The 284,179-nt window shown below is 48.9% G+C and overlaps 6 protein-coding genes across 14 annotated transcripts; 4 read left to right on the forward strand and 2 right to left on the reverse strand.

Moving 5' to 3' along the window:
- The first annotated feature begins 4,924 nt into the window (after positions 1–4,924).
- NLRC5 (NLR family CARD domain containing 5) lies at positions 4,925–98,183 on the forward strand. Of its 6 annotated transcripts, none has more exons than XM_058527869.1 (49): positions 4,932–5,225; positions 36,474–36,591; positions 39,386–39,692; positions 40,510–40,569; positions 44,268–44,336; positions 45,849–47,523; positions 48,638–48,721; positions 48,867–48,950; positions 50,287–50,370; positions 50,485–50,574; positions 51,229–51,288; positions 52,742–52,807; positions 53,308–53,391; positions 55,172–55,255; positions 56,250–56,339; positions 58,461–58,529; positions 59,319–59,387; positions 60,076–60,159; positions 60,560–60,643; positions 62,113–62,202; positions 62,983–63,027; positions 63,984–64,073; positions 64,940–65,023; positions 68,528–68,611; positions 71,042–71,131; positions 71,302–71,364; positions 73,999–74,085; positions 76,251–76,334; positions 77,161–77,250; positions 77,630–77,695; positions 80,876–80,959; positions 81,046–81,129; positions 83,742–83,828; positions 84,348–84,425; positions 85,219–85,302; positions 85,629–85,715; positions 87,253–87,336; positions 87,888–87,971; positions 90,362–90,445; positions 91,687–91,770; positions 92,154–92,237; positions 92,812–92,895; positions 93,038–93,115; positions 93,839–93,922; positions 94,006–94,077; positions 94,429–94,512; positions 95,752–95,835; positions 96,193–96,276; positions 97,099–98,183. In XM_058527869.1, the coding sequence occupies exons 3-49, from the start codon at positions 39,398–39,400 to the stop codon at positions 97,208–97,210; spliced, it is 5,610 nt and encodes a 1,869-aa protein (XP_058383852.1). In that variant the 5' UTR covers positions 4,932–5,225; positions 36,474–36,591; positions 39,386–39,397; the 3' UTR covers positions 97,211–98,183. The 6 variants fall into 6 exon arrangements, 5 of the variants coding, with proteins under 5 accessions (XP_058383856.1, XP_058383855.1, XP_058383852.1 ...); XM_058527871.1 differs by having other exon boundaries at positions 59,337–59,387; XM_058527870.1 differs by lacking the exon at positions 4,932–5,225 and adding an exon at positions 36,255–36,341.
- A 9,973-nt stretch (positions 98,184–108,156) lies between these two features.
- CPNE2 (copine 2) lies at positions 108,157–153,935 on the forward strand. 2 transcript variants are annotated; one of them, XM_058527874.1, is made up of 16 exons: positions 108,157–108,753; positions 122,811–123,022; positions 125,610–125,789; positions 127,480–127,554; positions 129,498–129,569; positions 130,692–130,775; positions 131,052–131,141; positions 132,101–132,199; positions 132,728–132,814; positions 134,261–134,320; positions 136,155–136,288; positions 138,768–138,822; positions 143,118–143,169; positions 144,603–144,736; positions 152,283–152,519; positions 153,345–153,935. In XM_058527874.1, exons 2-16 carry the CDS (start codon positions 122,843–122,845, stop codon positions 153,450–153,452), a joined length of 1,647 nt encoding a protein of 548 aa, XP_058383857.1. In that variant the 5' UTR covers positions 108,157–108,753; positions 122,811–122,842; the 3' UTR covers positions 153,453–153,935. The 2 variants fall into 2 exon arrangements, with proteins under 2 accessions (XP_058383857.1, XP_058383858.1); XM_058527875.1 differs by lacking the exons at positions 108,157–108,753; positions 144,603–144,736.
- A 6,370-nt stretch (positions 153,936–160,305) lies between these two features.
- On the reverse strand, positions 160,306–192,535 carry PSME3IP1 (proteasome activator subunit 3 interacting protein 1). The gene is made up of 7 exons (XM_058527876.1): positions 192,339–192,535; positions 181,986–182,127; positions 181,354–181,452; positions 180,835–180,956; positions 175,537–175,670; positions 167,922–167,986; positions 160,306–160,676 (listed from the first exon to the last, which is right to left on the reverse strand). The coding sequence occupies exons 2-7, from the start codon at positions 182,110–182,112 to the stop codon at positions 160,459–160,461; spliced, it is 765 nt and encodes a 254-aa protein (XP_058383859.1). The 5' UTR covers positions 182,113–182,127; positions 192,339–192,535; the 3' UTR covers positions 160,306–160,458.
- Positions 192,536–192,821: 286 nt separating this feature from the next.
- RSPRY1 (ring finger and SPRY domain containing 1) lies at positions 192,822–242,576 on the forward strand. 3 transcript variants are annotated; one of them, XM_058527879.1, is made up of 16 exons: positions 192,822–193,283; positions 205,749–206,253; positions 211,514–211,566; positions 212,243–212,355; positions 213,947–214,073; positions 214,866–214,924; positions 216,794–216,860; positions 217,266–217,397; positions 218,289–218,404; positions 219,335–219,478; positions 228,388–228,477; positions 230,252–230,363; positions 232,406–232,508; positions 232,850–233,002; positions 238,018–238,122; positions 241,044–242,576. In XM_058527879.1, the coding sequence occupies exons 2-16, from the start codon at positions 205,904–205,906 to the stop codon at positions 241,138–241,140; spliced, it is 1,821 nt and encodes a 606-aa protein (XP_058383862.1). In that variant the 5' UTR covers positions 192,822–193,283; positions 205,749–205,903; the 3' UTR covers positions 241,141–242,576. The 3 variants fall into 3 exon arrangements, with proteins under 3 accessions (XP_058383862.1, XP_058383863.1, XP_058383864.1); XM_058527880.1 differs by having other exon boundaries at positions 192,822–192,946; XM_058527881.1 differs by lacking the exon at positions 228,388–228,477 and having other exon boundaries at positions 192,824–193,283.
- Positions 242,577–246,245: 3,669 nt separating this feature from the next.
- ARL2BP (ADP ribosylation factor like GTPase 2 binding protein) lies at positions 246,246–252,877 on the forward strand. The gene is made up of 6 exons (XM_058527883.1): positions 246,246–246,448; positions 247,186–247,247; positions 249,140–249,246; positions 250,441–250,526; positions 250,744–250,840; positions 251,380–252,877. The coding sequence occupies exons 1-6, from the start codon at positions 246,360–246,362 to the stop codon at positions 251,479–251,481; spliced, it is 543 nt and encodes a 180-aa protein (XP_058383866.1). The 5' UTR covers positions 246,246–246,359; the 3' UTR covers positions 251,482–252,877.
- Positions 252,878–254,458: 1,581 nt separating this feature from the next.
- Positions 254,459–274,960, reverse strand: PLLP (plasmolipin). Its single transcript, XM_058527882.1, has 4 exons — positions 274,746–274,960; positions 259,002–259,175; positions 256,552–256,674; positions 254,459–255,440 (listed from the first exon to the last, which is right to left on the reverse strand). Exons 1-4 carry the CDS (start codon positions 274,878–274,880, stop codon positions 255,324–255,326), a joined length of 549 nt encoding a protein of 182 aa, XP_058383865.1. The 5' UTR covers positions 274,881–274,960; the 3' UTR covers positions 254,459–255,323.
- Between the last annotated feature and the right edge of the window lie 9,219 nt (positions 274,961–284,179).

Genomic DNA, 284,179 nt, shown 5'->3' on the forward strand with positions numbered 1-284,179 from the left:
ATGGGATCCTGGTGGTATGGATTAAGGGGGTGGGGGGGCCAGAGACCATTGGCCAACCGGCCCTCCCTGGGCCTTGGCTCCCCCTCTGTGGAATGGGATGACAGTCATAGCCCTCCCCAGGGCCTAGGAGGGACCATTCAGGAGAGGCACCATCTGGGGAGTAGGCAGGAAGGGGGGGGTGGGATGTACTTTTTCATGGGCATATGGATGAATGCCTGCCCAGGCTGTGGGGCCATCTGCCCCATGGGTCTCTTCTGTGACCCCAGGAAGCACTCACAGTGGGCCTCTGATCTGCAGAGCCACTCTGAGTACACCCAGAACTTTTTGTGGTCAGTGATCACCACAGTGGGCACCCCTGAGGTCATGTCTCTTAAGTGTGGGCTGGAGGAAGGTTGGGGGACAAGAGCCTGATGGAGAGGCTCTCATTCACCTTCTAGGCCCTTCTCAGGCAGAGCGGCATGTGCCTCTGACTCTCTGTCCATTGGGCGTCCTGGGTCCCCTTCCCTCAGGGCGCCTCTCCCTGCTGGCGGCATGCTGGCCAGAGCGTGGATCCCTGGTCCTGGTTTACCTGGAGAATATTACCTCTGCCACGCCATGGGGTGGCTCAACCCACTTTAAGGGCACAGGTCTCCTAATGGCAACCTGATGTGACAGAAAGAGCCCTGGGCTGGGAGGCTGGGACCTGGGTCATCCCCAAGCCAAAGCCTCAGTTTCCTTTCCAAAAAAATGAGAGTGTTGGACTTAAAGCTCCCCAAATTCCCTTTTGACCCCGACATTGTAGGATACTTGTCCATGTGAGGTGACTCTAGTGGTGGAATCTCAGACTATTACTGGAGTGTGCCGGGGCTATCTTGGAGAAGGCCCTGTCGAGAGCTTTCCGCTCCCTTCCCCACAGGACACGCTGAGCTGGCCCTGCCTTCTTTGTGAACAGCCGCTTGCCCGTGTGGCTCTGGGAGAGAGGGAAGGAATGGGAGCTGGAGTCACCCTGGCTGGGTTTCTTGGCGTGCCCCTTGGTCAGCTGAGAGCATCTCTTGGACCCTCGCTTTTCCCTCCCCCTCTGCACCCGGCCTTTCGGCCCCTGTCCCCAGCCACCATCAGAGGTCGCATCTCCTCTCCTGACCAGCCGCTTGGGGGGTCGTCACTCATTCTCTCCTCCGCGTGGTTCCAGCGCTGGACAGGAAATACGGGAGCCTGAGGAGCTTCAGCTCCTGACGATGGCAGGGAGAGCCAGGGGCCCTCACACAGGTCTGCTTTCTGGTAGAAGAGGAGGAGGATGAAGCCTCTAAACAGCAAATCAGACTTTAACATGGAAGAGAAATCTCAGGAGCATATTTGCAGCCAGACCACCTTATTATGCTCACAGCATCTCTTCCTCCTCTGCTCAGCGTATAATACGAAAGGTTTCCTCCATCAGCCTTCGGAGGTGCCAGGCTCCAGGAAGGGTGTGTGAAGAAAATCCCTCGTGCCACACTGGCCAAATGGGATGGGAGAAAAGCCCAGGAAGACACTGGCATGTGCAAAGTCCCTGGGGTAGAAGGAATCTTGAGAGACTGAAGAAATTTAAAGGAGGCTGGTGTAGCAAAGAGGAGAGGGAGAGCAATGAGGGCAGGTCCACACCATGAAGGTGCCAAAGGGCCTGGCCTTTGTTTTGACGTCCAGGAGAGACGGCCAGGAGGCAAAGGCTGGGGCGGAGCTTGGCAGAGGGAAGCCCCTTAGGGTTTGGGAAGATTTGAGGGGAGGGCACCATCTTCTGAGCCAGTTCCTTCCAAGCCCTCGTCTAGCCCCTCCAAGTGCTCTCCAGGCCTGTTTCTCATCCTCCCTCGGGGCCTGCACAAGGGTCTGATTCACTAAGTTGACCAGGAGCTCTCCTGGGGGCTAGCAGGCGGGGCCCCTGGCAGAAAGAGTCAAGAGGGTTTCACCAGTCCCTGAGTCCAGAGTTCAACGCAGGAATTCCAGGCCTTGGGATATTAGCCTTCAGGGCAGTGACATCAGTTAGGAGCCTCACTCTACCCAAGAGTGCTCCCTCGAGGGGGCTGCGAAGGCCCAAGGCCCCCCCGCCTTGATCCCACAAGGACATGTCAGGATAACCAGGCAGCCCCAGGCAGCTCATTTCCCCAGTGGAAACTTTCGCCATCACAAGGGGCAGACAGAGGTCGCGTGGAGTCTTGCCCCCTGTGGACCCCAGCCCAGCTGGGACCCCAGGGCTCGTTTCTGCTCCAGAAAGGGGCAGCCCCTCCGCTTCCTTCACCGTCTTGGGAGAGCGTCTCAGCCAGGTCTGGCCCGGGAGGGCACTTACACGTCACTGCACTGAGCGGGAGCTGTGGAGTCCCAGAGCTTGCCAGAACAGGACCGACCCGCCGGACCCCTCTCCCAAGTCCTGGCCCCTCCATCCAAGCCTTTTGATCTAGGCTCATCTCAAAAGACCAGGAAGTGCTCCCAGCCCAGGTAGGGTCCTGGCCCCGACCCACTCCAAATCTGTCCCCAGGAGAAGGCTGCACTTGCTCCTTCCCGCAGGGAGGAACGAGGGCTGCTGAAGCCAAGGGCCTGCGGAGGCACATCCTGCCACCTGGGCTGCTGACCCAGGGCAGGAGGGGGCCCACCCCTCAGGCAGATGGAAATGTCGAGAAAAGGCCTGGCCTTCAAATCCCAGCACCCCTCCATTACTAGTCCTGCTCTCCTGGGTCCCTCTGTGCCCCAGCTTCCTCATCTGTTAAATGGGATGATGCCTTCCACGCAGTGTCCTGGTGAGGACTGGGTCAGCCTGGTGACCAAGAGGAGGGTCTCTGGAGCGGCTGCCTAGGTCCAGATCTCGGCTCCTCCACCGCCAGCTGTGTAATCTCGGGCGTGTTATTCACCATCTGCCTCTACTTCCTTACCTGTGAAAATGGAGATACCAGAGCTGCCATGAGGACTAAAGGACCAAGCACAAGCACCCAGAACAGTATCTGTTATGTCCTAAGTGCTCCGCGAATGCCAGCTATTGGTTCTGCTTCACGGAGATGAGGTACTTGGTACACAGTGGTGCCCAGTAAATGTGGGCTCCACCCTCTGGTTCCCTGCCTCACATCTCACATTTCCTACCCCAAAGTCCAAATACTCAAGCTTCCCTCTCATCTCCCCCCATAAAATCTGATTAGCTTGTTCACACTCAAGTATGAATGACTGATGGCCATTTAATGTACACCGGGGGAGCTTGCACACCTTTATCCGAAGGAATGGTGTGCTAATGATGGACTCTCAGGCCACAGGCCAGGCTGAGGACAGGGAGGGTTTGGGAGGGTGGGTCTCCCAGAGTTCTTCAGTGACAACCTTCTTGGCAGGCCTGGTACCTCCAGGGTGGAAAGGGCATTGGGTTCAAGTCTCAGCTCTCCTCCTGATTGCTGTGTGACTTTCAGCAACATGCTTGACCTATCTGGGTCTCGGCTTCTTCAACTGCCTAATGGGAAAATAACTTTTCTTCTGCCTTCCTCAAGGGGCTGTTCAAAGTTAAATGCATCTGAAAATGGTCCACGTTTGTCTCTCTGGATTGTGGTTGTTTGTCCACGTGTCTGTCTGCTCTCCCCAGCCTAGACAAGGAGCAGGCCAGAGTCTTTCCTGGGACCTCGTGTAGGGACAATCACACAGGAGGTATGCAGTGACATGAGTTGAGCCGAAGAGCACATCCTGCTCTTGGGACATAATCAGTCCCTCCCACGCCCACATTCACAGCCCACGCTCACATTCTCATCCATTCCCCACCATGTCCTCCAGTGGCCTGTGGAAGCTGGGGAAACCCTCATTTAGCAGATGAGGAAACTGAGGGTTGGGGAGGTCAGAGCACTTGTCTGAGGTCATGCAGCTAGAAGCGGTGGAGCTGGGAATCACACACAAGCACTCGACTGCAGAATCCATGCCCTTCCCACTCCGTGCTGTCACGTGATTTCTGGGAGCTGGTCCCAGAAGGGAGGCAGTGTGCATCTCACAGGGATGTGGGACCTGCAGAAGGGGGACAAAAATATAAGGATGGCTCATGGGCTTCAGGCACAGGCTGCATCAGCCCCAACTTTAGGTCATCAAATTCTCACAACCTCTCTACGTGGATCTATTATTATCATCTTACAGATGGCAAACCTGAGGCTTGGAAAAGTAAAAGCATCTGGCAGTAAGTCGGAGAGTAGGACTTGACCCCAGTGGTGTCTGATGCTGATGGCTGCGCTCGTGACCACTACCTTGCAGAGCCCTCCCACTCACACACACCTGGCCTGGGAGGCAGGGGGATGGAAGTGATCTGGAGTGAAAGCTGCTCCGCTGCGCGGATGTCACGGGGAGGCAGGTGGAAGACTTTCCAGCAGGCAGACATGTCCACAGGACGGATATGTCCTCTGCAGAAAGAGGGGAGCTCCCTGTCCCAGGAGGGGTGCAAAAAGCCAGGGACGTTGTAGCAAAGCTTTAAAAAGGTAGGAGGACTCATGGCCATTCAGGATCCCTGACTCCCTCCTGGGGGAGTCATCTCGCCTTCTTTCTGCCCCTCCAGTCCCCTTTGCTTGTCTCTTCCTCATCCCTGCCTGTGTCCCTTGTGTGACTTGGGCAAGCTCCTTCACCTTTCTCCTCTCTGAGCCTCAGTTTGCTCATCTGTAAAGTGGGGTAATACTCCCATCTGCATTTTAGGCTTATTTTGAGGATTAGATGAGATACATTCGTAGATAGTGTTTAGCCCCCATCAGAGGGCCAAGGGCTCCGTTAATAAGACCAGTTATTGTTATTATCCCCTTCTTTCATCCTGGAGAGCACCACAGGACAGGAGACAGGCCCCCTGGGGTCTAAGTCTCCTCCTCCTGCACAGGTGAGCATCTCCTCCTGTCCCATCCCTGCTTAGTCTCCAAGGAGGCAGGGAAAGTTGAACTCAGCCCAGGGTCCTCCTGCGGTGCCCTGACCCCTCCCACAGGCAGGTCCCGGGTGAGCCAGCTCTTACTCCTCTGCCTCAGTTTCGCATCCACAAAAGGGGCGATTGGCCCCCGCGTCCCCTGGGGCTGTCTCTGGGTCCCGTCTGCAAAGGTCTCTGAGCCCCAGGAGGCCTTAGGGCAGCGGGCGTGCCTGCCCCCGCCCGTCCCGCGCCCGTACCGGGTCGGGCGGCTAGAATCCACGTGATTTCCCGGCAGCGGCCGCCGGCTCCAGCCCAAGCCGGGCAGCTCTCTGCGCCTACTTTCAGTTTCATGCGGAGCGCGGCGGAGCCGGGAGCGCAGCTGGTGAGTGCCAAATACGCCGGGGCTGCGGCACCGCGCGGGGCCAGCGGGCGAGCGGCGCGGAGGGAGGTTCGGGTGCGAATGGAGAGGGGAGGACGGGACGCCGGAGGGCTCTGGAAGGTCGTGCCAGGGGCCGCCGGGTAGATGGCCAGGTAGCTGGCTGGCTGGCTGTCCGTGTGGACAGATAAATGTGTTGACGCACGGGTGGGCAGATGGGGCGCCCGTGGCCGGAGCTGCGCTCAGCCTGCTACCCTGCGGAGTTTGGAGTTTGGAGAATGGGTTTTGAGCCGCAGAGGAAGGCAAGTCGGGTCACCTGGGTTGGGGGACGCGGTATGCTCTCCCCCTCCCTCCCACTTGTCCCCACCCTTGCGACGCTCCTGTCACCTCCTGGAACTTCAACTTTTTACAGCTTTTAAAGAATTACAGAAGTCACGCTGCTCATTATGCACAATTCAGACTTTTTAACCTAAAGAAGCTTTTTGTTATGGACACTTGTGAACATAGACAACAGTAGAAAGAATAGAATTAAGTTGAGTTATGTGCACGTGCTGGTTTTGATATAACCACCGTTCAACTCCAACACTCATCAACCCAGGGCCAGTCCAGTTTCACCTCTATCACGCCTCATTTTGAAACAAATGGCAAACAAACATCACAGCATCTCAACTGAAATATTTCAGAATGTACTACAAGATAGGAAGTCTTTTTAAAAACATAACCACAATACGTCAGCATACTTGACACATTTTAACGATAAAGCCTTCATGTCAAATCTCCACAGACTGTTTCTAATGAACATTTTAACCTCATAAATAGTAGGTGAATACACGGGTGTTGGTTTGTTACTTGCTCTTTGCATGTCAGTGTCGTTTTCAGCCATTTTTCTCACTCAGGAGGCCAAGACCTGGAGTTTTCTCAGGTGTCCATTGTCGGGGTGTGGGAGAGGCCCCCCCACCTTCAGTATTGTTTGCATCCACTTTATAAGTTGGGGTTCTTACGTTTCCTTTTTAAAAGGTCGAGGGGTTCTACAGACTTAAAAAGCAGTTTGAAAACCAGCACGTCCATCTCCTAATCCGGGGGGTGGCATGAGGTGGGGTGTACCCTGGGCTGGTACCTGGAGCCTCATCTCTCCCAATTGCTTTTCCTTCCCTGTAAGAAGCAAGGCACCCAGAAAAGCGCTAGGCCGGGTATCCCCCCGGAGAACAGAGGGGGAGGTAGAGCTGATGATTTCAAGGTGTATCCAGGCTCCCCATCTGGCATGCCTCACTCAAGCTGCACTAACCATAGGGCCAACTGGCCATTGATTATGCCCCCCTGCCTTGTTTCCAAAACACAGCACCAGCTTGCCTGGCGCCTGGCATGGGAGACAGACGGATGGGGCTCTCAGCCCGTTGTGTTTGCTGGGTGGGCATGGACTAACTCATCACGTCTCAGGAACCTCAGTCTCTCATCTGTAAAATGGAGATGAGAGCATGTCCTTCAAAGCGTGTTTTGTGAGTTGGACGAAACGAGGATGCCCAGTTCACGGCCAGCCTCAAAGTACCGCGTGAGCATGAGGAGCCATGTGTCCCGGAGGAGGGCAGACAAGCAGAAGGGAAAGTTCTTTGAAAGAGTTTCACAATATGTTTAGGCTTATTCCTCGACCAGATACAGAGGTGACGGGATGTTTTGGGGGCCAGGTCAGTCTCCCTACACCTCGACACATATACCCCCTGCCCCGCTGAGGAAAATTCAGCAAAACTTCTTAAAATGTCTTTTCCCATCTGTTATGGGTTGAATTGTGTCCCTGAAGAAGCTATACTGAAGTCTTAATCTCCAGTGCCTCAGAATGTGACTTTATTTGGAAAGAGGGTTGTGGCGGATGTAATTTGTTGAGTTACGATGAGGTCATTCTGGAGTAGCTGGGCCCTTAATTCAGTATGATTGGTGTCCGTATAAGAGAGAGATCGGCATATGAAGATGGAGACACACAGGGAGAGGACAGCTATGTGACAGCAGAGGCTGAGATTGGAATGATGCATCTACAAGCCAAGAGACTCCAAGAATTGCTGGCAAGCATCAAAAGCCGGAGTAGGCAAGGAAGGCTCGTCCCCTAGAGGCTTCAGAGGGAGCGTGGCCTTGCTCACACCTTGATTTCAGACTTCTGGCCTCCAGAACCGTGAGAGAATAAATTTCTGTCATTTTAATCCACCCAGTTTGTGGTACTTTGTTACAGCTGGTAACAAAGCTAAGAAACGAATTCACTGTCCCAGAATCTCCCCTCTGCCTTCCACGTAGAGTCAGACTGAGGATTAAGCAAATTAACGTAAGTGCAAATACTTTGTAAAAACTTTCGGTAGCGTTCCGAGGATGTAAACTAGTGGTTTTCTTTACCGGATCTATTTTTTGAACGTTGGCTGGTAGCCCAAAGTCTACCTTGGCTGAAACTCAGTCTGCAAGGAAAACACCCAGGTGATTGGGAAGGAAAAAAATCTGAAAAATTGATCAGTCTGGGGCTGGCCCCGTGGCTTGGCGGTTAAGTGCGTGCACTCTGCTAGTGGCGGCCCGGGTTCGGATCCCGGGCGCGCACGGACGCACCGCTTCTCCGGCCATGCTGAGGCCGCGTCCCACATACAGCAGCTAGAAGGATGTGCAGCTATGACATACAACTATCTACTGGGGCTTTGGGGGAAAAAAAGGAGGAGGATTGGCAATAGATGTTAGCTCAGAGCCGGTCTTCCTCAGCAAAAAGAGGAGGATTAGCATGGATGTTAGCTCAGGGCTGATTTTCCTCACAAAAAAGAAAAAAAAAATTGATCAGTCTGGCTGTTGGTGTACTCTGCCTGGGGAAGGAAAGGCTTTTGGTCCCTCAGGCCATCCTGGAGAACATATCTCTACCATCCACTGCACTTAAAACCAAGTGGAAGTGGTGAGGCAGGCAAGCACTTGGTTGTGTGGATGACTTGTCACCCATAAAATAAGCATGATTATGTAACTCACATGCTGACTGGGGTTTCCTGGGTCCTTGAGAGCTGAGTAAAGCTGATGTGAACCCCCATTCTGCTCCATTGGGAAGCCCTAACTGTTCTCAAGCTCATCCCCAGGAGAGTGGGGATGGGTGTGAGCTTAGTTCTTCTGGCCATCTCTAAGCCCAGACTCTTTTTCTGCTCTGCAGTCATCTTCTCTCCCTAGTTGACTAGGGCATGAAACCAATCGGTTTCTTGGGTGGAGAGATGGGAGGCCTGGGGAAACATGAGTTCACTCGTTTATCCTGCCTGTTTCAAGCCTGACTGACTGTAATGAGACTGCTGCTGCATCCTGTGAGTCACCCCAAATTCTTCTGACAAATTCCCAGACACAGGAGTCTTTCCCGGAAAGGTTTTTAGCAGCCCTTCTGGCTGGGATGCCTCTGACATTTGGCAAAGGAGAACTTCGAGGAACCTGAGGGAACCCTGAGTTCTCACTCAGATGACCTCTCTTCTCAGTTTGCTTTACTTCCTTCCAGTCTTTTCCTTATATGTGTATATTCATATTTTTTTAAATGGACTCATACATAAAAACCAAAATGGAATTATACTTGTTAAACTAGATAATATGGAATTCTATATTAAAGGAAAATGAAATCCTATGATATTTTTTAAATTATTTAATTTTTAGTAGCTAATACATTCATACTGTAAATTAATATAAACATATAAAAATGTATGAAATGAAAAGTAAATCTCCCTCCCTCGTCTGTCTCCCAGCCACCTATTACCCTCCCTGAAGGCAACTGATATTATCAAGTTCTTATGTCTCCTTCCAAAGATAGTCCAAGTGGGCGTTTACAAACATGGATATATACATGTATGTATACATACATACATATATGTATATTTCCCCCCTTCTTACAAATGGTAGTATACTGTGTATAGTGTTTTTTACCTTGCTTTTTTTAAAATTTAATGTATTTCGGAAATCTTTCCACGTCAAAACAAAAAAATCTGCCTTTTTAATTTTTCTTTTTAACAGCTACATAGTATTTCACTATATGGTTGCTCTATAACTGATTTATCTGTTGTTGGGTATATTTAGGTTGTTTCCTGTCTCTTGCTATTCCAAGCAGTGCTGTAAAGAATATCCTTGTTCAAGTATCATTTTTGCATATATGAGAATAAGTCTAGGAAAGCATCCAGGAGTGGATTTACAAGGTCAATGGGGATATGCAGTTTGAACTTTAATAAATATGGCAAATGACCCTCCTCAAGTGCAGTACTGATTATCACTCCCACCAGCTATGTGTGAGGGGCCTGCTTCCCACACCCTCCCCTACACGTGTGTTGTCAAACTTTTCCATATTTGCAGATCTGAGAGATGAATAATGATGCCTTTTTTTTCATTTCTCTTATTATGAAAGATGTTGGGCATTTTTTTCAAATATCTAAGCGTCATGTGTAGTTTCTTTTCCATAAACTATCCATTCATATCTTTTGCCCACTTTTCCATTGGGTTGTTGGTCTTTTCCTATTGAGCTGTAAAAGCACTTTACATATTAAGGAAATTAGCTCATCATCTGTGTATGAGTATACTGTCGTTTTAAGTGACTGCCTAGTTGTCCACAGAATGGCTGAACATATCAATCTTTGTTAAACATTTAGATTGGGTCTCATTTTCTCCTATTACACATGGACTGTTTCCTCTGTTTTATAGAAAAGACAAGATGTGACATTTTAATTCTTTTCATAGCTCTTGCCAGAATTTCTCTCAGGGAAGGAACTATTTTTGGGAAAATACCTTGATAGGATTGCGGGGGGGGGATGCAACCTGTGTTCAAAGTGGCCAGCAGGGACCAGGACATGCAGAGGGCAGGCTCTTTGCATGGAGCATGTGTGTGCGGTGGGAGCGCTATATTTGCTCCTGAAAGGAAGGGAGGAGGAGAGAAGGGAGGAGAGGGAGAAGGTGGAGAGAGGCTAGGCCACACAGGGAGAAGACCTCCAGAAACTTCTTGGGGGTAGGATGGCCAAAGGGCATTTTCGGTCAGGAGATGCCCCCTACTCCATGTGAGGTGGGTACTGACAACGCAGACTCCGCTCAGGCTCTGCCCTTCAATCGATAACCCACTGAGCACACATCTGCTGAGTTTCTACAACATGCCAGGTCCTGCTAAGCACTGAGCTATAGCCGAGAACACGACCAAGGCCCCACACCGTGGGGCTGATGTGCCAACAGAAACAGACAATAAACAAGTACACAAAGATGTACAGTAGACGTCAGGAGGTGGTGACTGCAGGGAAGAAGGACAAGGCAGCCAAGGGGATTGGCGTGCTGGGACCGAGGGCGGGTTGTGTTTGGCACGGAGAGGCCCAGGCATGGCCTCCGAAGGGGCACTTGGGACGATGGAGGGGCGTGAGGCAGGGAACCATGAGCCATGATGATGTCTGGAGGAAGAGGGAACCAAGCACAGGCAATGGCAAGAAAACGGAGGAGGGCAGGTAGAAAAAGACGGAGGGGAAGAGGAGAGGAGAGGAGGGAGGGGAGGCAGAAAGGGAGGAAGCGGAGGAGGAGTTATTTAAAGTCAGCTATGATCACAGTGCTTCCTGTGAGTGAATATTTTGGCGTGTCGTTTAACAAAGGGCTGGACCTGGAACAGGAGCCCTCTGTTGGAGGAGGCAACGCCGTTTCAACCTCCCACCCCTCCCCTGTGGGGAGATCTGTGGGGAAGCCGGGACCTTCCCCAGGCCGTGGTTTCTCAGGTAGCTTGGTGTCTGAGCCAGTGCATCTGTATCAGGAAAGGTAGGGGTGCCCCTCCTAACATCCAGTGTTGTGGTGAGCATCCTGGTAGCTAGAGCTTTGCTCACATTCTGGATTGTTTCCTTAGGCTAGGTTCTCAGCGTGGACTTCTCAAGGGATATATGGACTTTTACTTTAATTTTTATTTTTTTATTGTATTAAACACAACAGTAAAATTTACCATCTTAACCATTTTTAAGAGTACAGTTCAGTGGTATTAGTACATTCACATTGTTGTGAAGCCATCACCACCATCCATCCCCATAACTCATTTTATCTTGTAAAACTGAGACTCTATGCCCATTACCCAAGAACTCCCCATTCTTCCCTCCTCTATCCCCTGAACCACCATTCTACTTTCTATCCCTATGGATTTGACTCCTCTAAGTACGTTATACAAGTGGAATCATACAGAATTTGTCTTTGTGTGATTGGCTTATTGCACTAGCATAATGTCCTCAAGATTCATCCATGTTGTAGCATGTTGCAGAACTTCCTTCCTTTTTAAGGCTGAATAATATTCCATTGTATGCATATACCACATTTTGATTGTGCTTTCATCCATCAGTGGACACTTGGATTGCTTCCGTGTTTTAGCTATTGTGAATAATGCTGCTATGAAGATGGGTGTACAGATATCTCTTCAAGATCCTACTCGCAATTCTTTTGGGTATTATGCTCACAAGAGGATTGCTGGGTCATATGGTAATTCTATTTTTAATTTTTTGGGGAAATTCCATACTGTTTTCCACAGCAGCTGTACCACTTTACATTCCCACCAACAGTCCACAGGGTTCCAATTTCTCCACATCCTCGCCAACACTTGTTGTTTTCTGTTTGTTTGATAGTAGCCATCCTAATGGATGTGAAGTGGTATCTCATTGTAGTTTTGATTGGCATTTCCCTAATATTGGTGACGTTGAGCATCTTTTCATGTGCTTATTGGCCATTTGCATATCTTCTTTGGAGAAATGTCTCTTGATGTCCTTTGCCCATCTTTGAATCAGCTTGTTTGTTTTTTTCTTGTTGAGTTTTAGGAGTTCTCTCTATATTCTGGATATTAATTCTTTCTCAGACGTATGTTTTGAAAATACTTTCTCCCATTCTGTGGGTTGCCTTTTTACTCTGTGGGTAGTGTCTTTTGTTGTACAAATTCTTCAACTTTCATGAAGTCCAATTTGTCTATTCTTTTGCTGTCTGTGCCTTTGTTGTCATCGCCAAGAAATCATTGCCAAATCCAGTATCATGAACTTTTACTCTGTGTTTTCTTTTAAGAGTTTTGCTGTTTCAGGTCTTACATTTAGGTCCTCGCTCCACTTTGAGTTAGTTTTTGTGTATGGTGTTAGGTAAGGGTCCAGCTTCATTCTTTTGAACGTGGATAACCAGTTTCCCCCCAACCATTTGTTGAAGACTGTCCTTTCCCTATTGAATCGTCTTGACACCCTTGTCAAAAATCATTTGATTGTATATGAGGGTTTATTTCTGGGCTCTCTATTCAATTCAATTGGTCTCTATGTCTGTCTTTATGCCAGTATCACGCTGTTTTGTCTGCTGTAGCTTTGTTGTAAGTTTTGAAATCGGTACATGCGAGTCCTCCACTTTTGTTCCTTTTTTTTCAGAATTGTTTTACCTATTCAAGGTCCCTTGAGATTCCATGTGAATTTTAGGATGGGTTTTTCTTTTCATGAAAAGAATGTCATTGAGATTTTGGTAGGGGTTGCATTGAATCTATAGACTGCTTTGAGTAATATTGACATTTTAAGAACATTATGTCTTCCAATCCATGAACGTGGGTTGTGTTTCCATTTATTTACATCTTTAATTTCTTTCAGCAATGTTTTGTAGTTTTCATTGTACAAGTCTTTCACCTCCTTGGTTAATGCCTAAGTTTTTATTCTTTTTGATGCTATGGTAAATGGAATTGTTTTTGTAATTTCCTTTTTAGATTGTTCATTGTTAGTGTGTAGAAATGCAACTGATTTTTGCATGTTGACTTTATATCCTGCTACTTGGCTGAATTCATTTATTAGTTCTAACACTTTTTTTTGTGGAGTCTTTAGGGTTTAAGATCATATCATCAGCAAACAGATAACTTTACTTCTTCCTTTCCAATTTGGATGTCTTTAATTTATTTTTCTTGCCTAATTGCTCTGGCTAGGCCTTCCAATACTATGTTGAATAGAAGTAGTGAAAATTGGCTTCCTTGCCTTATTCTTGATCTTAGAGGAAAAGCTTTCAGTCATTCATCATTGAGTATGATGTTTGCTGTGGGTTTTTCATATATGGCTTTTATTATGTAAAGGTAGTTTCCTTCTATTCCTAGTTTGTTGAATGTAGTTATCATGAAGGGTGTTTAATTTTGTCAGATACTTTTTCTGCATCAATTGAGATCATCATGTGGGTTTTTTTCCCCTTCGTTTTGTTGATGTGGTATATTACATTGATCAATTTTCATATATTGAATTTTCATATGTTGAATCATCCTTGCATTCCAGGAATAAATCTCACTTGGTCATGGTGTATAATCTTTTTTTTTTATTGAGGTCATAATAGTTTATAACATTGTGAAATTTCAGTTGTACATTATTATTTGTCAGTCCCCGTATATATGTGCCCTTTTACCCATTATGCCCACCCCCCAAACCTCTTCCTCTCTGTGTAACCACTAATCTTTTCTCTTTGTCCATGTGTGTGTTTATCTTCCACATATGAGGGAAATCATGTGGTGTTTGCCTTTCTCTTTCTGGCTTATTTGGCTTAACATAATACCCATCCATGTTGTTGCAAGTGGGACAATTTTGTCTTTTTTATGGCTGAGTAGTATTCCATTGTGTATATATACCACATCTTCTTTATCCATTCATCAGTCGATGGGCACTTGGGTTGCTTCCATGTCTTGGCTATTGTGAATAATGCTGCAGTGAACATAGGGATGCATAAATCTCTTTGAATTGTTGATTTCAAGTTCTTTGGATAAATGCCTAGTAGTTGGATAGCTGGGTCATATGGTATTTCTATTTTTAATTTTTTGAGAAATCTCCATACTGTTTTCCATGGTGGCTGCACCAGTTTGCGTTCCCACCAGCAGTTTAAGAGAGTTCCCTTTTCTTCAAATCCTCTCCAACATTTGTTATTTTTTGTCTTGGTAATTATAGCCATTCTAACAGGTGTAAGGTGATATCTCATTGTAGTTTTGATTTGCATTTCCCTGATGATTAGTGATGTTGAATATCTTTTCATGTGCCTATTGGACATCTGGATATCTTCTTTGGAAAAATGTCTGTTCATATCCTCTGCCCACTTTTTGATCAGATTTTTTGTTGTTGTTGAGTTATGTGAGTTCTTTATATATTTTAGAGATTAATCCCTTGTCAGATATATGATTTGCAAATATTTTCTCCCAGTTGGTGGGTTTTCTTTTCATTTTGCTCCTGGTTCCCTTTGCCTTGCGGAAGCTCTTTAGTCTGATGAAGTCCCATTTGTTTATTTTTTCTTTTGTTTCCCTTGCCCAAGTAGACCTGGTATTCGAAAAGATGTTTCTAAGGCCAAAGTCAAAGAGTGTACTGCCTATATTTTCTTCCAGGAGTTTTATGGTTTCCCGTCTTACCTTCAAGTCTTCAATCCGTTTTGAGTTAATTTTTGTGTATGGCAAAAGATAATGGTCTACTTTCATTCTTTTGCGTGTAGCTGTCCAGTTTTCCCAACACCATTTATTGAAAAGACTTTCCTTTCTCCATTGTATGTTCTTGGCTCCTGTGTCAAAGATTAGCTGTCCGTAGATGTGTGGTTTTCTTTCTGGGCTTTCAATTCAGTTCTATTGATCTGTGTGTCTGTTTTTGTACCATTACCATGCTGTTTTGATTATTATAGCTTTGTAGTATATTTTGAAGTCAGGGATTGTGATGCCTCCAGCTTTGTTCTTTTTTCTCAGGATTACTTTAGCTATTCGGGGTCTTTTGTTGCCCCATATGACTTTTAAGATTCTTTGTTCTATTTCCATGAAGAATGTCATTGGGATTCTGATTGGGATTGCATTGAATCTGTAGATTGCTTTAGGTAGTATGGACATTTTAACTATGTTTATTCTTCTAATCCATGTGCATGGGATATCTTTCCATTTCTTTATGTCATCATCGATTTCTTTCAATAATGTCTTATAGTTTTCATTGTATAGGTCTTTCACCTCCTTGGTTAAATTTGTTCCTAGATATTTTATTCTTTTTGTTGCGTTTGTAAATGCGATTGTATTCTTGAGTTCTCTTTCTGTTAGTTCATTATTAGAGTATAGAAATGCAACTGATTTTTGTAAATTGATTTTGTATCCTGCAACTTCGCTGTAGTTGTTGATTATTTCTAATAGTTTTCCGATGGATTCTTTAAGATTTTCTATCTATAAAATCATGTCATCTGCCAATAGTGAGAGTTTCATTTCTTCCTTGTCAATTTGGATACCTTTTATTTCGTTTTTCTTGACTAATTGCTCTGGCCAAAACCTCCAGTACTATGTTGAATAAGAGTGGTGAGAGTGGGCACCCTTGTCTTGTTCCTGTTCTCAGACGGGTGGCTTTCAGTTTTTCTCCGTTGAGTATGATGTTGGCTGTGGGTTTGTCATATGTGGCCTTTATTATGTTGAGATACTTTCCTTCTACATCCATTTTTTTGCTTGTGTGAGGAGGACTGGTCCTGAGCTAACATCTGATGCCAATCCTCCCCTTTTTTCTTGAGGAATATTGGCCCTGAGCTAACATCCATGGCCATCTTCCTCTACTTTATATGGGACGCCACCACAGCATGGCTTAACAAGTGGTGCCTCGGTGCACGCCCGGGATCCAAACCTGCGAACCGCGGGCCACCACAGTGGAGCGCGCGCACTTAACCGCTTGCGCCACTGGGCTGGCCCCCTACACCCATTTTATTGAAAGTTTTTTATGATAAATGGGTGTTGGGTCTTCTCAAATGCTTCCTCTGCATCTATTTGTGGTTTTTATTCCTCATTTTGTTGATGTGGTGTATCACATTGATTGATTTGTAGGTATTGAACCATCCCTGTGTCCCTGGTATAAATCCCACTTGATCATGCTGTATGATCTTTTTAATGTATTGCTGTATTCGGTTTGCCAATATTTTGTTGAGGATTTTTGCATCTATGCTCGTCAGCGATATTGGCCTGTAATTTTCCTTCTTTGTGTGTCCTTGTCTGGCTTTGGGATCAGGATGATGTTGGTCTCATAGAATGTATTAGAAAGTGTTCCATCTTCATCAATTTCTTGGAATAGTTTGAGAAGGAGAGGTATTAAATCTTCTTTGAATGTGTGGTAGAATTCTCCTGAGAAGCCATCTGTTCCTGGACTTTTATTTTTCGGGAGGTTTTTGACTACCATTTCAATCTCTTTAGTTGTGATTGGTCTATTCAGATTCTCTATTTCTTCTTGATTCAGTTTTGGGAGGTTGTATGAGTCTAAGAATTTATCCATTTCTTCTAGATTGTCCAATGTGTTGGCATAGTTTTTCATAGTATTCTCTTATAACTCTTTGTATTTCTGGGTATCCACTGTAATTTGTCCTCTTTCATTTCTAATTTTATTTGTTTGAGCTTTCTGTTTTTTTCTTAGTTAGTTTGGCTAAGGGTTTGTCAATTTTGTTTATCTTCTCCATTGATTCTTTCTACTGTCTTTTTGGTTTCTATTTCATTGATTTCTGTTCTAATTTTTATTATTTCCCTCCTTCTGCTGACTTTGGGCTTTGTTTGTTTTTCTTTTTCTAGTTCTGCTAGGTGTAGTGTAAGATTACTTATTTGAGATTTTTCTTGTTTGTTATGGTGGGCCTGTGTTGGTATGAATTTCCTCTTGGGACTGCTTTTGCTACATCCCATATGAGTTGGTATGGTGTATTTTCATTTTCATTTGTCTCCTGGTATTTTTTTATTTCTTCTTTAATTTCTTCATTGATCCATTGGTTGTTCAGCAGCATGTTGTTTTGTCTCCACATATTTGTCACTTTCCCAGCTTTTTTCTTGTGGTTGATTTCTAGTTTCATAGCATTATGGTCAGAAAGGATGCTTGTTATGATTTCAATCTTCTTAAGTTTATTAAGGCTTGCCTTGTTTCCCAACATATGGTCTAATCTTTGAGAATGTTCCATGGGCACTTGAGAAGAATGCATATTCTGCTGATTTTGAATGGAGTGTTCTCTATATATCTATTAAGTCCACCTGGTCTAGCTTTTTGTTTAAGTCCACTATTTCGTTGTTGACTTTCTGTCTGGATGATCTATCCATTGATGTAAGTGGGGTATTGAGGTCCCCTACTATTATTATGTTGCTGTTAATTTCTCCTTTTAGGTCTGTTAATAACTGTCTGTTAATAAATTGTTAATAATTATGTACTTTGGTGCTCCTGTGTTAGGTGCATATATATTTATAAGTGTTATGTCCTCTTGGTGGATTGTCCCTTTTATCATTATATATTGCCCCTCTTTGTCTCTCATTGTCTTTTTTATCTTATAGTCTACTTTGTCTGTTATAAGTATGGCAATATCTGCTTTCTTTTGTTTGCCATTAGCTTGGAGTATCATCTTCCATCCCTTTACTCTGAGCCTGTGTTTATCTTTAGAGCTGAGATGTTTCCTTGAGGCAGCATATTATTGGGTCTTGTTTTTAATCCATCATGCCACTCTGTGTCTTTTGATTGGAGAATTCAATCCATTTACATTTAGAGTGATTATTGATATATGAGAGCTTAATATTGCCATTTTATCACTTGTTTTCCGGTTGTTCTGTATTTCCCTTGTTTCTCGTCCTCTGTATTTCCAACTCTCAGTTCAGTTCAGTGTTTCTCTATGATGGTTGTCTCAGTTTTCTCTTTATTTATGATTTGTGTCTCTGTTCTGATTTTTTGTTTAGTGGTTACTGTGAGGTTTGTATAAAAGATCTCGTAGATGAGATAGTCCATTTTCTGATAGTCTCTTATTTCCTTGGTCTAACCAGTTCTGTCCCTTTCCTCTTCCCCGCCTAAGTTATTGTTGTCACAACTTATTCCATTTTGTGTTGTGAGTTTGTGATTAAAATGAAGTAAATAGTTATTTTTGATGCTTTTCTTTCCTTTATCCTTGTTATAATTAAGTGATGGCTAACCTGTTCTGATAGAGGGCTGCAGTTTTCTGATTTTGTCTATCTATTTATCTCCTTGCTCAAGGCTTTGTAAACCCTTTCCTTTTTTTTTTTATTTTTTTCAGGTATGAGGGCCTTCTTGATCATTTCTTGTAGTGGGGGTCTTGTGGCTATGAACTCCCTCAGTTTTTGTTTATCTGGGAAAGTTTTTATTTCTCCGTCATATGTGAAGGATGTTTTCTCTGGATAGAGTGTTCTTGGCTGAAAGTTTTTGTCTTTCAGAATTTTGAACATATCATTCTGCTCTTTCTTAGCTTGTAAGATTTCTGCTGAGAAGTCCGCTGAAAGCCTGATAGGGGTTCCTTTGTAGGTTATTTTCTTCTGCCTTGCTGCCCTTAATATCTTTTCTTTGTCATTGACTTTTGCCGGTTTTACTAATATATGCCTTGGAGAATGTCTTTTTACACTGATGTAATTAGGAGTTCTGTTAGCTTTATTTACATGTAATTCCAGCTCCTTCCCCAGGTTTGGGAAGTTCTCAGCTATTAATTCTTTGAATAAGCTCTCTGCTCCTTTCTCCCACTCTTGTCTCTCTGGAATACCTATAATCCTTATGTTGCATTTCCTAATTGAGTCAGATATTTCTCAGAGAATTTCTTCATTTATTTTTGGTCTTAGCTCTCTCTCCTCCTCCATCTGCAGCATTTCTATACTTCTTTCCTCTAAATTACTGATTCTGCCCTCCATAATATCAGCTCTATTTTTTAAGGACTCCAGATTTTCCTTTTCTCATTCATTGTGTTTTCCATCTCCAACATTTCTGATTGGTTTTTTTTTTTTTCCAAAGGAAGATCAGCCCTGAGCTAACATCTGATGCCAGTCCTCCTCTTTTTTTGCTTTTCTTATTTCCCTTGTGATTTCTTTTTTAATCTATTGGTTGTTTAAAAGTATATTGTTTAATTTCCACAATTTTGTGAATTTTCCAGTTTTCTTTATGTTATTGATTTCCAACTTCATCCCATTGTGGTCAGAGAAGATGCTTTGTATGATATCTATCTTTTAAAATCTACTAAGACTTAATTTGTGGCCTAACATATGGTCTATACTGGAAAATGTCTCATATACAATTGAGAAGAATCTGTATGCTGTTGTTTTTGGGTAGAACATCCAGTATATCTGTTAGATCCCATTGGTTTATTGTGTTGTTTAAGTCTTCTGTTTCCTCACTCATCTTCTGTTTGTTCTATCCATTATTATGAGCAGGTATTAAAGTCTCCAACTACTGGGCCAGCCCCGTGGCTCAGCGGTTAAGTGTGCGCGCTCTGCTGCTGGTGGCCGGGGTTTGGATCCCGGGCACGCACCAACGCACTGCTTGCCTGGCCATGCTGAGGCCACGTCCCATGTACAGCAACTAGAAGGATGTGCATCTGTGACATACAACTGTCTACTGGGGCTTGGGGGAAAAATAAATAAATAAAATTGTTTTTTAAAAAAATCTCCAACTATTATTGTAAAACTGTCCGTTTCTCCCCTCAATTCTGGAAGTTTTTGCTTTATATATTTTGGTGGCCTGTCATTAGGGTCATGAGTGTTTATAATTGGTATATCTTCTTGCTGTGTTGAACCTTTTATTAATGTATAATGTCCTTCTTTGTCTCTTGTAACCTTTTTTGATTTAAAGTCTATTTTGTCTGATATTTGTCTAGCCACTCCTGCTCCCTTTGGTTACCATTTGCATGGAATATCTTTTTCTATCCTTTTACTTTCAACTTGTTTTTCTCTTTGAATCTCAAGTGAGTCTCTTGTAGACAGCATATAGTGGGGTTATGTACTTTTATCCATTCTGCCAATCTCTGTCTTTTGACTGGACAGTTTAATCCATTTACGTTTAAAGTAATTACTGATAAGGAGGGACTTCTGTCATTTTGCTATTTGTTTTTTTATATGCCCCCATAGATTTTTGTCCCTCATTTTTCACATTCCTATCTTCTTTTGTGTTTAGTTAACTTTTTGTAGCGAAACATTTAAATTCTCTCTTAATTTTATTTTGTGTATATTGTATAGCTAATTTCTTTGTGGTTACCATGGGGATTACATTTAACATCCTAAAGTTATAACACTCTAATTTGATTTATAGCAGCTTAACTTCAAAACATGCAAACACTCTGCTCCTCTACAGGTCCATCCCCACCTCTTTCAGTTGTTGATGTCACAAAATTACGTCTTTATACACTGTGTGCCCCAAAACATTAACTAATAATTCTTTTAAATTCCTAATTTGTGTAGAAAACAGGCTTTGCAATTATAAACCAAAATTACAGTAATACCAGCTTTTACACTAATAATTGTTTTTCTTCACATATATTAGTCTCTTAAATCCTGCAGAAAATAAAAAGTACAGTTACAAACCATTGCTACAATAATACTAGCTTCTATAATTGCCCATGTACTTACTTTTATTGAAATATTTATTTTTTCCATATGGCTTCAAGGTACTGTTAAGTGTCCTTTCATTTCACCCTGCAGGACTCTCTTGAACATTTCTTGCAAGGCAGGTCTAGTGGTCACAAACTCCCTCAGCTTTTGTTTATCTGGGAATGTCTTGATTTTCCCTCACTTTTGAAGGATGCTTTTGCTGGGTATAGGATTCTTGGTTGACAGGTTTTTTCTTTTAGCACTTTGAATATATGGGCCTACTGTCTTCTGGCCTCCAAAGTTTCTGATGAGAAATCTGCTGATAATCTCATTGAGGATCCCTTATATGTGATGATTCACTTCTCTTTTGCTGCTTTCAAGACTCTTTATTTGCATTTGGTTTCTGAAAGTTTGCTTATAATGTGTCTCGGTGTGGGGCTTTTTGAGTTAATCTTACTTGGAGTTTGTTGAGCTTCTTGGATATTTATATTCACGTCTCTCATCAAATTTAGGAAGTTTTCAGCCGTTATTTCTTCAAATATTCTCTCTGCCCCCTTCTCTCTCTCTTCTCCTTCTGAGACTCCCGTGATGCTTCTGTTGATCCACTTAATTGTGTCCCACAGGTCCCTTAGGCTCGTTCACTTGTCTTCAATCATTTTCTTTCTGTTCCTCAGCCTCGATAATTTCCATTGTCCCAACTCGAAGTTCCCTGTTTCTTTCTTCTGCTGCTCAAATCCATCTTTGAATCCCTGTAGTGAATTTTTCATTTCAGTTATTATACTTTTCAGCTCCAGAATTTCTTTTTGGTTTCTTTTTAAGTTTTCTATCTCTATTGATATTTCCATTTTGTTCACACGTCATTTTCTTGACTTTCTACCCATCTTCCTTTAGTTCTTTGAACATCTTTAAGATAGTTGTTTTAAAGTCTTTGTCTAATATATCTGCCATTAAGTCTTTTTTCAGAGACAGATTCTGTTGAATTATTTTTTCCTTTGAATGGGCCATATTTTCCTGTTTCTTTGTATGCCTTGTGATTTTTTTTTTGTTGAACACGGACTTTTCAATCTAATAAAGTGGCAACTCTGGAAATCAGATTCTCCCCCTTCTGCAGGGTTACTGTTTTTTGTTATTTATTTTTTTATTGTTGTAAATTATCTCTGTGCCCAGGATCAGCTTGAAGTATAAACTTAATGTCTTCTTCTGTCTTTTCTGAGCCTTTCCTTGGGTGTGTATATTCACTCTCTAATTTTCCCCATATATACAGTTGTTTTTGAATGTCCTAGTCTTTAATGTCTGGCTCCCAAAAGGGGCAAAGCGAAAAATGAAGGGAGGGGAAAAGGGCACAGGCCCTTTAAACCTCTTGGAAGTCACTTCAGCTGGAGAGGGAGGGACTTGCAGCAAAGGGGGGAGGTGCAACAACAATGACTACCTGCCTCTTTGTCTTCACCTCTGTGATCAGAAGCAACCGTCAGCACTCAGAGAACAAATCTCCAATATTTGGAGGACATGATCCTTTTTACCCACCCTAGCTCCTGCAAGCTGTGTGCAAGCTGCTGCAGGAACACATGCACAGCTGCCTGCCATGTGACTGAGGGGTGGGGCATGGGTAGCTGCCACTGTGCTAAGAGCTGAAATTGACTGAAATTAATCATAATTTAGGGTCTGTGTCTTCCCCTGGAAGTTGCAAGCCTTCAACAGGCTCCGGAATTCCAAAATAGTTATACCAGACAGCTTCTGCCAGTGCAGTTGTTATCTGGGTGGGGAGACAGATTCCTGATGCTTCCTACTCCACCATCTTCCCAGAATCCTCTCCTGGACCTTTATTTTTAAAGTGTTTGGGACCATGTTGCTAAATTTCTCTCCTAGAAGATTGTGCAGGTGTAGAGGCTGCAGGCAGCTGGGAAGCTGCCTGATCCCACAACATTTATCTCCCGGGGGGAGGAGCGGAGCTTTTACCATCACCAAATCCCAAATCCCCACCAATCCCTTGCCTTGGCCATTCCTTCCACCCATCATGGTGAGATGGAGGGAGTAGTCAAACCTTGGGGGGCTGGCATTCTGAGGTATTCAGATCTTGTCACAGTGAAATGTTTGAAGAGAAACAGCTTGCTATTTTATGTGTCTCGTGCTATTCTTTTTCCTGACTTCTTCAAGGTGTGCTGTGCATTTCTGGGCCTCAGAAATTCTTCTTAAATGGACAGGTCGATGTTTCCCTAAATAGAGACTTATCCAGTAGGAGTCAACAAGATGACTTTAGGAGATGCATGGACAGGGCATTCATTTAAACTGAATCATAAAGTGAAAACTTGGCCTCTTCTCAGTTCTCTTTTATCCTTTCTGATGAGTCAAGGAGAAAGTCTCAGTTGGGTCCTAATGTCTGTAGCACCTCTCACACCCCTGATCTCCTTTTCAACCGTGGGAGACCAGGCCTCAGGTCAGAGCCCTGGGCATGTGACACACCCAGTTCCAGGTCAACAGCATCATCTCTTTTCTGTTTTCCTGGGGCTTCTTTTGGGGTTAATTTCTGTTCATGGTGAATGATACTTTAGAAAATAAAGATAAATGTGAGATGACTTCTAGAAAAGTGTTAAGGAAATGATATTCTGATTCTCAGATAAGGCAAAAATGTCCTCAAACATTGGTAGAAAGTTTTGGAAAGTATATACCTCTCCCTAAAGGGTGAGGTTGTGGGAAACTTCATGTTATATGTTTCTGCAATGTTCAGAACTTTACAAATGAGTGCAGATTATATTTTATAGCAGAAAAATAATAAAGATATATGGAAATGATCTTTTCGTTGCAAAGAAGACCGTTTGTTGAAGGTAGTATGGGGTTTCAGTTAGGAAAGAGCCTCTGGATTCAGGAAAGGGCTTAAATCCACTCTTTGCTTCTTGACTTCTCAGAGTCCGTTTCTTCCTCTGGAAAATGGAGGAAACATCGGCCTTGAAAGGCCAATCGAGGATCTACTGAGGAAATGCAGGTGGAATGCTGCAGCATGATGCCCAGCCTGTGCTAAGAACTCAATATGTGAGAGCGAACTACCATGGACTGCAGGCAGAGCCTCTCCCCTCATTGCGCTGTGCACTTATATGTATTAATGTCACCAATCCTCAGAGTGACCCTGTGAACTAGATGCAAAATCATCACCCCCATTTGCAGATGAGTAACTGTGGGCCAGAGACATTAAGAAACTTGCCCTAGGTGGCACAGCACTAAATATGAAATCAGGATTTGAACCCAGTCCTCCTGACCCCAGAGGCTCTTTTATCAGCTCCACAGATCCCCATGAGATGGGCTGGTATTAGCACTGCATGACATACAAGTGAATCACGGCTCAGAGCGGTCAGGGATTTGCCTGGTGTCACCCGAGGAGTTATTTTGGAGCAGTGGGGCTCAGAACTGAGGCTCCAATCCACTAATCTCCTGACCTGCAGCCCCCAAGCCTTTCTTCTGTTTTATGCATCTGGGTACTGCCAGCTGCTGTGGGAGGAAGTGGTTCAGAGACCCACTCCGGAAGCAAAATTTCTCTTCCAACTTCGGAGGGCCCAGCCTCTGGTCACTGGTCTCTGTTTTCTTTCACTTTTAAAAATTTATTCATTTTAAATTACTCAAGTAATACATAACTAAATCCTCCTTGCAAAAAGTCAAACACCTTATACATAAGGCTGAAATCTCCATTACTCCCTGCTCCCAGCCCCAGGTCTGTCCTCACCCAGTTTGAGGTGACCAGTTTGGTGGGCTGCCTTCCAGAACTTTATCTAAACCTTTGCATAATAATAAATCTTATATTGGGCTTACTCACTGCCAGGCCCTGTTTTAAGCATTTTACTCACATTAATTTGTTGAAGCCTCTGAAGATAGGCGCTGTTATTTTCCTCATTCTACAGATGAGAACATTGAGGCCCAGAGAGGCTACACAACTTGCCTGATGCTACACAGCCTGCAAATGGTGGAAAGGTTGGTCCCAAACCCAGACAGCCTGGCTCCAAAGTTCATGCTCTTAGCCTATAAGTTATACAAGCATGTTATTATAGACCCGTGGGAAGAAATATAGTGTGGAGTTTTTGTCTATGTGTATTTTTAAGACAAATGATATTATATTGTGCGTATCATTATACATTGTGTCTTGTTTATTCAACGCTATGTGTTGAAGATCCAGCCATGTCAACACGTAATCACAGGCCTTCATGCCTATAATGCAACGGTTTGGTTACACCAAACTTTATTGGTATGTGGGTTGTTCACACACCACTGCAGGATTTCCTTATCTGGAGCTCCCTGTGTTCCGGGCTGTGTGGCTCTTTATATGGCTTTCTGCTGATCAGTTAGGCTGTGAAATCAAAGGGTGAACGTGCTCTGAGTATGAGTAGTCACTGCCAATTTGCCCTTCCAAATAGGCAGACCAATTTCCGGGCTGTGCATCTGAGCCGCAGGATCCAGCTTCTCTCCTTTGTATCTTTGTCCACCCAGAACTCCAAAACCAGCACAAGATTCCTCCGGCTCCTCGTCAACTGCCTGGCTGGGGATAAAGAGGGGATTTCCAGACCTCAGCTTCATTTTCAGTTTGATGTGGGTGGCTGAGCCCGGGCCTGTGTGAGAAGAGTTGGCAGAGCCACAGAGCTGGGGCACAGGGTGCCAAGGAACAGGCCAGAGACGGAGGTGGACACCCCACTCGGGCGAAGTGGTGAGTGCTAGTCTTAGGGAGACACCCTCAGGGTCTCATCGAAATGTGGCCACCTCGGTGGGCTTCCCATCCCGTCTCTCCGAGGGCAAGAATACTTGGCTCTGGTTTGCTGGAGAAGCAGAGTGCCAGGTGCAGAGGAACACAGAGCCTGTCTCTCGCCACTGAGAGCGCAAAGCTGGTGTCATCGTGGCCTAGAATAGTAGTTCTCAAGCTCATCAGCACATCGGAATCACCTGGGTGCTTCCAGAAGTCCTGAGGCCCCTGTTCCATGCCCAGAGATTGTGCTGTGATTAGTCTGGGGTGTGGCCTGTTGGAATTTTTTTTTTTTTTTTGCTGATGAAGATTAGCCCTGAGCCAACATTTGTTGCAAATCTTCCTCAATTTTTTTTTTATGTGAGGAGATCAGCCCTGTGCTAACATCTGACAGTCCTCCCCTTTTTTTGCTGAGGAAGACTGGCCCTGGGCTGACATCCGTGCCCATCTTCCTCCGCTTTATATGGGACGCCGCCACAGCATGGCTCGCCAAGCAGTACGTCGGTGCACACCTGGGATCCGAACTGGTGAACCCCAGGCCACCGCAGCGGAGTGTGTGCACTTAACCGCTTGCACCACCGGGCTGGCCCCCTTCCTCTATTTTTTACGTGAGCCGCTGCCACAGTATGGCCACCGACCAGCGGTGTAGGTCTGAGCCCAGGAACCGAACCTGGGCTGCCGAAGCAGAGCGCGCCCGACTTAACCACCAGGCCACCAGGGCTGGCCTCCGTTGGAACTTTTTAAAGACCCCCAGATTATTCTAATGTTCAGACAAGTTTGGGAACCACTGGCCTGGCAGATCCAGGGAGAGGCCTCTGGAGGCCCAGGAACGTGTTGGGCAGGAGACTTCTGGGGAGGCCTCACCAGCCACTTCCTGTGGGTGCTGGGCCCAAACCGCCAGTGCTGAGGGGGAAGCAAGGTCACCACCTGGCCAGCTGCTGTCCAAGCTGGACCAGGGCTGGCTGTTGGGCACCCCCGTCCCAGAGGAAGGTGCATCTGGAAACCGTAGGGGGTGGCAAGTCCAAGTCTTTCAGGCAGGAACACGGCTGAAGGAGGAGGTTTAAAGTCTAGTGATGCGGGCTGGGATCCAGATTCCCCGGTTTCCAGTGACAAGAAAAGAGAGGCCTGGTTGGATTTGGGACAGGGACCACCCAAGCCCAGTCCTGAGGCCCAGAGGGCAGGCTTGGGCCACTGGGCTCTCTCTGGAACCACCCGCCCTCTGACGGCTGCAAGGCGAGGAGATGGTTGTTCAACTCCCGGCTCTGTGACCCTCTAGCTGGTGAGCTGGGCAGGTCCCCTCGCTGCTGGGAGCCTTGGTTTCTGCATCGATAAAGTGCTGTGGCCTTGCATGTTAAGTTCTGCAGGATCCTGTCCTTGTGAGGGACAATAAAGATGATCGTTTCCATAGGAACCGTCATCCCCCACATCATCATCATCATCCCCCATGGAAATGTGCTGTGTCAAGGACCCTTCTTGCCTGCTCTGCTAGCTTTTGTAGGTGAAGAAGGAAATGGCTTCTAGCATCTCCCTGAAGATGCCCCCCACAGGTCTGCATGAAATGAGGGTGATTCCTGGGGTGGGACCGCGTCGGCCTCCCAGAAAGAGACTGCTGGGTCAGGCTCGTCCTGCCTTGGCTTCTTATTTGCTGTGAGTGCCAGCAGAGCCTTCCCCTGTCAGGCCTCAGTTTTCCCATCTGTAAAATGGGCCTGGTATGGACCCCACAGCCGGGACTCTTCCAGCTCCGTCCCCCTTTACATCTAGGCTCCGGCATCCTCCAGAGCCTGGGACTGTGATCAGCCACCCCTGAGGGGAGGCAGAGGCCCTGGGTTCTCTGCTGTCACCCCCTGCAGTGCTTGGTGTAGAGGGTCCTGAGGGGACTTGAGGGCTCGGTGGACTCTGGTCCACCCCAGGGTCCCCAGGCCTGACCTGTCCACTCGGTCCTGAGAAACTAACTTCAGCAGCCCTTTCTCTTTTTTGGAGATATTTCTGTCCAAATGTCCGTAGTCATGGTCATGACAGGGATGCCTTTCTTATCATCCCCACTGACCACATCCTTTCTGACCCTGAGATTGGCACTTGCAGCCTTCTTATTTCTGTCTCTCCTTTCCCACTGCCCGTCCCCAGTTGCCTTCTTCTGTCCTCTCTTCTCCCAGCCAGCCCAGGAGCCAGGGGCAGAACCCCGGGGTCCCGCAGCACCACAGGGACAGGGCTTCCAGCCTCCCCCAGGCCCTTCCCCTCCGCCTGACCTTCCCAGACGGCCCGGGAGCAGGTAAGGCAGGTGGCGTCCCCCTTGTAGAGATGAGGGACAGGTGCTCACAAGCCGGGGGACCTGTCAGCGCCCGATTCTGCTTTCCTCGCAGGCTCATGGGGGCTCCCCCTTAATCCAGCCTTGAAAGTCGGGAAGAGGGAAGAAGCCAAAGGAGCCGCAGCCAGAAATCTGACTCGAGCCATATCCCCTCCTCTCTTCCTTCCTTGTATGGTGTGCTGGGGGCGGGGACCACCGCGGAAACAACAACATCGCTGGTAATAACAGCTGACACGCCCTGAGCCTCTCACGTGCCACATGCCGTGTGGGATTTCGCCTGCTTCATCTCCCAGCAACCTTGCTGGGTGGATGTGGTTATTGCCCCAGAGCAGACACTGTTGGTGCTCCCTCTCGCCTCTGCTGGACCCCCTGTTAGGCCAGTGCTCCCACCCCCCTCTGCTGTGGGGAGACCACTAACATCTGCGCTATTCCGGAAGGATTGCCCTTGACTGATAGGAGTTGCCTCAGGCAGAGACGCCTGGGCTGTAATGCCTCTCTTCCCCATCGCCCCCCACCCCCACTCCTCCCCACCTGATGGGCATGGCCCATAGCCAATGAGTGCCGGATGTGGGGATGTAACAGCCCAGCCGCCTTGCCTCTTAAAGGCAGGACAGACCTTGGTGTCATGTACCCTCCAGAGCTCCCAGTGGGTCAGGCTGAAGCTAGTGTTCCCGAAACCACATCTTTGCTGGCTTCTTCCTCCACCCTGTCCCGCTTCCCTTACCCCGCCCCCCCCCCCCAATAATAACTTTTCCAGACACCCCTGTCTTGGGTGCTGCTTCGAGAAGCCTGACCTAGAACATCCCTATTTTACAGATGAGGATCCTCAGGTACCAAGAGACTAGGTAACCTGACCAAAGTCACAGTCACTAGCAGAGACTCCCATCCAGGGCCCTGGTGCCAAGGCGTTTGCTCTTAGCCAGAATCAGGCGCTGCCCCTGCTCTCGAGGTGTCCCCAGCCTGCTGAGGGAAGCTGGCGGGCCGAGAGGAGGTGACAGTGCAGGGTGGCAAGACCAGCAACGGAGGAGAAAGGAGAGAATGCTAAGGAGTGAAGCCCTGTGGGGGGGCCCAACTCGGTCTGGGAAGGCAGCCAGGAGGACTTCTCTGAGGAGGGGGCGAAGTCCAGCTGGGTCCAGAAGGAGAAAGAGGAATTTGGAAGTGGGGAAAAAGGCAAGGGCGTCTGAGGCAGAGGAAGGCATATGAGCAAGGTGGGGAGTTGTGAAAGAGGATGGGGCGGCGGGGCTGTGAGCGTCGTCACAGTGGGCAGGGCAGCAGGTGTTGGAGGGGGCCAGGAGGTGGCCGGGAACCAGAAGGTGAAGGATCATTTGTTTATTCATCCTTAGAACCTTCCTTGGACACCTGATACATATGTACCTCCTTTGTGGAAGTCATATCAACATGGCGCGACTTTTGTCTTGGAAGTGGTGACGAAGCTATTAGGAGGTTTAGACAGAAAGGAGACCAGACCAGAGCTGTGTTTTAGAAATGTCTCTGGCCAGGAGTGTGCGCGCGTGCACGTGTGTGCGCTTGCGTGTGTGCATGGGTGCTCGTGTGCGTGTGTGACTGGAGGTGGGAGGGCTCTCCAGGCAAAGGGGACAGCAGGGGCCTTGGGGCTGCAGTGAGGGACCTGGGTTGATTCCTCCACTCCCCCCTCTAACCTCTATGCCAGGAGCACCTCCAGGATAGCAGGCACGATTCCCCAAGAGCACAGCGGTGAGGGCAGTGGAAGGGTCGCCTGCTGGAAAATGGATGCCAGGGCGGAATGAACCTCCCGTGCAGACCCCTCAGTGAGACCAGGGCCCCGACAAGGCCTCCTGGCACCCTCCTGCCCTCTTCCCTCTTGCTGTCTGGACCTGGGGGGGCAAGAGCACTGGTATGCAAATCCGCGTGCCTGGATTCCCTCTGGGCGCTGGCTCTCTGACTTGGTGAGCCTGGGCATCTCGCTGCCTCTCTCTGGGCCCCATGTTTGACCGCCTGCCCCAGGGAGGCATTGTGGATTCTTATGGGGAACACTGTGGACTGAAGGCCAGAGGTCCCTGAGCTAAAATGCAAATATGAAGGCTTGAGAGTGTATTGGGTTTTAGTTTCTTTCTTCTGTTAGCAGCAGCTCTGTTACATTCTTTTCTGTAGAACAGCAATAAAACTTCACGCGTTTGGGTAAGGTGAACCTCAAAATTCATGCGTAAATCAAAAACTGCTAAGTATGCGTGGAGAAATTGACAGAAGCACAGTGATTGAGAATGTTCCATTCCATTCTTTGATGGATACTCCAAACCAAATAAATATGAGCATAGGAGATTTGAATGACAACCAGTATAGTTGGGGTAACAGATATATCCGATTTCTTAAAATTAATTTTGCCTTGATAATACATGCATACAATATAAGATTCTAAAGGCTCCCCTCCCTGGGGACAATTACTATTGGGAGTTTTTTTCCCAGAAATATTCGTGTATTTAGAAACATACACATTTATTTTTTCTTTACACAAATGCAGCATACTCTATACCCTGTTCTGCTCTTGGTCTGTTTTTAGGACTTAGTATTTCTTGGACACTGTTCTATATCATTACACATGGTTCTGCCTCTTTCTTTTTAATGATTGCCTAGGATTCCATTTTATGGATGTGCCATTATTTAACTGGTTCCTCTTCAATGGAGAGTTAGGTTTTTTCCAGTCGTTTGCTATTATAAGCAAGACCCTATCAAATATCCCTGAACATCTGTTATTTTGCACATTGTGAATGTATCTGTAGGCTAAATACCTTGGCATGGAATTGCTAGGTGTGGTTATGTGCCATTTGCAATTTTGGTAGATAAGGGTTGTATCGGTTTCCACTCCCATTAGCAACTCGTCAAAATGCCTGTAAATCCACACCCTTGCCTACTATGTCATATCCTTGCCCATCTAAGAGCTAGAAAATGGTACAGTAGTCGCCTCTTATCTTTGGTTTTGCTCTCTGAGGTTTCGGTTACTCGCAATCAGCAATCAATCGTGATCCAAAAATATTAAATGGAAAATTTCAAAAATAAATAATTCATAAATTTTAAATTGCACAGCTGTTCTGAGTAATGTGATAAAATTTCCCAGCATCCCGCTCCATCCCACCTGGGACATGAATCATCCCTTTGTCCAAGGCATCCAGGACGTATCTGCTACCCGCCTGTCAGTCACTTAGTAGTAGCCTCGGTTATCAGGTCGACTGTAAAGTGCTTCCTTTAAGTGGAAAGGTGAAAGTTCTCAACTTAATAAAAAAAAGAAAAATAATCATATGCTGAGGTTGCTAAGATCTACGATAAGGAGGAATCTTCTATTTGTGCAATTGTGAAGAAGGAAAAAGAATTTCGTGCTAGTTTTGCTGCCGCACCTCACATAGTACGTATAGAAAACAATGTAGTATATACAGGTACCAGCCGCGGTTTCAGGCATCCATTGGGGGTCTTGGGACGTATCTGTCAAGAATAAGGGGGGACTACTGCATATCTGTTTTTTTTTAGTTTTAACCTATATTTCTTTCATTTCGTGGGAGGTTGACCATCTTTTCACATATTTAAGAGCCATTTGTATTTCCTTATCTGTGAACTGTTCATGTTCTTTGCCCACTTTTCTATGAGGTCGTCGTCCTTTTTCTTATTGATTTGTAATAGCTCTTGATATGTTAAAAACATTTATGGCTTTGTGATATAACTAGCAGATATTTTTCCAGTTTGTCATTCATCTTTTCACTTTCTTTGTTGTCTTCTTTGGCGATATGAAAATTCTAATTTATATCTAGTCAGTTTCATCCAGTTTTTCCTCTATGATTTCTGGATTTTGTGTCATGCTTAGCTAGGCCTCCTCTTTACTCTAAAATTATTTTTTTAAAAAAGCTTTTTCCCATGTTTTCTTCTAGCATTTAAAAATTTTTAACTTTTTCGTTGTGAAATATAGCACAGAAAAAAATGCAAAAAATTAAACATACAGCTTCATGAATTGTGGTAAATTTAATACATATAGTCTTCCAGTACTTTCATGGTTTAACTTTTTACATTTAAATTTTGGCCTCATCTAGACTTTTTTTTTTTTTTTGTGAAGAAGATCAGCCCTGAGCTAACATCCATGCTAATCCTCCTCTTTTTGCTGAGGAAGACCAGCTCTGAGCTAACATCTATTGCCAATCCTCCTCCTTTTTCTCCCCAAAGCCCCAGTAGATAGTTGTATGTCATAGTTGCGCATCCTTCTAGTTGCTGTATGTGGGACATGGCCTCAGCATGGCCGGACAAGCAGTGGGTCGGTGCACACCAGGATCCGAACCCGCGCTACCAGTAGCGGAGCACGCACACTTAACCGCTAAGCCATGGGGCCGGCCCCTGGCCCCATCTAGACTTTATTTTGGCATAATTTGTGAGATAGAAATCTTAATTGAAAAAGAATATCTTTTTAAATATCATGGAATATTTTAAAATTTGTCATACACCAAGCAAAAAAAGGAAAATCTCAACATATTCCCCAAAGCAGAAATTGTATAGGACTTATTCTTTGTACAGTACAGTAAAACAAAAAATTAATAGCTAAGTTTTAAAAAATAATTAACCTTTCTGTTAAATGACTCAGTTCAAAATTATAATTATAGCTTACTGGTAATCTAATATAAATTCGATATAAAACTTGATATGAATTTATGGAAATTGGCCAAAAGTGTTTTCCCTTATTATTTTTTAAAAACAAAAGACTAGAAATGACCTAAGCAATAAACTGACTCAAAAGTTAAAGAGTAATAAATAGTCTCAGTAAATCAGGGAAAAGAAATAAGATAAAAACCAAAATTATAAAACTAGAAAAGGGAAAATGCTACAGAATTGATAAACGAAAATGAAAGTTTGTTTTTAAACATAAGAGATACCAACTGCTGGCAAATCTAATAAGGAGAAAAAGACAAAGTAAAATAAACTAAATTAAATGTAAAGATGTGAGGAGATTTAAAATATCATATACAAGTAAATATTATATACAACTGTGGGCTATACTAAGTTTGAACATCCTTGACAAAATGAGCAATTGTCTCAAAAAAACATAAATTGCCAAAAGTTAATTTAAAAATAAGTGGAAAACAATTAACACAAGGAGGGAAATGTTAAAGTGATCAAGTTTGATTTTTTAAAGACTGTTCGAACCACTGATGGTGTTGAGAAGGATTCTGGCTTTCCCTCGGGGTGAGATGGGAAGGTTCTGGGTGGCAAAGGCACCTAATGAGGGCTGATCTAACGCTCTGGAGGATGTGGGAGCAGGCAGGAGAAGGGAGCCCAGGTCTCCTGGTACAGGAATCCGTGAGAAATTATGGCCAGGCCGAGACAATAGCAGTGGAGGAAGTGAGATCCTGTGATACCTGTGGAAAAATGAAGCCATCCTCGGCTTGAGTTAACGGAAGCGTGAGGCAGCCCTTTGCTGGAATGGGGAAGGTGATGGGGGGAGCCACCAGCTTGGGAGGGAAGACTAGGAGTTCAGTTTTGGACTTGGAAGTTTTTAAATTCATAGGAGCCATCCAAGAGGAGTAGTTGTGAGAATTAAATAGACAAGGCTCAAAGGCGCTGGCATTTAGCAAATATTCATTACATTATCTGTTCGACTTTTTCATCCACTTCTCCAGCGAAAATGTAGTTTTGTCCCCGTAACACACACACACAAATGTTAAACTAAAAAGTAGAATAAAATATTTCCTCAATATGTATGAATAACTTTTTTATTTGAATTTTCAGCCTCCGTCTGTCATCCTTAATGCAGACGTTTATCCTCATTGATTGCCTTCCTATTTCGTGTTTTAGTTTTATTATTTTACATTATGTAGGGAACTTCCATTTCTGTGGGCCATCACTGATCATTTCTCGTGCTGACTCTCATCACGTGTTTCTCTTCCTTACACATTAAGGAAATGTCTACTCTAGTTTTTAATGTAAATGTTTTTCTGTTTTTTTTTAATGAAAATGCTCCCTTTAAAAAGTTCGAATGGTACAGAGTGGTCCAAAGGAGTACAGTGCAAGGGCTCTCCTTTGCCTGCGTCCTCCAGGTCCCTTCCCCAGACACAATCCTGTCACCAGTTTCCTGTGTAGCCCTAGAGCTGGTCTCTCTGTATACAAATACACACACACATGCACACACACACACACTTAAAACATATGCGTGCCATAGCTTGTCAAATTTGGATTTACTTAATAATGTACTTCAGTAGGCACTTTTCTCGCTTAGCATAATGTTTTTGTGGTTCATCCGTGTGTAGCATGTATCAGTGCTTTATTCCTTTTTATTGCTGAATAATATTCCACTGTATAGCTATATCATATGTTCTTTATCCATTCATGAGTTTTTGGACATTTGGATTGTTTTCACTCTTTGGCTATTACGGATAATGAACATTTGTGTACAAGTTTTTGTGTGGATGTATATTTTCATTTCTCTTGGGTATAGACCCGAGGGGAATTGCTAGATTATATGGTAACTCTATGTTTAACATTTTAATCAACTGCCAACTGTTTTCCAAAGTGGCTGCACCATTTTACCTTCCCACCGGCAGGATATAAGGGCTTCTCTTTCTCCACATCCTCATCAACACTAGCATTGTCTTCTCTTTCATTACAGCCATTCTATATGGGTGTGAAATGGTATCTGGTGGTGGTTTTAATCTGCCTATACAGAACATTTTAATTTAATTACTTAATTAAAAAATAATTGTTTAAATTTAAAATACTTGTATTTCCATGTGTTTTAATACTATGTATTATATATATAATACTATATAAAATATATATAATACTATATATTTAATACTATTTTTTGTCTTAATACCATTGAGTATTAAATGTTGAGTCTTAAGTGACTGTGAAGCTAATTTGAACTTTATTCCGTTCCTTGGGTCAATTTTTCTATTTTTAATCCAGTACCATAAAGGTTTAATAACAGTCACTTTATAATACGCTTAACTATGTTGGGAAGCCTCTCAATTATTGCCTGCCTCTCCCAACAAGTAGTCTTTGCTGTAATTGCCTTCATTTTTTTTCTTTTTATTAATTCTAACTTAAAACGTTTGTTATGATAGACTTAAGGCATACAGACACTTGTCATATCTGCTCTTTTTTGTCTAAATGACTTATAATTTTATCAAGCTCTCTGCTGTGATTTAAGTGGCCTTGGCTTAAATCTACATGTTAACTGAAAGGGTTTTTTCCTTTACTTTCTGTGGTCACCAGCCAGGTTTGTCAGAGTCAATCTGGGCTGCTAGAACAGTGACATAGAATGGGTGGCTTACTCAGCATGCGTTTATGTCTCAGTTCTGGGGGCTGGAAAATCCAAGATCAAGGCGCCAGCAGATCTGGCATCTGGTGAGGGCTCTCTTCCTGATTTCTAGATGCCCGCCTTCTCGTTGTAGCTTCACATGGCAGTGAGCAGAGAGAGGAAGCAAGATCTCTCCTGCCTGTTTTTTGTTTTGCTTGCTCACAATAGTTTATTTATTTATTTTTATTGGGGTCACATTGGTTTATAATGTTGTATAAATTTCAGGTGTACATCATTATATTTCGATTTCGGTGTAGACTACATCATGTTTACCACCCGAAGACTAATTACCATCCATCACCACACACATGTGCCCAGTCATCTCTTTCGCCCTCCTCCCTCCCCCCTTCCCCTATGGTAACCACCAATCCAATCTCTGTGTCTATGTGATTGTTTGTTGTTGTTGTTTTTATCTTCTTTTTATGAGTGAGATCATGCGGTATTTGACTTTCTCCATCTGATTTATTTCACTTAACATAATACCCTTTGGGCCGGCTCCGTGGCTTAGCGGTTAAGTGTGCGTGCTCCACTGCTGGCGGCCCAGGTTCGGATCCCGGCCGCGCACTGACGCACCGCTTCTCCTGCCATGCTGAGGCCACGTCCCACACACAGCAACTAGAAGGATGTGCAACTGTGACATACAACTATCTACTGGGGCTTTGGGGAGAAAAAATAGATAAAAATTATTAAAAAAAAAAAAAAAAGAAATGGCTTTTAAAAAAAAAAAAACATAATACCCTCAAGGTCCATCCTTGTTGTCTCAAATGGCAAGATGTCATCTTTTTTTATAGCTGAGTAGTATTCCATTGTATATATATATACACATCTTCTATATCCATTCATCCCTTGATGGGCACTTAGGTTGTTTCCAAGTCTTGGCTATTGAGAATAATGCTGCAAAGAATGTAAGGGTGCATATATCTTTAGGCATTCGTGTTTTCATGTTCTTTGCATAAATACTCAGCAGTGGAATAGCTGGATTATATGGTAGTTCTATTTTTAATGTTTTGAGGAATCTCCATGCTGTTTTGCATAGTGGCTGCACCAGTTTGCACTCCTACCAGCAGTGTATGCGAGTTCCCTTCTCTCCACATCGTCTCCAACACTTGTTATTTCTTACCTTGTTAGTTATAGCCATTCTGACTGGTGTAAGGTGATATCTCATTGTAGTTTTGATTTGCATTTCTCTAATAATTAGTGATGTTGAACATCTTTTCATGTGCCTGTTGGCCATCTGTATATCTTCTTCGGGAAAATGTCTGTTCAAATCTTTTGCTCATTTTGGGGGGGGGATGGTTTATTGGGAAAGGAAGTTGGCATCTGCAGTGAGGACTATTCTGTTTTCATCTGAATAAATTAGCTGTCGTGATCTGCTGGATTTGAAGGGCACACTCTGACACCACAAGTCACTGTAAGGTGAATGTCTGAGTTGCAGGAGGTGACACCAGGGAGGATTGGGCTGTGTGAAGTCCAGGAACAAAAGGAGCTTTGGTCAGGAGGGATAAGATCTGCGCGTGAAGGTGAGGGGACTGTTTCTGGGCCGAGTGTCCTCCCAGGTGTCTCTGGAGGAGGGGTCGGGCTGGTACCTTCTTTACAGCATTCCTCTGGGAATTTGGGATAGTGGGGAAAGTGCCTGTCTCCTGTCTCCTTAGGGGCCTCCCCAGTCGAAACACTCTTCAAATCCAGCTCAGGACACAGGACGTGGCCGAGGCACCCATGAGTCCCGCTCCACGGACACCATAGAACATCTATGATGAACCAGGAAGCCAAGTAGGTGACCTTTCCCCTGTCCTCCTCTCTTTCCCTCCTATCCACTCCTCCTCTCCCCTCCTGCTCCCTACCATGACTGCCCCCTCCCCAGATTTACCTCACTATGTGCCACTAGCACAGCAAACCTACCCTTAGCCACCATGCAGCCTGAGAGTGAAACTCTTCAGACACAGAAAATCAACAAGGGCCTGAGACAGCGTTTAATCTACCCATTTCACGCACAGTGTGACCGAGGCCCAGAGAGGGAAGAAGCTTGCTCAAGGTCATATTGTGAGTGTATCAGCTGGGATAGGCTAGTTTACGCTGCAGGAGCAAACATCCTCCAAAGTCCTATGGCTTAGGACCACAGAAGTTTATTTCCTACCCCTGCTTCTTGTCTATTGTGAATCAACCGGGACCTCTATTCCACATTATCCTCTTTCCCGGACCCAGGCTAAGGGAGCAGCCAAGATCTGGAATACTGCTGTGGTAGAGAAGCAGCGAGAGCATGGCGAATCACACATTGGCTCTTAGAACTTCTGCACAGATGGGGCATGTGTCATTCTTTAGCACATTTCCTTGGCCAAAGCCAGTTTCATGGCTATGCCCAATTTCAAGGGGACAGGGAAGTGCAATCCTACCAAGGGTTAGAAGGAGGAGAAAGAGAATATCTGTGAACAGCCCTGGTGCCCACCGCAGAGAACTATTACAGAGCTGCAACAGGAACGCCAGTCTCCTAACTGTGGGGCCGAGGATCTTTCTACTATAATCCTCTGTCTCCAGGGCTGTCTGCTACAGAAGCCTCAGTGATCAATAAGGATGTAATGTGCTCTTTCTCCCAGGGATGGTTATCCTTCAAGAGCTTGATGTCTTACCCCCAGGGGTAGAGCACTAATGGTGGAAGCAAAGGCATTGTGTCAGACTGGCTGGAGGAGAAATTTGAGGATGAAATCATGCCATCCAGGCACTCCTCACCTCCACCTGGCACCTTGCTGCCCTGGGTGATTTCTTTATGGGCAGCGTGGACTTTGGACGCCGTAGCCCAGAGAAGAAGCTGTGCCCTCGGTCATCGCCACATCTTCTTGGCAAGATCACACCAAGTCCAGGAATTTAGCCTCGTTTGGTGCCATCTAGGGCTCCAAAGCCTTGGAAATGTACTGGCCAGGGAGGCAAGAAATCTCAGCTCTGAGCCCGGCTCTGCCATGAACTTGCAGTCTGACCTGGGGTACATCCTTCACCCTTCGTTGGCTTTGGTCTTTCCATGTGTTCAGTGGGGGTGGTGATCCCTGCTTACCCCATGGATGTGCTCATGTTTCATGAATTCTGAAGCTCTGTGCCTGAGCAGGGAGATATTGCTATTAGTCTGGTTGCAGAGGTATGACCAGAGGGGACTGGGGACACATGCCCAGTAGGCCTCTGCTGGGGGTCAAGGGAAGAGCTGGGATCTGAACCACAGGACACATAGTCCTGTGCCCCAGCCTCTGGGAGTTGGTAAGGCTGGCTTCAGGGTGGGCCTCCTATCCTTTTCAGAGTTGGAGATAGAGTCTCTGGAGTTGTGAGGATTGTATGAGACACACAAAGCACTTAGAACAGTGCCTAACATGTAGTAAGTGCTTTCTAAATGTTTGCTGCTATTATTAGGGAAATAGTACCAGAAAGTACATTTGGAAATGTTATAGCATATTCCACTGCATTATGGACCACCAATTAGTTAACTAATCCTCAATTGTTGGACATTTAGGTTGTTTCCAATTTTTATCTATTATAAATAATCTTGCAGTGAACAAATCCCCAATTTTTGGAGATTTAGGTTGCTTCCAATTTTTATCTATTATAAATAATCTTGCAGTGAACAGCTTTGTAATTAAAAAGCTGTACATCCATGATTGTTTCCTAAGGCTAGAGCGCTAGAAATGGAATTGCTGAATCAAAGAGACTGCATACGTTTTAGGCTTTTGCTATGTAAGTGCCCCTTGCCCTAGATTGGTAGGGCAAGTTCCAGTTTAGAAGGGGAGAATTTGCTTAGAGAGAGAGAGAGAGATGGTTTGCATTAACTGAGATTAGATTTCACTGTGAGTAGCAGAAAGCACTCAGCAACATGCTTTAAAGAGAGTAGAAGTGTATTTCCCTGTCATGTAATAGACAAATTCAAAGTCAGAGAGTCCAAGGCAGATGGAAAGCTTTACCCTCCACCTTCCTCAGCACTGGCTTCCACCTCATGATCCAACATGGCTGCCCAAGGTTCAGCCATCAGGTAGACATTCCAGCCAACAGGAAGAAGCAAAGAAGGCTATATAACCCTTCTACCTATATCCCATTGGCCAAAACTTAATTACATGGCTACATCTGACTGCAAGGGAGGCTGGGAAATATAGTCTATTCCAGATGACCAGGGAATATGCAAGGGTTCTAGTACTAAGGAAGAAGAGAGGAACAGATTTTGGAGGACTAGTTGTCTCTGCCGTGAGCTTAGCTCAGATAGAGAGCAGCAGAAATGGGTCCATGGAAACAAGACAGAATAAAGCATCCTCAGGGGACCATCCACGGGGGATGAACTAGACCGTTGCAGAGCCAGGACACAGGCATAGATAAGGGACGAGGTGCAGAAAAAGCAGACTAACCTCTGGGACTGAGCCCTGGGCAGAAGCGTTGAGACTCCATGGAGAGGCCACTTGTCTGCCTATTTTCTGCCCCTCAAATGTGAGGAGTGGTTCTTGACTTTCCCTGTGGCTTCCCTACAGCTGACTTGTCCCCCTGCCTACCTGTCCCCCAGCTCACCTACCCCCCAGCTCAGCTACCTCCCCTGTCCCTTCAGGGCCAGCTCCTCATGGACCCCATTAGCCTCCAGCTGGACACCAAGAACCTGTGGAGCTGTCTCGTGAGGCTGCTCAGCAAAGACCCAGAATGGCTGAATGCCAAGGTGAAGTTCTTCCTCCCCAACATGGACCTGGGCTCCGGGAACGAGGCCCTGGACCCCACACAGAGGGTCATCCTACAGCTCAAGGAACTGTACACCCAAGGCCCGGCCACCTGGGAGACGTTCATCCACTGTGTGTGCATGGAGCTGGAGGTGCCGCTGGAGCTGGAGGTGCCGCTGCTGAGCACTTGGGGCCACGGAGACGGTAAGGGCAGGCGTGAGAGGTGCCAGGCAGCCAGCTGGCCCCCATTGCGTGGAGCCAGGGAGGCCCAGGGAAGGCTGGGACCCACCTGAGTCACACAGAGATAATGTGGCCAAGCCAGAAACAAAATTCCAGGCTTGTGAGCACCTCCTAGAGCAAATTCCCTAATGCTGCCAAATCAGCTGGGGAGCTGGAGGACCCCTCCGTCCACCTTGCCCCACCCCACTTGGCCAAGGAGGCAAGATGCAAGGAGAAAGGACCAGGTGGCTCCTTTCAGCCAGGAAATTCCAAATAGCCCATAATGCCCAAGAGGTTTCTTTTTGCAACGTGGTCAGAAGGAGTCACAGGGAGAGCCCTCTGACTCTACTGAGGGGAAGGACGGTTGAACTCTGTTCAGTGCGCGTTTCTTGGACGCCTTCTGTTTACACAGCTCTGCGGGGAAACACAGAACATTGAGGGGCAAGGATGTTCTCGGGGAGGAAGCGGGAACTCACTCAAGATCTCTACCACAAGGCAAAGTGCAGGAAACGCAGAAAGTTCACGGTGTGCACATGTGCACAAACATGCATAAGCAGATGTGCATGCACACACACACCCGTACATGCACAAACCTGCATACACACACACACTTCTGCCCACAGCTGCCTTCAAGGCTCACCACCAGTTGTGCCCTCCAAAGATGGCAGAGTGTAAACTTTGTTTCTCCTTTGCTGGGGACCCGCCCTGAGGGATGAGCCCTGAGCCAGACGCCAGGCCAGAGCTGGTCCCAGGGCATCCCCCTACAGCCATATAGCATATTATATTCTCCCCTCTCTTTCAGGGTTCCCCAGTCAGCTGGAAGATGATGAGGACAGCCAACCCGAATCTCAGCTCCACCATGGTGAGGCCTGGGGTTGGGGAGCAGGGTGGGGGGCGCAGTGAGCACACTAAATCCCCACCTCAAACCCGGAGGAGGCTGATGGTGGCTGGTCACAGCCGTTCACCATAAACCATCCTCCTCATCCCCTGACCCATTTGCACATGTCCCATGCCCCTCCCCTTGGCTCCCAAAACCACTTCCTCCCCCTCTGTGCCCCTCAAGGCTTTGGCCTGTCCTGATACCTGTTCCCGGCAGTCTAACCTAGAGGCTCCTCAGAGTCTGAAGTTGTCAGCCCTGGGCAACTGCCGGAATCCCCTGTCTGGTTTCCCTCGGGGAAGCATCTTCTCACTTCCCTGTCCCCAAGTCTCAGGGCCTCGTGCTCCAGCCCCACAGACTCAGGCGCCTCATGATTAGGACACCTCGGGCCTGACAGTGACCCACAGACTGCTGTCCCCACCCAGGGAGCCTCTGACTGATTTTCTGGTGGTGTGGAGGGGTCGCGGACCAAATGTGACCACCTCACCGATTCATGGTGAACTTAGAACCTTTCTTTCTTTTTTTCATTTATTTTATTATTGTGGTAAAACACATGTAACATAAAATTTACCATCTGAATCGTTTTTAAGTGTACAGTTGAGTAGTATCAAATACACTCACATTGTTGTGCAACCATCACCACCACCCACCTCCATAACTCGTTTCGTCTTGTAAAACTGAAACTCTATACCTGTTAAATATTAACTCCCCATTCTGCATCCCCTCAGCCGCTGGTAACCACCATTCTACTTTCTGTGTTTATGATTTTGACTACTCTAGGTACTTCGTATAAGTAGAGTCATTTTGTGACTGGCTTACTTCACTTAGCATAATGGCCTCAAAGTTCACCTATGAACATGTGTCAGAATTTCCTTCCTTTTTAAGGCTGAATATATTCTGTTGTATGTATATCCTGCATTTTGCTTACCCATTCATCCGTCGATGGACACTTGGATTGCTTCCATGTTTTGGCTATTGTGAATATAGCTGCTGTGAAGATGGATGAACAAATATATCTTCAAGACCCTGCGTTCAATTCTTTTGAGTGTATATCTAGAATCCAGGGTCATATGGTAATTCTATTTTTAATTTTTTGAGGCACCTCCATACTGTTTTCCACAGCAGCTGTACCATTTACATTCCCACCAACAGTGCACAGGGTTCCAATTTCTCCACATCCTCGCCAACACTTGTTGTTTTCTGTTTGTTTGATAGTAGCCATGCTAATGGGTGTGAGGCGGTATCTCATTGTAGTTTTGATTGGCATTTCCCTAATGATTAGTGATGTTGAGCATCTTTTCGTGTGCTTATTGGCCATTTGTATATCTTCTTTAGAGAAATGTCTCTTCAAGCCCTTTGCCCATCTTTGAATCAGCTTGGTTTTTTGTTGTTGAGTTTTAGGAGTTCTCTCTATATTCTGGATATTAATTCTTTATCAGGTATATGTTTTGCAAATATTTTCTCCCATTCTGTGGGTTGCCTTTTTACTCTATGGATAGTGTCTTTTGTTGTACAAATTTTTTAACTTGCATCAAGTCCAATTTGTCTATTTAGTCTTTCATTGTCTGTGCCTTTGGTGTCATCTCCAAGAAGTCATTGCCAAACCCCATGTCATGAGCTTTCATTCTATGTTTTCTTTTAAGAGTTTTATTGTTTTAGGTCTTACATTTAGGTCTTGCTTCATTTTGATTTAAGTTTTTGTATATGGTGTTAGTTAAGGAAGGGTCCAGCTTGATTCTTTTTCGTGTGGATATCCAGTTTCTCTCCCCACCCCCCACCCCTCAATTGTTGAAGACTGTGCTTTCCCTATTGAATGGTCTTGGCACTGCTGTCAAAAATCATTTGACTGTATATGAGGGTTTATTTCTAGGGTTTTTCTTCTGTTCCATTGGTCTCTATGTCTGTCTTTATGCCAATACCACACTGTTTTGATTACTGTAGCTTTAAGTTTTGAAATCAGGACGTGTGAGGGCTCAAGCTTTTTTCTTCTGTTTCAAGAGTGTTTTGGCTATTTGGGGTCCCTTGAGATTCCATATGAATTTTAGGATGGGTTTTTCTGTTTCTGCGAAAAGCATCATTGGGATTTTGATAGAGGTTGCATTGAAATTGTAGATTGCTTTGGGTACTATTGACATCTTAACAATATTAAGTCTTCCAATCCATGAACATGGGGTGTGTTTCCATTTATTTATGTCGTCTTTAATTTCTGTCAGCAGCGTTTTGTAGTTTTCATTGTACAAATCTTTCACCTCCTTTGGTTAAGTTAATTCCTAAGTATTTTTTTTCTTTTTGATGCTGTCATAAATGGAATCGTTTTTGTATTCCTTTTCAGAATGTTCATTGTTAGTGTATGAAAATGCAGCTGATTTTTGTGTGTTGACTTTGTATCTTGCTACTTTGCTGAATTCGTTTATTTGTTCTAAAAAGTTTTTTTGTAGAGTTTTTAGGTTGTCTACATATCAGACCCTATTATCTGCAAACAGAAATAATTTTGCTTCTTCCTTTCCAATTTGGATGCCTTTAATTTCTTTTTCTTGCCTAATTGCTCTGGCTATGCCTTCCAGTCCTATGTTGAATAGAAGTGGCGAAAACAAACGTCCTTGCCTTGTTCCTGATCTTAGAGGAAAAACGTTCAGTCTTTCACCATTAAGTATGATGTTTGCTGTGGGTTCAGGACCTCTATTTCTATAGAAGTGTAGACTTTTTAGTTATAGCTGCGCGTGGCATAACATCGACATGCTTTAACAGAAAACATCCACCCCATAATCCCAGCTCCCCACAATCAGAACTATTTGTCCTGGTCCCTGGTCCCTTCTGACCCTTATCACTGGGCTGGCATAATAGTCACATGGCTGTGAGCAGGCCTGAGTGAGTCCCTTATCAATAGAGGGCTTGTTAAATTATTGAAATACTCTCAAACTAGTTCCACTCCCTCTTTGGGACTCCTGGGTCTCCTTGCAATCCAGCAACTAAAAAGTTAACTGGCAGGGCAAGGGGCCTGCTCCAGGGGTTGTTCTGGTTGGTCACTGGCTCCTGGCTGTAGGAGCATCCTGCTTTACTTCTTAAACTCCTCCCCTAAGTCCTCTTTCCTCTCTTCCTCCCCTCCTCTCTCTCTCTCCCCTTCCTTCTTGTTTTCTTTCTTGCTGTCCCAACATCTTCAGAAAGGCATTAAAGTGACTCTTGAAAACCCATGCCACCAGAGAAGAACTCATGCGGCCATTTGGGGAAGTGAGGCAGTGATGAAGGTGTGAAATAGGAGTGGTAAAGCACACAGGCACTGGGGGTGGGCACGGCCTGGCCAAGCCTGTTGGAGCTCCACTTTTCCAACCAGCATGGCCTCCACAGAGCTGGGTCCTTCCCAAGCCATTTGGTGCTTGGGGCTAAGTGTGTCTGAGGCTGCTGGCTGTGTGCCCTTCTCCCTGCACCTTAGACTGGGAGATCCCCAGGCCCAGAGCCTCCAGCCCTCTCACCAGGCCCCGGGACTCCCGCTGCAAACAGAAGCTGGTGTTAATGCAGCCTTTGCCCACTGCCTGCCTTCTCTCCGTCCCTGGGTGTGGATACACTTTGCCTGCTGCTCGAGTGTGGAATGGGGATCCCATGGAGCTCCAGTGGAAAGGTACTGCGTACCCTCTCAGCCCAGGCCCACCAACCTCACCCTTTACTCTTTCTTTCATTCTTTCCAGGCGTCAAGCGGCCTCTTCAGAGCTGTGGGTCCTCACCCCGCCCAAAGCAGTCCAGGAAGCAGCAGCTAGGTGGGTACCAAGGTGGGGAGGGACCCAAACATAGAGATTGGATTGCCTTAGTGCCAGGGCACAGATCCTGAACTCTGTCCCTTGCTGACAAGCCTCCACGGTCTCAGTGACTCTTGTCTTGCAAGCTTCCAGGAGAGAAGGATTGGAGGTCCCGGGTGGACAGAAAGGTCTAGCAGGGAAGAGCCTCCCCTAAGAGGCTACAAGAGGGCCTCTCCAGAGATGGCTCAGCTGAGGAACTTGAAGCATCCCAACAGGTCACACAGCTTCCTCATCCAGACTCTTCCAGGGACACCCCCATGTCTTCAGGGTTGAGGGAGCCCCAGGGAGGTGACCAGCATGCCTTCAGGCCTGGGCCCTCATTGGCCAGTTTAGGGGTGAGCAGGACACCAGGGAGAACACCTCAAGACAGAAGCCCTAGGGGCTCAGGGGGAGGCATGGGGGCTGCTGAGGACCGGCCAGGCCAGGGGGAGTAGAGGACATAGAACTTCTCTCATTCGCCACCAGTTGTCCAGAAGAGCCTTTGTCCTCAACCATTTGTCCTACCAGCTGGGAAACCCAACTCCCATTGGGGAGTTATGCTATCCTCCGCATAGCCAGAGGACCCACAGATGTTCCCAGGATTCACATCTATATAAAATAGGCCACTACCTCAGGCTCCCCAGCGGGGGCTCCCAGTGTCCCCCAACAGTGGCCCCAGTCCTTCCCCTGGGCCACCGAGCATCTGCCAATGACCCAGCAATTAAAGTCAATACCTGGCACTGTAGGGGCCCAGCTCCCACATTTCTGATTGGTCAGTGTCTGAGCCTACAGGCTGTTAGGACTCACCCCTGGGCACTGCAGAACTGAAATATTGGGGAGGGGCACAGGTCACTCAGATATCACGGTAAGAGATTGTTCCAATAAGATGTTGCAAAGGACAACATGGATGGTCCTAGAGGGTATTATGTTAACCGAAATAAGCCAGAGAAAGACAAACACCGTATGACTTCACTGATATGTGGAAGATAAACTAACACATGGACAGAGAGAACAGTTTGGTGGTTACCAGGGGGAAGGGAGTTGGGAGATGGGCACAAGGAGTGAAGGGGCGCATTTATATGGTGACTGACAAATAATAATGTACAACTGAAATCTCACAATGTTATAAACTACTATGACATCAATAAAAAATTAAAAATAAAAAAGATGTTGCAAAGGAAGTGACCCCTTTCCCCTCCCCCGTCACATTGAAATCTTGATACTAGTTCAGTTGTTGCAAGACGAGGAGAGCCGTGATCCATTCATACTTCTCTGTTTAAATGGCTGCCAGAACCCGTGCTTCTGTAGAACCAGTTACTTCTAGGAATCTGGGTGACAGAAGAGCCCCTGTGTGCTCTTGCCAACACCCTCGCCCAGCCCCCGCCCCATACATACACAGGTGAGGCTACAGGCTCCCAACAGCTGATACTGGGGTGAGGAGATCAGGGGACGGGGAGGCCTGCTGCCCTCATGCCATCTCCCTGCCCCCTGCAGAGCTGGCCAAGAGGTACCTGAAGCTGTTGAGGACGTCTGCCCAGCAGCGCTATAGCGGCAGGATCCCGGGGCCAGGGCAGCCCCTTGCCTTCCAGCAGGCCTACATCCCCCCAATCCTGCAGTGGCACCGAGCCACAGCGCCCTTCAACACTCAGGAGGGGGCCCTTATGGGGGACCCCAAGACAGAAGATGGCACCGACGTGAGCATCCGGGACCTCTTCAACACCAGGGCTGACAAGGGTCCCAGGGTGAGGGTACTCCTGGGGAAGGCGGGCATGGGCAAGACCACACTGGCCCACTGGCTCCACCAGAAGTGGGCTGACGGCCAGCTGGACCGCTTCCAGGCCTTGTTCCTTTTTGAGTTCCGCCAGCTCAACCTCATCACCAGTGTCCTGACGCTGCCCCAGCTCCTTTTTGATCTGTACCTCAGCCCCGAGGCGGGCCCCGAGGCTGTCTTCCAGTACCTGGAGGAGAATGCTGATGGAGTCCTGCTGATCTTCGATGGGCTGGACGAGGCCCTCCAACCCTGTTCCAGCAGGGAGACTGCAGACTCTGAGGCCCTAGGCCCAGCCCTCGCCCTCTTCTCCAACCTCTGCCGTGGGACCCTCCTGCCTGGCTGCTGGGTAATGGCCACCTCCCGTCCAGGGAAGCTGCCCGCCTGCCTGCCCACGGAGGCAGCCACAGTCCACATGTGGGGCTTTGACGGGCCACGGGTGGAAGAGTACGTGGGCCGCTTCTTCAGCGACCGGCCATCGCAGGAGGCAGCGCTGGCAGAGCTGCGGGCAGATGGACATCTGCGGAGCTTGTGTGCGGTGCCTGCGCTGTGCCGTGTCGCCTGCATCTGCCTCCACCACCTGCTCCCGGGCAGCTCCCCAGGCCAGTCTGCAGCCCTCCTGCCCACTGTGACTCAGACCTACGTGCAGATGGTGCACGCCCTCGGCCCCCATGTGTACCTGTCTGGCAAGTCCCTGATGGGCCTCTGTGAGGTGGCGCTGAGGGGCCTGGAGACTGGGAAGGTTATCTTCTCTGCAGGAGACATCCCTCCACCCACGATGGCCTTTGGGGCTGCCCTCGGCCTGCTGACCTCCTTCTGCATCTGCACAGGCCCTGGGCACCAGGAGACAGGCTATGCCTTCCTCCATCTCAGCCTGCAGGAGTTTTTTGCTGCCCTGCACCTGATGGCCAGCCCTGAGGTGGACAAAGACGCACTCACCCGCCACATCACCCTCAATTCTCGCTGGGTGTTGCGGACCAAAGCTAGACTGGGCCTCTTAGACCATCTTCCCAGCTTCCTGGCGGGTCTGGCATCCAGTGCCTGCCGTCGCTTCCTCAGCCACCTGGCACAGCAGGATGAGGCGTGGGTAGGCACCAAGCAGGCTGCAGTCGTGCAGGCATTGAGGAAGTTGGCCACCCGCAGGCTCACGGGGCCAAAGGTTGTAGAGCTGTGTCACTGTGTGAGTGAGACACAGGAGCCTGAGCTGGCCGGCCTCATGGCCCGAAGTCTCCCGTGTCAACTGCCCTTCCACAATTTCCCGCTGACCCACGCCGACCTGGCTGCCCTGACCAACATCCTGGGGCACAGAAATGCTCCCATCCACCTAAATTTTGAGGGCTGCCCCCTGGAGCCCTGCTGCCCTGAGGCTCTGGCAGGCTGTGGGCAGGTAGAGAATCTCAGGTGAGAGCAAGGGCAGGGGAGGACCAGGGAGGACCTGGGAGGGAACTGGGCTTTTGGGAGCGTGGAGGCCAACCAGTCTGGCAGACCCCTGCTGAGGGAGACGAGGTAAGAATCTTGAATATCAGAACAGAGGGGCCCTTCCTGCCCTTTAGCACACAGTGAGGAAGCTTCACGCCTCACCAGGACCTCTGGGCTCCAGTTGGATCTCCTCTTATCGTGGTTTCCAGATGCTCATTCTCCCTCTCGCAGTCATGCGCCAGAGCCTCTGATCCAGGCTGTGCTGCTAGAGGCCGTTTGACTTTGGGCAGGTTATTTAACCTCTCAGCCTGAATGTCTTCATCCCTAAAGTGAATCAGTAATAATACCTACTTCATAGGGTTGTTGTGAGAATAAGCCGAGATAATGCGTGAGAAACACTTCTTAGCAGAGTTCCTGGCGCACAGTAAAGGCTTAATATGTGGAACAGCTAGAGAAAAGCCTAGGTGTAGTAAAGCCCTGTCCCCCCAATACAGTGGATTAAATAATGTAGAATTTCATTTCACTCTCGTGGAAGACTCAGAGGTAAGTGGTCCAAGTCAGTGGGATGGCTCAGCTCCATGTGGTCATGCAGGGACCCAGGTCCCTTCCACTGTTGCCCCATCATCTCCTTGGGCATCTTGATTTGCATCATCAGAGCTGGGTCATGGGTGTATCTGTGCTCTGTCCCCGGAGAACAGAAAGAGACAGCATGGGTTAGACAAGCCCGATGTGTTAAAGCTCAGTCCTGGAGATAGAGCACATACCTTCCACTCGTTCCGGTGATGAGAACATTCTAGTGGTGAGAACATAGTCATGTGGCTGCACTGAGCTGCAAGGGAGGCTGGGAAATGCCATCTCTGGCTGGGAAACCATATTCCCAGTTTCAGCTCTGTAAGTAGAGAGTGGGTTTCGTGAACAATTAGCAGTCTCTGGCGTAACATGTATTTGTTACTACTACAACAATAACAACAACAATTACTACTACTGCTATTAACATTACTGTACTAAGTTCCATCTGTCCGAGGAGGGGGTGGGTGATGACCTCCAAGCCCTGCCCAGCGTTGATCCTTTGCCACCTTGCCCCTTCCTGTGGCAGCTTTAAGAGCAGGAAGTGTGGGGACGCCTTTGCAGAAGCCCTCTCCAGGAGCCTGCCAACAATGGAGAGCCTGAAGAACCTGGGGTGAGCCGGGGCTTGGGACTGAGAGGGATCCTCAGCCTGGGATGCCTGGACGTCTCCTCCCCACCTCAACCCTACACAGGGCAGATTCCTGGCTTACCCCCTTTCCCTTCCCCATCCGTCTCCACTGTCTTTGCTTACCCTGTAGGTTAGCAGGAAGTAAGATCACTGCCCGAGGCATCAGCCACCTGGTGAAGGCTTTGCCCCTCTGTCCACAGCTGGAAGAGGTCAGGTGAGTGATCTCCAGGAGGGTGCACTGGCCAGGGGTGAGAGTCATTGCCCAGTTCCCGGGGGCCCCGCTATGCATTTTCCATCAGTAGTTTTTCAATGAGACCCAGAGAGGGGAGGCATCAGTCCAAGAACTGGGTCAGGCTGGATCCGAACGCAAGGCTCCCAAAGACCCCAGAGCAGTGCTTCTCTCATCTGATATTTTGGAGCATCTTGAAGGAGCTTGAGTTTTGAGGCCCCCTCCCCTCTGTCTGTGACCCTGAGAGAAGGGATGGCAGTGTGTAGGCAGGTGTCAGGCACTGTGGGTACACATAAATGCATGAAACACACATACCTTCACATTTGTGCACATATGTATAAACACTTGCACTCGCCTGCTCATTTAAGTATATGCCGCACATACATGCACGTTCCCAGGTGTGCACACATGCAGCACACACATACATGCACATTTAGATCCACATACACATCTGAACACATATGCACAAATATACTGCCCTGTGTCTGTGATAAGTGGCCGGAGAAGGGTGGGAGCCTCTTTAGGAGATCACTGGCAGAACTGCTGCTAGCTTATATGGCATCTTTATGAAACTTAGAAAAGGCACCCCTTCATCCAGGCAGATGCAGCCCAGCACCAGGGTGCACCACTTGTTGAGCAGAGCATTAGCTGGACCACAGCTCTGCTCTGTCCCCACTCTGGGTGATGGGAGAAAAGATTAAGTTTACTCTTAATAATCAGGAAAGAAAAGTAAATATCAAGTTCAATATTTCCAAACCTTTGGCCTGACCAGAGTGATCACACACAAAGGCACCCTCACACCCTTCAGTTCTTCTGTCCCTCCAGCTAGGAACCCTGGCAATGCTGGGTTGTGGACCCCATTTGACAGGTGGGGAATGTGAGGTCAGAAAGCAATGTGCTTGCCCTAGGCGTCTGCATAAGTCAGGGCCAGAGCTGAGGCTAGAAGTGGCATCTCCTGCATCCCATTCTAGACTCTGCTCCTCACCTGGGAGCCTCAGGCACGTTCCAGACATTGCCTTGAGAGCAGACTGCTGGGTCTCCTCATCCCGCCTCATGAGGCCTTCACAGGCCATCATCTGGATCCATGGGGTCATGGATACAGGCAGCACCTCCCCCATAGAGACTTAATAGAGACAGAAATGAGTCCAGTAGAGGGCTTTTCCTCCTAGCTGGGCCTGCCAGATACCGTGGAGCAGGTCACCAACTTGTTCTGGGCTCTTGTCTTGTGTTTCCCACATGAGGGTGTCCTGTCACCTTCCAACTGGGTCTTCCAAGCACCCCATCCCCAGGGCTAAGGGACTCGGCCTCAATCTCCCTGCAGCTTTCAGGACAACCAGCTCAAGGACCGAGACGTGCTGAACATCGTGAAGATACTCCCTTGCCTGCCGCGGCTCCGGAAGCTTGAGTAAGCGGTCTTTCCACCACCCCTGCCCGAGTCACCCTCCTCCCTTGGAAAATACAGGTCTGGGGCCCGTGGGATAGTGGACTCACTCCTGGCCCCTTTGCCACAATCACACAGCCTGAGCCGCAACAATGTCTCTGTGTGGACCCTACTCCGCTTGACAGAGGTGGCAGTCATGTGCCCTACCGTCAGGACGCTACAGGTCGGGTGAGTAGAAGAGGTGGAAGCCTGATCTTCAGGGTCTTAAGAAAAGAGGAGGGGAGAGTGGAGCAGGGAAAAGGAAGGCCCCTCGTCTGTAAGACCCGCGTGTGCATGCCTGAGTCTGTTTTACTCACGTCGGTATCTCCAGAGCCTAGCTCAGGCCTGGCACCTGGTACTCAAGAAATAGTGAATGAACAGAAAGATGGGGGTGGAGGGACAGATGGGTAGATGAGGGAAAGAATCAACAAATCCAGGCGGAATAAGCAGAGCAGGAGGAATAATTAGCCACATGTCGCTCTCCAGGGTGCTGAACTGCGTTGCTTGTTTGGATCCCAGGGTTGGTTAAGTGCCGTGCCTCTTGATCCTAAAATTCTGTGACTTCTGTGAAAACTCTCAGAATTCCTAATTTTTATTATCTTCCTTGTAAAAATTGTTTTTGTGACTTTTCAAAACACTGAGGATTCATCAAGCAATGACATAATCACAGTTTTGGACATGTCTGATTTGGAGCACTTTTGCCAGTTCTGTTGTTTTTGCCAGTTCTGTCAATTACAAAATCAGCTTTCTCTGGATGTTTGGGGCAGCCAGGGGTGCACAGGTAAGAGGTGATGTGCTGGTTTCCCGTCCGTGGTTTTCATGGCTCGATGTCTGACCCTACAGGAAGGCAGAGCTCATCTTTCTTCTCTCCTCGCCCACAGAGACAGCTGCAGAGCTACCAGGGTAAGAAGCTAGGGAGGGGGTGGATCTGGGCTCATCCTGAGAAGTGATCTAGCCTCTGGCAGTTGTGGGGAAAGGTGGCCAGGAGAGCTTAGAAAGAGCTAGAATGTGGGGATTCTTCTTGCTACTGCTGCCCTGAGAAATGACTTACTTCTCAGGGTTGGCAAAAGACTTTAGCTTCCTCTAGCGTCTCTGGACCATGTGTGGCTCCTGTGGTGAGGGAACGTCCCTAGGAGTTTCAGAGTGAGTCAGACCCTTAGGGAGGGCATGAAGATACTGTAATATTGGCATTAGCATGCAGGGAAAAGTCTTCCAACTAAGCAAAGGGGAAGGCAATTATGGCACCTACATCTTAGAGTTCTTCTGAGAATTAAATGAATTAATACATTTAAAGTGCTTAGGACACTGCTGGCCTCCAGTTGGTGCTCAAATCCTGGCTATTCCAGCTGTGCATGAATTCCAGCTCGGACAGTCCTGGGTGGGCAAAGAAAGGGAAGCTGCCTTCCCATGAAAGAATATTCTAGCTGTGCTTCTCCACACCCGTCCCTGGCTGAGACCCAGAGACAGAGGAGGTTGTATGCCCTTGAGCAAGTCCTTTCCCTGCTCTGAGCCTCAGTTTCTTCACCTGTACAATGATCCTGTGGGACCAATGTCTTTTTTTTCCTCTGACTGTCTAGAGCTGCAATGCCCCATATGGTAGCCACAAGCCACGTGTGGCTATTTAAATTTATGTTAGTTAAAATTAAGTAAAATGAACATTTCAGTTCATCGGTCACATTAGCCACATTTCAGGTGCTCAATGGCCATGGGTAGCTAGTGGTTACCAAAGTGGATGGCATAGATAGAAAATATTTCCATCATTGCATAAAGTTCTGTTGGATAGCACTGATCTAGAAGTCTGTGGAAACCTGGTTTGTAATGTCTCAGCTTCCCTGGCCCCGTGGAAGAGGGCCTGGAGGTGCCGTGGCTTTCCCACAGCCTGGACCCGTGTGCAGTCCAGGCTCCTGGCCTTCTGAGCCACAGATGCCACGTCTCCAGATGGAGACCATCACGTCTTAGACAGTAGCAGCCTATTTTTACTAAGTTTCAGTTTTGTGCCTATGCTGAGCACTTGACCGTACATCATCCGGTTCAATCTTTCACCCGCTCTAGATGTTAGATCTTGTCATCTCATTTTAGAAAGAAGAAAATGGCAGCTCAGATGGGTGAAGTGACTTGCCGAAGGCTGTATATGGCAGGGCCAGAATTTGAATAAAGGTTCCGTTTAACCTTAAACCTTTTGCTCCTGCCGCTTTGCTGAATAGCACCCTCAGCACCTTCAAGCAACCATCTTTGTTAATCATTCACTGTGGGTCATGCTCCAGGGTCTTCAGCCCCTAGAAGGCAAGGGAAGAGGTTTGGTCCATCAGGCCCTGGACTCCTGAGGCCAGGCCAATGTTGGATTTGTTCTTCCCAGAGCCGCAGAGCTGCAGGAAAGTGCTGGTCAGAGGAAAGAGGCTCCGAGCAGAAGCCTGGCACTCAGGTACCTCAGTGGGATCCATTGCTTGAAGGGGAGGGCTGCAATATGGGGGGGGGGGTCCCTTTCCAGGGGAGGCATAGCAGGGGTAGGGAGGATAAAGGGAAAAGCAGACATGGGGCAGGGAAAGGAGATGAATAACCCATCCTGGCCTTAACAAGGAACATCTGTCATAACAACAACAATAACAGCTACAATTTAATGGGCGCTTGCTGAATGCTGGGCACTCTGGTATTTTATAACCCATTACCTTGTTGTAATTCTTTTGAAAGCCGTGTGAAGTACACATTTATTCCCATTTGACAGACGAGAAAACTGAGTCTCAGATAGGTTAAGTGCCTTGCCCAATATGGCCCAGCTACTGAGAAGTGGGGCCAGGATTAGACCTCAGGTCTGTCAGCCCCCTGGCTCCTCCAGCTCCCATACCTGGCAGTGGCACTTGGAGCTAGAGGAGGCATGGTGTAGCTTCTTGCCTTGAGCCTCTCTGTCCCCACCCCCCACCCCAGGCTCCAGGAGTGTCAGCTCGGGGTCCATGAGGTGGAGATGCTCATAGCCCAGCTCCAGAAATGCCCCCACCTGGATGAAGTGGAGTGAGTATCATGGGAACTGCTGGGGCAGGAGACAGGAGGGGAGGGCAGGGCAGCGCAGGAAGGGCATGCTGCCTCATTGAGAATTTGGGGGAATCAGATCATTGTAAAAGCTACCACTATTTAGCACTCGCTCTGTACCAGGTGCATATACACACATCCTATCATTCAGTCCTCACGTCTCTATGATGTAAGTGCTGTTACTATGCACATTTTATAGAGGAGGAAATTAAGCCACAGAAAGGTAAGTTTGCTTGAGGTCACACAGCTAGGAAGAGACCAGGCCAGGGTTCAAGCTCAGACAGTCTGACTCCCAGCCTCATCCTCATAACCACTGTCTTTGAGATCTGCAAAGCAGAAACCCCACCACACCCAAGTCCGTCTTCCAAACCACAGCCCTCAGGGTCCCCTTACCCTCCATCTTCCTCCCAGAATAGAGTGAGGTGCCCTTCTCTTTTCAGGCTAGAGAAATTCCCATGATGCCCAGCTCCTGGGCGGAGCCTTGAGAGTAGGGCTTGGGGATTGGTGGAGGTCTTGTCATGTCACCAGGAGGGGGCCCCTGCCAGGACCACCCCAGGAAATCAAAAGAGCATGAAAGTGGAGTGAGGAAGTGCCGTGGTGTGGTTAAGGTGAGTGGCCCCCTCCAGGGTGCGATGGCCTGCCTTGACCTTGAGCCTTGACCTTGTCCCATTGGGAGAACCAAGACAGGATTAGAAGGTGGTTTTTACCAAACTCACATACTTCCACCTACCTCGCCACCACCAAGCCTGCCCCTCCCCCAGTGCTCTACCTGAACTAAACCCCATCACCCACCTGGTTACACCGACCAGATGCCTCTCAGCTCCCTTGCCCTCCCCCCATAGCCAGTCCATCCTGATAGCTCTCAAAACCCCCTACACAGCTCTCAAAACCATCCTCTTTTCTCCTTCCTCTTTTCTTCCAACTCCCTAGTCCAAACCATTCCCATCTCTCACTTGAATGAACCCATCAGCCTCCTCACTGGGTCCCCTGCTTCTACCCTGGCCACCTCCCCCTGGCAGAGAGTGAACTGCATTTCACTGTTGCCTGCCCCCTTCGCTCCTTCCCACTGCTCAAGATAAATCCCAAATTCTAACATCCTGTGTGATCCAGAACCCTGCCCCAAGCCCAAAGCCCCATCTGACCCTGTACTCCCACTCAATCTTTGATCCAGACATACTGGACCCCCTCAGGTCCTCGAATGTGCTGTGCCACAGGGCCTTTGACTGTGCTGTTCCTACTGTCAGGAACACCTTTCCCCGTTCTCTTTCACACCCCTTACCTGTTGAACTCCTAGTGTTTCCACAAGTAGCTCAAACATTAGGGAAGCCTTCCTTGACCCCCAGACCAGATCAGACGCCCCTATAATCCTGGAGTTTATCACAAGAAGCAATTATGTAGGTTGCAGCATAAAGAAATGGTTGATGGTGGGGCCTTGAAGTCAGGCTGCCTGGGTTCAAATCCCAGGTCCTCCTTTGCTCAAGTGTTTTAACCCCTCTGCACCTCTGTTGACTCATCAGTAAGAGGAGGGCAATAATAGTGCCTGCTTCATAGGGTCGGTATGAGGATTAAATATCCAATAATTGTGGAAGCGCCTAGGACAGTGCCAGGCATGTAGGACGCAGTCTTTCAACGTTCGTCGTCATTATTAAGGTTCATTTATTGGAGTGATGCTTTGACTAAACACTGTGAGGGACTGCGTGAGGGCTGAGGTTGAGGGGGACCCCACCCTAGCAGCAGAGGGCATCGGGCTTCTCTGTCTCAGCCTCTCAGGGAACCAGCTAGAAGACGAAGGCTGTCGGCTGATGGCAGAGGCTGCACCCCAGCTGCGCATCACCGGGAAGCTGGAGTGAGTTGCCCACCCCTCTGTTGGGTAGCAGGGAGGGCCTTGGAGAGCCCCAGCTGGTCCCTGCCACCCCTGGTGCCTGCCACCCCTGGTGCCTGCCACCCCTGGTGCCTGCCACCCCTGGTCACCATGCCCACAGTCACCAGAAATAGTGCTGCTCTCCCGACCACCCCTATTTTCTCTCAATGCCAGCGAAGTTGAAGTGGTTAGACCATGCTTTGCCTTTGCCTCTGGCATGAGCCACTTAGCTCCAATTATTAAAACCCCTGGCACATGTAGCATGTGTTCCAGTTTGTCCTTACAACAGCCCTGGGTGGGGTAGGGTGGGTAGTTACACTGGGGGAGCATTAGGGTATCGGGTGGATGGGTGCTGGGGTGTTGGATTGGGATTTTGGGGTGGGAAGTGGTGTGTTGGGGTGGGGTACAGTGTTGGGGTGAAGGGGTGGGTTGTCGGGGCGGTGGCATAGTAAGAAAGGGTAGTAGGCTGTTGAGTGTGCAGCAGTGTTGCCTGATATGGGGTAGGGCTGGTGTTTGGGTGGGGTGTGTTGGGTCTGAGCATCAAGTGTGGGTTGGGGTGGGGAAGTGTTGAGGTTGGGTAACAGTGCTTCGGAGCCTTGGCTTTGGATTTAAATCCTGGCTCTGTCACTTAGTAGGTTTGTGACCTTGGGAAAGTAATTTAATGTCTCTGGGCCTCAGTTTCCCCATTTGTAATGTGGGATTAAAATGGTGGTTATTTTACCGGGAGACTGAGGCTCAGAGAGGCGGAAACAGTGAGTCGCCAGTTCCTATCGCTCCGGCTGGAGAACTTGATTCTCCGAGTGGGGCAGGGGGCCATGCGTCTCTTGGCTCATCCACATGAGTCAGAGTCCTTTGAGGATCAAGGACCCAGGACTTCCCAAGAGTGACAGCCAGCAGGCTGCTGAACCAGGAGGAGGGGCTGGAGCTGTCTGGGGCTTCAGCCGCCTGCTGATGGCTGCCTCTCTCGTCCTCTCCACAGCCTCAGTGACAATGGGCTCTCTGTGGATGGGCTGCACCGTGTGCTGAGTGCGGTGAGCACGTGCCGGACCCTGGCAGAGCTACACATCAGGTGGGAACTCAAAGTCCTTGGAATTCTTTCTGGCCCCAGGCCTTCGGGACTGTGGGAGATACTGGTGGTGCCCCGCCCAGACCCCTGGTCCAGCTGCTGCGTCTATTCCAGCTGGGGCGGGTGTTGGCCCCTCACAGCTTCTTCCTTTGCCCCGGGCTGAGAGAGCATGCCCGGAAGGTCACACCCCTCCCTGTCTCCCCAGCCAGGAGTGGCAGTGACCCAGGCAGAGGTATAACTCTCCGGGCCCCTTGCCTGAGGTAGGACAAACTTTTGGTGCCATTCACACTCCAGAGCTTCCTATGGGATCAGGCTGAGGACCTGCCCCGTTCTGCTTCCCTGATCCCTCACCCGTCTCTCCTGAGAGCACCCCTCAATACATCACATGCACCAGGGAACCATTGACACGTGACCCCTGCCCCACTCACAGCCCCAGGCTCTGCTTCTAGGGACACGACCTAAGAGAGGGCCCACCCTTACTTCTCTAAGTCTCGGTATTCAGTCCAGGGAGCTGAGGACAGATGCTGATTAACGTCAATACGGTCCCCACCCAGAGGGGCTCTCAGCTGAGTAGGGTGGTCCCCGCTTTAAACACCCTCAAAGGAGGAAGAGAGACCGGATTCGCCCAAGGGGTAGACTAGGGGACCTTTGTGTGCTGCGTATAGTGATTCAATAAAGGGTCACAGGGTGTTCCAGATGACACTCCATTCACTTCCAGGAATTTATACTAAAGAAATCAGCACGATTGTGCGACCACAGTTAGCCTCAGGGATGTCCACCTCAGTATTGGGTATAACAAAAAACAAATGGAGAAAACTTAAATGTTTAATACAATATTAGTTAAATAAATCAGGTTGCCTCCAGAGAGAAGACTCAATGGAGCCACGATACAGCTTCAGCTTTAGGATTCAAGGATGACTGTGTATATTAAGTAAACCTAAAAATTTTATTTCATCGTTTTTATAATAAAGCTTTTCCATCGTGCTCAATGATAGGGAGAATGGTAAAACGAACACCCCAGTTCCCACCAATAACTATCAATTATCAATAATTATCCACATTTTGTTACCCTTGCTTCATCTGTCCCTTGAAAAACTAATTTTTAAAAGAGAATCTGAGGGCCGGCCCCGTGGCTTAGCACTTAAGTGCGTGCGCTCCTCTACTGGCGGCCTGGGTTCGGATCCCGGGCGCGCACCGAGGCACCGTTTCTCCGGCCACGCTGAGGCCATGTCCCACATACAGCAACTAGAAGGATGTGCAGCTATGACATACAACTATCTCCTGGGGCTTTGGGGAAAAAAAAGGAAGAGGATTGACAATAGATGTTAGCTCAGAGCCCATCTTCCTCAGCAAAAAGAGGAGGATTAGCATGGATGTTAGCTCAGGGCTGATCTTCCTCACAAAAAAAAAACATAAGAAAAATAAAAATAAATAAAAAAATAAAAGAGAACCTGTAATTTTGATCCCATTTTTTAAGGGAAAAAAAGAAAGAAAGAACATTAACTACATTTAAAAAACCAAAGGCTTGAAGGACCCACTCCAAAATGTATCAGTGGTAATTGACGTGTGGAGGAGGTTGTGGGTGATTTTTCTTTATTTTCTTCGAACTTTGCTGTATTTTCTAAGTTTACCACAGGGAAGAAATGTGATTTTTGTAATGAGAAATATATATATAACATTCAGTTTGCAAAGGCGAGGTTAGGGATGCTCTGGCTATACCGCTATACGTTACAGCCTCATGTGGATTCGCAGTGCCTGTCCCCACCTGGTAGTGACCTCACTGCGCTGGGATGAGCACCCTCAGCTGAGGGTGCCCCGAGCACAGAAGGAACACCCACAGGCAGAGGAGGAGGCTTTCAGCCTGAGGCCCCAACCAGAGAGAAGGCAGAACTGTTTTGTTTCATAGACTTGCCAGGAAATGAGGGCTGAGAAGTTTGTGAAATCTCTGTGATAGAAAGACTTCAGGCTCAGAAGCTGATAAGTCAGGGCAGAGTCAGAGGAAGTGGCTGCAGCTGGAGGCAGGGGGGTGGCACCTCACACATCCCTCCAGGCCAGGCTAAACAATGACACAGAGCATCAGGGATCCCATAAACCTCTTGTCTCCTCCCTCCTCTCTCTCTGCAGCCTCCTGCGCAAAACTGTGGTCCTCGCGTTTGCCTCAGAGCCGGAGGAGCAGGCGGGGATGCACAAGAGGTAGGGCCCCCACGCTGCCAGGGCCACCCCCTCCCTGACCTCCTCAACTGGACAGTGCCACTCAACTTCCAGGCGACCTTGACAAATCAAGAAGGCGCGTGAAGCCCACAGGCTTGGCAAGGGACGCAGCCTTAAAGGAGAGGGTCAAAGGCCAGGCCTCCCCATTTCCCAAGTGGTACCCGAAGCGAGGCCTATGATGCGGGGTGCAGGCGGCACAGTCGGGCGGGAGTTGGGCATCCAGAGACCGTGGCCCTTCAGCCTAAACCCAGAGGACCGCCTGGCCTGTAGCTCTGTTTTTGGTCAGAACTTCTGACTCCCTTTGGCACCAGGACCCTTTAAAGTGTGTCTGCCTCCTCCAGCGTTCCTTCCCAGCTTGCCCCAGCCTGGCACACAGGCAGGGACTCAGCTCTTTGCCCCTCAGTGTCCACCTACAACCTCTTCTGTAGGCTCCGAGCTATTGAAGTCTTGCTTGGAGCTGAGGCTGACATCTCTGAAGGCACTGACCGTGATGATCCTGAGATTAATGGTACTAACCACCAGGGTTGACTGAGCACTCACTGTGCACCAGGCACCACACTCAGGCAATTCACATACACTCTCCCAGTGAGAGAGCTTAAGCGCTTTGTCCCAGGTCACACAGCCAGGAAGCCAAGAAGCCCATTGGAACCAAGGTCTGGCAGTCTCCAGGCCTCATATAGAGATTGAGTGGTGGGAAGTGAGGCTGAGGATGGTCTTTGAGACAGTGGACGAGGCGTTTGCTCAGCCTGGCCGTGCTGTGTGCCCCTCCAGTGCTGTGTTTCTTGACAGCCTCGTGCCCCAGACGCCCTCTGAGCTGCCCCTGCGCTCCCAAAAGATCAGGTACAGTGATGGCCGCAGGCCTCGGGTGTGGTTCCAGCCTCTTCTCCTCCTCGGCACAAAGCCTGTCTGCAGGGCCCCGGCCCCAGGGGCTCCCCGAAGGACGCCACCTGCTCTATCCAGGAGTTGTGTCTTGGCTTCCCTGCCCCCCACCTCCCCTGCCCAGCCCACCCCAGACAGGGGTCATGAGGCAGCCCCCTCTGTCACCTTCCCCTGCCCAGGGGCTCCACTCCCCTGAGCCCCGCACTTCAAGCAGTGGGAACTCTGGACGGAAAGAATGGAGAGTGGGCAGCCCCTTCTTTCCCGATCCTGGGGCCTTGGCCTGGAAGCTTAGCTCAGCCCCCGCAGGGCTCCCCTCAGTACGCTTCTGGCCGTCTGTCTTACTCTGTGTCTGTCTGAATCGCCCTCCTTGTCATCTGTCCCCCTCTGGCACTGTCTCTCAATCTCTCTCCCATCTCTCTGTCTCTCCATCCTGGTCTCTCTCTCTCTCTGTGTCTCTGACTCTCTCTGGCTCTTCCCTGCCTGTGTGACATTTTATGTGGGCTGGTCCCTCTTTGTCTGTCTGTCCGGGTGCCCGATGCAGGATGCTCTCCTGTAAGCCTCCTTTTCTGCCCGTGCATCTGGGGGTGGCAGCCTCTCTCGCCTCGTCCAGCGGGCGGGTGCTGCAGGGCTGTGGTTCTGCCCTCTGCAGCCTGACACACTGTGGCTTGCAAGCCAGGCACCTAGAGCTGCTCTGCAAGGCGCTGGGAGGAAGCTGCCACCTGAGTCACCTCGAGTGAGTGGCTGCTGTCGGAAGGCGGGTGGGTGGGGCCCACCAGTGAGGGTGTGTCAATGTGTTGGGTTTTGTTTTGTTTTTCAAGATTTCGATAAGCAGTTCCTTCCCTCCTGCAATCAGGAACCCCTTAGAGAATCTGGTGAAAGTTGTGTCTCTTCCCCCTAAAATACAGATCCTCCACACTTGACACCCTCTGAAGCCCATCCCTGACCCCCTAGGGGTCAGGAGCCTCAGGATAAGAACCCTGGGGGAAACCCCAGCTGGCCCAGTGCCATCTGCTGAGATCTGGCCTGGCATCCCAGGGCCGTGTCCCAGATCCCAGAGAAGCTGAGTGATTGAGTGACCAGGGTGGGGAGCATCCCCACCCTGCACTAACCCCTTCTCCCCTTGCCCCTCTCAGCTTATCAGGCAACACCCTAGGGGAGGAAGGTGCGGCCCAGCTGGCTCAGCTGCTCCCGGGGCTGGGCCCTCTGCAGTCCTTGAAGTGAGTAGCCGGCTGGGCTTGTCCTCATCAGGATGAGGAGGTGTGGGGGGAAGGGGGTCTGTGTCCCATCTCACTCCCTCCTGGGGTTATCGTAAAGATTAAGTCAGAAAATGCATGTCAGTCTCCTGGTTCAGTCCCTGACACGTGATGAGTGCTCAGCAAAGGGTGGTTAGTAGTATGATTCTCATTAGAGTCTGGCCCCTGTGGCTCAATGATCCAGCTTCTGATTGAAGGTTTCACTTCTCAAACTTGTCTCTGTGTCTCTGCACAGGCTCTCAGGGAGGCCCAGGTCGCCTGGCATGGGGCAGGCGTGGCTGGGAAGTATCCCCTGATTAATGTAGTGACTGGCAGCCATTCTGGCCCTGGGTGAAGGAAGGGCTGTTCGAGGGGGCACAGGCCGGGTAGGCAGGGAGGGTTTGTGCTAGATAGGACACGCAAGCAGGGTGCCCGGGGAAGCTGGGGAGCCCTGAGCACCGGGCAGAGAGTAGGGGAGGCCCTGGAAGGAGTCCAGGAACCCCCAGACTTTGCCTGCAGCAGACCAGACTTCGTGGGCCCCAGAAAGCCCCTGTGTTCTTGGCTCCCACGTCTCCCCTCTTCCTCTCCAGCTCTTCTGAGCCAAAGTGAAAGGAGCCCTCGAGAGAGGTTGCAGGTGCTAGGTTCCCTCTGTGACCTTGGGCAAGTTACTTCACCTCTCTGAGCCTCTGGTTCCCGTCAGTTAACACATAAAGTATACAGGGAGTGGCCTGTGATTTAGGCTGCAACCTTGAAATGAGGGCTGTGGCCTGAGGGCCCTTCCTGCTCCCACACTCTTTCACTGGGATGCTGGGAAGGAGAGCAGATTGCCTCTGTTCCTGTTCAGGGCCTGCCCCTGGGTGGGGAGGAAGGGCTTCACCATGGCAGGCAAATTATATGCATATTGGAGCTCTCAGGACAGATTCCCTTGTGACCTTCTTAATACTGTGAACACCTGGTGTGACCCAGGGCCCTTGAGAGTCTGTACTCACCACCAGTCCCACCCAAGGGTGGGACATTAAATGGCACATAAAAAACACCATGACAGATGGACAGACTACGAAAGAAAAATCTCTGTTCCTGCTTTTTGAACAAGAGGCCCTGCATTTTCATTTTTCGCTGGGCACCAGCTCTCCTTTGTCAGTGGGGAAACTGAGGCACAACTTTGGCCCAAAAGCACTCCCCAGATTCACCACAGGAGGGAGCCACTGAGTTCTAATCTCAGCTCTGTGACCGGCATGTCTCGTAACCTTGGGCAAGACCTTGCACTCTCCAGGCCTCAGTTTCCTTGTTTGTACCACGGGCAGTTGGAAGAGGTGCTCTCTGGCCACCCGGGGTTCCGTGAGTTCCGTCGTCTGGACTTAGGGACAGCCCTCCCCTACCCTCTGCTCTGACCACAAAGAGCGTGTTTTTGAGTCCTGGTGACCTCCGTCAGTGTCACTTCTGTGATCCTCCAGCCTCAATGAGAACGGCTTGTCCCTGGACGCTGTGTTCGGTTTGGCCCAATGCTTCTCTACTCTGCAGTGGGTTCTCCAGCTGGACATCAGGTGAGTGTGCCTCTGGACCCCCGCCCTGCCCCTCATCTGTCATAGTCACCATGTCGCATCCTCAGAGCCTTGTATGATATCAGGTCCAGCAAACACGTGATGGTTGTCCACTGAATGAATGAATGAATAGACAAATGAATGAATATAGCCCCAGGGAAGCTCAAATTTCTCCAAATTCACCATGGAACACAATCCATCTACTCTCCCTTACTCCCTCTCTGGGTTGTCTTGGGAGACTTAAGAAACCTGGGAGCTCCCTGGTGGTCCTTGAGTGCTCAGGGACCCGCCTTTATGGTGGGGTCTCTGGAGCTGATGAGCACAGAGAAGGGAAGGCACCCAGTTGCGCAGCCCCGGCCGTGCAGTGCAGATCATCCATGGTTTCAGGTGAGGTCTGCCCATTCCTCCCCTGCCCCTCCCGAGAGTGGGGGGTGCGATAGCAGACAGACCAGGTTCAATCCAGGCTGCCCACTTACCTGCTGTGCAGCTCTGAGCAGGTCACTGAGCCTCTCCATACCTCAGTTTTCTCATCTGTAAAATGGGCGTAAGAATACTTCCTTCTCTCACAGCTTTATTGTGAGAATCAAAGGAGATTGCGTCTGTGGTGTGCTTTGTATGTGCCTTAATAAATGTAGCTGTCACCTCATATATTTATTGTCATATTTGCTGAAAAAGAGAGCCACCCTCCAGGCCCCCCTCGACCCGGCCAGTCTGGTCCCTTGTGCCGCCTGGGAAGCAGGCCCTTGGCCCTTTCTCAGACGGCTGCCTCCTCTCTGCCTGCAGCTTTGAGAGCCAACGCGTCATCCTGAGAGGTGACAGAAGAGGCAGGTGAGAAAGGAAAGCTCCCAGGGTGGGGTGGGCTCCCCTCTCCCTCTGGTCCCCATTTCCTACAGGTGCCCATGCCCCCAGACCCACACCGACCACTGTTAGCCCTCCAGTAACCCACCCACGTCTGGCATTCTAGAATTAATTACCGCTTCTGTAAACGTCACCCCTCCCCCCAACCCCGGCCATATAAATTTGCAGTAATCCACTGCCTTAGATCTTTTTTGGAAGAAGGTAGTGCAGATGGGAGGGAAGGAGGGGACAACAGGTGGTGCTCCAGCAGGACAGGTGCCAGCATGTTGCTGCCACGTGGGAGGGTGGAGGGGAGCAGTTGTGTTTCTGCCTCTCGGGGACTTTTGCAGACTTGTGACTTCGTGTGAGTCACCGCCCTTTCACACTCTGAGTATCACATTTGAGAAGCCAGAAACCGTTGGTGCTCTGAGAAAGTTTCCACATCTTTGCAGGAAATAATGAACAGTAGTTCCCCACAGATGTTCCCTGCTGCCCCCTCAGGGCGGGCACCCTGGTCTCACTTGGGAGGCTGGCAAGCGCCAGGGCGGCCTCAGGTGGGGCCAGCGGGCAGAGTGGTCCCAGCTAACATGTCGGGGAGAAGCACTGCCACACCAGCTGGGCTGTCAGAAGCCAGAGGTGGCCCAATGCTGGGGTGGTTTTGCTTCCCAGGCTAGAGTCTCCGTTTCTGGGGACCCTCTGGGTTCTTGAAGCCAAAAGAAGAGAGGTGGTCAGAGAGAGGAGGGGCTCTGTCCTAGCTCCCCACAACCCGCTCAGGTGCTGGACTGCTGGCTTTCTCACTCTGGCTGCCCTTCCCTGGGCCTCAGTTTCCCCATCTGTACAGTGAGGGGCTTGATTGTCTCAAGGGCCCCTTCCAGCCCCAACTAATGAGTCTAGTCTCCGCTGTGGAGGATTTGAACCTTCCTCTCAAAATGGTCTCCCCACTCCAGGGACCTGTCGGCTGGGGGATCTTTGCCAGAATTCCTGGCTGGAGCCCGTTTCTCGGGGTCCGGTCAGCACTGCATCCCCAGGAGCTTCTGGTACTGTCTTATCCACTTCCTGTCTGGGGGTACCCACAGCGGGGGTGAGGGGCCAGGGAGTGAGGGGAGCCTGGGGGGTTGGGGTGGGGATTGGGAGAGAGGAAAGAGTTTGAGAGAAGGGAAAAGAACGGGGGACAAGTATGGGGGTGCTGCTGGGCCCAGCATTCTTCTAAAAGGAAAGATCCCCCATCATTTTCTCTGAAGACCTCCCAGCTCTGCAAGGGGCTGTGAGACCCGGACTGGGCCCCTCCCCTCTCCGGGCCTCGATTTCCTCACCTAAGAAGAGAGGCACCTAAGTTGGGGCCTGAGCAGGATTATGGGAGCAGGGGTGTCCCAGGCAGGTGGGCCAGCTCGTGCAGAGGCCCTGAGGAGTAAAAGCTGGGCTCTGGGGCGGCATTTCCGTGCAGCCCGAGCCTATATGGGGAGAGCGAAGGCGAGTGAGGCCCTGGAAAAGGTGTTTTGGTTTTAGCCTAAGGATAATGGGGAGCGGTAGGGGGTTCTCAACACAGGAGAGGCTGGTCAGATTTGCACTGTTAGATAAGACCGGGATGGAGAAGGATTGCAGGATCAAGAGGGGAAGCCCAGAGAGTGTTGATGTGGTCCAGGCGAGTGGTGATGGTGGCCCAGACTCAGGCAGGGGCAGTGGGCAGGACTTAGGGGCTGGAGGAGGGCAGCTGGGCCCCCAGGGGGCCTTTACTCTGGCTGTCAGGGTGGTGGGAACGGGGGCTGTAGGGGAGACTTGGCGGGGAGAGGGGGGAGGAGCCTGCAGGTGGGGGAGGAGGGTTGTTAGAAGGGGGAGCCCCTGGGGCTGGACAGGGGCCCTGAGCCCTCTCTGACCCCCTGCCCTGCCCACTGTCCGTTTTCAGCCTCAGGGAGTGTCAGCTGGAGCCCCTGAGCCTCCTCCGCCTCTGTGAGACTCTAGAGAAGTGCCCGGGGCCTCTGGAAGTCACGTAAGTAAGAGGACATAGCCCCAGAGGGCACAAGGTGGGCATCTGCCCGGTGACCTGGGGTGGGGAGGGGTCCTTCCTGGTCCCTTCCCACCAGACCCCGTAGAAGGCTCTTTGCCTCCGAATCACCCTGGCTTCAGTCACCTCCCCCTGCCACTAAGAGCGGCTGTGCTGAGCCTGCGGCTTCGCCGTCCCCATCCGCTCAGCTCAGGGCACCTGAAGCCCCAGTCCGCCCCCTCCACTCCTGCAGCCCCGCCCCGGCGCCCACCTGGGTCTGCCTCCGTGGCTGGAGCCTGTCCCTTCTGAAGGCCCCTCCTCAGGGCATCCCCCGCTCCAGGTCACCAGCTCACCCACCCAGGACACCTGGGTCTGTGACCAGAGCCTGGACTGGGAGTCAGGAGTCCTGGCTCAGCCACCTGCAGGCTGGGGGACTTGGACAGATGGCTGTAACCCCCTGGGCCTCAGCTTTGTCATCCGCAGAGTGGACGGTCAGCCTTCCCTTTCATCGTCACTGTGTTCCAGTAATTACCTTAAAATAAAGAAATCCAAGACAAACCTGCCTCCCCTCAACAGCCCCTTCCCCCCATCAAATCAGTGTTATCTTCTGTCTCCGTGACCTTCTGCTCCTCGTCCGTTTGCAGATTCCATTTTCACTCCTTCGCAGTCACAGCCTAGCTGCATCCTATAATTGCACTCTGCATCGCGCCCTATGAGTTATTCCATTTGCTGCCGTCTTTTTCCTGCTTTCTGGCTCCCGTCTCAAATGCCCCTCTGGCCCTTGCAACAGGCTTATCCAGGTTGATCGCCTGGCGTGTGTCCTTCCTGCGTTTCTCCAAGTTCAAACACGTGGAGGGAGGGTTGACATTGTTAACAGACACAGCATCTTAGCCGTGACATCTCTGCTGCAAGCTTTTGACTCATGACAGTGCCTCGTGGCTTTCCTGGAATATCAAGACACGTGGAGCCGATGAATTTTTTTAAGAAACCATTTATGATGGGATAGTTTAAGACACGACTTACAGAACAGTTGAAAGCTGGTCCAGAGAGTTCCCTCCCCCTGTTGTCCTGGTTGTTAATGTCACTCACAATTGTGGTACCTTTGTTACAAGTAAGAAACCAGCCTTGCTCCACAACTATTAACTACACTCCAGGCTTTGTTCAGATTTCACCAGTTTTTCCACTAATGCCCTTTCTCTGATCCAGAATCCCATCCAGGACCCCACATTGCATTTAGTTATCACGTCCCCTAACCTCCTCTGGTCCATGACAGTTTCTCCATCTTTCTATGTTGCTCGTGACCTGGACAGTTTTGAGGAGTGCTGGACAGATGTTTTGTGAAATGTCCCTCAATTTGGGTTTGTCTGATGTTTTTCTCTTGGTTAAACCTGGGTGATGGGTTCAGGGGAAGAGACCACGGAGGGGAAGTGCCCTTCTCACCCCATCTCAGGGGTGCATGCTGTGGACACGACCTATCACTGTTGATGTTGACCTCGGTCACCTGGCCAAGGTTGTGTTTGTCCAATTTCCCCCCTGTAAAGTTACTTTTTAATTTAAAAAAATGCTTTTATTAGGGAGACTTTCAAGCATATATCAAAGCAGAGAGAATAGTCTAATGGACCCTTAGTTCCCGTCCACCCACATCAATAGTCATCGCTTCATGGCCCCAGTGCACACACACACGTTATTTTGAAGCAATTCCCAGACACTGTATAATTTCATCTGTAGCTATTTCATAGCTAAAAGATAAAAACTCTTTATTTTTTAGCGTAACCACGAAACCATTATCAGACCTAAAATATGAATGTTATTTTGTGACATACTAAAATCATCCCACATCCCATCAACATTTAGTTGTCCTTGGTTGTCTCTGTTGTGTTTCTCACACAATGTTTGTGTATTCACGCCTTTTAATACTTACCCTCCACAGTTTGGATGTGCCACAAGTTATTAGCCACCCCTGTCTAGAGTCTAGATGGCCATTAGGCTGCTTCCAGGTTTTTCGGTAGTGCTGCAGCCAATGCTGCAAAGAGCACTCTTCCGTTTTTTAACTGTTAAGCACCTACTGTATACCAGGCTCTGGGGATATAGGGACACCTGGGACTTGCCCTGAGGCTCACTGTCTGCAGTGGGAGGCTTTGTGTAAACCGCCCGCAGGCCGTGGTGGGTGGTCTGAGCACAGAAGGGGGTCTAAGGGCCCCCTCCCTTCTCTGTGGTTGGAGAAAGTGGGATCATGAGTGTGAAGCACTTTGCCAACTGTAGAGTGCTGGGACCACGCACAGGAATATTGTTACCAAGGTACTTAATAGTCCAGCGATTGGCCAGCTGTGTCCTGGGATTCTGCAAGGGAGGCCAGGGAGGCTGGTGGGGCTCCAGCCCGCTCCCCAAATTCCACCACTGCAGGCCCACTTTGCCTGTGTGCATTTTAGTATTCCACATGGGACGTTGTAATGGGTAAAAGTACTCTTGCCTAAAAAAAAAGTGTAAACCCCGCATTGACCCAACCAGAGGCCACAGCAGTGTATTTGGGGTCCGGGGGGAAACCGTGCAGGCACGTGTTGTGGACGGACCACCCCTCAGTGAAGGCCCCTGTTCTGCCTGTGCTCAGCGCCCCAGGCCCAGCCCTGAGATGGAGCGGGCAGAGCTGAACCTGCAGCCTGGGTGCGGCCAGAGGTTCCGCCGCGAGGCTCCCGGCTCCAGGACTGCGGGCCGCCCCGCCCTCTGTCCCCCCAACCAGGGAACAGCGCAGTGGAGCTGGGTCGGGCTCCTGGAGGCCCCAGAGAGGGGAAAGGACAGCCCACAGGGGACATAGGAACAGGGACAGAGGGAAAAAGGGGCAGAAGGAAAATACAGCCCAACGCCTCTGGGGAAGGTGGGACTCCTGGGGGAGGCCATGTAAACCCAGGGTGCTTAGAGACTGGTTGTCGGGTCCTGCAGCCAGAGCAGGCACCAGAGGCTGGGTATCTGGAGTATCTCCTAAGCGGACAGGGTTCTGATGAATTATGTGCACAAGTGATCAGCTGGTTGGTCTGGTTTTGACGGTTGATCAAGACCTGAGCTAGCCCGCGTCCCTCCTTTCTGACCTGCTGCCTGAATTTCCACTGCTGTGTTCACGACTGCAGCTAAGGCGGCATTCTCTTCTTAACAAGAGTGTTTGCATAGCACCAATCTTTATGGCCCTCAAAATAATAATCCTGCTAGTCCATGTCGTTTGGGGGAAAAAGTCTACTAGAGCCCTTTGGAAATTCACAATGCACAGCAGCATATTAAAGGCTCTGAGAGGTCCTGCAGCCAAGAAAAGTGTTTAATTTGTCTTAACCCAGCATTTTCCAAACTTCTATGACCTTCCTTTTCCTCCAGCCTCAGTGATAACTCAAGGACCCAGCGTTTGGAGGGAATGTTTTGGGCAACCCTGGCTTAGGACCCATCTCCAGAAGGCTCGGGCCGTGAAGCCACATTCCTCACTTTCCACAAGGCTTCCCCACCTCATGCAGATGCTTTGTTTGACAGGTTGTCCTGCGAGGTCCTGAGTGACCAGAGCCTGGAGACCCTGCTGCACCACTTGTCCCGGCTCCCCCAGCTGAGCCTGCTGCAGTAAGGCTGGTTTCCCTGTCGCCCTGTGCTGGGCAAAGCCGTCCCCTTCCCCCACTCCCTCCTTCTCTTGGGCTCTTTCATCATTTTGCCTGGCACGAGTGGGAGCTCGAGTCTGCTTCCAGCTCTTCCTTAATACTTTATCGACCTTGGGGAGAGTTATTTGACCCCTTTGAGCCTCAGTTTCCTCATCTGACAAATGGGATTAATATTCCCCAACCCCTCCCCCAGGGTTGGGACTCAAACAAGACAGTTGCTCTAAAAGCACCTTGAAGAATGGAAGGCCTGTGACAAATGGGCTGTCATACTTCTCCCCACCCACAGAAACGTCACCTGCTCCTAGAAAGGGACTTTACAGATGTAGGTCGTGTATATGTCACATGCCATCTTTTAAAGGTCACCATCTTACTCCATGAGAGGGGAATTTAAGCAGCATCCCCCAAAGTATTTAAAACTCTGTTTTCTGTTTCAGCTCAGAGTGGTTAGAATTTAGAAAGGATTTGCTGTAAATATTCTCCTAGCAGGGGGGAGAAGCAGCGGCAGTTGAGATGGAAAAATCCAACAGGAAGTTAAATCACTTGGTTAATAACAGCAGCATAGGTCCCGATGCCCAGGAGCTCTGCAATGCCTGAGACGGCTCACATCACATCCAGGGGCTTGCCTCTCCCTGTGTCCCGTCTGGGAGGGCGGGAGGAGATGTGTGACGTTGCAGAGGTGGGCAAGTGCAACAGGGCTCGTGTCCATGCACGGCACCCACTGTGGTCCCCCCACCAGGAGAGGACGGGTCAGAAAGGGCTCCTTTGGACACAGAAGGTGGTGGGTGAAAAGGAACAGGTGGGAAACCTCAGACCAGAGAGGGGCTTCTCTCTCCACGAGTCACACAGCATCAGTCCTCAACTCCTCATCTGTCTTTGGAATGAGGCAGCCAGCCAACCGTCTATCGCTAGGGCTGACACTTTATATTATTCAGTCCCTGGTGCTGTGCACTGCTGTGGGCCAGGCACTGTGTGGGGTTCTGAAGACACAGCAGAGAGGGAAAAAAAAAAAACAACTAGGTCCTTGTCTTCTTGGAGCTTACCTTGTAGAAGGAGCTGTACAAGAAGCAAAGTAAAAGCGAGTAAGATGAGTTCAGACAGAGATAAGGTATTTTTCCAGGTGATGTGGTAAAGGTGACTGGGCAGGTGATTTAGACAATGGTGAGGGTAGTCAGGGAATGCCCCTGAGGAGGGACACTGAGGTGCAACCTGAGGGAAGAAAGGGACCCAGTCTTGTGAAGAGCAAGGAATAGCATTCCACGCAGAGGGAACAGCATATATGAGGTCCTGAGGCATAATTGAGCTGGGTGGGCTCAAGGAACAGCCAGAAGGCCAATGCGGCCAGAGCATAGTGACTGACAGGGAGAGTTGTAGGAGAGGGAGTGGAGAGAAGGACCAGGCCGGGTCACACAGGGCCTGGTCACCATGGGGAGGAGTTTGGGGTTTCGTCCAAGGGAACTTGAAAGGCAGAGGAATGATTTGTGTTTTCCAAAGCTCAGTCTGTCTGCTGGGTAGAGAAGGGATTGGGGGACAGGAGTGGAATGAGAGCGGGGAAGAGGCTGTGCAGGCAGGGTGAGAGGTGGTGGGGGCTGGGAATTGGTGGGGGTGGGGCGGAAGTGGGTGGATTCAGGGTGGATCTTGGGAGTGGAACTGACAAGATAAGCTGATGGAGGGTTTAAGGGGTGAGGGAAATGAAGACACTGAGGATGCCTCCGAGGGCAGGAAGGAACCATCCCACTTTCTCTAAGGCAGTGGTTCACAGCCAGGGGTGATTTGCCCCAGGGAACATTTGGCAGTGGAGATATTTTTGGTTGTCATGATAGAGGGGGGTCAGGGAGGCGGGAGAGCGCTACTAATGGCGTCTAATGAGTAGGGTCTGGGATGATGCTGAACATTCGACAGGAAGATCTAGTCCCAAATCTCAGTAGTGCTGAGGCTGGGGAACTATGCTCTAAGAGCCTGCAGCTTCCCACTCCCTGTCAGCAGGGACTCGCCTGTTAGGTCCGTCCTTGAGGGTAGAAACAAGAGTAGTCATAACAACAGCATGGGTATTGTGCTAGGCAGTGCACAAGCGTGATATAGTTAAATCCTCACCCTAGAGGAAGGAATACCATGAGTAGTCCTGTTTTCCAGATAAGGAAACTGAGGCACAGAGAGGTTAAGTGACTTGTCCAAGGACACACAGCCAATAAGCAAAATTAGGGCTCAAACCCGAGTCTGCTTGACCCCAGCCCCTATTTGTCCCTCTTGAGTCCCTGTCTTCTTCCTTGTTGCCTTCCTGACCTGCCAGCCCTCCCCATCCTCCTGTTCCTTGTGCTCTAGTCTATCCCAGTTCCTTGCCCGCTGATCTTGCTTGGCTCCCACTTGCCGACTAGGGCCCCGCCCGTTTCTTTGTCAGGCTGAGCCAGACGGGACTGCCCCCAAGGAGCCCCCTCATGCTGGCCGCCCTCTTCAGCCTGTGCCCACGGGTCCAGAAGGTGGACCTCAGGTGAGCATCCTCTGGGACAACCAGGCCTAGTCTTGGAGGGTTGTGCCTGGCGTCGGGCGGGTGTGAGGGAGGTGGGATGGAGGTACAGGGACCCAAGTCAGAGGCTCGGCTTCTGGAGGAGGGGTGAGGCTGTGGCCAAGGGCAGCTGACCCGGGCGCTGTCTGCTTCAGGTCCCTGCATCACGCGACCCTGCACTTCAGGTCTAGCGAGGAGCAGGCCGGCAGATGCTGCGGGTAAGTCCCCCGGAACCCTGCCCCGGCAGCCAGTGGGTACTGGGGACCAGCAGGCCTGCCTCCCGGACGGCCAGAGCAGAGAACAGACTGCCTGCCGCAGAGCATTCCCCTGCAGGGAGACTTGTTTCCTCCAACATGGAGAAGCAGAGGTCCAGAGAGGGCCGGGCTCCATCAAGGGCAGACAAGCAGTATACATCAGACTGGACCAGAACTCAGGGGCCTGGTCGGAGGAAAAGGACTTCACAACCCACCCACCAGGCTTTAAATCCCAGCTCTGCAAGAGCCTGGTGCCCGACCCTCTGCCTCCACAGCTGTAGAAGGGAGACACCATCTTGCAGGGCGTTTGCAAGGATTAAATGAGACCATATGTGAAGCATGAGGCACTCATGGGACACGAGCGTCCCTCGCCTGCTGACTCCTGGACCAGTGCTCTGTGGTTGCTCGGGTGAGGGGGAGGAGATTTTGCGCTGGAGGCAGGATAATGGGCAGGAGGGCAACCTCTAGATGCAGAGACGACATTTCTGGTAACTATTTGATGCCACTGGCTCACTGAGACCTCGTACCAGACCCTCTCCTCTCGGCCTCAGCCTCCTCTGCTGGGAAATAACAATAAATAGAATAGCTAATATTTGTTGAGCATCTTCAAGGCGCCATTCTAGGAGCCTTGTGCATATCGCCTCCCATAAGCCCACAGCTGTGCTCACACAGCGATCAGGGGGCAGCTGGGACGCGGACCCGGGCAGTCCGACAGTGCTCCTGGCCAGGAACAGACAAGCTTTTTCTGTAAAGGGTCAGATTGTAAATATTTGGGTTTTGCAGGCCGTACGGTCTCTGTCTCTGCTCCTCAACCCCACCCTCGTGGCCTGAAAGCAGCTCAGACAACACGTAAACCCGTGCATGTGGCCGCGTGCCGGGAAAACCGTGTTTATGGACACGGAGACTCCAATTTCAAATATTGTTTATGCGTCACGAAATATTATTATTCTTTTGATTTTTTTCGTCAGCCATTTGAAAGTGGAAAACTCATTCTTAGCTCACAATGCAAAAGCAGGCGGCCGCGACGGTTGTCCAACTCAGGTCCTCGCCCAGCACTAGCCTGGCTCCTGAAAGGCCGTGGTAGTTTCTAAGTCAGCGGTTTCCAAAATGCAGGACGTGGATCAGGAAGGGGTGGTTTTTAGGAGGTTGGGCAGGTAGTAGAGTCTTCAACCTCATTGAATCCCTTGGTGGTGTCGTTATTTCCTTTTCAATTCTCTGTCTGATTGCAGCCAAGAGGAAGTCTCAGTTGGGTGTTCACGTCCCTTTCACACCTCTCTTCCACTTGCTAAGCTCCCCTTTATTCTCTCTTTTTGCTGAGGAAGATTGGCCCTGAGCTAACATCTGTGCGCATCCTCCTCTATTTTGTATGTGGGACGCCACCACAGCATCGCTCGATGAGCAGTGTGTAGGTCCACGCCCGGGATCCAAACCTGTGAACCCTGGGCTGCCGAAGCAGAGCATGCGAACTTAACCACTGCGCCACCGGGCCGGCCCCACTAAGCTCCCTTTTCAATAAAGAGAGAGCCCTCAGCAGATGTCAATATCTGGCTCGAATTTAACGATGATATTTTGCTGTCATTTCATGTATTATGTTTATGATCTATTTGTGGCCCTCAATGCCAGTTTTCCATTTGAGTGATACAGGGTTTCCTTTTACAATAAATGCCTTAAATAAACAGAATGAGCTGATTTAAAATGGGAAGTAAGTAATGGTAGAATAGGGAATTTAGGAACATGGAAAAATCATGAAGGAGAGTAACAGCAATCAAAATTTGAGATATTGATTTTAGGTATTTTCTGATTTTAAGATTCTTTTTTATTGGTTCCTGGCTGGTCATAAGCCCTTCATTTACCTTACTGTGTAGTCTCAGTTTAGGCCTTTCAAAGACAGACTTAACGGGCCGGCCCCGTGGCTTAGAGGTTAAGTGTGTGCGCTCTGCCGCTGGCGACCTGGGTTTGGATCCCGGGCGTGCACCGACGCACTGCTTGTCCGGCCATGCTGAGGCCGCGTCCCACATACAGCAACTAGAAGGATGTGCTGCCATGACATACAACTATCTACTGGGGCTTTGGTGGAAAAATAAATAAATAAATAAAATTAAAAAAAAAAAAAAAAAAGACAGACTTACTATTACTTTTAATTCCAGCATCAGTAGCCCTCTGCAAGAGCAGACATCACCCTTATCCTCCCCGACCCCACCCCACATGTCTATTCATTAAAGTGTCCCCAAGAGCTGTAGGTCTCAAACTTGAGTTCGAATCGGGGTCACCTGGAGAGCCCCGCCCCTCGAGTTGCTGAATCAGTGGGTCTGGGCTGGGTTCCCAGAATTTGCATCTCACCAAGTCCCCAAGCGACGCTAGTATGGCTGGCTGGTCGGGGACCACACTTTGAGAACCATCTCCTCAGAGGGAGAATGTAGGTGCCAGGTGGGATCCACTGGGAGGGGAGGTGGGGAGTGGTGGATGCTGGGTATTTCCAGGGAATCCAAGCTCGGGTAAGGCCCCACCGGAGCTTGGAGGCCACACCCAAGACGAGCCAGGGCAGAGCGGATCTGAGTGGCTCAAGGCCCCATCCCCGGCTTGTTCCCCCTCCTCCAGCAGGTTCACGGGCTGCGGCCTCAGCCAGGAGCACGTGGAGCCACTGTGCTGGTTACTGAGCAAGTGTGAAGACCTCAGCCAGCTGGAGTAAGTTGGGGGAGGAGGAGGAGGGACAGGAGCACAGGAGCATGGGCCTGGGTGGCGCTGGAGGGGTGTGTGTGTGTGTCTGTGTGTGTGGGTGTCTGTGTGTGCACGCGCACTCAACACCTCTCAGGACCAGCTAACCCGTGATGATGCTTGGGACTCTGGGTCACATGGGTAAGGTTTCCTGTACCCATTTATCCTTCCCACCCCCACTCCCGCCATGGGGAGCTCATTCGGGGTGTGCCTTGATCTAATTTGGGGAGCCCTCCAAAAAGGGCCTCAGGAGCTCCTTTGCCTCGTGTTGACCAAGGCAGTGGCACTCTGCTGGCTGATGGGGACTAAAATGAAGTATCCACTGGTTGGCCTGGCAGGTGGTTAAAAGCGACAAATGCCTCAGCCTGGGGAGGGTCCCCAAGCCAGCTGGGGTGGGGACTTGTGGGCTCTCGTGTTACTGAGAAGTGGCATCTGTGTGGCTTACCTTGGGTGCCCAAATAGTGCAGCCGCGACATGGGTAGAATAAAAATAATAATAGCTAACACCTATTCAGTGCCTTCTCCACTGTTCTAAGTGCTCAACATCTTATCCTCCCAACAACACTGGATGCTACTGTCCCCATTTCATAGATGAGAGATCTGAGGCACAGAGAGTTTAAGGACTTGCCCTAGGTCACACAGCAAGTACAACGCAGAGTCTTTGCCCACAGCTGTTAGGAGTCCAGCTTGGGACCAGTAGGATATAAAGAGAGCTGTAAAGAAAACACAATTTAAATTCCTGTTGTGGGGCCGGCCCTGTGGCGTAGCGGTTAAGTGCGTGTGCTCCACGGCTGGCGGCCCGGGTTCGGATCCCGGGCGCGCACCGACGCACCGCTTGTCAGGCTATGCTGCGGCGGCGTCCCACATAAAGTGGAGGAAGATGGGCACGGATGTTAGCTCAGAGCCAGTCTTCCTCAGCAAAAAAAAAGAGGAGGATTGGCATGGATGTTAGCTCAGGGCTGATCTTCCTCACAAAATAAATAAATAAGTAAATTCCTGTTGTGATGTGGCTAGGAAAAGAAATGTAGCTGATGAAGATCCTGTATTTTTTTTAAAGTTTCTCTGGAAAAGCCAAAATAAACAAGCCTCAAAAGTGTCATAATCGGGGACAAAATAAATTCAAAGATGCAGGACAAAACTCAGATATTCCAGGGCACGCTGTTTATATTGTTTCCAAAACTGTAGCTAAAACCGTAAAATGTTACAATGAAGAGAAATAAGAAAATATTCAAGTGCAATTCCAATATTGCACTCCCAAATTAAAAGAAGAGATCTGTTGGGTAAACACATCCTCCTAACAGCTTTCTTTTTCCTCAATTTACTCTTGTTCAGAAATTACAGCTCCCAACAGATGCAGGCCAAGGGCATAGTACAGCTAATTGGTTTTTCTCTAACTTCTGAAACCCTGCTGGAGGCACACGAGCCCTGGGAGTGGTCACCAGATATTGAAGGGGAAGATGAGGACTGGTTAACTGTGGTGCTGGTGAGGGGGATAGTGGTGGGAACAGGGAGCTGTTGTGTGGTGGTGGTGGTGCTAATTCTAGTGGCGATGGAGGTGGTGGTGGTGATGGTTATGGACATGGCGATGTTGAGTAGCAGTGATGGGATGGTGGTGGTGATGGTGGTGATGACATGGCGATGTTGAGTAGTAGTGATGGGATGGTGGTGGTGGTGGTGGTGATGGACACGGCGATGTTGAGCAGCAGTGATGGGATGGTGGTGGTGGTGGTGGTGATGACATGGTGATGTTGAGTAGCAGTGATGGGATGGTGGTGGTGGTGGTGGTGATGATATGGCAATGTTGAGTAGCAGTGATGGGATGGTGGTGGTGGTGGTGATGACATGGCAATGTTGAGTAGCAGTGATGGGATGGTGGTGGTGGTGGTGATGACATGGCGATGTTAAGTAATAGTGATGGGATGGTGGTGGTGGTGGTGATGACATGGCGATGTTGAGCAGCAGTGATGGGATGGTGGTGGTGGTGATGGTGGGACATTAGTGCAGAGTGTTGGAGGTGATGGTGAAGGTGACAATGACAGTGCTGTGTGGGTAGAGTAGCAGTGATGGTAACTAAAGAGAAGGCACCGGCTGAGGAGGCAAGTGTGACCACCAACAACCTCCTCTCACCTCTCACAGCCTCTCAGCAAACCTGCTGGGTGATGACGGGCTCAGGTGCCTCCTGGAACATCTGCCTCGGGTGCCCATCTCCGGTTCACTTGAGTAAGTGATGAGCAGCCTCAAGGACAGCAAGGAGGAAGACCCCCCTGGGCCAGGAGCGTTAATGGGCTTCTTTTAACACTCCCTGGAGAACCACAGAGGACACAGCCTGGGGAGAGGGAAGGAGTGATTCTTACCTTGATACTCCACCCCATCTCGGGTCCTATCCTCCTTCCTTCACTGCCCACCATGGGCAGAGCCGCCACCAGGCACTCAGAAGAGGCTGTGACTAAAGCTTGGTGACCCAAGCTGACTCTGAGACAGAGAAGTGACCAGTTTCATCCCTAACCAGCTGATACAGGACCTCAGCTGTCCTGTCCTGGTCCATCCCGTCCCTCAAGCTCCTCTAGCCAAATCTGTGGGACACAGATTTGAAGATGTCCCCACAGCAAAGAGGGTCCCTAGGAAGTCATCGGCACTCTCACTCAACCTCCCCAGTGACCTGGGAGACTGACGGCCAGAGCCAGGCTACAACCATTGCTAGGCAACTGAGCTTTGCGCTCTGGGCTCTGGGCATCCCTGCTCCCTGGGGGGCTGGAGCTGCCAGCCTGGCCTCATTGACGTCCTGTCCCAGATCACAAGGGCAGCGGGCACAATGGGTGCAGCTCTGGAGGACTCAGGGTCTGGTGCCTGTCCTGCCCGTGTGGGGGTGGTGCCCCTCTGGCCTCTCTCTGGCCCTCAGTGTCTCCACCCGGAGAATAGACACTTGCATATTGAGGCCTCTCCTCCCGGAGATGACAGCCAGAGGGGAGGAGATGAGGGAGGGTGGGCAGGGCTCCAGTGAGGTGCTGCCCCCTACACCCCAACCTGAACCTCGTTTCTCTTCTAGTCTGAGTCACAACAGCATCTCTCAGGAAAGTGCCCTGTGCCTGGTGGAGATGCTCCCCTCCTGCCCGGGTGTCCAGGAGGCCTCGGTGAAGTAAGGAGATGTTGGCATCACTTGTTGTTGGGCGGGGGGAGGGAGCAAGACTCCCACACTTAGCGGCCCTCTGTCTGTGTGACTTGAGGCAACCTCTGCCCCTCTCTGAGTCTCAGGGTTCACTGAACATGGGATCAGTTTCCATCCTCTGAGGCCTGTGTACCATGGGGATCAGGGAGGTCACGGGTGGGGAAGGCCTGGTTTTATTGTCCTCACAGAATGAGTTGGGGATCTCCGCTTGTCAATAAGGGCCTTTCCTTCCTTGGCTTGTACTCTCCCTTGCCCCTGTGGGTCCAGCCACCTTCCCTCCTGCGCCACCTGGCACCTGGTCCCTAGGATGCTGGTGGGCCCTGGCTTCCCCACATCCCTCTCTCTGCAGCCTGGGCTCCGAGCAGAGCTTCTGGATTCACTTCTCCCGACAGGAAGAGGCTGGGAAGACACTGAGGTAACTCCTGGTCTGGGGTGACGGGGAGAGGGGAGGGAACGGGGAGAGAGGCTGACCCTGAGGCGGCCTCCAGGCCTCCTTCTTCCCTGGGCCTCTCCTCCTTCACACACCCTGCTCCAAGCTCGCTGCCTGGGTTTGCCTCCCCACACCTGCCCCCACCCCACCCCACAGGTCCCCATGCCACCACACCTGCCCCCACACCACCCCACCTGCCCCCACCCCACCCCACCCGCCTCCACCCCACCACACCTGCCCCCACCCCACCACACCTGCCCCCACCCCACCACACCTGCCCCCACCTGCCCCCACCCCACCACACCTGCCCTGCCCCACCACACCTGCCCCAACCCCACCACACCGGCCCCCATGCCACCACACCGGCCCCCATGCCACCACACCTGCCCCCATGCCACCACACCTGCCCCCACCTGCCCCCACCCCACCACACCTGCCCTGCCCCACCACACCTGCCCCAACCCCACCACACCGGCCCCCATGCCACCACACCGGCCCCCATGCCACCACACCTGCCCCCATGCCACCACACCTGCCCTGCCCCAGCACACCTGCCCCCACCCCACCTGCCCTGCTGCCGACCACACCACACCTGCCCCCATGCCACGACACCTGCCCCACCCCACCACACCTGCCCCACCCTACCCCACCTGCCCCCACCCTACCCCACCTGCCCCCACCCCACCACACCTGCCCCACCCCACCACACCTGCAGTCCTCGGGCCAGTCCTTCCCATTGTATGGGTGCCTCTCAGCCATGTCCTAACCACGAGTCTGGAGGCTTCTGAGTATAGTGGTTAAGAGCTGGACTCTGAGCCACCTGGAGGTAAATCCCGGCTCTGCCACTCACCAGCTGTGCCACCTTGGACAAGTGACTTAACCCCTCTGTGTTTCAGCTCCTCATCTGTAAAATGGAAATAACAGTAGGACCTGCCCCTTAGGGTTATCGTGAGGATTAAATGAGCTGACATGGCTCATCTGAGTGCTGTATCAGCTGTCGTCGTTGTTACCCCCTAGTGGCCTTGGGCTCTCTCTCTCTCTCTCTCTCTCTCTCTCTCAGCCCCACCACCCCTGCCTGGGTCAGCTCCTCTACACATCCCACTTCAGCTGTGATCACGGCCTCTGAGCTGGTCCACGGCTTCTGGCCAGGCCTCCTCTAACCCGTTCACCGCACAGCACCCGGGGATCTTCCCAGCATGCACATCTGACTAGGCCACTCCACTGCTCTAAGCCCTGCAGGGGCTCCCCACTGCCCCCAGGAGAAAGTTCAAATTCCTCAGCCTGGTCTTCTCCCTCAGTCTGGTCTGGCTGTCACCTCCCACCATGTTCTTCCTCACCTCCCACACCATACACACACACATGCACACCACACTCACAGCACACCTACACACACCACACACACGCACACCACACACACGCACACACACCACACACACACACATGCACACACACCACACCACACATACCATACACCCCCACAATACACACACCCCACTACACACATATCACACACACACTGCACCACACACCACACACATCCATCCACACACACTCAATAGACAACACACACCTACACCACATATCACACACCACACACACATGCACACACACAAACCACATCACATTCACACCACACACACACGACACACATACACACACAACAGACACACATGCATACACACCACACCACACATACCATACACCCCCACAATACACACACCCCACACACACCACTACACACACATCACACACACTGCACCACACACACCACACACATCCATCCACACACACCCCATATACAACACACGCCTACACCACATATCACACACCACACACACATGCACACACACAAACCACACCACATTCACACCACACACACACACAACACACACATGTGCACACGCACCACACCACACATACCATACAGCCCCACAATACACGTACCCCACACACACCACTACACACATATCACACACACTGCACCACACACACCACATACACAATACACATACAACACACACAGCACACCACACATACACACACCACCCATATACATACACACAGATACGCACACACCCCGTACACAACCCCACACACACAACGCACGTCACACACACACCACACACATGCATCCACACATACCCTATACACAACACACACCCACACCACACACACAACACACGTGCACGCACATGTTCAGCCACAAGGGACCTTTGGTCGTTTTTCACCAAGCCGGACATTCTCTTCCCTGCCTTCTCTGAGATAAACTTCTCCCAGTCCTGTAAGCCCCAGCTCGTACGCCAGCCCCCGGAAGCCCCCTGCGACCCCTGTCCCGAGAGTGAGCCTCCCGTGCTGGTGTGCTGGGCGCTCTTCTCAGCCCACCTGGAGAGGACGGTGCTCTGGGGCCTGTCTGCGGGCCACACAGGGCCGGCGCCTGGAGGGCAGGGCCAGAGCAGGAACACCGGCCCTCCCCCCTCCCCTCCCCCTCCCCTCCCCCCTCCCCTCCCTCTCCCCTCCCCCCTCCCCTCCCCCTCCCCTCCCCCCTCCCCTCCCCCTCCCCTTCCCCTCCCCTCCCCCTCCCCTCCCCCCTCCCCTCCCCTCCCCCTCCCCTCCCCCCTCCCCTCCCCCCTCCCCACCCCCCTCCCCTTCCCCTCCCCCACCTCCCCCTCCCCCCTCCCCTCCCCCTCCTCTCCCCTCCCTCCCCTCCCCCTCCTCTCCCCTCCCTCCCCTCCCCCTCCTCTCCCCCCTCCGGGGGAGCCTGGAGTAAAGTAGACTGGAGAGCAGGGGCCTGGTCGGGTCTGGGGTCTGGAGTCAGTCTGACTGGGACTGAATCTGGTTCTGCCCTTCCTTCTCACCAGCGCGGGTCTTGGGTGAGTGGGCCTCTCTGCCTGTCAGTGATGCTATGGGGATTAAAGGAGATGCTGCCTGTGAGGCAGGCAGCTGCTGGCGCATAGTTAGGGCTTCCTCAGTGACACTTCTAGCACTTTCTGGGGGTGGTCTCTCCAAGGAGGCAGGAAGCCCCCAGAGCAGGAGCCGCATCATTGGCCTTTTCTCAGGCCCTGGTCCTTTGCTCTCAGTGGGGGCCCCCCCACAGGCCCTGGGGGAGACGAGAGGAAGCAGGATGGCAGTCCTCACCCAGCTCTCCCCCTCGCCCCCTGCCCTCAGGCTGAGCGAGTGCAGCTTCGGGCCAGAGCACGTGCCCCGACTGGCCACCGGCCTGAGCCAGGCCCCGCAGCTGACAGAGCTCACGTGAGTGACAGGGCCCAGCCCGTGGGGGCAGTCGAGGGGTGGGGCTCCCTGCCACAGCCACCCTGGTAACCGCCCTTTGTCCCCAGGCTGACCCAGTGCTGCCTGGGCCTGGAGCAGCTGACCGTCCTCCTGAGTCTGGTGAGGTGGCCGAAGGGGCTGCTGAGTCTCAGGTATCATCTTCCTGCGTCCCCCTGGGAGGGGGCCGTGACGTGAATGGGGGCAGGGGCGGGCACTGCAGTGTGAGTCCCCCCAGGATCGTGGCCCTAGCCATTTGCTACACCCTGGACACAGAGTCAACCCTTCCCATTAGTCCTAGACCCCCTTGGGCACACAGAGAAGCGACCCTCCTCAGGGTGAGGCCTGTGCTTGGGGACTTCAGAAAAAAAGGAAACTCCAGAGGATACCCAGCTGAGGTCAAAAATAACATACAACAAATATCATGTTTGCGTGTTCACTATGATCATTTTAAAACTTTCAGAAAAACAGATAAGATAACAAAAAGTAAAATAGTTTTGAAAACTCACATTCCCATCACCGGAGTTTGACAATTGTTCGTGTTTTTCCGTATTTGCTTCATATTTTTATTTTTTTGGCTGAAGTATTTTAAAGTTATAGACCTCATAAAACATCACTCCTAAATATTTCGCCATAGGGCCGGCCCCATGGCTTAGTGGTTAGGTGCGCGTGCTCTGCTGCTGGTGGCCCGGGTTCGGATCCCAGGCGCGCACCGACGCACCGCTTCTCCGGCCATGCTGAGGCCGCTTCCCACATACAGCAACTAGAAGGATGTGCAACTACCACATACAACTATCTACTGGGGCTTTGGGGGGAAAAAAAATATTTCACCATAGATCTTTAAAAAATAAGAACATTTTCTACATCATCACAGTTAAGTTAGGACACCTACGAAAATCGGTACCAATTCCTTAGTATCATGTGTTACCCCGTCCAATCTAAAATTTCCCATTGTCCCCAAATGGGACAGCTGGCTTGTTGGATCCCGGATCCGGTCAAGGTCCACATTTGCACAGGGCGGTGACAGCTCTTAGACTCATAATCTGTGTCACCCCTCGCTTTCCTCTTTTATGTCGGTGACCTGCTGGCAAAGACTGTCCCACTTTCTGGCTCTGTCTGGTTGCTTTCTCATGTTGTCACTGAGTTTGTTCCTCTAACCCCAGACTTTCCTGGAACCAGAAGTTAGATCAAAAGGCTCAATGAGGGGCCGGCCCCATGGCTTAGCGGTTAAGTGCGCGTGCTCCGCTGCTGGCGGCCCGGGTTTGGATCCCGGGCGCGCACGGACGCACTGCTTCTCCGGCCATGCTGAGGCCACGTCCCACGTGCAGCAACTAGAAGGATGTGCAGCTATGACATACAACTATCTACTGGGGCTTTGGGTGAAAAATAAATAAATGAATAAAATTTAAAAAAAAAAAAAAGGCTCAATGAGATTCGGTTACATATTTGTGTCAAAAAAACTCAATGCGTGGCCAGTGCTGTATGCTTCTCGTGGCAGCCCATGATGAGGCACATAGAGTCTGGTTGTTCCCCAAAATAACATTTTTAATTTAGTTAATTTTTAATTTTTTTTTAAATTAACATAATGTGAAATTTACCATCTTAACCATTGTTAGGCATACAGTTCAGCAGCGTTAAGTACATTCACATTGTTGTGCAACCAAAACTCTTTTCTTCTTGCAAAACTCTGTGCCTTCTCATTCCTCCCTCCCCCAGCCTCTGGCAACCACCCTTCTACTTTCTGTCTCTATGAACATGACTCCTTGAGGAATCTCATCTAAGTGGAACCATACAGTCTTATCTTTGTGTGGTTGGCGTATTTCACTTAGCATAATGTCCTCAGGGTTCATCCATGTTGTAGCATGTGTCAGAATTTCCTTTCTATTGAAGGCTGAATAATATTCCACTGAATATATATATATACACATATATATAGCACATTCTGTTTGTCCATTCATTCGTTGATGGACACCTGGGTTGCTTCCATCTTTTGGCTATTGTGGATAACGCTGCTATGAACATGGGTGCACAACTATCTCTTTGTATCTCTGCTGTCAATTCTCTTGGGTATGTACCCAGAACTCCTGAATCATCCAAAATAGCATTGTAAAATAAAACTTTTCTCACCCTAAAAATAATATGTACTCATTGTAGAAACTTGTGGAAAACCCAGAAGAGCAAAGGAAGAAAATAGTGCTTTGAAAAAAAATTCAGTATAACTTTAAAAACAGAAATATTTTAAACAACTCTCTTTTCTCCTGCTTCTAAATTAATGCATGCACATTGTAGAAAGTTCAGAAAATATTGAAAACTAAGGAAGAAATAAAATAAAAACCATCCATGAGAATTCTACCATCTAAACAACTCGCATTATCATTTAACGTATTTTCCCCATATCTCTACCTCCCTCTTTCTCTCCATGCTTTTTCCCTCTCCATATATATTTCTCCTTTTTTTAAATACAAAATTGGGATCATGTTTTATATATAGTTTTATTTCCTTATCTTTGCAATGTAATGTTGGGTAGACCTTTTCTTAAATCTAAAGATACTATTTAAATAACATTTTCTGTTTCAGTTGTTGAAATAACTATTAAAACAAGGGTGATGTTGATTTCCTGTTTTATGCTTATGCCTATTGTATAATTTTATAGTTTTAAAATAAGCAAAAGCCAAAAAGCTTCCAGGCCCCCCTGGGCACTTTCCTCCCAGCCACCCCCCCCACGCCCACCCTGAGGGACCTTTATCTGTGTCTGCTTCTGTGACAGAGTGGAGGAGCCGTGGGTGGGCAGAGCCGGGGTGCTCGCCCTGCTGGAAGCCTGCACCCAAGCCTCAGGCAACGTCACCAAAATAAGGTGAGTCCAGGGAGGAGGCCCCTCCGAATTCTTCATCTTTTCATGACCACTGCGACCTTCCCTCATCTAGACAGTGGTTTCTCGTCCTGTGGGGTCATAGCTGCATCACTAGTGAGTTCTCTGGGTCCCCAAGAGGGCAGGAGCTCCTGGGGCCTAGGTGAGGGGCTGCACATGCTTGTTGGGACTTGTGCAGTAGTCAAGCCGCAGTGCCAGAGAGGAAGGCAGCCCCAGAGTTGAGACAAAGGACCGTTGGATCCCAGGTGGACATGGCTGGGAGTCCATACTGGTTGCCTGGAAGTGGCCCCTGGACTACAGTAACACACATTGTGGCTCTGTGACCAGAGGTGACAGAATGACATGGAGTAGCTAAAAGCAAAGGCTTTAGTGTCCCACTGACCCATGTCCAGATCCCCAGTGGGTCTGGGAGCTCAGAGTCGGTGGGCCGGGCAGCCCCCGTCCTAGCTCAGCCCACGCGGGAAAGCTGCCCTGGGCCTCACACCGGCTGCCTTCCCTCCTCAGCATCTCCGAGACCCAGCAGCAGCTCTGTATCCAGCTGGAATTTCCCCATCAGGAGAACTCGGAGGCTGTGGCCCTCAGGTGGGACCCGGTACCTGGGACCCCAAGGGAGTGGCTGGTGATGGGGTCGGGGGGGCAGTGTTGCTTCTGGCCAATATTTCTCATGCCCTTGCTCTGAGTACTTTGATGTCCAAAGTCTCTACGTGGCCTATGAGATCTGGTCCAATCTACCTCGCCATGCTGTCCATCTCCGCCACAAACCCCAGCCTCAGCTCCAGTCATCCCCACCAGCTTTCAGTTTCTGGAACACCACCTTGCTCCCTTTGACCTCAGGGCCTTTGCACAGGCTGTTCCCTGCCCAGAATGTTCTCTCCTCCTCTACGTAGCTTCTTCCTCCTTCTTCACCTGGCTATCTCCCCCTCACCTTTCAGGTATTAGCTTAAATGCCACCACCTCAGGGAGGCCCCACTGAACCCCCAGGTTTAGTCAAGTCCTCCCATTATCCACTCTTATAGATGCCTGGATTCACAGCGCTTCTAATCCATACAGCACATTTTTGGAGATTAAAATGTCACCCTTTAGGGTGAATGCAGCCCTGCATGTGCACGGTCTGGGAATAAACCGTAGCTGGATCTCAGCCCCAGCTCGTCTCCTTGGCTGAGTCCTCTTGTGCAGTGAACAACCTGCACAGCCATACCAGCTGCCCCATCTGGACCTCTCCTTTATAGCACTTCCCATAATTGAATAGTCAGTTGTGGGACTTATTTGATTAGCATCTATTTACCCCCAGAAGGTAAGCTCCTTGTGGGCAGGGACTGTGTCCCCAGTACTGACCCAGGTGTTCAGAAACTGCGGCCTCCCTGTCTACCTCCAGGTTGGCTCACTGTGATCTTGGGAGCCACCACAGCCTTCTTGTCAGCCAGCTGATGGAGACGTGCGCCAGGCTGCGGCAGCTCAGGTCAGCACCTGGAAACTCTGTCTGGGGCCCTGAGTTCTCTGGTTGAGCCCAGTGCCCACTCCAGGCCACATGTGGGAGGCTGGCCAGTCCAGGATGGGGATGAGCAGAGCCTGGGGCAGTGCTGGACCCTGGCCCTCTTGCTTCCCTGTGCAGGGGAGACTCACATGTGGCCAATGGGGAGACCCCCAGGGCGGCATAGGGGAGCCCTGCCCCCCGGGATCTCTCTATGGTCCTTTCCCCTCTCTTGGCCTCTGCCTCTCTGTGATGGATGACCCCTGAGGTGTGTCCAGCCTGAAATCCTCTGGAATATGCTTGGGCCTTTTCAGCTTGTCCCAGGTGAACCTCTGCGACGACGCCAGCTCCCTGCTGCTGCGAAGCCTCCTGCTGTCCCTGTCTGCACTGAAGAAATTCCGGTATGTGGACACGACATGCACTCAGGCGCCCTTGCAGCTCTGCCCTGCCCCCATGCTTCCTGTTCTCCCCAGCCCTGGGAACTCTGTGTCCCCACCCTGCGGGACCACACGTGGCCCCGGAGATGATGTCAGGGAGCGTGGTCATCCACGTGGCCACGTGGCGAGAAAGTGGTTCCCTCTTCCACGCTCTTTCTTTCTTTTTCTTTGTTATTTGGAAATAATTGCAAACGAATAGAAAAGTTGCACGGAGACTGAGAAGAACTTCCATATACCATTTGCCCAAATTCCCCCTTCGTCAATATGTTTTTGCATTTGCTCCTATCTTCCCTCCCTCCCTCCTCACCCCTTCCCTCTCTTCTTCCCCTCTCACCCTCTTTCTTTTTCTGAACCATTTGAAAGTAGGTTGCATAATCATGCCCCTTCACCCCTTAATATTTCAGCGAATTTCCTAAGAACAAAGACATTCTCTACCATAATCTAATAAAAGTAGAAAATTCAAGAAATTTAACATTGAGACACTAATATTATCTAAACTACAGTTTATGTTCCAATTTTGCCAGTTGTCCCAATAATGTTGTTTATGGCATTTTTTTTTCCAGTCCTGGACTCCATCCAGGATCACGCACTACATGTAGTTGCCATCTCTCTTTAGTCTCTAATTTAGAATGGGTCCTCAGGCCGTCTTCGTCTTTCCTGATACTGTCGTGACATTTACATGTCAGTGACTTTGTAGACTGTCTCTAGACTTTGGTTTGTCCAATGTTTCTTCGTGCTTGGATTCAGGTCCAGCATTTGGGGCAGGAATGTCACAGAGGTGCTGTTGTGTTCTTCTCGGTATGTCACATCGGGAGGCACGTAATGTCTATTTGTCCCCTTCCTGGTGACGTTAACTGTGATCATCTAGTGAAGGTGGTGGTGTCTGCCAGGTCTCTTCACTTGCAAAGCTCCTCTCTTTCCCTTTGTAACTAACCAGTGTCTTGGAGGGAGATACTTTAAGACTATGTAAATAATCTGTTCTTCCTCAGACTTCCGCCCGTGAATTTTAGCATCCATGGATCATTCTTGCCTAAATCAAATATCAGTATGATGGTTGCAAAATGGAGTTTTATAACTTTCAGTTCTCTTTTAATCCAACTGATTGCTTGAAGGAGAAGGTCTTCTTTTGGTGCCAGTATCTCTTTAACACCTCCAATACTTGCTACTTTTTTTGTTGTTTAAATAAAGATGCAGAGCTCGTGGTAAATGACAGTAACTCGCTAGACTTTACAGTGATGCCCGATTATGGCATAAATTGTGAAGTTGCTGTCTGAATATTGTGGTTTAGGAAAATGCTCAACTAGTCCATGCTCCTGCCTCCAAGCTGTTATCTTGGCCTAATGATTCCACCGTGGGAGAGATTTACTAAGGGAAGGAGGGCCCCTCCCACGGCCCCCCAGGAACCACTCCCTACCCCACCTCCTTGCCCTCTGCCACCAGCATTCAGAGCTCCCAAGACCCAGAGCTCCTGCCTGACCTCCTGCCCTTTGACCCCCACCAGGCTGACCTCCAGCTGTGTGAGCTCCGAGGGCCTGGCCCACCTAACGTCTGGTCTGAGCCATTGCCACCACCTGGAGGAGCTGGAGTGAGTCTCGGGATGGAGGGGTCTGGAAGGATGGCCCAGCTGAGGGCAGGGGTGGAGGGGACGGTCAGCCTTTGGTAAGGTGGACTTGAACCTGTCACTTTCTCGCTGATGAAGCCCAGCATCTCTGGGTGTGGCTGGGGAAGGCTGAGCTCTGTGTTCTTGGTCCCAATTTTGCCAGTCACTCAGAGTGACCCTGGGCAAATGACTGTGCCTCTCTGGGCTCAGACAGCCTCAGCTGTAAAATAGGCACAGAGAGCTGAGGGGCAGAAGGGGTCATGTCACCTGTGTGTGTGTGTGTCCCTTGTCCCTGGCTTCCTCTTTTGAGCCCTCATCCAGGGCATCCTTTCTTAGCAGAGTCAACTGTGGCTGCCATGCTGCCCTCCTCAGGGACCCCAGGGCCTGTCACTTGGGACCATGAATGCCCTCTTGGGGCCTGGACAGGGGGGATGGTCTAGGATCTGCAGATCCAGAGCCGGCCTCCTGGGGGGACTGAGGGGGTGAGGGAGGCTGGGTGCTTGTCTAACCTTCAGCTCATGTTTGGTCCCCTCCAGCTTGTCTAACAACCAGTTTGGTGAGGAGGACACCAGGGTGCTGCTGGGGGCCCTTGAGGGCAAGCAGTGGCTGAAGAGGCTGGAGTAAGTGGTGGTGAACAGGTGGGGTGGGGAGGCACGCCTAGGAACCTTCACGCCTCTTGTGAACACTAACTCTCCAGTCCCTGGATGGACCCAGGTGAGCTGAATGCCCTCCCTTTTACTTCCTTTCCTGGCTCTGAGTGCTATCAAAATGCACGATTATAGGAAACAGAATACTCACGCAAACCGACCCAAGCCAGAAATTTATTGGCTCGCGTCACTGAAAATTACAAGGCAACTGGCTTCAGGCTTGGCTGGATCCAGGTTCTATATTTGTTGCCCCCCCCACTTCCGTCTCTCTTTCCATCTTGACTTCATTCTCCGGCAGGCCGTCCCTGCCGCTTCAGGCTTACTCTCTACCAGCTTAGTGGAAAGGCAGCACCTTTCTCCCTGTAGCTACGAGAAAAGGCCCTAGACTGAGTCTCACTGGACCAGCTCTGGTCACGTGCCCATCCCTACACCAATCACCAAGGGTCTGAGCACACAATATTCTGATTGGCCAGCTCTGGGTCATGTGCCCACCCACTTATCTGGACGTAGTAGGAGGTGGTATTTCAGGGTCCTATTAACAGAAGAAAGAGAAACAAACTCTGGGCAGAAAAAACCCACAGATGTCCACTGCCATTAGCCTACAGTCCTTTCCTTAGTAACTGGCAACTTTTACTCTCACCTGTATTTGGAGTCGCCAAATTCTAAGAAACACTGGAAACAGCCTCAGTCTAAGGGACAGGTCCCCATCTTGCACCAACATGGCAGTATCTAGACAGAACACGTAACAGGGCATTTTCTGCTTTTAATCTCTAAGTTTTTCCGATGACCCAAAATACACACTAGTTATAAAAAGTTCCATCATTATAGAAATATGTAACAAAGAACGTGACACCCCCTGGGAAAACTTCTGTGAAGGAGCAGTTTGTGAACTTTTCTCCAGATTTTTTTCAACATATGATTTGAAGACAGTTTAAAAGTAGCCTTCTGACTTTTTGCCCCTGACAATGAAATTCTCCCACTTTCTCCTTTGCTTGTCCTGGGGGGTGGGGGTATGAGGGAGACCTGTGACCAGAAGGCCCCCCTATCCTCCCACAGAGCCATTTCTTTGGCCTCACCCCTGTGTGTCTGCACCTCTGCTCAGCCTCCCTTCCTTCTGGAAGCTTTCATTTGGGAGGTTGGAGACTCAGTGAGGTCATTCATTGGCTCATTCATGCATCTGACAAATATGTATTCACCTGGGCACCTGGGCCGGGAGCTGGAGGTCCTGCGGAGAACAGGCCAGACGTGTTGCCCTTTCTTCTGACTTCCCAGCACCCAGTGCTGCACCTTACCTCTCACGGGCTCAGTCACCCTGTCTATAAAGTGGGCGTAATGCCACCTTCTCTGTCTGAAGGGAGAGGGTGGATCCTCACTGCCTAGACTCCTCTTACACTTTCGGATCTGTCATTTCCGAGTGTCTCCTCCCTGACACACGGCTCCCCTCAAATCCAGCCAGCTTCTGCCTGTGTCTCTGCGGCAGAATGGTTAGGGGCCTGGACCCTGGTTAGCAGCCACACCACCTGGGTTCAACTCTTCGTAGGGTGACCTACTGTCCCAGTTGGCTCGGGGCTGAAAGTCCCACATCCTGGAAACCCCCTCGGTTCTAGGCAAACCAGGACCATTGTCACTCTCGGTTCTACCTCTCAATGTGTGAGCTTGGGCAAGTTACTTAACCTCTCTTAACTCATCTTGACTCAGAGGATAGTAGTTGTACCTACCTCCTAGGGTTGTTGGGAGGATTGAATGAAACAGTACATGTTAAGGACTTAGAACAGAGCCTGGCACGGAATTCACACTCGCCAAGTTTTGGCTATAATTAATATTATTATTCCCCGCCCCTGCCCAGGCTGGGGCCTGGGGGAGCATGATCCCATGGGTCACACGTGGTGGGGGCCCAGGAATGGGAGTCCTACACCCTTGGGTTCTGTTCCTGATGCTGCCACTTTCTGTGTGTGGCCTTGAACACGTTTTCTACCTCTCTGAGCCTCGGTGTTCCTTATCTGTAAATGGGGAGGATAATAGACCCACGTCTCAAGATGGCCCTGAGCCCTGTGCGTGGCCTGTAGTATGTGCTCCGTATGTGGTCGCCGGGGTTCCTGATCAGGAGTCGGTCCAGTGTGATGAGAACGTAGAACTGTGCTTGATGGCCTTCGTCATTCGTGCAGAGAAATGGCATGTGGATGCCCCAGGGCAGTTTTGTTCTGTATGATGTTTTTACACTATGTGAATATAAGTGGGTGTTTTGGAAGTCCTGGGCATTGCTAGACACAGAAGCCTCAAGCCCCCAGACTGGACAGGCATCGGTCTGCATCTGGGTCCCAACCCCAGCGATGCCAAGTCCTCCTCTGCCTCCTGTCTTCCAGCCTCAGCCACCTCCCGCTGGGCGGCTCCACCCTGGCCGTGCTCACTCAAGGACTAAGCCACATGACCCTCCTGCAGAGCCTCCGGTGAGTGACCGAGTGACCCCATGGGAATGAGACGCCCTCCCCAGCTCTGTTGGGACCACCCGCCCGGGGAAGCACAGGGGGCACCTCCCCAAGGACCCTCCGGGGCTTCTGTCTCCAGGGTATTCTTGTACCCTCCCAGATCAGTGCCACAGCTCTTACCTTTTAATGCCACCAGCTTCCTCCTGGCTACAGAAGTGACCTGAAGGAGTCAAGTCTTAGAACAACCCTCAATGTGCACAAATTCCCCCCGGTCCTTGTTCACATTTCTGGGCCCACTGGTCTGGGATGCCTTGATTCCGCACTTCTAACAAGCTCTGCAGTGGTACCAATTCTGGAGGCCAGAGAGCACACTCTGAGTAGTGAGAGTCAGGACCCAGATCTGGTGACCTTGCTATTTCCCCTCGCGCCCCTGGCCACTTTGATAAACAAACATCACACGCTCTTTTCATGTGGTTTTCCAAAATATGAAATATGATGACTAAAAACAAATGCCAGCAATGACACAAAGCATGTTTTGTCTTAATCCAAGCCCGCACCCCCACTCTGGCGGGGTGGGGTGGTAGGAAATGAGGTCAGAGAGTTTGGGGACCATATCATATGAGACCAGGTCATTTCACCCAAAAGTAATTTACCCAAAGGCAGTTCGCTACAATTTAATTTGTAAAACCAAAGAAAACAAAACAAACCACCCTTAGACAAATAGTTCACGTGGGGCTGAGACCCTTTGCCTCAGCTGTTCTGTTTTGTTTTTCCACTCACAGAAGCAGGGCAGGGCAGGGTGCAGAAAAGACAGTGGGCTGGGTCTAGGGAAAACCCCCCATTTGCATAGATTAGAACAAGCTATGCCTGGAGGAACGATTTGTCTGAACTATGGAACCCGCGTGGTGTTGGCATTCCCCGGGCGGCCTGGAGATCCCTGACACGGGCTGAGGCCAAGCCTGGCCAAACCAAAACTGGGGACACTGCTACCAGGCCAGCGGCTCTGGGCTTTCACTTCCACTTGCCTGGGAGTCCCCAGGAGTCTTTGGCCAGTCACAGCTCCCCCCCCGGGCCTCTGTTCTCTCATGTGGACATTGGGTACAGTCATGCCCACCCTGCCCATCCCCCTCCCCCTTGCAGTTTTGTGACTGGCATGTGGAGTCCTGGATGCATAAAGGTTTACAAACTGTAGAGTTCTTAGCACAGCACCTGCAAAGGCCTTTACTCCTGACTAAGGCCTCTTGGCTTGTTCCCTCCTCTAGTCTGAGCAGGAACGGCATTGGTGACATTGGCTGCTGCCACCTTTCCAAGGCCCTCAGAGCTGCCACCAGCTTGGAGGAGCTGGGGTGAGTTGCCTGTCCCTCCCCCAGACCCAAGACAACTTTGGCAGGGGAAGACCTTGAGGACACTCTTCACGTCTTAGTCTGATGGCCTTCACCGGCTTCTACTCTGTATAACCCCAGCCCTAGAACCCTGGGAGACCCAAAGATAGGATGTGAGAGTGTTGATTGCAGCAAGAGGGATTTAGGTCAGACATCAGGGAGAACAGCCTACACAGAAGACAAGAGTTTGGAGTCCTCACCCAACATGGGGTGAGGAGACTTGATCAGTGTGAGCTGAGGCCTTTCTCTAGACTTCAGCCTCCTCTTCTGTTCCGGGAGGAGGATGCGGACAGGATGAGATGGTGGCAGGCTGATGGTTCCGGTTCTCCTGCTCTTCTCTCCCCAAGCTTGAGCCACAACCAGATTGGAGACACCGGTGCCCAGCACTTAGCTGCCGTCCTGCCGGGGCTGCCTGAGCTCAGGAAGATCGAGTGAGTGGCCAGCCCTACCACAGGGCCCTCCAGGGGGCACTGGCTTCCGGCTCAGGTTGACATTCCTGCCCCACCCTCCGTGTCCAGGTGGGGGCTGCGTTACCTCCTGGCCCTGCCGACTTTGGGACCTCGAGCCAGCCCAGCCCCTGCTCCTCTTGGGGCCTTTCTTTTTTTTTTTTCTTTTCTTTTTTTTTCTTTTCTTTTTTTGTGAGGAAGATCAGCCCTGTGCTAACATCTGCCAATCCTCCTCTTTTTTGCTGAGGAAGACTGGCCCTGGGCTAACATCCGTGCCCATCTTCCTCCACTTTATATGGGACGCCGCCACAGCATGGCCTGACAAGCGGTGCGTCGGGTGCGCGCCCGGGATCCGAACCTGCAAACCTGCGAACCCTGGGCCGCCAGCAGCAGAGCGCGCGCACTTAACGGCTACGCCACGGGGCCGGCCCACTCTTGGGGCCTTTCTGCCCCCTCAGGCTGGGAGGGGGTGTGGTGGGGGTGCTGTCTCCTCGGGCCCCAGCACATGCGGGGGTGGGGAAGGGGGAGTCCGAGGGTCTGATGTCTGCCCCTCTCTCAGCCTCTCAGCGAATGGCATCGGCCCGGCTGGGGGAATGCGGTTGGTGGAGTCTCTGGCCCTTTGCCGGCACCTGGAGGATCTGATGTGAGTGTGTGCCCAGGGGGGCTGCCCTCTGCCCTCTGTGTCCCCGCGGCCCACCTGGCCCTGCTCTACCGCAGCAGGGTAGAGGGCAGGGGTCCGGAGCGGGCCAGCCTGGTGCTCACGCTCATCCCCTCTCCTCTTTCAGCCTCGGCTGCAATGCCCTGGGGGACCCCACAGCCCTGGGGCTGGCCCGGGCACTGCCCCGGCACCTGAGGGTCCTGCGGTGAGTGTCTCCTGCCAGGGGTGTGTGCGGAGCCAGCGGGGAGGGCTTCCCCGGGAACACGGGGGGCCAAGGCCCCCTCGGCTGAGCTGCTCTGCCTTAGGGCAAACTGTGCCCTGTCCTGGGGCTGGCTGCCCACCCCGCACCCGCCTGCTCCTCCCTCCTCTGGAGTCTGGGGCGGGAAATCAGGAGACCCAGCCTGGTCCCGGCTCTGCCACCAGCCCCTGTGTGCCCTTGGCCAGGCCCCTGCCCCCTCTGAGCCTTAGTTTCATTATCTGTGAAAGAAGTCAGCAGTCCCAGCTCAGCGTGACCCGAGAGCTGATCCCTGAGGATGGATGAGGAGGTGTCAGCAAAGGGCTATGCAGGAGGAAGCGCCAAGCAGCCCAGCCTCAGCACTTTACAGTTTATGTCCGTGGTCTCATTTGAGCCTCACAGCAGCCCCGAGGGGCCAGGAGTTCTATTTGCTCCATTTTCCAGGCGAGAGAACTGAAGCCAGGAGAGGGTGGAGAGCTTACCTTACTAATGCAGGAAGGATCTCAGACCCCAAAGCCAGGGCCCTGACACCCACCCAGGTCCTGTGTGGGTGGGGAGGGGGCTTGGAGTGGCAGTTCCGCAGACTGTCTTCTAAGGTCTGGCGGTGCAGCCTGAGACAAAGCTGAGGGTGGGGCATCCGGGAAGGCCCCCCAATCCTCACACGTGGTCCCCCACCCTCTCCCCTCTCCCCAGCCTGCCCTCCAGCCGTCTGGGCCTAGAGGGGGTGCGGAGCCTGGGCCAGGCCCTGGATGGATGCCTGCACGTGGAAGAGATCAGGTGAGGGGGGGCGTGGAACCGGGCAGGGGGACAGGCCGGGAGGGTCTGGGCGATCCTCTCACAGAGGTCTCCCTGCCCTGCAGCCTGGCAGAGAACAGCCTGGCCGGAGGGGTCCCGTATTTCTGCCATGGGCTCCCGCTGCTCAGGCAAATCGAGTAAGTAGCCTCCTCTGACTGCCTGGGAACTGGGGCGGCAGGGGGGGGCGGGGGCAGCCCCTCTCTGGCTGAGCCTGACACCTGGAAGGCCTTTGATGTGACAGAGATCTCAGGTATGGGGGGAGCCTGGGGCACAAAGGGACACTTTCTTAAGACTACCACCCTGCCCCGGACTCTGTGACTCTGCTCCCTCCTGCCCTGATTGCAGGGCGGGGAGAGGGGGACTAGCTGGAGGTGCCCGGACCCTGTGACTCTGCTCCCTCCTGCCCTGATTGCAGGGCGGGGAGAGGGGGACTAGCTGGAGGTGCCGCTGACTCAGACACCTCCATCCCACCCCTCCTCCATCCCCAGCTTGGTTTCGTGTGAGATTGACAACCAGACCACCAAGCCCCTGGCTGCCAACTTCGTGCTCTGCCCGGCCCTGGAAGAAATCTTGTGAGTGCTTGGGAGAGCCCTGAGCTGGGGAAAGCAGGCATCTGGGGGCTTGGCTGCGTGCTGTGTAGCCCGGAGCTGGTCCCTTTCTCCCTGGCTGGTCTCCCATCTGTAAATGGGAAGATCATTCTTGCTCAAACCTCTCGAGGCAGTTTTAACACTTGAGCTGTGAGTGCTCTCCGGCAAAGCCATTCAGCCTCTCCTGCCTGTTTCCCACCTGTGGAGTGGCGGGAGGGCGGGTGGACCAGACGGTCTCTAAAGGCCCTTTGCCCCTGACTTTCCCTTTGGGAGGGGCTGGATAGACCACCTCCCCTGGTTTATGGAGCCTCAATTTATGAACCGCCCGTTGGTAGTGAAGAGAGGCTGAAGCCACAGGTCCCCCACCCGGCCACTGGCCGGCCCATCGCCCTCTTGGCATTCAGAGGCCCTCAGACGTTGGGGCCTTGCAGGGGTAACCAGACTGTCAGGACTGGTCTGGGCCCCTGACCACGGCATGGAAGAAAAAGCTGTTTCCTAAAGTACGGGATGCAAGTGATTATAAGGATTTTAGGTTTGCATCTTAAAGATTTCAATCCCTCTCAGTACATTACACCAAAGACAAAGTCTCGGATCGGTGCTAACTCTTCTTCGACACCTCATACTGGAGATTTTCTCTTTTTAGCCAGCAGGGGGCAGGCCACAGGCTCACACCTTAGGAAGGACATAGGTTCTGGCTAGAAGTTAATACCGTTGTTTGCACTGTATTTGTCTTTGCAACTACCTTCCATTTAGGATCCTCAACACAGGTTTTCTAATGATAGTAGTGATAAATGTTTCCTAAGATTAATTTCCTAAAGTTAAAAAAAAAAAAAGGAAGGGAAGGAGGAAAATATAACACAGATAATGTGGGAGGTGCTTGGATGTGGCAGAAATCGCGATGGAGGCCCAGGCATGGTGGAGGTTTGGACTGTGACCGTGTTTCTGCAGACCATGTGGTCTGAAGTCTCAGGACAGCCAGCTCCTGAGCTGTCTGGGTTCCTGAGGGACAACAGCTCAGGGATGGGGTTGGGGAGGTGGAAAGAAATACCTGTGCCCTGAAAAGTCTTTGGGGGGCATACGAGCCCCCCATCAGGTGGCCTCTCTTGCACCTGCGTGGCTCCACCCCCCGACCATTGGCCCCCAGCCCTCCCCACCCGCCGCCTTGTCTCCACCCCTCGACCTCACTGCTCTGCTGCGCCTGACCTCGGGCCCCCTACCCTGCAGGCTGTCCTGGAATCTGCTCGGGGACGAGGCGGCTGCCGAGCTGGCCGGGGTCCTGCCGCGGATGGGCCGGCTGAAGAGAGTGGAGTATGAGGGGCACATCCTGGGGAGCCGGAAGGGGGCGGGGAGGCCTGAAGGGGGACCTGCATCCTGGGGAAAGCCAAGAGGCCACTTGGTCAGGCCCCTGCCTCCAGGAAGCCCTCCTTGACTTGCACACTCTGGTCCACTCCAAGCCCCTGGCAAGCTTAGCTCTCCCTGGGTCCCAGCCTTCAGCCTTCCTGCTGTCCTCACCACGAGTCCCCTGTTGTCTGCTGGCTTCTCTGAGCAGATGTGTGGGGATCCCGTGTCCCCCCATCTTGTCCTGGGGAAGGGACGTAGGGAAGCCCCTCCGACTGTCTCATGCCAGTCTCTCTCTGTCTCCTTCCTCTGCTGTCCACTGGGAAGCTTGGAGAAGAATCGGATCACATCTCGTGGAGCCTGGCTCCTGGTGGAAGGGCTGGCCCAGGGGTCTAGCGTCCAAGTCATCCGGTAACAAGGGCTTGCAGGAGCAGGGACGGTGGGTGGGAGGCCACACCACCCCTGCAATGTAGGAGGACTCCCTGTAGGAGGAGGCGGGACCTGGGCTGGGGATTACCAAAGGAGACTTGGACCACTCCACCAGCAGTGTGGCAGCAAGCAGACCTGGATCAAATCCCAGCTCTACCATTTGCCAATTGTATAACTTTGCACCAGTAACTCAACCTCTCTGAACCTCAATTTCCTCATCTCTAAAAGGGGAATAATGATAGTATTTACCTCAGAGAGTTTCTGTGAGGACTAAATGATTATATAAAGCACTGAGCACAATGCCTGGCACATCGTAAGCACTTAAAATGGTCTCTATAATCAGAGCCACCACATACAGTTGTATAGGTTGTGCACTGAACAAGGGCATCGCATCTAAGGGACACCATTCACATAATACACGTGTTAGATTTCTATAGATGGTGGTGAAGTGTCTTGTTCGATAAAAACCAATATATTATAACAATTACAGATGATGGAAATAGTGTCTTAAAGAAGGGGCACTTTTTCCTTATTTGCGCAAATGTATCATATGACCGTGACCCTGGCTGGGATCACTAGCTCCCTGGGAAGAAGACTGAGTGGGAGAAGTCAGGAGGTGGGTGTAGGGAACACCATCTCCCTACAGTCGCCATACCGGTCTAATACCGCCTCTGCCAGGTAACTCTGGGGACGGCTCTTCCCCTTTGGGGCCTCGGTCCCCCATCTGTAGGCAGGACAGGGGGCAGAGACAAGAGGATGGGGGAGTGGCTCCCAGCGCTGAGTGTCTGTCTCTGTGCCCTGCAGCCTCTGGAATAACCCCATCCCGCCCAGCATGGCCCAGCGTCTGCAGAGCCAGGAGCCCCGGCTGGACTTCGCTTTCTTCCACAACCGGCCACAGGCCCCTCGGGGTACTTGATGGCCCCTCACTGCCCTTCAGATCCAAGTGATGCCAACGTCCATCCGCCCACCAGGACGGAGGACTCAGAGAAGATCCTCGGCTGGGAGTCCCTGCATGCTGCCCCGGGAGGGAGCAGCACGTCTGTCCTGCTGCAGTCTTCAGGGAGGACTTTCTTTGGGGACCAGAAGACTCGTATGGCCAATGGACTACTCTGCATCACATGTGACATGCATGACCAGTTGGGGACATGTGGCACAGCGAGGGTGTCATGATGTGATGCATGACGCAGAAGGTCACATGTGGCAGAGTGGACTGTGGGTCAATGGTGTGGGTCCTAGCTCCACACGTGGCAGGACACGTGATTGGTGATTCATATATGACATGTGACAAATGTCCATGTCATATGACACGGGGCTGGCCAGATGCCCTCAGCTGGTCCAAGATCTAATTTATTACTTTTTTAAACCCAAGTTTGTATTTATAGATCGCATTCCAGAGCAGCTCAGCCAAAGACTGTCTTCCGCCCAGAACTGGGATGGGGAGAGTGTCCAAGCACTGACTGGCCCAGTGGCCTGAGGACCAGGCTCTGGGCCAACTTGAAGACTAAGCCATGAGGCTTTTGGATGCATCTCCTCCTGCCTCAAACCTCAGTCTTCCCACCTGTAAACTGCATGACCCCCGCCCCCCTTAAATGGCTTCCAAGGACTTGGGGCCCAGGTCCAGGTAGAGCTAGTCTGCCCTTGGGAGTGGACGGGCCCAGTCTGTCCTGTGTAAGGGACAAAGCCGAGTCTAACGGGGCGGGGGTGGGGGGATGGGGGTGCACTGCCAAGATAGTCAGGCAAGGCCACTGGGCCCAGCCACTACCTCAGCGAGAGCCGGGGGAGCTCCCGCGGCTGCACGTGTTACGGTGTTCTCGTTAGTTCCAAGAGGGCCCAGATGGCCCTGCTACACCGCAAGCCAAGTTTGACCAATAAATGTGGATGATCTCCGAGCCTCTAGCCTGAGTCTGTGTGTCCCAGCACCTCGCTGAAGTCGGAGGTGGCTCAGCCCCTGCCCCAGGGACTGGAGAGCAGGACAGACCACAGAGACGTGCGTGAGAGCAGCACTGGCCTGGGAGTCAAGAGCCATGGGGCCGAGTCCAGACTCCGCCTCTATATGGTTATGTGATGGTGGGCAAGTCGCCTCCTCTCTCTGGACCTCCCCTGCACCACGAGGGTGTTACAGAAGCTCAACGTGTTAGAAACAGTCTTTGTTTGACTTGCATGATATTTCAACTCTCTTCTGAATTAATCATTGATATTTAAAATTGGGAACTTTTACGTAAAAATCCAGATTTTCTGAGCCAGCCCCGATGGTCTAGTGGTTAAAGTTCTGCACTCTCCACCTCAGCGGCCTGGGTTCATTTCCCGGGCACAGAACACACCACCCGTCTGTCAGTAGCCATGCTGTGGCAGCGGCTCACATAGAAGAGCTAGAAGGACTTACAACTAGGATATACAACTATGTACTGAGGCTTTGGGGAGAAAAAAAAAAAAAAGAGGATGATTGGCAACAGCTATTAGCTCAGGGTGAATCCTTCTCTGCCAAAAAAAAAAACATAACTGCTCCCCCAAGGGGTACATCATTTAAAAAAAAAGATCCAGACTTCCAGCTTCTCTCAAGTGCTAGTCCAACATCCTCACTCAAGAGTAATTTGCTGGCGCCATATGACTGTGCCCTTTGGATGTGGCACACATCCCTTATTTTTCTGCAGTCTCCACCACTCCCCAATGATTCCCCTCCCATTTGCTGCTTGCCTGGTCCTTGCGAGAGCCTGGGAACTCCTGGCCTAGAGGGTTTCCACAGGCGGGTGGTGCATTAGGAATATGGCTTTAGAAGTCAGATGGGCAGGGAATGGACTATGACTTGACCCCTTGCTGCCTGTCTCCAAGGCCAGGAACTGTTTCTGTACATGAGTTAGTAACACCCCCTAGCCCCAGGACTTTTGGAGGGATCGGGGAAGCAAGGTGTCAAAGTCCCCCGTATGAAGAAGTAGGTACTGGTTACATGCTAGTTCCCGTTCCCTGTTAGGGTTGAATATCAGATGAGGTGGAGAGATGCTGAAATGACCGGAGAACAGTCCCCCTCTCCATCACCTGCCTGTGGGCTGAACAAGGGGACCCTTCCTCCACAGCCGCACCCCATTGTGAAAAGCAGGGCAGGGAGGGTGCAGTTACAGCCGAGCACCACTGGAGGGCAGGCTGGCCCACCGGCGACTCCTGAGACAGCGTCCTCCTTACTGGACCCAGAAGGAAGTTAGGAGATGTGCTGGGGCTGTTCCCACCTGGCGTAGGAGCCTGGGATGTCCCAGCCTGACTAGTGGCTCACCTGGATGGCTCGGCCCTGACCTTTGCCCCCCTCCAGGTTATCCCCAGTCCTCCGCCAAGCACAAGGAGAAAGTCCTCTGGCTAAGTGCCAAGCACTCACACCCAGCACAGCAACACTCTCATCAGGCCAGGGTCGGGGCACACCTGGCCCTGAGTGGGGCCATCAGCCTGGTCCTGGGGGACAGGATGGGCAGGTAGAGGATCCAGGAAGTTTACCTGGAAAACTTGAGCCCAAAATTCTGTCTCCCCTTCCTGGGCAATGACGCCAAGGTGACCCTGGGCCCTCAGCTTCATCTTCACACCGAGGGGCTTGTAGTGCCTCCTCTCCTTGCCCGAGCCTGGACTATGAGTCCCTCCAAGCCTGGAGACGCCTTGACTAGGGAAGTCACGGCTGAGGAAGGAACAGTGCGCTGACCAGAAGCTCCAGGCCAGGGGACGCACACGCCGAGCAGAGCCCAGAGCTCAGGGAGGCTCCTCGTTGGCTGCGTGTTCATGTTACTTTCCCCTTCTCTTCCTTTCCCTTGAGCTCTGCCCAGGTTCTAAACTCCAAGAAACTTTCAGCAGCTGCCCTGAAATAAACCACAGTATTGTCGGCGCTGCAGAGCTGGCGGGGCCCACGTCAGGTTGGGGTGCACTCACCTTGTTCATTTTATTCAGAAACTTTCTCTTCTGCCAACTGCTTCTTTGGAGACCAGGACAGGAGGACTATTTTTCTATCCAACACTGATGAGGTCCAGTCTCCCCGCCCCCTTCCTCCCAAAAGTAGGCTCCGTTTAAATACATACATGAAAACAAATAAAATCCAAAAAAATGTAATGCTACAGGCCAGTAAGCAGTGGAATCAGAAGGATGCTCCCAGTTTCTGCACATGAGTCTTCACACTAAGAATGTGACCCGGCTGGTAAGTACCATGTCTATCTTCAAGACTGGGGTAAGTTCATTTTTTTTTTTCTCTTTAATGTTGCTGGGTAATTCATAACTTTTCTTTTTATTGAGGTAACATTGGTTTATAACATTGTATAAATTTCAGGTGTACATCATTATACTTCTATTTCTGCATAGATTACATCACGTTCACCACTCAAAAACTAATTACAATCCATCACTACACACAAGTGCCTAATCATCCCTTTCGCCCTCCTCCCTCCCCCCTTCCCCTCTGGTAACCACCAATCCAATCTCTGTCTCTGTGTGTTTGTTTGTTGTTGTTTTTATAGTCTACTTATGGGTGAGATCATATGGTATTTGACCTTCTTCCTCTGACTTATTTCGCTTAACATAATACCCTCAATGTCCACCCATGTTGTCACAAATGGCTGGATTTCATCGTTTCTTATGGCTGAGTCGTATTCCATTGTGTGTATATACCACATCTTCTTCATCCATTCGTCCCTTGTTGGGCACTTAGGTTGCCTCCAAGTCTTGGCTATTGTGAATAACGCTGCAATGAACACAAGGGTGCGTGTATCTTGACACATTTGTGTTTTCATGTTCTTTGGATAAATACCCAGCAGTGGAATAGCTGGATCATATGGTAGTTCTATTCTTAACTTTTTGAGGAATCTCCATACTGTTTTCCATAGTGGCTGCACCAGTTTGCATGAGAGTTCCCTTCTCTCCACATCCTCTCAAACACTTGTTTCCTGTCTTGTTTTTTTTTTTTTTAAAGATTTTATTTATTTATTTTTCCCCCAAAGCCCCAGTAGATAGTTGTATGTCATAGTTGCACATCCTTCTAGTTGCTGTATGTGGGACGCGGCCTCAGCATGGCCGGAGAAGCGGTGCGTCCGTGGGCACCCGGGATCCGAACCCGGGCCGCCAGCAGCTGAGCGCGCGCACTTAACCGCTAAGCCATGGGGCCGGCCCCCTGTCTTGTTAATTATAACCATTCTGACGGGCGTGAGGTGATATCTCATTGTAGTTTTGATTTGCATTTCCCTGATAGTTAATGATTTTGAACATCTTTTCATGTGTCTGTTGGCCATCTGTATATCTTCTTTGGAGAAATGTCTGTTCAGGTCTTTTGCCCATTTTTTAATTGGGTTGTTAGTTTTTTGTTGTTGAGATGCATGAGTTCTTTATATATTTTGGAGATTAACCCCTTGTCAGATGTATGGTTTGCAAATGTCTTCTCCCAATTATTAGGTTGTCTTTTCATTTTGTTGATGGTTTTTTTTACTGTACAGAAGCTTTTTAGTCCCATTTGTTTATTTTTTCTATTGTTTCCCTTGCCCAGTCAGACACGGTACTTGAAAATATGTTGCTAAGACCAATGTCAAAGAGCATACTGCCTATGTTTTCTTCTAGAAGTTTCATGGTTTCAGGTCTTACATTCAAGTCTTTAATCCATTTGGAGTTAATTTTTGTGTCCGGTGTAAGATAATGGTCCACTTTATTCTTTTGCATGTGGCTGTCCAGTTTTCCCAACACCATTTATTGAAGAGACTTTCATTTCTCCATTGTATGTTCTTGGCTCCCTTGTCAAAAATTAGCTGTCCACAGATGTGTGGGGGGATAAGTTCATTTTGCTACTTTGTCACTTGGCCTCCGTCCTATGGTTTTACAGATTGAATATCCACCTTTCTAATGAGAGCCACGGACTCTCCCTTCCTGTCCCCACAGGCCTCAAATCCTCCCAAATTGCCTCCTCTGTCCTTCTCCAAACACACACATGTCTGAAATCCACTGTCCAGGCCAGTACTTCTCAAACTATAAAATCGCAGTTACAGAAGCTGTCAATGTGCGTTGGGTCCTCTGGGGATCTTGTTAACATGAAGATTCTGGTTCAGCAGGTCTGGGGTGGGGCCTGGGATTCCACCTTTCTAAGATGCCCCCAAGCGATGTTGATGCTGCTGGATCACACTTAGCTCAGTGAGGCTAGGGACCAGTGAGTGGGTCTCAACCCTGGCTGCACATGAGCGTCACCGGGGAGCTTTTCCAAATACCTCTTTAAACTAGAGTATTTAGAAAGCTCCCCGGGTGACGCTCATGTGCAGCCGATGGTTGGAGACCACTGGTCTGGAATATGCCGCCTCTCCGAGAGGCTAGGCAAGAATTTGCGCCGACACCCCTTATATTCACCTGAGTGCGTGGTGACCATCCCCCTTCCCAGATGAGGACACCTAGACCCAGAGATGTTTCCTAACTTACCTAAAGGCGCACAGCTAGGAAGTATAGCACCAGCAATGGAACCTGGGTCTTCGTGACTTTTTTGTTTCTTTCTAGTTTTATTGAAATATAATTGACGTACAGCACTGTATAAGTTCAAGGTGTACAGCCTCATGATTTGACTCACATATATTGTGAAATGATTGCCACAATAAGTTTAGGTAACATCCGTCATCTCATATGGATACCAAAAAAAAGAAAAAGAGGGGCCGGCCCGGTGGTGCAAGTGGTTAAGCGCATGCTCTGCTGCGCGGCCCGGGGTTCGCCAGTTCGGATCCCGGGCGCGCACCAACGCACCGCTTGTCAAGCCATGCTGTGGCAGCGTCCCATGTAGAGTGGAGGAAGATGGGCAAGGATGTTAGCCCAGGGCCGGTCTTCCTCAGCAAAAAGAGGAGGATTGGCAGATGTTAGCTCAGGGCCAATCTTCCTCACAAAAAAAGAAAAAATATCTTTTTCCTTGAGATGAGAACTCTTAGGATCTACTCTCTTAACTACTTTCAAATTTCGAGGCTCTTAATCCCACAAGTGCTGCTCCAGTTTCCTCTTCTGTATGGTGAGGAGATGAGCAAACGGAGACGTGGCACGAGGACCTACTTTCTCCAGCCGCAAAGATGACCTCTGGTTCATCTCTATGCTCCCTCGGGGAGGGTTCCAAATCCTCTGTCGCCTGCCTTACCTGGTGATTGCTCTAGGGCTTCACCATCCGTGACCTTCTCGAGATCCCTAGCCACAATCTCAGTAACAATCTCCTCCTGACAAATGAGAAAACAGAGGCCCAGAGAGGAACATGACTTGCCCAAGGTCACACAGCAAGGATTTGGTGGAGCTCAGATCCCAACCCTGGAGCAAGAAGGAAAGGAGGACGTTGGGGTGGTCCTGGGGTGGGGATGTAACTGGTCTGCAGGTCTGTGCAGTCTTCAGACGGTGGGCCCCCGTGGAAGGTGGGAGGGCCGTGCACCCTCCCTGGCCTGCTTCTGTTCCCCAGCCCCACTCCTGCATAACCAAGGCCAGGCCTACGGGCCGTGGCCCCAGCAGAGCTGGACACGCCCTCTGGACACATCCTGAGCTGCCCGGGAAAGACCTTGCAGTGGCTGGTTTGATAAAGATCCTCCCAGGGCTGGGCTCAGAAAGTTCCGGATGGCTGGTCTTCCTCCTGTCCGCCCCCCAGTCACCCCGGTGAAGCACCTCACCCCCACCCTGTGTGTCTCCCAGCCCCCAGACCTGCAGTCCTCCCTCCCCCTTACCCTTAGAAGCCACACCTTGTTACTCATCCTACACAAGCCCCAGCCCCGCCTGGGCTGCTCAGAAAGTGAACTTTGCCCTGAAGAGGAGGTGACAGAAGAGGAGCTTTCTCTAGAGAACAAAGGCCAACTGGGGTCCCCAGGCTGAGTGGCCTAGGCTGGAAGAATCAGTCTCCTGGGCTGGGCCTGCAGTCCCCCCCAATATACACACATAGGCATATTCCAGTGCAAGGCTGGGGCTGATGGTTCCACCTGGTTCTCTTGGGATGCTCACTCTGGGACCCAGCCCCCATGGTCTGACTGCAGCCATATGAGAAATCCTGAAAAGAACTGCCCCAGCCGAGCCCAGCTGCCCCCCTGAACTGTGAGAGATAACAAGGTTTAGGGTGATTTGTGATCAGCATAGACAACTGCGACACCCTTCACCCTCTCCCGCCTCACTCACACACCCGGAGGCCAGCCTGGTACACAGCCGGTGCCCCCTCAGCATGCCTTTAATTCATGAGCACATCGAAGCTTGCAGCCACCCCTGGTTACTCTGCTCTGCCTCTCCACGCAGCCTAGACTGTGGAGACAAACACCCAGGTGGCAGGTGTCACACATACACATACACCCCAATATCGGCCTATTTTGAGAAATGCAGGCCTCCTGCTTGTGCCCAGAGGTCTCTACCAGGTCAAGGAAAGACTTCTTCAGCGTTTATGCAGTAACAGCCTTGCATCGTGTGTGGAGCAAAGACAGAGCGTAGAATCAATCCATGATGGACACTTGGCCTTCCTCAGCTGACCTCTGGCTCTCCCGATCCCTGACTGTTTTTTTTTTTTGTTTTTTGGGGGTTTTTTTATGAGGAAGATTGGCCCTGGGCTAACATCTGTTGCCAATTCTCCTCTTTTTGCTGAGGAAGATTGGCTCTGAGCTAACATCCATACCCATCTTCCTCCTTTTTTGTATGTGAGATGCCTGCCACAGCATGGCCTGATGAGCAGTGCGGCAGTCCGCACCCAGGATACGAACCTGCAAACTCTGGGCTGCTGAAGCGGAGAGCGAGAACTTAACCACTATGCCACTGGGCCAGCCCTGTCCCTGACTTCTTTTAGACAGCTTTATTGAGATAGAACTCACATGCTAGGGGCCGGCCCCGTGGCGTAGGGGTTAAGTGCGTGTGCTCCATCGCTGGTGGCCTGGGGTTCGGATCCCGGGCGCGCACCGACGCACTGCTTGTCAGGCCATGCTGTGGCGGCATCCCACATAAAAAGTAGAGGAACATGGGCATGGATGTTAGCCCAGGGCCAGTCTTCCTCAGCAAAAAGAGGAGGATTGGCACGGATGTTAGCTCGGGGCTGATCTTCCTCACAAAAAAAAAAAAAATTCACATGCTACAACAGTCACCCTTTAAAGTAGACAAGTCAATGGTCTGAGTATGTCTACAGTGTACAACCATCACAATAATCTAATCGTAGAACACTTTTCATCACGCCTGAAGAAACCCCATGCCAATAGCCATCATTCTGTGGCCAGCTTCCTTCATTTAGCATAAGTTTTCAGAGTTCATCCCTATTGTACGTACTTCATACTTTTCTATCGCTAAATAATATTCCACGGTGTGTGTGGTTCTAGGTAGTTTCCAAGTAAACATCTTTGGTAGACATCTTTGCCAGCAAGCATTGTTACCACATAACTAATTGGCCAGAAGGCAATTTTGCCGTAAAGACTGATTGACAGTTTTTGTTTTATTTTGTTTGTTAGTTTGGTTTCATTTCTCCATTGACGAAGGTCTGACAGTTACCCCCATTTTTATATGATATAATCTTAGCCAGCCCTCGTAGTGGTCTGTACAGCGACGAGTAGACATGGGGGCTGTAGTGGTGGTCTCAAAATAGTTAGCATTTCTTCCAGTTAGCGACGTTATTGACGGTTTTATCAAGCTGACAGATGACACCGATTTGCCCCAAAAGTCAGTTTCTTGTTTTGAAACACACTACATTGGAGGAGAAAAAGAGGGCCCAGGGCCTCTTTGAGGGCATGGAGTTGAACCCATATTTTCCACAGAACGAAGACAAGTGCTTAGTTAGGTACAAACCACATAAAAATAAATAAAATAAGCTTTTTGGGCAGTATTGCCGTGAATCTATATACACACATTTTATTTTTTGGTGAGGAAGATTGGCCCTGAGCTAACATCTGTTGCCAATCATCCTCTTTTTTTTTTTTTTTGGCTTGAGGAAGACTGGCCCTGAGCTAACAACCATGGCAGTCTTCCTCTATGTTGTATGTGGGTCACCACCACAGCATGGCTTGATGAGTGGTGTAGGTCCACACCCAGGATCTGAACTCGCAAACCCCGGGCGTCCAAGTGGAGCACGTGAACTTAACCACTACACCACCAGGTCAGCCCCTATGTATACACATTTTAAATGTATTCAAATAGTTTGCATTTTGCTATAAAGTCTTAATTTTGTTATTCATTTTTTCATGTTTCATTATGTCCTTTTTAATTAACATCTCTCTTTTATTTTTCATGATTTTATCTTTTACAGCAATTGTCTTACTGCCAATTAGTTATGCAGTGACAATGCTTGCAGCAAAGATGTTTGCGGTAAAGATGCTTGCTGTGAAACTACCGGACACGTGTGTGTATCAATTCTACGGATGGACCATAGCTTGTTCATCCGTTCTTCAGTTGATGGACATTCGGGTTGTTTCCACTTTTCGGCTATTCTAAATCATGCTGCAATGAACATTTGTGTCCAAGTTTTTGTATGGACACGTTTTCATTTCCCTTGGGTAGATACCCAGGAGTGGAATCGCTGTGACCTGTGGCCTTTGTTCTCTGTCCCCTTGACCAGAGATCCCGTATCTTCTTCCCCTTTGGCAGGCCCAACTAGCTCATCCTTCAGGGCCCCTAGAGGAAGATCGCTGACTCCCATGGCTGAGTTGGGTCTTCTGTGCCACCCAGCCTCCAGCCTTTGCACTTTTTATATAGTCATATGATCGCCTGGTCTTGTCCCCAAGAGGCGAGCAGCTTGAGGAGAGGGACTTTCTGCTTGGGTTCACCACTGTCCATCCCAGTGCCTGGCTCTCTGGCTCCAGAGCAAGGGGAGGAGAGGGATTCTGGGGGCCAGATCAATCAGGAAAGGCTTCCTGGAGCAAGTGGGGCTGGAGCTGGGTCTAAGAATGCCCAGAGATTGGTCTGCCCCACAGCTGGGCTGAGGGCTTTGAGGACTTGGGTAAAAGAAAGATGAGGAGAGGGCCGGCCCCGTGGCTTAGCGGTCAAGTGCGCGGGCTCCACTACTGGCAGCCGGGGGTTCAGATCCCGGGCGCGCACTGACGCACCGCTTCTCCGGCCATGCTGAGGCCGCGTCCCACATACAGCAACTAGAAGGATGTGCAACTATGACATACAACTATCTACTGGGGCTTTGGGGGAAAAATAAATAAATAAAATAAAAAAGAGGAGGAGAGATTGGAGAAAGGAAGGATGGATAGCGGACAGGCAGGCAGAGAACAAAGCTCAGAGCCCTGGGGCTGTTTAGTGGCCGCCCCTCTAAGGCTGCAAAGTGCCTGTGACTCAGACGTGGAGGGAGGCTCGCAGGCTGCAGCGTGAGTCCCAGTTAACCCTCACCTGCCTGGAATGGAAAACCCGCAACCGAAGCTTGAACCCCAGGGCCAAGGGCTTCGGACGTGACCTTGGGATCCCTGAGTCAGCTCCGTCCCCCACAATCGGGATAAATGAGGTTCGCCTGTCTAAGGCACTGAATGGGGTGGGGGGGCGCGTAAACACCGCTGAGTGCCCAGCGACAAACGCATTTCTCAAGAATCGGTACCTCTTCTGGGGAAAAGAAGGCCTTCGCAGAAGGCGGGGCTCAGCGCCCGGGCCTTTAGGACCCGCCTAAATCGCCCTCCCGCTGACTAGCCCCAGGCACTGTTCGAACTGTCTTTATTTTATCGTCTCTGTCAGAGAAATATGTGTCATCCTCCCAGTCTCTGGCGGCAAGAAAATGCCAAGCTCTTTTACTATTGAGAGAAAAAAAAAAAAAAGGAAGAAAACACTGCGGTCCTAGTGCTGCCCAATACCGCCTAGAACCCAGCCCTGTGGTGTATCCCCGAGGGCGCAGCGCCGAGCCTATCAGCCCCTGGGGTCGAGGCCGCCAGAGGTGCCCGGGGGCCCTGCAGGCCCGGATTGAGCCCATCCCCCGGTTCCCGGGTCCGCGGCCCCGAGCGCACAGAGCTCAGAACTCGGAGGTGCCCGAGGCTCCCCCGGCGCCGTCCTGGGACAGGTGCGAACCAGAGGCGTTCCGATCCTCGGAGTCCCAGCCTGGAACGTTCGGACCCTCGGATTCCGGCCTCGAATGATCCGACCCTCGGGTTCTGGCCTCGAACGTTCGGGCCCCCGCGGCGCTGAGAGCCCCGAGTGCCAGGGCGCGCCAGCCGCGGGCTCGGAGCCGCGGGCCCGAGCGGGACACCGCCCCCGCTCCGCCCGTTCGGAGCGCTCGCCCCTCCAGGAAGCACCCGCCTCGTCTCCCCACTTCCCTCCCCACGCCCGCCCCCCTCGGCCGGAGGGAGGAGCCCGAGCCGCCGCCACCGCCTCCCGCCCGGCCCGGAGGAGGACCGGAGCCCGCGCGGCTGGAGCGCACGCGAGCTGGCCATGGCCGCGCGGGCAGCGCCCTGAGCCCGTCCCGCGCCCGCGGGCCCGGCCGAGCAGGGGAGCGCCGGGGATGCCCCGGCGGCCCGGAGCGCGGGCAGCGGCATCCGCGCGCTGAGGGCGGCGGCGCCCGCGGGACCCGCGGTGAGTGGGGCCGGGGGCGGGCGGGGCGCCCTGGTGTGAGTGCTCAAGTTCGGCCTTGGGGCTCGCCTTCTGGCGCCAGTGGCGGGTGGGAAGGCAGCTGGGTCCCGCCTGGAGGGGGTGGGCTACGCGCCCCCCGCCCGCGCCACCGGCGCGCACCCAGACTTGGCGCTTGGGTGACTCAGCTCCCACCCTGCCACGCGGGGGCGCCCCGGCTTCCCCGGGCTGTTGGGGGAAAAGCGGACAGGATGCGGGAGGAGGGTGGCGCCCTTGATGGTCCGAGCCTAGCTGTTGTAGGGAGCCCCCCTCCTTCCCCCGAGTGAGCCTGGGAGCGTCCGGAAGGTGGAGTCCCCGCCACCATCCCAGCTGCTGAAGACTTGAGGTCGGGCTGGCTGTTGGCAGGCAGGCTGGGGCCCCTCTCCTCGCTCTCATTCCCTACTCCCAACCCCCCAGCACCCCCCCTTCCCCCACCCCACCCTCCGCCCCACGGAAGTGCTCAAGAGCCCGCTGCCAGCCTGGGAAGAGGGAGCAAAGAGAGGGAGTGGTGCTGGGCGGCTTCCCAGAAGTCGAAGTATATTTGCAAACTAGTTTTTTCTCAAAAGCTGTCTGGCACCTGTGTGTTTGGGGGCGGGGGCATGGAGAGAGAGAGAGCAAGGCCGCTTCTTCCTTGCCGGTCCCCCGCAGCGCTGCTTCTCTGAAAATGGACGGCTCTCCCTTCGCTCTTCCCTTCTCTTCCCATCCCATCCCATCCCCCAGCCTCGCTCCCCCTTCCATTTGGACAAGCCCTCCTTTGGGGAAGGGGCTCCCGCAAAGGGAGCTGTGATTTGCCCAGGGTCACAGGTGGAACTGGAGCCCACGGCTGGGGTGACAGTTGGGGGTTTATCTTGCAGTCTGTGACTCCCCAGCCCTGTTATGTGACAAGGGAAGTGACAAGGGCGAGGAAGCTGGGAGAATTATTTAAGCCGCCCTTTGTTTTTCTGCCCTTAGGTTTTGCTTGACTAGGGGTGTGGGCTGTCACGGAGGGGTGGGGGGCTTTTTCCTTTCTTGGGGCACCCGTAGCTTCAGTAATGGGGGGAGGTTTTAACCTTCGGCGGCTGCAGCCTGCCAGTGGCCAGCCCTGATGGGGAGCTCTGGGAGACCTGGGTCTGAACACCACCCAGCAGTGGACCCCCAGCCCAGACCCTCCTCCCCTCTGAGCCTCCTGGTCCCCCTCTGTAAAATGGGCTGATGGTCCAGGGCCTGTGCGCCTGGGGACTGGGTGCAAGCATGAAGGTTTTATTACAGTCCCTCTGGCCTGGGGCCCAGTGGGTTCTGGGACTGCCCCAGGCAGGTAACATAGCTGGCCGGAATGGGAGGGGTCACCCAGACAGGTTCTCCATTGAAAGAACCAGGGGCTAAGAGTGGGGTCACTTGGGTGCTCCTCGCCCTCTGCCATTTCCTGTCTGTGTGCCTTTTCACCCCCTGGGCTCTGGGGCTTTTCCTTCTGTAAAACGAGCAAACTATGGCACAGTCCAGTTTACAGGGCTGTTGGGAGGCTGGAACTGGGAAATGGGGGCCGGTGTTCTGCAAAGTGGGATGCACTTCATGAACAGCAGGTATGGTGTCTCTGGTGGTGTTTCAAGGGACCTCCCTCCCGGAGGCCAGGAGAGTTAAAACCTTAGGGACATCAGAAGAGGGCCGGGGATGGAGCCTGAGTTTCTATACCTGTTAAACAGTGAGAACAGAACTCCGTATACCTTTATCATCTTTTAACCATCATTATCATTATTCGTGGGGATATCAGCAAGCCTGATATGGTAACTGAGTTAGGATTCCTTCCGGGGTTTTCTCAAGCCAGCTCGTTTCTCCCTCTCCCACCTCCTCCCTGGAGAGAGGAGCCTCAGAATCCCAGTGTTGGACTTGTGGACTGTTCTAGGGGCAGGGTCCTGAGTGGGAAGGTTCTGCCCAGCCCAGGAGAACACCATGGATGTAGATCCGGTCGAATGTTTCGGTTCCCCCACCTTGGGCTGGCCTCACAGGGCTCTAAGGAGTGACAGAGAACAGAAGAGCGTTCTCTAAGAATCCTTCACTCCTGTCGGAGCAGGGAACATTGTCGCCAGGCAAGGTCCCCTCCTGAGAAGCCCCCAGCCCAGGGCCAGGGTGCTGTCTGCCTGATGGAGGTCTCCCTCCCTCTCCCGTCCTCCAGCCCTTACAGGGGCTGTCACTTCAGCAATCCAGCTCTCCCCTTTGGAGAATATGGCCTCAGACACGGGGTGGGATTTCGTCCCCTCCTGCCCGGCCCTGCAGGACACAGGGCTAGCTCCTTGCACCCTGGGGTCTTGCAGGCAGCAGCTGGAGACGGCGACAATCATGTCCCACGCCCCACCGTCCAGAGGGAGGATATGGGGTCCTGAGGGGAGTTGTGTTTCCTGAGGTCCCGCAGTGCCTGGGGACTGAGCAGGAGTCGGACGCGCCTCCTGGCTCCCAGCCCTGTGTCCTCTCTGCTCGTTGGGCCACCCAGCCTCCGTTCTGTGGTGTAGTGGAGTGGACTGTGCTGTTCTGTGTCAGGGAGCATTTCCCACTAGCCCCATCCATACCTTCCTCCAGGGGCTGAGATGGAACTAGTCACTAATCCCTCACTCACTCTCACATCGCCGTGTAATTTTTCTCCAGACATTAGCCACTCTCCACAGTCGTCTTATTTATGCATTTGTGTATCAGCTTATTATCTGGCCCCCTCCTCAAAGAGTGTCAGCTCCACAAGGGAGGCCGGGGGGGCCAGTGTCAATTTTGTTCAGGGCTCTCTCCCTACGCGTAGATAGGTGCTCTGTAAACGTTTGTGAGTGTCTGTTGACACTGAGTCTACCCCTCCTTGTGGCCTCCTGTTACAGGGGTCTGTGATGTGGGGTGATGCAGCCTGGAAGAATCAGGAGCTTGCCCTTTGGGATCTGGAGGGCTCCCTGTCTCACCATGCTGAGTGTGGGGGACCATCAGAGGGCAGTGGACTTGCCGATGGAGGAGGGACAAGCGCTGGCCTGGGGGATAGGGCAAGGTGTGTGTCTGGGAGGAGGTGGGGTTCGCCCGGCACTGAAGGACTGGGGGAGGTGGAGATGGTGGCTGCCCCCCCTGAGGGGGCATCTCTGGCCCATTGCCTGCCGACCCAGGGGACTGAGGTGTGCTGGGGAGAGTCACCTATTCCCCGTGTGGCCTGGGCAACGTCTCTTAACCCCTCAGACCTCAGTTTCTTCATCTAGGAAATGGGAATCCTTGGGCCAGGAGCTCCCCCACTGCTTTCTTCATGGGGTTCTTAAGGCAGCTAGGAAAGGGCTTGTGAGTTGAAGAGGGCTCTGCACAGATGCTGTGATGCCTCTTCCACCTGTGGCTTTGCGTCCCCGCCTTCCAGGAAGACTTCCCTCATCCTGCAGCCATCAGTTCGTCGCTCAACAAATGTTTACTGAGCTGCTCCTTTGGGCCAGGGACTGTGCCCAAGCCGGGAGTACAAAGACGGAGCTCCGAGAGGAGTGGGGGATGGAGTGAGGCAGGCAAATGACAAAGAAGCGGGGAAATTCCCGTGGTGGAAGATGCCCTAGAGAGAATGGAGCAGGGTGAGGTGATGGAGGTGGGGGCGGTGTGCTGGGGGTCAGGGAGGCCTCTTGAGGAGGAGGCGGTGACATTCGAGCTGAGACGGTATTGGTCTCTCATCCATGGCTGGGTCCCAGCCTGCCTGGTGCCCCGCAGGTGCTCAGTGGATATTTTTGAATGAATGAACCAGGGAGGAGTGTCCCAGGCAGAGGAAACAGCACACGCAAAGGCCCTGCCGTGGGAACATGCCTCGTGTATTCCAGGCGCCCAGTCTCCCCGCCCCAGCTTTCTGTCTCCTTCAGTGGCTCTGGCATCTTGTCAGGAGCTGGGGGCATCTGGCCTGCCCTCTGCGCCCTTGCTGGCCCTTCCCCATGACACAGGAGGGGGCATGCTCAGCTCCCAGCTGATGCAGTCCAGCCCATCCCTCCTTTTGGGCCCCCATCTTTCCGAGTCACAGCCCTCTGGGCCCCTGGGATGGCCATGCTGTGCTGGGCCAGAGCCGAGCTCCCCGGGTAATAGTCCAGGGAAAGGACTTGGGGAGCCGAGCTGCCTGGTTTCAAACTCTGGTTTCCCACCGACTAGCTGAGTGACCTTGGGCAGTGTATTAGTTTCCCAGGGCTGCTGTAACAAAGTACCACGAACTGGGTGGCTTAAAACAACAGAGATATATTCTCTCACAGTTCTGGAGGCTAGAAGTCCAAATTCGAGGGGTTGGCAGGGCCACGCTCCCTCTAAAGGCTCTTGGGGAGGGTGCTCCCTTGCCTCTTCAGCTTCTGGTACCCGCGGGCAGTCCTTGCCTTGTGGCCGCATCACCACCATCTCTGCCTCCTTCTCAGGGCTGTCTTCCCTCTGTGTCTTCACATCATCCATCCTCCATCAGGACATCAGTTATGTTGGGCTCACCCTACTCTGGTCTGAGCTCATCTCAGCTAATTACATCTGCAAGACCCTATTTCCAAATAAGATCCCACTCTGAGGTACTGGGGGTCAGGATTACAGCATCTCTTTTTGGGGGATGCAATTCCATCTCTAACTGGCAGGTTACATAGAGCTGCATACGCAGAGTTACATACACAGAGCCTCAGTTCTCTGATCTGTCAAATGGGGTGGTACTACTGGGGCCCATCTCCTGGGGTTGCGAGGAGGACTAAATGGACTGATGGACACCTCAGGGCGGGGCCGGGCACACAGGAAGCAGCGGGTCAGGGCTGTTATTCCCATCTCCACAGTGAAGACTTCCTGGGAACTGGGACCAGGACTGAAGAGCGGATGGCGATGTCCTTGGTGAAGGACTAGCCGAGGAGGGCCCGGGCTGCGCGGAGGCTGAGAGAGGCCCCTCCCCCGTCTGGATGAGAGGGGGCAGTGGTGCCTTTTCAGTGCCGCAGGGTGTGGGGTGGGCAGCGCAAAAGTCCCCAACTGCCAGGAGCCACTAACGAAAGGTGGGGGGAGCCCCATCTGCAGAGGAGGGGACCCGGGGTGCCCAGCCTCTGTAGGAACCCACGAGGGGGCTCAGGCACCGCGTGAGTCCAGAGAACTTCGGGCCCTGTCAGCCCAGAAATTCTGGGCGGGAGCTGGGGGCCGGAAGCCCAGGGCGGCCCAGGAAAGACTGAGAGGCATCTGTAGACTCCCCAAAGCTGGAAGGAGCCCAGGCCCTTGACAGGCAGGGAAATTGAGGCACAGGGAGCGGAAGGGACTTGCGGGAGTTCACACAGAGTTGGGAGCCCCTGTCTCCTACTCTCCCCGTGGTAGTGCCCCGGGTGGGTAGGGCCCCAGGGCTGTGCCCCAGTGCCCCAGGCTGCCCCACAGTCCTCTTCGAATGAAGCCAGGTTGGAACGACTTTGGCCTGTGGTCATTTCACCATGTCCTCCTCCCTCCATTAGCTTGGTCCACCCTCTGAGCCTGGCCAGACCCACTCCGAGGTCCCTCAAGTACTTTCTGCATCCCAGAGTACGTCCACGCCCATCCCCTATGGTGCTTCCTGGGCAGTGGGAGGGCAGCCAGCCCCACCTTGCAGGTGAAGGAGAGGAGGCCTAGAAGGGAGCGGGTGGCAGAAGCAGGGCTGAACTCAGTGCCTGGACTCCTTGGGGGGTAGGGTGGAGGCCGCCTCTCAGGCTGCTGGGCCAGCCCTGGAGTGATGGCCTAGGAGACCCCGGGGCCAAGCCCTTCAGTGCAGGACTGTGCTGAACCAGTTATCTGGGGGTCCCAAGGGAGGCCCCCTCCCCCGGGGACCAGAGCTTAGTGATGTGTGGGGGCTGCAGAGAATAGCTTCCCCTGTTTATATTATAGTCTGGCGGCAGCTGGGGGCCTCAGGGGGCGTCAGGGCCGACCCCTGCTGCAGCCTCTTGCGTGCTGTCTGCGTCTATATTTATCCCTGTAACGGCCTGGCTGCCTGTCGGAGCGCGGTGGCTTCGGGGCGCAGCAGCTGGTGCCTTAGCTAAGGTGAAGTGACGGTGTCAAGGTGCCACCCCCCACCTGATGAGCGCGCCAGCCTGCTCTCTGGGGGCTGCTCTCTGGGGCTACCCCGCCCAGCTGGAGCCAGTGCAGCAGTGGGTGTGCGGGGAGGGCCCAGGGGAGGGCCAGCAGCTTGCGGCTGGGTGCTCCCCCCCACCCCCAGAACCAGGGCTGCGGGACCTTGGGGTGGTGGGGCTGTGGCTGGGGTTGGCGAGTGACTGGAAGGTGGGACCAGATTAACTCTAAAGCCTTTCAGCTCAGAGATTCAGAAAACTCATGATTCAGAAATCCCAAATCCTGGAATTCTGTGACTCCGTAGTCCCAGCCTTCTGCAATTCCAAGATGCCGCGGATCCTTTTCCCTTCACCCTTTCCCTCTTCCTCACTGTCCACAAACGTTTGTGGCACTCCCATCCCGTGCCTGTCTGTGCTGGGAACAACAGAGATGAAATAAGATCCCGTCCCATCTTTAGGCTCGAGTGAGGGTGACATTTCCTAAGCCAGTGGTTACAATACGGTGACAGTGTAAGTCCTCCCCCCTCCATGACCAGGGCCTCAGGAGGGGCTTTGTAGAGGAGTCCCCGAGTGGTTTTTTTTAACGTTTTTTTGAAATATAGCCTGCAAAATAGAGCAGACACCCCACATGTACAACTCGGTGACCGTTCACAAGCTGACAACATCTGTGTTAGCAGCATAGACCGAGAAACAGAACGTGACCCTCACCGAAGCCCCCTGGTGCCCCCTTCTGGTCCTTGACACCCCTCCCCCACCCCGCCCAGCTGTCCTGACCCCCAACAGCATGGATTTGTTTGCCTGTTTCACTTCTTAGGAATGAAATCATACAGGATGGCGTATTCGTGTACTTCCGGCTTCCTCCGTCAGTGTGTTCACGAGACCCAGCCATGTTGTTGGTGCCCTTGTGTTCCTTCCTGCTCACGGCAGTGTAGTCCATTGTGTGGACAGTCACCATTTATCTATCCCTTCTCCCGATGATAGGCATTTGGGGGGTTCCGTCTGCGGCTATCACAGATAGTGCTGCTGTGCAAGTTCCTGTGTGTGTGTCTTTTGGTGAACATATGTGCATGTTTCTGCTGGGCGTGGCTGGGTCATACGTTTATTTAGCTTTTGTAGACACTGCTAAGTGTTTCTCCAAAGTGGTTGTACCAATCTACACTCCCATTGTCAACATAGGAGAGTTTCAGTTCCTCCACATCCTTGTCGACACTTGGTATTGTCAGCCTTTTTTATTTTGGCCATCCCCAGGAGGGGTAGGGGAGAGTGGTATTGATTGCAGTTGGTTTTGCTGAGCTGAGTTTGAAGAATGAAAGAGCGAAGTGAAGAAGGGGGAAGGGCATTCCAGGCTGAGGGAATAGCATGTGCAAAATTATGGAGGCCAGAAAAAGTATTCCTGGATGTCTGTGTAGTGAACCGCATAGCTAGAGCCAGAAGTGTGGGGGCTACGTCGGGGAGTTTGAAAATGGCAGGGAGCCACGGAGAGGTTTTTCTTATTTGGGCCCAGCGGCTACAGTGTGTCAGGCATTTTGTAATTTGCATTTGATGGATAAGAAAACTAAACTGAGAGTCAGAAAGACCAAATGACTTGTCCCAAGTCTTGGTAGCAACGTCTCTGGAATGCAAATCCTTCCAAGCCTCAGTTTGCTCATCCAGGGAATGGGGGTGGTAATGACAGCTCGCTCAAGGATGTTGTGAAGCTCTAGAAGTTGAAGTCGGTAATGCACTTGGCACAGGGCCCAGGGCAGGCTTTATTATAACTCTCGTTTTATTGTTTCTCCATCAGCACAGTCGGTCACCTCCACCCTGTCAGCCGGAAGGCTGACACCTCCCTTCCCTTCCAGCTGACAGGGTGGAGGTGGGCCCTGCGGGCTTCCACAATTAGGAAGGGCTCACCCCGAACTCCATGGGAGGTCACCTAGGACCTCAGGGTTGCTGTGATGGTTAATTTTAAAAGTGCCAACTTGGCTAGGCTTTGGTGACCAGTTGTTTGGTTAAACACCAGTCTGATGTTGCTGTGTAGCTATTTTTTAGATGTGATTAACATTTAAATCAGGAGACTTTTATTAAAGCAGATTACTCTCTGTTACGTGGGTGGGCCTCATCCAATCCATTGAAGGTCTTAAAAGCAAAAACTGGGGCTGGCCCGGTGGTGTAGCAGTTAAGTGTGTGCACTCCGCTTTGGCGGCCCAGAGTTCACAGGTTTTGATCCCGGGCGCGCACGCTGTGGCGGTGTCCCATATAAAGTAGAGGAAGATGGGCACGGATGTTAGCCCAGGGCCAGTCTTCCTCAGCGAAAAGAGGAGGATTGGCATCAGATGTTAGCTCAGGGCTAATCTTCCTCAAAAAAAAAAAAAAAAAAACAAAGACTAGGGTTTTTCCAAGAAAGAATTTGGCCTCAAACTGCAACACAGAAATCTTGCCTAGTTTCCCCTGCCTGGCCTGCCCTGCGGATTTGGACTAAAGACTGCAATATCAGCTCTTACCTGAATTTCCAGCCTTCCGTCTTGCCCTACAGATTTCGGACTTGTCAGCCCCCACAGTCGCATAAGCCAATGTCTTAAAAGAAATCTCTCTATATATAGATATCTTATTGCTTCTGTTTTCTCTGGAGAACCCTAATTCAGTTGCCATTTGTCTTCCTGGATCTTCTCATCTGGGAAATGGGGTGAAGGAGGCAACTTAGATCTGGACGCATTCAAGACACGTTCCAACTGTCAAAGTTTGGTAAGTGCAGCTGTCAGGGCCAGTGGGGACCAGGCGTCTGGTTAGCCGAGGGTTCCGGTTACCAGAGTGTTACCATCTAGACCAGAGGTTGCAGACTCAGAGGTCTGCTGAGACCTGGCCGGGAATTCAGCATGTAAGGCTGGCAGGGCTTGTAGGTGGGGACCAAGCATGACATCTGCCTAATTACACCAAGTGTGAGCTAGACCAGAGCCATCCCTGGGGTGCGGCCAGCCATCGAGAGGCCATATTGCAACCTCTGATCTGGGATCCATGCTCAGAGTGTGGTCTCAGATGGGCCGCCTCAGCATCGCCTGGGAGCTTGCTAGAAATGCAGAATCTCAGGTCCCTCCCCAGAGCTGCTGGATCCGAATCTGCATTGTAACAAGAAGCCCACCGCAGAGTCGGCAGGAGGGCTTGTTAAAACACAGGCTGGTAAGTGCCACTCTAGGGACTCAGATAGAGCAGGTCTGGTGGGGGGTCCAGGATGCTGCATTTGTAAGGGCCCTGCCCCTCTCCTTCCACCCCTTCTCTTCCCCATCTGGGTCTCCAGGTCTCCCCCTCAGCCGTCTGCCTCTCCGACCCCCACCGTCTGCCTGCCTCTCTCGGTGTCTCTCTGTCATGGCCTATCTCTGAGTTGAGGGCCTTCCCGGCCACCTCGGCATTTCCTGCCCCCGGGGTGGGGCGCAGCCCGGCTCCTGGGTCCTGAGCCGCTGGACCAATGGTAGGTGGAAGGATGGACTCACAGCTCTTGGCCTCAGCACCGTCCTTCCCTGGCTTAGAAAAGCCACTGCCCTTTCTTGAGCCTCGGTTTCCACCCTGTGAAGTGAGACACGAGCCCCTCTCCTGCTGGCCTCCTGGAGCAGTCCTGAGGGTCCAGGGCTTGAGAAGCGGCTTTGCCATCTCTCGAGTGATGTATGTAGGGGAGGCGGCTGTGATTTCTCTGGGGCTGCAGATTAAAGAGCCTGCTTGGTGCCTTCCCTCCCTCTCTCGTTCACTTGGCACATATTTATTCAGCACTCACTACTTGCAGATGATGCTGTAGGTGCTGGGGAAGCAGTGATGATCCCTCTCTGGTGGAAATTACGTTCTAGGGGGGCAGACAGACAGTATACAAGGCGAATAGACAAATAAGTAAAATGAGTGTGTATTGCAGTGATATGTAAAGGAAACAGCTTGGGGCTGGGACAGAGATTACATCAGCTCGGGTGACCAGGGAAGGCCTCTGAGGAGGTGACGTTAAGCTGACAACTAGATCCGTCATGTGAAGTAAAGCATTTCTGGCAGCAAGAATAGCAAGTGCAAAGGCCCTGAGGCAGGAGAGAGGTTGGCATATTTGCAGAGCAGAAAGAGGCCAGTGTAGGTGGGGCAGGAGGAGCAAGGGGGAGGATGGCATGAGCTCCGGTCAGGTCAGGTGGGGCCCGTCGGCCTGGGGAGGATTGGGTTTCCCTGGAAGGAGAAGCCACTGGAAGATTTTTAGGTAGAGCATCTGATGTGCACGTTCCTCTGGCTCTGGTGTGGAGGAGAGAGTTGGGGCTGGGGTGGCATCAGTGAGACCTGTCATGGGCCAGTGCATAGCTGGGCGAGATGATGGGGGCCTGGCCGGGCCAAGGCAGTGGAAGTGGGGAGAGGAGGACGATGTGGAATCAGCAGCAGCAGTGGGATATGGCGGGTGAAGGAAAGGGAGAGCTCAAGGATGATGGATTCCTAGGTTTCTGGCTAAAAGTGGAATGTTCTAGTCCTGTGGCTTAGCACCAGTCTCCAAATCCTATCCTTCTGCCTAAAGGGTAGAATGTCTGAGGAGCTGGAGCCAGTGGACCCTGCTGGGGCTGAAGCCTCTCGTTCTTGTTCATTGCTATAGCCCCAGGGCCCTCAAGGAATGTTTGTTGAATGAATGAATAGGAATTCCCAAGCCCTGCCTTCTCTTTGCCTCAGTTAACCCATCTGTGAAACGGTATCCCCGCCTTCCATCTCCTTCCCTGGGGTCTGGTCACCCCAGGAGGTCTGTGCCCATCTGGGTCAGGAGTGAGGACCGTCCACAAGCTCCCCATGCCCCCTCTCCAGCCCGAAACCTCAAATTACCTTCGGGGCGGGAGGGGGAGCGGGGTGGGAGGGGAGCGTTTCCATCTTGCCCAGATGCGCTTGGCAGGCCCAACCCTCCCTTAATGACACCTTGCCCGCCGGCCCTCTTGCTGGAGTAGGAGGGGAGGGGGCCCAGCCCAGCCGAAGCAGTGGTTTCTTTTTCCATTGCGTCAGGCCTCAGGGTCCGGCCCGCCGCCGGGCTGGCACAGAGGGGCCCACAGAGGGCCGGCTCTGACCCCTGCCCGCCCCAACTCCGGACATCATGTGCTCCCCGTTTCGGGCCTCCAGAAGCTTCCAGCCAGAGGGTGAGTTGGAGATGGGGGACCTGCCACCAGCTGGGGGAGGAGTGCCCCTTCGCCCCCACCCATCGCTCACACTAGCTGGGGCCTGCGAGCTGGTCCAGGTGGGGCTGCAGTGGGCTCCGGGGAGCACAGCCCAGCCCGACCCTCCCCTGTGACCTGGCCCTGCTGGCCATGCCCTCAGCCAGGCCGGAGCCCGAGCTGGTGAGGGGCAGGAGGCCAGTGCAGGAACCCAGGCGAGCGATGGTGGCAGCTTGGACCAGAGTGGGGGGCAGTGGGGAGAGGTGGCCCCAGGGTGTTAGTATGGGCCGTGCCTTTCTGTCTGTGAGTCTGGGGACGTGTGTGTATCTGTGACCGTACACACGTGTGTTCATGCACGAGGAACTGTGTGGACCTGACACCCCTCAAGATGAAAATAGACGTGTCTGACTTGGCATTGGGGAGATGGTGGCCCAGGTGGCATCTAGCACGTCGTGAGTGGAGAGGAGGTGGGTGAGCTGGAATCTGCCCCATCAGTGGTGATGGGAGATGCAGGGCTGTGGACAGGGTGACCCCAGAAGTACTGGTGACCTTGGACTCACTAGGACCCTCTGAACCTCAGGCTTCCTTGGACCTGGTTGACTCTCTGGCTGTCCCCACCTGGGTCCTAGTTCCTCACCATGCTCGGCTGTCCCCCCACCCTGGCCAGAAGGCCACACATCAGCCTGGGGGTCTGGAAATCCAGCTCACACCCTGCCTCTGCTGTTTCCTGGCTCTGTGACCTTGTGCAAGTGACTTCTGTTCTCTGGGCCTCAGTTTCCTCATCTGTAGAATGGGGGGTGACTGTCGTGCCCCACTCCCGTCTAGGTAGTTGTAAGCATAAACAGGTGTTCTCTTGGCCCCACAGCAAGATGTCCATTTTGGACATCACTGTCCCCCTGCCCGCCTCGCTGGGTCGAAGACTCGCTCCCCCCTCCCCGACTTGGCACGGCCACCCAGCTGCACACAGCGAGCGTGAATGCAGTCCTCCAGCCCCTCCAGTGGAAACTAATTTTTACACGACAAGAATAAATCCTGCAGGCAAATTGCAGTGCTGTCCTGATGCTCTGGGCTCGGGTGATTATAATGAGGTTCTAGGGACAGGCGGTGGGAGGGAGGGGGCTGAGCACTGGCTTTGTCGCCGTCCAGAACCTCTCCTTGCCAGGCATGCCCGGGGCGCCCTGTGTCTGGAGGGGGAGAGGGGCCCCTGGTGCCAGCCCCATGCTCCCCAGGCCTCCTGTAGACCGGGGCCCATGTCTGCCCAGCGAGAGGCTGGTGCTCAGGGAGTGGGCTGTGGCCCGGGTCAGAGGGAGGGGGAGTGGGCCCAGCTTTGGTCCTTCCTGCCTGGACGACAGCCACCTCCTCGCCAGCCTCCCTGCTGCCTCTCCTTAGTCTAACAGTCCCTTCTCCCCGCGGGAGCTGGAGTGAGCTTTTACAAACACAAATCAGATCATGTCACCTCTCTGCTTAAAACCCTCCAAGCCTTCCATCATTTCATTCCCTCCAGCCCGCAGGACCTGGCTGCGCTGCCCACACTCTCAGCCAGACTGGAACGCGAGCTCTGGGAGGGCTGAGACCCAACAGTCTTATAACTGCAGGCTCCCAGGCCTGCATGGTTCTTGGGACCTAGTAGATGCTCAGTCAACACTCCAGAGTGAATGAATGAGCCTCAGTGTCCTCCTCTGGAAAATGGGGCCATATTAGTACCTGCCCCGCAGGACGGAATAAGGATTAGAGACACAGTGAGGTGATGTGCTCAGCTCGGGTCAGTGCTCAAAGCACAGCAAGTTGGATTCGTGTTCCCCGAGGGAACCTCTCCTCCCTTCTCCCTCCTCTGGGCAGTGCAGGGCCAGGTACCCACTTAACAGGGAGGGGACGAGACACTAGTCAAGGAGTTGGAGCCCAGCCTTTGTGGGTAATGTTTGGGGGCTGGACTCGTCCACACGGATGCAGGGCCTGTGTTAACTTCAAATGCACCAGTGGAATAAGATCTGACCACAGGAGTCTCATGGGACTGTGTCTTGATGTCTCATGGGCAGATGAGGAAACTGAGGCACAGAGAGCCAGAGGGCTCATCCGCAGGGCCTGTGACCCAGAGCTCCCCTCCGCCCCTTGAGATGGCTTTCCCCACACTTGCTCCAAATGAACACCTTGCGCTTGGAGGAAAACAGAACGCTGAAAGTAACCAAATGCCGGTAATTAGCCTTGACAGTGGAAGGGGCACGTAAGGCCTGGTGCGTGGGATTTTGGAAAGTCGTGTACGGATGAAAGAGTAAATTCTGTGTTGAGGATAAGGACCAACTCAGGCAGGATCGGAGCGATATGGAGGGTTTGTGTGCTCATCAATTTATACTCGTCCTTTCTTAATTCAACAAATGTATACTGAGTGCCTCCTAGGCATCAGTCACTGTGCCTAGGCCGGGGGTACAAGGTGAACAAGGTAAACAATGAACAAAGTCAAGTTTTGGATAAGTTACCAGAAGTGAGCTTCCTGGTGGCCAAAGCAATGACGGAAACCCGAGCAATTATAAGCTCCACTGTAGCCACAAGACGCCCCCGTGTTAACTGCTTGGGAGAAGCCCAGGTTTTCCTGGGAAAATGAATATCTCGGGTGCCCATGTCCACCACGATTTGTTGCTGATCTGACAGGGACAACTTGGACCTGTGTGTATCTCACAGGTAAAGATAAACCAAAGCAGAGGATAACTTCAAAGGCAAACTAAACGCGCCGACCAGAGCCTCCTTTTTTGTGCACTGCTTGCTTTCTCCTAGCTTTGGCATGTGTTATCCCCCACGCACACAGCTTTCCTTCCATCTCTCTACCCACATCTTGAAGGTCAGGGGTGACGCCCCCCCAGGGTGGAATGGCCGAGCAGATGTCTGTGCCCTCTGACCCCCTCTCCTATCCCCCTAGACTGCCAGGAACTGCTGCCGCCACCGACCCCCATGGCCTACATCCCGGGCAGGGGCGCCCCGGCGGCGGGGGTGTCCCCCGTGGGCTCCCAGTATTGTGTGTGCAAGGTGGAGTTGTCGGTGAGTGGCCAGAGCCTGCTGGACCGGGACATCACCTCCAAGTCTGACCCCTTCTGCGTCCTCTTTACAGAGAACAATGGCAGGTGGATCGAGGTGAGGCCCCCTCGAGCGTCTGCGGTGGCTGGAGGGGGGCGACGTGCCGGGGGGGGGGGCTCCCCTGGACCCTGGGGCCTCGAGTCAGGCCCTTGGAGGTAGCTGGAGCGTAGGCCGGGATAACTTAGAAAATTGCTGCTTGTCAAATTAAGTTGTATTTAAAATGTATTTACAATATTACTTAAAATCGTTACATTTGTGTTTAAATTATTATAATTCATAGATTTCTATTTATAATTATATAATTTTATATTTATTGTTTTATATCATATTTTAAATTCTTATAATATCTAGTTAAAATCTTAAGAGTTTTACAAAATAAATTTGTAAAACTACAAAATTTGCTTCCACTTCTTCTTTTTTATTTTTTTGCTGAGGAAGACTGGCCCTGGGCTAACATCCGTGCCCATCTTCCTCTAGTTTACATGGGACGCCGCCACAGCGCGGCCTGATAAGCAGTGTGTCGGTGCACGGCCAGGATCCGAACCTGCGAACCCCAGGCCGCTAAACGGAGTGCGTGCACTTAACCACTGCGGCCAGCCCCGCTTCTACTTTTTTCAATAATTTTCCACACTTATTCCTAAATGAACACACATTGAAGAGCGAACAGAGAAATAGGGAATTCAGGCTCTGGTCCAGGAGCTGGACCCAGACCCAGCTCTATCACTCCCTGCTGTGTGGCCTTGGGCAGGTGACTGTCCCTCTCTGAGCCTGTTTCCTCATCTGTGAAATGAGGATTTTTCCCCTGCCTACCTTGGAGAGCCCCGAGCTGGGGATGTCGATGGTGCCTCAGCCAAGGACTTCTGAGCTGGCACACTTTGGCCTGAGGGCTGGGGAGAGATGCAGCTTGAGGAAAGATATTGAGAAATCCAAACTGTTAGGTTTTTTTTTTTTTTGGAGGAAGATCAGCCCTGAGCTAACATCTGATGCCAATCCTCCTCTTTTTGCTGAGGAAGACTGGCCCTGGGCTAACATCCATGCCCATCTTCCTCTACTTTATACGGGACGCCACCACAGCATGGCTTGACAAGCAGTGCATTGGTGCTTGCCTCGGATCCGAACCCACGAACCCCAGGCCGCCACGGCGGAGCACGCACACTTAACCGCTGTGCCACTGGGCCAGCCCCAAACTGGGGCTTTGTTCCCAATCCAAAAGGGGTCTATATTCATTGTAGTAAATTTAGAAAATGCAGACAGACCTAAAGAAAAAATCAGAGTGGTTGGGAGCCCGCCCATGAGGGAGAACCACTGCTAACAGTCTGGTATCTGGCCTTCCAGATAGTTTTATATGCAGGTACATTTTCCAAAATATGTATCTGTTTTTAATAGTTATTCAACTGGGCTACAATGGGCACCCCACTGAACATACAGTGGTTTACAAAGAGTTTCCACAGATGTTGGGTCCTAATTATGATGCCACAGAAGTGGGGGGCTGAGACTGCTGACCCATTTTACAGAGGGGAAACTGAGGTCAGAGCCAGTGGGGACTCCTCTGTGTCACCCAGGGCGTTAGAAGTGCAGCCAGAAGTGGGAAGTGGGGCGTGGGGTCAGCCGAGGACTCCTGGGGGAGCCCCAGACCTGAGGCCGGAGTGTCTGGAGCACCCCGGTCCCCTCTGCCAGGCCTCCAGAACCCCCGCCTGTCCCCCCAGGGAATGGCGTCCTCCGCCACCCCTACTTGTGGCATTCCCCTCACCCTCCCTGACCACCTCACTCCTACCCAGGCCGGCCACCCTGGCTAAAAATAGCCCAGGGTCAAGACCTCTTCTGTCCCTGCTGCTCCAATTGGAAGTGGATCGGGTGGGAGGAAAAATCAACACAGCCCGAGCCCCAAAATAGACTGTCACCCAGACTCCGCGGTCTGGGGCCTCAGTGTCATAAAGCCGAGAGGCGGGGTTCCTGTCCCAGCCCCACCACCGACCCACAGGACACAGCCCTGTGCTTACCCAGGCGTCGGTTTCCACAGTCGGCGGGGGCGTGGGGCTGCACAGTTCCCAGTTTTGACATCCCAGGATTCTGTACACGGTGCAACATCTGCCCTGGAGAGGAGGGGACCCCCTGACCCCAGCTCCCCGTAACTACCCCTCCTTCTGTCTCTTTCCTCTCTCGGCTTCCGTGTAAAATGTGGTTTGGAAAAAAGGGTTCTCCCAAAATAAAAAGGATGAAAACCACAGGTAGTCTAATCTCTTCATTTTACAGAAGTGGAAACTGAGGCCCAGATGGGAAAAGGGACTTGCTGTCACTTACATCCCCAGGCAGGGACAGGGCCCAAGCTCTTGCCCTGGCACCTGAGTATGTATGGACCCAGGGTCAGAGAGTTAAGAATATGAGTGATAGAGTCAGACCTGGATTCAAATCTTGGCCCTGCCCATCTAGCTGTTCAACTTTGGGTGAGTCACTTAACCTCTCTGTGCTTCAGTGTCCTCATCCATGAGCTGCGAGTAATGATTGCTTCAGCCACCCAGGTAACTGGCCACGAGTGCCCGGCACAGAGTCGCTGTTCAGCGCGGCAGCAGCATGATTTCCAGCAGCCCGAGCAGGGTTGAACGAGCGCCTGACTCTGACTCCCGTTCCTCTGCCTCTCTGCCAGTACGACAGGACGGAAACCGCAGTCAACAACCTCAACCCCGCGTTCTCCAAGAAGTTCGTCCTCGACTACCACTTTGAGGAGGTGCAGAAGCTCAAGTTCGCCCTGTTCGACCAGGACAAGTCTAGCACACGGCTGGACGAGCATGACTTCCTGGGCCAGTTCTCCTGCAGCCTGGGCACGGTGAGCGGGGCCCCTCCTCTGGTGGGCGAGGGCAGGGCAGTCCCCTCCTCAGACGTCACCGGGCTGCCAAGGACAGGGCAGTCCCTTGTGGAGTCTCTCCTGCCACCTGCTTTACCCAGCCCTATTTTCCTGGCTGGCTCCTAAGGTAGCATCACAAACAGAGACACGAAAGACAGGCACAAAAGTGAGGGAATAGCCTGGTGGGTTTGGGCCAGGTTGAAGAGCTCCCATCGGAAAATACCGAGCACAGTGCCAGCCAGTTGTTGCCACACAGGAGTGGGGACCCCATGTGGCCAGAGCTTCTGATTGTTGGAAGTAATCAAGTGGGAACCTGACTTCCTGGGGCAGGAGCATCTGACCAGCAATCAAGACACTCGTGGTAGTCCCACTTTGAGGCTGGCTTGCTGTGTGACCTTGGGCAACTTCCTTTCCCCCCCTGCGCCACACTTCCCCATCCGGCTCAGTCCTTGGTGAGCTTCTGGAGGGAGGGGCGGGGCTAGGAGCCCCCGACACAAGCTCCATTCATTGTCTATGGCTGTGTGCCCTTGGGAAAGCCCCCACCCCCTTCTGGGCTTCAGTGTCCCCATATGTCATGGGATAACGATGAGTGCCCAGCCTGGAGGGAGGGGGAGGGAATAAAGTGGAAAATGCTTTGAGAGGACCTAGTGGAGACGGAAATGCCCTGGGCCTTCCAAGAGGTGACGTTCAATGAGAAAAGCAGGGCCCCACAGTTGTGTAGGAAGTGGAGTGTGTCATCAGGTCCCTGCCATGAGTCTGCACCCTCAAGGGAACTGAGGAGAGAGCTTCAGGGCCAGTGGGCAGGGACAGGCCTGACACCAGTGGGAAGCGGGCCCTCTATCCTGGAGGGAGAGGTGGGGCAGGAAGTCATTTTTCCAGGGCCTGGTGAGAGCGGTGGCCATGATGGGGAGGCCTGGACCCCGCTGAGGCCGATGACAGGCAACAAAGCTCCTGCCAAACCACAGCCCAGCCTCTCCCCCTCCTGCTCTCCAGCTCCTGCTGGCGCCTCCATTGGCTGAATCCCCGCAAGCCAGAGGCCGGGGGCACAGGACGAGGCAGCCACAGTGGCACTGAGCAGATGGAGACGGGCAGAGCGTGGACTGGGGAGAGAAAGAGAAACCAGCACGGGGCCAACAGGAGCGTGCTCACATCAGCACAAAGACACACTTGCATGTGTCGGGGGAGGCAGGCAGGGTGTGGGAATGGAGTGTACAGAGGCCGTGGGAGGGCGACGACACTGTGCTCCCTTGTCCTTTCTCTGTTGTATTGACCGCTGAACCCTGTGTGAATGCATTCCCTGTTCAAACCAGTGGAAGCACTCAGAAGGAGTCCGGGTTTGAGCCTCTCCATCAGGGATCAGACGCTGAGGAGGGTGGAGTCTGTGGATGGCTTCAGGGGAGGCTGTTAGGGGGAGACAGGTCGGTGGGAGTCGGACTGCCAGGATTCCGTCCCAGCTGTGGGACCTCGGGCGAGTGTCTTAACCTCTCTGGGCTTCAGTCTCTGCAGCTGCCCAGTGGCTTCGCAGTGGCTGCCTCTGCCTCCCCTGGGGAGGATGGCGCAGCGGGAGGTTAGCCAGCCTCGGCATGGAGCAGCGAGCTGTGAGTGATGCCTTTGAGCATCTTCCTCCCCGCCAGCCCTCACGGAGCGCCTCTCTCTCTTCTCTCCCCCCCAGATCGTCTCCAGCAAGAAGATCACTCGGCCTCTGCTGCTGATGAATGACAAGCCTGCGGGGAAGGGCTTGATTACGGTACTAGCCCCCCCCTGCTCTCCCCCCTCCGCCTCTGCCCGCTGCCCTCCCCCATCAATGGGCCGCTTCGCTTCCCTGGCAGATAATCACCAGCTTTGTTTGGAGTAAAAAGCCCAACTTACAACTTAGCAACAGGTCTCTTAGCAACGGGCTCCTGGCTCCACACAGGATGCACTGGGGGCCGCCAAGCTGGGGGTAGGGGGACTGTCAGAGGCCCCCACGGGCTCTTACTCCTGGGGCAGGGGCGCTCCTACTCCTCCCTGGAGGCCATCAGAGCCCTTCCAGCATCCCCTCCCGCACCGGCCCGGCCTGTCCTCCCTTGGGGGTCTTTCAGAAGCGCCTTGCCCATCGGAACTCTGCTTGTGGCTGCAATGCGCAGCGATGCCTGCGGTGCGCGATGATTCTCGCGATGCGCAATGATTCCTCAGATGCGCAGTGGTTCCTGAGATGCGCAATGACTCCGAAGATGCACAATGATCCAAAGATGCCCAATGATTCCTGAGATGCGCAATGATCTTAAGATGCGCGGGCTGTTTGCGCCGTGACCTCCTCGGTCTTCAGACTCCCAGACGGCAGGGCAACCTCGGTTTACAGAGGGGACTGAATGCAGCCCAGAGGGGAAGCGCCCCGGGGCGGTTCAGCTAGTGAGCCTCCCTCCTGGCCTGTCCCCCTCCAGAGCGTGTGCTGCGCATAACTGGCCGTGCTGGGGGAGGGGGCCCGCACCTCTGTGTGTTCACAGGGAGTTACTCCCCTGCTCTGGAACCTCCTGCTCCCCACCGCCTGAGGAGCCTGCATTCGAGCCCCGAGGGCGCTGGCAGTCCCCACCCTGCTCTCCTGCCTCAGCTGTGTTTTACCCCCTTCCGGACCTGGGTTATGGCAAACTGCATTCTTAGCATACCCTGCATATACCCCGGGCCCTTATCCATTGCTCCTGCCACCTGGAATGTCCCCTCCCAACCTCCCCCCACCTCTTGGGGTTCAAAACCTCCCCCTCTAAATGCCTTCACAAGCCGGCTCCCCTCCACCTGGAAGCCAGTCCAGCTGCCCCGACCAGCCGGGTATGCGATCCCCTCTGGCATTTCCACTGTTTCCACTAGAGGCCTCGGTTCCCTGCTCTGTGAAATGGGGACAATAATAGGACCTGCCCTACAGGTTGTTGAGCAAGTGTCACCTGGAGGAGAGGAAGGGAGAGGGGCATCCAGCTTGGCCTCTGTCGCTGGTTCTGGAGAGTCAAATCGCTTGTTACCTGAGGCCATCCTAGAGGTGTGGGGGAGAGAAAGCCATAGCCAAGAGAGGACTCAGCCCACCAGGTCGCTGTTGGCCAGAGGGCTTTCCCTGCCACTCTGTGGGGAAAGGGAGAGGGAGGCCCAGAGAGGGCAGATGGCAGCCTCAAGGTCACCCAGCTGGTCCATCTGGCTGGGTTGAGGCCAGAGGGCCGTGGCTGATGGGAAAGGCGTGGAGGATAGATGACAGTGTGAGATGACGGGACAGCAGAGGGAGCTCAGGAGGCTCCCATCCCTGCCCTGGGCCTCAGTTTCCCTAGCTGCACAGTGAAGTTCCTGGAATTCCTGATACATTGGTGTTTTGAGGTGGCTGTGCTCTCTGGGTGTGCAGTGGATGCTTGAGGGGGCCTGTCAGGCCGCTCCCTGGCCCAGAACCTCTCCTCAGGGCTCATGTCTGGTCCCTCCTCCTACCATCTTGAGCCCTCTCTCGAGGCACATGGGGTCACATACCCAGATGGTTTATCCCATTTTCCAGAAGATGGAAACTGAGATTTGGGGAAGACGAGAGACTTGTCCCAGGTCACCTGGCCCTACCCCTCCCCTCCTTTCCCTCTCCTAGCCCTGGAGAATTGACTCCTGGGGCCCCCTGTGCCCACCTGGCCTGGCAGGGGGGAATCCAAGGACTGGGTCTCAACCCCCCATGTTCCTCTGGCCTTCCAGATTGCTGCCCAGGAGCTGTCAGACAACCGGGTCATCACACTGAGTCTGGCAGGCAGGAGGCTAGACAAGAAGGTGAGGCGGCCAGAGGCGGGGGCCCTCCGTCAGGGAGCAGTATCCCTTCCCCAGCCCCAGGGTTGTGTGGCCCAGCCTTGGGGCTTCTGGCCACCACCTTCATCACCCCCCCAGGGACAAGTCCGTAGCACAGGGCTCTACCGGCCACCTCTTTACCACTGAGCTAGTGAGTTTCCCATCACTTAGAGGTATTCAAGACATGGGCTGGAAACCCACTCCTTGGGACTCCCTATCTCACTTAGTGTAAATGCTAGGATCCTTACAGTAACCCACGGGGCCCCACCTGGTGCGTCCACAGCCCTCTAACCCCCTGACGTCACCCCATCCACTCTCCCCACCTTCGTTCTGCTTCAGCCAAATCAGCCTCCTCATTGTCCCAGGATTACACCAGCCACCTTCCTGCCTCAGGACCTTTGCACTTGCTGTTCCCTCTGCCTGGGATGTTCATTTCCCTGAATATTCTCAGCACCATCAAGCCTTTGCTCTTATGTCACCTCCTCAGCGAGGCCTTCCCTGAAATGGCAGTGACCCCTGATTTCCCGTCCCCTCATATTTCACTTGTCTCCTTAACACTAATTACTGCCTAACACATATTATTTAGTTTTTCATTTCTGTGTCCCCCACTGGAATAGAGGCTCTTTAGAGTGACACTTTTTATTAATTTAAATAAGTGGATTTTTAAAGGACATCATATCCCTTCTATAATGTGCTGGGATGGTTTTAGTTTTTCAGATTCCCACAAAAATAAATAAGTCATATCCTGCTGGGGGCCTTCCCCTGCACTGGGCACAGTCGCCCTTTTGAAGTCTTGTCCCGTCTAAGATGCTGGAGTTGGAGCTCCTGTGGGCTCAGGGTCTCTGAGTGCAGGCTCTGGTACCCCAGGGTGGGGCGGTTTCCCCTGGGGAGCTGTGAAATGGGGGCAATATGGTTGGTCCCAGGGGCTGCAGCTGCCCTGGGCCTCTTGCTGAGCCCTGCACAGGTGCAGGGGAGGGGGCCAGGCTGGCTCCGCCTGCAGCTTCCACCCCTGACGCCGGGTGGGGGGAGGCAGCTGGGCCACGCCCCGCTCCTCTCTGACCCCGTAGAGTTGTGCCTTCCTCACGCACATCCTCCTGCTTCCTCCAGGACCTCTTTGGGAAGTCAGACCCATTTCTCGAGTTTTGTAAACTGGGAGATGATGGCAAGTGGATGCTGGTCCACAGGACTGAGGTGGGTGCGTGGGGGACTGAGGGCCTCTAAGCGAGTGGGTCTGCAGTGCAGCCACCCCCCAATGGCTCAGGACGGGGCTGTGCAGTCACAGCCCTGCAGTGCACAGGAAAACCCGTGACTTGTTCCCGCCCTGCCACAGGGGCGCTCACTTCCGTCCCCAGCAGCGTGGCTGTGGGCCTCTCCATCTCGTCACCCCTGTCCCCACTGGGCGGGCCCGACCCCAGAGCACTGCTGCCTCTGGGCCCGAGCTCACCCTTGCCCCTCACTGCCCCGCAGGTGATAAAGTACACGCTGGACCCCGTGTGGAAACCATTCACTGTGCCACTGGTGTCCCTGTGTGATGGGGACATGGAGAAGCCCATCCAGGTGAGGGGTCCTGCCCTGCCAGCCCCGGCCTCCCTCCCGGTCTACCCGAGGCTCCTGGGGCTGCCCGGGCAAAACTCTTTCTTATTAGGATGGAAAGAGAACCGTCCAGGGGCGGGGCCCGGGTCCTGGTTCCAGGCCTGCCTGACCCTCTGAGTGCTCTGGGCGGGCCGCCATCTCTGTGAGCCCCTTCTCTAAACGGACACAGAACGGCAGCCGCGCTCTTCCCGAGGGCTGCCGTGCTGCTGGTAGGAGACTGCATGCGGAGACACCTGGGAAACGACCCAGTGCTGTCGCTGCAACGAGGGCGACGATTCCTGGTCTCTGGAAGCCCTCGGGGGCCGTATCTGAGAGCACGTGGGGGCAGCGAGGCAGCTAGGCCAGGGTGGGGGTCCCCAAACACGGTACTAGGATACCCGGCTTCTAGTTCAGGGTCTGCTGCTGCCACCGCTGTGAGGCTTTGAGCAAGTGCTTCCCTCTCAGGGCCTCAGTTTCCCCATCAGTACAGTAGAATGGGTATGAAAATTCCTGCCTCCTCCTAGGAGTGGCATGGCAGCTCAGAGAGCATGTAAAGCTGGGAGTTTTTGTGCCCATTGCAGGGAAAAAAAAACAGTCTAGGGAAGGCTTCTGGCTATGGCCCACGGGACCAGGTGGGCCACAACCCAAGCCAGATGAGGAGCCGAGTGACGGGTGTGTGAGGAGTCGAGCTTTCTGCACCAGACGGTGCAGCCTCCGTTGCTGGGGTGGGCACATGTTCTCCTTCTCCCAGCAATCATGGAAGGCTTCCTGCAGGAGGCAGCTCAGGAGCTAACAGCGTCATCCCAGGGCAGCTAGGCAGATGCTCGGGGGAGAGGGAGGCACCACCACAAAGAAGCCGTGGGGTGTGCTCAGGAAGCTTAGAGGGGCTGGAGAGCACCGCTTTGGGGGGCAGCTCTGGAGTGACCTCCTTGGACCCACCCCAGGTCATGTGCTACGACTATGACAACGACGGAGGCCACGACTTCATCGGCGAGTTCCAGACCTCGGTGGCACAGATGTGTGGGGCTCGAGACGGCGTCCCGGTGAGATGGGCGCGTGCGGGTGACCCCAAGACCTCAGCGGGGGGTGGGGAAGGGGCAGGGGTTTTTGAGTCAGGCAGACTGGGGCTCAGCCCCCACCTCACTGGCTGTATGACCTTAAGCAGGACAGTCAATCTCTCTGAGCCTCAGTTTCACCATCTGTCAGATAGGAGCAGAGGAGCAGAGTGGGAGTTAAATGAGACGATACTGGTAAAGTGCTCCCAGGAGCTTCCGCTTAACTCAGCCCCAGGAGCCGGGTGCTGGGCAACAGTTCTGGGTCCCTGAGTGGACGGGATGGAGATGGGTTGTTTGGGGTGGGGACAGGTGCAGAGCCCCCCACCTTGGGCAGCCACAGCCTGGTGTGAGCCCGAGGTGGCAGGAACCATCTCTGGTGTGGGTGTCCAGGAAGGCTTCCCGGAGGCGGCATGCTGCCCCCAGTCAACGCCATGGAGGGGATTCTGGGGCCCAGGAGAGGGACAGTCCCCGTGGAAACCCCGAGGTGAGCTTCCCTTTCTCTCTCGTGTCGCCCAGCTGGAGTTCGAGTGCATCAACCCCAAGAAGCAGAGGAAGAAGAAGAGCTATAAGAACTCGGGCATCATCATCCTGCGTTCCTGCAAGGTGAGTGGGGGGTGGGGGGGACGGGGCAGGGGCTAGGCTTGGGGTCACATGGAGAAGTGTCGCTGCAGAAGAGACAGAGCATTGGGAATGGAGCCAGCGAGGCCTAGGTTCAGATCCTGGTTCTGCCACATCCTGGCTCTGTGACCTGAGCCTAACCTCTCTGGGCCTCAGTCTCCTCATCTGGAGAATGGGGCTGCTGACGGGGTCAAGCAGGTGGAGGGTTAGTCTCATATCACATTCGTGTGTGGAGGTCACAGAGGGCACGACATGACCTTCCAGGGCCTCTCCTGGTCGGAGGGTCACTGTAGAGAGTGGCCGCTCCCCAGGCTGGCGGCTTGTCCATTGCGTGTTCAGCATCCGAGGGGCAGAGGACATCTCAGGCCGGGGCACCCTGTCCTCTGGCAGCAACATCAGTGAGGGCTTGGGTACCTGTGGCTCCTGTGGTGTAGCTGAGGCCCCTGAGGCCCAGAGAGGCAGTGAGGTTCACACCAGCAGAGGCAGGGGCCAGGCCCGCGGGATATCGGGTAGCCGAGTATCTGCTGGAATCGGGTGGGATATTAGGGAAGACAGCCTTGGCCAGGGCAGCGAGAGCCCCGGACGCCGGGCTGGAAGGTTCTGAGTGAGTCCTGGCACTCTCTCTACCATCCAGCGGGCCCTGGACCCCGGGCCTCCGTGTCCTGGTCTGGAGACCGCGCTGTCGGCCTGGGGTTTCCACGAGCCTTCCGTGGGGCGCCACGCACACGTGCTCCGTGCACGTTAGCCGTCAGGCCGCGGCATCCTGCTTTCAGGCCCTTGTTTCTGAAACTTCTATTCCTCACTTCCCCTTTCACGGTTTTGGGCACCTGCCTTACTTGTTATTTTTTATAATCAGCCTTTCTCCTCCCCTCATTCTTGTTCTTTTTTTAACTTAAATACATTTATTTTGAAAAGAACCCTTATAACTCTACCAAAATTAGAAGACCAATATCCTTTGCCAGAAGGAGGCAAAGAGCATCAAAACAAACACGGTGTTTCAGCAGCTTTGTTAATTTACAGCAGGAGGCCCTGGGCCAGAGGCCTGGCCTCTCCCTGTTAAAAGTGGAGGTTGGCGAGGGCTGGAGAGGCCTTCAGGATGAATAGCAACAAATTGTGGCTTTCCATGCCATGTAATCGGTCAGTGTCATTGAAGCTGGGCCCTGGGGCCCTGCTGGAATCGTCCTGCGTCTGTGTGTCTGTGTGTGCGTGTCCCCTGCCCACTGGGAACCGTTGCTCTGAGTGCTTTGTTATAGAGAGATTGGGGTTTTGTTGTAATCAGATCGTGTCCAGCTGCCTTTTTTGGCCTCCTTGACCCTAGTAAGGCTTCAGGGCACAGAGCAACAGCTCCCCAAAGGTCATTTGTGGAGTGTGGCCTGGTGGAGGGCCAGCCCTCCGGTGCGGGGACCTGCTGACTCCCCTGATTCTTTCCAGATAAACCGGGAGTACTCGTTCCTGGACTACATCCTGGGAGGCTGCCAGCTCATGTTCACCGTAAGGCTCTCCCCGACCCCACCCCAGTGAGGATCCTCCCTGAGGGCTTGCCCACTACCACAGCAGGAGGGACTTGGGATAAACTTCAGGAAGGACTTCCCGAGGGCAAGTAGTGTCTCTGGCCCAGAGGAGAGGCCGTAAGTGGACGGGCCTGAGTCAGGGCTTGGCGGCAGGTCAGGGCATGGCCGCCGAGCCCTCAGAGTGCCGCTGGCTGGCCCCCTGCAGAAGGAAAAGAAGCCGAATTCCTCCCCACTGGCCACAAGGCCGTCCCGCCTCGCCTGCTGCCCCCTCCTCCTTGCTCCCTCGGCTCCGTTCCCACTGGTCCTCACTGTTCCCCAACATACCAGGCCCCGTTCTGTCTGTTCCCTCTTCCTGGAACACTCTTCCCCAGAACCTTCTCACGGCTGCCGTGCTGCCATCCTTCCGGCCGTGGCATAGGGGTCCCCTTCTCAGGGAGACCTTCCCCGATGCCTCCTGTTGCTGTGGTCACTTCTGTTTTATTATCTTCAGGGCACTCTGAAATGATCTTGAGTGTTTCTCGCTGGTCCCTGTTTGTCCGGCCCACTAGACTGAGTGCCCTCAGGGCAGGACTTGCTTTTGTTTCTGCTCTGACCTCAGCACAGCACTCCGTCCCCGGCAGGGAGCAGGTGCTCAGTAAATGCTCCTTGAGAGAGAGGACTGTCCCTCTGCCGTGGCCTGGAGTGTGTGCCCCGCAGACTTGTCGCGTTCATCTCATGTTTTGTGGCCCAGCCCAAGGGAAGCCTCAGTGCAGGGGGAGACCTGCTGGGGTCCCGTGCTCTGGCCACCTCCCCGCCTTGCCTCACCGCTCTCCATCACCACCTCTGGAACCCGGGGGGCTGGAGGTCATCTGCAGGACTGTATGGAGTCAGGGGCTTGGCCCTGTTGACCTCTAACCCCGCTGGTCACCTCTGCCCCCTGCCCTGCAGAGAGGCCGGGCCCTCCTGTTCCTCCTGCGTGCATGTGTTCATTCAGCACAGATGCTGAGCTTCTCCGTGTGCCAGACTCCAGGCTGTGCCCTGCAGGGCCCCTCGAGGACTAAGACGTGCCAGCCTGACCTTGGGGCACTGACCCAGCCCACAGTGACTGAGTCTGAGGTGGCCGTCTGCCCTCTGGGTCCCTCTCCTAACCCCGCTGCTGGGCAGTCTTGCCCAGCCGTCTGAGCTGCTCCTCCAGGGGCTGGGCTGGGAGTCCCCTGCGCTGAGAGAGGTGGAGCCGGACCCCTGCCCGCCCGTCAGCCCCAGGCCCTGTGGAGCACCTGCGCGGCGCTCTGTGCCCGCCCTGGACCCGCCTCCTCGGGGGCCTGTGTCTGGCCTGTGATGAGTCTGACTGGGGAGATGGCACTGCCCTACCAGACAGCTCCAGGTCCCAGGGCCCCTTGACGGTCTGAGGGACCGTGGGGAGATGGCTTGGGGTGGGGCGAGGTGTCTGGGAAGGCTTCAGTGGGGCAGCGGCATCTGAATTGGGCCTAAAAGATAGAGGAGAATTAGATGGGGAGAAAAGATGGGCTGGCTCTTCCGGTAGAGGGGACTTTATGAATAAAGGCCCGGAAACGGGAACAGATGAGTGTGGTGAGGGATGGTGAGGGAAAAAAGGAATTGGGGCTGTAAGTTGGCCTTGTACCACATCTGGGCCACAGACTGTGTGCTTGGGCACTAGGGAGCCACAGATGGCATTAGAGCCAGAGGAGTAATACAATCAGACAGTTGCCAGGTTTCAGGTCTTCCCATGTCCCATCAGCCTCTCTGATCCCTGGGGGCGAGATAGGGAGCTGGGGTCTTTGGCCACACTGGGTGGCTTTTTCCCCACTCTGCAGGTTGGGATAGACTTCACAGCCTCCAACGGGAATCCCCTCGACCCTTCCTCTTTGCACTACATCAACCCCATGGGCACCAACGAATACCTGTCGGCCATCTGGGCTGTCGGGCAGATCATACAGGACTATGACAGGTAAGCTTGGGGAGGGACTCTGAAGGGCAGCTTGGGCTCCATCCAACCCGGGAAGCTCCTTTTGTCAAAGCTAGAAAGGACCCAGAGATCATCAGATCTAGAAATGGCCAGCACACGGCATACGTGCAGTTAGTGTCCATTCCTATCCCTGTAGCAGACATTGCTAATCAATTGCCGAACTCTTACCGACTGAGCCCAGATCTACACGGGGATCGTTCTCCACAAAGTACACCAAGTAGCCAGTAAGAAAATGAGTCAGGACAGGAGATGAAACTCGTTTGCTATTGCTGCAGCCTCCCCTTTTAGGGGACATGGAGGCCCAGGGTAGGGGTGGAGAATTTGTTCAAAGTCACAGGGGTCAGGGGACTGGAAGCCAGACATTCTCATTCCTGGGCCCGGCACCTAATGGCCTGACAGTCTCACTCCTGTTGGGAACTTCGGAGGAACAGCCAGCATGCGTGGGCCTCTTCCGTGACCGTGCTTCCTGAGATCTTTGGGTGGGGGTCAGTGGAAAGGCAGTGAAGGAAAGCTGTGTAGGGGGCATGGCCGCCACCAGGATGGGCCACATGTAAAGTCCAGAGAGCCTTGGAGGATCCAGAAGTCACTCGAGGGTTGTAGTGTCATTGTCACAGATGGTGCTTGTTGGGACCTCCAGGTCAGGGGGTGGAATGACCAGGAGGCTGACCCATGGGGAGCAGAGGAGGAAGGTGCAGATGCCAGAGATTTGGCAGAAACAAGAGCAGTCTCAGGAATCCCGTGTGCACTTGGCTTCAAGAGAGAGGCAGCCATGGGCTGGCCCCGTGGCTTAGCGGTTAAGTGCACGTGCTCCACTGCTGGCAGCCTGGGTTCGGATCCCGGGCGCGCACCGACGCACTGCTTCTCCGGCCATGCTGAGGCCGCGTCCCACATACAGCAACTAGAAGGATGTGCAACTATGACATACAATTATCTACTGGGGCTTTGGGGAGAAAAAGGGAAAAAAAGGAGGAGGATTGGCAATAGACGTTAGCTCAGAGCCCGTCTTCCTCAGCAAAAAGAGGAGGATTAGCATGGATGTTAGCTCAGGGCTGATCTTCCTCACAAAAAAATAAATAAACAAATAAATAAAGTAAAAAATAAAAAAAAAGAGAGAGGCAGCCTTAGGACCATCATCTGACTCCCAGGGGGCTCAGGGCCTAAGGCGTAGCTGTGATCCCAGGCCATATTAAAAGAAGTATGACATGCAGAGCAAGGGAGGTGGAAGTCCCCATCTGCGTGGTCGAGTGGGGGAGCCTGCTGTTGCTGCTCCGGAGACCTTCATAACCAGCTGCTCACTCAGCCCTCTCTCTGAGCCTTCTCATGGGCAGTGATTAGCAAGGCCCCAGCGAGCACTGGACGCCTGCCCTTGTCCTGCCCCTCCCTCCCTCTCCCCATCCCAGTGAGAGGCACCACCGCTCACCCAGAAACCTTCACTTCCTTCTGTCCCGCATCTCCTCCATCATTCTTTCAGCAGATGCTTTCAAAACACCCTTGAATCCGTCCTCTCCTCCCCCCCCCACGGCTACCAGCCTGTTTGAGCCACCGTCGCCTCCTGCCCAGATCATTTCAGTAGCTGCCTCATTGGTCCCCTGCTTCTGCCCTGGCCCCTAACAGTTTGTCCTCTGCACGCCAGGGGGATTTTCAGTAAATAAATATTGAATGAAAGAACAAATGAGACATGGTCCCTGCCCTCAGGGAATTCCTCCTCGAGGAGGAAGATGGGGATGAATCACTGGAGTTCCGAGAGACCAGGTTACATATGAGGCAGGAGCTATGGGAGCACCAAAGAGGGAGGCATTCTGGGGCATCAGGGAAACCACAGAGAGAAGGGGCCATTTGAATTGGGCCTTAGAGGATGAGTAGGAGTTTGCCACAGGGAACGGATTGAGGAGAGGTATTTCAGGAGGAGGCTCGACAGGATTGAAATTGGGGCGTGAAGGTGCCCTGTGTCTTTGGGGACAGCAAGTGGCCAGGGCTGGGGGAGTGGGGTGTCGGGGACAGCAGGTGGCAGGAGATGAGACTAGGCTCTAGAGCTAGATGATGAAGGGCCTTAAATGCCAAGCCAGGTTCTCATTTTAGGAGAATTTTTCCGAGCCATAAAAGGGAGGTTGAGAGACAGCCAGCCCATTTCACTTCCATCACGACTGTCGTCTAGTGGCTGCCCAAGGTCCCAGTTTGAGAAGGATCTAGAAGCTGCACCCAGGCTCATTGGGTAGAAGTGCTGTGGTTGACACAGGTGTGGATGGGGTCAAGCCTCACATTCACCAGATACCCAGGGGCGGGTTTGGGCTCAGTGGGTCATTGAACAGAGCTTTCTCTAGAGGTGGTGAGCTTTATCTTTCTGTCCTTGGAGGTGAGCAGAGTGGGTCCAGCCCTGGGTAAGGGGTTGGGAGAGGCGAGCGTGGCGGGGAGGCCCCTGTCCAGTTGTCTCACAGTGTTTTTTCCTCCTCTCTCTGATTAGTGATAAGATGTTTCCAGCTCTGGGCTTCGGGGCCCAGTTACCCCCAGACTGGAAGGTGAGTGCAGCCAGACTCTTTCCTTTTGGTTGAGATGCCATTTGTGTGGCCTCTCGGGGATCTGGTTTGGAAAGGTCTGGGGCTGGGGCCGCAGCTGCCCTGCCTTCTCTGCGTTTCCCCCAAACCCACACCCGTTTCTCAGCCTGAACCTCACACAGGCACCGGGGCTATAACAAGGGGCAGGACGGTTGTGGCCTCTGCCCCCTGGCACCCACGTCAGGCGGGGAAGACAAGCGGGATGCCAGATTTAGCAAATAAAACTACAGGACACCCAGTTAATTTTGAATTTCAGAGAAACAAGTGTTTTAAGTATAGGTATGTTGTAAATATCGCCTGGGACATACTTATACTAAAAAATTATCCCTTGTTTATCTGAAATTCAAATTTAACTGGGCATCCTGTATTCTACGTGGCAACCCTAAAGACAGGCAGGGGCATCAGTGCTGCGATGGGGCAGGTCGGGCCTGGGAGGAGCCCGGAGGAGGGCCCCAACCAGGAGCTGAAAGAAAGTGGGCATAATGGACTCTCCACGGAAGATGGGCAGGATGGAGAGGCAGGGGGCTGGAGGGGTGGGGGGCCAGCCATGCAGGGCCTCAAAAGCATATTAAAGAGCAATGGGCGGCCACCGCAGGGTCCACGTGGGGTGTTATAATCCACTTGGCGTTTCTGAAGGCCCACTCTGGCTGCTGAGTGGGGCCTGGCTGGGGTGAGGGTGGGCAGGATGGAGGGGTGGAGTAAAGGGGTGATGTCCATTTTATAGGTGCAAAAACAGAGGCTCAAGTGACTTGCCCAAGGTCACGTTCACAACAGGGAGCCTGGGTTCCAACTGGGCAGATGGACTCTAAAGTTTATTCTCTGATGAGAAGCCTGGGGGAGTGGGCACAGAGCACTCCTAAATCTGCATGTTTGTCTTAGTCGGTGCCCCCTCTTGTCTGCCCTGCTGTCCACATGCTGTTTCCAGAGTGAGCATTCCCCTCCCATCCTCTCCAGGGAGGATGATTTTCACCTAGAATTTCAGGGAGTCGCCCTGTGGGGTCATATAATGGGGGCAGGATCCTGCGGGACAGAAGTTGGGCCTCTGGGCAGACACGGTGATGCCACTGGGGGCAGGGCGGGCTGGTGCGGCCAGGCCCAGCACGAGCCCGTTGCTAGGACACCAGCCAGCTTTCAAAAACTCTAGCTGAATGAGATGTTTTCTTGTGCAAAAACCTCCTTGGAAATGTCACAGGGCAGCTCTGGGGAGGCTGGGGCTTGTCCAGGCTGGAGTGCCCGGCGGTGCCAGGAGGGATGCTGAACCAGGCTCGGAAAGGGCAGATGCTCTGTCCCACCGCCCCCTCCACAAGAGCCTGCCAGGCCTGGCCCTCCCGGCCCCGCAGCTCTCTCTCATTCTAACTCATCTTGCTGCTGCCACTTGAACCTTCTGTTCGTTCCCACCTCAGGGCCTTTGCACATGGTCTCCCGGCCTGTGACTCCCTGTCACTGACTTCCTGCAGCGCTTCTCAGCCTAGAGGTCGTCCCCTCCGGGAGGCCTCCTTGAGGGCCCTCACGGGGGCCCCTCCTCCCTGCCCGGCACTGTCCGTGGAGAACTTTGTGGTCACTTTTGTGTGTTGAGTCGCCTGTTTGTCGTCTCCCTCCAGGGCTCAGCCCTGGAGGAGGGCACTTGGTTTCCTTCTCGCTGTGTCCAGCTCCTGGCACACACTCGGTGTGTAGTACTTATTTGTCGACAGTGAATTTGAGGCCCAGCGGCCTGAGCAGACAGAGGTGTTGGTTCTCTGAGGGTGGGGAGCTGGAAGGAGCTAGAAGGATCGTGCGACTCGGCTGCCTGCCCTTGGGACCTCAGTTCCTCCTGAGCCTGGGCCCGGTGAGCCTGGAGAGGATCCCACCCTGCTTGGTGGCCAAGGGACTCAAGAAGCCTTTCCCTGAGGCGCTGGCATGAAGGCTTGGACCTTCGTGAGCCAGAGTTAGTCAGACGAAGAGAGGGACCAGGCAGAAGGAAGGGCCCGTGCAAAGGCCTCGGGTGGGGAAGAGCACGGTTTATGACTCTCCCCACTTTACAGATAGGGAAACTGAGGCTCAGAGAAGACGTCACACTGAGATCCCTTCAGCTCCCTCTGTGCCCCGCTCCGCTGCCCTGCCCCTGCAGGGGCCACAGGGAGCGGTGTCTTAAGTAACTCACTGACCGCAGGACCGGGCCGGGCCAGGTGGGGTGAACAGGGCCAGTGATCGTCAGACGGCAGCAGGGAGTCCCAGGACAAAGACCTGTGCCGGCCAGGCCCCAGGGGCCCCTAATCGGCTTGGCGTGGCCTCCGGGAAGCTTGTCCTGTTTGCTGGCGTTTCTCAGGCAAACCAGGGCAGCAAGCGTGGGAGGGGGCTGGGCTGCCACCAGCAACATGGCCTCTTGTCCCCAGATCTGGTCCTGGCTCTGCCGGGGCTCACTCGTGTGACCTACGCATTCCCTGGCCTTTCTGAATCTCAGTTTTTCCACCTGTGAAATGGAGCTGCTGGAGTACATGACCTGAAAGGCCTCCGGGGTGGATGGGTGACCCCCCACAACCCCACCCACTTGACCCCCCGGCCCTCCCCCCAGGGAAGAGGGAAAAGAGCGGAGAAGGAAGAGCGGTGGCTGAGAAAGCGGAACATTAATCCATCCCTTCCAGGAGGGAGTTTTCCCCCTCAGTCTCTAAAATCTCCTACAATCTGATTTTGCTGGAAGTCGTTGGCCCTAGGGAGGCCTGTTTCCCTGGCAACCATTTTCCTCTCTCAGCCCCCTCCGTACGAGCCCCCCGCTTCATCTCTGTCGAGGCTTGTGAAGTTGGTATGGCAACGAGGGCCTCTGGCCCCCACACCTGGAGCCCAGACTGGGGACAGGGAGAAGAGGCCCCTGGACGTCAGGGCACTGGCTCCACGCCAGCACTCAGGGCTGAGGGAGCGAGAACAGAAGCGCCCATTCCCCAGAACAGGGGTCTTCTCAGGCCAGCCGCCACTCACAGGGCAGGGCCAAGTCCCCCTGCTGAGTCCCTCCCCTCTTGGTCCAGGAGGGCTCCCCGAGGCCGGAGTCCAACCCCCTCTCAAGGCATGAGGGCCCGGGTCTCAGGCCTGTTCTGCTGCGTGACCTTGGCACCTGGCTTGCCCTCTCTGGGCCTCAGTTTGTTTATTTGCAAAATGGGGATGTTGGACTTGGTGGGACTTTTCTACCATCCCCACTGTGGTGTCTCCGGGCTAAAGAGTCTGTCTGGGATTGTTTGTGCCCAGACTAAGGCTCTCACCGAGCAGATACTCGTCGCCTTCCTAATTTAAAACCCTGGGGAGAGGAACGCCTTCTGAGGTTAGTGGGTTCATGGAATGTGAGCTCAGGAGGCAGCCTGACCTCAGTTCTAGTCCCAGCTCTGCCCTTCAGTAAATGGAGACCATGGGAACATTCTAGCCTGTTCTGTGTCTGTTTCATCCTCTGAAAATGGGTAATAACAGCCCTTTCCGCATTGGGTCATTGTGAGGAGTGAGGGGCTGTCTGCAAAGTGCTGACTGTGGGGTGAGGCACGCAATAGGGAAGGGGGCTGAGTGAGGATTTTGGCTGTGAGACTGCAGGGGCCGGGGGGGCGGGAGAGTGGGGAGGTCCCCCCATCTGAGCTCTGTCCTCTCCTGAGGCCCCACAGCCCTCAACGGTGTCTAGTGATGGTCCCTCTGTGTTCCCGGATTGTCGTGGGTCCAGTGGCATCCAGGAGTGTGCGCTTTCATGATCCACGTGGTCTGGGGGCTGGGCCTAGGGGACCTGTGACAGCCCTCTCTGCCCCCACCCCTCTGGCCCCATTATGCTTCCTGATCCGTGAGTCCAGCTCAGAGCGGGTGGTCAGCTGATCCCGTTTGTCTCGCTGGCACACGGTGGGCTCCTTCCCAGGACTTGTGCTTACTATTAACACGGGGGAAAGCCCTCGGGGCCCAGAGAGGTGGAGCTCTAGTTATAGCCCCCACCGGAGTGATAGCGGGGACGAGGGCATTCCCGGTGCTCCTTGAACCCACCGCCCTCAGAGGCGTCTCTGTCCCCCTCAGGGACTCTCCTAGTGGAGTGAGGAGGCTTAGGCAGCTCCGACCCCCCAGGAGAGATTGGGGTGATGTGGAGTGGTCTCAGTTTCCTCCGTTATGAATTGAAGGCGGTTGGGCCTCTCTGTGTGAGTCAGACCCAGCTGTGGAGGTGAAAGCAGATGTGGGGGTGTCAAAGCCTTGGCCTGGCAGGGGTGGGGCCTGGGCCCGGATTTGGGACCTGGAGGCGCCAGCTCAGCGTTTTCTCTGCATTTCAGGTCTCCCATGAGTTTGCCATCAACTTCAACCCCACCAACCCCTTCTGCTCAGGTGAGTGTCGGGCCCACCTGCATCTGTGGCATCTGGGTTAACGCCAGGCCTGGTCATCTCCCTGGGCGCAGGGCGGGCGGAGTCCAGGTTTCTGTCCTTTTCTCCCGTCCCCTGCCCCTCACGCTTGCTCACAATGACAGATGGGGAAGAGCTGGAGGTTGGAGTCAGGCAGTCCTGGATGCGAGGCCAGCTGCTGCCCATTCCTGGCTGTGTGACCTTGGAGAGATCACTGCACCTCTCTGGGCCTTTGCCTCCTCACCTGCCCCAGGGAGGTGTCATAGCTGCTTAGCTCACCTCACTGGGGTGTCAGGTGGGACTTAAGCATTGACAGGAAGCCCTGTGTGGACCAGGAGGAGGTGAGGGCTGCAAACTACACACCTGCCTCTCACCTCCCTCCACCCTTGCTGGGAGGGCCAGACCCTGCCCCATCCTGCTCCCCCTGCCTTCCACAAGGAGCCTCAGCACCCAAGGATTGAGGCTTGCTTGGGGGGCAGGGGGGCAGGAAGTGAGCATGGTGTCTGTGCTTACCCCACTCCTGGGCCTCCCAGAGTCACTTAAGAAACTATTAGAGAAGGAGAAGGGGACCCAGGAGAGTGTGGAAGAGGGTGGTCCCTGTCACCATGAGACCTTTCAGCCTAGGCTTTGGCTTGGGTGTAGCGTCGACCTTCCCTGGGCATCCCCGGAGCTGGGCCAGGTGTGTACTTGGAAGGGAAATGCATCAAGTTGCCAACTTAGGGACGATGCTGTGACTCAGAAGCCATGGGCATCTTTTGGCCGGAAACGTGGCCCTGTCCTCCTGCTGGGTGTGTAGTTTGCGGCAGGTCTCCAGAGACGTGCTGTCCAAGTTCAGATTGGTCAGCCTCCTCCCCAGCCAGGGGCCCCTGGATGGGATGACAGAGCAGGGGGATGCTCTTCGGCTCGTGGTGGCAGCTGTTCACAGAGCAGCTGCTGTGTGCAAGGGCTGTGCAAGCATCTCAGTCCCCCCACAGCCCTGAGCAGAAGCCATAGCATGTCCAGAATGGACCTCCAGATGGCCTCCCCTGGCTCCAGAGCACCACTGCTGGCTTTGCCAAGCCCTTTTTCTGGGAAGAGCCTGCTGAACCCCCTCCTGCCAACTGCCCAAGAGTGTGGATTCTCGGTCCCCTCGACAGACAGGAAAGAGGAAAGATTAAACAACTTGCCCCAGGTCCCACAGCTAAGAGCTGGCAAAGGCGGGATTTGAACTCAGGTCTGTCTGACTCCACTCTGAGGGCTCTTTGCTCTATACCACCCTGGCCCTACCCTCTGGGAGCTTCCGGTCTCAGGGGGTCTGCAGTGGCCACAGCAGGGGCATTTGGGGTGAGCGTGGAATAGATGCTTGGTCAGCAGTTGGGATGAGAGTGGGGGCGGGGCCGGGGGGACTGGGCTGATCCAGATCCTTCTCCCCGAGGCAGGCGTGGACGGCATCGCCCAGGCGTACTCGGCTTGCCTGCCCCACATCCGCTTCTACGGTCCCACCAATTTCTCTCCCATTGTCAACCACGTGGCCCGGTTTGCGGCCCAGGCCACACAGCAGCAGACGGCCATGGTGAGTAGGCGGCCACCAGCGTGGACGTGCAGGATAGGGCTGGCACTGGTGGGGCCCTCCCTGCCTGTCACAGGGATGACCAGACTGTAAGTTCCATCCTTCCTACCCCACCCACCCCCACGGGGCTGGTGAGCTGGGTACTCTGCCTTCCCTTGTTCTAAAATCCTAGATGCCTTTCTCTGTGCCTCAGTTTCCCTGTAAAGATGGTAAGAGGGTTGGACCAAGCTCAGCTTGATTGGTCCTGGCGTCCTGGAGCACAGACTTGAGGAAGATGCAGCAGCTCTGTCCATGCTTAGTAGGAAATAGGCCTGCGATCAATGAGGGGCCTCCCCAGGGCAGAGGGTGCTTGATACTCCTGGGACACATGGAAATCGGAGACTGTGGTCCCTACAGCCATAAAGCCGACCCTCTGGAGCACTCAGTTCCAAGAGAGCAGCCTCCGCCTCACGCTGAGGGCTGTGGGGCTGTCAGGCCCTGGCCGGGCGCTCAGTGATGAGGCTCGAGCCTGGCCCGGCCCGAGGCTGCCAGGGGTGCTGCGTGGCATCTGGAATATCTGGCAAACGGCCGTCCTGGGCATCTGTATCCCTGGTCCTCCCTCTCCCTGCCCCCCTCTCCCTGGCATCTCCAGGCCCGATGCCAGTGTTGGGGTCACCAAGGGTCACCTTGCCCACCTCCCCCACCCTCCACCAGCACCTGCCCTGCCCTCACTCTGCCATGTGAGTTGGGGGGGTCTTCTCCCCCAGCCCCAAGGGCAGCGCCCCAAGTAGCACTTCCCAGGCCCTGTCCCCAGCCCCACGCGTCAGGCTCGGGCCGAGGCTGGGAGTCCGGCGTCCAGCCCCGGGTGGTGGAACCTGGACTGCGACTGAGGAGACTTGGGTCCGATTCCCGCCCCTGGGAGACCTCACAAGCCCTGCCCCTCTCCGGGCTTCCTCCTCTGAGAGGAAAGGGTCGCTGCCCGGTGCTGAAGTCCGTTCTCGACTGCCCTTCCCACTCTACCTCCAAAACATCACCCCGAACCCGCCCGCTTCCCCATCACTGTGGCGGCCGCCGCCCCTCGCTCCCGCACCGGACGCCGCAGCCGCCCCTCACCGCTCTCGCCCCTACTATCCCTTCTCCGGCCCCAGGGTCCTTTTAGCAGCAGATTTCAGATGCTGCCACTCCAGCCTCTCCCTGCTCGCCGACCTCCTCTCCTACCCACCACGCCTGCCTTCACTTACAACCATTCCAGACCATTCCGCCACCCACCTCCTTCCTATCCCTCAGACACACCAAGCTTGTCCCCCCACAGGGCCTTTGCCCTACTGTCTCCTCCCTGGAGGTTCTTCCTTTGACTCTGCCTGGCTGGCTCCATCCTATCCCTCAGTGTCCCCTCAAACGCCACCCCCAGCAGCCTTCCTTGACCACCCATCTGAAGTCCGTCTCCACCTTCTCTGTTTATTCCCGTCTTGACTCTGATGGTGACAATATCTCATTCGCATACTCCGTGACTCCTCGTCTGTTGTGTCTCCCCCAGTGGACTCTACCCCATGGGCCGGCTGTGCCTGTGTTCACCGTCTCCCCACGCTGGCCTGCAGCAGGCCCTCATCGTGCTCGGGGAATGGATGGATTTAAGTCGGCCCCTGCTGTGCGCTGTGTGCTGTGCGCTGTGTGCTGTGCGCAGTGCACGGCTCAGGAGGCGGAGGAGGGCACTCAGCCAGGGCCTCTCCCGGAGGGAAAGGGACCTGGTCCCATTGGGACCACCCAGAGGAGGGAGGCACCTACCTGGTCACTAGGGAGGTGGAGGTTGGCTTCCAGGAGTGGGGGGCAAAGATAGGAGGGGGGAGGTTATGAGAGAGGGACAGCGGGGGGGACACCGGGGCCGGCCTGGGGAGGGCAGGACAACAGGACTGGTCTGGTTGTTCGGGAGGCAGCAGAGAAGGGTCTGTGGGGAGGGGGCCCTGGGGTAAGGCTGCCGGGGTTTAAATGCTGCCCCTGCCCCTTCCTCACTGTGTCACGTGGGTAAATCACTTAACCTCTCGGTACAGTGGGAATACTAATGGGCCCTACCTTGAGGAGGTGGTGGTAGGATGAAATGAGATAAGGCAACACCTGGCACCCAAAGAGACCTGAAGGAGAGAAAGACGGGCGGCACAGAGTTCTGGGAAGAGCCCCCCAGGCAGAGGGAACGCAGACGCCAGGGACCGGCGGGAGGGAGCTGAGTGTGGGGGTTGGTTCTGCTGCGGGGAGCGTGATCCCTCCAGTCTGGCCCTGGTGGGTCTGCGGGCCTGAGACATGCCGCTTCCTGCACTGAGCTGGGTCCTTTATGAAATGGGAGAAGTAAGGCGCTGTGGGGGTCTGGGCAACCTGAATGGGACAGCGAGGGGGAAAGGCCGAGGAGTGGCTTTTTTTTTAATTCCTGGGGGCGTGGGGCTAGGGCGGGCTGGACAGGGTGGGGGAGAAGCAGCCCTTCAGCCTGCACACCGTTTATACGTTTATACGCCTGCGGGCAGCCCGGCGTTGTCCCGCCCGGTCTATTATGGGCCTGAGCCAGCTTTCAAAGGGATGGGAACAAGGCCTGCATTCTTGTTTAGGGCAGAAAACACGGGGCGGGATCAGGAATGAAGCCCCGTGTTCTCGCAGGGCTCTTTCACCTGCTGGCCTGGTAGGACTGGGCAGGAGGTGGGGTGCTGGGGAGAAGGGGGCCTTGCCCGCTGGATCCTCGTCTGCAGGGGGCTTGCACCCTGGGGATGGCCAGGAAGGGTGTCTGAGTTCTGGGGAGCAACTGCTGAGGCCCCCCAGAGGGAAGAGCTCAGCCGTTCCTCTGAGCAATTCTCGTCCTCTCAACACCCCGGCCACTTGTCATGACTGGTCCTCCCAACCTGGGGAGGCCGCCTGCTCCTGGCTCCCCCACCTCCAGGGAGCACTGTCACCCACCCCAGCTGTGTGACCTTGGGCCGTCTCCAAGCGTCTCTGGGCTGCAGGAGTGGGGCCAGGGGGGTCTCTACTGGCCCCTCCCACTCTGATGTCCAAGAAGATACAGACACTTCTCCACGTCCTGCCTTTCTTTACCCCGTCTCACTGTGCACCGAAGGTGGCGCTGCCTGATGGTGCAGCCTCAAGCTCTGGAGGCCCGTCAACCTGGTTCAAACTCCAGCTCCCCCACTTCCTGGCTGTGTGCCCCAGGGCAGGTTGCTTAAACTCTCTGAACCTCAGTCTCCTCACCTGTACAATGCGGGTGATGGAACACCTAATAGCATTGTGAGGATTCAACCAGATCAGCATGTAGGTTGCTCAGCACAGTACCTGGCATATAATAAGCACTCGATAAATGTGGGTGGCCGAATCTTCTGGGGACACCTCTTGGGCCAGCGTTTGGTGACGCTGAGCATATTTAGGGCCAAGGCAAAAGGAAATAATTTATGGGTTTATGTTAATCCATAAATTAATAATTTATGGATGGTTTTGTGCAGCTGCTTTTGGGGGAACACTTGGTGTGGCTTCACCCTCCCTGTCCGCAGACATCCGCACGTGTGTGCACACCCACGTACAGGAAATCAAGAGCAGGTGGTGGGAAGCATCTCTCTAGGCAGGCCCGCAGTCTCCCATTCATTCACACTACCCGTCTTTACCGAGCACATTCCTGCGTGGCCCCGGAGAGACCACGATGCACAAGGTGTGCCTCTGCCCTCCCAGAGCCCCCAGTAGGGGGAGCCAGGCCAGGAAACCGCAGCTGTGATGCCAGGCGATGAAACGTGTGCTGACGGAAGTACAGGATCATAAAGGTGGCCCCTCACCGAGACAGGGGGCTCAGGGGAGGCTTCTTAGAAAAGTGATGTCCAAGCTGAGACTTGGAGGATGCTTGAGTTAGCCTTGTAAAGAGTGTGTGTGTGTGCACGTGTGTGCGTGTGGAGTGTCCCAGGCAGAGGGAACAGCATATGCAGAAGCCTGGAGGCGTGGTGTGTGGGCATAACTGGAGGAAGGAGTGTGATGTAAGAGGGGAGTGGGGTAGATGAGGGGGAAAAGGTGGGCCAGCTCCCACAGGGCCTCGGAAGCCAGTGAGGAATCTGGATTTTCTCTTGAGGGCAGTGCGGAGCCACTGAAGGCTATTAAGAGGATCAGGGGCCCAGGGGACTCCCATCATGGGGCTTTCGTCCTTCCCTCTGCTCTGGCCCATAACACCTGGGCCTTGCTGTCGGGGGCCCCTTCCTGGTTGGCCACCTAGGTGTCTGGTGGACCAGCGGAGGGGCAGCTGAGAAGCAGCCGGGACCTTGGGAATTTCCCTCCGCTCTCCTCCCCACCCCTCAGCAGCCAGCTTCTCAGAAAGAAGCCAGGGCGTGAGTGCAGCTGCCCCGGACCCTGCCTGGAACTGTTGTGGTGAAGTCGGTTTCTTATAAATCCAATCATGCGTTAAACGCATTAGGGGAAGCGGCTATTTACAGTCCTCGAAACCTGAAGAACCTCTGCGTAAAAGTGAAAGATACTCCATCCTGGAAATGTGTTGGGAGTTTGGGTTTTTGCTTCGACCTGACAGTGATTGGCTGCGTTTCTGGAGCACGGACAGGGTGCCGGGCTCATGAGATGCAGAAGGGGGTGTGAGGGGCTACCCTGAGGAGCGCTCAGGGTGTGGGGGGACAGGGTTGTCCAGAGGAGCCCTCCCCAAGCGCTGATGCTGGCAGTGCAGGCAGAGCTCAGGGCTGGGGAGAGCCTTCACATCTCCTGGCACGGAGGAGTAGATGCTCAGATGGGTCTCAGGGCTGTGGCCGGGAAGGTGTGCCAGGCATAAGGAGGTAAAGCAGGAAAGGTGTGGAGCAGGGAAGGCTTGGGGTTGGGTGGACCGGGACTGGCGGTGGGGCCGGCAGCGCCCCTTCCCACCTCCTCCGGCCCCATTCCACCCTTCAGTCTCCCCGTCACAGCCCCTCCCACCGCCCCCTGAACTGTCTTGGGGGTGGGGCTGTGGACCCCTGGGGTGTGGACCTTAGAGGCTCCTGGATGAGCCCAGCTCTGCCTGGGATGGGCAGGAAGCTCAGGGCTTGTCAGCTGCACTTCCATTGCCAAGGCCGCCCCGGCTAATGAGCCCACGCCGAGGCCCGGCACAGGGAGTGGGCACTGTGCTGGCTGGCTGGCACACAGGAGTGAGGGTTACAGTCCAGCGCCATGGCTCTGGGCCCTGGGCTGCTCTGCTGGACACGCAGGCCTTCCGACACTGGGTGCTGGGTGAGAGGCTGTGGACAGCTCCCCCCTGCCAGGCCCACTATTGGAGAGACAGCGGCTGGCCACTGATGCCGGCGGGCCCTGGAGGAGGACATTGTGGCAAGAGCCCTGACTTTGGAGTCAGCCAGGCTTGGGTTTGAATCCAGACTGCCGTTCCCAGCTGTGAGGCCTTGAGCAAGTCACTGAGCCTCTCTCGGCCCGTCTCCTCCTCTCTAAAGGAGACCCACGGTGTGAGGGTGCGGTCACAGTCACTGTGTGTTAGTAGGGACTTCTCACCCCGTCAGTTGCCCCTGGGAACTACAGGCCCTGTCTGCGCCCACCTCCCTGGGGAGGAAGGCTCCAAGGCTACGAGGGAGGCCCAGGCCAGGGCTCTCCATCTCCGAGTGTAGACGTGGGGCTGATTGAAAGGGGAGAGCCAAGAGGGCCATGAGGGAGGAGAGGGGAGAACGCTGTCTGAGCTGGGAGGGGCTGGGAGACCATCCCACCACTGATTGTGAGGCCTGCTGACCCAGGCCAAGCATTCTTTTCTTTCCTCATTGCCAGGCCTCTCAGTGCCTTCCTTCCTGCCAGCTTAGGTGCCCCGGAAATACTGCCCTGGACTGTTTCTGGTGGGTTGGAAGTGGGGTTTGAGGGCCACTTAGGGAAGGGGGTGCTGGGACAATGGTGGGCTAGGTGGGGACAAGGGTCTGGATGGGCTTATGAGGCCCCTGCAACCCCAGGGATGGGGACCTGGCACCAGCAGCCCACCACTGCAGGGATTCAGGCTGCCATCTCCATAGCAACAGGTATCCCCAGCCAAGGGATTGGTCTCTTAAAGGCACAGTGCAGGAGGAGCTAGACTGCTGCTGCCCGGAGCTGGGGGTTAGGATGGTGGGGTCCAGGCCTCCAGGCGGCTCACCCCGCGCTCCTTCCTCCCACAGTTTGTGCTTGGGGGACAGGCAGGAGAGCGAGGCATCCTAGGGGCTGACCTTGTATCCTCTGATGTTCCGCAGGGAGCCGACGGGTGAGAGGGTGGCTGAGTGCTGGCCTGGGGTCTGGCCTGGTCCTGCCCTCCTTAAGCCCCCTGACCTTGACTGTCTGGGCCCCAGTTTCTCCTGGGTTGGAAGCATCAGACTAGAAGGCAGAAGCCCCAAACACTATTAGAGGCACAAAGGCTTTTCTGTTTATTTCATGGATGGGGAAGACTGAGTTCCCCAAAAGGGGGCCAGAGGGTGCTACGGACAGAGCTGAGCCGTAACCGAGGTCTCAGCCAGCGTAGCACCGGGGCCGCTGCCCACAGGACCATCCAGGGAGCTCTCCTGAACCTCACTCACTCACCCCCACCTTCGCAGTTTACCCTGTAGCCACGTAGCACCCCCACTAATTATTCAGCATTTTTTTTACTTAAATAATTTCATAAAGAAACTGTATAACCCACTGTGAGTGAAAAGTCAGTTATCACTTGCCATAAATAGAGAGTAACAATAAAAATAAATACAACAAACTGTACAATGGTATTTAAGTCTGCAGACTGTTATCCCCTGAAGCTCTCTGCGCTTCCTGCCTTCTCTCTAATGAGGACAGTTAGCAGATGTCAGAGAGGCGTTAAAGACACCCTAGCACCAAACTCCTGGGTAGTCTGTCGAATCGAAGGACCACTGCAAACTAGGCCCCTGCCCGCCAGGACTCGATGCTGTGTCTGGTGTGTGCCCCCAGTTCACTTATTCCTGGCAGAGTCCCACGGTCCCAGAAGCTCTGGCCTAGCTGACCTGCTTAGCTCCTGCAAGGTGTCTCAGAGGCTGTGCTCACGGGCAACCAGCAGGGTCGCAGGTATTCATGTGCAGGGGCGCAGAGAGGGAGAGGCTGGTCCTGGAGTCCATCAGCCAGAATGTATCTTCCTCCCCAGCCGTGAGCCTGCCTCTGCCAGGGATGCAGCTGTTGATTACCTGATTACCGAGCCGCTGCCACGTGACAGGCATGTTCTCTCTCTTGAGAGAGGTGTGGCCACTCCCACTTTGCAGGTGAAGAAACTGAGGCACGACGAGTTCAGTCAGTTGCCCAGAGTCCCACAGTGTAGCAACTGGCAGGGCCAGGCCTCGAGTGCAGGGCCCTCCCCCGAGCTGGGGAGTCTAAGGCACACAGGGCAGGAGGGCGAGGGCAGTTTGTGCTTCCGGCCGCAACCGGGTCCGAGTTTAGACGGATGAGAGGCTTGCAGGGGCCGGGGCGCCCGGGGAGGTGGCTGGGATTTGGCCACAGGGAGGGAAGAAGAGCCACCTTCCTCCCAGGGGCCCGAGGGTTTGGGGGGTTGGGAAAGGAGGAGGGTCAGGGGCGCCAGGCCTCGGGGCCGTGCTGAGTGCCCGCTGACTGCTCCCTGCAGCAGTACTTCATCCTCCTCATCATCACGGATGGGGTCATCAGCGACATGGAGGAGACGCGGCACGCCGTGGTGCAGGCTTCCAAGCTGCCCATGTCCATCATCATCGTGGGCGTGGGCAACGCCGACTTCGCCGCCATGGAGTTCCTGGACGGGGACAGCCGCGCACTGCGCTCCCACACGGGCGAGGAGGCAGCCCGCGATATCGTGCAGTTCGTGCCCTTTCGAGAGTTCCGCCACGTGAGTATGGGCCAGCCTAGGGAGGGGGCGGTCCAGGACCCCGGCAGCCATAGCTGATGGTCAAGGATGCAAGTCTCAGGGTTGCCTCCCCAATCCCAGGCTCCTCTAGCCTCAGCTCCACCGACTGTCCCTCCTGAGGGCCCGCTGTGTGCCCAGCGCCATGCCAGGCCTTGGGCAAGTCCTTGACCTCTCTGGGCCTCAGTTCCCTGAGCTGTAAGGGCCGCTCCAGGTGCCGTGGCTCAGATCCCGGGAGCCAGTCCCAGCAAGAACTGACCACTCTGTTTTGTACCCAGCGGTCCTCTCATCTCTGCCCAGTATCCTCTGGGCTCGCCTGAGATGGTTCAGCTCCTTCCTCTGGAGCATTAGCTTCCTGACGACACATGCTGGGTGTTGGCCACCCATTCATGCCCGGAAGTTTGACTGAGCCCCTCCCCGTGCCTGGCCTGAGGCTGGGCGTTCAGCGTGAACCAGACAGCCACGGCCTGTGCATACTGGCCGAGGTGCTCAGGGAGTTTGCCAGATGAGCAGGCTGTGCAGCTGGCCTCCAACACCTCTTTCCCCGAAAAACCTCCCACAGACAAAGCCATCCTAAAGGGTTACTCCAGGGGAAGAGTTATGCTTAACGTAAAGGCAGGCACTGGTCGTGGTGGGTTTGTGGGCATGGGCTGGCATGAGGGACGCTAGTTTTAGATAGCCCTGGCCCTCGGCCCAGATTTGTCCTCCAGGGACACCGTCTGTTGCAGCTCTCTGGGCCTGGTGCCCCTCACAACTTCCGTTCAGTAATCCTTACTCTCTCTCCTCTCCACTCCACCCTCGACCCCGCAGGCAGCGAAAGAGACCTTGGCCAAAGCTGTGCTGGCGGAGCTGCCCCAACAAGTTGTGCAGTATTTCAAGCATAAAAACCTGCCCCCCACCAACTCGGAGCCCGCCTGAGCGCCGGCCTGCACCCAGCCGCAGCATGCCAGCTGGGCCCCCCGCCCGCCCCCAGGAACACCCTCCCCCAGGAACACGCACGCTCACCCTGCTTCCTCGTGGGTGGCCTTTTTTTTACCGATCCACGTTTTTATTTTTTACAACCGGACCTCCACCCCCAACTTCCCCCAGCCCAGCTGGGCTTCCTTTGTTGGAGTCACTGAAGATGCTTCCAGGCCAAACTGGCTTCCTCTCCCCACCCCTGCCACTCTTAAGTACTGAATGTACTTTGTACAATTTTAGTGGAATTACTATTGTTATTAAAGAGAATAAAATTTTTACAATCATAACTGGCTTTTTCCAAGTAACTAGATGCAGACTCTGAAAGGAACGTGTCCCCGGTGCATACTTTGTGTCGTAGCCTGCACCTAATTCCTGCTGTTTTTTTAATACTGTGACCATGTTCTATTTGTTATACTCAGGGTAATAAAGGAGTTTCAGATGTCCCTGTGTCAGCTCCTTCCTCAGCCCGGACCTGATGGGCTCGCTGATCTGGGAAAGGAAACATGAAAACCCCTTCCCCCAGCAAGCCTGGGAAGTTGGTGTAATCCCTTCTGCTTGGGGACATGCAGTCCCCGAGAACAGTGATGCCTCTGTTACACAGGCACAGAACCTGGCACCTTGTACATGCTCAATAAATATTTGTGGATGAACAGAATGCACGGGCCCCACCAGCAACTGTAGGTCTTCCGGCCCCTGCAGGGCCCACACCAGTGTTTGTTTCTGGGAATCCCCACATGCTGGCCCAGCCAGCACCATTGGTGCCTTCCCCTTCTTCCTCTTGGTCCACTCTGTCCTGTGTTCCCCGCCACGCACGCACACACAGGGCAGCAGTCGCTGCCACCCATTTGCTCCTCCTCCAGGTCTCCCAGGCATTGGGGTTCGCCCTGTGGTCTGCAGTGTGTGAAAGCCTCTTTGGCCTCAGGATGCTAAACAGGGCTGCTGCTTTCCCTGCAGAGAGCCACTGGTTCCTACCGCATGCCCCACTCTGGCTCAGGCCCAACTTCATAAAACCAGCCAGGGGACCAACCTCTGAAACTCCAGCCACCCTCCCAGTTCCTCTCCCACGTAACACATCGTTCTTACCCACCTCCCCCTTGGAGTTCCAGCTAGCCCCTTTGCCACAGGCTTACTGTAACCTAATAACAACTAACATTTATGTTAAGCACTGTGTTTCCAGCTCCGTGTCAAGTGCTTTACAGGCATAATCTTGAACCCTTCCAACAGCCCCCGCCTGTGACCATTTCAGAGATGAGGAAACAAGCAGAGAAGCTAATCGAATCTACTAGAGGCAGAGCCAGAACTTACATCTGGGTCTGGCTGACTCCAGAGCCCCTGCTTGTTCCACTGCGTTGAACGTCCCCCCTCGACTCTGCAAAGGAGCCTTCTGCTCCAGCAGCTGCTGAATTTGTCCCTCCTCTCCACTGAGACCGGGAAGTCAGTTACCACCACCCACACCCCAGGTCAGCAATTCTTACTAGTGACCTGCTAGACCTGGGTGGTGCCCCAGGCAGGTTCTTCCCTCCAGGTGCCTAGTAATCTCAGGAGCCAGTGTTCATCTGGTGGGATGGAGTGAGGGGCGTCTTCATCCTAGGCTTCCAATGCCTCTGCGGATTCTGTAGCCACCAAAAGTCGGCTGAAATATCCTTTAAGGGCCCCTTCACATCTCCTAGAGGCCGCAGGGCTGCTTGGAGCCCTGATTTCCCCAAGGACCGCTGGGAAATCACAGCACACCGGCCCAGGGGCCAGCTTGGCGACATGGATGGAATCCCAGGACCAGTGCATCTGGCTCCTTGATTCACGCCAGCTGCATGACTGGGTGCTGGTCACAACAACAGCACAAGACTGCTTGTTTCCCCTCCCATTTGGCAGTTGAAGTGAGTCTAGCTGGATATCATATCACATCCAAAAAAGTTTGTAACCCCCCCAACCTGAGAGAATCTATCAAGTTCCGATTCACCAGAGGCCTCTATAGGGGAGCAGTCTTCTCCCAGCCCACCTCCCCTCCTTAGCCCCCAGGGGACGAGTGTTTTGGGGTGACCACTTCTCACGCAGACCTCTCCCTTACACCTCCCCATGGGAGTCATTTACCAGATTGGATACTGACATCTATTGGGCTGTGTTAAGGTAGAGTCCCTGCCTTGCATCGGGGGCCATCCCAAATGCTCAGACTCATGGGCTACCTACCTCAGGTATGGGGTCTGCAGCCCCCACTTGCTGGCTTCATGTGGGAGCAGACCCAGCCACAACTGCCCTTTCTTCCCCCTTCTCTACCTGAGGATGGGTAGATCAGTCAAGCAAGCCCTCTTCTCCCAGCAGGCGGGAGTTCACAGGGGAAAGGAATGTGTCTGAACTCCTGACCAGGCCAAATCATCACTTAAAAAACAAAATAAGTCCTGGGGAGGTAACATACAGCATGCTGACTATAATTAATACTACTGTATTGTATATTTGAAAGTTGCTAAGAGGGCCGGCCCCATGGCTTAGCAGTTAAGTGTGCGCGCTCCGCTGCTGGTGGCCCGGGTTCGGATCCCAGGCGTGCACCGACGCACCACTTGTCCGGCCATGCTGAGGCCGCGTCCCACATACAGCTAGAAGGGTGTGCAACTATGACATATAACTATCTACTGGGGCTTTGGGGAAAAAATGAGGAGGATTGGCAATAGATGTTAGCTCAGAGCCGGTCTTCCTCGGCAAACAGAGGAGGATTAGCATGGATGTTAGGGCTGATCTTTCTCTCAAAAAAAAAAAAAAAAAAAGAAAGTTGCTAAGAGAGTTAAATCTTAAAAGCTCTCATCACAAAGAAAAAGATTTTGTTAACTATTGTGGTGATGGATCATTTTGCAATATATAAAAATATTGAACAATTATGTCATACACCTGAAACTAATATAATGTCATATGTCAATTATATCTCAATAAAAACCAACCAACCAACCAAGCCTTGGTGCTGCTACTGGTTCTGACACCTGGAGAGCAGGCTGAAAAGAGCACTTGGAAATCTGACTATAAGACTCCTTCACCGCGTCCCCGCCACTGAGGCCCGGGCACCGGCAGCTGTTTAAATGTTTCACGGAAACCCCAGAAAGCCAGATGTAGAGCAAGGCTCAAGTTAAAGGTCTGGTTCTGTCACCCAGCTGTGCAACCTCAGGCAAGTTGTTAAACCATTACGAATTTTGGTTTCCTCTATAAAATACAGAGAAGGGCTGCTTCACAGGACTTTTTTTAGGATGAAAGGCTACTGTCCACAAAAATGGTCCACAAACGTCCCAAACAGTGCCTGGCACGTACATAGCAGGCCCTCGGCATACAGTGAAGGAACATAAGGGGTAATGATGTGCGTGGCTGTTACTCAGATAGTGACAGAGAAGCCCCGCTGACCGCCTCAAGCTCAAAGGGGAGGTCATCTCTGGGTTCTGCTGCCTGGCTCCTCTGCAAGCTCTGATGTGGGGGCCACATCCTGCTTGTTACTGCTGTCACTCTCCCTAAACTGTTGCTCCAGCAGGTAAGGGAGCAAAATGCCAGCCCTTGCCAGCGTCACTAAGGCATGAACGTGCAACTGGCTTCTTGGGTTCAACTTGTGACTACAAAAGCGTTGCCAAGACTCTAGCCTCCCACCGAGCAGAACACGCATTCCACACTGTTACGCGTAAGTGGGCTGAGGACACCAGGAAATCAAGAAAATACCCAAGTACAAATGATGGTGCATTGCCACTGAGCTCTCCTTTTTGTTTTTCTGGAGGGGCTTAAGATGACAGCTGAGCCATATACCCACGGCTAGGACACCGGAGCCAAGGAACCGGGTGTGCCTCAGCAATTAACATTTAGCTAAGAGGGAAGCACACAGCAGAAGCTGGTGGTTGGAGCACTGACGACCAGATCTGACCCTTCATTGTGCCAGTGTTCTAGCTGCAACTGAGGAACGTAGGATAGAAAAACCTGCCATAAAGCACCACTAACGGAAGCTCGGGCCCCCTGCCCAGAAACGGGGGAGGCCAGTGGTAACAGTATTAATGAGGATGACCACCATTCACTGAGCACTGTGTGCCAGATACCACACCAAGTACCTAAGCCAGATTATCTTTCACCCTCACGAGGAAGTTGGCATCATTCTTCCTATTTACAGAGGAGGAAACTGAGGCCCAGCGAGGTTAAGGGCCTTGTTCAGGAGACCCAGCGAGTAAATGTCTGGCTCCAAGCTCATAACCACGATGGTCTATCTAGGGGAGGTGGAGCAAGGCTGAGAGCCCAGGGAGGAGAAGCAGAAGCAGCGGGGGAGTCTCAGGCGGACGCAGTCTGTCTTGGGTGGAAAGAGGCAGCCAGAAGGGAAGCAACCTACGAGGCGGAGAGCGAAAGATACGAGAACGCAAAGGGCTAGCCTAGGCCACCCCTAGTTAGCGACCTGACTCTCAGTCTAGAATGCTCTTGAAAAAAACTGAAGCCCTCCTTTCCCCTCCCAACTCTGGATTTGAGAAGCCAGCTCTCTCTCCTCCTGGGTCCTGGGAACAGGGAAGGGACACACACACAGGTCACCAGCCCCCTCCTGGGTCCAGTCACATCCTCCTCCCTGCTTCTTACAGATGGAAAACTGGATGCTATGAATTCCGTGCTCCCTTTCTCCCCACTCAGGTGGGTGCAGAGCCAAAGGTAGATGGCTAGCAGCAAGTAGTCGAGAGGGCATGGTGTGACACAAGCTAGAGAGTCCAAACAGAGCTGGCCATAGGATTCCTCACAGACAAGCTTTCTGTTCAAGCTTTTTAAGAATTTCAAGAATTTTAAGAATACTACCACTCAGGACAATGGAAGCAGGTTTAAAGAAACCCACCCCAAATTTTGTTTTTATCCCTTAATGCCTAGTTATAAAATCCCATATAATAATAAAATTATTATTATTATTATTTCCTTTCATCTCTGTTTTTCTCCTCTTTTTGGGCTTGAACCACACTGTCTACACTGGATGCTTTCCAAGGCTGCTTCCTCTATTGGGCAGACCAGAGCCGGTTCTGCTGGTCACGGTGTCTACAGAACCTGTGCCTCAGTTCCAGGGCTCTACAACAATGGGTACAATGGAATACCCATGAGGAAATGATCACCAGTGACTCGCAATCTCTCCGGAGACACCAGGGCAGAAATCCCACCTTCTCAACATAATCGAGCTGTTATGGTAGATGAGGAGGGAGCTGGGAACACAAGATTCAGTACAGGAAAAGCAAGAGCTTGTTCTCTGACAGGTTTATTAGCTTTCAAGTTAGTGTGTGTTTTTAATGCCTGCAACCCTTTGTCCACTTTTTCCACCATCAACAGAGGCCAAGAGATAGAGCAATGGCCTCTTCAAAGTCAAACCATATACAAATGGTGACGTGGATTCCTCGGTCTGCCTCCTGAAACGACTTGAGGTTGCTCTGGGTACAGGCTGTAATAATAACAGCACGATGGCAGGAACAATGAAGCAGAGAAGCAGAAGGTGCCCACACAGTTTTACCTGAACGTCTTGTTTGTTAGCATGGAGCTGGTGCGCCTGCACTGACAGTCAGGAACAATTAGCACAGAGCAGTTCTGAAAAGGAGGAAGAACTCACGAGGCATCAGTTATGGGTGAAGGGAAGCCACCATCTGGCAACGGGTCCCAGAGCATCGCTGCACTGGAGGGAAAGGAGGGGCTGGACGAGATCCAGGGGCCTCTCTGCCCACGTTCAAACTGAGCAGCTTCTCGCCTGCCAGCACCACAGTGTCAACACGCTCTGTGTGTGTCTCTCCCCGTCTCACACCAAGGAAGGAGAAACAACTGATGCAGGAACCAAGGGGAAGAACGAACTGCACAGGCTCATTCTCCTGAAGCGGGGGAAACTACAGATTTTTTTTTTAAAGCCCATGCCTCTCTCTGTCCTTGAGGCCTCCATACCCTGTCTCCCCTCGTCCCCCCTCCCCCCCAAAAGGACAGCCCTTGCCCCCCTTTATGAGACAGAGGTGGAGCAGTACCACTGGGCCTCAGCTGCTCACAGCTCGGAGCTGCTGTGTGAGAAGGGAAAAGAGCAGGAGGGACAGCAGATAAAAGAGGAGGAGAGGACCAGGGCAGCACCTTCAGACTAGAAATAGCTTGCAGAATTAGAAGCCACAACTATAGTATGTATCAAACAGAGAGGGGCCTCGACAGAGTACAGAGTATTGTCAGAATACGCATGTGTGTCCCACTGGTTGGCTATATTGGGATTCCAGGAGCTGCCAAATTAGATCATCTCGTCCACACACCTACCAGCACTTCTGTCTCTGGCCATGATGAAATAAGGCCAACATTTCTCTAAGGTTTCGAGTCTTAAATGGGATTGGATACAGGGAGGAGGAGAAGGAACGGCCAAAGTAAGGGACAACTCCACAACAACGACGAGTGTTAAGTGACGCCCCCTGCAGGTGTAGTTGATCATCTTTACTTAGTCACACAACATCAAGAAGTCGCTACTCCCAGGGGAGTGCGCCATTTCAGCACTGGGGTCAGTTCTCCTTCCCTGCGCATGCTCCACAAGGCAGTACAACCAAAGGACGTGCTCATCCCGAATGAAGGTCTAAAGAATACCTGTCTAATACTGGCCCTTGCTTCTTTGGGCTGTCAGGAAAGGAAAAAAAGGAAAAAACAAGAAAGCAATATAATCCAAATCTGTGCAAGCCAATGGGTGCCTATCCTCCCAGGGCGTTTTTAGTGGCATTTCTGCTGGGCCCTGACCTCTGCCCCACGACAACACTGAGGAGGGAGGCAGAGGGACAGGTTTGGGCATCTGCACTGGACTAGAAAGAGAAATCAAACACAAGTCAGGCCACTGGTAAATTCTGGCACATTTTTAGATGACGTTAAAAATGTCTTGGTGCGCACAGGAAGCAGGCAAAGGAGTTTTCTGAGGGAGGTAATGCCTGAAGGCAGAAGGAATGTCCGGTCTACTCTTGGTGAGGAGCTCCCGGTGGTAAGGACATGGGAGCTAGGGGGCCTCGAGGAAGGTGTTGGTTCGGAAGATGGAGGAGACGATCTTGCCGGTGGCGTTGATAGTACCTTCGCTGTCTGAGCTGGACTCAGAGTCACTGCTCCCAGAGTAGGCGCCCAGGCCTGGGAGGATGCCGATACAGACCGCAGCGGAGGGGCAGTGGATGGAGGGACCACTCAGGGACGTGCTTCCAAGAGACACGCAGGACGAGGCTTCTGCAAAGGAGGAGGAAAGACTGTTACTTCATCACCTCTTTCCAACGTTGATTGGGTGCTTTCCATATGCCAGGCACCGTGCCGAGGGCTTTACCCACAGAAGCCCTCAAAACAACCCTACGCAGTCAACACTAACGTCACCTTCATCTTACAGCTGTGCTCCTCTCTGACAATTGAGAAAACTGAAGCCACAGTCAGAGAACATCTTAAGACCATGCAGAATGTCACCACATAGCTGGGGCAGTTTTTGTCCCAGGAAACCCACAGGTACTCTGCCACCTCAGTGACAGAAAGCCTCCATCTAGAAAACGCAGGGCTTGACGGTGAAAGGAAAAGTTAAGAACTCTGCTCCACTCCTTCTTCCCTCTAAACCTTCCCAGCCTCACTTAGTCACCATAGCAGCCTGATATGTAGGGATCCCCCAGGGTACTGATGAGAGGTCAAAAGACCTGGCTATGGTTAAAGGGCACTAAAGAGTAGAAAACAATAAACTCACTCTGAATCAAAAGATAATGTACTAAAATAATGCCAGAGCTCACTGGCGAGTGAGCGCTGGAGTTTAAACCTCACTGGCTCAGGCTGACAAGCATATTACCTTCCAGGGTTTTGCCTTAACAAACCCCTAACACACACCTTACCTAAATGTGAAAAGGATACATGGTGCCCAGTATATGAAATCGGGAGTAAGTAAAAATACCACTGAGAAGCAAAAAGAGATCTCGAACAGCCAGCACAGAGTGCAGGAGCTCCATGTCTGTGCTTGTCTTACAGAAAGTCCTAATAAGGAAAAAGAAGCCACTAAAGACAAGCAGTGTTAAAACATGGAGACGGAGAAACGTGAAATGAGAGCTGACAATGGTTGCAGAGATGGCGATGACAAGGCTACAAGAAAGCAGAGGCAGGTATTTGCAACAAATATCACAAAAGCTCATTTCTTTACGATATAAAGAGTTCTTCCAAAAGCAACCAACCAACCAACGACTGAATGGAAAAGTGGACAGAAGACAGGAACAGTTCACAGAAAAAGAAACATGAATTTTAAACACAGGAGAATAAACAATATAAAAGGAGAGAAAGTATGCGGAATAGGCGTCTTTGTATGTTGCTGAGGGAGCATAGGGAAATTTGGAAATGTCCTTCAAACTGAAATGCTGTTCATATGAGAACATTCACTGCAGCACTGCTGACAGCAGCAAAAGACTGGAGACAACCCAATGTCCATTAACAGGGACCAGTTAAGCAATGGACTACTATTCAGCCAGTACAAAGAGTCAAGTATCTCTGTGTACTGGTATTGAATGGTCTCCAAGACTCTGTGCTAAATGAAAGAGGCAAGGGTGTGTAGAAGTTATAATTTGTGGGGAGAAAAAAACATGCCCATGTATATGCATGACAATGTCTGAAAAAATACATAAAAAACTAGTAACAGTGGCTGCTCTGGGGAGAGGAACTGAATGGTTGGGCAACAGGAGAGACTTAACTTTTCACTCTACACTCTTCTGTCCCTTTTGAATTTTCTATGATGTGCATACACTACCTGTTTAGACAATTGTTTAAAAAGGCAAATGTAAAAATTCAAAGAGCATCCTGGGCCACTTAAACTAGGGAGGAACAGTCCCACATACCTCTGTAACCCCAAGGGCATCCCTGAATTCCAGCCAGGAAGGCTGTTGAGGACTGGACAGTCCTAATGACGAGAGGGATTACTTGTCTCTATTTTCCTCTAACGCTAAGTCTCTTGAGGGCAAGGGCCCCTTCTTCCCCATTCCATGCCCTTGGCATAGAGCATAGGGCCTGGCACAGAGCAGGCCAGCACTCACAATGTGTCAGAATGCAGGGAAACCTGTTAAAGGCATTTTACAGGTTGACTGTAAATGGCTCAATTTTTTGAGGTGGGATGTGAAAATTTGGGACATAACATCAAACTGTCTACCATTCATTATGTGAATATTCACTGTACTATTATTTTCACATAACAACGATACTTCCAGTACGGTTATGCACTACATAATGATGTTTCAGCCAGCAATGAACTGTGTATACGATGGTGGTCCCATAGGATTAGTACCATATGGCCTAGGAGTGTAGTAGGCCGTACCATCTAGGTTTGTGTAAGCGCAATTTATGATGTTCACACAACAAAAAAATCACCTAACGACGCATTTCTCATAGCATATCCCTGTCGTCAAGCAACATACAATTGTATTGTCAGAAAAATTCAGTTGTTTAAAAAAAACTGATATTTTATAAGGGTATGAATCAATTACTCAGAAAAGTAATTTATCTGTTCAGTGAGATAAGTCATTTTATTAAGTATTTCAAGGGTGAACTGAATTTTAGAGTCTATCTTAGAAAAGAAGGATCAAGTTCAGAATACCTATGGAGGACCAGAGGTGGTCTGAGGGAAGGATGGAAGCCAGCCACAGAAATGCAACCAAGGAATCTGGACCACTGTGGCATCAGCAGAGTTTAAGCCAAAAGACCAAATCTCTCAATTACCTAGGAGCTTTCAAGTAAGAAAAGAGACTGCAACTCTGACAAATTTCATTCCAAAAGCAGTTAATTGTCCAAAGAGAACAAAGTGGTGCCCTCTGATCTCACCCATTTGGTGAAGTTTCCTGCCAACTTCTGCATTTGCAGGACCACACTGTCATACCAAAATAATACCGAAAATTACTAATAGAGACTGTTCTTGGGATTCAGACAGATGCGTGACTTGAGAGTAGATGGGGCCAACTTGTGCATTCACTGGCTCTGCTCAGAGCTTAAGTCCAGAGCCTCTAGTGGAGGAAGCCTGAACCTCCATTAGGATCAAAGCTAAGGAGGCAAATCCTTTTACTGCCGAGGAAAAGACTCTGAAGCAAGCTTCAGGGTATATTCTTCTCATGGGACCTTAGCTCCTAGCAAAAGAGGATATTTCTTGCCCAGCTTCTGCTGTAAGAATGGAAGGGTAGGAAGAAGGGGTTTAGAATGACAAAAAAGATGGATCTGAAACAAAAGTGTCTGCCTGAGAGAGTTTAAAGAAGCCACGCCAGTTTTCCTTTCCATTGATTGATGCAAATAGTTCCTACCAGAGAATAAGGACCACATACAGGATTATTAGTTAACTAGTTGAAATACATTTAAGACTTCTATGAAGTTTTAGATATAGATAAACTTCTATGAAGTTTAGTATACACACACACACACAGAGTATAAGTTATCCTATTTAACTAGCCACAGTTTAGCAAGTTTCCCAATATTAAAACGATATCGGTGAAATGGAACTCCTACATTGTTGATGGGAATGTAAACTGGGATAACTTCTTTGCAGGGCAATTTGGTAATATTTATCGAAATTACAAATGTATATTCTCTCTGACCCAATAATTCTACTTCTAAGTATTTAACCTGATATATTTGTGAATGTGAAAAATGATGCACCTACAGAGGTATTTAATGAACCATCAGAACAGACAAAGAATGGAAACAATCTAAACATTCAATAAAAAATGGGATAAATATAGCATAGTACAACCATACAATGGAATACTACACATCCTTAAAAAGGAATGAAGTAGCTCTTTATGTTCAGATATACAACAATTCCCAAGGTACAATAAAAGTGAACTAAGCAATGAACAAAAGAGTATGTTAATTAAAATAATAATAATGATAATAGGAAGCACAAAAACAATATATGAAGTATTCTTGCCAAAAACTCAACTTGAATTGATCAAGCTCTAGATCTAATTACCATTTTACAGGAAACACAGGGTATAAAGGAACACCATGGGGATGTAATCAGCAAAATCTAGAGTGTGGGAAACTCCCACAGGACAAAGACCCAGTTTTTTCACAAATAAAGTACAAAGGAAACAAAATATACATTAAAAAAGGAGGAAGAACCTAAAGGTTAAAGAAGTCTCATTTAAAAGACATATTAGGGCCGGCCCTGTGGCTTAGCAGTTAAGTGCGAGCGCTCCGCTACAGGCTACAGGCGGCCTGGGGTTCGGATCCCCGGCGTGCACCGATGCATCGCTTCTCTGGCCATGCTGAGGCCGCATCCCACATATAGCAACTAGAAGGATGTGCAGCTACGACATACAACTATCTACTGGGGCTTTGGTGGGGAAAAAAAAAAAGACATATTAACCTATTGTTAAGACGCCATAAGATGGTAATATTTCCATTGATCTACAGATTCAAGCAATCTCTATCGAAATTCCAGCTGCCTTTTTCGTAGAAATTGACAAGTTGATCCCAAAATTCATATGGAAATGCAAGGGACCTTGAAAAGCCAAAATGATCTCAAAAAAGAACAAAGTTGGAGGACTCACACTTCACGATTTCAAAACTTACTACAAAGTTATAGCGATCAAGACAGTCTGGTAATGGCACAGGACAGACACACAGATCAATGGAAGAGAAAAGAGAGTCCAGAAATAAACCCACACGCGTTGGTCAACTGATTTTTGACAAAAATGCCTCAATAATTCAGTGGGGAAAGAACAGTCATTTCAATAAATGGTGCTGGGCCAACTGGATATCCACACAGAATGAAACTGGATCCCTACCTCATGCCATATACAAAAACTAACTCAAAATGGATCAAAGACTGAAATGTAAGAGCTAAAACTATAAAACTCTTAGAAGAAAACATATGTTAGTAAATCTTCATGACCATGGATTAGGCAATGGTTTCTTAGATATGACACCTAAAGCACAAGCAACCAAAGAAAAAACAGATCAACTAGATAGCATCAAAATTTAAAATTTTTGTGCTCCAGAGGACACTATCAAGAAAGTGAAAATACAACCCACAGAATTACGCAGAATTTGAGTAAATACTTCTCTAAAGAAGATATACAAATGGCCAATAAATACATGATGCCAAAATCATTAGTCATTAGGGAAATGCAAACCAAAACCACAATGAAATACCATTTCACATCCACAAGGATGGATATAATAAAAAACGACAATAACAAGTGTTGATAAGGATGTGAAGAAACTGGAACTCTCATATACTGCTGGTAGAATATAAAAATGATACAGCCACTTTGGAAGGCAATTTGGCAGTTCCTCAAAAAGTTAACAGCAATTCTATTCCTAGGTATATACCCAAGGGAATTGAGAACAGTTGTTCACTCAAAAACTTGTACATGAATGTTCATAGCAGCATGATTTATAACAGCCAAAAAGTGGAAACAAGCCAAATGTCCATCAACTGATGAATGGACAAACAAAATGTGCCATATCACACAATGAAATATTATTCAGCTGTAAAAAGTACTGATACACGTTACAGCATGGATGAACTTTGAAAACATCATGTTAAGAGAAAAGAAGCCAGACATAAAAGGTCACATATTGCATGATTTCATTTACATGAAATGTCCAGAAAAGGTAAAGCCATAGAAACAGAAAGTAGATTAGTGGTTACCAATGGCTGGGGAGAGGGAAGAACAGGGAGTAACTGCTAATGGGCATGGAGTTTCTTTTTGGGGCAATAAACATGTTTTGGAATTTGTGGTGATGACTATACACTCTTGTGAACATATTAAAAATCACTGAGTTGTATCCTTTAAAAGGGTAAATTTTATGGTATTTTATGGTATGTGAATTATATCTCAACAATTTTTTTAAAAGCCATATAAGCCAAATACAATGTCTAATCCACGCTTGGATTTTGATTTTTAAAAAACCAATTGTCAAGAAAAAAAATTACGGGAAAATGAATACTAATTCGATATTTGATAATATTTGGAATTATTGTAATATTTGAGGTGTGATGATACTAAAATGACGTTAAAACAGGGGTCGGCCCGGTGGCTTAGCGGTTAAGTGCGCGCGCTCCACTACTGGCGGCCCGGGTTCGGATCCCAGGCGCGCACCGACACACTGCTTCTCTGGCCATGCTGAGGCTGCGTCCCACACACAGCAACTAGAAGGATGTGCAACTATGACATACAACTATCTACCGGGGCTTTGGGGAAGAAAAAAAGAAGGAGGATTGGCAACAGAAGTTAGAAAAAAGGAGGAGGATGGGCAATAGATGTTAGCTCAGAGCCGGTCTTCCTCAGCAAAAAGAGGAGGATTAGCATGGATGTTAGCTCAGGGCTTATCTCCCTCACAAAAAAAAAAAAAAAAATTACGTTAAACAACTTAAAAAACACCCTATTTTTTAGGGATACATACAGAAGAATTATGGATGAAACAATTTGATACTGGGATTTGCCTCAAAATACGAGGTATAAATGAAATAAGATTGGATATGTGTTAAAAGCTGTTGAAACTATACGATGGGGTTCATTATACTATTGCCTCAATGTCTGAATATGGTTTATCTATAATAAAACATTTTAAAATATATATATTTGTAATTGCTTATACATACATAAATAGCTCTGGATGGATAGATACGAAATGTATAATACTGTCCCCTCTGGGAAGGAGAATTGGATGGAAGAGGATATATGGGTAGAAGGGATACACTTCACTGAAAAGTCCTTTTTAAAAGTAGATTCTAGAGCAAAAAGGTATCAGCAACAGCTGACCATTATTGATACTCAGTAGATACGTATCAAAAAATATCCATTAGATACACATTAAAAAATATCCACTATTTTTTCGAGAGAGTAATAAATGTAAGCCCTGTTTTATAGATGACCCATTGACTTTAGCTTAGCGCGTCAACCCCACAGGGAGTCAGGGGTGAAGTGAAAACACTCTTGAAATTCTCATTCCTGATCCAGCCCCCAGGATACACTGACCTTCACTTACAACTTTGCCACTTACTATAGTGTCAGTTTGATTACACAAAAGTAACCACCAAAGACAGTGTACTCCTGGAAACTGTATTAAGCCTCTAGGCTCAGTGCAATCCAACCATCAGCAGGAGGCAGGCATTCTACCTCTCACTGGTAGCACGCCAGATGAAATCAAGAAACTTGACATTTGGGGGAGACAGAGAGAAACCCTGTGTGAGCTGAGGTGATATGACCAGGGTTTGGCTTTGTAAGCACTCCTAGGAGAGCACAATTGTCATTTATCAGTTCCACTGGTTTCTAACATACTACTTTGCAGGGCAGCTGACATCCTCTTGGGTATAAACCCTGCCTGGCATAAAACAGTTCGGTAAACTAACTTTGGGTAGGCTTGCTTAGAGACAAATGCATACATTCACAGACGCAATGCATTCCAGCCCTTTACTGTGGTTCATGTGTATTCTGAGTACAGAATGAAACGAAGGCTGCCACCCACCTTGATTCTTGTCATCTGGGTCAGTGTCCGATTTCAGTCTTTTCACACTGTTGCCACTCTCTGAGCTGTAACAAAAAAACATGGTGATTTGAGCTACATCCAATCTTGGGGATCAGAGCTTTGGGAATCAGGAGTGCCAATAACCATGTATATGGGTCTTAGGCAGCCTCAAGGAGCTGGGATGATCTGAAATGAAAAGTCTTCATTTCAGGATCTTAATCTCCTTCCAGTTATATTATTAGTTATAAAGACAACTTAAACTCCTGACCAATTCAAGGGGTAAAGCATTATACCTTCAAGAATCACCTCAACTTCAGATTCTTTGTTGTCCTTATCATTCATCCTGGTTAGAACCACAGATGGATTTCAAGAATATCTGGACATGTTCAGAAATGACAAAAATTTAGTTAAGTTATTAAAGATTGAAGGAAACATCTTTAGCGGCATGCTAGAAATTCTGCAAGTCACCCAAAAGACTTTCACTATAAGAATATCTAAGGAATGTACTTCAATGAGAAAGGAAATGATCCCAGAAGGAAAAGGATGGTGAACAAAGAAACCGGCAAATACAAATATAAATCTAAACAAATACTGTCTGTATAAAAAAATAACATCTAACTTGTGATGTTAAACATGACCATACTAAAGTGGACAGCACTAACATGTGAGAAAGGAAGAGGGTGATTGTCGCGAAAAGTTTTAAGATCTGTGTATAATTTTGTAGGTAAGTAACATAGCTATTTACTTTAGGTTTTGCTAAGTATGCCTGGTAAATTGCAAGGTTAACCACCAAAAGCATAGAAATAGAATACATAAATCCAAACTAGTAGAAAGAAAAAAATAATGAACAAAAGATTTTAAAATCTTCATTTTTTTAAAAAGCAAGAATACAAGGGAAAAGTACTTTTTAAAAGTAAAAAGATAGGGGCCGGCCCGGTGGCGCAAGCGGTTAAGTGCGCGCGCTCCGCTGCGGCGGCCCGGGGTTCGCTGGTTCGGATCCCGGGCGCGCACCAACGCACTGCTTGGCAAGCCATGCTGGGCGGCGTCCCATATAAAGTGGAGGAAGATGGGCACAGATGTTAGCCCAGGGCCGTCTTCCTCAGCAAAAAAAAAAAGAGGAGGATTGGCGGATGTTAGCACAGGGCTGATATCCTCACAAAAAAAAAAAAAAAAAAAAAAAGTAAAAAGATAAATAAAATTAAGATAGTAGAAACTATATAAAAATCCTAATAAATCGAAACCTATCAGTAAAAAGAGATTAACTGATTAAACTTTAAATCAGCTATTTATGAGACACATCTAAAAACTTAACAAAAGCAAAACCAAACCAAACAACTTAAGACGGAGAAAGACTGCAAGTAAAAGAATGGAAAAAGAGTTAGGCTGGGGCACCGATATTAACATTAGGACAACAGACTTTAAGACCAAAAGCATTACAAGGGATAAAGGAGGTTACTTTACAATGAAACAAAGTTTAATTCACTATGAAGAAATAACAATTCTGAACACGTATGCTTTTAATCAAAGAGCTTAAAAAAATATATATATACACAACAGAACTCTGAAGAAAAATCAAGAAACCATTACTACAGTGGGAGATTTCAAAATACTTCTCTCAAGTACTGACAGAGCAAGTAGACAAATATGTAAAGACACAGATTTAAACAATATAATTCACAAGTTTGTTTTGTTGTACCTACCTACCAACTCAAAACAAAAAATTACACAGATTCTCCTCAAACTCACTTGGAAGATTCACAAAAATTAACCTCAGGAATAACAAGTCACAAGGCAAATCTAAAGCAATCTCAAAAGAATCAGTACATATAAACTACAATGCAATTAAGGCAGAAATAAATAACAAAAGATAAATACAATATTTCATAGACTCTCTAAGACACCATTGATTATAAGGTGTTAAAATGTGAAAAAAAATGTTCATCTTAGAACCAATGAAATATGGTTACCTCAATATGTCTGGAAATTTTAAAAAGTGTTTCCAATTCACGAGTCAAAGAAGAAATCATAATGAATGTTTAAAAATACTTAGTTGGAAATATAAAATGGTTTACAATGAAAGCTGAAGAAAAATTATAGTTTTAGATGCCTATAACTGAAAAGAAGGGCTGAAAATTAATTAGCTAGGTATCTGACAGTCATTTGTAACAGAAACAGTAAGAGAATAAACTTGAAGAAAGTAAAAAATATTCCAAAGAAAAGAGGTATGAGATATTAAAGAGCAGAAACTAATGAAATAGAAAAAATAGAGAGAAGTAAATCCAAAAGAATCTTTGAAAAGACTGATAAAACAGAGACTACCTCTCATGAAACTAGTCAAAATAAGAATAAAAGAACAAATCATCAATATTTGGGATGAAAAAGGGGACAATTATGGATAGAGCAGCAATCAGAAAAATAAAGAATACTAATAACTTTAGTTAATGCATTTGAAACAAAACAAAATGGACAAATTCCCAGAAAATATAACCAAATAAAACTGACTCAAAAAGACATGGAGAAACTGAAATAGTCCTACAGTCACAAATAAAAAAAAAAGAGGAACCAAAATGATTTTATAGAGGAGTTCTACCAAACTTTCACAAAACAGAACACTACTATCTTATACCATCTCCTTTAGAGAACAGAAAAAGAAAGATCACTCCTTAACTCATTCTAGAAAGCTGGTTTTAATCTTCATATCAAAATTAGATAAAATAGGGAAAAAAAAACAAGACAGTCTCACTCAAGAACATAGATGCAACAAACTATACAAAATATTAGTAAACCAAATCCAGTAGAGTTAAAAATAATAATAATACATCACTGCCAAGCTGAGTTTCTCACAGGAATGCAATATTAGGAAAATCAGGAAACACATTGACAAAATGAACAGTTCACGGCTACGGAAAACCTCTTATCCAAGTAGGATCAGAACTTCCTCAACCTGCTAAAGGATATCCACAAAAACAAAAACAATAAACACTGTTCTTACTGGTGAAAAAGTCCTAAACATTCTGTTTAAAATTAGAGATAAAACAAGGATGTGTACAGTAACTGTTTCTATCTAACATTTTACTGGTGGTCCTAGCCAGTGCAGTAAGGTAAGAGGAAGGAATTAAAAGGTATAAAGAAAAGAATAAAACTGTCTGGATAAAACTGTCTGGGGCCTGGCCCGGTGGTGCAAGCGGTTAAGTGCGCACACGCTCTGCTGCTGCGGCCCGGGGTTCGCCAGTTTGGATCCTGGGCGTGCACCGATGCACTGCTTGTCAAGCCATGCTGTGGCGGCATCCCATATAAAGTAGAGGAAGATGGGCATGGATGTTAGCCCAGGGCCAGTCTTCCTCAGCAAAAAAAAAAAAGAGGAGGACTGGCAGATGTTAGCTCAGGGCTGATCTTCCTCACAAAAAAAAAAAGAATAAAACTGTCATTATTCACAGATGGTAACTCTCTACATAAAAATTTCAAAAGAATCCACTGACAAATTATTAACATTAATAAGTTACTAAACAATTATTATTAAAGTTAATAAGAGCTGGGTGGCTGGATGTAAATACTACAAAATCGATTGCACGTTTACATACCAGCAACAAAAAAATACAAAATACTTAGGAATAAATCTAACAAAAAATGTCCACAACCTTTATGAAAAAGAAAACTATAAGACTTTATTAAATGACGTTAAAAGAAACAAATGTCAATATATGCCACGGATAGAAAGACTCAAATCCATAAAGATCCGTTCTCTCTAAAAATTTACCAAGCAATTTAATAACATTCCAATAAAAATCCCAATAGGGATTTTTAAAGAACTAAATCTAAAATTTATATGGAAGAACAAAATAGCCGAGAATAGACAAAACACCCTTGAAAAGAATGTAAGTGGACGTGCCCTACCAGATATCAAGATTTATTATATAGCTACAATAATTACACAGAGTGGTACTGATCTAACAGACCCAACGAACAGAAAAAAAGACCCCCAAACAAACCCATATACATATGGAAACTTGTTATAAGCCAGAGGTGACACTGAAGATCACTGGGGAAAGGCAGAAGTATTTAGTAAATGATGCTAGAAAATTGGCTTTTCATTTGAAGAAAAAAATTAAAATGAGATCCCTACCTCATACCCTTCACAAAAATCAATTCCAGATAGATTAAAGACTAACATGTGAAAGACAAAATTCTAAAACTTTTAGAAGAAAAACTCTTATGATCTCAGAGTTGGAAGAATTTCTTGAACAAAATATAAAATGCTCTAACTATAAAAGAAAATATTGATATATTTGACCACCTTAAAATTGTCTACCTTCAAAAGGTAGAAACTCCCAGTTATAAAATAAATAAGTCCTAGGGATGTGATGTACAGCATGGGGACTATAGTGAACAACACTGTATTGTTTATTTGAAAGTTGCTAAGAGAGTAGCTCTTAGAAATTCTCATCACAAGAAAAAAAATTTGTAACTATGCGTGGTGATGGCTCTTAGCTAGACTTACTCTGGCGAACATTGCAAAATATATACAAATATCAAACCACTGTGTTGCGTACCTGAAACTAATGTAATGTTATACGTCAATTATATCTCATTTAAAAAGAACTGACCACCTTAAAATTAATTAATAAAAGTAAAGAGATTAGCTATAAACTGAGGGAAAAAATCAGGACTAGATTAAAAAAAAAAAACACCTATGAATCAGCAAGAAAAATACAAATAACCCAGTAGGAAAACGACAAAATAAATGAACAGAACTTTCACATTAATAGGACACGTGAACAGCAAATCAACATATGAAATGTCAACTACAGTCGCTAACAGGGAAATGCAAATTAAGACCACAAGGAGATAACTATTTTAAAAAATCACTGTATCGCTATATCTGTGCTAATAAGGCAGTAACTAGCTACATATGGCTATTGAGCACTTGAAATGTGACTACTGTGGCTGAAGAACTGGATTTTAAATAGTTTCAATTAATTTAAATTTAGATAGCCACAGGCGGCCAGTGGTTACTGTACTGGACAACACAGCTCTAGAGAAACATACGCAGGGATGTAACAAAACATATGTCCCAGGCCTATCAGCACTGTTTGTCATAGTTCAAATACTCACCCACAGGAGAATGGACAAATGTTGGTATCTCATATAATGTACTATTGTACAGCAGTGAAAATGAATGAATTACAGCTGTACACGTACGCACGCACACACAAAATTGTTTCAATCACAGAAAAAATTTGAGTGAAAAACCAAATTCACAGAAGATTATTTATATAATGAAATCATTTTTATAAAGTTCAAAAACAAGGAAGCTATTATATTGTTTATGGATACCTATATAGGTAGCCGAAAACCCCCCAAAATTACTAAAACTAAATAAAAGGCAAAAGAATGATAAGCCAGATTTGGGAAAGTAGTGGGTGAGGATGGCAAGGCAGGGAGATGGAACGGGAGGAGTGCAGAGGTAGACTCAATATTGTTGATAATGTTCTAGGTCTTAACTTGGGTGGCGGGTCCACAGTGCTTCTTTTATTATCATGCTTCATAACATACACACACCAGGCATTAGACTTTTTTTGTGTGTGTGTGTGTGAGGAAGATCAGCCCTGGGCTAACATCTGCCAATCCTCCTCTTTTTTTGCTAAGGAAGACTGGCCCTGGGCTAACATCCATGCCCATCTTCCTCCACTTTATATGGGACGCTGCCACAGCATGGCTCGACAAGCAGTGCATCGGTGCGCACCTGGGATCCGAACCAGCGAACCGCGGGCCAATGCAGCGGAGCGCGCACACTTAACCACTTGTACCACCAGGCCGGCCCCAGGCATTAGACTTTTTACCAAGCATCAGAATCATCTACGGAGCTTTAAGAATCAGATTCCCAGACCTCACTCCAACCTTACTGAAACGGAATAAGTGTGAGGCCTGGAATCCAAATTAACAAACTCCTAGGTGATTTTTTTTTTTTTTTGTGAGGAAGATCAGCCCTGAGCTAACATCCACGCCAATCCTCCTCCTTTTTTTTCCCTTTTTCTCCCCAAAGCCCCAGTGGATAGTTGTATGTCATAGCTGCACATCCTTCTAGTTGCTGTATGTGGGACGCAGCCTCAGCATGGCCGGAGAAGCGGTGCGTCGGTGCGCGCCCGGGATCCGAACCCGGGCTGCCAGTGGCGGAGTGTGCGCACTCAACTGCTAAGCCACGGGGTCGGCCCCACTCCTAGGTGATGCTAATAAACCCAGGGCTGGGTAGATTAGGAACTCCTGCCCCAGGAGGCTAATTTATCACCTTGCTACACAAAACAACAATAAATGATGTAGTTTCAAAACCCAAAAGGGGTGATATGCATGTCACCATATAAGCTAATACGGAGCCCCTTCAAAGGTGATTTAAGGCCTTTAAAGATTAAGAAAGGGAGATAGTTCTAACACCCATTCTGCTAGGAGCAAGACACTGCTGAGAATTAACTAATTGCCCCCCTAGAGAGCCCTTTCTCAGCGTAGCCCAGTAAAACTGACCCAGGTCCAACTCCTGAGAGGCACTGGGCCAGGCATGAAAGCTTACGTGAAGACTTGAAAGGAATAATTCATGGTCCTTTTCAGGCTGCTGCTTCTCCTCCCTTCTGCGGCTGTACCATGAGGACATTTTTACACGTGAGCACGTCCCCAGGAACATCTGCAGCAGATGGATGGCATGCCAAACCACAAGACTCCATCAATACACTCCCTTCAAAACATGTGCCTGGTTCCAATATACCAATACACTCCCTAACAGACTGCACTTAAACTTCGTATCATTTTGCCCATGGTATGGTTGGCCAAACTGAAATTACTTTGGTGCCATTTCAGGATTTGGAAAGGGAGGAGCAAACAAAACAAAGAACGTATCAAAACCTCTAGGCAGTGCTGCCACCCCACATCCATCAAGCAGAGCCCCAGCAGGTCTGTAACCCTGTCACGGCTGCCATGTTCTTACAGGCCACACTGCCTTTACAGCAGCTGTTCCCCCTGCCTGGATGTTCTCCTCTCCCTTGTCTGCCTGTCAGTGCTCTACTGGTCCTACCTAATCAACCTCTCCTTTCCAGTGCCTTTCCTAACTTCGCCTACGTGAGGACACACACCCGCTCCAGACTGTTCTGTTTCCTCCTCCCTGCTCTCATTACACCCCATGCAAATCCTGTCACACAACTGACTACGTCATTTACCTAGAAACACAATGCTCAAATATTGAACTTCACCTCTCCTATTACTTTGTGAGCTTGGACAAAGGTTCTCAACCTCTCAAATTCTTGGTCTCCTCATCTGGTAATGACTTGTACTTCACAGACTTGTTGAGAGGAATAAATGAGATCATGCATGGAAAACACTTAACACAACGCCTAGCACACAGCAGTTGCCCAAGGAAGAGAAGCTATTATTTGTCAAATGAACCATCAGAGACAAAGGTCAAAGGCTATATAGAAGACACCAAATTCAGAAGGGGAGAGAGAGGTAAGGCTACCAAAGGAACCTCATGGAGACGTATGCTTGGGTGACCTTTTGCTCTGGCTACCATTAGAAGCGGCATTTCAGAGTACACCGTCAGAGGGAGATTTAAGTCGTGGGAGTGCTGGCTGACCTCTTATGCTTCACAGCTCCTGCCAACAGCTTTGCCTGGGAGAACTTGTTCTTGGTTTCTATGGGTTTCACAGCCACTTTCTTCTCCACTTCCTTCTTGTTTTCTGAAGAAATTCCAACCTTGTTGAGATTACTGTGAGTTATAGGTTAAGGGTCAAACTAAGCAAAAAGAGCTACGGCAGGACAATGGCAAATCAAGAGAAGGAAGACAAATAGAAGCCACTAGCACTTCAGCTCTGCCATGTAATGTTTAGCCTATTCCTTTAAAAAACACCCTCCCCTCTTTATTCTGCCAATCGAATCAGCTCACATACAGAGAAATGAAGGTGACCACAGAGAAAGATGGCAAATCAAGCCCAAAATAATACAGAGAAGCAAACTTGTTCCCTCTGATTCTCAATGAAAAGCTGAGTACAGCCAGCAAACCTGCTATTACCAAAGACATGGTCAATATCATGCTTGCTGGGGAAAACCAAGATGGTAAGGAATATAAACGCAATAGAAAACAATGTAGCTTCTCTGAAAATAAAAAAAGGTTTGCTTTTTTCCCATTAAGGCTAAAATCAAATTTTGCAGAATGTCCTGTGATTATCAATGGCACTCAATCTTAGACGCCACAGAAACTAACTCCTGGTGCAATACAACATCAGAATCACCTTAAGGCTCAGTAAAAAACAAAGGACCTCCCTGTCCCAAACCTACTGAATGAGGACATCCAGAGGCCCAGGTACCTGTTTTAAACACTCTCTCAAGGTGATTTTAATGAGAAACTCCTGTGCATATACAACACCAGAACCAAAAAGCTGTTTTAAAAGCATAACCAGTTCACTCATAACAGCCCTTTTTTCATGCTTGATGTCAATCTCCGGCTCTCAAGGTTTATCACTTTCTTTTGTTCTCTCCACCAGTCCCCTCCTTTCCTTCCCTTTCATGCTCTCTCTCACAACCTATGAGGCAACAGACAAGTATTCTGACATGGTGCAATTCCTTATTTAAGATGCAGTAGTGCCTTCCTGGCACAACAGTGACATCTAGTGCCCAGGAAATCTAAGAAGCATGTGCTAACAGTCCAAAGAGGCAGGGGTGGGGGGTACCTGGTCTAAGCTATTTATTTGTGTGTCTCTGAACATGAGAAAACTGGATACCAGAAAAAAGGAAAGTCTAATTCTGATCACTCTTCAGGCGCTAACTCTGTTCTCATGGGCACCAATTATGTCAAATATTCACAATATTCAATGGGGACTATGCATAATGCTCAGTACCATTCTGAGTTTCATCAACTTAATGTTTTCACGGTCATCCTGGAAACAGTATGTAAACACTAAAGGTTCATTTCTTTAGAATAAAACTGAAAGATACAGAGATTTCATCTTTCTAGTACAGAATGCCAAAAACCACGAGCATGCTGTGACTTTTACCTGCAACTCCATCATTAAGGGATAAAAACTCTCAAAGAAAATTTTTAATATTAAATACTGAAAAATAAAATAAAAATGGAAAAAACTAACACAACAAAAGCCCACATGTATTTTTAATACCAGGACACAGGCAAAAACCAACACTTACCTTTTTATTCTTTTATTTATTTTTTTTTTTTAAAGATTTTATTCATTTATTTTTCCCCCAAAGCCCCAGTAGATAGTTGTCTGTCATAGCTGCACATCCTTCTAGTTGCTGTATGTGGGATGCGGCCTCAGCATGGCCAGAGGAGCAGTGCGTCGGTGCGCACCCGGGATCCGAACCCGGGCCGCCGGCAGCGGAGCGCGTGCACTCAACCACTAAGCCACGGGGACAGCCCATTTATTCTTTTAAAGTGAAGAAAAGCCCCCAACCTTTTCTTTTTTGGGGGGAGATGGTGGTAATGTTATTATTTTTGATCCATATCCAAAGCATAAGCAATTTTTTCCTCTTAAGTCCCTCTCCCTCTAAAATGCTTTAAATATACAAACACACCTCAAAAATCTCAAGGACTTCATTAAATGAGGCATTTTTTAAAATCACATAGTTTTTAATACACATAATATTGCTAAATACTGGTTTAACCTTAAGGAAACAAGAGTTCTGTTGTTTATATGGCACAAACCATAGCTTGTTTGTTTCCATCAGTATCACATCATAAAATGTACCACATTATAACAATCAAGCAAAGACAAGAACCAGCTCCTGATTTAGAGCTTCAATAAACAAACGGCTAATCCCTCAATTCCTATCTCAACATGTCTCAGGATACACGCATACTTGGGGTAGTGCATTATACCTCAGTGGGTGGGAAGGCTTGCTTTTCTTCAGTTTTTCTAGACAGTCAGAACTTTCTAAGTTTCCAATAAAAGCCACTACCCGTGAGCCTCTTCAATGTTATAGTGTAATACTACCAGGACAGAAAGTTTCCTCTGCCTCCCTACTGCCCTGTTCATTCTTCCCTCTGAACTCAAAACCAAGTGCATTTCACCCTCATACCACACTAACATTACGTTCCAGAATGCTGCCTTGGGAGACACTCCGTCTTATTTGTGAGCCTGCCCAATTAAGCACATAAAACAAGACATAACTCAGGTGAGAAGTGTAGTTAATGCGTTTCCTTAGAGGAAAAAGCCTGGTGCCTGAAACAATGCAATACATACATCTGCCCGTCTCTGCAAACATCAATGCATAATATTAGTCTGGGGTCACCAGGGAAGGAAGCAAGGGAGGGGAGCTTCAGAAGAATCAGCCTCAATCCTGCAGTCGGGATTCAGGTATGACTTTCCATCAACTCTCAGCCTAATGTCACAGCAGAATGCCACTAGGAGAACTGGGATTGGAAGCCAGGTCTTTCGCTACCTGTTCAGAGCAGGTTTTGTGGTACCATGCTCCACCTAAATCACCTGAGTCACCTTGATTTAAACCAAATCCTTGGAAATCTAGCTATGCTTTCTCCCACATAACTCTTTAATGGAACCTACTGCACACTCCCTGCAAAAAATACCAACGAGCACATACACACAGAGTCACAGCATCAATCTTAGAGGTGAAGCCTGTTCAATCACACTAGTGAGGTTATTTAACATACAGACTTATCACATTCAAATAAGCTTTCTCATAGGAGGAAAAAAGCTAAGTTGGCTTTATTAACCTCTCCTATGAGTTACTCATTAGTTTATTCACATATATATACTGAGCACCTACGACATGCCCACCACTGGTGAAATTGGTGGTGACCATGTCCTTGTTCGTATAGAGCTTACTTTACATTCCAGCAGTAAAGAGGCAAACAAACCAGTAAGCAAATAAATTAAGATTTTCAAGTAGTGACAAGAACTATAAAAAAATGACATCACAGACAGTGGTGGAGGAGAGTACGATTTTAGACAGGGTGCTTAGGGGAAGTCTCCCTGAAGAGGGGAGATGTGAACTGAGACCCAAGTACCATGAAATGCCAGCCTTGTCAAATCTGAGGGCAGAGCATTCCAGGCCGAGGAAACAGCAAACACAAAGGCCGTGAAACAGAATCACAAAGCTTGGTGAGACAGGAACACGAAGAAGGCCAGGAGGCTCCTACAGTGAACATGAGGAAGAGTGAATTTAAGACGACAGGGATGGGCCGGCTCTGTGGCTTAGCGGTTAAGTGCGCGCGCTCTGATGCTGGCGGCCCGGGTTCGGATCCCAGGCGCGCCCCAAGGCACCACTTCTCCGTCCAACCCGGGGCCGAGTCCCACGTACAGCAACTAGAAGGATGTGAACCTATGACATACAACTATCTACTGGGGCTTTGGGGGGGAAAAAATGAATAAATAAAAAAACCTTTAAAAAAAAAAAAAAAAAGACGACAGGGAGGGAGGTGGGCTGGCCTAAATCATGCAGAGCCTTGTAGGGCCTGGTAAAGAATCAGACTTAAGTCTAAACGCAAGAGGCAGCCACTAGTGATTCCAACAGGAAAGTGACGTGATTCCATGTATGTTTTCAAAAGTTCCCTTTGACTGTTGTCTGGAGATTGGATTGTTGGGGACGAGAGTGGAAGCAGAGACTAACTAGATGGTCACAGTAATCCAGAGAAAAGTCTATGACTACCACAATGGCAGAAGAGATAGCAAGAATCGGGCAGACCTGGAGTACATTTTGGAGCCAGTTGTTGGCGCAGGCACCTGGGGGTAATAGGAGCACCGGTTACTGAGACTGGGAGACCAGAAAAAGAAGCGATTTGCGGGGAGGGCAGTGTGATAAGGGTGGGGATAGTGAGGCATGGAATTGAGAATTTTGATTCAGCCAAGGTACATTTGGGGTGCCTATTAAGACACTGAAGGAGCCGGCCCCGAGGCTTAGCGGTTAAGTGCGCGCACTCTGCTGCTGGTGGCCCGGGTTCGGATCCCGGGCGTGCAACAACGCACCGCTTGTCAAGCCATGCTGTGGCAGCGTCCCATATAAAGTGGAGGAAGATGGGCACGGATGTTAGCCCAGGGCCAGTCTTCCTCAGCAAAAAAGAGGAGGATTGGCATGGATGTTAGCTCAGGGCTGATCTTCCTCACAAAAAAAATAAATAAATAAAAATAAACTTAACAAAAAAAGACACTCAAGTAGATGTCAAAAATGCAATATTTTGGGCTGCCCAGGTGGTGCAGTGGTTAAGTTTGCGTGCTCCACTTCGGCAGCCTGGGTTTGCAGGTTCAGACCCCAGATGCGGACATACACCACTCATCAAGCCATGCTGTGGCGGCGACCCACATATAAAATAGAGTAAGACTGACACAGATGTTACTTCAGGGCCAATCTTCCTCAAGAAAAAAAGAAGAAGACTGGTAACGGATGTTAGCTTAGGGTCAATCTTTCTCACCAAAAAAAAACAAAAACAAAAACAAAAAGACAATATTGAGTCAAAGCGAAGTCATCTTGGCTGCTTTCTCTGCCCCTCTGGAGCCAGACCATGCAGTACCTGTGGGGAAGGTCTTTCTAAGGACACAGGAGAGTTGACAAACATTTCCTTTTAAAACTCAGAAGCCAACTTCTCCCCTGGATGAGGTTTACTGCATCACCCATCTGTCTCAGAGTTTAATCCCACAAGGCAAGAATACCCTGGTACTGACTATTAGGATTTAGGCCTTTAGTTAATCCTAAAGGATCTGGACTTTTGATTGCAACAGACTCCTGCACACAACATAACCACGAACCACTGCCAGATATTCAGTCAAAGGAATACCACTGTCGAAAGGGAACTTAGAGATCACCACATAGAAGATCCTCATTCTATTTACGAAGAAACTAAACTCCACAGACGTTGATGAGAACACTGACACCTTACAGACTTCTCTCAAAGTACAAAGGATATTCTGTACTCCTTCAATTCCTTCAGTTCTTCTTCTCTTCGTTGCTTTTCTATTAGTTCCTGCTGCCGAGAAACCTCATCAAGGAAGTTGGTCTCATCTTCATCTAAGCCTCTTACCATGTTTTCTGAGGAAATAATTAAACAAGGAACACTTAGCAGGCTAAAGGGAAAATATAGTCAAATAAAATTTTTCCTTTTCCTTTTTTTTTAATAAACAACAGATCCTTTAGGGGCTTAGAAGAAAGTAAACACCGCGGCTTTTGGATAGATAACGTGGCACAAAATCAAGGCGTTTCTCCCATTACTAGATATTAGCATAGAATTAAAATGGGTATCTTGAGCTCTAAACAAAAATGTTCAATGTGGTCTAGAAGGCAGAAGTTTGTCTCTTTTCCACCAAATGAGCATCTGGAGACTAGATAATCAAGACAATTCCAGGGCTAGTTAGAAAAAGTGTTGCATAAGGCAAGAGTGCATCAGACAGGCTCTGCCGAGTCCCCTGGACTCTTTTTGGAAGCTTACTGAATTTGAACTGCTCCTCGTACTCCTGCTGCTTCCTGTCTTTCTGTTCCTGTAGCCTTTCATACAGAGACCGAGGGTCATAAGCCTCCTCTGGACATTCTGAAAGGAAGAGGAGAGAGAAAGGGGGACAGAGAAAGAGAAGTGGGGAAAAAAAACACATACTTTAGAATTCTTTCATATTATTTTAGAGTCACAAAGAATTTTAAAGATAAAGTCAAGTCTCTGCATGATCTGAGGGCAAGAATAACACAAAAATAGCATCAAGTCCACAGCTTCCCTCCGGATCTCAGAGAGGGGCCAGCAGTTCTTAAAGCCAATGTCAATACAACCCACGGCCTGAGACAGTTCACTGGAGAGGGGTCACCCAAACCCTACAGAGCAGTAGCATTCCCAATTGTTTGGATCCTGGATCCACCTGTATAGATGCAGAATCTCCTGGAAGACAGTGTGGTAGAGTGGGGAGGGCAAGGATCCTGGTTCTGCTCCCAGCTGTGGAGGCCTTCCACAGGTGCCTTCACCCCTCTAAGCCTCAGTTCCTGGGCTCTAGGGCGAGGACATTCATACCTACTTTGCAGGGTTGTGGTGAGGATTAACGATCACTATGTCGAATACCAAACTATAAGCCTATATACCTTGTGGATCTTCAGGTTTTCGAACTTTCTCCCATTCTTCTTGCCTCCTTTTGCGCCGCTCATCTAGTTCTGCCTCGGACACAAACCTCTTTTTGATAACAAGGTTACCATCATCCCCTCCATCCATAATGGAACAATCAGTCTACAAAAAACAAACACAGCATTTCAAGTGAGAACTGCAATTAAAACTCCAAAGAGAAACAAGGAGATTTAGTTCTGTCTCACCCAGTAACAGACTACCTCGAAATTCCCCTCAATCTTGAAACAAAGAAATCCTCAAGTAGTTTAACTTAAAGGTCAGTGATGAAAGCACATGATTACATTTTCCTAAGGTACCAGGTAGTTTTACTAACATCTATGTTATCTATAAAGCCAGCAAGAGCACCTGGAATGATTCTCAGTACATGCTGTTCCACAGTAAATCTTGCATTGCAGATATTTCTCTGTCCCTCTAATCTAGACAAACTGGCCTCCTGGGCACCCTATCTTTTTCCCAGTTCTCATTCTCCTTTATTTCTGTAACATCTGACATTGTTCCTTCTTGAAATTCCTGTTTCAGGGACATTACGCTACCTCGACTCACCCTTTCTTATTTCCAAGTAGATTCAGAATGGAAAGACTCAGGTATTCAAGGAATCTTGGAGATGGAGTCAGTCTGTACAGCAGGGAAGTGATATCCTAGAGGCCATTCCTTATAGCCCACCTAATATGATTCTCCAGCTGGTATCTGAATCCACCATACACACCCAGATTTTCATCCAACCCACGTTTTAAAACTTCAAGATGGACCACTGCCCTCCCTCCCAGGCTGCTGACTCCCTCTCTGAGCAGATCTGACTGGTAGGATAGTTCTTCCTTAAATTGAACTGAAATCTGTCTCCCTATAAATTCTACACACAGGTTCAATCCACTGAGACTACACAAAGGAAGCCAATCCTTTTTTCAACACGACAATGCTTCAATTGTTCGCAGAAAACTCCCATGTTCCTCCTAATTTGTCGCTTTTCTGGGCCAAACATCCCCAGTACCTTTAATCTTATAAAATGGAGAAAAAGAATAGTGTCTCAAAGCAGTGAACTCATCAGATTGCATATGATTTAAACCTGGGAAATAAATATTAGGATATGGCAATGCCACCGGTATTCCATTCAACATATCTCTTCACTCTCAGTATACATTTTTAAAAATGAAAAAAATATATATTAATACCGAAAAAAATCTTCCAACAGGCCAAAACAAAAACCTAGAATCTTACATGCTTCCATCCAAATAAGAATTCAGACTCTAAGAATTATTCTTATAACTCAAAATTAAGAAAGTAAAATCATTCATTTAATTTTCACGGCCTATTGAGTTTTTGGAAAAAGAAGAACCCACTTTCATTTAACTTTAACAAAGATCCCTGAAACTCAAGGCACAAAGGCTTTAGGAGACATGTAAACAAGGGTTTGAATGTGGAATGGAAACACTAGAAAAATAAGAATCTTCCCAAGACTTATCAACCACTTTTGGGAAAAGACAAATTTATGGGGTTCCAAGACATTCTTACTTTCTTTTCCATCAATCTTTTTCTCTTAAGTGCTAGAATTCAACTTCTACCCAAAGAGTTTATTCTGGCTATTACCCATCTTTCACACACAGGGACAAAACCAGGAATCACAGTTGGTTAATGAAAATGAAAATAAAGCAGAAATACATTAAAAAGGAAATTTAAAGACAATGGCGGGCCGGCCTCGTGGCTTAGTGGTTAAGGGCACGCGCTCCGCTACTGGAGGCCCGAGTTCGGATCCCGGGCACACACCGACGCACCACTTCTCCGGTCATGCTGAGGTCGCGTCCCACATACAGCAACTAGAAGGATGTGCAACTATGACATACAACTATCTGCTGGGGCTTTGGGGAAAAATTAATTAATTAATTAAAAAAATAATAATAAAAAAATAAAGACAATGGCTTTAAGGGCCCATGGCGTAGTGGTTAAGTACACGCGCTCTGCTGCTGGCAGCCCGGGTTCGGATCCCGGGCGCACCAATGCACCGCTTGTCAGGCCATGTTGCGGCGGCGTCCCACATAAAGTGGAGGGAGATGGACACAGATGTTAGCCCAGGGCCAGTCCTCCTCAGCAAAAAGAGGAGGCCTGGCGTGAATGTTAGCTCAGGGCTGATCTTCCTCACACACAAAAATAAATAAATAAAGACAATGGCTTCAGAATTTGACAGAGAAACTACTTCTCTCAATGGGTTAGTTTCCTGAAAACACGACCACAAAGTCAAAACTAATGAACACTGACAAAAGTCTGCTCTTTAAAGCTAATATTATAATCCTGACATTCCTTTGATCCCCAAATAAATAAAACAAGCTAGATGGCCACATCTAATTATAATGATTTTTTCTGAGTTTAAAAAGGACAAGACTAAAGTACAGACTGCTTTATCCACATCCTTCTTCAATTTCCTTATCTCCTCTAGGTCCTCACGCCCTGGCACTTCTACTGCTGTTGTACCCTCCCGGTCTCAATGCCAGTGGCGGCCCTCTGGCTTATTAATTTTGTCATCGTTCTACGTTAGGAGAGGTCAAACATAGGGTCAGAAGACGTTCATGAACAAGTGGCCTTACTCCTGAGTATTCTGGATAATATCAGAATATTCCTTCTCCAGAAATATTCAGGTCTTTTCAGGATTCAAAACTTCACTGTCAATAAATACTGCCAAGAAGCAAGCTGAATGTCAGACACCTTTCACTAGAGCAGTCCTAGCTTCTCGGTGGGGGATACGTTCCAAGACCCCCAATGGGTGCCTCAAACCAGAGGCAGTCCCGAATACTCTGTTCTTTCCTACACATACACACCTATGATAAAGTTTAATTTATCAATTAGGCACAGTAAGAGATTAACAACAATAACTGGTAATAAAATAGAACAATTATAACAATATACTGTAATGAAAGTTACCGCAGATCTTAGCAACCTCAGCATATGATTTTTTTTTCTTATTAAGTTGAGAACTTGCACCTTTTCACGTAAAGGAAGCACTTTATGGCTTCTCTTTGTCATATCTGAATTGCCAGCATGACTACTCTAGTGCTTTTGGGGCCGTTAAGTAAAATAAGAGTTACTTGAACTCAAGCACTGTGATCCTGTGACAGTAGATCTGATAATCGAGGCTACTAAGTGACTAACGACGGGAAGCGTATACAGCAGGGATAAGCTGGACAAAGGGATGATTCACGTCCCAGGCAGGACGGAGAGGGACTGACTCAAGATTTCATCATGCTACACAGACTGACGTGCAATTTAAAACTTAAGAATTATTTCTGGAATTTTCCATTTAATATTTTCGGACTACGGCTGACCATGAGTAACTGAAACCCAGGAAAGGAAAACCTCAGATAAGGGGGGACTACTGTACAACCTAACCTAATTCAACCAATATATGACAAGTATCCTCTATTGTAGTCTCCTTACCAAGACGGGGTACAGGTAAAGATAAAGATTATAGACTGTCTGAAATCCAGAGCCCTCAGCTCTACCCCTTACAAGTTGTATGACCCTGGACAAGTTACTTAAGTCCTCTGAGCCTTGGTTTCCTCATCCATAGATTGCACTCACCAAGGGGGATTAAAATAGTACTGCACAACATAAAGCTTCTGTGAAGATAAGATAACCCACATAAAGCACTTAGCACAGACTTTGGCACATGCTTAGAAATGCTTCGGAAGGTTTGCCATTAGTACAAAGCACTCTGCTCAGCTCTGGACTGGTTATAGGAGCGAGAGAAAGACTGTCTGCTCTCAGGGAATGGGGGCGAAATAAATCAGTAACGTAAACAACCGTGACATTTGAGGTGGGAAAGGAATCACATCAAACTGAGAGAAATGAGGAAGAACTTACATGTATATATAATTTGGTAATCCTATATTTTCCCTTTACTGTGGTTCTCTATTTTCCTGTTTTACTTTATCAGTAATTCGATTTAAATAAACTCTACACTGTGCTGAATGCCGAACTCTGTGTCCAGCACTGTGCGAAATGCTACCAGGTGCATACAGGAAATAAACTTGAAGAGTTAGTACTCTTGTGCTAGTTAATACCAGATAATAGTGTATATAATGAATTACCAAAATGAGTAGTACTGTAAAAGGCAGTAGTAACAAGGGGCACCAGTATGGACCAATCCAGTTTCCCAGGCTGAAAACCTGGACATACACCTAGACTCCTTTTTTCTCCTTCCCTTACATCCCACCAGTCACCAAGTTCTGTTGTCTCGACTTCATAAGGTCCTCTTTTTAATCCATCCTCTCTTTTTTTTTTTTTTTTTTTTTTTTTTAAAGAGAAGAGTCCATTCCTTTCAAATCTCTTCTTTTCAGGGCCTCCTCTTACATGGACTACTGCAATAGCATTCCATCAGTCTCCCTGTGTCTACTCTAGCCCCCACTACAGCCATTTATAACTCTACTACAGCACTTAGCCATTGTGTTTTATCATTTACGTCTGTTCCAAGAGCTCTGTATCCACAGTGCTCATTAGCACAGTGTCTGGCATATATCAGGTATATAATAAATACTCACTGAATAAACCAACCATGAAGAGGATTTGAAAAACTTAAGCACAGAGGCATGCTCTCACATGAATATTCCTAGGTATTGTCCAATGTAAGTTATAGAGAATGGTAGGCATTATAGGAGTACTTGCAGGCATTATAGGAGTACTTGCTGAAGCTTCTACGTCCCAAAGGAAACTCTAGTCAAACACCATACAATTTGTGCAGTAGGAAACACAAGACCAAAAATTACATCACTTTATTATGTAATGGATGTCTTCTTCAAGAATAGCTCTTGCTACTTTCCTTTAGTTTCAACTGACTAAAAAATGCTCTCTTATACTGAATAGTAAGTATTTCCCTCACACAGCACTTTTCTTTGAAGAGTCCAATATTCATTGGCTGTTTATTCTGCAATAGAGAGGTGATGAGTACCTGCAACTTACTTACCTCCTTCTGGAAGTAGAGAAGCTGGAAATTAAATTGTGTTTATTTCCAATTCCTACTGCCTAGCTAAATTTTCTCAAATCTCTTATTTTCCCCCTTCATTTGCTAGAATAATTAAAAACAAAACACAAACAAAAGCCCAGGGGTCTGGGGATCTAACTATAAAGACTCATGTAGGAATGAAGAAAATTTACATGGGGAATGCTTATTTTGTCCTTACTGTGTTTAATCTTAGAGAGAATAAATGCTGTCAACTTTCCTTTACTCACATAGCTTTTTTTTTCAAGATGACTCAAGTTTACTTATCAAACTAAACATTACATTACTTTAAAAAGGATTATTTAAGTTCTTCGAATAGGAAATTCATGAAAAACTAAAACCATACCCAAATGACTTTGCCCAAACTTAAAAGTTTCAAACTGACACAAAGAACATAGTTTTCAAATTTGCTTGACAGCCAAAAAAACACAGTTCTTATATTTCAAGCCAGAGTAACTGTTAAACAGTGCATTACTGTGTTTGTACTGGAGACTGTGATATTTAATTTCCAGGTTGGTGGGATAAAATGGGCTCAGCATCTTATATAGCATGCTACACAGGTTTTAAGATACAAAACTTACATTGCTGCCCCCAAAATAATTGTTATTGCTGACCTCAAAATTATTCCATTTAGCTAGTGCCATGAGACAAGCTAATGAGATCTGGTTTCCCATGGAACTGAATTTTGTGATGGCAGACTACTTAAGTCTTTACATCACTGGCCACCACCATACCCTCCTAATGCTAACATTAGAAAGACTATATGTGTAAAAATATGGGGGGTGGAGGGGAATCAAATCTCTGTGTTATGGTGTTCTAAGGCTTCTCTTTGGGTAGCAAAAATAGGCCAATTCACTTTCCTTTTGTCAGTAAATACACTTAAGTACTGCTATTCTAATATTTTTACCCTGATGTTCAAGTCACATGGAATTTCAAAATGCAGGACAGCCGCTAAGAGGAATTTGCCATCTGGCAAACTCAACTATACTCCAAATAAAGACTGCTTTCTGGCCAGAAGGCACTTCTACCAAACTACAGTAATTCAGATCAAGCTGACTTTCCTTATATCATAAAACTTCAGAGAATGACAACTACTAACAGAGAACACTCTGTTAGTATTTATTACTAGACAAAGTAATCTTCAGTCAGTCTTCTAACACTGAGGCTTATTTAACATACTCCAGTGGCAAAGTAGACTAAAAAAATCTAAAAATAAGGGTACAGCATAAGCAATTTAATCCATATTTAAAACGTTTATTATAAACAGCAATTTGTAGTAACTTTCTGGTTGTCTAGGCATCTAAAAACACATGCAATGAAAAGTTAAAACAAAAAAGATCTATATATACATTTGTCTTTCCATAGCACAAGAACAGAGTCTCATCGTATGTGCATTAACCTTGACTTCATCTACACGCACTGGAAGGAAAAAAGAGAACTACCTTACATTTTGATTCCCTTTGCTGATCCTCAGTTCTCCAGTTCATGTGTGCCTCTCACAGTACAAACACTTCCCTCACTATGTATGATTCTAATATTAGTTGTAGCTTTTACACATTGTGGCTCCTAAAAGCAAACCAACTACTTACTTCATCTGGGGCTCAAAGGAGGAAAAAGAACAGCTGTTCCAAAGCTGGAGGAAAACCTCGCCATGTTGGAATTTTGCTGCGCTGGTATACCTACCTCCAAGTGGTACCACCCTAAAAGATTTTCGAGGGTAACTTTGTACACTATTTTGCCATCTGAGCTGGCTTTGGAACCTAACCCACACTCAATTGTACTCCCTTACCCAACCCCCTAGGCTTTATGTAACTCCTCTCTAAGACCAAATTTAAAAAAAAAAAAAGGTTTTGCATGACACAAACCATACAAGACCAACTAATTCACTCAGTTGTATTTTTGAAATAAATCTTTACAGAGGACCTATTATGTGCAAGGCACAGTGCTAGGTACTAAACAGGCACTTTACTTTTTAGCAAGTGAGGAACCTGCATTTGGTATAAGAGATAAGGTTGGCACATGAGCAATTTAAGGAAAAGGAGAAATGCGGTTAAGCACTACAAGAGAATAGAAGCTAAGCACCAAGGAGTTAAGAAAAAGAAGACTAGAAAAAAGCATCAGGGAAGCTTAATTTTGATAGTGGCTATCACAGTGAAAAGTGGTGGACGTTTTAGGTATACAAAGAAAAATAATCTTTAACTCAAAAGTGCCTGAAGTCACAAATTTTACATTCCAAAATCAAAATGAAAGGGGGGGCTTTCAGTTCCAGAAATAGTGGGCTGGGTAATTGAGACCTAGCCTCTACCTCTACTATAAAAAAACTGGAAGAAATCTTAAAAATAATTCTGCAACAAACAGAAAAGCTAAGAAGATAGTCAAAAATTTGGCCAAGATCCAAGAAAAGGTGAAAACCAGAAATTAAGCCTGATAGTCAGGGCAGGCCCCATGGCTTAGCGGTTAAGTGAGCGCACTCAGCTGCTGGCGGCCCGGGGTTCGGATCCCGGGCGCCCACCGACGCACTGCTTCTCCGGCCATGCTGAGGCCACGTCCCACATACAGCAACTAGAAGGACGTGCAACTATGACATTCAACTATCTGCTGGGGCTTTGGGGAAAAAAAATAAATAAATAAAATTATAAGCCTGATAGTCAACCTGAAAGCTGCTGTTTGGGGGCCCTTGTGAAGCAACAGAAACAAAAGTCAAAGCCAGGAGGCCAGCCAGGGTGTGGATTCTGATAACCACCTTCCTCTCTATCTTAATGTGGTATCCCAAAGAACTACACCTTCAAGGTAAAAGTGAGCTGGGAAAAAAAGCAGCAGGAATAATGGGCAACAGAAACAGAACCAAAGGGAATTCAGACAGAGGAATTAACACATACAGATCATAAAACATACAGAACATAAAACAATTATGCTTACCATGTTTAAAGAAATAAAAACCAAACCTCAAAATCAATACCAGAGAATAAGAAACTGTAAAACAGTGGCATTGCACATCTGAAAAAGAACTAAACAGAACTTCAGAAACTAAAAAATGCAATAACTGAATTTAAGATTTCAAAGGATGAGTTTAATAACAGATTAAAAATAACTTGAGAGAATTAATGAAGAAGAAATTATCCAGAATGTAGTATGGAAAAATAAAAAGAGAGTAAGAGGGATAGAGAATAGAGTGAAAAGTTCTATGTTAAATCAGTAAAGAAGGAAGATAGACAATGGGGCAGAATTTTACAAAACTAATGAAAGACACTAACCCACAAATTCAAAAAGTCTAATAAACACCAAACAAACTGAACAAAACCACATCTGTAGTTGGATACATCATAGTAAAAATGCAGAAAACCAAAGACAAAGACAGAACAATCTTTAAAAGACATACTATAGTAGAGAGTGAAACAGACCATATTTAAGAATGAAGACAAAACATGTTCAAAACGTGGTCAGGGCCGGCCTGGTGGCTTAGCAGTTAAGTGCGCGCGCTCTGCTGCTGGCGGCCCGGGGTTCCAATCCCAGGCACGCACCGACGCACTGCTTCTCCGGCCATGCTGAGGCTGCATCCCACATACAGCAACTAGAAGGATGTGCAACTATGACATACAACTATCTACTGGGGCTTTGGGGGTGGGGGAAGGAGGAGGATTGGCAATAGATGTTAGCTCAGAGCCGGTCTTCCTCAGCAAAAAGAGGAGGATTAAGCACGGATGTTAGCTCAGGGCTGATCTCCCTCACAAAAAAAAAAAAAAAACAACAACAAACGTGGTCAATAGTGAGTACACTGAAATTGCTTAATTTAGCTGTGACAAAAGCATAATTACAATATGCTTGAGCCTATGGCTGAACCATGCACTTAAATTACTTCATTTACCAGATATATGGTTTTCAATTTCTGAAGCAGCGGCTTGACGCTAACAAAACATCAAGATTTCGGGCCAGCCCGGTGGCGCAAGCGGTTGGGTGCGCGCGCTCCGCTGCGGCGGCCCGGGGTTCGCTGGTTCGGATCCCGGGCGCGCACCTACGCACTGCTTTGGCAAGCCATGCTGTGGCGGCGTCCCATGTAAAGTGGAGGAGGATGGGCACGGATGTTAGCCCAGGGCCGTCTTCCTCCGCAAAAAAAGAGGAGGATTGGCGGATGTTAGCACAGGGCTGATCTCCTCACAAAAAAAAAAAAAAAAAATCAAGATTCTTGGAAGGTGACAGGGAAAACTGCTAACCAGGTAATCCTCTTGACATAATTCTTCCTTTCTTACAACCACGAAGAATTTCCCCACAAGATAAAGGCACCAAGACTTCAGTAGAGAAAGACAATTGGGCAGCCTCCGCTTTCGGATCCTTACAAAGCGTTAACAGCTCATCTCAAGCTCTACTTGAAGGACCCTAAGAGCTGCCTTTATCTTAGCTCAATTCCTCCTACCAAAAAGCAGTCTACAGACTGACTCCTTTCAAGGATTTCAGAAGCAGGGCTCTCCAAACCTTTGTATGGGGTCCCTGTTGACAGAGGGGACCCCAATAAACCAAACAGCTGGAGAATCAACAAATCTCACCTCACAGCTGGTTCACCAGAGGTCATTGGGAATTCTGACCACCAGGCCCGCACTTGGATTCCTGGGTCCCACTCCAGCCCTACTCAGCCTATTTGGGGGTGGGGTCCAATAATCTGCATTCGAAAAGGCCCGCAAAAGATTTGTTTTCTACTTGCTTAAGAACCACTACTAAGAAGGAATAGGTCTCCTCCTTTTCCCTCCGTGCGGACTGACATTCACATGGGCCACCAACTCGCAAACAAGATGCTTCAACTCTTCGTCTCAGTTTCCTAAGTTTTCTGCAAAACGAGCACGCTGGTTTGTTTCCCATTAAAAGAAAATGAACTGAGCGTAGCAACTGGTACATGGTACATAATAAATCAGTTTCCCATCCTACACTTACATTCTACGATTCAACCATTTCCAACCAAGCACCCCCACATCTCTTGAGTAGCCTGGAGCCGGTCCAAGACCTCTGGAACAGAGCCGGCTCCTCACTTGGAGCCTGCGTGGCCCCACTTAGCAAGGAAGTAGGAGGGGAGCTGGTAAGAGGCCCTGCAGTGCCAGAACCGCTGGAGAGGGTCCGGATCCTCCCGCACACGATCTGGACGCCTTCCCACGGGCTCCGTCGGCTCCCCTCCGACTGGGCCCCGCAAGCCCTTGGCCGCGAGGACTCAGAACCCTGGGCGAGCGCGCAGACTGAGACCAGGCCCGGCCCTAACCCTCACATCGCGCGCAGCCCCCATCACCTGAGCACAGAAGCTGGACCCCAGGTTTCGCCGCCTGGCCAGGGCTCAGGCCGCACTCACCTACCAGCGCGCGGGAGGCGAGACCTCCTCACCTCGGCGGCGCTCACCCCAAACCGCCACAGCCAAGGTAGCTCTCTGTTTAGGAGAAAAAAAAAAATAGAAAGAATGAAAAAAAAAATAGGAAAGAAAATAGCCTTTGCTTTTGTATTCCTTTTGACCCTTCAGGGCTTCCTGTTCCTCACCGCCACAACAAAGTCCCGCCCCACTTCCGGCGACGTAACCCAATCCACACCTCTCTTCCTCCCCAGGAGACAGATGGAAATCCGGTGCCCGAAACCTAGCCGGAGACATCTGATTGGGCCATTCACACCTCAGCAAGGGGATTGGCCAGCTCCTGCCTGGGGGGCGGGCTAGGTCGTGGTATCACGTGATACAGTTCCTGAAAGATGATTGGCTGTCAGGGAGAGGGATTGCCACCGAGGAAGGGGCGTTTCCTAGGGGACTGAAGGAGGGCCGGGGCGGTACGAAGCGGGGGTGGGCCCAGCGCGTAATGGCAGCGCCGTGCCCTCGCGTCCATCTTTACCGCTCTCTGGGACCTGTCACAAAGGAGTCGCGTAGCCGCGGCCGTCGCCGCCCCCTTCCTCGAGTGGGCCTGGGAGCTGGAGAAAGTCAGTGCCGCAGCCCAGCTGCGCTGCTCCGGAAGCGCCTGGGGACGCGGAGCCGCGGGGCGTCTGAGGGCTGGGGACGGCCGTGAGGGAGGGGAACAGCCGGCCGAGTCTGCGGCGGGGAGACCGGCCTGAGGCCGGGGGAGGCTCCGGGAAGGGACCCGGGAGGAGGTGGCGGTGGGCAGAGCCCAGGAAACAGCCCAGAGATTCTCTACCGAGGCCGCGCTGAAGGCGCCTGAAGAGGTTCCTGGAAGAGGGTGTTCCCCTTTTAGGGGGTTCCTGACCAGAAGAGGTTCTTGGGGGTCGCCCTTCTGAGGAGGCCGCGGCTACAAGGGCCCAGGTGAGAGGCAGGTAGCTCCTGGAAGGCTCGTGATGTTTAGGGATGCTCCTCAGGGATGCCCAGGGCGGAAGGGGGAGAAGGGAGGATGCTTTGGGAGGGTTTCCTTTTGTGGTGTTTGAGGTTTCGGTGCCACGGGTCGGAGGCAGATCTTCCCCGGGGAGACAGAGAAATGCCTTGGGGTCGAGAAACGTCTCAGAGACAGTGGCTCGGAGTTGGGAGCCAGAGCTAGCGGATTCTCCTACTCCGGAGGCCAGATGGGAAAAATGGGTAAGGGCCTTGGGGAGAGGGGATGGCTGGGGGGATCTGGCAAGAAGAGACCCCCATCCATAGGAAAGCCCCTGTGGGGAAGAGCGAGAGGGAGGCGGGGATGGCGAGGGTTTTCCCTCTCTAGAGACCGACTTGTGTCTCAGACACAGGATTCAGCTCTTTCTGGGCTTAGTGCAGGTGGAGTTAGGGAAGTCCATCCCACCAACGCTCCTTGCTGACGGTGGATCAGGCTTCTGTCCCTACCTGCTGCCTCAGTTTCCTTGTCTTTGGGGAGGGAGACCGAGGCAGAGATGGTCCACTGAGACTCTGCAGTTCCATCCTCCTTAGCTGTCTGGATGAGGCTGCTCTCCCTCGAGTGTTGTACTCTGAACTTTTAAGGGTTGGAAGTGTCTGTAATCAACTGAGGAAGAGTCCCACAGTTGTGAAGACACCTCGTCTACCGTCTACTAGTCCTTAGACGAGTGACTTCATCTCCTTGGGTCTCTTCTGTAAAATAACAGTGTGCGAAAGTATTTTATAAGCTACAAGCTGTGTGAAAGTAAAAGGACTGTGATTGTACCACCAAAGGGGTTGCTTTTGAGGAATGAAAGTGAAGGCACTTTCTGTACTGTAGAGCAGTATGTAGATGTGAGGGGTTAGCATTAACACAGGTGTCCTTGATCACCTATGGCGTGCTGGGAGCCATGTTGTACTGAAAGCTTCAAGGTTCACAGCTTTTTAGGTTATATTATAATCCAAACCCGTGGTTTCAACCCCTGCTTAGATGGGGCTGGAGGGATTTCCAGTTTTTGCTCCCAGAGTTTTAATTTACTTTGAACTTCTGATGGTGCTGGCAGGAGGTAGCTCTATAATATAATCTTTTCCTTCAGGAAGTTTTTCTCTGACAGCTGAAATTTTCCTCCATGTAATTTGATCTCAATATTGTAAACCACCTTCCCCTTTTCCATATATATATATGGATATATATCATATATACGTGGAATATCGTATATGGAAATATATATAAATATGTGGATATATATCTCATATATATGTATATATATTCATGGCCTTTAGGTGTCTCCAGGTGGTGAATATCATGCTTCCTCCCTCAGCTGTGATTTACCCCCTCTTTGTCTCCGTGAATGTTGTGCCTTCCTGTGGTAACCCCAAACTAGAGATTCTGAGGCACATTAGCAGTTGTTTTTCAGTTTCTCTTCCACGATGGTTCTCTTTATCCTTCACCATGTGTAGAGTTTGCATTTCCTGGGATGACATCTTGCTTTGTAGCTCCATCTATGAGGTTATAAGATACTTATGTCCATGTATGACATTTTCCTAATGTTTGGTTAGTGGCATTTGTTAGAGCTGGTTTGCCAAATATTGGGTAATTTGTGATTTTTGAAGTTTTGTTTGTTTGTTTTTTAACAGATGACTTTCTTTTTTCTAATCTTATATTCCATGGGTCTTTTAATAAAAGATTGCTGTGGTGGTTGTGTGAGCTTTCGGATTTCCCAGGATACATGTTGTCCTGACCTACTGCTTAATGTCTTTCGGTGTCCTGCTCTTTGCTGTTTTCCCAAACCCTTCATTACTTCTGTACTCCATGATTACTTTTAAGTTATTGATTATAGGAAGTGTTCCAGCATAACACTATGTGGACTCTTTCTGCTTTGTCAGCAAAATAACTTTTCACTTAGTAAATTGGCCAAGAATCAAGGGGAAATAAAAACTTAGCATTTTGTGTAATATTATGTTATTCTATAGTGAATAGGGGAAAACAACAGTTCTAAAGTAGGTTTTGGCAAGAGAGTAACAAAAAAATCGTTGTGTACTCCTGAAGTGCATTTACAAGTCTATTTCAACTCATGAGTTTAATTCAATCTATCAAGAATTGCCTATACTTTCCTTTTTTTTTTTTAATAATTTTATTTATTTATTTTTTCCCCCAAAGCCCCAGTAGATAGTTGTATGTCATAGTTGCATATCCTTCTAGTTGCTGTATGTGGGACGCGGCCTCAGCATGGCCGGAGAAGCGGTGCGTCGGTGCGCGCCCGGGATCCGAACCCGGGCCGCCAGCAGCAGAGCGCGCGCGCTTAACCACTAAGCCACAGGGCCGGCCCTATACTTTCCTTAATAATCAAGTAATTTGTTATAATGAAGTGAGAAGTTACTTTGCATCCTTTAAAATACAGCTCTCGGGGCCGGCCCTGTGGCGCAAGCGGTTAAGTGCGCGCGCTCCGCTGCGGCGGCCCGGGGTTCGCTGGTTCCGATCCCGGGCGCGCACCGATGCACTGCTTGGCAAGCCATGCTGTGGCGGCGTCCCATATAAAGTGGAGGAAGATGGGCACAGATGTTAGCCCAGGGCCGTCTTCCTCAGCAAAAAAAGAGGAGGATTGGCGGATGTTAGCACAGGGCTGATCTCCTCAAAAAAAAAATAAATAAATAAAATAAAATACAGCTCTCTTTGATACTCTAATATCTATAGTTTGAGAAATTATTAGGAATTCTTGAGGATGGTAATCACTATTACACTATTTTTAATTGGAAATTGTCTGTTTTGTGGTGGGATCCTTGTAAAGTAGGATGTGATCCTCACAGGGTTTCAAAAGTAAGTAGAAAGTCTTTAGGCACCACAGTTGGGCGTCACAGTGGAACCAGTAGTTGATTTCAAAAGAGTTATTTGAGGGTAGTAAACTATCAATTTAGCTTCTCTTCAAATATTTGGCATTTTCAAAGCCTTTACCATTGAATTTAGATAGTTTCTTCCTGATAGTCAAAGTAGAAAATTGAAAAACAGAATAGTCAGGAAGTAGTGAATGCCAAAACTTGGGCCACAACCCCTAGGAGGAGACGTTTACAACTTTTAGGAGTACAGAAGAATGAATGTTTTCTCTGGTTTATCTACTCAATAAGTCAGCTTTTGAAATAGTTTTCTTGCCAACCTTTATGATTAGGAAAAAAGTACATATTTGATATATTTTACTCTCAGTGTCCATTCCAAAAAGGAATGCTTGCTGATTAAATACGTAGAAGCATATTTAACTGTAGATAACTGTGATTTATAAAAGGCTAAATGAGGTAAAGTTATCTTATAAATAGTGGTAGGCTCTTAGAGAATATTCCCCTTGTCTCCCTTTCTGAGCTTTTGAAATCTAAGAATGCATTTGAGATAGCAAAGAATTGATGCACTCCTTAAGTTTGTTAAGGAATAAACCCTGCGTGTAGCTTTCTTACTGCTTGAAATTATAGTTTGCAGGCATAATTTCATGGGTCCTATACACATCAAACAGAAGCTTTGAAACACCTTACTCGGCAAGTTTATTATTACCTCATAGTTTAATGTTTCAGTGTTAGTTTTTTCTTACCCCTTCTACCTCTTGAAGAATTAAGTTTACTCTCCTGTGCTCCCTTAATGCAGAGATTCTCAGTGTGGCTGCTACCCCGCCCCTCCTTATGGGAAGTGCAGCTCCTCTTTTCAGTTGTTAACTGCTTCATAGTTGTTCATATTTACATATGCCTAAGGGCTACTTATTAATAACTTGCCAAGTGAATTATTATGGATTACTAAAACTTGGTATTTATAAACCAAAAACAGCACAACATTAAAGTTTACTGTTGGCTATAATACTTTTTTCTCCCAGGAAGTCTGTGCTGGGAAACCTGGCAGCAATGCAAAGCTTCTTACATGTCATGTGCAGAATGGGGATTCCTGCAGTGTTAAGGAAGGGTGCTTATTTGGGATGCATCATCAATGTTGTCTCAAATTGATCTCGGTTTTCCATTGTGCTTCCTCTTGTTTGTTTTATTCCTTAGCATTACTATTAGCTTCATCTTTATCAATTAATTTATGGACTTTTGGTTAACCTTTCACTGTGTGGTCGGGGATATTTGTACCAACAATATTTTGGCTTATAATTTAAGACATGGATGTGTTTCAGTGCAAATATAAATCCTCCATTCCCATTTTGCTAATGCTGATATAGACACCTAAAAACTTGCTTGTACAGAGATACTTGAAAGTTACCAAGTTCCTTTTCCGCTGGAAAAATGGTGGTGTGAGAGGCCGCCTCCTAGTGGACCTATGCTTATCCATAGACTTCTGTGGCATGTACTGTATTACGGGTAGGGCCCTCAGTGTTGTCTGTTGCTGTCGTTCATCTCTGCCAAGAGCGTGAGGGACCTTTTTCATCTTTGCTCAGTGCCTGGCATATACGCATTGTATTCATGTTTATTGAATGATGTCTCAGTTTTTCAAAGTGATAAATATTTTCTCTTTTTACAGACGTTAGAATAAATTTACTGAAAATATTTACTGAATACCTGTTAGGTTCTATTAGGTACCTGATTCAGTGTTTTCGGACACCATTTTAAGTAGATCTCATTAAGGAAAATGGTGCTATTCATGCTGTTTACACATTTTATTTGCTTTTCTTAATAGCAAAGAGTTTTTTATAATAGGAAAATCCTTTTCCTTCAGATTTGTGAATCATATATGTGTTTGAATAACACATCTATAGATTTCCTGTTGTTTGGTCTCCTGGGGGGAATATCCCAAGTAGTATGGAGTATTACATTTGTTTTTCTCCTTTGTACTGCAACCATCATTAGTACTTACCTCAGTTCTTTCTTAGTATTTCTTTTTTGGGTCCAAGGCAGATTTTTCAATCTTTGAGACCAGTCAGGGATTATTTCTCCTTTTTTATTACTGTTTGCTTCTGGAAGTTCCTTACTCTATCCCAGCTCTAAATTTTATTTTTTAATATGTTTTTTTGAATGCTAAAAGGATTTGTCTTTTCTCCTTTGTACTGTTTCAGGTCAGGACTGTATTCTATGATTTGTTCTGCCATAAGTCTCACCTGACCACAGACGCCACTGCTACTGGGTTAAAAAGCTCTCAACATTTTAGGGGAAACTTTTTCCAGATACTCCTTCCCTAACAGTTCAACCAGAAAAATTATATACTTCCCCCTCAAAGATGTACTTTCTTAAACCAACGTCAGTGCGTAAGAGAAGTATCAGAATCATCCATTGCCTTCCCCAGACAACGTGAAGGTTACAATCCAGGGGATAATAGTACCCTGTGTGATTTAAACCTCAAGTGGCCAGTGCCATTGCAGATAGATAGTTTTGGACACCTGGGTGACATGAAAAAGTATCTTCTCAGTGCTGCCTTTCCTTTGGGGGGAAAAGTGAAGTTCCAACCAAATATTTCACAATCTTCCCCTTCCCTTCCTACCCCCACAGAATACCAGATGCTTTAGAATCGATAGACAAAAACACTCCTGTTGAAACGTCTTTAGGTAGTTTCTGTTTCAACTGCCTGTTTCAACTGCCAAGTGTACTCTTGATATATAATATACTTTTTTAATCTACTTATTGCACTACCAAATAATCAATCTTGTTGACCTCCAAGTTTTCCCCATTTAAACACAATCTTCAGTAAGAAAATTACGGTCTTTGGGGTGTCCTGCAGGATATTCTAAGAGCAAATATATTTCTGGGTAAGGTTCTCTGTCTTGATAGGGTTTTAGTTACACAGGTGTATGCATTTGACAAAACTTAACACATATGCTTAAGACATGTACATATCATTATATGTAAATTTAACCTCTAAAAACATATTCAAGTCCTGTTAGTGATATGCATGCTGAATTATTTAGGGGGAAGTTCACTGATGCCTGCAGTTTACTTTGCATCAAAAAAATTAGATGGATAGATATGTGATAAAGCAAGTAAAGCAAGTATAGTAAATGTTAATGGTAGAATCTAGGTAGTGGGTATTTACGTGTTCACTGTAAAATTTAACTTTGCTGTATGTTTGAAATTTTTCGTAATGTTGGGGGGGCAGTAAGCATGACACTGAAAGCTATTACTTGTAATACCTTTACTGACTTAGGAAAAAATCCAAAACATTTTCTAATGAGAGAAAATCATGAAGATTTCCAGTGTCTTGTAGTTACTGTTCATGCTTATGATTGACCCTTTTGGAAGTCGGGGGTGGATTGGAAAAAATGCTGCCTCCTATAACACAATTTTGGAATGATGAGGTGAAGGTGACAGCAATAGTGATTTCATGCCCAAAGTTTGGTTTTTCTTCCTTATGGTCATTCAACTACCTTCTCCTTTCTTGGCACCATAATCCTGAAATCTTATTTTCAGAGGAAAGAAAGTGTTTTTAATATCACTGAGCCGTGTTATGATTAAATGCAAGCAAATATTTGAAGAGATGAATCATTGATTCCTGGACCATTTGTTAGAGAGAGTTAGACCAGTCGGCCAGATGCCTCTGTGGTGAGCTGTTTATGATGGTCGAGGTCTGTTTTGAGTGCCAGACCTTACTGCTTTGACACTAAACTTACTGAGAAAAAAAATCAAACTTTTTTTCCTCCTAGAGTAGCTTTAAAAAATATAAAATATAAAAATTTAATAAATCATAAATGATACAGAATTGGAAAGAACAGTCTTTATTTTCTTTTTAAAAAAGGGAAGAATCAAAATTAATAATACCACACTTCAGAGAAATAGATTCACAAAGGAAATGTTTGATTGTAATTATGCTCTTGCAGCAAAATGGCTATGAACAGTATGATTTAAAAAGCATTACAATTTAGTTGGTAAGAAAAGTCTGCTAAGCAGTGGCATTCAGTGGTATCACTATCATTAAATCACGTGAAGATTGCCACGTTAGTTGATGATTGCCGCAGCCATAGATCCAATAGTTGTGTATATTTAAATTATGTGACTAGCTATTTTTTGGTCTCAAAATGGACTTGACCATCTAATGCTAAGTAGTCTTCAAAGTTAAGGTGAAGTATTTAGGTATTACGGATATGTTGCTTTTACATAACCTCCAGTCTTACTCATTTTCCATCCATTCTGTCTGTCAACCCTTGGATAACGTTACTCATAAACAGGGTACCATCTAGAAAAATTATATACTTCCCCCTCAAAGATGTACTTTCTTAAACCAACCTCAGTGCATAAGAGAAGTATCAGAATCATCCAGTGCTAGAACCAATCTAGGTTCATTATGATGCTTCATAGGGTGGATCTGGTGGGAAGTATACAGAGCTATTCTGTTCATTGTGTTGATATGTACTGTATATAATCACTAATGGATGTAACTATTCTAGTGTTTATTTTGACTGACCTCTCCAATAGACTATGTTCAAAGAGAGTCTCAGTTCATTTTTATGGAAAGTGAGATTAACTTTTTTGATCCTAAAAGAATTATCCTTTAATGTTTCAATTTGTGTCTTCACTCGGTCGGTAGATCCTGCCTACTGTGCCAGGTTCTGTGTTTGCTTCGATAGCACAGTGATTTCCAGACCTGGCCACCATCAGAATCACCTGGGGAGCATTTACGAAAACACCTGCTTGGGCCACATCCTAGAAACTCTGCTTCTGTCTATTTGGAGTGAAACTAGGAATTTGCATTAAAGAAATACCTAAGCAGTTTAATGCCCATCACCTTTGGGATGATTAAGCTGTAATCTCTTCCAAGGTTTTTTGTCTGAAAGTATAGATAAGTAAAAATTATTTCAGTACAGAGTAAATGGTTTCATAAAAAATAAGTTCTTGGGGGGAGGGAAGAGGGCGAAAGCAGTGAGAGGGCACATGTGTACGGTGATGGATGGTGATTAGTTTTTGGGTGGTGAACGTGATGTAGTCTACATAGAAATCGAAATGATGTACACCTGAAATTTACTTTATATAATGTTATAAACCAATGTTACCTCAATAAAAAATTTTTAAAAAAAGAAATTCCTTAGTTATCTTAGTGCTCTTTTTTTTGTGTGTGAGGAAGATCAGCCCTGTGCTAACATCTGCCAATCCTCCTCTTTTTTTGCTAAGAAAGACTGGCCCTGGGCTAACATCCGTGTCCATCCTCCTCCACTTTATATGGGATGCCGCCACAGCATGGCTTGACAAGCGGTGCGTTGGTGTGCACCTGGAATCCGAACCGGCGAACTCAGGGCCGCCACAGCAGAGCACGCGCACTTAGCCACTTGCGCCAGTGGGCGGGTCCCTATCTTAGTGCTCTTAAGTCAAGTCTTACTCCAGAGTCTCCACCTCCTGGATAATTTAGTTACTTCTGATTAGCTACGTGCTCATTTTATAATAACATCTTGCATTTTTGGATCCAGTTTGAGTGTTAGGCACTGTGCCATTTGTTTTACGTACACTATTACATTTAATCCTCACTGTGAGGTGTGAGAACTATTACTATCTCCGTGTTTTAAAGTGTGTCAATAGTCATAGTAATTAGAATTCGTAGCTGTAAATATTGCAGAGCAGGGACCTGTGCCCAAGTTTGTCTGACTGTGGAGCCCGTGCCCTGTGTTGTAGGTGGCCTCTGGCCTCCAGTACAACGTCTGTAGGCTGAGTGTTACTGTCTTAAAACAATGGTCCTTGGAAAGTGGGCCACATAATGCTTTTTGGAATGAGATAAAACAGAGCTGTGTAAAGTGTAATTGTTTAGCTCTTATCACCCAGTCTTTTGCCTAAAGTATTCACAATTTGTTCTCTGCGAAAAGTACCATGAGTGACAACCATTTCCAGATAAAAAGCTTTACATTTTTTAGTGCTGAATAAATCTGAAAGATGATACACTTTGTTCTTTTGTGTGTCCTGCCTTTGGCTGTAACCCTCAAGTACTTTGTATGCTCGTTTCAGAAATTTTTTAAAGATAGCAGGTCTTATTTTTTCCTTGTATATTTCATAGTCTTTGCTTTGAAATGCCTCAAGACTTCTCCCACCTAATTAACCTCTTTTTTTGTTTTTGTGAGGAAGATCGGCCCTGAGCTAACATCTGCCAATCCTCCTCTTTTTTTTTTTTGCTGAGGAAAACTGGTCCTGGGCTAACATCTGTGGCCATCTTCCTCTACTGTATATGAGGCGCAGCCACAGCATGGCTTGACAAGCGGTGCGTCAGTGCGCGCCTGGGATCCGAACCGGCAAACCCCGGGCCGCTGCAGCGGAGCACGCGCACTTAACCGCTTGCGCCACTGGGCCGGCCCCTTAACCTCTTCTTTACACTTGGTCTTTACAGCTAGTCCTTAAAAAAGAAAATCTTTGGTTTTCAAATATTTGAAGACTTTTTATTTTTTTACTCGATTTCCTTCTCTGACAAGTTTTGTAGTTGACATCATTTTCTGGGTCATTTAAGGAAAATGACTCTTTGGGAAGCAATTGACCTAAATTACACTTGAGTTTAATTTGGAAATAGAAAAAAAAAACTGCTTAATTCTTGTCTTCTCACCTCCAAATTTAGTCAGATTTTTAAAAATACTGTATTGTATGTATTGGATATCTTCCATTTACTTGGAAACTGTGCTAAATGGAAATCTGCATAGATTAATGATTCTACATTCAGTTTATATAAGCCTTAGCAAAAAATTTTTGGATAGAATAAAGTTTAAGAATTTGAGATCCAACAAACTTCTTTTTAAGCCACTGCTTTCCTCACAAGCACTTTCAACATTGTTTCTTGTTAGTTATTCTAAATAGCTTTAGTGTTGGCATTAAACTGTAACTTTGTAGGATCCCGTTCTCTCCCCTTCAAGGCTTTGTTTTCTGGGACTTAATCTCGCCTTGATATTCTCAAATCATTGCCAGTTATTTTTAGTACTTGACTGGTCTCCCTTCCTCAGGTATGCCTTCCCCATATAGTGTGTCTGGTTGGATTGCATCTACTGCTTGCATGTCATGCCCGTCCCACCTTCTGTACTGATTGTGTGGAAAGGCTCGGGAGCTTTAGAGAAGCCAGCGGAATTCCCTTCTGCTCTGGTGACAGTGACTGCACGGAGCAGTTTGGGGTAAGAGAGCACTTCCTCAGGAGATGAAGCATTCCCAAATAGGGTGTCCTTGTATCGAATCCTGGAGCACTCCCTTCCAGCTCCCTAAAGTATTAGTTGGTTTAGCCTCAGATTTTTATAGCATAGTGGTTAAGACACTGTGATAATCCAGAGTGTGGATTTCTGTACAGCCTTAAACAGGGTGAGGTAGTTTTATATATACTCGTATAGAAAGGTGTGTTGTTAAGGAAAAAAAGCAAATCACAGAACAATACTTACGACATCGTCCTAGTGGAGAAAAAAAAAAAAAAACGAATTTGTAAGCACATAATAATGGAAACAGACACGTGAAGCTTTTAACAGGAGTTACCTCTGGGAAAAGAATGGGCTGTGAAGAAAGCCTTTCAGAAGAGAGGCTTTTCTGTAGGCATCTGCAGCATTTAGGACTTAAAATTAATGTGTATTCATTTTTCATTTTTAAAAATTAACAGATAAATTTTAAATATAATATTTTAGGATTTCAAGGAAGTGTTCTAGTGGCATGTCAGCTGGGCTGCTTGCCCAGTGGCAGACCTGCCACAAAACCTTGGTTTCTTTACCTCCTCTCATCCGAATTGTTCCAACAGTGCCTTCTCTGCGAATTTTCTGTGAGAAGGGCCAGAGCATCTCTTCTGAAATGTTGCTTTTTGGTCTTTCTCAGAAACCAACATAATTTATAAGACCAATAGAAATTTATACCAGAGACCCTTTAAAAGAGTTATTTCTGGTTTGTCTCCTGTCCTTTTAAGCCCTGAAATCTCTTGGTTATCAGCCTTCTCGAGGGAATTGTATACTCTGGTCCCTACAGTAATGGGAATGGTACTCTGATGGTTTAAAATGTATTCTCTCTTAAAAAGCTATTTCCAGCTGAGTCCTTGCATCATGCTTCTACCTAAACTTCAGACATCTTTTTATGTACAACCTCCAAATTTTGAAGACAGCCTGACTCTTTTTGGGGGAACCAGGAATGTCTGTGGTATTACTTGGCTCGCCCATTGCTATCTTGGTAGTCTGGAGGGAGACAGTGTCTGTCGCTTCTCCTTTCTCCTCCTATCCCATCCCATCTCATCCCTACCTCTCCCCCTTTCCTGTCCTTCCCCCACTATGTAGATTAGATTAAATATTTTATATATATATATTTTTTCTATCTCTGTCTCTTTTTCATTTTCCTCCTATGGGCATTAATTAAACTTGGCAAATATTTAAAAGAATTTGCTGCACATCTGTCCAAAATAATGGAAGTAATTTTTCTCTTCTAATCTCACTGGATTGTACATTTTATTTATGTCTATTCCTGAGCCAGAGCTTAATATATGAGGACTTAATTGTAAATAGCCAACTGCTGAATAGAAACTAAACACTATTCTCTATTCCTTATGTGTCCTTATGGGTCCTAGTCTCCAGGTCCCAGCATGATTTCTTACTTTTTGCTGCCAACCCCATGATCAGTCTCCTGCTTCCAAATCTTTACTTCTTTGTGGACCTAACCAGGTTTTCTCAGCTTAATGAAGAGCTGGTTCCATCATTAGGTTTTTTGATGATAAACATACTGTGTGGGATGAGAATGGCCATCCACGAATTCCTGGCGGGCAGGGACTGTGCCTTGTTCATCTTGGTTCTCCCAGTGCCAGTGTGGTGCCTGGCACGAGGTGCTTAGTCAGTGTTTTCGGACAAAGATAATTGGTGCATCCTTATTCTTATCTTTGTAGCAGACGTATTGTGCAACAAACTGATTATTGTGAAAATGTAACCTTGTGATATATATTTGCCTTTCCCAAAACAGAGTCTTGCTTACGTAACAGGAAAACTTTGTAACTACTTGCATGATTTCTGTAAATTCTGTAGAGAGCCTTCAAATGGGAAATCTATGCAGTTTGGGTAATTTAAATAGAACACTCTATCCTTTTATTATTCTTGATATCAAGTGGGTGCTATCACATTTGTATCATAACTTTTTTAACAACAAACATCTGTAATTAGATATTTTATTTGAAACATAGTGAATTTTCTCATACATTTGAGTTAAGAAAGGAAACAATTCATTTTTTTAATCCACAAAAGGAGCCCTTGAAACAATTGCACACGTTCTTCTCATGTATTTCTAATGTATTTAATGGATCCTCATATATGGCTTTTTAAAAATCAGTGGTGACTCCTGTGGTTTACAGGATATGATTTAGCAATTACCTTTATGATATAATGATAAAAAGGAATTACTGGTTGTTAATTCTTTTATGTAAAGTTACCTCTTTGTGTCAGAAATCTACAAGGATTCTTCACTGTAATCCTAATGTCTATAAAATCATATAAGAAAGTTTGAGTAATCAAGTGGCCAAGAATCTTTGATTCATTTTCCTTTTCTTTTCTCTTTTTCTTTTAGAACTGCCGCTGGATGACCAGGATTCCCTGTAAGTGATAATGTTGGAGATTAGCTTTGCAACTTTCTTCGGCATTCAATTGTTAAAAACAAATAGGATGCAAGTTCCTCAACTCCAGATTATGAAAACAGTACTTGGAAAACTGAAAACTATCTAAATGATTGTCTTTGGTTGGGCCGTGTTCTTAGTGAGCAGAAGCCTTGGCCAGGGTCTGCTGTTGACTCTTGGAGAGCACATAGCCCGCTTCCTGGGGACTAGAGGTGCCACTGCTACCATGGGTAACTCCTGTATCTGCCGAGATGACAGTGGAGCAGAAGACAGTGTTGACCCCCAGCAGCAACAGGCTGAGAACAGTGCGGTACCCACTGCTGGCACAAGGAGCCAACCCCGGAACCCTGTTCGGCCGCCAAGGAGGGGCCGAGGACCACATGAGCCAAGGAGAAAGAAACAAAATGTGGATGGGTTAGTGCTGGACACACTGGCAGTCATACGGACTCTTGTAGATAAGTAAGTATCTGACTCACAGTCACCTCCTACGTGATGAAAACTTGTTCTACCAGAAACCATAACTTTTGGACTCCTTCAGTTCATTAGGATATGTTCGCCAAGCCTTGTGTTCATAGGGCAAGGGAGAATGTTTTATTTCTCCTCGGATGGCAGAGTAAATTCTAAGATTTGATGTTTTTACTTGCTAACATCTTCTCTTGTCTGGAAATGTCTAAACATTTCTGTAGCAGAAAACACTGATTAAAGCGATGATCTTTATCAGAGAATATGGTAAATATGGAGTGAGGTTGTGTTGCAAGCTCTGATAGGAAACGGATTCATGAAGACTCACTCTTGTCTTGCTTGCCTGTCTACTCCACTGACTGGAGATTCAAGCCGAGTGCTTTAACCAAGAACGTGGCTGCATGCAGCTTCCGCTGCAACATAAGGACATGAGTCAAGGAGGGTTTTCATCCTCCTCCCTTTATTATATCCCTTCTTTGGCCCTCGTCGATCCATTTGGGAAGCTTGTAAATTGAAACTGCAGGGCACACCTTACCTGTTTTATTTTTCTTCCCCTTTGTCTAACTCTAAGTACAAAATCCCAGATTGAATAACAGTAAATTAAAGGGCATTGTTCAAGTTGAAAAAATATATATATATTTGTATGTGTGTGTGTGAGGAAGATCAGCCCTGTGCTAACATCTGCCAATCCTCCTCTTTTTTTGCTGAGGAAGACTGGCCCTGGGCTAACATCCTTGCCCATCTTCCTCCACTCTATATGGGATGCTGCCACAGCATGGCTTAACAAGCGGTGCGTCCATGTGCACCTGGGATCCGAACCAGCGAAGCCCGGGCTGCCACAGCGGAGCATGTGTACTTAACTGCTTGCGCCACCAGGTCGGCCCCTGAAAAAATATTTTAACTTAACCATATAATTCAATAGTTAAGAGCAAAAGTTTTAGAACCATAATGGACCCAGGTTCAAATTCTGGCCGAGCCCCTTAAACTAGCTACATGGCCACTGGTGAGTTACTTCTCTAAGCCTCAGATTACTCGTCTATAAAAAGGGAATAATACCTTTCTTACAGGGATTATCATGAGATAATATATAAAAGCATCTAGTGTAGTGCCTTACACATAACAACTGCTCGATAAATGTTAGTATTTTTTTCAGGTTATATCTGGGTTCTTTTTGCTTCAGGCTCTGCTAGTAAATTTAAGCATCTAAATATTTGATAATCATGTTTATAAAAACCCAATTGTGTTTAGTTCCTCAAACATTATAGCATAAAGCAAGGTATATTTGTGCATTTTATTCTTAATGGTTTTTTTTTTGTGTGAGGAAGATCAGCCCTGAGCTAACATCCATGCTAATCCTCCTCTTTTTGCTGAGGAAGACCGGCCCTGAGCTAACATCTATTGCCAATCCTCCTCCTTTTTTTTCCCCCCCCTTTTCTCCCCAAAGCCCCAGTAGATAGTTGTACGTCATAGTTGCACATCCTTCTAGTTGCTGTATGTGGGACGCTGCCTCAGCATGGCTGGACAAGCAGTGCGTTGGTGTGCGCCCGGGATCCGAACCCGGGCCACCAGTAGCGGAGCACGTGCACCCAGCCACTAAGCCACAGGGCCGGCCCTGTGCATTTTATTCTGAGGTGATTTTTTTTTCCCCATAGAAATAAATTTATTTTGCATATCTTCCTGCTATAGAACATGCTGGAGAAAGGTGGTACTTACAAATATTCTCCATAACCAGTCAGAAAGGCCTTCCTGAGGTTATCAAAACCAGCTGTTGAAGTAGTTCTGGTGTCTGAATTAATTAATTAATGTCTATTAAATATAAATCTATGCCATTTACATCCCCCAAACTCAAGCAAGGGGCTAGAACCTATTATAAAGTTTCTTCATGGTGACATTTAAAACGTTCTGTAAAATTGTAATGAAAAGTTATCCTTCCCAAATAAGGAAGTAAACCACAAGCAATGTTATTTAAGCCAATTGGAAAAACAGGTACAGAATAGACTTTGCCATATTTTTAAAAAGAGTGATTAAGAGAGTATGGGGGCAAGGTAGGAGCTTTGTTTCCAAGCTTCTGGAAAATAATACAAATTATAAGTAAACTTACTGATAAAGCATGTAATTAAGTGAGGCAAGTGGTATACATTTGAATAACAGGGTAACTTTTACCTTAAACCTGTTTATACTGAATTATAGTTATAACTTTTCCGAAAATGGAAAAATAAGGCAGATGTAGAGCAAATGGGAAGGGTCCTTTTGGAGAATATCATGGCAAAATTGTGCAGACATTTTATAAGCGTAGTTACATAGCTTGTTTTTTAGAAACTACTAAAGGAGAAGAGTTTCATAACCTATAGGGTTTATAAGACTGTTAAAATCAAACATGAAAGATAGGACAGATGAGCTTAGTAAGAACATGCCTAAAAGGATGTATGCAGATATTGCAATTATAAAGTGATCTGTATTTATTGTCCTCTTCTCTCTACTTATTACTTAGGAAAGGATGACGGTGATCGGAGAGGAGAGCACAGTTCCTAATGTCATAGTGAGAGAGTTGCTATGGGAAATACACTTTAAATACACTTATTTTAAAATCATTTTGAAATTCTGTTATTTGCATTTTTTGGTAGTGACCTTATCTTCAGATTGTTAATGGTGTTAATATGAGTTATTCTCATGTGCTTTGGAACTTCGTTTGCAGGCTCCTCTTGATGGAAGTTTTTTTCTCACTTGTGTGTGTGTGTTCTCTCTGTGTCTTTCTGTCATTCTGACTCTGTCTCTCTTTCTGTCTCTCTCTCACTATCTCTCTCTCTCTGTCTCCCTCTCTCTTCCTATCTGTCACTTTTATTGTTGTCTCCATCTGGGTCCCAGGGACCTCAGCCTGTAACTGAACGTAAAATTGGTGGTTGAGTTCCGATTCCACTGTAAGAAGCCCAGGTCCTGCTGCATGGCTTTTCCTGTCTCTGGAGACTTGCAGCTTTATACCAGTTGTAGTTCAGATTATCTTTCATAACTTTTTCAACTCCTTCTACTGAGAGGGGAACCCTGTCCTGGCTTCAGTTAGTGAGTTTGCTCCATCCCCTGCACAGATGGGGTTTTGGTGTGCATTACCTACCCTGCAGGCATAAAGCTCCTGGTCACCTCTGTCTAGTTCCTGACCCAGACCCCAGGAGTCCTATGGCTTTAGCTCCTGCCTCCCACCAGAAATTTCTGCTCCATTTCTGTTCCGCAAAGAAGTTTATCTTGTTTTTTTGTTTTTTTTTTTGTGAGGAAGATCAGCCCTGAGCTAACATATGCCAGTCCTCTTCTTTTTGCTGAGGAAGACTCGCCCTGAGTTAATATCCGTGCCCATCTTCTTCCACTTTATATGGGACACCGCCACAGCATGGCTTGACAAGCACTGCATCGGTGCGCCCCCGGGATCCGAACCGGCAAACCCTGGGCCACTGCAGTGGAGCGCGCGCACTTAACTGCTTGTGCCACCAGGCCGGCCCACTTTATCTTGTTTTTTGAGTGTAGGGATGTGTGTGTCCTTTAAGAGCGTCTGTATAGAGCTGAGGTGCTCATATTCCTTATTGGTTGCTGACCCTGTCATATTTTATTACTTTTCCCTTCTTCCTTAATCCCGTTGTCCTCTTTACCACCCACCTCCAAATATCAGAGGTAACCATGCTAGTGAATTTAAGGTGTGTTCTTCCAGTCTTCCTGCCATATGTTTGTTTATGTCTGTATAGGAGGTTTGTATATAGTGTTTTGTGTGTGATTTTTAAAATTTACATAACTGATATACTCATATAAATATCTTTGTTTTTTTAACTTCTCTCAACACTGTGTTTGAGACCCATGTTGCTGTATATAAATCTACAACTGCTCTGACTGCTACAGAGTGTTCTTTTGTATGCTTGAAGTATTATATTTTATTATCCTGTAATCTGGTGATGGTTCCTTAGGTTACTTCCCAAGTTTTTTCCTGCCAGCAGCCTCATATGCATCTCTTACCTATGTAATAGCTTCTCTAGCATTATTGGCTATATACATACTTAATTTCATTATTGCCAGATTGCTCTCCAGAAATGTTTGTATCTGTTAGTTATATCATTTAAAACATTTTTTTTTTTTTTTTTGGGTGAGGAAGATCAGCCCTGAGCTAACATCCATGCCAATCCTCCTCTTTTTTTGCTGAGGAAGACTGGGCCTAGGCTAATATCCGTGCCCATCTTCCTCTACTTTACATGGGATGCCACCACAGCATGGCCTGACAAGTGGTGCATCGGTGCACGCTCAGGATCCAAACCCGGGCTGCCAGCAGCAGAGCGCACGCACTTAACCACTACGCCACGGGGCTGGCCCCAAAACAATTTTTTTTAAGTAAGAATTTTGCCTTATTATGAAAGGGCACAGGATATGTCAAACAACCAGCACCTAATGAGTTCCTGCAATGAACTTAGTGATTCCCATATCACAAAGTTATTCTGAGAATGATTGAGTACAATAGTTTCTACATTTTTTTCATAGTAAAACAGAGCTACGATATGTAAACAAATAAATGGTGAATATATTCCTTAAGTAATTAGATAACAATGGTTTGTTTGATGGAAAATTTTTCTTTCTTTCAATAAAGTTCCCCTAAAGCACCTCCTTAGGATTCCTGGAGTCACAGTTTGAAAACCCCCTCAATTAAAGTATATAATGCCATTCTAGAGCAGTGTCTAGAATATTAAATAGTTCCTTGAATAAGTTTGGTTTCTTTTTCTCCTATTTTATGACATTTAAACATAGTGATATTTCCCAGAAAAACACTTAAAAATGAAGATTTTATGTAGGCCCTTGCTTTCATAAGTCCTCAGCTGGGATTGTCATCTCCCTTCCTAGCGTTTCTTTAAGGTAAGCATGAGGAAGGTGATAATGACCTTCCTGGCTTATCTCAGTTGGCATTGGGCCTTTAAAGGTAAAGCTGAGAGGTAAAGCTCTAGTCTCCAGTTTTAGTCCTGTGCTTTTACTTCAGGCCACGTGGTGGTCCTTTCGTGTGCCCTTCTGCCCATTTTATTTGTGGGCCATCACACACAGTGACCTTGGCAATGAGCACGTGTGGTGTGCATTGTCCTTACCCATTATAGCTCTGGTTGTCTCTTCCATTTCTTTCTCTACGTTCATTCATGTTCATTTCTTCTTTTTCTACCTCCATACTTCCAGTTTGAATTTTTATTTGGAGTTATCATTTCTTATTTCTTCAAGTTTGATGTCTTGAATGTTTGTTTTTCAGTGATCAAGAACCTCCCTATTCAATGATTACGTTGCACGAAATGGCAGAAACAGGTATTTTAAAAGTTTTTTTCAATACTTCCTAATGAGTTAATGATTATGAAGAAATGTGGCCACTTTTTTTTGAGGTAAAAGATTCCAAAAATACTTAGCACACCTGACAAAAAAACCCTTTGTGTATGGAAATTTTCCTGTACAAGGGTAATAATTAATAAGCCCTCTATATTGCATCCTGGATATATAACTGCACCTCTCAGTAATGGTTTTATCTCACTGAAATTATGAAAATAGAGTTTCGGGGGGCATTGACGGGTCTTTGACCATAACTCTTCTAGAATGAGGAGGATAATTTTTTCTCCCTCAGTTTCCTAAGCATCATTCTGAAAACAGAGCCAGCTGCTTCAGATACTTAATCTTCTCAGTTAACTCCTATGTCATAAATAAGATACTGAAAACTATTTTAATCATAATTTGAGAACCCAGGACCATAGTTTGAATTTTCTTCAAATAAAGATGCCCCCAAATCACCAGTAAATTAGGATTCTTGGACTCTACCATGATGACTAGCAATTGATGACTGTGTCCATGCCAGATATTAGCTGCTTAAAAACTCCAGGATGAAGGCCAAAAGCGTTTCTATTTTAATGTGAAGTCATCTTGTGTGATGTTATATCTTTTCACATTTTTAAAATAGTGGCTCCATCGTATAATCTTCTTGATTTGCTCTTAGATGAAGGATGGTTGGACGTTGTCCAGTCTTTAATTAGAGTTATTCCATTGGAAGATCCCTTGGGACCAGCTGTTATAACATTGTTACTAGATGAATGTCCATTGCCCACTAAAGTAAGTTAATACTTATCTTTTATGAAACTGTCATCTATGCTTAAGCACAGGATGAGTGACCACAAAGAACATTTGATGTAATACATTTCCTCTTTATACCTTTGGGGTCTGTTATTATTCAGTGTTAATTTCATTATGTAAACTTGCTTTTTATTACTAATGAAGTGCTACATCCTCTATCAATAGCTTACTATCAAGCTTTAGTATAAAATTTTTAAAATGTTAAAAACGGAAGCATTTATTTATTTATTTATTTATTTTGTGAGGAAGATCAGCCCTGAGCTAACATCCATGCTAATCCTCCTCTTTTTGCTGAGGAAGACCAGCTCTGAGCCAACATCTATTGCCAATCCTCCTCCTTTTTTCCCCCCAAAGCCCCAGTAGATAGTTGTATGTCATAGCTGCACATCTTTCCAGTTGTGGTATGTGGGATGCGGCCTCAGCATGGCCAGAGAAGTGGTGCGTTAGTGCGCGCCCGGGATCCGAACCCGGGCCGCCAGTAGTGGAGCACGCACACCCAACCGCTAAGCCACGGGGCCGGCCCAAAAATGGAAGCATTTATATCTGAAGTGGCAATCTTTGTTTGGAAACTAGAAGAGAATATTCAGTTGCTGAGCTGATTTTCTTATCTTTCTCTAAGCAATTTCCTCATAACAAAAGTTTTTTGAATGTTTGCTGTTAAGAGAAAAAACTATTATACTGAAAGCACTTTTGAGTCTTACTCCAACGTATTCAAGCTTGGTGTAACCTTGATTATCACTTACCTAGAACAAAACTATCAAACTTTCATTGCCTTAGTCCATATGTTCTATGGAAGGCTTTTTTTAAAAATTTGGATTCTGGCATCTCTATCTGTTTCAGCCTCACACATTTGGGCCCAACATGAAGAAACATTATGGACAGAAGGGAAAAGTCTTTGGCCTAGTCACTAATGAATTGACCTTTTCCTAGGCTTATAAGAAGTTTCTGTTTTAATTTGCCTCAGAAACTCTGGTGAGATTTTTTCTTGCTTGGTAAAAAAAATCTTTTTAAACCTACTTTTTCTTTCAACATCGCTAGGCCCTGTTGTTATCAGTCATATTGGCATTTGGGTAGGTTTAATCTGTTTAATGATTCAAGAGTATATAGCATCTATTTGATACAACTAGTACATTTTGAATGAAATGGAATCTAGCAATTTATGTAAGAAAACTTTCAGGTTGATCAAATAATATTTCCCATCAATAATGATATCATTGGGCCGGCCCCATGGCTTAGCGGTTAAGTGCGAGCGCTCCACTGCTGGCAGCCCGGGTTCGGATCCCGGGCGCGCACCGACACACCACTTCTCCGGCCATGCTGAGGCCGCGTCCCACGTACAGCAACTAGAAGGATGTGCATCTATGACATACAACTATCTACTGGGGCTTTGGGGGAAAAAATAAATTAAAAAAAAAAAATAATGATATCATTGAGTACATGATATCATTTTTGTATTGTCATTTGGAGTTAATTTAACTCCTGGTTATAGCCTTTGTCTCAAAGAATTACCTTGGGGGAGAAAACCTAGGTAGTGTATTTATCAAATCCACTTGTACATTTTTGTTCTTAGGAAGCACTCCAGAAATTGACTGAAATTCTCAATTTAAATGGAGAAGTAGCTTGCCAGGACTCAGGCCATCCCGCCAAACACAGGAACACATCTGCAGTCCTAGGCTGCTTGGCTGAGAAACTAGCAGGTAACTCTGGGAAGCTCCCCAAAGGAAGATCTGAAGTTGGATGTTAAGGGGAAAATTGCACTGCAGGTCTTTGATCAAACATACTGCACCAGAAAGACGTGTCTCCAAAAAAAAAAAAATTAATGGACAGGAGCTCATTGGAAAAAAATTCCTCAGAGACCATAGAGGTACATGCAATCTAATTCAGTTTTGAGGATTTTCAGAGGGAATTTTAAAAGGAAAAAGTTTCACTTATTTGCTTTTAAGTTAAGAATAAGAGAAAAGGCTAAACAGTATAACAAAGATTATATATGTTTATATGTATGTATATAATATACATATACATACACATTTTATAAAGTTTAACTGGATAATGGAGACACCCAAGGTAGGGGAAGAGGAAAAGGAACTTTAAATTGGAGGAGTTCCTGAGAAGAGAAGCAGATATTTAATTTGTTTATCAGTGTTACTCATTTTAGGAAAGTTAACCTCAAAGTACAGGTGAATAGCTCAGCTAATCACATCATGTGTGGTGGAAGAAACAATGGATTAGAAATCAGAACACATGGCTGCTGATTCAGGCTCTGCCCCAGGTGCCCTGGAGTAAATCACTTCACTCTGTGCATTCGGTTGTTCAGCTGTGAATTGGGGATGGCACTATTCCCTACCTCAGAGTGCGAGGCTTGAGTAAGCTAATGTGCATGGGAGTACTTTGTAAAAGAGTTCTACCAGAACAATTTTATTGTTATTAGTTACTGATTAAAAGTAATATGATGCATTTAATTATATCCAGTGTTTGTTGTATTCGTCTAGGTCCTGCAAGTATAGGTTTATTTAGCCCAGGAATACTGGAATATTTGCTGCAGTGTCTGGTAAGTGAGACATCAAAGGTAGTTATTCTTTGTCATCTAGAATTGTGCATTTTACTAAAATTGCCAGCTTAGCCACTGGCAGAGAATGGAATCAGTTATAAATTTTAATTTGCAGGTGTTTCCTGAGCGTTTGTCTATTCCTTCCTATATTTAAAAAAAAAAAATGAAGGTGGGATAGGAATTTATTACAAGCAAAAACAGCTGAGTTGGACTGGTTTAAAATTTAATCATAAGATGTCTGCTGTGATTGGCTTTTTCTGTGTGTCCTTCGAGTCTGCCAAATGGTAGCAGGGACCTCCACAGTGGAAACAAAATTACATGGCGTTCCAAGCCAGGAAGCCGCCAGGTCCGATTCCCAGTGTATGCAAATCTCTGCTTCTCCCTGCCCTCCCCCCTCGCTACCGCTCTTAAAACTGTTGTCGTTCAGTATTTGATGTATTGTCTGTGAAGCTTGTGGTTTGCTGAGGCTGTGCTGTGGGATCTCTCACACTGCTGGACTGGTCTATATTTTTAAAGGTTATTTTTGCAGGCCTAGTGAGCATTGGCCTTTTTCAAAATCTCAGAGACCTTATTTTTTAGTACCTGTGTGTTGTGTACTTAAAACACTGAACACTGTGCTAAGTAAGCACTGTGGGGATCCAGAAGTAGTATAAGAGTCCTTTGCCCTCCAGAAGTTTCCTGGTTAGTTGAGGGAACCAAACTACTCAGACAAGACAGTTGGGCTCCATTTTATGACAGGATGTTACCGAGGGCAGAATCGCTTCCTTCAGACTAAGTGCTGTAAGGGTTCTGAGGTGATCAGAAAGCAGGAGGTGTGGGGGGTGAGAGCTGGGAGAGTGATGGGAGACAGACAGCCTCAGCTGGCTCACACCATAAGGTTAGAATTTGACTGCACAGGAGAAAAAAATGGGTTTCTTGGCTAAGGACACATCACCAGCAGAAGCCCCAAGACAGAAATGGCTGTGTTCCTGGCATATTACAGAGAATTGTCTGTTGAGAAGACAGTGTTCAGAGACAGGACGACGTAGACTGTATAGCCAGGTGGGGAGAGCTCAGGGCCTGAAAAGCCAGACAGAGGGATTAGGAATGGATATGGCAAGAAGTGGGGTGCTGACGAGGCTTTGCAGCAGGGAAGGATGGTGGTTATATGAGCTTTGTAAAACCTAGCTGGGCAGCAGGGCAGTGAGTGGGAATCATCTGATGTTCTGGAGCTCCTCTGCAGGCTCCTAACATAGGTGTGGGAAAGGATGGCTGTGAGAAGATGTGATGTTAAGCAGATAGACCTTTAAATGTGAACACATGTGACATGAATGTAAATGTAACTGAATGAGCTCACTTGTTGCTCTCTCCCACCTACTGTCAGCATTTGAGGAATTCCTTTCAGAGAGCAGATTGAAAACTAAGCCATTAGTTGTTCATTTGATTATTTATAATTTTGGAACTTGGTAATGAGAATGGCTCTTTTTAGGAATCTGAACAAAAAAATCATTTTTAGCTGCAATTCTAGGTTTCTGTTTGACTTGTTTAAATGTATGTAAGAATCAACATTTTATTTAACAAAGCCCTACTGTAGATGTTACTAAGTAAAATAAGTGCATTTAACAAGATACTTTTGAAATTTCCATATCTATAAATGAACCAAGTGATTTCAAGAAAATAATAGAAGATTTTAAGAGACTCTCTTGGTTCTTCATTACCAACAATATTATTAGCTGGATAATTGAGGACTTGAATGAGTAAAACTTTTCTGACTGCTCTGAAAAAAAAATCTAGCACATACTGGGCAAGAAGAGGAAATTGGTAACTTGCCACCTCTGCAGGGGAATGATGTTTTTGTTTTTTGTTTTTTTATCTTTTGTTGTCTTTCAGAAGTTACAGTCCCACCCCACAGTCATGCTTTTTGCACTTATCGCACTGGAAAAGTTTGCACAGACAAGTAGGTATAGTGACTTCGTGCACTAATGATCTTCTGTATCGGTTGTTAAAAATCTTATTTTTCTGGTTACTGTATGAGCTTATGCTTTGAACCCCATCAGACATGTATGAGTTCTGTTTTTGTCTGGTAGACACCACAAGGCCAGTGAGGTGTAACAGGGACAAAGGCAAGGGTTTTCTCACCTAAGGATCAAAACTCGGTGACCATGATTATCCCTTTTTATTGCTAAAAATTTAGTGATCAGATTGCTACTTTCTACGAAATAGTCAGAGCGCTTGGGCTATGTCATTATTCCTGTTTCCAAGTTCTCTAATTGCCTCTCCTCACTCCTTTCCACCACTAATCTGCCCAGCAAATCATCCTGTTCCTTCATGGTTAATTCAAGGTTTTTATCTTCCCAAATAGGTGAAAATAAATTGACTATCTCCGAATCCAGTATTAGTGACCGGCTTGTCACATTGGAGTCCTGGGCTGATGATCCTGATTATCTGAAACGTCAAGTTGGTTTCTGTGCCCAGTGGAGCTTAGACAATCTCTGTAAGTACAAGTTGTCCTTTATTAAAATGCCTGTTTCCATTTCCAAACCCATTTCTTCCTTTTATGATAGTGAGTGTGAGTCTTTCCTTATAAGGTCCTCTTGGTAGGTCGGCTATTTTCTAGCAGAAAAATATTCTAGGAACCCTTCAGACAAGAATTATATGGAATGCTTCTAATTCCAGCACTCTTCTGTGCAAAAACTTTTACTGGTACCCTATTTCCTGCTGCATCAAGGCTGTTAATCAGATGGCACTGTCTAATGAGCTCTTCCCAACACAAACTATCTCCTCACTGTCCTACCAGCAGGTCCCAATCGTCCCCACCTCTGGGCCTGTTCCGCTCACTTGGAGTTCCGTCTGTTTACTCTTCTCCTTTTCCCAACTTGGCTCTTCAAAGCTCAAGTCATGTCTTACCTACCCATGAGAGTTGCTCCTGACTTTTCTCTTTTTCTTCTCCAAGGGCTGCTAGAACTAAAACTATGCTACTGCTATATCCTCACACACACACCCCCCTCCATAGTTAGCACTGTGCTAAAACACAGTTGGACACGTAACCCCCTGCTCCTACCCCAACATTGTGGGGACTTCCTTAGTACACCGCCTGTGTAGTGCCAGTTAAAGAATAATTCTGAAAAAGTGCAATTTGGATTTTATTGCAGGCAAAATAATGAATACAGGGAACAGAAGCATAAACCTAGCAGTACTGCCTTTCCTAGCATTTGCTTGATTAATCTTCATATGGTAGTGTAGCAGCAAAGCCAAGGTCTCCCCACCGATCTTGCCATTTATGAGCACTTCCATTCCTTAACTAGGATGGCAGCTAGCAATGACACTAGCTTTTTTTCCCCACAACAGCCTGCCTTGGAAACATGAGCACTCTTTTCTTTTGCAGTTCTAAAAGAAGGTCGGCAGCTGACCTATGAGAAAGTGGACTTGAATAGCATTAGGACTATGCTGAATAGCAACGATGTCAGCGAGTACCTGAAGATCTCGCCTCATGGCTTGGAGGTAAAGCTTCCACAAGTGCACCATTCGGGGAAAAAATCTTGTTTTCATTTTCATGCCCTGATTCTGAACAAAAGCAATTTCTTGCAGAGCAGATGGAAGTTTATTTCATACTCAAAGAGTGGTTGGAGGTAGAAGTGGTGGGAGAGAGGGTATTTGGGATATCATTTACTCTTTTATATCCCACGTGGTGCTATGCATATAGTAAGCACTGTAATATTTATTGACTGGTTTAAATATGTCTGTTTTTAATTTCTGCCATTTTATTCAGCTAAAGGTACAAAGACTAGTGTTTATAAAAGAGGCCATTCCTTTTTTTAATCCCTACATAGCCAATTGTATCTGTCTAGTGCTTCCCCTTCTCCTTGTACGTTGGAAACGTTGCTGATTTTGTGGTGAAGGTTGATGAAAGAGCTGTTTATGTACAGGAAGGTACCATAAGCACTAGACACGTCAAGATTAAAGAGCTGTTTGAAGAATGGCTGCAAACAGCTCTTTGATCTTACATATTGCAAAATGCCTTAAGTAGTTTTCTGCTTTAGATTATTTTTAGGTATCCCATCTTATATCCTTTAATATCCTTCTCTATCATAAGTACAGGTTAAGGCAATGTTTATACATTTGTAAAAGATTCTACTATGAGAGCAAAGCTCTGTAAGTGCTTAAAAATGAAGCCACTGGCCTTCGCTAATCCTTACTGCAGCCATCTTTGAGGTCTTCCAATCCTGTTAGAACTCCCTGGAAATAGAACTATAAAATAGAGTGTGCTTCATTCGGTTTTGCACTTTTTGTCACTGAGGATGCACAGAGAAAGAAACAGTAGTCCACCAGAAGCTTTAATAAGGAAAACTACATTCAACCTCCTGAGCAGTCAGTTGTCTTTGGTGGTCTTCAGGCGCTGATGATGAACTGCCATGCTCTTTGTTTTGCCAGGCTCGCTGTGATGCCTCCTCTTTTGAAAGTGTGCGTTGCACCTTTTGTGTGGACGCTGGGGTGTGGTACTACGAAGTAACAGTGGTCACTTCTGGAGTCATGCAGATAGGCTGGGCCACACGAGCCAGCAAATTTCTCAATCATGTGAGTACCCTGGAGAATGTGCAAAGGGGGGCAGAAGCAGTTTTCTGGTGAGTGGGAGGAGAATAACTAATTTTTCAGATAGGTTTGTACAGTAATCGTTTCTTGGGCTGAACCACAGAGTGCTAAATCCCTAACAGTGGTTTGCTAAACTGATTCAGAAGTAGGAAAACACAAGTGAAATTGCCTCTCAGATTCTTTTTCCCTCGAGTTTTAAGTTCATGTTAATTTTCCACCTAGAGGTTGGATGCATCCTGTGTCTTTGTCGGCTCTGCCCCAACCCCAGCCCCATCTTTGGCTCAGTTTTTACATTGGGACCAGTGATAATTTTTACCTTGCACTTAATTTTTACCTTGCACTTAAGCTTTACGAACTTTGTAGGAATTCTCTTAGTACTTTCACAAAGTACTAAATGTGCTTGACTTCTACCTTGTAATTAGTAGGCACAGTTGTTTTCGGTATTTAGTATTTGCTTTGTTATAGAAAGCTGTAATATAAAAGGGAAGATTAAGTGCACTAGAGGAAGCAAAATTGGGCTACCACTACCTGAGTGTGAGAGGTTGGGGTTCCTCCCTTTCCTATAGATGTTGATTTCTTGCCACTTCATACCCTTCTAATGTCCAGCCCAATTGGCTTTCTTCTGTCAGTCAAATTATAAGCTGTTTGGAATTAATCCAGTTTTGATCAGGAATATTTTGTGTACATATGATTTTTACCCTTTGAGCTGAAAAAGCCCCCTTGGATTATTTTGTTAATCTAAATAAATAATAGTCTCCCATCCCATATGTAAGGTCCTGGGATGGGTTTGAGAAGTGATCCAACAAAATCAAACTAAACATGCCTGCCATGAGCATAGTTTCTAAACAGCCTTTTCAGCAAGGCTTTATAGCATCCTGGAATTATTCATGGCATTTTACTAAACTGCTTGCTGGAGAGAGACATATTGGAGGAAGAGGGCCAGTGGAGAGGTCGGGTCTGGATTCTTGTCCAGGGTGGAAAACTAGAACCCAGTCTGCCATTGCTTTTGTTGAGAACCTTCCCTGATGCAGGGCCTCCTAGTCGGCTGGGCCTTAAATTAATTAAAACCTGGAAGCATGGGGCTTTTCTGTGGCACCATGTAGTCAGAAGTAAATGGGAAACAATGTCAGTTAATCTCTTAGTTCCCAACTTGGGCACTGATTTAAAGGAGATAGTATCAATTACATGACAGCCTGCCCCAAATGATGTCCTAAAGATGATTTTTTAGGACTTTAAAAAACATCTTAATTTCAAGAGCACCTTCATTTTAGAGCCTATCATCTGATACCCACAACAGATTTTTTTGTCACAATTTCCATTTGACAGGTGAGAAAACTGAGACTGAGAGTAGGAAATAAAGAAACTAGGACGAGAATTCAGTCCCCTTCCTGTTCTACAATAGTTGTTTTCTTTGCATTTGAAAATGGGGAGAGTCTCAGAGAATTAGCTAGTCTCCTCATTTAGAAGTAAAAAATTGTTCCAGAACTAGAAAAAATATGAATCCTCTAGGGAGGAAGCTTCGCTATAAAATTTGTCTCTCCTGATTTGGCGGCAAACACACTACAGGTCTAGGTGTAGTATATCTGAGACTGAATGTTGCAAATATTTAAGTCACCAGTGAAGCTGGATCATTTTTTTTTTTTTTTTTTTTGATTTTTATTGATATTTTAATGGTTTCTAACATTGTGAAATTTTGGGTTGTACATTTTTGTTTGTCCATCACCCCATATATGACTCCCTTCACCCCTTGTGCCCACCCCCCACCCCCACTTCCCGGGTAACCACAGTCCAGTTTTCTCTGTCCATGTGTTGGTTTATATTCCACATATGAGTGAGATCATACAGTGTTTGTCTTTCTCTTTCTGGCTTATTTCACTTAACATAATACGCTCCAGGCCCATCCATGTTGTTGCAAATGGGACGATTTTGTCTTTTTTTATGGCTGAGTAGTATTCCATTGTATATATATACCACATTTTCTTAATCCAATCGTCAGTCGAGGGACACTTAGGTTGCTTCCACTTCTTGGCTATGGTGAATAATGCTGCAATGAACATAGGGGTGCATAAGCCTCTTTGGATTGTTGATTTCAGGTGCGTTGGATAGATTCCCAGTAGTGGGATGGCTGGATCATAGGGCATCTCTATTTTTAATTCTTTGAGGAATCTCCATACCGTTTTCCATAGAGGCTGCACCAATTTGCATTCCCACCAGCTGTGTATGAGGGTTCCTGTTTCTCCACATCCTCTCCAACATTTGTTGTTTTTTGTCTTGGTGATTATAGCCATTCTAACGGGCGTGAGGTGGTATCTTAGTGTTGTTTTGATTTGCATTTCCCTGATGATTAGTGATGTTGAGCATCTTTTCATGTGCCTATTGGCCATCTGTATATCTTCCTTGGAGAAGTGTCTGTTCATTTCCTCTGCCCATTTTTTGATCGGGTTGTTTGTTTTTTTGTTGTTCAATTGTGTGAGTTCTTTATATATTATGGAGATCAACCCCTTGTCAGATGTATGTTTTGCAAATATTCTCTCCCAGCTGGTTGGTTGTTTGTTCATCTTGATTCTGATTTCATTTGTCTTATAAAAGCTCTTTAGTCTGATAAAGTCCCACTTGTTTATTTTTTCTTTAGTTTCCCTAGTCTGGGTAGGCATGTCATCCGAAAAGATTCCTTTAAACCCAATGTCAAATAGTGTGTTGCCTATATTTTCTTCTATGAGTTTTATAGTTTCAGGTCTCACCTTCAGGTCTTTGATCCATTTTGAGTTAATTTTTGTGAATGGCGATAGCACATGGTCCACTTTCATTCTTTTGCATGTGGCTGTCCAGTTTTCCCAACACCATTTATTGAAGAGACTTTCCTTTCTCCATTGCATGTCCTTAGCACCTTTGTCGAAAATTAGCTGTCCATATATGTGTGGTTTTATTTCTGGGCTTTCAATTCTGTTCCATTGATCTGTGTGTCTGTTTTTGTACCAGTACCATGCTGTTTTGATTACTGTTGCTTTGTAGTATGTTTTGAAGTCAGGAATTGTGATGCCTCCTGCTTTGTTCTTTTTCTTTAGGATTTCTTTAGCTATTCGGGGTCTTTTGTTGCCCCATATAAATTTTAGTATTCTTTTTTCTATTTCTGTGAAGAATGTCATTGGGATTCTGATTGGGATTGCATTGAATCTGTAGATTGCTTTAGGTAATATAGACATTTTAACTATGTTTATTCTTCCAATCCACGTGCATGGGATATCTTTCCATTTCTTTATGTCATCGTAGATTTCCCTCAATAATGTCTTGTAGTTCTCATTGTATAGGTCCTTCACCTCCTTGGTAAGATTTATTCCTAGGTATTTTATTCTTTTTGATGCAATTGTAAATGGTATTATCTTTTTGAGCTCTCTTTCTGTTAGTTCATTATTAGCATATAGAAATGCAACTGATTTTTGTAGATTGATTTTGTACCCTGCAACTTTGCTGTAGTTGTTGATTGTTTCTAACAGTTTTCCAACAGATTCTTTAGGGTTTTCTATATATACAATCATGTCATCTGCAAATAGTGAGAGTTTCACTTCTTCGTTACCTATTTGGATTCCTTTTATTCCTTTTTCTTGCCTAATTGCTCTGGCCAAAACCTCCAGTACTATGTTGAACAGGAGTGGTGAGAGTGGGCAGCCCTGCCTCGTTCCTGTTCTCAGAGGAATGGCTTTCAGTCTTTCCCCGTTGAGTATGATGTTAGCTGTGGGTTTGTCATATATGGCCTTTATTATGTTGAGGTACTTTCCTGCTATTCCCATTTTATTGAGAGTTTTTATCATAAATGGATGTTGTATCTTGTCAAATGCCTTCTCTGCGTCTATTGAGATGATCATGTGGTTTTTATTCTTTGTTTTGTTGATGTGATGTATCACGTTGATTGATTTGCGGATGTTGAACCATCCCTGCGTCTCTGGTATAAATCCCACTTGATCATGGTGTATGATCTTTTTAATATATTGTTGTATTCGGTTTGCCAATATTTTGTTGAGGATTTTTGCATCAATGTTCATCAGCGATATTGGCCTGTAATTTTCTTTCTTTGTATTGTCTTTGTCTGGTTTCGGTATCAGGGTGATGTTGGCCTCATAGAATGATTCAGGAAGTGTTCCATCTTCCTCTATTTTTTGGAATAGTTTGAGGAGGATGGGTAATAAATCTTCTTTGAATGTTTGGTAAAATTCACTGGAGAAGCCATCTGGTCCTGGACTTTTATTTTTTGGGAGGTTTTTGATTACTATTTCAATCTCTTTACTTGTGATTGGTCTATTCAGATTCTCCATTTCTTCTTGGTTCAATTTTGGGAGGTTGTATAAGTCTAAGAATTTATCCATTTCTTCTAGATTGTCCAATTTGTTGGCATATAATTTCTCATAGTATTCTCTTATAATCCTCTGTATTTCCATGGTATCCGTTGTAATTTCTCCTCTTTCATTTCTAATTTTATTTACTTGAGCCTTTTCTCTTTTTTTCTTAGTTAGCCTGGCTAAGGGTTTGTCTATTTTGTTTATCTTCTCGAAGAACCAACTCTTTGTTTCATTAATCCTTTCTACTGTTTTTTTGGTCTCAATATCATTTATTTCTGCTCTGATTTTTATTATTTCTCTCCTTCTGCTGGCTTTGGGCTTTGTTTGTTCTTCTTTTTCTAGTTCTGTTAGGTGTAATTTAAGGTTGCCTATTAGGGCTTTTTCTTGTTTGTTAAGGTGGGCTTGTATCGCTATGAGTTTCCCTCTCAGGACCGCTTTTGCTGCGTCCCATATGGTTTGATATGGCATGTTATCATTTTCGTTTGTTTCCAGATAGTTTTTGATTTCTCCTTTAATTTCATCAATGATCCATTGGTTGTTCAGTAGCATGTTGTTTAATCTCCACATTTTTGTCACTTTCCCAGTTTTTTTTTCCTGGTTCATTTCCAGTTTCATAGCCTTATGGTCTGAAAAGATGCTTGTTATGATTTCAATCTTCTTAAATTTATTGAGGCTTGCTTTGTTTCCCAACATATGGTCTATCCTAGAGAATGTTCCATGCGCGCTTGAGAAGAATGTGTAGTCAGCTGTTTTTGGGTGGAGTGCTCTGTATATGTCTACTAGGTCCATCTCGTCCAGTTTTTCATTTAAGTCTAATATTTCTTTATTAACTTTTTGTCTGGATGATCTATCCATTGCTGTAAGTGGGGTGTTAAGATCCCCTACTATTATTGTGTTGTTGTTGATTTCTCCTTTTAGGTTTGTTAATAGTTGTTTTATGTACATTGGTGCTCCTATGTTGGGTGCATATATATTTATAAGTGATATGTCTTCTTGATGGAGTGTCCCTTTTATCATTATATATTTCCCTTCTTTGTCTTTCTTAACCTGTTTTATCTTGAGGTCTACTTTGTCTGATATGAGTATGGCAACACCTGCTTTCTTTTGTTTGCCATTAGCTTGGAGTATTGTCTTCCATCCTTTCACTCTGAGCCTGTGCTTGTCTTTAGTGCTAAGATGTGTTTCCTGAAGGCAGCATATTGTTGGGTCTTGCTTTTTAATCCATCCTGCCACTCTGTATCTTTTGATTGGAGAGTTCAATCCATTTACATTTAGGGTAATTATTGAAATATGAGGGTTGAATGTTGCTGTTTTGTCACTTATTTTCTGGTTCTTTTGCATTTCCTTTGTTTCTTGTCCCATTTGTTTTGGACTGCCAATTCAGTTTGGTTGTTCTGTCTTATGATTCTTCTAGTTTTCTCTTTGTTTATCATATGTGGTTTTAATTTGATTATTTGTTTAGTGGTTACCTTGAGGTTTGGGCGAAAAATCTTCTGTATGAGATAGTCCATTATCTGATAGCCTCCTATTTCCTTATACTAAGTCAATTCAGTCACTTTCCTCTTCCCCTTCTAAGTTGCTCTTGTTATACCTTATTCTATCTTGTGTTGTGGCTGTGTGTTTACAGTGATGAGGTTAAATTTATTTTTGGTGAATTTCTTCCTTTGATCTTTGAGTTTAGTATTTAAGTGGTTGCTAACCTATTCCGGTAAAGATCTACTATTTCTCTGATTTTGTCTACCTACTTTTCTCCTTACTCCAAGCTTTGTGTTCCCTTTCTCTTCTTGTTTTCAGGCCTGAGGGCCTTCTTGAGTATTTCTTGTAGTGGGGGTCTCGTGGCCATGAACTCCCTTAGCTTTTGTTTATCTGGGAGAGTTACTATTTCTCCATCATATTTGAAGGATATTTTTGCTGGATAGAGTATTCTTGGCTGAAAGTTTTTGTCTTTTAGTATTTTGAATATATCATTCCAGTCTCTTCTAGCCTGAAAAGTTTCTGTTGAGAAATCCGCTGAGAGCCTGATGGGAGTTCCTTTGTACGTTATTTTTTGTTTTTGTCTAGCTGCCCTTAATATTGTTTCTTTGTCGTTGACCCTGGCTCGCCTTACCACTAGGTGTCGTGGTGAAGGCCTTTGTCTGTTAATATATATAGGAGTCCTGTTGGCTTCGCTTACTGGTATTTCCTGCTCCTTCCCCAGATTTGGGAAATTTTCAGCTATTATTTCCTTGAATAGGCTCTCTGTTCCTCTTTCCCTCTCCTCTCCCTCAGGAATACCTATAATTCTTATGTTACATTTTCTAATAGAGTCCGATATTTCTCGGAGTCTTTCTTCATTTCTTTTTAGTCTTAGTTCTCTCTCTTCTTCCATCTGGAGTATATCTGTATTCCTATCCTCTAAAGTACTAATTCTTTCCTCCATATTGTCAGCTCTGTTCTTTAAAGATTCCAGATTCTCCTTTATCTCCTCCATTGTGTTCTTCATCTCCATCAGCCCTGATAGGTTTTTCTTTATGATTTCAATCTCTTTTGTGAAGAAACTCCTAATCTCATTTAATTGTTTGTCTGTGTTGTCTCGTATTTCGTTGAGTGTATTTATGATAGCTATTTTGAAATCTCTGTCATTTAGTTTATGGATTTCTGTGTCTTCGGGGTTGATTTCTGGGTGCTTGTCATTTTGTTTCTGGTCTGGTGATTTCATATATTTTTGCATTGTGGTTCCTGTGTTGGTTTTGATTTTCCTCATCCTGGAAGTCTCTGGTTGCAATTTCCACCTGCCGCCACTGTGTGGTGGTAAAGGGCTGTGTAGTCTAAGCCCCCTGCGCTCTGCCCCAGTTTTTCTGCTGCGATCCGCAGTTTTGTTTTGTTTTGTTTTGTTTTGTTTCTTTTCCCCACTGCGATCCACGGGTCCAGTCCAGTTTATTCAGGTCTGCCTCGGACCGCTAGATCTGGTCGAGCTGCAGACTCCGGGTTGCGGGGAGGGGGGAGCTCTCTCTTTTGCCCTCTGGGTCCCTGACGTGGGAGGCTTCTCGTTTGCCCCTCTTTATCCGCTCTCTGGGTTGCTCAGATGTTGATGGTAGCCCTGTGGCTCCTCTGAGCCCTCTGTGCGGGAGTTTCCCACTGGCTGAGAGCGCCCGAAGAGCTACAGTTTCCCGCCGAGGGCCGCCCCTCCCCCCTCTCTGGGAGCCGCGCGGACCGGATCGCTGATCTGATGGGGAGGGAGCGGAGTTCTCCTTACCTCTCCCCACTTCCTCCGGGGGCCCAGCACGTTCCGCTCTCAGATGTGCGGCAGTGTGGATCCTTCCGCTCCAGCTTTTGACTGTCTGGGATTCCGTTGTTGGTCTGTGGCTGTTACTTTTGTTGTATTTTGTGGGGGAAGAATTCACGGGAAAGCTCACTCCGCCATGATGCTGACGTCACTCCAAGCTGGATCATTTTATCTGGTGGATGAAGCTGATTTCTGCCGTTATGTGCAGAATCTTTGACTCCTCAAGTTAAGAGGCTTAAAATACTGTTTTCCTACCCTCCCAATTGCTTGATAGACTATTCTTTCTTTAAAAAACAGAAAGCAAAACGTTTTTCCCTGATCCAAGTGCTGGTTGATTCCCTGTTAGAAATTGAGGAAGTCTGATACATCTTTTCCCAATTGTAGGATTTTAATGATGTTGCCGTACTTACAACTTTGCTTCACCTGGACCTTGTTCTAGTGGTTCTGAATCTTTTTGCTTGTCCAGACAGGGTGTGATTTTATGGAATAAGTTATTCCTAGGATACACCCAGTTTCTAAAGATTTGAAGTCTGCCCATAGTGCCTCTTATTTTAACTTTTACTGCTTGGGCTTCAGTTTTGAAAGGATGATCAAAGTGTTGGGCTCAGAGATAGATTATTAAAAAGAGAAGCTTAAAGATAGTTCTTGCTCAGGTCACCTGCAGAATAGTTATCTTGTTGGGTTGTATATTTTTATGGGGGTATGGGAGGAGCAAGTCTCCAGGGGTGCATTTTGACTTGTCTAAAATATGTTTAGCCTTTTGAGCATCTACCGTGTGACAGGTCTTTCACATACTCAAATCTTTTTCAGAGTTTGGGAAGGTATTTTCACATTTAAAGATGAGGAGAATGAGGTTCAGAGAATTTAATTTAGAAACTTGACCAAAGTCACCAGCCTCCAAGTACTGGAGAATTCAAATCCTGGTCAAGATAGCCCATGGTCCTTCCCCTGTTGAAGCCTCTTGCCTGGAAAACATGATTCTGCTGTCTTAAACAGAAAGGAATGACTTGGACACCTGTCCGGGGCTCCCAGACTGTGGAGTGGTTTGGGAACCTGGGCTCCAAGGCAACGTCAGAGAGCCAAAAGACAGAAGTGCAGCAGCCAGTGTTTCAGGGGCCAGGATGCCAATGCTGCTCTCATAAATCAGTCCTAACCACCCCTCCTTGTGGGGTCACTCACACCCCACTGGGTGTCTGAGGAGAGGGTCCAGTTGGCCAAGCCTAGGTCACGTATTACCCTGCCACCTCCAGAGCGGGAGGCAGGACACTGTATCTTCATTACATTCTCCATAAAAGGAAGGGGTTGGGATGCTGGACAGCAGGAGAAAGGACAGTGTCCAGCTCACGGGGAAGGATTCAAAATATTCCCTGAATGACAAGCTATGGGTAAGCTTTCTTTTTTTTGTTTTTTAGTAATCCATTATTAAAATATACATGACAAGAAAAAGGCAGATCAAAATTATCACCCTATTACCAAGGCAGCTTCCCTGTTCTCTCATTTTATCTGTCTCAGCTAATGGAAACCATTAGCTGGGAATGTTTTCAGGTTGAGAGAGCGTGTAGTACATCTAGGTTGCTCTCTGGGATGTAAGCTCAAGGGATTTTTAAAGTGCATCTCTAGGGGCTGGCCCCGTGGCTTAGCGGTTAAGTGTGCGCGCTCCGCTGCTGGTGGCCCGGGTTCGGATCCCGGGTGCACACCGACGCACCACTTCTCCGGCCATGCTGAGACCGCGTCCCACATACAGCAGCTAGAAGGATATGCAGCTATGACATATAGCTATCTACTGGAGCTTTGGGGAAAAAATAAATAAATAAATAAAATTATGAAGTGCATCTCTGTTTGGCAGAGGCATCTAATTCTTCGCCTGTAGAAGCTGATCTGTGGTTAAAATTATTAGCGCTCCACCTTTGTCCCATAGTGTCACTCTGTTGTGAAATTCATCCAGGCATAGAAGACATTGCATGGGAAAGTCTGTTCTTAGCCAACTCTTGGTGGCTAGGAATCTTCTAGGAACACTTCTTTCAAGTGTTGTTTCAGGACTTCCTAGTACATTAGAAACTGAAGATAGAAAAGAATTGCTTGCCTTTTGCCTATGCCCCAACACCCATAAAATAAAAAATAAGTTTTTTACTTACATGTTTATAGGCTTTGAAAGGGATAGCAAGGTGTTCTTCTAGTAGACTGCCTAAAGGCAGTCAGATGCAAGATCATGTAACTCTTTAATAGTCTGAATAGTGTGTCAGAACAGCTAATTCAGAAGCCTCACTTGGGAGAACACTCATCTGAATTCAGTATATTGCAATCCAAGTAGTCAAGGAGTATGTTAGAGCCTTTTTCCCAGTCTGTCTCCTCACAGACCGTCACCAGGACCTGAGATCTTACTTGGATTTGGCTCACGTTTTCAATTCTTTTCTCCACTACAGTCTTTCACCATTGACCCTTAAAGATAGCAAGCAGTTGTCTGATCTGCATGCTTCCTCTATTTCTTCTATTTTTTAATAAGCACTCAAAATAATTTCTTAAGGTCCCATCCACCCTTTTAATATTAAAAATAAGATAATTGTGAAATAATTAAAAGGCGGTTAAGTAATAAAAGCAGCTGCCAAGGACCTGTATGACGCTCACATTGAGCCAATTTCAGAATAGCTATTAGCTGATTGTCCACGCTAACCTTTCTCTTGTCTCCAGTTTTGAAATCTCTAGGCGTGTGGGTGTTCTGAAGTCTGTTACCTGCAAGAAAGGTGTTTGCTCAGCCGCAGTGAAGTGGAAAGCTTGCCAGTCTTGGAATCAGAAGATTCCAAGGGCCAAACTTAACTCTTTTAGTAGTGTGTCCTTGGACAATCTGGTTGGCTTCTCTGAGCCTTTATTTCCTCTTAAAATGGAGCATACTGCCACCAGCCTGAAGGTGGTTAGTGAGAATTAAATGAACTAACAAATGTGAAACTTGGGAAATACTTGTTGGTGAAGTTATTATCTGTTCACATGGAACCAGGCCTCTAGGTCAGAATTTGGGTATCCTCCAAGAACCACAGGCTGTCCCTTCATCCTAAAAGTTTAGAATTCCAGCTACAAGGTTAATGGTTATAAAAGACACGCTGTCTTTTCCCAGAACACAGCAGGCAGAGCCTTGCTAATCTTCTGGGCCCTGTCTCCCTCCAGGAAGGCTATGGCATTGGGGACGACGAATATTCCTGTGCATACGATGGCTGCCGGCAGCTGATTTGGTACAACGCCAGAAGTAAGCCTCACCTACACCCGTGCTGGAAAGAAGGTATTCATTCCTCTCCGTCATGAATTTATTGACTAAGTTAAGACATTTGGTTATGATGGTGTATCTATTATGTTAGGCTTTAAAATTTTTTAATGGAAGAGGATTAGATATGAAAAGGAATATTAGGTTTTGTATCCCCTGCCAGGGATATGAACGGTATTCTCCTGATAAGTTCACCTCTAGTGGAGCCCTTCTTTTAACAAAAACATTTCAGACTATAAAATTCTTAATTTAGTGGGAAAATGGTAAGACTAATATGAATTCCTGTTTCCTCTCTGGGTATATGTTTTAAATTAAAGCAGCCATGGAGAGAGGACACTGAAATTGTAAGGCCTGTGAAATGAGAATATTTTCAGAGACCTGATGGCTGTGGGATAGATACTATTCAGTGGCCACATTCTGGGCCCCTCTAGAGCAGCTTTTAAGGATGATTTGAGCACTTTCTGCCTCAAACACGTCTACCCAGCCTCCATTCTCCAGACATCAGACTTGGGATGCTGCAGGGGCACAGGCTACCAGGACTCTCAGTCATAGCTCCAGGATTTCTAGAAGGAATATCTCTTCAACAGCATGATCTTTTTTGTCTCATTTAATTTTTGCTGCATCTGGTTTACAGTGTCCAACGCGCTAGACCCATAAAAACGTTTATTAATGAAAAAGTCAAGCAGCGAAGTTAGAGCCACACAGTTGGTTTGTTAAACACTTAATACTAAAAGATTTAAGGTTATTGAGTCCTTTTACCCCCAATAAATACAGTGAAAACAGGACTTCCCTGCCATGGTACCATTGCACTGGAAGGTGGTATTCTAGGGTGCCTCCTGGTGGCCCCACCTCATTCTGAAGACGTAGAGTCATATGGCAGGAAATGGAACTTCTGGACAAATTTTATTCCCAGCCTCAGAGCTAGATAGAGGATATAGCCCAACTCCTTCTCCAAGCATCCCTCTCTCAGTTTTCTGCCCCAACTAGCATTATAGATATAAACGGAATTTTAAGGCATGCTAAGAGAACAGGAATTTGACTACTGCCATGAGGGGACAGCTCCTCTTAATTAACTAAATTGATAGTGTGGGAAGGGAAAAACCTGAAAGCCAACATAAGCCCTTATTTTAATGGCATGCAGGTTCTTAAAGGAACATAAAACTTCTTTATTTAACAGCATAACATAGAGGCACTGTCTGCCAAGACTGTTGTTTTTTAAATCCGTTGTAATTCCTTTATCCGAAGATTTTTTTAAAAGCACTTAAAATTTGATGTATATATTTTTGTTGTTATCACAGTTAATATGCCTTGAACAGCTTTCCAGGTTATTAAATAACATTTTGAATGGCTTTTTCAATATTTCATTATATAATTGTACTACATTAATCAATGCCTCAAGGTAGGACAGTTACATTTTTGCGTTTTCAAATTATTATTATAAAAAAATATTATAAACCATTCTGGATTTTCTCAGGATAAATCCTTAGAGAAGTAAAACTTCTCTGGCAAGGAGGATACAGTTTCAACACTTTTGCTATATGTTGCCAAATTTTCTTCCACCAGCGTTGAATGTCCATTTTTCTTGTCATCACTGTGTAATTTCATGTGTTTATCTTTGACAGTTTAAAAAAGAATTTTATGAGTGAAGATGAATGCTTTTTTTTTAAAAAAAAAAAAAAAAAAGACTTGTTTTGGGGCAGTTGGTATCTCGGGGAGTTTTAACTCTCGCCAGAGAGGCAAAGAAGCACATGATTTTGATCTTACCATATTTTACTGCTCTCAAAATGCACATTTTTCCCACATTTTAACATCTTTGAAATTGGGATGCATCTTACAATTGATGGTTTGTCATAGATTAATTGGCAGCATTTTCTTAATGGTACATTAAAATATTGGTATGAAGGGGTCAGATCAGTTGCAGAGGAAGCAAGAAAGATGAATATGTTGAATACATGGCTACAGATGCGGACTTAATACAGTCACGTTAAAACCCTTGAGACATTTAGCAGAATCCTGGTAGTATACGCCCTGTCCTAACAGTGTTTCACTTTATCCTCTAGGAGACACAGTAGGATTTCTGTTAGACTTGGATGAAAAGCAAATGATCTTCTTTTTAAATGGCAACCAGCTGCCTCCTGAGAATCAAGTCTTTTCATCTACTGTGTAAGTAGCTCTTAGTCAACGATTCGAGTAGCTCCCTGAAATGTACTTTTCTCCAGAAAACAACTTTGTCCATTTATGTAGTTAGTTGTGATGAGGAATCATTTTACTTCAAGTAATTGGAGACCCATTTGGTCATCCCTAAAACTATCCCAAGTTTGATATAGGAAGATAAAGGCAGGATATTCTCTGGTTCACAGTCCTGTCTAGGTTAGTAAACAGAATCTGTCACCCTTCCTTTCTGCTAGGGTATGACTCATTCCGACTTTCTGAAAACCACTTTGGGTATAAGCTTTACTTTGTTTGTATTAATTCTCGAGCTCTGTACTTATTTTTATTTGTAGATCTGGATTTTTTGCTGCAGCTAGTTTCATGTCATATCAACAATGTGAGTTCAATTTTGGAGCAAAACCCTTCAAATATCCACCATCTACGAAATTTAGCACTTTTAATGACTATGCCTTCCTAACAGCTGAAGAGAAAATCATTTTACCAAGGTAAGGAATCTGCTTAAGCTATCTCCAGACATTCACATGCATCTCGTGAGAAATTAAAACAATTTCTAAGAATCTTTTTTCAACTTTTTACAAATAATTTTTAAAACCTGAGTAAAATGGATGACTTGCTAGGAGATAGAAATTATTAAAACAGATCTCAGAAGAGATATAAACAAACCAATTATTATTATAAAATTAATTGAAAAAAATTAAGAGCTATGTCCCCGAAAAGCACCAGACCCAGCTGGTTTCACAGGAGATGTCCACCAAACCTTTAAGTAACAGATAGCTTCACTGCTATTTAAAGTGTTAGAGGGGGCCGGCACTGTGGCTTAGCGGTTAAGTGCATGCGCTCCACTGCTGGCGGGCTGGGTTCGGATCCCAGGTGCGCACTGAGGCACCGCTTCTCTCACCATGCTGAGGCCGCGTCCCACATACAGCAACTAGAAGGATGTGCAGCTATGACATACAACTGTCTACTGGGGCTTTGGGGGAAAAAATGAATAAAAAATAATAATAATAATAAAAGTGTTAGAGAACCCATAAAGAAAGAGCACTTCCAGATTTTTATGAGCTAAATAACATTGGTATAAAAATCAGATAATGCAACACATGCACATACACAAAAGAACCTGCACACTAACTTCATTTGAATGTCAGTGTAAAAATCCTAAATATTAGGAAATCAAGTGCATCTTTTAACAGACTTGGATTTATTGAAACAGACTTCTTGTTGGGTTTTAGCTGCGTGGCATAGATGCCAACACTGTTCTGCAACCATTAGGAAATGCCATCTTTGATAAAATTTTACAGCCCTTATTTGCCAAAATCTGTGATTGGCATTAATTGTCTCATTGGATGAATGCCTGCTTTTCTTCCTTGTGAGATGAATGTGGTCTGTTCCTTAAGCTAGGAAAGACTCCAGCTGCTTCCTGGTAATTACTTCAAGGTGAAGCTTGTTTCACAATGTAAGCCAAAGTTTATCATTTTTAGCAGAGCAGCTTCCTAGGCCTGTGTAAGGAAGGGTATTCCTGTTACTAATGACACACGTTATGTCAATGACAGACTGTCTTTCAGCAGTCAAGGAGACCACACCGGCCATGGCCTAGCCGGTGTTGGGCCATTACGCCCCTGAAGGTATCTATAATGTAATGTAATCCTAGCTCCTGTTTTGGCTCAGAAAGTAGGTCTATAAACAGCCCTTCTGGGCTGCGCTTCACCTTGGACTCAGTGTCTCAAGGCTTGAGAGTGGCTCAGCAGTTTCCAGATGAACCAGAAAATGTCACATAGTGACAGCAGCATTGCCTGCAGCAGCAGAACCTCCGTAATATCCCAAGAACAGAAGAGCCACTTATATCCCAGCTCAGGGAGCTGAGGTTCATTCCCAGAACTTCCCTTCAACTTGTCTTGGTGCCTGACAGAGATTCTGAACTTTAAATTCCTCTTGCCGAAAGTCCAGAGTAACACCTCTCTCCTCTGTGATACCTCATTCTTTTTTTTTTTCTCTTTTGTGAGGAAGATCAGCCCTGAGCTAACATCCATGCTAATGCTCCTCTTTTTGCTGAGGAAGACCGGCTCTGAGCTAACATCTATTGCCAGTCCTCCTCCTTTTTTTTCCCCAAAGCCCCAGTAGATAGTTGTATGCCATAGTTGCACATCCTTCTAGCTGCTGTTTGTGGGACGCGGCCTCAGCATGGCCGGAGAAGCGGTGCGTCGGTGCACCCCCGGGATCCGAACTCAGGCTGCCAGTAGCGGAGCACACGCACTTAACCGCTAAGCCACTGGGCCGGCCCCCTCATTCCTTTTTTATTTAGCCTGTCTTCTTGGATGCAGCCCATGAATAAGGCTGCCTTCTCACATACACCCTGAAAGGGACAACCGATCCATCTAAGAGTCCCCCTGGAGGCTGGCCTTAGTTAAAACTGCTTCAGCATTTAACCGCCCCTGCAGAATTAAACTTCCCACAAGGCAGGTGGCAATAGACGTCAGCTGTCGGAAAGTCTCCTTTTATGGGCAGCTTTTAGGTACTCTCTTTGTACCACATCCATTCAGTGCCCCAAGGGCAGCCTGCCTTGAATGAGAACCGTAGAGTTACAAGCGAGGGCAAGCCTGTGCTGCACTGGACTTTGCTGTCTCTGACAGTGATGCCAAGATAGGACTTGTCGGAGCCTAATCAAGTGGTCTCCTTAATGCCAGCCTTCTGCCGGTTGGTACCTTGCCCACCTTGACATTTCGGTTGCACTTAATTACAAGTTGTGACATTAAGTGTGAACATGCCTAAGACCATTTTCTATGCCATTAATATTTTCAGCCTATGTTCCAAAAGCTTATATTCAGGGATACTTTTTTGCTCATTGGAATAGTATTCCTTCTGTCTTCAGGGTAGGAGATCACGGCCCTTTTACTGCCTGGGCTTTCGTAAGTTGTTCTATGTTGTATGTACTCTCTGTCTCTCATTCTTCTCCTTTCAGTCATTCTGTTTTTTCTTCTTACCCTTTTTATTTTGGAAAACTTAAAATACACACAAAAGAAAAAAAGAAAGTACAAGGAAGCACCGTATACCCACCTCTCAGCTACAATAGTCATTCAGTCACGGCTACGTGCTTCTCCGACAGTCTTCCCTCACATCTGTTAGTAGCTCCATTGTCATTCCAATTTCCCTGGCCGTAATCCTAGAATATCCTCAACATCTTACTTTCTGCCATTCCCACATCCTATCCCTCAGCAAATCCTGTGGGCTGTGCCTTCAGAGTATGTCCCAAATCCAGCTACTTCTTATCACCCTCACTGCTACCACCATGGTCCAAGCCTCCATCATTGCCACCTGGATTATTTGGGCCCTGCCCTCAAACTAGTCTCCCTATTCCTGCCTTGACCCCCCTTCAGTCTGTTCAACCCAGCCTCCAGAATAATTTTGTTACAACTTGAATCAGATTATGCACTTCTTTGCTCAAAAGACCCTAGTGGCTTCCTCTTTCACTTAAGGTAAAAGCCTAAATCCTTATAGTGACCTACTAGGCCCTACAAGATTTGTCTCCTCCTCTCCTCCGTTATTTCTCTGACCTTATCTCCTACCCTCTCCCATTTGCTCATGGTCCTCCAGCCTTCTTGGTGCTCCTGAAACCTACCATTATAGCCTCAGGGCCGTTGCACTTGCTGTGCCTCTACTAGAATGGTCCAGTGTGTGTTTTCCAGCACCACTAAGCAATTGACTTAATTCTGACACTGTCTACCTCGAGATAGCATTAGATCCTACTGGGTAAGAGCTCAGTCCTGGGGCTGGCCCGGTGGCATGGCGGTTAAGTGCGCACGCTCCGCTTTGGTGGCCCGGGGTTCGCGGGTTTGGATCCCGGGGGCGCACCGATGCACCGCTTGTCAAGCCATGCTGTGGTGGCTTCCCATTTAAAATAGAGGAAGATGGGCACAGATGTTAGCCCAGGGCCAATCTTACTCAGCAGAAAAGAGGAGGATTGGCGTCGGATGTTAGCTCAGGGCTGATCGTCCTCACAAAAAAAAAAAAAAAGACCTCAGTCCTACAAGACTGCCCCCACACTTCAGACATCAATCAAAAGTCCAGGTTGTCGCTTGTGCTTCTGACCCACCAGCTATAGATCAGAGGTTCTGATGACCCCCTCCTCGGGTTCCATTAATTTGCTAGAGTGGCTCACAGAACTCGGGAAAACAGCTTACTTACTAGATTACTGGTTTAATAAAAGGATATAAGTCAGGAACAGCCAGATAGAAGAGATGCATAGAGCAAGGTATGGGGAAAGGGCACAGAGTTTCATACCCTCTGAGAGCACACCACTTTCTCCTTGTCTCCACACGGTCACCAGTCCGGAAGCTCTCCAAGCCCTGTTCTTTTGGGTTTTTATGGCGGTTTTATTACATAGACCTGATTGATTAAATCATTGGCCATTGCAAGTTGAACTCAATCTCCAGCCCCTCTCCCTTATTAACATAACAAAAGACCTTTATAGCTCTCATCACTTATGAAATTTCAAGGGGGTTTGGACCTCTGTGCTGGGAATGTGAAGACCAAGTAAATATTTATTATAAATCACGGTATCACAAATGGTCTCCCTCCAGATATCTACAAGGCCCACTCTGTCACTCCCTTCATGTCTTTACTCAAATGGTACCTTAGTGAGACTTTCCCTGGCCCGTATATTTAGGATTATAACCCCTTGCCTCTTAGGTACACCCTCCTTTTCCTTCTCCCTGCTTTATTTTTCTCCATACTGCTCATCAGCATTTAACGTTCTGTATATTTTCCATTTTTATCTGGTATATTGTCTGTCTCCCCCACTGGTGTGTAAGCTCTCTGAAGGCAGGGGTGCTTTTTCAGTCCTTTCTTCACTGCTGAGTCTCCAGGACTTGGAACAGAGCCTGGCACATAGTGAGGCCTTAGTGATTGAATGAATGTTTCCTGTTTCTCCTGCCCATCCGTCAGAGCTGTTGTACCTTCAGCAGAGCAGTTCTGCCTGTCTGCCTTTTCATTGCTCGCTGAGTGAAAGTATAATGTGCCAGTTCTAACCTGAGGTGTCTGGACTTCCATGGAGTCTATGATGGGCTGTCATAAACACCTTGAAATTGTATAAAAACTTGTGTGTGTGCATTTTTCTTGGGAAAAGCCCTATGCTTTTCATCAAACTCTCAGAAATGTGTGACTTCAAAGGTTAAAATTTGCTGGTAAAATAGAGCTCCAGACTAAGAACCAAAAGATTTGAATTTGATTTGTGAATCTGTTTGCTATGTGTGGCCTTATGCAAATCATTTCCTAGAACTCTCTCTTTGTTTGTAAAATGGGAATGACTATGCCTCCTTCATGGCAAATGGAATCCAAGGATTTCAAATCATTGTGAGATTGAAATGAGATACTGTGTGAAAACTACTGAACTGAAGATTAAGGAATCCATAGTGTACATCACACATACAGAGCATTTTCAAGGCATTTCCTATGGATCACTGCTGACAGGCTCCATTTATCTGTTGACAAACTGTTTCCTACTCAGGCACAGGCGTCTTGCTCTATTAAAGCAAGTCAGTATCCGGGAAAACTGCTGCTCCCTGTGTTGCGATGAGGTAGCAGACACACAGTTGAAGCCATGTGGACACAGGTATGAGGGTTTGCTTGATTATTTCCTATTTTGTGCATTATATTAAGCAAAGTTTCCTCCTGTTCTTGAATTGCTTTGGGGGTGTTACAGTTCCATAGCTGTTCATCAAAGTTTATTATATCTAAAGTGGGCTGAATGAGGAGTTAGAGTTTGCCAAGTAGTACATGGCGGTATTCCAGAAAGTACCTGAAATAGAAGCAGCTCGTTGATATGGAAGGCATGTGTTTGTTTTATTTTGTTTACTCAATACTATATTTTTAATACAGCTTTCACGTCACAAAATGTAAAAGGTTTATTGCTACTTATGAGCTCTTGGGCAATCCCTTTTAGTTTTAGAGCCTCCTCATTTACTTATTATTTACACTCCTAACCATTGAGAAGGCAGCACCTCCCTGCCCTCTAACCAAATTTCAGTTGTATGAGATGAACTCAAGAGGGCAGCCTACATCCTGTAGAACAGAGTGTCTAAACATCAGCAAGAGTAGCAAGTAAAACGGTCCCCAAGAAAGCCATCGCAACTAAGGTTAGAAAGGGGAGGAGAAGTTCGGCAGTGTGCTGGCCCTGGGCATGTGTGCTGACCGTATGTAAGCAATACGCAGGCTGATGCTCAGACCAGCTCCCTATAATTCATCCACATCCCATACCCTGCCTTGCTCTTATTTGGAACATAGCTTTAGCCACCAGGTCTCCTGGGGGTCTAGAGCCTGGAGTGATGGACCCCAGTTTGTCACCCCCAGCTATGACTCAGCCTGGGCTCCTGACTCTGCCTTACCATCTTTTGAAATGGGCTGTTATCTAATCGGCTGTTAAGGGAAGTGGATGGAATGTATGTCATGTCACCCTTAGCTATATCATTCGCTCTTCTGAAAGAAAGGCACGATGACTCCAGCTGTGGTTACTCCTTGGTATCAACTCTGCAGACCAGAATTTCTCAATTTGAGCACCTTTGGAGGTTTTAGTTATTAGGGCCTCACAGGCAGATGCAGAGTTTAAAAGTTGGATGTCTTGATGCCCTTTTTGATCTTTGTTTCAGAGAGAATGTTAAGATCCCAAACAGCAGAATCTGGTCTTAGTCATCTTTGACCTCTCTGGCCCTTCTAAGTGGTTTTGCACACAATGAGGGCTCATGAATGAGGGCTGAAATCTTAAAATTTAGAACCAGGTATCTTAAGTATGATCACAGTATCCATAGTCAATATATCAAAAACAGGATTAGAAGAGGAAATTAAAAGAATTATAAGAAAATTTAGCTCAACTTGCAGCAACAACAATTTTAAAAGGGTAGGAGTAAAGAAAGGAAATCAGGATAAACTGAATAACATGAGCCGACCCCTAGAAGAGATTGAAAATCTGAACATTCATATTACCATAGAAGAAATTGAGAAGATTATTAAAGCTACCTTTGCCTTCTCTGCCCAAAAGCACTAAGCCCACTTGGTTTCACAGGTGAATTCTTTCAGACTTTCAGAGAATAGACAGGTTCTAATTAAAACTTCTCCAGACAACAGAGAAAATAGGAAAACCACAATATGCTTTTTACAAAGCCTTCATGATAATCATACTAAAAGCTGATAAAGAAAACACCAAAGAAAAAAAACCTTATGATTATAAATCTAAAAAATCCTAAATAATTATTAGCAAATAGGACCCAGCAACACAACCAAGGGGGGCTTACCTCAGGAATGCAAGGATGGTACAATATCAGAAATCTATTCATATAATTTACTCAAATAGGCTAAGGCGAGGAGGTGCAGGAAATTAACACTTTCTCCAAAAATGCTCAAAAGGCATTTGTTAAAATTCAGTATGCATTCCTAATGGATAGAATACTACAAAACAGAAGTGGATGGAGGGAAAAAAACTATGACTTGCATCCTATAAGCTAAGGCAGTTAGACAAGAGAGAGAAAAGAGGGATTAAAACTGGAAAGGGAAGCAGAATCATCATTTGGAGATGATAGATTACCTGGATACCAGGAGAACTGGCTGAAAACCTATTACAATCAGTGTGACAACTGAATAAACTAATTGGTTATAAAAGACCAGTAGCTCTTCTATGTATGAATAGCAATCAATTAGAACATATAGTTGAAGATCCCTTTTATACTAGTCCAAAAAAAAAGGCTAAGAATACATACCAAGAAATATGTAGTGCCTATATGAAGAAAACTTTTAAACTACCAAGGAATCTAATAGAAGACTTGAATAAATGGATCTGTTCTTGGAAGGAAGAGCTCTCAGTACTGTAAAGGTGACACGTTTCCCTAAATGCTGAGTTTAATTTGGTCCGTATAAAAAGGGCAACATGAATTTTTTTTTCTGGAAATAGAGATGCTAATTTAAAAGTTCATATGATACTAAGGCAAGAAAATTCTGAAAAGAAGGGTTATGGAGAAGACCAGCTCTACCTACCACATCTTAAAATATATTAAAATAAATGTTAATAGTTTGGTCGCAGTATATGAAAAGAATGGACAGGACAATGGAACAGAATAGAAGCCCAGAAATAGAACTAATTACAAATGAAAATTGAACATATGATAAAGGCACTACGACAAATCTGTGGTGAAAGATGGACTGTTTGGCAAATGATATTGCGATAAATGGCTAGCTATCTGGGAAAAAAGAGCACTGTATCTCTACCTACCTAAACACGTCTACATGTATCTGCTGTGTGTATAAAGACTTGCCGGAAGAACGCACATGAACTTCTAACCTATTCCTCAGAAGAGGAAAAGTGAGGTTCAGGAATAAGAGGGAGACTTGTTGTTTATTATTTATATATCTACTTCATTTTTTAGCCATGTGTAGTTACTACCCTTTGAATTAACAAGCTTGTTAACATTTTTGATTGAGTCAGCAGGTCATCAGTTTGGCCTTTTGAAGCATTAACCTAACTGGCATTTATGTCTTTCTCCTCAGTGACCTGTGCATGGATTGTGCCTTGCAACTGGAGACCTGCCCATTGTGTCGTAAAGAAATAGTGTCTCGAGTCAGACAGATTTCTCATATTTCATGACACATGTGAAGAGGCGTCATGGACTTATTTCTACTCGATTCCAGCCAATGTCAAAGAGAAAAACAAAGAAAAAATAATCTCAGATCAGTTGTACGCACATTGAAACTTATAGCCATGGCCAGATTTTATGCTAAAAATGGTAGTTTGTCAAAGACAAAATTCTCTTAGAATCTAACCCAACTTGCCAGCCCTGAGAAATTCCTTTTAAGGCCAAGGAAAGCTAAATGCTAACAGCTAGGCCTGTGGTCCTTCCATGAACAACAGTAGGAGACAATGCCCTCCTGAGTGCTGAAACCACACTGGAATTCTCCATGTTGGGTTCATTTGATTGTTTAACACAGGATGTTTTGTCTCATATTCTAAAGTTTTTATTTTGGGCAGAAGTCATTATGGAGAAGTAAATGACAGTGTTTCTGGGTTGAACATAACTTCCCATTGATCAGAGAGACACGTGGATATTGCACTGCAAGACTTGAATCTATTAAACTAGAATCACACAGGTTGATACTACAAGCAACATGGGGGGCCTGAAAGAAGGTGCACAGACTGTAGAAAAAAACCCCAAATTTTTGATATTTCACTGATTCCAAAGAACATTCTGGTTTTTTTTAACGGCAAAAAATTGGTGGTATTTTCACATTCATGGTGTTTCTATCCAATTTCAGTACCCACATTTTGTGAGGAAAAATGTTTTAACGCAGGAGGAATTCTTAAATTAATTGCAATGTTAGACTAGACTGGAGAAAATTTGGTATTTAGGATATTTTTAAGGTACCATCAAATCAGGTTTTTTGTTTTTTGTTAAAAAAAAATTTTTTTTAATCAGTATTGTTTTTGGAAGTAATATACTTTGAAACTGTTGAACTAATCGTCTCAAAAACTCTTAGAGGACAGTCTGAGAGCACGAATTCCTGTTGTTTTAAATAAATACATGTTTTTGAATAGTAAATTCAATCATGGATTGTTGACTATGTCTTCATCAAAAGTGTTAATCCCTCTCAGGGTCTCTGGTGAAGACCTTCAAGACTTTGGTTTTTTCTCCCAGAAAATTGGAAGGTAGAATTGTAAATTCATAGAACTTATTTTATAATGTTGTACCTCAGCAGCTGCCTTTCAATTTATGCCAAGTCCTTACTGAGTTTATACTTGAATAGTAAATATGTCTTCTGAGTTTTACAGTGTCTTAAACTCAATGCACATTTTTTCCTTCCTTTCCCACCGTTTCTTGTTTGTAGTTCGTTAAATCATCCTATTACAGAGCTGATTTCCTTCCTGGCCGTACTTGTTGGGGTGCTGGATTTTTTCCATGTCTTTAGTCTTCCGTAAATTCAAAAATATATATAAATATATATATATATGTTCTCTTCTTTAGCTTGTGGTGAATACAGTAATTTGCATTGAAAAAATAAAACAGTTGTTGCCTTTTTTGACTAAGATTTACAACTTTCATTGGTGCCTGCTGTTAAGGTTCTAAGATATTATACTCTCAGGTTTAAGAGCTACTTTCCAGGATAGGAGAGAGTCAGTATTAGAATGAAGAATCAAGGTTAATCACTTACTCATCTCGCTAATCTTTATGGAGCACCTAATGTCTTCCAGGCACTGTGCCTGTGTGGTATACAGAACAGATCTGTTCACAGAGCTTACATCTGGTAGTGGGGAAAAGACAATATGTTTTTGTTCATTGTAATAAATTGTTGGTGCCCTGAAGGAAAAGTATAGGGTGCTATGAGAGAATGAGGGGGGCCTAATTTAGATGGGTGAGGGGGAGAAACCTCACTGAGGAAGTAAAATTAGTAAAAACTTAAAGGAGGAAGTAGGACATAGGGATAGAGCCAGGCAGAGAGACAGAGGACAAGCTTCTAGGACTGAGTAGCTAGGGGAACACACCATTATAGGCAAAGACCCTAACTGAGGAGGAAAGGAGCTCAGTGAGCTTCAGAATCTGATGGAAGGTCCCTGTAGCTAGTAAGATAGGAACTGAGTGGGTAGAATAGTATGCTCCAATGTTGGAGAGGTCAGGGGACTGCTCATGAAGGCCAAGTTAAGAATTTTGTGTTTTATGCTAAGTGTAATACAAAGTGAAGGAGTTTAAGCATGGAAGTGCCTTGATAAATAATTTTAAAAGATGGCTCTGGCTTCTACGTGGGGAATGGAAGGTTGGGGGGTGGGGGGTGCTGCAGGATAGAGGACAAGGAAAAAATGGAAATAATAAGACCCGTAGGGAGACTTTTGAAGTAATTCTGCAGAAAGGCGCAGGTGGTCTGTAAATTCAGTGGATAGAGAAAAGTAGATGGAAAAATAGGTAATTAGTAGTCAAAGGAATGCAGGAACCTATGAGCTTTCTAGAAATCTACCCTTGAACTTTGTTCATAAGATGATTTCCTTTTCCACTTCTTAACTTCTGGACCATAAAACAAGAGGACTTAAATTGATTAAATCATTCAGGTTGGGAGCCAAGTTGTAATCTTGGAGCTACTTCAAAGGAAAAACATATATTCCACATAGAAGAGAAAAAACTAGGGATTAGCAAGGTATGTGGAAGAGAGTAAACAGATCAATATTCTGTACTACATGTAAGCATTTTAAGAGAAATTGAAAGCTAGGTTTTTACTGCTGATATATTGTACCAGAGAGAAAAACATTAAAAATCAAGTTATGGCATTTCTCCAATGATTCATTGGGGAAATGCCCCCAGGGTTCCAGCCAAAAAAGATTTTTAATGAATTGTTGCCTTTTTTGAATGATATTGATAGACCAGGGTAAAGTCATGGTGCCATTTGCAGAATGCCAGGAAACCATGATTCAATCACAGAAACCAAAACAATTTAGCAGAAAATGACTTGCATGAATTTCCACCATCTTGAATATGTATCCATGAAAACAAACTGTCTAAGTAAGATAAGGAATTTCCAAATTGTCCATGTTTTGCTATTTATTCACTTAAAACAATTCTTAATGTTAACCCACAATGAAAGGATATAGGAAATGATTATGAATGGAAAACATTTAATATATTCAAGTAAATTTTCAGTTTTTCTACAAAAAGGCCATCATTCTGTTTTCAGCAGAAAAACATCCTGTTCTGATTGTTTCATCAATATTGTTTGACAACTCAGGGATCGGGGTCTTACATAGAATGATAGTTAAAACAGGCCCTTAGAGTGGGCCTGGACCCAACGTCCGGCCGCACTATGCCACTTATCACCAGTATGCAAGTACTTATAAGCCCTGGTTTCCTAATCTGTAAAATGGAGATAATGCTCACCTCATAGGGTTTTTGTTTTTTTCTCATAGGGTTTCAAGTATTTCAAAAGGAGACAATGTATTTATAAATGTTTAGCACAGTATCTGGCACGTGCCTGAGTAAACGGTACCTGTTATCTTCATCCCCATTTGCTCTTACAGCCAGAGATGGTGAAGTATATTAAAGATGGCCACAAAGTCTTTGACGTTCCTCCCATCTATAAATGAAGTTTATGTCCCCACCCCTTAAATCTGGGTGGGCTATGTCTGCTTGACCAATAGAATTCAGTGGATGTCGTGCCAGTTTGCAGTTCCAGGCAGCTCCCAGTTCCTATCTCTTGAAATATTTACTCTTGGACCTAGCTGCCATGGTGTGAGAAAACCCAAGCATCCCTGAGAAGACCACGGAGCACAGAACTGAGACCCTCCCAGTCATCTGGCCAACATCCACAACTGAGCTGCCACAGCCAACACTAATTTGCCAGCCATGCGAGTGAGCTTTCTGGAAGAGGCACCTCTAGCCCCATTCCAGCTGCCCCAGCTGATGCCAAGTGGAACAGAAACCAGCTCTTGCTACCAAGTCCTGCCCAAATTGAGGATGAGTGAGCAAAATGATTGTTGTTTTTAGCCAGTAAGTTTTCGGGTGGCTTATAACAGCAATAGATAACCAGGACAGATGAAATCAAGTTTCTTCCTCCACTCTGATCCCATTATGTGATTTAGCAGTAGGAAGGGTGGGCAAGTTCATTTAGTACAGCAGAAATAAGTGTGGTTTATAGAGAAAGGTCATGAGGAAATGTTCCTGAGTTTGCTTTGAGCTGTGGTGACCAATGCTTGACTTAAACAGAACTTGGTCCAGTTATTCAGCAAACCTTTTTAGATGCCTGTCTTCTACTTGGTGCTAAGCAGAGGTAGTACCTCTGAGAAGTGATCTCACCCTGGATGCCATGGTAACCATCTTTAGTTCCACATCCTACTGTTATCTATTTTATGTCCATTCAAAGATGTCTGTCAACTCATTAAGGCTGGCCATCTGACCCTCAAATCAAACCTAAGACATACCTTAAATCCTTCTAGACGTGTACCACACATTTGGCCAAAGCTATAATGCAACTCAAGAGGTATAATGCCTAGTGGTCCAATCAAGAGAAATCAGGTCTAGGGAGTCCTGTTGCAAAATTTGGCAGTGTTGGAGGAGACCTTTCCTGGAGCAAAGTTATCTGATTGCGTTGCTCAAAGTGGTTCTGTCAAGTTTTATGTTGTCTAATTAGCCAAGACACCAGTTACTGCTGAATAATCTTTATGATGTGAATATTATCTTTATTATGTAAATTACAGTTACAAGACATCCACTTCTTGCAGTGGGGCTTTTGTTTCAGGAGAATAACTGTCCTGCCAATCAGAGGTCCGCATTATCTGGTTCAAAAGCGAAGGGACTGGCGCTCAAGAGATTTGCCACCTAATTAGAGTGCTCTTAAAACCCAATTTAAACTACTTAAATCTTCTTCTTAAATCTTGTAATTTATCCCCAAATTGCAAGTAAGGAAACTGAAACTGAGGCTCTTGGCTTCGATTTCTTCCTCCATAAAAGGAGAGGCGGCGTGAGATTTAATGGCAACACCCGGCCCGCTCACGAAGACCCAGGCGCCCTTCGCGACTCTCTATCCCTGTCCGTCACTTCCTGTCCTATCTTTGCCCCGCCCCTGGCGTCGGGCAACGCGCGCTTGTGATTGGCTGTCGGCAGCCGCGGGGCGGCGGAAGGTGTTGCGGTGTCCATGGTGACGGGAGGCGGGGCGCGGTAACCGACGCCGGGGACCCCCGCGGCCGGGGAGCCTGCGCCCGGCGCCTCGTGCGCAGGCGTTACTCGGCGGGGCCGTTAGCCGCCCGCGGCCTCGGCGGCGAGGCCTCCCGGATGCCGGTTGGCGCTCTGCGGAGCAGAGCGGAGGCTGGGCCCGGGCCGCGGGCAGGGTGGGATGCCGACGGGCCGCTCGCCCGCGGAGCTGGAGGCGGCGGCGGCGGCGGGGATGGACGCCCTGGAGGAAGAGAGCTTCGCGCTGTCCTTGTGAGTGACGCCGCCCGGGCCCGGAGGCTGGAGCCGGGGCTGCAGGCTCTCGGCCTCCGCCCTGTGAAACGGGTGTCCTCGGAGGGTGGGCTGGGCTGGGGTGGGGGCGGCCGGCAGTCGATGCTGCCGGTACTGCCACCGCCGGGCTCAGGCCCCGGAGGACAGGAGTGCGGGCGGGTGTCACGCGATGATCAGCGCCTCCGTCACAGTCCCCCCGCCTCCAGTCCTAGTGGTCAGCAGAACCGGCGGGTTTGAGCTGCCGAGGCCCGACCACGGGTCAGAGGACCCTCCACCACCCCCCAGGGACTCCTGTCTAATTGCCCCCCTGGCCACTATCTCGCCCGCGCCGGGTTCACGCTCGCAAACAGATAGGTGTGGGGTGATAGCGAAGAGGCGGTGAGTAGAGCCGGAGGGAAATAAAGGCGAGGAGCCTGAAGATGTCCGATGTGAGCCTTTGCCCCCTTTATTTGTCCCTTTTGTCATTCTTTGTGTCGCATCAGGTTTTCTGAAAGTGGGGCCATTCCATTCAACTTTGATGTCATAGATGTGTCAAGTGTGTTTCCTTGTGTGTGGAATTGCTAGATGAGACAATCATCCTTCTCAATTCTTGAAGCTGGGTGATGGGAAGTTCACTTTAGCTATTCTTTTTTCTTTTATGCAGATTTGAAAATGTCCATAATACATTTTTTAAAAAACGAATTATTTGAAACAGCACCTAATCCAGGCATATTTTTCAGCTCTTCCGCCTCTGATGCAGAATTTGATGCTGTGGTTGGATGCTTAGAGGACATTATCATGGGTAAGCTTCCTTGCCACAACCTGACCTGTGCTCTTTACTTCTTAGACCCTTGCTTTTAAGGACACTGAAATCAATTTGGAGAGTTAATTTTAAGCTGCATATAATTTTTTTATGTAGCACAAAGTATTATTAAGTAAGCCTTACTGTGATTTGTCTTAAAGGCAAACAGCCCCATACTCCTTAAAACCACCAATAACCAGAGATTCAGTCCCTAGAAGGGACTTATTCAGGTAATGGGGCACCTAGAAGTTACCGGGCTCTTGGAAAAACTTCAGGAAATATTGGCCTACTTTACTTCAGAGAGTAAGAGCAATTTCATTTTTCAGTCTTGGGTTTTAACATTTTCATGACATAAACCGCAGCATGATAACATAACCATAGCACACATGTCCATGAAGAAAACAAGGTGGCATACGTCAGCTGGTTCTGTATTTTCCTGGGTTCTGAGTTCCTATCTGTGGCTTCATATTGGCATCCGTTAAGTCCTGCTAAGTAATAAGCAGTAACAGGCACCACAGGTTTGAAACAAATATGTGGGAGAGAAAAACTTAAATTTGAATTTTGTCTATTGACTGAGTTTTCTGAGAATTAGGAAAAGAACACTGTTATTTGGTGTTATTGGCTGTATTTCTTAGTCTAGTTTAGTCTGGAAATCACTGACTAGGTTTTTGTACCTTCAGGTTCTGTAAAGGTTCATGCCCTTAACTCCTAGATACACACTTCACCGTTAAGCTCTTGTCCGGTATGGTCTGAGTATTTCTGGGGAATACCGAGGAGTACTTTTGAGTTCTTTTGCCCTTTATGGGTACCCTGTATGCTGTGGGAAAAGGAGCCCTCTGTAAGCCCAGGGTATTTATCCTAAAGTCTAGGTCATTTGTGAAGCTTTCCTTTTATTTTTTAGAAATATCTATTCAGTTGTTAAAACTCCCTGTTCCCTAACATTTAAGTGTTGGCTATGAACTAATCTCTTTCCATGAATTCTCATCTAAATTCTACCTAGCAATCCTATATGATAGGTGCTATGATCATCCTCATTTTCCAGTTGAAGAAACTGGAGCTTAGAGAAATTAATGTGCCTGAGGTCACACAGTTGTTAGTGGCTGAGGTGGGATTTGAACCCAGGCAGTCTGGCCTCTGTCAGAGCCCATACCTTTAATCACTACACTGTTTCCACCATTGCTGCTAAAAGTACGTTAAAATAAGAGAACCATTCCATTCCTTTGTGGAAAAGTAATGTGAGGGAGTTCCCAAGCCACCCTGTATGGGTGACTTTATTTTTTATTTATTTTTTTGTGTGTGAGGAAGACCAGCCCTGAGCTAACATCCATGCCAATCCTCCTCTTTTTGCTGAGGAAGACTGGCCCTGGGCTAACATCCGTGCCCATCTTCCTCCACTTTATGTGGGACGCCGCCGCAGCATGGCCTGACAAGCGGTGCCTTGGTGCGCGCCCGGGATCCAAACCCGGGCCGCCAGCAGTGGAGCGCGCGCACTTAACCCTACGCCATGGGGCCGGCCCCCTGTATGGGTGAGTTTAAAATGGACTGGAGGATGGTGGTGATGGCTGCACAACAGTGTGAATATATTTAATGCCGCAAAACTGTACACTTAAAAATGGATAAAATGGTAAATTTTATCACAATTTAAAAAAATTTTAAAAACTAGATTGGTTTATTTCAACATTGGTGTCCCATTTAACACTTCCTTAAAACACCTTTAGTTATCTCTCTCCTCGAGATTGGCCACTGAGAAAGCAGTTCTGCTGACATATAATTCCTATTTATAAATCAGAATCATATATTTATAATAATGTATATAGATATATAATAAATCAGGTTTGTTCTTATAAATCAGTCTCCATTAAAAAGAATAAAATTTTCCTATTGTGGTTCAGATGACGAGTTCCAGTTATTACAGAGAAATTTCATGGACAAGTACTACCAGGAGTTTGAAGACACGGAAGAGAATAAACTCATCTACACACCTATTTTTAACGAATATGTAAGTGGATTTCTATCTCTCTTACCAGAGATCAGGATTTGTTTAAAATGTGAGTTTAGAATCAAAAGCTGTTGAAATTTGCTCCACTTTTAAAATCTGCCACCAGTGTCCTGCCAGGAATTCTGATTAGAATCTGGTTTAGGTTTCATCCCCTGTTTGCCTCCTCACAGCTCTTGGGGCTGTTTTCCAAATATTTGCTGATTTCGTCAACTTCTATTTTAAAAAATGTTTGACTTGATCGTCAGACCTGTCATTTGCATACTTTTGACCTTTTGGCTTTCACACATTATTTTCTTCTACTACATAATCCAGTTGGGTATGCATGACTGTTAGGTAAAAGTGAAAACCAAGGGGCCAGCCCGGTGTTGCAGTGGTTAAGTTCACACGATTCGCTTTGGCGGCCCGGGGTTTGCAGGTTCGGATCCCCAGGCACGCACCGACATACCGCTTGTCAAGCCATGCTGTGGCAGCGTCCCATATAAAGTGGAGGAAGATGGGCACGGAGGTTAGCCCAGGGCCAGTCTTCCTCAGCAGAAAGAGGATTGGCAACGGATGTTAGCTCAGGGCTAATCTTCCTCACACACACAAAAAAAGTGAAAACCAAGACCAAGATCACGAATTAGTTGGTGGCAAAACTAAGACTGGGACCCAGGGATCTCCACTCTTGACCCTTTGAGTCTTTCCAGTACTCCGAGGCCTCCAGCAGCCTCCTGGAATGATCTCATCTGTCTAGAATGGGTTTGAGCCTCCAGGCCTTTCTTTCCATAGAAGCGTGGCGTAGTTGATGAAGGTTTCCTCAAGCATAGCCTCAGCGGACAAGGAACCTGGGAGTGCCTCCAGCTGTGTGCTTTTTTGCACAGATTCCATCTACCCAGGAAGAAAAGCCCCACTGACTTCATTCCTCACTTCTGTCACGGGGGTGAGAGCCTTGCTGCCCTCCGTCTCTGCTCCCTTAGAGCATTCATCTTGGTACAGTGTAATTACCTGCCAGTGCGCTCTCTCGTGGTGGGCCAGTGCGGTGGGCCAGGGCATGGACAGGATGGGGGTTTGGTTCTCTTTGGTGTCCCCCGCGCTCTACATGGAGCCTGGCACATAGAATAGGAAATGTGTGCAAAGGGCTGGAGGACAGGTGTCTGAAAAGAAGTGTGGTTTTCCTAAAGCGTGGTCTGACCAAGATCCTTCCCACTGCGACAGATTTCTTTGATAGAAAAGTATATTGAAGAACAGCTCCTGAAGCGGATTCCCGGCTTTAACATGGCGGCTTTCACAACAAGTTTACAGTGAGTTGAGCTTGACTCTGTGTTTTTTACCTTTTTTCACCTCCCTCCTCCTTTACTCTGAAAAAAGACCCTTTTTTTTCAGTGCTTGAACATCAAGGGTTAGAGCACTTAGTGGCTAGGTCCTGGGTGAGAGGCCCTCAGAACCTTTGGATGAGATCTTGAAGAGACAGTCTGTTTCATCATTCATTCATGAAACAGCCATCCATTTCTTTTACAGGCACCATAAAGATGAAGTGGCTGGTGACATATTCGACATGCTGCTCACCTTTACAGATTTTCTGGCTTTTAAAGAAATGTTTCTGGACTACAGAGCAGTAAGTTACTCTTGTGTATTTACTTAGCCACACTGAACTACTTAGCAAGTTCCAAGTAGAACTGTCAAGCACAAACCACCCCCCATGTTTCTCCCCACCACACTGGCCGCCGTCAGTCGCAGCTAGCGAGGTCGTCAGAAGAGTGAGCCGCTATCCTCCTCTGACCGGGACCTGGGACCCTCACTGAGGAATTACATTCTCATGTTGTGATGAATCAGGTCCCAGGCACCTCTTAGGGTCCCTAAATAATCAAAAGGACAGAACCAAAAAGCAGGGCTGATTGCCTGGCCTTTCTTATAATGCAGGCGTTTAACAGGAAAAATACATGTTTTTCAGTGAAGACAGGTGCATTTTTCAAGAATGACTAGGGCCAGTGCTGAACAGAAATGCAGAGTGACCTCCTTCCCCTTCCTGTGTGCTCCCTGGCGGTCCTCCTTCCCCCGAGTGCATCCTTCCCCATGCCAGCAGCAGGGTTCTGAGCTAGGAAGGGCTCTATTTTTCCTATTCCTTGCCCCTTGAAGTTTTCTTTTCTCATGTAGGAAAAAGAGGGCCGGGGACTGGACTTAAGCAGCGGTTTAGTGGTGACTTCACTGTGCAAATCATCTTCTACACCAGCTTCCCAGAACAATCTGCGGCCCTAGGTCCCACCTCCAGGTAGTAGGATCTTTCTGAACGTCGCCAGCCCAATAGACTGGGAGAGGGGTTGGCTAATGATGACAGAAGAACACATCTTGGAAAGACTGACTATTGGAAGACTGATTCTGTGCTGTAATGCTTCATTACTGTTAAGTATTGATGGCTCAAAAGGAAAATCGCCTGACCCTCCTGGGACCTTTCTCCTGAAACACCCTCTTGTGCTCAGTAACCCTAGCCCTCCTCCCCAGTGAAGGGCTTAGACTTAGGGGAAGCCTCCTCCCCTCTCTTAGAGGCTTGAGTTGGGCTCCTGGAGCAAGCCCAAGTCCAGCATTCCCCGGGGCCCCTCACCAGCACACACGTTGGTGTGTCAGCATTGGGAAGAACCCACTGTCACCAATCTCTCTGGCCCAGCAGGCTCTGTGTGTCCCACCAGCCTGTTTATATGCAGCAGTTTCAGTCCTGCAGCCTCCGTGGGGTTTGTGACTGTTTGGGAGTCTTGATCTAGGGCGGCACTTAAGCCTGCCGCCCGTCTTGAGATTTCTGAAGCTCCTGCTATCCCAGCTAGTCTTGGCTGTAGGAATCACCTGAGAGCAATATCCTTCACCCAAAAGCTGCCCGGGAAAGCCACTTCCTCCTCTTGCACCTGCAGTCGTCGTATCAGTTTTCTGCTGGTCCTGATGTAGTCCCACTGTTTCTAGAATTCTCTTTTAAGCATTTTTGAAAAAATATTTTTATAGATGAACACTCAGGCTAACCTAGTGGATGTAATCTTGGAACTTCCATGATTACCCACTTAAAGATCAAAGTATTATATGCTGTGTGGTTTCTAGGTAGTGCTGTGAAAGCAAAACTGCATTCTGTGTTGGCGTTCCTATCTTACCGGGCACCAGTGAACGTGCGCTTGTGCGGGAAGTAGGCTACAAGTGGTCTTTGTCTTACAGCATGTTCAGTGTTCGTGCGGCTTTGCTTAAAACCCTTCCTGTATAAATCAGTTCCTTAGAGTTTCTGTTGGGGTGGGGGCTCTGCGGTTCCTCCTCCTGTCAAAATCTTCCTACCAATGTGGTGTTCCACTGTCTAGCTCTGCACAAGTAGGAGAGCAAACAGCTTCACTGTCCTCTGTCTGCTTTGATTTAGTACATTGGTTTAGTACGATGTTTGATAGAACATTACTGGCCAGAAAACATGGGTGTCACATTTCTAGAAAGAAGAAAAAACATAGTAGTTCAATTTCTGGTGTGTATCTTAGACTTTTTTTTTTTTTAAGTAAAAATAAGAATCTGGACTGACTTTTCACTTGGCTATTCTAGTTTTAAGGAGGAGCTGTGTGCTATGTGTTTTTCTCTACTGATGTGGCACTTAACTTTTGTATCATGAGTAAAATTTGACGTGCTTTGCAAGAACCATCATTCTAAACGAGTCATTCCCTTTCTTTATATAGCCACTGCCACCGGGTTGTTACTGCTTTGGTCTTTCAAGCCAAAGGCACTCCGAGCCAGCTTTTCAAAATGCCCCCTATCCTGGCCTTGCTTTCCCTTCTTGCTCCTTTATAAACGGCATTGCCCACTGCACGCCGGGCCTGTTGGTCAGTCCGCCTGGTGAGAAAAGGCAGGTAGACAAGTCCAAAGATGAAATTATGAAAAATGAACAAGAAGAAAGGCAAAGTTTTTTTTCTCCCTTTTCCACTCAGAAAAAAGCAAGCAAGCCTGTTAGAGCTTAATCTTAGAGAGAGGCTTTCTGATTTCTTTTAAAACAAACTAGAAATCTGTCTGTCCATCCACACAGGAAGTTACCAGGTGCCAGTGGGATGTGCTGACATTCTGCCCCTGCCTTGGGACAGCTGCATTCTCCTTTTGCTCAGGCCTTCTCCCCCACGGGAAGCAGTCTTCACCCAAACAACAGGGTCTAAGGACTGGGGAGGCCTTGGCCTGAGCCAGAGGTAGTTGTTTGACCAAGCATGTTAACGTCTCCACCGAAATAGGCTGTGTGATAGGGTCAGAAACCTGGGGAGTCTTGCTTAGCATTTTGTTTTCTCTTAAGCATCAAAAGAAAATGGGTTGATTTTCCTTAAAACTAAACCCTTCTTATGGCTTAATCCTGGAATGACTCTTATTATTTAGACTCTGAGACACGAGTAGAAAGGGATGCTATTAGTGTTTGCACTGGGACAACAGGCATAAACCGGGACATGGGTACCTGACTTAATCCCCCATCCCTTCCCAATGGAGTAGCTTATCTGCAGTTGTTGTTTTTTTGGTTTTTTTTGAGGAAGATCAGCCCTGAGCTAACATCTGTCGCCAATCCTCCTTTTTTGCTGAGGAAGATTGGCCCTGGGCTAACATCCATGCCCATCTTCCTCTGCTTTATATGGGATGCCACCACAGCATGGCTTGACAAGCAGTGTGTCAGTCCATGCCCGGGATCCAAACCTGCGAACCCTTGGGCTGCCGAAGCGGAGCACGCGCACTTAACCACTACGCCACCAGGCCAGCCCATGCAGTTGTTTGAATCTAGTTACATTTTAATTGTTGCCAGTTTTTCGAAGGAGGACCAAGGGGTGCCTAGAAATGCCTTTGGCTTACTATTCTGAGTATGTTGCTCTGTGGTAGTAGAAAATGAGCTCGAGAGGACTTGGCTGCCTTACCCTCCCTGCACATCTCGTATGGCCACTGACTTTGGTGATATGATCTCTGAGCATCACAAACTTTCAAGTTAGCTGACATTATGGAAATCTTCAGTTTAGCAACTAACTTACCTAAAGCCAGAATGCTCTTAAATTTATGCCAGGACAAACAGCGTCAACTGGGAGTGTCCCAGGCAGAGGGGCAGGCAGTTGGTCAGCCTGCCTCAGGTCAAAGGAGCGGCTGGTGGTGCGGAGTGCCTTCAGAACCAGAATTGCCCTAACATAGGCATTGGGGACCTTGGCGTAGTCTCCCCAGCAGCTTCCTGGAGTTTATAAGCATCTATGACCATGATACCCCAACATGTTTTCCAAATAAGTCCCTCCATCTTTATTTTTGTAAAAAAACCCAGAAACAACAGTCATCACCAAGCACATGACAACTCACCAGGCAAGGTCTTGACTCCCTCCTCCATGTCCCATGAGCCTAATCAGCATCAGGGAAGCAGGCGGCAGCTTTTCCCAAAGGGAATATTACAGACTGGGCTTGGGAAAGGGAGGGAAACCTGGATAGGTTCTCATCATTGAGAAGTCACTTAAAACCAATTTGCTTTAAATAACTGGCATGTTGGAAATGCAGGACAGGAAGACCATGCTGTCAGAAACCATAACCCTCTTTCTGGAGATGTCTCCACAGTGACTTGTTGGCTTGGGGGAGGGGAGGGTCGGAGTTGGGCTTTAAAGAATCAGAACGGTTTCGTGAGCTTGCTCAGCTCTCCCAGAACCAAGACTAAGATAAATACGTGTTGTTTGTTAGGCTTATTCTACGCGGGTGAGGGGCGGCAGGGCTGGAGTCCCTGTTAGTGCATTTAGTGCTGGTGAGAAGGCTGGGCCCCAGCCTGGGACACTCAAGTCCTTGAAAGACAAAGCAGAGGCAGTGGGAGCCCCGTGTCCCCCGTCACCTTCTGCTGAATAAGGGGGATGGGGGGGAGGTGTCTCGGCTGTTGGCCTCTCTCCAGCCCACGCGCCTGCCAACTTGGGCCAAACCAGAGGAAGGATCCCGATTCCTTAGGAGTGTTGGGCGAGCCCAAGTCTGATGAACAGAGAGGAGCGCGTGTAGTCCCTTCCGGGCTGAGTCCACACAGGGCTCAGGCCTCGGGCTTGCAGGGCCACCCTGTGCTGTGACCCAGCTGCAGCCTTCAGCCCCAGGGTGTGCCGCGACACGGCCGTCTAGGCGTAGCCGCCAGCCATCTGACTGGTGGCTGCGTTGCTGCCCACTCCTCGCCAGGCCTGGAAGCTGAAGAAAGCGCTCACTCCGTAGGCGATCATCACTAAACACGCGAAGAACTGAAAGAGAGGAGAAGACACCAGAGCTGAGTCCTCTGCAGTGTGGCCTTGCACGGGGCAGCCTCAGACCCACACCGACAATGAGACCTTGAGTAACGGCCCCTCAGTCAACCGGAACCGCTGCTCGGGCAGCCACACCCACTCCTGCTCAGCCATTCGCTCATTTAACAGCTGTTGGTTGGGGGGCCGATGGGTGCCAGGTGCTGGGGTGCTAACGTCACATTCCAGTCGGGGAAACCATTAATAACCACACAGGCAAGGAATGTCACATTGTGATGAGGGCAACTGGACAATGAGCTAAGAGTGACCAAGGGACGGGAGCTACCTTAGACACATACCAGGAATTTAGTTTTCAAAAGGCAACATTCAAAAGTCACCCTAGGAATTTTCTGGAATCAGTTCATAGCACCTGTGGCCGCATTCGGAAGCTCCGTGTCTCTATCCTGGTGACCGAGTTCACTGATTGCCAAACCCCAGTCTAGATCCTGCCCTACCCTGGACTTACTCGAGGCATTACTTCACCTCTCTGAGCCTCAGTTTCCTTGTCTGTGAAAAGGGACTGGTAGCCTGGTCTCCCCACTGAGGGGTCACAGGGTCCTGTGAGGGACTGTCTGCGGGGCCTGGCGGGGTGGGGCCTGACAGGTGGGGGTGCTGCTGTTACTTCACTGGCTGCTTGACGTGGAGCCCAAGTTCGGGCTTCACAGGAGAGCCTATGAATACTCCAACATAGTTGCAACCAAGAGGTTCTGCATGTACCTTTTTCAAGGTGAAGGGGGTTGGGGGTCGGATAGTTTTTAACAGATTCTCCAAGGGGGCATATGACCCAAAATCATTGTGGTACAGTGATTCACAGCCAAGTTCAACAGTTAACCCAAACTTCCATTCACCACCACAAAGTATTTCCCAAGCATTCTGGTTCCTCAAGGTTTCACTGTTAATCATGGAAGACGGAGAGTCAGCTCGGCTCCCGAGACCCGCTGAGGATTAGGACGGTATCGGGAGGTGGCAGGGCCTGGCCTCACACCAGGGAGCAACGGGGGTCCAGGGCACAGACCTTGGTTTGGCCCCTCTCCCTGTAACTGCCGAGGGCGTCCCAGGGAACCATACTCACAGAGGCGGCTGCCCGCTGGTTGTATGGCCGGCTGCCCTTCAGGGACGTCTGGTCGACCGAAGCCGAGCAGGTGATGAAGGCCGTGATGTAGAGAACCGTGGCACCCACGTTGAATATCATTAACTGGGGGTGGAGGACGGAGAGAACAGGCTTGAGAGACAAGACTCTTGCAGTAACTGGAACCTCCTGCTTCCCCCGGCACATCCCTTTAGCGGCCAGAACCGGGGCTGGGGCTCAGGGATGGGGATGGGGACACGTGGGTCTTTCCCACCCAAAGGGCCTCGAGAGGCAACAGTCCGCACCAGGCCAGCCCAAGGCCCTCTGAGCCGCGAGCATAATACACCTAAGGCTGAGAAGGGAGGAGAAGGATGGGAAGGCTTGAAGGGATCTGGTCAGGGACAGCAGCAGTGCCACGAGGCAAAACCCACTCCCGACGGCAAGAGGCCGAACGAAGTCCGTCTCTGAGGGCACCAGCTAAAGAACTCTGGGCCGCTCCTCCACGGTGGCTCGGCCAAGCCCAGCCCCCCTGTTGCCACTGCAGGCCTTGGCCTTGGGGCTGGCCCGGGGGTGGCTCACATCCCTCTCTGCCCGCAGTAGGAGGAAGCTGTGTCTGCCTTTGGCCACATCCTAGGCTCAATGCCCCAGTCAAACGCCAGGGTCAGGACCCAGCAGGATCCTGAGCCAGACTGGCAGAAGGGCCCTCAGCTGACCACCAGGCCTGGGGCCCATATCCTCAGCGCATGGCTCTGGAGCCGGTTAAGTGTTAGCAGAGACTGCAGACTGGTGGCCCTCAGGCACGTTTGGTTTGTCCCACAGATTTTTTTTTGATTACCAACATTCTCAAATTAGATTTCATATGATAACCTGAAGATTTCATATAAAACCTTCAATCTTTTTTTTTGTGTGTGAGGAAGATCAGCCCTGAGCTAACATCCATGCCAATCCTCCTCTGTTTGCTGAGGAAGACCGGCCCTGAGCTAACATCTATTGCCAATCCTCCTTTTTTTTTTCCCCCTTTTTCTCCTCAAAGCCCCAGTAGATAGTTGTATGTCATAGTTGCACATCCTTCTAGTTGCTGTATGTGGGATGCCGCCTCAGCATGGCCGGACAAGTGGTGTGTCGGTGCGTGCGCGGGATCCGAACCCAGGCCGCCAGTAGCGGAGTGCACTTAACCGCTAAGCCACAGGGCCAGCCCCAGCCTTCAATCTTAAAATACCAAGATCTGGCACCCAGGGGCCTGCACTCCCGCTAACAACAGTTGGAGCTGAGCAGAGGTGGCTCCCTCTGGACAGATGGCTGCCGGGTCCTCCAGAACGCCCTCCTGACCCTCTGGGCCTTGTAGAAGGCTTACAGCCCCCATCCCAGAAAACCCCAAGTCGGCAGTCCTAACCCAGCCTTCCCTAGATGCAGTGGGTCCAGCCTGCCCTATCTGTTAGCAGGTCCAGGAGCGTAAGAGAGACTGGCCCGCCTCCATGGGCTGGGGAAGGAGCCTCCTTCTGGCAGCAGCTGCGGCTGCAGCCCCAAATCTGTGCTAAGGGACACAGAGTCCCCTCCGTCTCCAGAGAGCTTTCTTTAAGGCTCCCGGGACACGAAGCAGAGGCTGGACCCTGAGCCAGGAAGTCAGGCTGCCCCTCCTCGCCCCAGGATCTCCCCTCCGAGCCCGGCGCCCACCGAAAACACCGCCTGGCTCTTACCAGTGATGTCAAGATCTAACAAGCCCGCTCTGTCTTGAGGATGACTCACGTTTCCTTGCTTTAGAAAGTCATTGAATCCCAAACAATGCTGCCTAGTCCCAGCCTTGCTTGTCTTACAATCATGTGCCTGCCTCGCCGCTCTGCTCACTGAAAGCCTCAGACCCCAGCTGCGAGGGTTTTCCGGGTCAGAGAAAACCCCCAGCAGCTTTCTCTGCATCTGGCCAGGGCACTTCCATGGGCGCTCTGAGCCCCGGGTCCCGAGGAGACTGACCTGGCCAACCGCGGCTGCAGGGCCCTCACCATGTACGTGCCCGGCCGGCCGGGTAAGTCCTGACGGCTCAGCCCAGCCTCCGGGCCCAAGGCTGCCGGTCTGGGCCCAGGCAGAGTCTGCAGACCCACTGCAACACAGGTTCAAATCTGACCGCCCCCCAAAAAGGAAAAATATTTTCAAGATTCCCAGTGGTGTCCAGTCTCTCCATTCCACAGCCCCTCACTTCTACTCCCTCCCTGGAGAAAGTTAAGCCCGTGTCCTCCCTGGTTCACGGCTCCCGGGGCCCAGAAAAACTGGGAAGCCGAGCCATCAATCCTCGCTCCCCCACCCAGCTCTGCAGGCCAGCGAGGCCCAGGGAGGACTTCAGCCAACCCCCCACCCCGCCTCTTCTCACTTAGGGAAGGTCAGGATGGTCCTGACACAGCTCCTCCCAGAGGTGGAGGGGGTCAGCCCAGACCCCCCGCAGTGTCCCCACCCAGACTCACCACCAGCGGCCAGGGCACCATATACAACTTCATGTGCAGCTGAAACAGGTAGATGATGAAGAAGACGATTGTCACTAGCCAGAGGAAGACAGCGACGAACATCACCCAGCCGTAGGCCGGGTACAGGTGGGACGGGGTGTCGGCAATCAGGGCCCAGACCAGCAGCCCCAGCACCTGGAGGGGGCGAGACAGGGCCAGCGTCTCCCAGAGCCCCACCACTCCGCTGGAGGCCACAGACCAGAGGCCCTTGCCCTGGGACTCCCTCTGCAGGACACATTTCTCACTGAGTCAAGAAATATTTATTTGGCTCCTACTGTATACCTCTATATACCAAGCCCTTGCCTGCTAACTCTTTCAGGTCTCGGCTGAAATGGTACATGTTCCCCGCTCCTCCAGTCTGGTTCCAGAACCGTCTTGTGTGCTCGCATGGCCCCCCAGGCACCCACCACCCAGGACCGTAATTCTGTTTCCTTCCCCAGACTGAGCTCCCCAGGGCGGGATGACCATCTCCCTCACAGCTGTGTCCTGGCACCCAGTACAGGACAGACCTAGGCCCTGCCAGGGGCTTAGTAAAAGCTGCTGAAAGACAGATGAAGTCACCAGCACATCCCTGAGAGATGGACACGGTCACAGAGTCCCAGAGGTGGGAAAAAGAAGAGCCTGTGTCCTCCTCGCCCCCCCAGGCCTCTGGGTGACCTCTGCCTGGCGCCCCAGCAAGCCCTCTCCACCTACCTTCTCTGACTCTCCTGACTGCCCCTCTATACAGGTGTTACAATCCCTACCTTACAGGTGAAACTGGGCCTCAGAGAAGCCAAGGGACCTGTCACAGCATTCCCATGTGGCGGAGTGGGCCCCAACATCCCTGCAGTGCGTGTAGCAGCTAACGGCATGGCATCTGGAGCTGACCCTCTCACTTTAAACCCTGCCTCCCAGAGCAGCTGTGTGACCTTGGGCAAGTTCACCACCTCTCTGTGCTCTGGTCCCCTCATCTGTAAGATGAGTACAGTGACCATACCTACCTCACAGGGTTACGTGGAGGACCCATGAGTTCACGTACGTAAATGAGTATATACAACAAATATGCTTTTATTATTCCCAGCTGGATGCGCTGCACCCGCCCCAGCCCTTGGGGCCACAGGGAATTCTACACGAAGAGGCTGGGGACTCCCCTTGTGGGGCCACCTGGGGGAACTCGGCAGGGTGGGGCCCAGCAGAGGGGCTGCTCTGGGGCAGGGCCCACAGAGCTCAGGGGAGGCCCACCAGCGGTACTCCCATGTGGCCATCCTGGCCTCCCCGTGCCTCTCCAACCCTGTCCTTGCTGGCTGAGAGCCCCCGCTGGGCCGTGCTCCCTTCTCCACAAGGGCACACTCTGGAACTCCTGGCCAGCTGGGCAGGACATGGCTCTGGCTACCGAGGAGAGGGACAGTCTACGGTCTACCGTGGGGCTTCGGGGAAAGGCTCCTTTGCTGATGAAGATGCAGAGAGCTGTCCCTCCTCTTCCCCTGGACGGCGTCCAGACATGTGGCACCAAGGCTCACAGCGACCTTGCCGCCAGCCTGAGGTCAAGCCAACCATCACTTGGATCACAGAGAAGCAGCTCAGGGGAGAGACCCACCTCTGGCTGCTGGTTTTGGGGACAAAAAGTCCTGGGGGCCACAAGCTCCTAGACCAGACCCCGGAGAGGTGGCTGGCGCTCTCCACAGAGCACAGTCAGAGCTGGGTGCCTGCTAGGCAGCCCCCATCAGAGCACCTTTGCAGAGAACCAACAGGGAAGTTTCCATGTCAATCCCCCAACTCACGCGGTGTCAGCACAGGAATGACCTCAGCTGAGTGGCTGGAGAGTCCAGCCTCCACCCTCCAACTTTCCTTTCTCCTCTTTCTGCCCCTCCCCCCAGGAGGCTGGGGAAGGGCGCGGCCGGCGTCTCCTCCCATAGCACCACTGGGGAGGCAGAGGCCACGTGGAGAGCTGGACTTCGGTCCTGCCTCTGCTGTGGGGGACCCTGGGCAAGCAGCTTCCCTCTGTGCAGCTCACCTGGGCAACTCCAGCCCACCCGCCGGCACGCAGGCCCGGGAGGAACCCTGCTTTGGGCACCGTTGTCTCCAGGGCCAGCAGGGCCAGCACACAGTACCTAATGAACACGGCTCAGGAGCTAACGGGCCCCAGCTTCCTCATCCCCGGAGCAGGGGGCAGAGGCCGGCCCTGCACAAGTGCCGTGCACAAGAGGACGCGGTGGAGTCGGGGAATCTGCTCCCGCCCTTGCTGCGCTGCACCCAGGGAGAGGGCTCAGCCCCAGGTGCGATGGGTTGGGGGATTGACATGGAAACTTCCCTGTTGGTTCTCTGCAAAGGTGCTCTGATGGGGGCTGCCTAGCACTGCAGCCTGCCAGCCTCAGCCACCCCATCCGCACTCTCCTCCACCCACCGCAGACAGGCTGGCGGTGGCCCGTGGGGCACACTTGTGGGGTACACTTGCAGGACAGGAAGGTGGGACAGGCAGCAGGGCCTTGGGGACAGTCACACTAGCTGGGGACAGAGCCTTTACCAGTGAGGACCCAGAGCCAGGGTGTCTCAGCACAGCCCCCACACCCCTTCTACCCCCATGCTTAGCACACCTGCCGGAAACGACACATGGGGGGGGGCGAGAGCCCCCAGGCTGGTGAGGTCACTGTTCGGAAAAAGAACAAACGCCCCTGCAGCAGCGCGGAAGCGCCCTCCCAGGAGGGTCTGGGCCTGTCAGGGACAATGATCTTTTCATTTAAGGCAGGGTCCTCAAGGCCTCCAGGCCATCGTGCGCCTGGTTCCAACCATCTGAAAGCAAGTTAGAAAATGCCATAAACTGACAATCAAGAAGAGACCAAGGCGGGTTTATGTACACCTATCAATTATCGGTCTTGTTACTCACAGGCTTGGTCACATCCACCACTTACTGCGCTCCAGCTCTGCGCCAGGCCTCAGGTAAGCACCTCCCTCTTCTGTCATTGATCCCCCATAACCCTCGCATTAGGTGCCACTATTTATTATCCCCGTTTTCCAAACAGAAGCTCAGATGGGGATGATCCCCATGGTCGCCCTTGGGTAAAGGGCAGAACTTGAACCCAGATCTGTCCTTCTCGGGAACCTGGGCTACTACTGCGAGTTAACGTAGTGATGTGCAAAAAATGAGGCCGCTTCAGCTGGCATCCAGGCCCTCCCGCCCCTGCCCTACCCTCCGGCCCAGCCCTGGTTTCCAGATGGGCAAGTGCAGGCTCTGGGAGATGAAACTGCTGGATAAGCAGCAGGAATTCCCAGCGTTCCTTCTGGTTTTGCTGCCCTGGCCCTGTGCCCAGGGCGCTGCCTCGGCTTCTGCCCTCGAACAAGGAAGGTCCACTCCCCCATCTGAACCAGACTGACTGGTTTCCCCCATTCCCTCTCCCAGCCCCAAGAATCTGACGGGAGTGCCCCAGCCTCGGGCCCTAGGGACACCCTACTCAGGGCAGGGTACCCTCACACTTGCTGAGCCCTCTGCTGGCCTGGGTGGCCCTGCAGGAGCCGCTGGACCCCTCCCCCGTGCTGGGACCCACACTCTAGCCGGAAGAAGGGGCCAGAGGGCCCGTCTTACGGTCCAGCATAGCACAGTGAGCCCCCTGTCCAGAGGAAGGGGGCAGTGGTAAGTAGCTGAGGGCGCACAGCAAGGGGAAGGCCCCGACGCCCCAAGTCAGCTGCCTCCAGGGCTTTGCCCAGGCCCCGGCCCCGGACAGCCGGCCCACAGCTCCAACACCCCCACTCTGAGCACAGGCCTCGGCACGTGCACCTCTGGGTTCACTCAGTCAACAAGCATCTACTGAGCACCTACCGCTGTGAGAACTGAAACAGACAGAAGCCCCACTCTCAGGGCGCGCCCACTCTACCGGGGGCCAGCCAAGACCCCAGTGCAGGAGGGAGATGCACGTGGGTCGCAGGGTAAGAGCCATGGGAAAAAGTCCAGCTGAGAAGTGGGGAAAGGAGGATGGGAAGCAGGGACACTTGCGATTTTAGCAAGAGGCCAAGAAAGATCTCCCTGGGAAGCTGACATGGGAGCCAAGACCGAGGAGGGTGTGAGAGGAGAAGGGAGCGAGCCGTGTGGGGAAGAGCAGATCTCGGCCTCTATCTCTGGGTCCCTGTCTGCTGCCTACTCGGTCACCTGTCCCCGACTTTCTCTGTAGGTGTCCACGCATATATATCTGCGTGTCTTACTCTTAAAGACACACACATACCCAGAAACACCCTCACTCCTTCTAAACTCTCTGAGGTTTCCTCAGGCAAGCAGTACAAAGAGAACTGTCTGGAAATCTCGAAGGTGCAGGCGCTTTTTTTTTTTCTGAAAACCTAAAGATTTCAGATTAGGGATTTTCTCTTTAAATGAGGACTGTCAAGGACACATTCACGTATGCCCCAGGACCTTTGCACCTCCAGAAGACTTTCTAAACAATTGAATAACAGATATTTTTGTTAAAATCACCTGCAGGACCAGAAAAGAAAGAGATTTGTCACAAATGCTGGACCAAGAGGTATGCCTCAATTCAGGTGGGTCCTAAATCAGTGACTGGTGTTCTTATAAGAGGGACATTGGACACAGAGAGCCACACAGGGAGAACGCTGTGTGAAGGTAGAGGCAGAGACTGGAGTGATGTGTCTCCAAGCCAAAGAATGCAAAGGACTGCTGCTAACAGCCAGAAGGCAGGAGAGAGGCCTGGAACCAATTCTCTTTCAGAGCCCCAGAGGGAACCGACCTTGCCGACACCTTAATTTTGGACTTCTAGCCTCCAGAACTGTGAGACAATCCATTTCTGTTGTTTTAAGCCACCCAGTTTGTGGTCTTTTGTTGTGGCAGCCTTAGCACACTAATACATCTTTCTTAGCTGCTCTTTCAATCTGCGGACGGATGTCATGATCTGATTTAACTGCCTGATGTTGGCATCAGTTCTGATGGAAGGTTGGCCTATTAACTCCCTGGGTTCCAGCTCTGGCCCTGCCAACTTACTAGCTGTGTGACCTCAGGCAAGCTACTGAACCTCTCTGTGCCTCAGTGTCCTCATCTTCAAAGTGTGCCTACACGATAGGGTAGTTCTGAGATGTTAATAAGTAATATATGTAGGGGTGCTCAGACCAATGCCCAACATACGCTTAACACTCAATACAGGTCCTACAGTCATCACTCTGAGAGGTTAGAATGTGGGTTTTCCAGTCTGTTCTCTGTGCCTGGTCTCCTGAGGTAGTCAAAGTGTGTGCTGTTCCCAAGGCCGGTGAGGCCTCGGTGAGATAAAGAATGTGTCTGCACTTATGCACCAGGCCACTCCCTGGCAGATAAGGGCCCTGTGCCTGGGTGGGCCCTGCCCACCCTTCAGATAAGGCAGAAGGCCAGCCCCACCCAGCCCTAGATGCCCCCTGGAGCTGCAGTGCCCCGGCTCCGCACAGGCTGAGGGGCCCTGGGCGGAACCTCCACCCTTCAGACCTCAGTCTTCCCCTCTGTACAGTGGGAGCAGGGAGGTCCAGCTCAGTGTTCTGCAGGCTCCCCTCAGTCTGAGGCCTGAGGCCTCTCAATGCAGGCCTCCTCCGGGGGGCCCAAAGCCCTTGCTCTCTTGCCCTGGGGGGACTCCACCAATCCCACGAGCACTAAGCTAACTCCCGAAGATGGTCATCCCAGCTCTCCTTTGAATCCTCCCCACTTCCTGGGCTGGGTCAGACCTTGTAGGTTCACTGTGTGGCCTTGGGAGAGTCACCTGACCTTTCTGGTCTGTTTCTTCATCTGACACGTGAGAGGGTTGGGCAGGTACACCTATGCGGGTCACCTTACAGGTATGTCATGCAGGTAGAATGATATGAAGGACAAGTTAACAGCTGTGGCGGTCAGTCGTGAGTGGCTATGTGGGCTGTCAGACAGGGGTGGGGGGAGTGAACCCCAGAGGGAGGGACCCAAGAGGAGGCACAGCACCTTGGAGCCTGGAGGACGACACTGGGGTCACAAACTCAGCAGCCACCGAGGCAGGCAGGTCATAAAAATGACTGAGGTGGGCCAGGTGGGGTCTGTGGAGCTGAGCAGGGCCTGCTAGTGTCTGGGGGAACGCAGGCCCAGGGTAGCCAGAACTTTCTATTTCTCAAGAGACACTAGAAATCTGAAAATTTCTATGTGAAATCTTAGCTTTTTAAATGTTGGCAAAGAAACCAAAGGTTTAGAAACAACGTGAGGGCAGAGCCCCCAGGACTCCCTTCTCCCCACCGCACCATCCAGGAAATGAGGCCCAGGGGGATGACACAAACCCTTCCCGGGGTTCCCCCTCGCAGGGACACATGTGAGCAGCTGAGGACACTCAGAACTTGGCCTGGCCAGTCCCAGCCTCCACCCCCGCCCTGGCCCTTCTGCCTACAGTGAAAGGGACTTTATGGGGACAAAAAGCCACCCATTGTGTCACAAGAGACAAAAGCACAACGGACAGAGGCTCCAGGCGCCTGGGCTGGCCACAGCAACCCCACACCAGCCCCTCCCCGTGCAGAGGGGGCGGCCTTGGGGGGAAGGCTCCTTGGAATTCCGGAGCGGTACACTCGCATTGAGAATCCTGGGGCCATCACACCCCAGCTCTGCAGGAGGCCCAAGAGCAAATTCAGAACCAGCAGGAGCCAACTGTGGTATTCAACTCCTCCGAGCCTCCCTTTTGTTATCTGCAAAGAGTTACCAAATCAAGTTGCCCAGTCGTTGAAGGAACTCTCCTGAAGGCCCGCTCTGCGCGGGTACAGCAGGGAGCGCAGCTGCCAGGGTCCCCGCACGCATGCGCACACACGCAGCTCCCAGCCTGGGCTGCTGCAGGGAGATGGCTGATGATGGGAACACTGGCTCAGCACCTGGTTGACCTCAAGGGCTTTCCAAATGTGGCCTTTATCACGTTCCTTGTTAGTCCTGAGTCCTGAGTCTCAGAACTGGGATTTTGCGTGTGTGTGTGTGTGTGTGTGTGTGTGTGAGGAAGATTAGCCCTGATCTAACATCTGTTGCCAATCCTCCTTTTGCTGAGGAAGATTGGCCCTGAGCTAACATTCCTCTACTTTATATGTGGGACGCTGCCACAGCGTGGCTTGACAAGTGGTGCGTGGGTCCGCGCCCAGGATCCGAACCTGTAAACCCCGGGCTGCTGAAGCGGAGCACACGAACTGAACCACTACACCACTGGGCCGGCCCCAGAACTGAGATTTTCAAATCCCAGAGATGGAAAAGATTTCTGCACACCGATGTGTGCACACCAATGGCCCACCACCCCAAGAGCTCCCTAATAGGACCTCCAGCCCCTGTGTGCACCCTGCATGTCAAGGAGCCCATTGCCACCGTTGTCCCTTCATGGTGTCCCTCAGGGTTTTAGAAACATCTTCCCAGCATGAAGCTCAAACTGCCCCCTGTTTACCCCACCCTGGTTCCCACTCAGCACTCTGGGGCCAGACGCCAAGCAGGTCCCCTCCACAGGCGGCCCCAGGTGTGTGAAGGCGGGTGGGGCCCCCTAGAGTCACACCCCCAAGTTCTTCCCTGGCTTCCAGAGCAAGAGGCGGTGTTCCTCGGTGAGGTTCCAGAAATTTAGAGCTTGCCTGCCTGCCTGCCCACCCTCCCCTCCTCCTTGCCCCCTCCCTCCCTCAGGGGTCTCCTGGCCCACCCCAGGAGGCCTACCTGTGCCTCCCTGGCACTAAGACCCTTACAGCCACACAGAGCTTTCCCAGGAAGGCTCAGCCCCCTTGTAGAGCCCCAGCTCAAGTCCAGCCGTAAACCCCTCATTCACAGCCCCCCTCACTCGCCCCGCCAGGCGCCCAGCAGAGCTTCACTCCCGCGGAACCCAACCCTCTCTCCAGTACAGCACTGGGCCCATTTCACAGATGAGGACACCAAGCTCTGGGAAGATCTGGACCTGGCCCAAGGTCATGCATGGTAAGGGGTGGGGCCTGGGCAGGCCTGTGGTCCAGCAGATGCAGATGCCCAGAGGAGGACAGGCCCTGAATCCCAGGAAGAGGACACTCCCCTGGAGACTAATGTGTTTGGAGGGAGCACCACTGCCCTGGAGGCCAAAGCAAAGAAGGGGCAGGGGCAGACCTCAAACCCTGGGCAGAGGGGATGCCAACCTTCTGTTCCCGGCACCCCAGGCAGGACCCACCCTGCCATCGGCCCTCCAGAGAGCTGGCTGTTGGGAGCACAGGGAACTTTGTTAGCCCCATGAGGCCTGGCCTCTCCACCTGCTGGGCCACAAGGTGGGGGGACAGCCCAAAGTGGGGTCTTCCTTCTTCCCTGGACTTCCTTCCTCGGACACAGGCTCCAGTCCCGACGCTGGCACGAATGTTTCGGGTGACCTTGAGCGAGCCCTGTCCCATCTCAACTTCAAGGAGGGAAGGGGGACCCCAGCCGGCTAACCTTATACAGAGTGGCAGATCACCTGGTGACCGACCCCCCTCAACTCCAGTTAAGGTTGGAATGTTCTGGAACAGGCCCAGGACTGCTCCCTGGCAGCTCATACCCTGGGCCCTGACTGACCTTCGGCCCTTGTCTTCCTGCCGTCTCCTCTCTGAGAGACTCTGAGGTGCCACCCTGGCCTCCCCCCTACCCCGGGCAAACAGGACGGGCCAGCCCAGTCCAACAGCAAAGGGCCTATTAATATCCAGAGCTGGGCTCACTCCGCTGCTAAGAGAAACAGGCTCTCGCCCACACTCAGGTCCAGATCTCCATAGGGACCAGGGTGGGACCCCTGCAGCTCTCTCAGGCCATCTCTAGAAGCAGGAAATCAAGGCCTCGTCCTCACTGAATCCCACCACAAACACTCACCAGCTGACAAGGAGAGACCAACACCCGGCCCTGCCACCCACCGAAACAGCGACCATCCACCACATGCAGCCGGCTTTGCAGCCTTTCCCTGTCAGCCCCGGCCAGCCCCTGCCAAGGGACGTGTCCTCTTTCCACTTACAGATGGTTAAGAAAATCACCCAAGGCCACCCAGCCAGTAATGCTGAATTCAAGGCTATTGCTCCCTGCTGTGTGATCCTGGGTAAGTGCCTTCCCCTCTCTGGGCCTGAGGGGACTTCATAGGTTTTGCCAAACCCACAAACGACCTGCAGTATTTTTTTACTCAATATTTTCATTTATTTGAAAGATTCCTTCATAAGTTTTTTTTATTTATTTTTGAAATATGTAATATATATGGCATGGTAGGTAACAAAACGGTGGGTTTTTTTTAGCATGTCTCCCTCCTCCCGATACTCAATTTCTTCCCAAGGGCAACACGGCTTTCTTGCATGTCACTCCAGAGGCTGTCCACACACACACACACACACACACACACACACACACACACACACACTTCACATTGGTGTGTATACAGTCTGTGTGTATTTCTCCCGTACAAATGGTAGTATTCTATACACACAGTTTTGCACCCTGTCTTTTTTTCCACTTAACCATATAGCCTGGAGACTGTCCATCATTATACATGGAGCTGACTTACTGTTTTCTTTGAGGGGTAAGACATTACATTTTTCCTGACTGCATAGTAGGCCATTGCACAAAGGTAGCATCATTTATTTAACCAGTCCTCACTGATGAATGTCTATATATCACACAAATAAGTCAATAATTTTAAAAGGAAACTTTTAAATCACTAAAAAGTAGAAAACCTGCATTATCCACCACAATAGAAGCTAACTATAAAATTAAGCACACCAAAAATATAATGTTAATACATCCTAGTTGTCTCCCAGGGTCCAAAGATCCTGATTAAAGAAAAAAAAAGTGACGGGAAGATGCTAGCGTGTCTTTAGCACTAAAGTGCTCTGTCTCCTCTCGTCCTCGTTCAGGAGCGTGACTGACTGTCGATGACACTTTCCAAGTTCGATACCAAGAGAATTTCTTTATTACCTCAGAGCAGCCAAGTCCTAACTCGGACTTAATTCCCAGAAGCCCCCAAGAAAAACGGAAAAAGAAAGAAAACAAGAAGTTCAGCAACATAAAAAGTCTGTGTAGCGAAAAAAGAAAAAACCGCCACAAGCTAAGTCAATAACAGAACCAGGAAAAAAAATTTGCAAATTACCTAGAGCTCCTAGCAATCCATAAGACAAAGACCAACAACTCAATAGACGGGAAAGAATACAAACAGACAAGGAAATACAAGCGGCTCAAACATATTTTCAAAAGGTCAAGTTCACTCAGAAGAGAAATGCAAATACTCTACTCTGACCTGCCCTTTTCGCCTGTCCGGTCGGGGCACGGGCACACGTGCTAATTCACCAGGCTGGCGAGGCTGTGGGGAAGGGGCACTCTGCCAGGGGGCTCACTGGGGACGGGTGTGCCCCCTACGGAGGGCACCTGGCACCCTCTATCAAAATCACCAACCTACGCGCCCCGCCCCAGCAGCCCCACTTCTGGAAATGTGCTGCACAGACGCGCCCAGAGGCACAACGGACGGTACAGACAGACGTCACGCTCCACGCACTGAGACAGAAAGACCGCCAAGACACAGTTTTAGGTGCAAAAGGACAAGGGACAGAGATTTTTCACTGTGCTCTTTCCCACTCTGTCTTATTCCTGAGTGTTGTAAATATATTACCTGCTAAAGAAATTCAGGAAATAAAGGATTAAAAAAGAAAGACACGCCGCGCGTGTGCGCTGACATGGAGCACCCCTGGGTGTGTTGGCCGGGGAGCAAGCACGGCAGGGCACATGCACGGGTGCTCCCATCCGTGTTCGCTTAGTGAGGGTGAGGTCGCGTGCAGAAATACGCATCCACTCACCTGGATGCTACACACGCAATGGCGGTCCCCTCGGGGGAGGGCGGTGGGGGACCCATTGGGGATGAGAGACTACATTTTCATTAATAACCCTATGTAGTGTCCGAACGTTTGCTGTATGTATGTATAATTTTTTCAAAGATTAAAACAATTTCAAAAAATTAAAAAATGGCCAAATGAGGCGAGGCTTCAGTGACACTGTGGGATACCCTGCGACAGTCACAAAGGAGAGAGACGGCGCTACCGTGAGGAGATGGCAGGTGCACGGGGTGTGAGAAAAGCAACTTGCCCAACAAAGGATACGGAGTAAAACCATCAACGTTTTTAAAAATGCGCAGGAAAAAGAACTGGAAACTCCCAAAACAGTGGTCCCTTGGGAAGAGGGGCAGGTGATCCAAGAATAACATTAGCCTCATCTGTAATAGGTTTTTATTTTTAAGGAGAATGTGTTCATCTATTTATTACGTAATTATAAATTAATTCCAAACACCCAACACCCTCCCTGCCACAACAAGCAGGGAGCGTGGGTGGAGCCAACAACACAAAACACTGGTTTGCCTAGTGCTGCCGAGCTGGGTGGGAGGAAGATGGTGAGCATGCCGGGCCTGGAACGCTGCACTAAGAAGACGACCCCACAAAGCCCTGGGAGACCCCGTGCGACCCACCTCTGCTCATACCTCTCAGAATCGTCTAGGCAGCCTCTTCCTGGAGGTCAGAGGTGACTTGCAGGCCCTGCCCTGCCCCCCACCTAGAGGAGCTGACCTGCCTGCTGGGGCTGAAGACAGAGCCAGGATCACCATGAGGAAGAACTTTCCAACACTCCCAAGTGCACAAGGATGGAGCAGGCAGCCTTGAGAGGGACAGAGCTCCCTATCCCTGGAAGCATGCAAGCTCGTGTTGAGCATGTATCAAGGTCCCTCTGGGAGAAGCATAACAGCCCTAGATTCTATGAATCCTAACTGCCCTTCCTTCTAGCAGACTCTGCACCAGGCCCTTTGCAGCATCATCTTCCACAGTCCTCACAATCCCACCATCACCATGTCACAGACAAGGAAACTGTGGCTCAGGGAAATCAGGGGACTGACTCAAGATCACACAGCCAGGAAGGGGCAGAGGCGGGATTTAACCCAAGGCTCTGCTTCCGGGCCTGTTAGTGCTCTCAGCACCACCCATCGGAGCATCATGATCTAGGGACAGGTGAGGCTTCCGATCTGTTTATTCACCTGCAGACCGGGAATTGTGTGTCCACCCCCAATGCCAGGAGGCAGGACAAGAAGGAAGGACAGAAGGTGCCAAACCCAAATGACCCCACTGCCACAGGGCATTCGTGCGGCTTCTACATCCTGGGCCTCCAGGAGGCCTTCTGACTGCCAGGACCTTGCACAAGTTCTGGTCTGTTCCGGACCTCCTTCATACTGCCCCTTCCATACAACTAAGCCCTTCAGAGTACACGTCTGTCAGGAAGCCTTCCCTAGTGGCCCTGGCCCCTGATGGGTCTCCCTTCCTGAAGTCCCTCTCATTCCCCTCCAAAGCACCCTGGGGACCCCCACTCCCCACAAAACCAAAACCAAAAACAAAACAGGAAGCATAGCTAGAGCCAGGCTTTGGATTCCCAGATCTGAGTGCAAATCCCAGCTCTGCCACTCAACCCCATGTGACCTTGGACAAGCTCGTCACCCTCTCTGAGCCTCTTGCCTCATCAGTAAACCGAGGTAAGATCACCTTTCCCCCCCAGGACTTAAGGAAGGTTAAAAAATTAAGAAATATATGGGCACTTAACAGCATTTACTTTATACTTATTTCTATAAAGGCTTTGGAATCCACCATAAGCACGAGTGAACCACACCTTCCACAACATTCCTCCACCCGCTAGCCACACAAAGATCTGCTGCATCAAACTTCCAGGTTTTTATAACCAAAAGAGTTGTCTCTAGATCAAACTTGCCTGTCTCCTTTTTTAGAAGCTGTCTGCATAAATTCATTGTTTCCCTTTTTGCTTAGGGTGCTAGGAAGCTCAACAAAGAATCAACAGCCTTAAACTTTCTACCAATTCCTGGTACAATGATCTCTTCTTAGCTCTCTTTAAGTTAACCCCCCCCCGACCCCCTTTAAAAAACTTTAAAAAATTTTAAAGACCAACTTTAAAAAATATACTACTTTAATTTTTCTGTCTTATGTGGCTTAATACATATTCCATCTAATGTTCTTTCTGGAACTAGATGGGGCCGGGGGGGGGGTGATAAATTAGTGAACACTGAGGCTGATTCTTCAGGACACATTTACTACTAGACACAGAACACATCTCCTTCTCAAGGAACTGGGCCTTTCAACTTGCTCCCCACCCCCACCCCACCCCCACACACACACATCTGGACCACTTCACCAAATCCTGGGAATCAGAGGGGTGTGATGGAGAATTAGCTTTCATCTTCCCATTTACTGCCTCCTCCATGCAGCCTTCCCTGATCCCTCCATGGGAAGCACCTCCCCTGGGGACCTTCCTCACAGATCAAGAGCTTCTGGAGAGCAGGCGCTGGGCCTGGGGTCTCCATCACTCCTTCAACAGCACCAGACCCTGTGCCCCGGGGGGGGGGGGGGGGGTGCCGAGCTGAGTGTGGTAATTAAGAGCTCGGGCCAGAAACGTCAGACTACTCAGGGCTTGGATCCCCTGTGGAGGAGGACTGTGAGATCTTGGGCAGAGAGCTGACCTCTGAGCCTCAATTTCCCCACCAGTAAAATGGGGAAGAATAGGAGGATATAAAGCCCTTGGCAAAGGGCCTGGAGCCTAATGGGTACCTGGCTGGTGGGAGCTGTTATGGCTTCCCAGCAGATGCGGAGCCCGCTGGGTGAACCTCCCTGTCTCAGACCCAGTGGAACTGTCCGTTGCCATAGAAACAGCTCAGGAAGCTGCTTATCCCACAAGCAGATTGGGGAAGGCACTAACAGGTGCAGGTCTTAGAACTCTGAGGGGAGACCCTCATTCCCCACCCCATCCCCTAACCCCCAAAGCACCGCAAGGAGGGCAAAGGAAGGCCACCCCCCTCACACCCAGTCCCTGCGAGTCTGGAGACCTAAGCGTTCCAGCACAGGGCTCCTGGTGGATCCCACGTTCTATCTGGACCTCAGTGTCTACGTTTGCGCAATGGGACCAGATGTGCAGGACTGAGTGCTGAGCCCACAGGGACACCCCGCCCCCCGTCAGAGCCACAAGCCTCCCACAGAGGAAGCTACCCAGGTCCTTGCAGGCACAGCAGGACCTTCCTCTTCCTCTAATTCTCATCGTTCAAGTGCAAAAGGAGCCGGTGCGCAGGCCTGTCCACGGGAGCTAACCCCCGGGGTCCGCGCCGCCGCCTCATCATCCTCCGCCCGGCGGCGATCTCCGCTGTTCCAAAACCTCCTACGGCTGCCAACAGGGCAAGGCCACCGTTTCTCGCAGAGGTGCTCGGGCCCTTGGCGAATGGCCACCCCAGAAACAAGTGCTTCAACTCCAGCTTCACCCACCTGTTGGCTACTCGCCTCAACTTCCCTTGCACTCTCGCATGGCACCTCTCCTCCAGGAGCCTTCCTGGACTTACACTCCACCTCCCTCTGCTCCGCCTTCTCACACTCCCGGGACCCCGGCTCCCCTCCTGCTCGCTGCCCCCCGCTCACAGGCTCCAGCCGGGGGCCGGCACACAGCGCTCCAGAAGGGCTCTTCCTACCTGCAGATTTCAATCAGTCCCCGTACCGACCTCCTACCCTGCCCCCCTTCCCCTCCAGAGAATCTCCGAAACAACTCTGGGAGAAAAGTTTAAAATGTAGATTTCTGGGCTGCACTTCCTGAGATTGAAATTCCAATTCCACATTTTTTCCGGGGGTGGGGACCAAGAATCTACATTTTAAACAAACCTCTCCGAGAGAGTCTGAGGCTGAGGTGGGGGAGGGGGCCCCACAGGAAGAGATTTGAGAAATGCTGAAACAGAGATAGCGCCGACCCAGGAGGAGGCAGGCGCTCACCCGGGGGGAGGGCGGGGTGGGAGGCTGGGTCTCAGACCACCCTGCCTTCCAGCCCGAGCCTGGCTAGAACCCAGCAGTAGAGGGACAGCGAGAGATGCCCTAAAGAAAATGGATCGCAGCCCACCTCCAGTTCCGCCCCAGCACTCTGAAAATGGACCAGGCCCTCAGCTGGTGGGAAAGCCTCTGGCAGGGGCAGCCGCCCAGCCACCTCACTCGCCCCAGAGGGTACTATGGGAAGAAGGCTAACACCCCTAGGCCTGAAACTGGTGAGGGGAGAGAGGTGTTCCATCGGCCCGCCTCAGCTGGGGTCTGCAGAGGGTCTGGGAGACACAGCAGTCTGGCCTCCGGCTTCCCACAGCCACCTCCCCCCAGCGCCGGGTGCAGTATCTCGGCCCCGCGGGGCCGACCAAACCGGCTGGAACCCGGCGGGTCACCCAGTGGAAGCCAGAAGGGGGCCCACAGGGCCGTGCCCAAGTGTGTTTGTTGCAACGACGTGCCCTCTCGATGAGACGAGGAGGGTTCTGGGGTGCAGCCACGCGGAGCCGCTGGGAGCTCTGCAGAGGGTTGGCCGAGAGTGAACTTTGCCCCAGGCTGGGTCCCCTGGAGGGCTGGGGACAGAGTCCTGGCAAAGAGAGAGAGTGACAGAGACAGAGAGAGTCGTGCGCAGTGATGGTGGCTTCTGTGGGTGGCCTCTGGTGACCCCCTGGGGGGCATGATGGGGCGTTGGAGAGTGGGCACGCTGAATATGGGTGCCCGGGGCGTGTGCTCGCAGGGACGACAACTGGGACGTCTCAAGGCGAAAGGGTTCCAGGGCGATCTCGGGGGCCGTTCTGGAGGCGCCCCGGGGTAGTTACGGCGCGTCTGGGCGCGTGTGAGCCTGAGTTGGGGGTCTACGGGGAACGAAGAAGGAGGGCAGCCCCGGAGTCTCCGATCCCTCCTGGCCCGGCCGGGACCCCCCACCCACCCTCGCGGCCCTGCGCGCGCCCTCACCAGCTGCAGCAGCATGAGCGCACCGAGGCTGGAGCGCACGAAGCCCGGGTCGGGGCGCAGCGCCGAGACCGAGGCGCCGGCGCCCTGCGTGGGGCTGCTGGTTCTGGTGCTCACTTTGGACGGGAACTCGGCCATGGCGGCTCCGCTCGCCTCCCGGGCTCGCTCCGGCCGCTGTCCCTCCCGCGGTGGGTGCCGGCTGCGGCGCCGCTCGTCCCCGCGGTCCGGCTCCCGCTGCGGCTCCGGGCGCTGCGCGCGGCGTCGGGACGGGGAGCCCGGAGCCGCCAGGTGCGGCCGGAGCCCCGGCCCCGCCCCCGCCGCGGCGCCCGCCCCTTTAACCCTCGGCCCGCCGCCGCCGCTCCAGCCTCGGTCCATCCGAAGCCGCGTCCACCTTCCAGACCCAGAACCAAAGGTGCGGTCAGTGAGATGGCTCCGCCGGAACCAGCCTGAATAGCCGCGCGTTTCCTCCCCGGGGAAAGCCGCCTGTGGGAATGTCCCCCACGCTCGCGGCGGCTCTGACCCAGCTCCGCGCCCTCCTAGCGGGCAGCTTCCGAGCCTCGGGATAAACTGGTCCGCTCGCTGAGTGGACCATTACCGGCTCTTTCCTGGGTGCCTCTAGGGCGCTGGGGGCCCTTGGGCGAGCCCTACGCCTCTCTGAAGTCTCTCCTTAAAGCAGGATCAGCATCCCTGTGCAGCGACTCCTAAGGAGTCTCTGGAGACCGAGCACCCAGGAGGGCAGGGTCTGGGTAAACTGGGTGCGCGTGATTCAACTGATGTGGTTTTCTTTTGAACGTACTGAGCAGTAACTTAGAAGATCGCTGAGCCTCAGTTGCCTCGTCTGTAATACAGGATATGAAAGGACATCGCCTTACAGAGCGTTATACAGAATAAATGAAGCCCGTGACACGCTGTTGGGGGGGGGTGTCACTGTTTCATTGATCCACCTGCACCCTGAAACTCACGCGCACACGCCCCTCAGGCCAGAGTCTTGCACAGATAAGTCATTTCATTCATCAGCCAGTGTTTGCTGAGCACCTGCTATGTCAGGCCCTGGGGATACAGCAGGGAACAAGCAGACAAAGCCGCCTTGGATCCCACCTTCTGCTGGGGGTGACAAGTAATAAACTGGGGAGAAAAAAATAACTTCGGATAGTGACCAACACTGCGACAAAAATAAAAGGGAGATGTGACAGAGATGACTAGGAGGCAATTGTTAGCTAGACTCTCAAAGAAGACCTCTCAGAGAAGGGGACGTTTATGCAGAGACCCAATCATAAGTAGGGGCTTACCTCTGGAGGACCTGGGAGAAGACCTCTGGAAGTGCAAAGGCCGGGAGCCTGGACCAAGCTAGACAGTGTGAGAAAAAGAAAGAAGATCCCTGATGGGCTGGGGCAAAGGAAGTCAGGGTGACGTTTGACACGTAGGCAGGGCCCAGGTCACACAGGGCTATTTAGATGATCTTGTTAGTTTCCTGTGGCTGCTGTAACAAATTACCACGAAGCTGGCGGCTTAAAAGAGAAGTGTATTCCCTTACGGTTCTGGAGGCCAGAAGACTGAATCAGTTTCACCGAGCCAAAATCAAGGTGTGGGCAGGACCACTCTCCCTCTGAAGGCTCTAGGGAGAATCTGTGCCTTGATCTTCTAGCTCCTGGAGGGGGCTGCTGGCATTCCTTGACCTGTGACCTCATCACCCCAATCTCTGCCTTGCTTCCCTTTGCCTCCTCCTCTTCTGTCCGCACCAATCTCGCTGTGTCTCTCTCTTGTGATTGGATTAAAGCCCACCCTGGTATTCCAGGATAATCTCCCCACATCAAGAATCTTAATTTAGGGCCGGCCCCGTGGCTTAGCGGTTGAGTGCGTGGGCTCTGCTGCTGGCGGCCCAGGTTCGGATCCTGGGCGTGCACTGACGCACTGCTTCTCCAGCTGTGCTGAGGCCGTGTCCCACATGCAGCGACTAGAAGCATGTGCAGCTATGACATACAACTATCTACTGGGGCCTTGGGGGGAAAATAAATAAAATTAAAAAAAGAATCTTAATTTAATCTGCAAAGACCCTTTTTCTTTAAAAGGTAAAATTTACAGTTCCCGGGGACAGCCTCTGATAGCTTTGGGTTTTCAGCCTACTGAGTAATGGAGGGGGGTTAACATGTTATTCTAAGGCCTGAGGATTTCAAACAGGAGAGGGACAAGATCCAGTGGACACTCTGAAAATACCATTGGTTGATGTTGATTTAACCCTCACTCACTCAACTGGATGTTCAACCTCTTCCCCCCAGGGCACCTGAGACCCTCCCTGAGCTGGCCCCGCACACAGTAGGTGCTCGGGAAATGAGTGCTTCTTGGCAGCTGCAAAATTGTTCCCCAGAGACCAGCCTCTGTAGACTCTTCGAGCCCAAGTGGAGAACAAAGCTCCTGGGTAAAACCCTCGCTTTTATTATGACACAGAAAACAGTAAGATGATTGTTTCTGAGGCAGATTCTAAAACAGTAGAGTGTTTTTGTTTTTGTTTTGGGTTGGATTTTGTTTTTCTGGTTAATCCCACTTTCATTCCTTTCAAATGGCAGCAAGTAAAACTCAATCTCTGCATTGTTTTTTCCTTCGACATTTTCTTCCAAACCAACTTCACTGGCCTCCAGTCAGAGAAAGGAGGGAGGGACCTGTCCCCAGGCTGGAACCTGCTGCCCACCCAGGGTCTCTGCTGGCGCCATGGGGATGGGGTGGGGGGAACAGAGAGCCCGGATGAGGAGGAGACGGCTTGTCCATTCCCAGGGCTAGTCCCTGCTCCCCGGGTCCCAGCAGGCCACCTCCACACAGATCACCCACAGCACCTGTCTGGTCTCAGTTCTCAATTCTACAAGGCTCCCTACTCTGGCCAAGCCCCTACTATGTGCTGGCCGCGCCCTCCCTCAGGGTGGGGCAGGGGCATGTGGGGAGGCAGTGGGGATTCGGGCACTGAGCAGATATTTAGTCTGCACTTGGGTGCACCAGGCACTAGAGACAGAGCCATCTAACCGGTGACTCCACTCTCATGGAGTCTGATGAGGGAGACAGACCAGTCTAGATGCACAAACCCACAGTTAAATAGATAATATGACTACCGGAAAAGAGCAGGATGCCATGGGAGAGAATAATTCTGAGGATTGGGGGGTATCATTTAGAAAGCTGGGTCAGGGAAAGTCTAAACATTTAAGCAGAGACCTGAAGCATGAATAAGAATCAGGCAGAAAAGAGCATTCCAGGCAGAGAAAACCTCCATACGTGCAAAGGCCCTGAGGCAGGAAAGACTTTGGGGTCTTTGAGGAAGAACAGAAGGTTATGAGCTGAAGCGATGGGGGAGAGATGAGGTTCAAGAGGCAGCCAGGGGCCAGGTCAGCAGGATCTTAAACTCTTGGTAATAGAGTGGATTTTATTATAAAAAACAGACCATTGGAGGGCAGTTACCCTTTCGATTTACAACTTTAAAAAATTCACAGAAAGCTTCCACTGGGGTTCATCCAATAGCTTCCAGAAGCCAACTACAGGAGGTTGCTGATTATAATCAACAAATATTGATTGAGCACTTTTCCAACCGGCCCTTTGCTTGGTGCTGTGTGGTTGATTAGTTCTGGTTTCTTTATTTTTAATTGCACAATTAATTCATTAATTTATTTCATTGCACATCACACACACATCTCCAAACCTGCACCCTTATCTGTAGTTAATCACTGAGAAGAGTTTGGAGTATCAGATCTCTTCTCTTCTTTTTTTTTACTACCATATGATATGTAGAAATATAGAGACTTGCTTTGTGTGTAATTTTTTAAAATTTTTACCAAAAAATGAGGTTACACTGTATATATTGAAACGTGACTTTTTCTCTTAACATTATGTCTTGGAAATTTCTCCATGACAGCACAGGAAGACTGACCTCATTCTTTTTTGATATTTGATAGAGTGGCTATTGCATAATTCTTTATCCCTTCCCCGCGTTGGTAGACAGTTAAGTGATTCCAATAGTTCTTCATTACAAGTAATATTATATAAGCCTTCTTATTTACACGTCTTTGCACACACATGAGAGACTGTCTATGAATCCAGTCTTCAAAGCAGAACCACTGGGTTGAAGGGTATTTGCATGTTTATTTTTTTATAGATACAGCCAAATTCCTCCAAAAGACCATATTGGTCGACACCCCCACTGTGAGTCAGTGAGATTAACTATTTGCCCATGCCCCTGAATTCGTGAAATGAGCATTAAAAAAAAAAAGTCTCATTGTTCCCATTTGCGTTTCCTATTACTTAGCTAGTGGGGCTGAGTTCCTCCTTAAGCTTACTGGCCATTCATATTTCTTTTTCTGTGAATTTAAGGTTTGAATCCTTGCCCTTGGGAGGGAAAGGTTTTAAATTTGCCCAAAGAGAGATCCGGTCTTTGCCCTCAGCTTCTGGGAGGTAATCTCTGAATCCCTGGAATGTCATGCCTGATAGAAATGTTTTTGTTTAGGGTGGGGTCTGGCCACGTTAGATAGACTAACAGTGCGGTTTAGGGTGGAGGTGCATGTATCAGCTTGTTTAGCTCCAGCTGGAGGAGCAGGAAACTGAGATCAGCTGTGTGGGCAGTCCACCGTGGCTACGTGCTGGGGCCCCAATAAAGACTCTGGACACCGAGGTGGTGAGCTTACCTGGTTGGCAATATTCCATGGGTATTGTCACACATCACTGCTGAGAAAGTAATGCATGGAGTCTATGACTCCATGGGCAGAAGACAACAGAAGCTCCAAGTTTAGAACTTAAAAGTCACCCTTTTAAAAATTATACAATTCAGTGGTTTTTAGTATATTCACGAGAGTGACCCATCACTGCTATCTAATTCCAGAGCATTTCCATCAACCCTATGTGCGCTTCCCTTGGCTGATTTTAATCTTTATCCTTTAGCTGTAATAAACAGTAACCGTGAGTATAACAGTTTTCAGTGCATTCCGTGAGTCCTTCTAGCTAATGAAGTCTGGAGGGTGGTTTGGGGGACGCCCTGAGCTCTGAGGTTGTGCCAGAGCAACAGTGGTTTGTGGATGACTGTGCTCCCTCTAACACTGCAGCCCTGTTTGTGCTTTTGTAAGTTTATGAGCTCCTTTTATATTTTGGGTACTCACCCTTTGTCATTTTTATATGTTGCTGTTGTTTTCTCCTACTTTGTTGCTCCCACTCTGTGGCATTTTGATAAATGCGTACAGTCACGTAACCACCACCAAAATTAAAATATAGAGCATTTTGATCAACCCCAAAAAGTTCCTTTGTGACCTCCACTCTGGCCCCAGGGAACCACTAATTTGTTTTCTGTCCCTGTTGTTTTGCCTTTTCTAGAATGTCATATAAATGGAGTCTTACATTATATAGTTGTGGCAGGCTGAATAATGCCACCCCCACCAAGAGGTTCCATCCTAATCCCCAGAACCTGTGAATGTTACCTCTTATGGCAAAAGGGATTTTTCGGATGTGATTAAGGATTTTGAGATGAGGAGATTATCCTAGATTGTCTGGGTGAGCCCTAAATGTTATCACAAGTGTCCTTGCAGGAGGGAGGCAGAGGGAGATTTGATGACAGTAGAGGAGAAAGCAATGTGAGCACGGGATAGAGATTGCTATGACGCAGCCAGGAGCCAAGGAATGCTGGCAGCCTTTAGAAGTGGAAGAGACAAGGAATGGATTCTCCATGGAGCCTCCAAAAGCAACCAGCCCTGCTAATATTTTGATTTAGCCACTTAAGGCTCATTTTGGAGTCCAGAACTGTGATAGAATAAATTTGTTTGAAGCCACTAAGTTTGTGATAATTTGTTACAACGGCAAGAGGAGAATCATACAGTAGTCTTTTGTGAAAAGCTCTTTCATGAAAGATAAAGCTTTTGAAATTCACCTAAGTTTGAGCATATCAGTAGATTGTTTCTTTTTATTGCTGAATGTATTTCATTGCATTGATATACCACAATTTCTGTACTCGTTCACTGGTTGATGGACATTTGGGTTCTTTCTAGTTTGGGTGGCTATGAATAAAACTGCTATGGACATTGGCATGCAGGTTTTCGGTGTGAACATATGTTTTCATTTTTCCTGGGTATGTACCTAGGAGTAGGATTGTTGGATCATATGGTGTGTGTATCATTAATTTTATAAGACATTGCAAAACTGTTGTCCAAAGTGGCTGCACCATTTTTCCAAAGTGGCCGCTCATTACTGGTTTTACAGACGGTAAACCAAGGCTGGAAAAGGGCAGTGACTTGGCCAGGGTCACCCATTGAATTAGAGGCATCAGCAGAACCGGAATCTACATCTACATGTTCTCGTTCCCAGCAGGGATCCTGAGAGCCAGTCCTGCCTGAGTATCCCCCTCCCATTTCCAACCTCCCCAGCTTTTTCTGCCCTTTCCTACCCTCTCTTCCCTCATCCAGCCCCTGCAGGAGGTGGAGGCCAGAGCAGCTTTCAGTCCATTGCCGTCCCCACCCCACCCCAGAATGTACCGACCAGAGGTGGGAGAGGCTTGGGGAATGGAGCTCACTGACAAGAACCCCCTTTAGGATCTGAAGGCAGTGCATCCCTCTGGAAAACACCTTTGTGTGGGATGTGAGATGATTCTTGATGGTCCAGGGGCAGCCATCAAATACTTCAAAAGCTTCATTAGAGCACTTTGTTTGTAACTTTGCTTTCAATCTGATCACGCCCAGGAGAAAGCCTGGTGCTAATATGTCTTTCACATCTAATTCCATTAATCTCTTTTTAGCCAGCAAAGATTCTGGCTAGAATTTAATGACAATGGTTTGTTCCCATTGTGTTTATTTTTATTGTGACCTTCTATTTATGGGTAATGATGCGGGTTTTCTATATAGCCATATCATACATTTCTTTTTAAAACACATTTGTTACAGTTAAAAAATGAGTCCATTTAAAGAAAGTATTTAGTTTTTAAAAAGTGCACAAAAACCCTCGCATATGTGGTCAAATGTTTCAACAAGAGTGTCAAGGCCATTCAATGGGGAAAGGACAGTCTTCCAACCAATGGTGTTGGGAAAACTGGATATCCACATGCAAAAAATGAAACTGTACCCTAACCTTACACCATATATGGAAATTAACTCAAAATGGATCAAAGACCTAACCATAAGACCTAAAACGATAAAACTCGTAGAAGAAAACATAGGGGGAAAGCTTCATGACATTGGATTTGGCAGTGATTTCTAGGATATGACACCAAAAACACAGGCAACAAAAGTAAAAATAAATAAATTGGACTACACCAAAATTAAAACTTCTGTGTGTCAAAGGACACAATAAAATAGAGTGAAAACGCAACCTATGGAATGGGAGGAAATATTTGCCAATCATATATCTGATAAGAGATTAATTTCTGGAATATATAAAGAACCCCTACAACTCAATAACAACAACAGAGGCTGGCCCAGTGGCGGAGCGGTTAAGTTCGCTCGTTCCTCGTCAGCAGCCCGGGGTTCGCTGGTTCGGATCCTGGGCACGGACCTACTCACCGCTCATCAAGCCATGCTGAGGCGGCGCCCACATAGAAGAGCTACAACTCTACAACTATGACACACAACTATGTACTGGGGCTTTGGGGAGGGAAAAACAACAACAACAAAAACTGATTTAAGGGGCCAGCCCAGTGGCCTAGTGGTTAAGTTCTCTCACTCCACATCAGTGGCCTGGGGTTCACAGGTTTGGATTCTGCTTCACAGATCTACACATGGCTCATCAAGCCACCCTGTGGCAGCATTCCATATGTTAAAAAAAAAAAAATAATAGAGGAAGATGGGCACAGATCTTAGCTCAGGGCCAAATCTTCCTCAGCAAAAAGAGGAAGATTGGCAATAGATGTTAGCTCAGGGCTAGTCTTCCTCACCAAAAAAAAAAAAAAAAGATTTAAAAAAATGGGCAAATGGGGCTGGTCCTGTGGCCTAGTGATTAAGTTCGGCATGCTCAGCATCAGTGGCCTGAGTTCAGTTCCCAAGCGTGGACCTACACCACTCATCAGCAGCCATGCTGTGGCGGTGACCCACACACAAAATAGAGGAAGATTGGCACAGATGTTAGCTCAGGGCCAATCTTTCTCAGGAAAAAAAAAAAAGAGGACAAAGGACTTGGATAGACATTTCTCCAAAGAAGACATACAAATGGCCAACAAGCACATGAAAATGTGCTCAACATCACTAATCATTAAGGAAATGCAAGTCAAAACCACAATGAAGTATCACTTCACACTCATTAGGATGGCTGCTATCAAAAAAACAAAAAATTACAAGAGTTGACGAGGATGTGGAGAAACTGGAACCATCGTACACTGACAGTAGGAGTGTAAACTGATCCAGCTGTTGTAGAAAAGAGTATGGTGGTCCCTCAAAAAATTAAAAATAGAATTATCATATGATGCAGAAATTCTACTTCTGGGTATATATGCAAAAGAATTGAGAGCAGGTCTCAGACACATATTTGCATACCCACGATCATAGCAGCATTATTCACAAGAGCCAAAAGGTGGAAGCAACCCAAGTGTCCACTGATGGATGGATATATACACAAAACATGGTATGAACATACAATGGAATATTATTCAGCCTGAAAAAGGAATGAAATTCTGACACATGCTACAGCATAAACTTTGAAGACAGTGAAATAAGTGAAATAAGTGAAATCCTAAGTGAAATAAGGTAGTCACAAAGAGACAAATACTCTATGATTCCTTTTTTTTTTTTTTTGTGAGGAAGATCAGCCCTGAGCTAACATCCATGCTAATCCTCCTCTTTTTGCTGAGGAAGACCGGCTCTGAGCTAACATCTATTGCCAATCCTCCTCCTTTTTTTCCCCCAAAGCCCCAGTAGATAGTTGTATGTCATAGTTGCACATCCTTCTAGTTGCTGTATGTGGGACGCGGCCTCAGCATGGCTGGAGAAGCAGTGCGTCGGTGCGCGCCTGGGATCCAAACCCGGGCCGCCAGTAGCAGAGTGCGCGCACTTAACCGCTAAGCCACAGGGCCGGCCCTATGATTCCATTTATATGCGGGATCAAGGAGTCAAACTCACAGAAACAGAGAGTGGGATGGGGATTGCTGAGGGCTGCGGGAAGGGAGGAATGGGGAGTTAGTGTTTATGGGGGACAGAGTTTCACTTGCGGAACATGAAAAATTTCTGGAGATAGAATGTGGTGATGATTGCACAACAGTGTGAACACCACTTAAAAAACGGTGAAGAGGCTGGCCGGTGGTGCAGCGGTTAAGTGTTTAAGCTCCGCTGCGGCGGCCCGGGGTTCCAGGTTCGCATCCCGGGCGCACATGGATGCATCACTTGTTGGGCCATGCTGTGGCGGCGTCCCATATAAAGTAGAGCAAGCTGGGCACGGATGTTAGCCCAGGGCCAATCTTCCTCAAGAAAAAAAGCAGAGGATTGGCATCGGATGTTAGCTCA

The sequence above is a fragment of the Diceros bicornis genome, chromosome 32, assembly GCF_020826845.1.
Source record: "Diceros bicornis minor isolate mBicDic1 chromosome 32, mDicBic1.mat.cur, whole genome shotgun sequence".
NCBI classification, from domain to species: Eukaryota; Metazoa; Chordata; class Mammalia; order Perissodactyla; family Rhinocerotidae; genus Diceros; species Diceros bicornis.

Excerpts from the sequence above, each read along its gene's own strand:
- RSPRY1 (XM_058527879.1), top strand. The coding sequence starts at position 205,904 with ATGATTGTCTTTGGTTGGGCCGTGTTCTTAGTGAGCAGAAGCCTTGGC. Across the intron at positions 218,405-219,334 it reads TCTCGCCTCATGGCTTGGAG|GCTCGCTGTGATGCCTCCTC; the intron begins GTAAAGCTTCCA and ends TTGTTTTGCCAG. Across the intron at positions 233,003-238,017 it reads GAGAAAATCATTTTACCAAG|GCACAGGCGTCTTGCTCTAT; the intron begins GTAAGGAATCTG and ends TTTCCTACTCAG.
- ARL2BP (XM_058527883.1), top strand. The coding sequence starts at position 246,360 with ATGCCGACGGGCCGCTCGCCCGCGGAGCTGGAGGCGGCGGCGGCGGCG. Across the intron at positions 247,248-249,139 it reads CTTAGAGGACATTATCATGG|ATGACGAGTTCCAGTTATTA; the intron begins GTAAGCTTCCTT and ends ATTGTGGTTCAG. Across the intron at positions 250,527-250,743 it reads GCTTTCACAACAAGTTTACA|GCACCATAAAGATGAAGTGG; the intron begins GTGAGTTGAGCT and ends TTTCTTTTACAG.
- CPNE2 (XM_058527874.1), top strand. The coding sequence starts at position 122,843 with ATGGCCTACATCCCGGGCAGGGGCGCCCCGGCGGCGGGGGTGTCCCCC. Across the intron at positions 131,142-132,100 it reads ACATGGAGAAGCCCATCCAG|GTCATGTGCTACGACTATGA; the intron begins GTGAGGGGTCCT and ends GACCCACCCCAG. Across the intron at positions 136,289-138,767 it reads ATCATACAGGACTATGACAG|TGATAAGATGTTTCCAGCTC; the intron begins GTAAGCTTGGGG and ends CTCTCTGATTAG.
- NLRC5 (XM_058527869.1), top strand. The coding sequence starts at position 39,398 with ATGGACCCCATTAGCCTCCAGCTGGACACCAAGAACCTGTGGAGCTGT. Across the intron at positions 44,337-45,848 it reads GTCCAGGAAGCAGCAGCTAG|AGCTGGCCAAGAGGTACCTG; the intron begins GTGGGTACCAAG and ends TGCCCCCTGCAG. Across the intron at positions 47,524-48,637 it reads GGGCAGGTAGAGAATCTCAG|CTTTAAGAGCAGGAAGTGTG; the intron begins GTGAGAGCAAGG and ends TTCCTGTGGCAG.
- PSME3IP1 (XM_058527876.1), bottom strand. The coding sequence starts at position 182,112 with ATGGATGGAGGGGATGATGGTAACCTTGTTATCAAAAAGAGGTTTGTG. Across the intron at positions 181,453-181,985 it reads AAAACCTGAAGATCCACAAG|AATGTCCAGAGGAGGCTTAT; the intron begins GTATATAGGCTT and ends TCTTCCTTTCAG. Across the intron at positions 160,677-167,921 it reads CCCAGATGACAAGAATCAAG|AAGCCTCGTCCTGCGTGTCT; the intron begins GTGGGTGGCAGC and ends CCTCCTTTGCAG.
- PLLP (XM_058527882.1), bottom strand. The coding sequence starts at position 274,880 with ATGGCCGAGTTCCCGTCCAAAGTGAGCACCAGAACCAGCAGCCCCACG. Across the intron at positions 256,675-259,001 it reads TGGTGCCCTGGCCGCTGGTG|TTAATGATATTCAACGTGGG; the intron begins GTGAGTCTGGGT and ends CTCCACCCCCAG. Across the intron at positions 255,441-256,551 it reads ACCAGCGGGCAGCCGCCTCT|TTCTTCGCGTGTTTAGTGAT; the intron begins GTGAGTATGGTT and ends CCTCTCTTTCAG.